Raw genomic sequence first — 220,216 nt, 5'->3', positions numbered from 1 at the left:
GGAGAACAAATGCTTACTCTGTGGTGTCCGGAGTTTGGAGTGATCTTGACGTTGCACCCACTTCTATCAAGAGAGTAGACAGTACAAACTGTAGAATGACAAATATCTAAACTCTTTGAGATCACTCTGTGACCTCTTCCAGATACGTGCAAATGCGTGACTTTGATCACAGGTCTTCTGAGATCTTGTTTCTGTGTGTGTGTGTGTGTATGAGTCATAGCACATTGACACTGAGTGTTTTCATAAAGATGATTCCAAACCGCACTTCCATTCTTGATTCATTTACTAGATGCCAGGTTTGTTAACGCCTAACTCCAGGGGATGATGGTGTGACATCACAAGCCTAGTGTTGCCAGTACTTTTCCCATCATCACTTTGTGTAATTAATGGATTTGTTCACGAAAGATGTTGTTGATATTTGTTACATTAACATACTTCCTCAAGTCAAATTATTGTTTCCTTTGAAGAACCACAGTATATAACCTGTATTTGAGAAGTTGAATATTACAGTTTGATGAAGTTGCATTACTGCGATCACACGCATACCGCAAATCATATCTAATCACCGAAGTTAATTTAAAACATGACACGTGGTATTTGTTGTACCAGTGTAAGGGTAATGTCTGTGTTCCAGTATTAACAAAATCTTTTAAAACAAATCAAAAATGAAACTAAAAAACGTGAAACTATTGTCATTGGCGACTTCAGTGTTTGGTGGACATCAACACAAAAACTCTCCTCTGTAACCAAGTCAGTGCCAACCCTGTTCCACTTCAATCTACTGCTGAATAAAATATGGTATTATTTAAAAATTATTATTGATTTTATTATTGATTTGTCTGTAACTATTAAGACATTACCACAAAAGCTGTTTGTGTAATTTGTATTTCAGAAAGTAATGCTGACATTTTTAGGTCCTTTAAAACTTAAAAATATGTGGGATAAACAAAACACAAACACATGACACAGCTACAATCCCATATTATTAATGAATAAATACCTTTTATTGTCGTACAGTTCAGCTGTATTTTACACTAACACACAGTATGAATTTCTGGACAGTTGTGACACTGATGGTGGTTTCACGTGTGGCTGGTCTCATCTTCAGCATCTGTATCATGTGGCAGAGCAATCTGGGCCTCAGGGAGGTTGTTGCACTGCAGATAGCAGAAAACCACCTGCACCTATAACACACATACACACACAGTAATAGTCGTAAAGAAAGTATCATTTACACTACTGATAAATATGCGCACAGTTAGTTGTAAAGGAACTTCTAGTAATACTACTAATAAAACTGCAGTAAAGTCCAGTGCATTACAAAATACATATTTACTGATCATTTCATTCCAATTTGAGATTACCAATTTTTAAAATGATATATTTGCTTTAAAACATATTATTTGAACTTATTATATCTAATAGTTAATGCATTGAGGACATGTTACTGGGTATAGTAAAGATTCCTGCTAAATCAACGTAACCCATCATATGCATCACATGTAACTCATTATCTACAAGATCATGTTTTCTGTATTTATATGAAAGTGTGTGGTTTTTAATAAGTTGCGGGAGTTTCTATTTTACCGGTTGGATATTTTATAAGCATATTTGGAACAGCATTTACATTTTAATATTCAACTAATTTAGAATTTCAGAACTCAGGGAATAATAATGCATCAACAGAACTGTCTTTTTTCTCTAGATCAGTTTTGTAATGAATTCAATTCAAGTAAAAGCAATACCAGAGAGGATCAAATGAGGAAAAAATCCTCATCCTCATTTCTAGTAATTATATCACTCTTATTTATGTTACATTAGAAGTTGAAAGACCAGCACTGGATGCACAGTACATTTCTAAATCATCATATATAAAAAAGTTAAATGGGAGCATAACACACACCCAACCCACATTTAACTGTACTGGCAGATTTGAAAGACGAATTCTATATTTTTTTGGCAACATCTGACAAGGACTTTGATTCTCTCTGAATCTAGGAACCCTTCTTTAGTACTCTTGGGGTACACTTTAGTTTTTCTTGATATATTCTACAAACAGAACAACAGTTGCGAAACCAAACATGATACATTTCATCTCAATATTCAGCACCGCTTTTCACTGCATCATGCTCACCTGCACTACCACCTCCTGGGAGATGTCCACAACAAAGGCGTCATGCCCTAGTCCAGCCACAGGGGGGCGTAAGAGGCTGGGACCGAATACTGTAGCCAGGTTCAGCAGAGACATCTTGTTGATGTGCTGCTTCTCAGATATTCTGAGGAAAAGCATTGAAAAGAAACAACATTTTTATTGCATCAGTTTTATTACTGTGTGTGTGTGCGTGTGTGTATGTGATGAGTAGTGTGGTGCGTTTCAGACCGTCTAAGGTGATGCATAAGGTAGAAGAAGGTGTGGCGGTTTGGATCAGGACAATTCTGTAGCAGGGACAGCATGGAGACCAGCCGTGAGTTAAAGTCCTGGATGTCTACAGAAGAAACAGTTCACATGCCAAATTAATTCAGGTTGCCATTTATACTGTAGGTGTTTTGAGCTATTTTCATATGCACCATGTCACATTTGATGTCAAAACAAGCTGTAGTAGTTTTATTAACATTACTGGCCGGAAATTACCTATATAATTGCTTTTAAAAGTATAATTATGTTTTGTTGTGAGGTGTCCATCCTACCCAGCGTTCTGGCAAGACTCTGAAACAGCTCAGCGGGAATAAGAGGCTCAGGCAGCTCTCTGAAGTAGAGTTTGAGAACACCAGAGACAGCATTCACCTCTGCACTTCTTAGCCTGGTTACTGCTTCACGTAGATCTGAACATGGCAGAGGGGTTAGGATTATAATTAGTACGACTGCATTTTGCATACATGCTTCCTTCCCCAAAAATGCCTCGCTCTAGTGTGAAAATGTAAGAGCACCAGCTCATAATAATAATGATTTTTTTTTAAAGTGGTACTACAGCTAAGTTTGCTTGCATACCATCAGAAACTATTCAACATAAAGGCTGAACTTAAGTAACTCTAAAATGTTTCTAGTTAAAAAATTACATTTTCGCGCATTTTTAATTAAAGACATGGTAGAAAATCAAGCTGAAAGCATTTTAGTGATAATGCAGTGAAATATTAATAAAACAGTGTCATAAATAGTGTCATAAATAAGTGTACTCAGGACAGACGATGTAAAGCCACATGTAAATATATGAAGAGAACACCGTTAGTTATCTCATTGCAATCTCACTTGTCAAGGGGCGAGATATTAGGCGGCAACAGTTCTAAAGATTGTGTGTTGACAATGGTCAAATTGTGATGGATAGAAAACTGGATCAGAGTATCTTCAGGACAGCAGGTCTTGTTGGCTGTTTCCCATATGCAGTGGACAAAAGTGGACTGGACACCAGTGGGCACATGAGTCTGTCAACTGGCCTTTTGATCAATGGAAGGAGGTGACTTTTTTACTTTTACATCATGTGTACAGCCAGGTGTGTGTGTGTGTGTGTGTGTACTGGCACCAGATAGCACCAGAAGACATTGAAGAAAGATGGCATTCCTGGGCATGTCACTGTGACGGGTGACGTCCTATCTAAACACTGTTGCACACTAAGTTCACGGTTTTATATGAAATCATAGTAGCATCTTAATAGTGTTCACAAATAGTTTAAAAAACATAATATTCAAGGTGTAGACCTCAACGTCCAAATTCTGCAGACCTGCTGTTTCAGACAGCTGGAAGGTATGAAAAACTCTTATGTACCCTTGAACTAGCAGCACATGGCAACAGAAAACTGATGTCTGTTTTGTGTGTGTGTCCTTACTGCTGTTGAACGCAGCCTTGAGCATGGCGATTTCACTGGTGGTTCCTGAAATCCTGTAGATTCCCACCTCCTCCATCCCCCTCCTCTCCACCTCCTCCACGCAGCATCGCACCACATGAGGAACCAGCACTCCCTCCTGTCTGTTGGAGAATTGAAAGTATTGAGAAGAAAACTTTAAATGCAGCCTTGCCACACTTCCGCTTCTCATCTGGCAACGTTCACACAATACATACACCACCTCACTTCCTGAAAGTTATTTGTGCTAAATGGCACGGAAGGGAAATAAAAGTCTAGACGGAGGTTGTCTGAGAAAACGCCTAGCGGACAGGCAGGGACTTACTGCGCCACAGTTTCAATGGGGACACAGAAGACAGGCTGTTGTTGAGCTGGGGAGCCGGGAGGTTCAAGTGGGTGGGGACTGTACTTCAGGGACAGGGTCACCTCCACCTGGCCAAGCTGTAGAGTCTGTCTCCTCCATCGTTTATTCAGGGTCTTAGAGTCCAACTTAGGGACACAAGAATATGAAAAAAAAAGCATAAACTCGAAGACAAGTTTTAAATTTCTTCAGGATTCAGTACACATGCAGCAGGCAAAGAACAAAGTCTTTTTCTGTTGTTTTAGATCTGATTTTGAACTCCTGAGGAAACTTTCAATCTCAGCTGCAAAGAAATAGATACTAACACAATCTCTTTCATGAAAACAGCTGGAAATTACAGTCATAGGAAGAGGGGGAGTGGGCCAAGCTGTAAAACACAACAAGCTTAACAATGCTGTTTCTGTGTCCATATGAGCACCTGACAGTCGTTTTTGCTTTGCTTTGACACTTGATCTTGGTATTTGGTGCCGTTTGTGTATTCTGTGATGTACTTACTTTCCAGTCAACCTTTGTGATTGTAGAAAGCTTCATACCTTTAAAGTTGTTTTTCCCAGCACAGTATCATCTTGTCCGTCAGACTGGCTCACACAGAGCACCCTCATGTTCTGTGCCCCGTCCACCTGGAAAGACAGCTCCTGTTTTGAAACAGGGACAGTGTGATTAACGCTGACACCGAACACCAACACATACAGCAGAAAGCTACAAGAAGAGCATTCATGTCATCTTCTAAAGCCTTTCCATCCTGGCTATCAGCTGGATTAAGAGCACATTTTACTGCCAATGATCATGTTTAAAGCACGGACACACACACTGCAGACTTTTTAAATCCTCGGAGTTGGAGCAAAGCCTGACATCGTGTTGGATGCTGTCTAGACCTGCAGAAGTAATTTACCAGCGTGAACTGGCAGTTTCTGCATGCTGTGTCAAATCTACAGGACAATGTGAACATTGTTTAATGCCATGTGTTTGATTTATAATCTATAAGTTTTTCACGTTTAGGGTCAGAAACAGCATCTAATTTTGTTTAAAAGTCTAACCTGGTCCCAGTGAGGGCAGAGGCTGAGGACTGATGAGTGTGTCTGCGCCTGTTTGTCATAAAACTCGTAACCATCTACCTCCACACACACATACACACCTGCAAGACAAAAGAAACGAACAATTATAATTCATGGACGTCCTGACCAAACTTTGATCCCATCTATTTCTATTTTGGTTCACTTTTAATACTTTACTTTTAAAACAATTAAAAACATACTGGTTGGTTGCTGCAGACCGGAGGCAGAGTGAATTGCCACACTCAGCGTCCCACACAAGGACTCCTCGTCCTCTACTGGTGAAACACAGAGACGAAAATAGGCTGAAGCAAAGTGAAACTTAAGACAGAATATGTTAAACAGTTCTGTGAGCAGCAAAAAAAAAAAAAAAAAAGCGCAAGCCCTTCACAGGGGGCGTTTGTTGTCGGATACAGAAAGTGATTCTGTGGTGAGATAAAGAGGACAGAGAGAAACAGTGTTTGTACCAAAACTGGTGGTGCTGCTGCTGCTGCTGCTGCTGCTGGTGCTGCTATTGCTGCTGCTGCTGTGTAGTGGTGGCTGCTGGGTCATTCTCAGTTTCACACATGAGCTGGTCAAGGTGAGCAGGTCTGGAGGGACCGTTTCTATGTCTGACAAACAACACATGCCAAAAACAGGCCCCGATCAGCTCGCACAGCCACAGAGGTTATGCAGAGGAAAACAACACAATAAAGCCCGGTGAAAAATGCTGTGGTTTTTAAGCTCATTATTACAGAAATACAGTCTATGTATTGTTACCAAGTCGGGCTTCTAAAAATAATATTCATTAATAATAATAATCATTGGGTGAGAGGTGGGGTACACCCTGGACAGGTCTATCAGTCTATATCTGGGCCGACGCAGACAGACAACCATTGACACTCACTAGCAATTTTAGATTCACCAATTAACCTAGTAAGGCTGTCTTCAAATTGTGGAAGGAAACGGAAACCACTTTGCCACCTTGCTGCACCAGCTACAATTGATACATTAATTTTCACATTGTAGCTTTTTTCACGTCCGTCACGTCCGTCTAATGAAAAGTAACACGTTTACAAATCTTAGAGGCGGGTGTGGTTAAGTACCTATAAGCCTTAAAATGCCCGCATGTACAGAATTATGACTGGCTAAGCTGCTTATCTTTGCAAATCATTATTTTACACTGAATTTATATTTAATGTGTTATCCATTAAATGTCATCCAAAACATCAAACGTCAAATAAGCAAAAAAAAAACAAAAAAAAAAACAAGCTTTGTCTGTTGAGCTTGATTGACTGTGTCTCAGTACCAACATTGAGACATGTTTTTAGTAGATATTAGTGTTTAACGTTTGTTTAGTTGAGTGTAACTTTAATTGAATGCTGTTCAATAGCTTGGTGGTAAGATAAAGTAAGAAAGCCCCCTATTCTGCTGCTTCTTCAGAGTGCAGTGCCCACCAAATGAAATGTATTTGTTATGCAGAATGGCAGCACAAAAGACAGTTCTCAGGACACTTTAAAGATTCACCATTGTTGACAAAGCCACAGGAACTTCCTCAGTTCCAACGGCCTAAACTTACTGTCTGTGGTGAGCTTCAGAATTGCTTCTCTCCATTCTTCAAGTTCGTATAAAGAGGACAGGAGGAGAGTGTGACTCTGCAGGGAGAAAAAACTCATTACTGTTAAGAGTTCTTCCTATAATTATTGTGAAAATATTGTTTAGGATGTCTGTACCTTGCCACTTGGGCTGTGCAGCTCCAGCCTGTAAATAGGGGAGTGAGTGAGCAGCATCAGCTCCATCTGCTCCAGTTTCTTCCTGCTACGAGCTGCCATGGCTAGAACTCTGGAGACCTTCTTCACACACAAACACGCAACACATTTATCATATTTTTACTTGTCTATGAAACAACAAGGACTGGACATGCTCGTCTGTCTTTCACATACTGCTTGCTGCTTTAGCTGCTGCTGGAGGAGATACATCTTGGATCTAATGGTTTGTAAGCGCAGGAGTGTGTCAGAGGATCGTTCCTGATCTGCAGTCCAGCGTAGTTTTAGACCAGCAAGAGGAAGATACCAGCAGAACCTGTACTGGTCCTGCTTCCTGGGAAAAGCACATACACTTACTCAAAAAAGTACCTGATGGTAGTGTACTGTACCGTCTATTACTGAGGCTTGTTGCCGAGTCCCATTTCAGCATCATAATGATTATTAGTAAATGACCTGTCTCATCATCGCACATCGTGTTTCAAATGTGTTAACAGATGTCAAAATGGATGTCTATAAAATATTATTTACACAAAACTGCAAATACAGTGCACACATTTTTATGCAGCTAATGTTTAGGGTCAAGGTCCAGTTAGTGAGCTGCCTGTTTCAACTATTTATTGAGGCTTTATTGAGCCTACTGTAGCTAACACTGGCTGTAGACAAGCTGTTTAACCATTACTTTTATTACTAATGTATTTATTGTCTATTCCTTTTTTTTCTATATGAACTATTTATCAGTTGGGAGAGTTGCTAACTATTTTACACATTTGGAGTACAGTATGACTTTTAACTGCTTTGAACTTTAACTATGGAATTTTCTGTTTTCACTACTTCAAAGCTACTGTCAAAAGTTTTAACGAATACCCCTATGATAACTTTTCATGACAACACTCAATTGACAACAAGTGAGATACATGCATGCAGTATTGTTTCTGTGAGTTTCTCACTATGTAGACCACATTTACCACAGGACTGGGAGGTCTCTCTTCCGACACTCACCCTCGGGTCGCATGTTTGAATCTGGTGCACAGCAGCAGGTCGGTGTAAAGAAAAAGGTGACGCAAGCTGCGATCCAATTCACTGACATCCACAACAAAGCCATCACGCATCAGCTGGCGTCTCTGTAGCACATACACACACAAATAAACAGATATATATGTTTTTGCTTATCTATAACGTCAGGGGTGGGAGGGTACAGTGTGGGAGGACTGGTGCACACGTAAACATGGAATTAAAAACATATCCATGTACATCTCGGATAGATTTTGTACAGTACAAGCCTCACCATCCCGTGACTGAGCGTAACCTCCCGTTTGCTCTGTGAACTCTCATTGACACCAGCCAAGAAGCTGCGAGACAATCTCAGAGCTTCCTGTAAGGCTACGTAATCTTTATGCTCCGCTGGAGTAGTCTTCAGGAGGTCCTGTGAAATCACAGCCAGAAGTAGATCTCCAATTAGACTATTAAATGTTCAATTTGAAATCACAGAACCTGCCTTGGTTATAAGGTTAATGAATCTTTTCATATTTGCTTTACTCAATCTTGGTGAAAACCGTAATGTTGAAAGTGAAAAGATGCAAATGAAACCAAGAACACTGGGAGGAAACAGAGCTGAGAAAGGAAATACAGTAGGTGAAACACAAAGAGCAAATCAGGATTGAAGCCAGAGTTAAAATAACAAAAATTATTAAATTAATTATCACAGGTTTTCTCACCAGCAGAATTAGTGTGGTCTTGGTGACTCTGTCCAAAGGTTTGTACAGCAGAGCTGTGAGGAGACACACAGCCATCAGACTATAAACAGCTCATAAAAAACAAAAACATATATATATTTGTATGCACACACACAAGTGTAGAATATGTACCTTCAAATGTGTATTTGGTCCGAGCTTTTTCTGCTCCATTGTTTGACATCATGCTCTGAAAAGGCAGCGAAGTTTATAAGGATAATCTCATTACAGGAGGTGAGTATTCATACTGTATATTGACTTTGTTCTTGTGGATGTAGAGAAATTTTGTAGTACCTCTGCCAGAGTTCGGAAGCGAGGGTCTGACTGTGTGCACTTGCGAACAACTTGAACAGCGTCCTCATAGTTTTGAATGAAACCACCATACAGACCAATCTGGTTCACCTGTACCATCGAAATAACACGACACTGGTCAGGAAATACAAGCTGCCTTGCAATATACACAGCTGGGTCACACAACGAAAAGGCACTAAAACTTGACATGACACAGAATGACATAATTTCCTATGACTGGGTCGGAGCCATTTTCTGGAAGGCACATAATGTGGAGGGAGCCTAAAGTTAGGCAGTTTGACAAAATTGTGACTAATATTTTCAGTAATTTCTGGAACTGAGTTTCGTTCAGTGGTGCTAAATGTTAATAGCACCTGTGCTTTGCTGAGCTAACGAGTACATATCAAGAATCTGTTATGAGTCAGATGAAAACTGGGTACAGTGTCTGTCGCCTAACAGAGCATTACAATCAAAGTGACAAAGAAGTTCTGCACTTATATAGCACTAGCTTATCAGTACCAAAAGTTACAGTCACTTCTCATTTTTAGGTTCTCACTGGGGTGTGTCAGGCAAAAATGAGTTGCCCCTGTTGGCTGGCTACTGTCAACTCAGATGCTCATGGCAGGAAAACCACATGTGGAACAAACACCCTTAATGGTGGCTGCAGCAGCACTGTGCAGCCACATCGCTTCACTTTGGAGCCATTGTTAAAGCATAGTGTATAAATGCAGCTCATGACCCGTGACAAACAGAGAACATCACATATGTCCCAATAAATGAAGGCACTAAAATATGAAAAGATTTGGATTATAATATTTTAAAGGCTTTTTCTTTGTCAAACAACACCATCAAGAGGTTTGTGCCAACAAAAAAAAAAAAAAATGACATTTTCCAGGTAGAGGGGTGTACAGTATGTGTGAAGACAAATGTCTGCATTATCCGGACTTCATCCTTCAGAGCCCCTAGTACAACTAAGGGTTGTTACTTCATTTGTAGTAATTTAGTGGCTTTTTAGTGTTTCTTTTGGATTATTTTGTCACCATATGTCTGTTTTGTATATCCTTTACCTCCATCAGTTGGTAAATGCAGTTGTCCACAGACCACAGGGTCAGTGGTTCGATCCCTGCTCCTGGCTACATGTCAAACTGTACTTGGCCAAGACACTGAACCTTGCATGGCAGCCACTGCCATTGGTGTGTGAGTGTGAGTGTGTGTGTGAATGTTTTGTAAAACGCTTTGGATAAAAGCGCTATATAGGCAACTATTTACCATATGGTCATTTTGCAGCTTTTAAATTACTTTCAGTACATAAAGAAGCTCTGGCCCAGGGGCTGCCAGACCTCTTGGACATGTGTAAAAAGAGCTAAAATGACCCTTCAAACAGTAATGCACAATAAGAATACCATCCGGGGACTTACCATTTTCAAAAAGAGGTCCCCCACTGTCAGTTCATGGCCCGCCTGGGTTATATCTTTTTCCTCACCCAGATCTGTCTGGCAGTGAGCACTCAGCCGGGCCTTCAGACCCGAGTAGAAACTTTGGTGCAAGTCTCGGAGCTCAGGGACCTGGTAGAAAACAGTCTGGAGCTGTCGACTGGACAGAACTGGCTGGGAGGTCCCTGCTGATGCCCACAAAGCCTTCATGGGCTAGAAAAAAACAAAACAAAAAAAGGAGAAGTCAAATTAATGACTTCTACAAACAGAATGCAAAGGTCAATGTAGGTGAAAAGAACATTCATTAAAACAGGCGTGAAGTGAGAAACACAAAATGTGTGAAGCGTCAACGTGTGTTTAAGCAGCACTATTGCACAGACATTAGAATCAAACCTATGCCATAAACACTACAAGCATTATACTGCATGTTTTAATTTTCAAAAATTACACAGACAAAACACAACACTCCCACTTTTAACATCGACTTTATGATTCACATTGCATATCCAAGTGTCTTTTTTGTTTAGATGAGTCACATTGGTTGTAAATGAGGCATGATGGGTTCCAGTTGCTATTAATAGCACCGAAAAGAGAAAGCACCCAGTCGCTCACTTCCAGTATGTTATTTTATCAAAACTGAAATGTGAGGCCATCTGTCCAACAGCCAAAGCTTGGTCAAAGTTAGATTCAAAGCACAGTAATTCTACATCAGAATGGCTGAATGGTTTTTGAATGGGTTAGTCAAAGTCCAGACCTCAAGCCAAATGAAATGCTGTGGTGGGACCTTAAGACAACTGTGCTTCAGCGAGTGCACAAAAGCCTCAATGAAGTGTTGCAGTGTTGTAAAGAAGAACAGACCAAAATCCTACCACAATGATGTGAATGACTGATAAAGTGACACAAAAAAACATTACTTCAGGTTATTGCTGCTAAAAGTGGATCAGTTGAATCATGTAGGATTCTCTGCATTGCCCATGTTTTTTTTTTCTTTTTGGCTGAATTTTTTTAAAAATAACAACACAGTAAAATAAAAAATGCTCTGTGTTGTTCATTCAACGTTGTATTTGTGTAATAGTGGGACCTGCTATGATCACATGAATTTATTCTGGTTACACAAACAAACATTAATTTATAGGACGGGGTACTAACTTCTCCACATGACTGTATGCAGCCACATCATGCAAATGTTTTATTTGGCTGGGGACGAGTCCCAGCAGACTACTTTAATTCAATTTTTTAAAAAGTAGCACAGTGTTTTTTTTTTTTACATTGTGTTTTGCATGGATTTACAAAATAAGATGCTTACGGATTTCTGTTTCCCCTTGCTTTAAGTTTGTATGCTAACCGTTGACTGTAGCTTGAAACAGCTACAAGTGAGTGATGTCATTGCTTTGAGAAAAAACATGGAAACGCATCTCTAATGGAAGAAAAAAATCCATTGACATGTATATTTTTAAAAATAAGGAAGAGGAACAACGAAAAGAGTTTATGACACAATTGTCTAAAAAAACACGCATATGACACAACAAACCAAACACTAAAATGATCACCTGCTTTATAATAGAAAAGCTGCAAGAAAATAAGTGACCTGTTGTTGCTTCTCCTTTAGGTACATCAATAAAAATTTAGTCAGCATGTAGTGAGAAAGGTGGCAAACGTTAAACAGAAAAGGGGAAGTTATTCATAATTATATCAGCAGGGGTTTTCTAGTTTTGCAGTAATCAATGGGTCACAGCTTAGCCTCACAATTTTGATACTTCAATAACAAAGAGGAAGTTTGTGCTCATAATACACAAATACACAAGTATGAACTCTTTCCGCATGCTGTTTTTATACTTAGATACTTTATTGATCCCCATGGGGAAACTGTAGTTGAACTGCTGCACATGCACAACGGTGCTACTACTGGGCTTTCAGTGTCTTATCCAACAATAGTTTGACATTTGACCAGGAGGAACTGGGAATCGAACCACCATCAAAGAATGTTTTCCCGACTGAGCCACACCTCTTTACCCAAAGACTTTGAGGCCCCAGTGGGATACTACAAGAAGTGAAAATGTCCTGCATGTACGATACCATGAGCAATGTCTCCAGCTCCCTGAGGTAGACCTCCTCACTCTCCAGCATGCCTTTCAGGACCACAAGCCTCTTCTCCAACAGTTCCTCAGGGGTGAACAACGTCTGAACAACATCAAAACACAACACAGGTCAGTCTCACAATCAGTGACGGTGCAACGGGTGCAGCGGTCATCAACATGAAATGACTGGACCAAATAAAATTTTTAATTGCAGCATCCTATTATAATAGCATCCTATACAATAACATTCTGTATATTCCTTTGCTAATTACACTGAGCCAACATTATTTCATGTAGACGTGGTTTTGTCCTTTATTGCTTTGTGGTAATGTTACATTGTAAAAGGACTTCAGGGAAGAAGTCAGTCTCACTTTTCATCATCGGACAACAAACTTTCTATTTGTCTACAACCCTGGTTGATGGTCAACTATGTGCAAAACCATTCTCGCTGCTATAACATGTTGAATACAATATGTGATCCGTGTTGTCAGCATGTTATAGTAGCAGGTTGATATTTAACTCTGAGCATCACTGCACCTACAGCCTCACTGAGCAGCTACGTACAGCGAACACTGGCTTCTCTATAATGTGTCCACACTGAAGTTTAGTTTCATATAATTAGGTGTAATAACTTAAAAAAAATACACCCATACATCCTCCTTCACACTCATGTGCTCCACCTAGCTAGACAATAAAAATAAGTCAGACACTACGACATGATTTGCACAGTGACGAGAATATTTGTGATGTGCAGGAAACTCACAGGCGTGTCAGGTAAGTCTATGGTGTCGCCTGGTAGAGGAGAGAGAAAACAGGACCCCCCCTCCTCCTGGAACACATCCTCCTCCAAGACATCCGCCTCTGCCTCCACTACAACTTGCAAATGCACAAAATAAGTAGTATGTTGAAATAAAAGCTTCCTATATTTGCTTCCTTAATAAACGTGTAAACATTAGCGTTGTTCACAAATAACAAAAAGAATAAGAAGAAACTGCAAAATTCTATAAGAGATTACAAACAATATTTTTTATATAACTACACTTTTCAGACAGGATCATCTAACGCTGAACTAACTATACGGGGCTGAGTTGTCCTCGGAAATAATATTTAATGAGTAATAAATTAACCTTTTGACAAAATTCCCTCACCTGGTATTTGTTGCAACTCCAAATATTCCACAGCGTCCTGGTAGATATCCATCAGAGCTCGGAGGTCTTCTACTCACAGTGCAGCCTGAGCTCCGGAGGCGCAGCATGTGAACGCACTCAGCTGGTGACAGAAAGCTTCCTCTTTCTGTTAAGGATGGACAAAAGAGGAAAATACAACTTCCTGCCTGTGTGGAACTTGTTGAAACGGATGAGAAGTGGCACCTTTAATCCAATCCCCCAGTTGCACTTCTCTTCCTGTAAATGTGTCCGTTTCAATGTGCCGAATACTTTTTATATTCAAACGTTCACTACTTCATCGTTTTCTGAAATTGTGTGCATTTTCTTCAACTTTAAATAGCTCCCATTTTGCTATTCAGGCCTAAATTATGACAATCTCTTATATTTTACAAATATCAGTTTAAATGGTTTTTTGTTTTTTTCTACCTTATCCCATGAGTGTAGAGTCGCCACAGCAGATCATTGTCCGCATGTTGATTTGGCACAGTTTTTACGCCGGATGCCCTTCGAGACGCAACCCTCCCCAATTTCTACCGGGCTTGGACAGGCACTGTCCAGCTGGGGAGGGGAATGGGCTGTTAGGGGTTCAGTATCTTGCCCAGGGACACGTCGACATATGGCCAGGGCCGGGGATCGTACCACTCACCCTGTGGTCCATATGTATTTACCAACTGAGCGACAGCCGCCGCAGTTTAAATGTTATATAAATGTGCATATATTTATTGATGAACCTGTATTGGCAGAAGTTACTAATGAAAAATTTAGCCACGGATGCAAATGTTCATAGTGTACTCTATGGTACAGTTTAAATGTGAGGAAAACACAGTAGTAGTACTTAAATAATGAATTCAATTCACTATCATTTAAATCTTTTAACTATGAAATCACAATAATTAGAAGCATTTGGAAGCATAATGAGCAGCTGGCAACTTTTTTTTTAGCTGCCTTATTTTCATTCATTGGGTTTGTTTCATTTTAATGGCTGATAGAAAACACTCGCCACGTTTCAGTTGATCCACTCTGTGGTTGCAATGTTCGCCACTAGTTTATTATCCCATGAAAAGTCATGATCTGAGGCAGGTTGTCTTCTTTGGTCCAGCTCTGCCCTCTGCAGGAAAAGAGCGGATGGCACAGCCTGGTCAGAGCTTCATTGCCTGCTTTGTTTAACACTTGTGAGCTGTGTGTGAGCTGTGGTTGTTGTTGTATACCCTCAGCTCTTGTTTGGTTCTCTCACATAAACACAAGTGCTAAATGTGGAACCACTGAGGCTCGCAGAAACTTCTGGTTGCTGCATCTTAACGGTGTCAGCTCTATTCTTGGTCTGTGGTGTCATCCCGCTGTGTGTGCACTGGCACCCATTTTAAGAGCAAAGGCAGTGTTTGTACGACCATTTTTAAAGTTTGAGTACTAGTGTAAAGTTCATTTCTATATTTATTTTCAATCTACAGATTAAATATAACGAATTCATGTGTGAGTTGCACTGTCAGTCATGGGAAGGTTGTACCCGCAGGTTTACACTGACAGTTTGAACAATCAGTAAAGAGTTGTGAATGGTTTCACAGAGATAAACTAACTTAGCAGCTTGGTAATTTGATGCTCATGCTACCTTCAGGTGGCTACATTGCTTCTTGGGGTGAGTAACAGCACATGAGATGCTTTAAAATACTTATGATTAGGATTCTGTGTGCATTGAACGTTTTGCAAACTCAGAGTCAAAAGATGTTTGCTCGAGTGTGTACATAGTCAGTTCTGTTAGCTCTATTTTTGCGTGTGCTAAATGTAAAGATTCAGAAGAAATATGTTTTTTGTCATTTTAAAATATTCTCTTTATTCAAAACTGTTTACCTCTAACTCTTCAAAACATTCTTGCATAAATTGGATGGCATGTTTTATGGTTTATCTGTGGTTTAAAGCTGACCATGTGGCTAACTCTTGGTTTATGAGAACTTTCTTTTTGTGTAGACAGCTTCCCGATATGAGTGAGAATTAGAGCAAAACAACGGCTGCATTTCAAACTGTGTGGGCTATTATGTGGGCTTTTTCACATAAAAAAATATTATGGCTTTGTATTTAAATAGTACACGATGTTTACAAGTCAACTGTTTATTGTGAAAATAAACTTGATAAAATACAAGAATTATACTAAAGAACTAAAGAAACCGATAACTTAACTCCCATCATTTTCTTTGGCTTTCAGGATTTTCTCTGAGCACTTGAAGGCAACATTACCTTCACCCTCCTGCAGGGGGTGCTGCTTACTCAAAGCCAGTCACCACTGTTATAGGTGAATGAACTCATACAGGCTAATTACAGGAATTAGGACGTGAAATTGAGTACCTTTTAAGATCTGTTTTGAAATGTTTACAATTTATGTTAAGACCTCATGACAAGTTCAACTTCAAATCGGTTACAACCCCTGCACAGTCTTAGTCTTAGACCACAGGAAACCAGAATTCAAACAGGCCTGGGGGAACAAAAGAGATTAAAAATGAGAGGGTTTTGCATGTTCACAAACCTCTGTGGTCTTCACCGTACAATATTTCCAGCACTGCTGCAAATAAATGTACAACCCCAATTCAAAAAAACGTTGACACGATGTGTAAAACCGCAATGAAAACAGAATGCAATGATTTGCTAAATCTCCTCAACCCATATTTTATTCACAATAAAACATATTATATGTTGAAACTGAGACATTTTACCATTTCATGGAATATATTAGCTAATTTTGAATTTGATGCACATTTGAACACATCTCAAAAAGGTTGGAACATTGGCAACAAAAGACTGGAAAAGTAATTCCCGCAAATCAAATACAAATAGAGCAGGATTTGACAACTAATTAGGCTAATTGGCAACCGGTCAGTAACATGACTGGGTATAAAAGGAGCATTTCAGAGCGGCAAAGCATGTGTAGATGGGCAGAGGTTCACCAATACGGGAGAAACTGCACCAAAAAAAATTGTGGAACTATTCCAGAGAAAATGTTCCTCAACACAAGAAAAGACTTTGAAGATCTCACCTTCTACAGTATAAAATATCATCAAAAGATTCAGAGAGTCAGGAGGAATCTCTGTGCCAAGGGACAAGGGGTCAAAACCAAAGGTCAAAAATGGATGTGCTTGAACCTTTGGCCCTCAGGCGGCACCGCATTAAAAACAGGCATGATGGTAAATGGCCGCTTATATCGCTTTGGATAAAAGCGCTATATAATCATATATATTATCCTATATTATCCAATATATTATCGCTGGAGCAACTTGGGGTTCAGTGTCTTGCCCAAGGACACTGCAGCACGTAGCTGGGACCAGGGATCGAACCACTTACCCTGTGGTCTTTGCACGATAAAGGTAGAACTTCATGACTGTCTACTAGACATGACTGCATGGGGTGAGCAACACTTCCAGAAATCACTATCTGTGAACACAGTTTGCTGTTGAATCCACAAATGTAAATTAAAGCTGTATCATGCAAAGAAGAAGCCCTATGTGAACACAATCCAGAAACACTGCTGTGTTCTCTGGGCCAAAGCTCATTTAAAATAGTCTGAGGAAAAATGGAAAATTGTTCTGTGGTCAGATGAATCAAAATTTGAAAATCTTTTTGGAAGCCATGGACATCATGTCCTGAGGACTAAAGAGAAAAGGGACCATCCTGCTTGTTATCAGCAGACAGGTCATAAACCTGCATCTCTGATGGTATGTGGGTGCATTAGTGCCTATGGTGTGGGCAGCTTACACATCTGGAATGGCACCATCAATGCTGAAAAGAACATAGAGAGCAACATATTCCCATTCATGTGACGTCTCTTTCAGGGAAGGCCTTGCGTATTTCAGCAAGACAATGCTAAACCACATACTGCATCCATCACAACAGCATGGCTTCACAAGTATGTTGAGCAGCTTAAATACATACAGCCCAAACTGAAACAAATGAGAGATTTGGAGAAATGTTTGATTTTAAGCAGTAACAAATTGGTGAACTAAAACATTTTAAACATATTATTATTATTATTTGACTGGTTAAGGGGCATCAGGCCCAAATCATCTGTGTGGAGTCAGTTTTAATATTTTGTTCTTTGTCACAAAACTCAGTCCTAGGTAGGAAAGGCGGAGGCTCTTTTACTTGTCTGTCACCAGAGGCCCATTTTCATAGAATCCATCTAGGTATTATTTATTTTATGGGCCAGTAATTTCTATATAATTTCCTGAATGTATCCTGAAAACCTTTGGGCACAAACAAGGAAGGAAAGAAAAAAATGCTTTATCAGCTGTTTCGTTTAAATCTGTGCACTTAAGACTTTCATAATCATTGCAGGAAATTTTCCAAATTATTTGGAAATTATAGACCAGTAAAATGAGGCGTGACACAAGAGTGTGCCAGTAAGTCACTAGATGAATGTCCAAGTGTGCAGGAAATGTTTCATTGTGCTTCATTACATTTCACTAAACCAAACCAAATTATCATTCAACCAACATAGATAGATAATCTATCTATGTTTTTCTACAGTAAATAATATCATCAAAAGATTCAGAGAATCAGGAAATCTCTGTGTGCAAGGGACAAGGCTGATGGTCAAAACTAGATGCACGTGATCTTCAGGCCCTCAGGTGACACTGCATTAAAATCACTCATGATTCACTACTGGACATCACTGCATGGGATCAGGAACACTTCCAGAAATCACTGTCTGTGAACACAGTTCACTGTGCAATACACAAATGTTAAAGCTGGATCATGCAAAGAAGATACCATATTTGAACATGATCCAGAAACATCGTCGTGCAGGACTGTTGAGCAGCTAAAATCTTGCCTCAGGCAAGAATGGGACAACATTCCTCTCCTAAAACTCCAGCAACTTCCCAGACTTTTACTGACAATTATAAAGGCAGAGGGGATGTTACACAATGGTTAACATCATCCTGTCCCAACTTTATTGATTTACCATCATTTGCCATTTTCCATCAAATTCAAAATGAGCTAATATTTTTCATGAAATGATAAGAAATCTCAGTTTAAACATCTGATGTGTTGTTTCTGATCTATTGTGAAAAAGAATATGGGTTGATGAGGTTAGCAAATAATTGCATTCAGTTTTTATTTATGTTTTACACATTTTCCCCACTTTTTTGTAACTGGGCTGGTAAAATCAGTTTATTGAAGAAATTTGTTAAAAGGCAATACAAATACATGAATTCCTCCTAAACATTATTGCATCTACATGTATATTAAACTGTATTGGTATGAATTTTGCTAAATGATTTAATACTTTTGTTGTTGTTAAGTCGTTAAGACCCTGCAGGCATACTGCTATAAAAACATCTTTGATGGTTTTGTTTCGTTTTACAGAGAAACTGCTTTTGCAACCACACAAGCACACAGACACACAAACACACACTCACACACACACACACACACACACACACACACACACACGCACACACAAACACATACACACACACGCACACACACAAACACACACACACGCACACACACACAGACACACCCACACACTTCAGTCATTTTCTTCTCTGGAAGAAACTTCTCAGGAAACTGAAACTTAACTGTGTACTAGAAGATGAGAGCTATTGAGCTTGATGAGCTCAGACCCCCCAATCATACCTGCAAGTCACAGCTGAAGTTCAAAGTTTAGTCATACTGGGCAAGAGAAAGAAATAAAAGTAAAATGACCACAGACACCAAACACAGAAGCAATGTCCCACAAAATAAAATGGGGAAATGAGAAGTATAACAATTGCAATAAAAAAAATAACAGTAAGATAAAACATATAAAGAGTATTTTTTTAACTAAATGAGATCTATTGAGTAGTAGTAGTTGAGGTTTCAGATGCTAATCTAACAGATTATATAAATATATTCATAATTGTATTTATAGTAACAGTTTCAATGCATACACCCACAAGTTCTATAGACAAACTAAAACAAATCAGAGATTTTGAGTCAATTTTTTATTGACTGGTTAAGGGGAATCAAGGCTAAAGCATCTGTGTGGAGTCAGTTTTAATATTTTGTTCATTGTATCCTGAAAACCTTTGAGCACAAGCACAAAGGAAAGAGGAACTTGCTTTAACAGCTGTTTCATTTATATGTGTGCACTTAAGACTTTCATAGATCACTAAAATTAGGTGTGGCCCAAGAGTGTGTCGGTAAGTCACTAGATGAATGTGCAAGTGTGCAGGAAATGTTTAATTTTTGTGCTTCAGTATGTTTCACTAAAACAAATCACATTATGATTTAACCACCATAGAGCCAACAACAAGAGCTGAAATAAGAGCAGAGTTTTTGTTCCATTGTGATATATGACATGTGCTCTTCAATACAATGTGCTCTCTGTCAGCAGTAGCACAATGCAAATGTTAAAAGAAGATAAAAATGCTTTTAACGTGTATTTTAGTTTGCTTTCCCAGCTTCATGCAGTCATACGATCCTCTCCCAAATCTGGGAGGACCCTAACTGTATCTGTGCCTTGTGGCTTTTTTTTATCCTGTCTGTGACTTCAATCATGACGGGAACAGGAAAGTCCCATATTTCACAACGCTCGTTCAAACAGTTGTAGGGATACGCTACTAAAAAAAGTGTGAAGAAAAGAAGAAGTTAGGGTTCAACCGCTGTAAACTTGTACATGCATTCATGTTAAAACACGCTTTAGTTGTTGGGGTGGCCATTTCTACAGCTGCTGAATGTGACTAGTAATTCATAAAAGTGATACTTAACCTGTGGTACTAAATATTCCACTGATGAAATTATGTGAATTGAGGCCTGCTTTACTACAGCACATTTGCACTCCCTGTCTGGAAATGTAAACAAACTGTAGGATTAGTCTTACCCTTTATTCTACAATAGGAATGTTTGGATTGTACACGCTCAGTATTAGTTCACACACACAGCGAGGTCTGTGTGTGGGAGGTGACCGGGGTGCAGTACATTGCTGATTTACTTGGCTGACGTGATATCCTGAGCCTGAAACTCTGTCTTTTAACACAAACTGGGGCATGTTAACCGCTTCACCATGTTTGTTGGTTGTTTCACTAATATAACCATAAACCATTCAACCAAAATAAGTGATTTGAAGGACTCGAGGTCTGATCGAAGCATCTGAAAGCATTGTAGTTTTATTGCAAAAGAAACAGGCTCATTAACATAATGCCAGTGGTGACGTTATTTGTTACATACAAGTATGAAAGTCTGACATGTTCATTATAAAAAAGGGTGTTTTCCTGAAGGGAAATAACTGCTGAGCAGCGATCCTTATCGTGATTTACAGCTAGGCTCAGATACTTCAATTGTTTTATGAGAACGTTTGAACACATAACGGATCAGAGAGCTCACATTGTAACAGTATGTCTGCACTCAGTAAGAACAACAATCAAGAAAAGCATCTGACTGACGCCTGCAGACTGCGGTGATGCTACAGTCTATTGGAGATTTGCACAGAAGTGATGCAGCCTATTTGGAACAAGAACTTTCATGGCCCTTATTATTAAGTCAGGAGATGTGAAAATACTGAAAGCATTTTATTGAAAAGCAGGTGAAAACTGCGGGTGAAGCAGTGTTTGGAAATAGACAGGCTGCTCCAATGTCAAAACAAGTTTTTTTTTTAAAAAAAGGTCTGGTGTCAAGTACTAAATCATGTCATGTCGCTAAAGGATGCAGCGTTGTTCCTGCAGCAAAAACAAAGAGGCAAACAAAGGACAGAGGAAATGAATAAACTTCATGTGACTTGTTTTTGTGCAGTACAGGTAAACATGAGTTTGTGCTCTTTACTAGAGAAGAGATTGTGAAAAAAAGTAAGGATCAAATTACCTTGTGGAAAAAGCACAAAGTCTGTTTTGCATGTCTGTGCATGCACAAACATGCAAAACAGACACCACACCATCAACACTGCAGTATATGTCACATATACTACATGGATCTGGCCACACTGCAACACTTCACAATCACATCGGGCAAAGAAATAATGGAACGAGGGAAGAAGCAGCTGGTACAGCTAGAGCAGTGGGCTGTGCACTGGCTGATGTGCACACCAGCAGTGAAAACGTTCTCCTTTTGGGTCAAAGAGGTTCCGCTTTTTTTATCCGTTTAACTGCTCGTCCAAAAAACAAAACTGATGTATAGAAATCACACTTATCAGAACAAATCAATCAATCAAGCAGGTCTTTACTCAACAATGTATAGATCTATTAATTTTTGCTTTCACTACACAGAAACTTGTCAGTTTGCATCCTATGCGCTCCCGACTTGAGTGGTGACCACTTGCACTGTGGACGGCCCGTGTCCCCTGATCTTCACCTCCCGATGCATCTGGCACCAGACGCAGGGGTAGCACCACAGTACCTTACAGCAGTCGTCACAGCATGAGCCCTGCAGGGGGAGGGAGACAGAAAGGGAAGGGGTTAAATCCAGTGTAGGCACCGAGACTATGGTATTGACCTTATTTTAGAATATGCTGAAATGAATACAGGAAAAAGTGGACTGTTTAAATTTGGTTGCATGTACTGAATCAGAAGCAGAGCAGGTGGAAACAAGCCTGGGAAAAGCAGCAAAAGTTCCCAAACAGTGAAGCTGTGGGCCTCACCACCATAGCACTGAGCAAAAAAACGCCTAATCAGTCAGATGGGAATTGTAGGTAAATCTTTGACCATACAAGAAGAGACATCGACCTCACCTTTCCTCTGTCACTTTGGTTATATGACACAATAAACTAGGTTCAGAGGGTATTTTCATTTCACACTCCTACATGCTTTGCTCCAACACACTAATATAATATACGTTCATTCATTCATTAACTCAAATCTTTCTGCTTTAATTGTGATTTTTTTTATTAAACAGTCTATGCTATCCTTTTATAATTTGGAGTGTTCCTACTCTTAAGTGTTTCGATGTTTTAATGAATGGCTGAATGGTCCAAAGAAAATTTTCCAACTTTTTGGATTCGCAGATTATCATCTTTTCTCCAATGGTTCTAGTTTGTGGAGGCGATTACACCTCTCTCTGCCATCTTTACATTCAAATATATATCTGCAGAGAAACGGATGTTGGCTGATTAATGTTTGGTCGACCAATTTTACAGAAACTCCTCCAAATGATCTTATCTGAACCTTTAGTATGACGTCAAAGGAAAATAAATGTGTGAAGTTTCCCTTGAAGTTGTTTTAAGTTGTGTTTAGGCTGCTTGTATCTATTTTGCTTGATTTCACTAAGAAGAAAACAATATTTTCAATACAAATGTTTTGTATTCCACAACAAAGCAAACGGTGCTGGTTAAATTATGGACAGCAGTTGTGTGTGAAATACTGTAGTATTGCAGTAAGATTTTATAAGGTTTTGTTCTTTAGCTTTATTTGATAACCTAAAGACCTGCTCGTATAACAACGTGATCAGTTCATTTGAACTGGGTCTATATGTTTCTGAAAAACTATCAGCTGCTGTCTGAGCAGGCTTTGGGGCGAGGTTTCATAAACATGAATGTTAGCAACATCTGAGAGGGCTCAGTTCAACACCTGAAATACACATCAGCTACTGTATAATGCCCATTATATACAGCTCTCACTTCCTCATTTTGCTAGTGTCACTGAGAAACCTGACATGGAAGGTTAATGCATATTATGTAGAAATTATGTAGTAATGAGACCACAGGGTTTGGCAACAGGGTTTGCTAACAAATGCCAAATATTCTGAGTACTTAAATAGATTATTGGTTCAACATATTAACTTCGTGTTTCTGCTAAATTTTCCTAGATGTTGAACATTTTTTTGTTCACTTTTGAAATGCTTATCTGCGACTTTCAGATGAGTGACTTTCTTATATTAATATTGCTATTATTTGTTTTTCCCATGTCCATCTGCCCTTTTTACTTTAGTAATATGACCCTTGGTTTTCCTATGACCTCTCTGCCAACAGATTTGCAGAGTTTGTGGGAAATAATAATAGTTATTTCGTTTTGGGTTTAAAACCAATTTGAGGAAATGCCGGAATGGGAAGCGCAACTACAACTAGGTACTGGAACTTCCTCATTTGTATGCAAAGACGTTTTTTTACCTCTGGGAATTATAAACCATAACTCTGAAAGAAAAAGTCTCTGAGCCGTTGAGTTAAATGGACAGCAATCTAACCAACAACCGTGGCATACATGTAAACTGCACACACAATTTAAGCACTCTCCTCCGATAAACCCCCCTCACTCCTTCCTCAGCCTTACAGGGATGTGGTGACGCTCTCTAATGGAGGAGCGGAGTACGCAGGACACAATACCGCAGACATCCAGCAGCGGCATGCAGCAGCACCAACCGTGGTTACTGGCCGTCTGACACTGCATGCAGGGGAAACACCAAAGAGCACAGCAGCCTTTGGAGCACAAGAGAAAGGGGAAAAGATCATGTGAAAGTCATTAGGATGTGTCTTCATTTGTTGTGTGTGTGTGTATGTTGAAAATTCAGCCTGTTGTTGAATTTAACTGGAGCTGCATCAGTTTTACATCACTTAATATAGAGGAAATATAGAGAACTGCTTCTCCTATGACTCGGTGACTGGATCACTAAGTTCTGTTTGTTGACTTACAGGTGCCCATATCAGTGCAGCAGTCACAGAGGCCAGTGCTCCATGTCCCAGGACTTTGGTGCACTGTTACCACCTGAGTCATTTGCTGGTGGGCCATGTCTGCAAGATAGAAGACACAAATAAAGACATTTGGAATTGCTTCACATGCAGAAGCTGCAGGATCACAGTGTAGGATTCGATGCAAATACTAGTGTGTATGTGCATTTTTTTGGAGCCTTTTTACATGTCATGACTAACACCGTCACGCCTCATACAGTATCCTTATCACCCTAAAGCTGCACCTATCTGTGAGTCCTTCCACCCCCACCTTTAATAGATTATAAGACCCGATGACCTAGAATGGAATTTAAAGCCCTGCTTCTTACATATAAAGCTCGAAACGGTCAAGCTCCATCATATATATAAAAAAGACCTCATGGTACCATATCATTCCATTAGACCCCTTCAATATCGGTATGCAGCCCTACTCGTGGTTCCCAGAATTTCCAAAGGCAGAATGGGAGGCAGGGTCTTTGGCTATCAAGCTCCTCCCCTGTGGAACCAGCTCCCAGTTCAGATTCGGGAAGTAGACACCCTCTCTACTTTTAAGTCTAGGCTTAAAATCTTCATCTATGAAAAAGCTTATAGTTAGTTATATTCATGCTGCTAAGGGCTTAGACTGCTGGGGGACCCACCCCCAATGCACTGAGCTCCTTTTCTCCTCTTGTCCCTCTCTCCTCTCACCCCACATTTATTTGTCACCACTGTTTGACATTAACTTTGTGTGTTCTCTCTCCAACAGTTGTGCTTCTCCCTCTGTGTCTCCCCCTCTCTGTCCCTTTCTCTGGCTTTGGTGCTATATAAAGTTGAATTGGATTGAATGCAGAATGAGGAGGTGGAAAACCCCTGAGAGTTTGCTGAGAGACAGGAAACTTCACATAATCATGGTTCCCATAATAAATTTTAGTCTTTTAGTGATATAAGACATATAAGGCATCATTTATCTTTCATCAACTCACTACCTGTCAAACATGTTTTTACAGCTGTTCATGTGTTCAGTTAATTTGCTGTATTGCAGTAATTGCAGAGTTTCAGATAGAATTTCTTTTGTAAGTCCTGTTAGGACCAGTTTTGTATCCTATCTGCACTCTTTAGACCTAGAAGGGACAAAATTGCCCATGAAACTATCATTCAACCTTAACACAGCACATTTGCAGTTAATTTGAAATTATGTGTAGTTGTCCTTTGAGTAGCTGCTGAGAACAACTTTACATAAGTGCTTCCAGTAACTGTTTATCAGATCCACATGTCATCTTGGAGAAATTTCAGCCAACTTCCTACAGAATAGCTTCAGCTCAGGAATGTTTACGGATCCCAGCACAAACTATCAGCTTCCTGTTCTCCAGTACATTGGGGTCAAGATCATGAATCAGCCAATAAACTAACATTTCTTCTGCTTTAAACAGTCTTTGGTAAAATGACTTGTGTACTCAGGGATCTTATCTTGGTGAATGATCCACCCTGTTGTTAAGCTTCAGTTCACAGTTCACAACTCAGAAGCTGAGCTCCATGAATAAAGGCAAACTGCCCTGGTCTGGAGGAAACAAAGAAGACCCAAGTCATGATCCTGCCATGTTTCACTGATGGGATCAGGACATTATGCTGGAAGCCAAAACGTTGGTCTCATCCATCCAGAGAACATTCTGTTTTATCCGCATGGTCTTGGTCAAAATGGAGATATCTCTTTTTGAAAGCAGCAGTTTCGTCTTTGCCCCACATGCACGCCATAGTTATTCCCCTTAAGTGGACTCCAGAACACGGATATTAGCCACCGTCAGAGAGGCTTTTGGGTTCCTAGACATTACACTGGGGTTCACACACCTTTGCTGTTGGTGGGCTCTTTGTTGGTCGACCACTCCTGTGGAGGGTCACAATGGTGTGGTTTTTTTGCCTGTCTGCCAGACAGACTGGTGGAGTCCAAGCTCTTCGGAAATTCTTTTGTAACCCCTTCCACTCTGAGAAGCACCAGCAACTCTTATTCTATGGACTTTAATAGGGAAAACCCAGGTTGTCTTCTTTAAATAAGGCAAGATCTGCCAGACCTCCCCCTTAAAGTGCACTAATAATTCCAGAGGTCCACATAAAAATAATATTAAAGATGCACAAGGCAACAAAGACACAGAATTGATCAAACCTTGGCAAAATGAGAAATTTTCTGAAATTTCGATATAAAAATGTAAACGCACTGAGAAAAGGAATGAGGCATAAACAGAAGATGCTCTAGTGCAAAATTTCCATCTCACCATAACAGGATGTAATGGTTTTAGAAAGTTACCGTGTCGGTTAAGAAGAGCCACTCTCTCTCTTTTAGATCAATTTCTTGGTAAAAGTAAGGGATTATCCAAAAATCTTCTGAGCTTCATTTTAAGACCAAACGTTCCGCATTTGGCATAGAATCAATTTTTAATTGCCCATTTAGCTGAACGCTATTCCCTTAATAGTAAAAAAAAAAAATAACATGTAGGAGATATATCAAAATGTAACTTGCAGTGTTGCAAAGTTAACTCGCTCTACTAAAAAAGTAAACGAGGAAAGTAAGTCCAAAGGTTTTGTCTACTTTATGACGTAACTATCAAATAAATGACAGATTCGCTGCAATAAAAACACATTTTAATGTATGTTATTATAACATCGCCACGTTATGGCGAGGAAAAAAACTTTTTTCTGACCTGTTCGCTGGTTCCGTGGTCTCGAGATGAAGTATCAAATGTGAGCACGCACACACACACACGCACAGGTCTCTTCCTACACAAGCACACTGCAGCTGCAAACCGCCAAAGACTTGGAGGAAAAAAAATTAACGACCTCAGAAAGTGAAAGGAATTAAACGTTTACACTTGAGCCCACCTACTACAGACGTCAGAAAGTATAAATCTGACCATGTCCATGCAAACACTAACATGCAGTAGCTATGTTTCAATGTTGTATGACTTAATACTAATCTCAAATTAATTTCCTGGATAAAAGTGAATGCAAACTGTTTCCTGTCTCAAATTACTCTACTGGGACATCAAACCACAAAAACTATAACGACATCTCATCTAGAATCAGAAAAGTCATAAAACAAATGAAATATGAAAATGAAACATGCATAAGACTCAGAACTAATTAACAACTCTGTCAATTCAAGAAAAGTGCAGGCAGTGGGTCGGTAGTTGTGACACATGGCTGACCTCAATGAGGTGATACTCCGGTGACTCCTTTTTTCCACTGCATCTACCAACAAATTTCCATAACGGACTGAAGTGGTAGGTGTGGGAAATCTGAACGTGGTCTTGGATGTCATTAGCAGCTTTCCTGCAATTAGTGTAATAATTACATGTTTTCTCTGTAGTGTAACAGACTCAGGGATGAGCGGTGACGGTGCTTCTGTTGATTTAAAGTGAACATCTGTGAGCCTACACAACTGGATCATATAGCAGAAGGTTATCTTTACATAGACTGAGGATCTAAGGGGATAATTACTCCATGTACACCTGTATTTCTGCCTCAGCAACATCAAGTGTTTCTTATGACTGGACTATATCATTTATTATGGGTTATTTTGGAATAAAATAAATGAGAAATGGCCTAAACAAATATGAAGCCGGGTGCACATGAAGACAACCTAATAGCACCACCTGCAGGCATGTAAAGTGTAGAGAGGAAATACAAGGAGAGGAGAGAGTTGTAATGTGGTAGTGACACTGTGAGGCTGTGATGAGTATCACGCCTCAGGAAACACACAGACTGCTGTTCCTTTGGAGGCCTGTGGGGGCATCACCTACCTACAACTACAAACAGAGCAAAGAAACAGAGAAAAGACACAGGTGAGACAACAGACGAGGTTATAATCATAAAATCTATGTCCTTCACCATTTGATTTCTCAAGAAAATCAAATGCAAAGCAAACTGACAATCAAAGGTCCACTGATGCACCATGGGAACTATTAGTGTAGAGTCCACTGCCCATTCTCAAACTGGAAATTGACATGGTTTATTCATCCAAAGTCAAGCAAGCGGAAAAACAATTTATCGTTCCTGCTGCCTCCCCTGCTTTAGTAAAAAAACATACGGCCTCACTACAGTCCAAGTACAAAAGTAAATTATCTAGATAAACAACTCAGAAAAAGATAAGCAATAATAAGAAGTGTACAAAAGAAATCTTATCTAAATAGCAAATAGCTTGTCAAACACTCTAAACAAATATTGAATATTAAATGAACATAAAGACTAAAGATCCTACAGCCATGAAAAGCAAACATTGTCTTTGAAAGTAAACAGAAATTGTTTTATAGATGTGGGGTTCATTTATGTTTTTACTATTTGGACAAACTTAAAAACAACTTACAAAAAACTTTCCTCACCTTGAGGTAAAGTTCACACTTTTCTCTCGTGTGATTACACATTACAAACCCTTTCCAACAGGATCATATCTGTTGGCAACAAAACGTCTGCAAGGCTCTGCAAGGAAAAAGTAGAGAAATAATAATAACAATAATAATTGTTGTTGTTTGTATTGTACAGAAAATGTGAAATTGCACAGTGGTTCTTGACTAAATGTGCCCACTTTGTGCCACTACCCACGTTCCACCTGAGCAGTCAACCAGAAAAGTGGAAACGTGTGCTTTCCCTTCCTCCGGCTTCAGTGACGAGTACCTCTGGAAAGTATCTATAGGAGGTTTTACAACAAAGTGGTTCTCAGAAAGACAAACCCTGGGGGTGTCTTGTTACAGGTCATCTCCTACTTCTCAGAAAGGATGCACAACTAGATTTTCTTATATTAGAATTACTACATCATTTTGTCCCGGAACTGTGTGCTTCACTGTGTGGGCGCAAAGTGAGGTGAGGGCACCTGTAATGTAGGATCACTCCTGGGCATCAGTATGTTAAATGGAGATGTTTATCCTCTGTGAGCTCAGGCTCACATTGTCCAACGAGGCGCATCGTTCAGTCCGGTTCAGGCGCCGACACGCATCAGATGGTGGCAGCAACAGTGAACAGACACTAGCCATGAAACTTTCTGCTGCTGCCACAAAACATCACTTTATACACCGATCAGCCACAACATAAGTACCTGGTGGTTTAAATGGTGGTTTTAATAAAGAAAATTAAAAAAATAAATAATAATATGATGTGGCTTTTATAAAAACAATATGAACTACTAAATGCTGATGTACCAGTGTGGGTTTTGCCACCTTCCTGCACAGAAATTTGCTTATGAAAATGACAGAAGTACACAGAGGATTAATGTATTCACTGTTGAGGGGGCACAGTTTCATAAAATTGTGGCATTGACATTTAATCTCATCCTATAAAATGTGCTTAAAACACATTCAATCTACAGAGACATTTCATTATTTAATTTTTTTTCCTTTAATAATTTACTATATTCATTTGTTTGTTCTCTATTTTAATGTCTGTTTGTTGGAAAGCACATTTTAAACAAGATTTGTAATAACATAATATATGTATATACGATTATTTTGATGGTGTTAAAGATCAATAAATGCAAGTTTATCTTGATTTTTTTTTTATTCATTTGTTTTATTCTGCTTTTAAAGTCTACATTCATTTGGTAAATGTATGTTAAATGCATGTCTATGTATTTAATGCCTGATTGTTTATTGCTAAAAATTTGAAATGTTAGACTAATGCGTCTCTGGTTGTGCATATGTCCTTTTTCACACTCAGCTCATCTGCTGGTTGCCATTTATCATGAAACTCCCCAGTAACAGTGTAAAACTGTTCAATAAAACAGAAATTAAGAGGCTAAAACGAAAGCTTTTCTCGTTAACATAATAAAAATATGTAATACATAAGCATGGGTTCCTCTGAAAGAACACAATTCTGAGAGTTTGCTCAACTTATTACATTTAGTTCCCGGCAGGCACTCACAGTTTTACACTTTCATAACGAGAAAAAAAACTTAAACTGAAGAGTTAAAAAAGGGGGAGTTCATTCAGAATTCAGAGACTTTCTACAGAACTTGAGTCTATCAGAAATTGTTCGTGTTGTTTAATAATTTCTTTGGTGTCTTTCTTTGTTTTTTTTTTCTCTCTACACTTTCACTGGGAGCAGACTTTTAGTCTCTGCACTTTGTGACTACACAGTTTGGTCAACTTAACATTTGAGCCTATTGAATTTTCTTTTATGTTTCTTTAACTTTGGTTAACAGCGTTACATTTATTTATTTTTTAAAGGAACTAGTGTGTCTTTTTTAACCTATGTTTTGAAGCAAAGTGGCTATTGAACACTGATGAACATAAACACATATATCTACGAATATATGAACGTCCCTCCCTCACGTTCACAGGACCGACGCGGGTGTCTGTGTGTTTGTGTGTGTGAGAGAGAGAGAGAGAGAGAGAGAGAGAGAGAGAGAGAGAGAGAGAGAGAGAGAGAGAGAGAGAGGAGCGCTTGGTTTCACTGAGTCAGTCTTTGGTGAGGCAGCTCAGAGAGAGGATCATGTGGCACCTAAACTTTCTTCCCCACCAGCTCCAGTTCTTTCATCATCACTGTGCTATAAATCCAACCAAACCCAGCTGAGGAATAATGTCAGTGAACAACACCACGGGGACAGCAGAGGTGAGGGACTACACGTGCGTGCGCTTCTACGTGTCCACCGTATCCTTCTCGGTGCTTCTCTTCTTCAACCTCATCATCAACTGGACCATAATCCGCGAGGAGCGGCTCCGCAATCATGCCCGCTTCGTGCTGGTTTTCCACCTGCTGGTGTCCGCTCTGGTTTACCTGGGCATGAGCAGCGTCTTCTACTACCAGATCCACCTGGACGCGCGCCCGGGCCGCGCCGCCTGCATGTCAATGATCACCGTGTTGATTAGCAGCGCCTCCAACATCCTGCTGACCCTCACGGCGATGGCTCTGGACCGTTACTGCGCCGTGTGCCACCCGATGCGCTACAGCGCCACTTGCAGCGGAGGGCGCTGGCCCTGGCTGCTGGGTGTGTTCACCTGGGTGGTATCTTTGATCATCCCCCTCAGTTTGCTTCCGCATCTGGAGACCCAGAGCAGCAGTGATGGGTATCTCGGGAAGTGCGGCCCGGAGCAGCTGAGGAAAGGCGGAGAACAGAAGGTGGTGTTCATAGCTTCGTGCACGGCGCTCATACTGTACAGCTATGTGAGGATACTAGTGGAGGGAAGGCGCTTAGGGGTGCTCAATCGGCGCAACCGGGCCGGGTGCAGGACGATCGCTTTGCATGGCACCCAGCTGGCTGTTTACATCCTCCCTAACTTTGTGAGCTTCGTGCTGACGATGCTGAACAAACGGAATATAATTCAGAAAGAGACCAAGGAGCTGTCAGCCGTGTACATCTTCGCCTTCTTCAGCTTGGCGCAGTGTGTTGCGCCGGTAATTTACGGTCTGCGCAAAGAGGAACTTCTGGAGCAGGTGAATCACAGATTCCCCTGCTGCTCTCGATACTTGAAGACTGTCCTGGGCTGGACTGTGCGCGGCAGATGGCCACACACGCAGCCGAGAGCACGGTAAGTCCCAGTGAGTGCCCCAGTTTACTTTTGTTCCCAACAGACAGGAGGATACAATTAGGTCGCTCTTTACAATGAGAATCCAATAGGTTTAAAGACTTTATAAAGCTAAAACAATCAGCAATACAACAACAATGTGTGCTGTAGTCATTAAATGTTGACAGTTGCTCATTTCTAATAAATCAAATCTGCAGCTGTTACTATTCAAAAAGTCTCTCACATTATAACAGGCCATCAGCAAAGGTTAGTATTTCAGCTCCAGTATCTGCCACTGATATACTACATGAGTTTTACAAAATTCATGAAGTTTCTTGTTGTTAATGGTAATAAAAAGTAAACAAATGGAAATGTGAGAGAGTCAGACCGGAAAGGAAAAAGCAAGTGCTGTTAGGGGAAGTTGGACACCAGCCACAGAAGATTTCACAACCTTGAAATTAAAAATTTTATTTTGGTGAATAATAACACCATGTACATACTGTTATAACCCTTAACAAAGCCACCAGTTATAACTTAGAAACGGGTAGTAACATTTAATAAAAATCCACACTTTGAAATATGTGTGGGTTATGTGTGGTTATAGGGACCTTCACACATGGAAAACTTGAAGGAAAATATGTAATATGTTACATTTCCACTAGTGAGGTAAACACTGTCACGTGAAGTCACATGAAACTGTTAAACTGAATCTAGTAGTTTTACTTTCCACCTCATCCAGAACAAACATGGAGAGAGAGCCTGATAGCAGCGGGGTCACTACTTGAGTTTACTGAGCTGAGCTATTATTTTCCTCTTTTCCACACACACACACACACACACACACACACACACACACACACACACACACACACACACACACACACACACACACACACACACACACACACAAACACACGAACACACACACACACTATTTACAGAGAAACCTGAGTGTTTGGTGCTTTCCTGATAGCCCAGATGATGTGTATAATATTTCCACAGGTTTGAAATTACTTGTGTGTTGTTGCCACCCTTAGCTACAGATAACACCAGGAAACAGGAGGCATTTAAAAAGGGTCACTAATTAAGATGTTATATCTAATTTGTTAAGTCTTTAAGTGAATAACCAATAACTTTATGCAGGGCTACATGCAGGCCAATATCTGCAACTAAACTAGCTGTTTATCTGTGTCCAGCTAAGAAATTGCCCTAATTTTATAGTTTCCTAAATGTCCTGTTATTACTATTAATGGTTACTTATTTCCAAGAATCAATATCACTATGATCACTGGTGCTGCTACAATGACTATGTGAGAAATAAATAGAGATTTTGTGCTTAGTGTCCCAGCTGAAAAATGCTCAACCTTACATGTTTTGATCATCTGAGTTGGTTACACATTTGACTACACCACCGCCAAAGGGGACACGTGTGTTCGTTACTGAATCCATACAGTTGTTTCAGTCTCACTTTCTTCTCGCCCCCCCAGAGAGCGAACGCTGACGGCCCAGACGATCATCTCCTTAGAGGTCTCACAAGTCCCAGAGCAGGAGGAAGAAATGAGGCCAATGTCGGTCAGGAGTTCCTCACATGACTCAAGCTCATGTCAAGGTGATACAGACGGTGCCTGATGAGGAAAAAGCAAATCAATGTCGGGATCCCGACGGCCACAGGAACATTTGCATGAGTGGCTGGTTTAATCCAGACCAGGAGGTGCAACGACAGATCAGCATGCTGCTGTTTGATCTATTTATGACCATAGATGTCACGAGCACACATGCTGATTCGAAGAGGAGCTGAACAGCAGATGACAGCGTGGTTTCAGATGAAGTGGACAGTGATCATTTCCCTGGCTGGTTCAGGATTTGAGACCAAAGTCTTCAGCTCATAAGTTAAACTCACTGAGGTCTGAGCTACAGTCCTGAACTATTTGGGATTAAATGGACTGGGATGGAGGACATAATTTAGAGTATCATCCAGTGCATGTCGTTCCCATGTGTTTTTAACTATGTGGAAATTAAAAATTGTTAGTTTAATGGTCTTGATCTACTTGAATATTTCCTGAAGGAGGTCATATTTCAAATATGTCTGTATGAATTATTCAATATGGTGGTAAATACACACTCATGGCTGGATTACCGAGTGGGTCTACTGCCCACCCTCTCACCGCATAGGCCGCTGAAACGAAGCCCTTTCAGAATTACTGTTCATATTTTCTTGTTTGAATGAGCTCAGTTTAAGGACACAAAATAGCAGATACAAAGTGAACCCCACCCCAATTAAAAAAAACAACAACAAAAAGACAAAAAAGAAGACATGAACTGTCCAATATGGACATGAAAGGACCAAAAACAGACAAGTGACCACAAATAGCCTTTATGTAGACTCATGACCAAAACCAAATTCAGTCAAGACCCCGTTCTCTCACTCAGCTGCCCATGCAAACACGGCACAGAACAAAATTCTCATGTTTAGAGAAAGTTCCGCATTTTAGAAAAATATGCTTTTTGCAGTCCAGACTTAGATAAAAAGCTTGACAGCACCAAGTGCTTGGTTCAGCAGTTTCACCATCAAAGTACAGATATTAAAAAGTGCAGTTTCGATTGTGTTTGTTAGTATCAAGAGGATCACCAACCATGATTTTCTCATATCAAATCATGTCCTGGCATGACATTTTAAGTGCTGCACTCTTTCTACGGTTTCTGCTGATGTATAATAGTATAAATACGATGTATATATAGTCCCAAAAAACTTTTAACACTAAATTTAGACATTCCCTTTTGCACAAAGTATTTAGTCATGATTAAAATAGACATATTACAGAAACAGTACATTGATTAATTAACTTATTAATTATGATTTCTGTCTGCTTCAAACCCTGTTATTCCTTGGTAACAGATAAAAGCCATCTTGGCTAGCCTGTCCAACAGAGAGAAATCCTTACATGATTTTCAGTTTTAAGCATTTATGCTGTACACAATAGAGATGGAAAGGTTCTAATTTGCAGTTTTGGAGACACAGGCTCAGATGGAGACACACATACACGGGGGAATTCCTCAATGTTTCAACCACAGCCCTCAAGTCTAACACTCAGAACACTAAGACATGAAGAGTCACACTGTTTATAGCAGCAGGAGGGGGTTCCTGTTTTATTTCAGCAGCACGAATGCCCTTGCAGCACCCGCTGGCATTCCTGTAAGCTGACGCTGCTTTGGAAGAGCCTCAACTGCAGAAGTGAAAGTAAAGATGCAGATAATACATCAGAAACAGGAAGTAGGTTTGAGGGTAAAAATACTGCTTCAGTAGGATTTTTTTTCCCCCTTTTTTGTTGAACTTCCATATTTATCAGTTTTTACATGTTACAAAACAAGAAAAACAAAATGCGGCCAAAGAAAATGTGGCTTTTCACAGACATGACCAAATGAACACTAAAGAATCTGAACTTTACTGAGTAAACTGATGTGTTTAATGACAGAAAAATTGCCGTACAACTTCAGTGACATGGACATTAGATAAGTTACTAGAAGCTAGATGAAAACATTTAAAATTCACAATGTGATGTTAATCCAACAAATTGCACAATCACAACCAAACCAGACAGATACTGTCTTGCACCATCCTTTGAGATTTGTAGATAACAGAAGGCTTTTTAGAAGGCATGAGATCATGTGCTGTAGTAACATTTGTCACCTAGGCACTGTGTACTAAGACAAGGCAACAAAAATGTGAAACCCATTTAGGTTTGATGGATGCTCTTGATGTATGCAGACAGATTGTACTACATTACAATAAGTGATGCATACAACCTTAGACTGAAAAAACAAACTCTTTGTTACATCAATTAGCAAAGATTCAAGAACAACATGCACATTTTCTATTTGACTCAAGTTGCAACAGGAACTTCGACTATCATCTGTGGAGCAAAGGCTTCAATGTTTTAGAGAAGTGAGGTTAATTAACATGCAGGAAGTCATTCAAGTACATAAACACCACACCACTATATACATTTGAACAAAGTATTGATCTGTGTACAAGAATCTGTCCATTAAAATACGTACATGTATAAATTACATTGCTTATAACAGTTCAAAGCGTCCTGTTAACTGGCATCTTATGTCAGAGTTGCATTGACAGTGCATTTGTTTAATCCACAGATTAACTAATTAAGGTGAGATCATTCAGTGAGTCACAAATGCTGAGGTACCAACGGTGCATTTAAAGCTCCACACGCACACAAACACACCTGTGAGACGTTCCGTTACCATAATTGTTAATCCCTGGTTTTACCTGCATTTAAGTATGTTTTCACACTTTTTCATCTGTTAAATTCACTTTTACTTTACATTGATTCAAACACCAGCTAAAATGAATCTAATTAACTTAGGTTCACAAATGCACCACGATTAATAATCAAGATCACAGAATGTGTCAGCACAATAAGTTTCAGATTGTAATACCCACATTCCTAAAAACTAAAGTATCATTTAGCCCTAAGTGGTACTTAATGCATGAATCGTGCAGAGGGGGGTGAACTGTTCAAGATGTAGAGAGGCTGTCCAATAATCCCAGAATTGGTGCTTCAATTGCCAAGTTGCTCCAGATGGACTGATTGGGAATCTTACATGGTAGCTCAATGCCATCTGTGTGAAAGGCAAATTGTTAAAATGTTTCTACACTTTTGCTACGTAAATGCCGCCATTTTACCACTTATGATGGAGTAATGACACGCCTGGACATCTGGATAGAGATGCAGAAGAATGAAAAATAAAACAAAAAACAAACTGATAAGATGCAGGGAAACTTAGGTTTAAAAACCCAGAGCGTGAGGAGCCACCACTCCTCCGTTCTCCACCATGGCTGTAGAGATGGCCCGCAGATTTTTAAAGAGCTGCCTGGACTCACTGGAGCGCAAAGTCTTGATGTCACGCAGGACCCTTTCATAAGCCTGAGGGGTAAAGGGAGCATAAAAATCAGGATGCTTCAACGGCAAAAAGTGTTTTTCTAAATTAATCGCAATTTCAAAACCAAATAATGAATTGCCTCTACTCATATTTGCTGTCTGCCGCTCTGCAGCTTGGATTAGCCTTCTATTTTATACTAGAGATCTTTTTTGTCCAGAAATTAAAATCACATAATTTAATGTAGGTGACATTATACTGTCACCCCAAAAGACAACAGAGGCATAACAAAGTCAACTTTCCATTGTGGATTCTAGATACAGATGTAGATATTCTACATTCAATGAGAGCTGCACACTGTCCAGTAATCTGTAATCAACTGGTGTAGGACCCATCTTCATATATAATGCCTAAACTGGTTGCACACAGTGCGTGTTCTTACCTCCAAACACCAGGTCTCACACAGCATCTTCTCATGCTGAGCTGCAGCGTGGCCCTGACTCAGGGATCGAGAAGCCCTGCAGATGAGAGGAAAGAGAACTAAGAAAGAAGAAATGTCGCTTCAGGCTGTGTAGGAGTTTGTATGTGGAAGAAACGCAGTCAATAGAGAAAATGAGTGGGAGTTTACAGCCAGAAATGGGGAGACACAGTGTGAAACCAGAGTGGTTTGTAAGACGTTTATCATCTGTCTGCATGCCCGTGTACCTGGACAGAACCACCACCATGGCATAGATGTCAATGGCACAGTCTGCGACTCTCTTCAGGACAAACTGTTCATCTGAAAAAGAAAACTGAAAGATGAGTTGTTTTCTCCAGAAATCTTCACAGTATCAAAAAGCAGGCAAATTTAATGCCTCCTCACCATTTGCAATAAAACAGCACGTTTGATTCAATTTCTGATATTTGCATGGCCGTAGACTAGTCATTTCATTTATTTTCTCATATTTAAACCTCAAAAAAAAAAAAAAAAAAAAAAAAAAAAAAGTCTGAAATGACTACCTCTAGCAGAAACACCATCTACCAGTCAGGGGGTTTCTCTACAGTTCATTTTTTGACACCCACAAGATTTGCCATCAACTGCCCCCACACAGACACGCACACACTTACCAATGATCTTCTTGCCATGTTTAACAAGCAGTTCCTCAATGACTTCTCCGAACTGTTCGATTGCTTTAACAGTCTAATGAGCAGGGAAGAAAAAAAAGATTGCATAAAGACTAAAATGTAAATCTGGAATTAAGGTAACAATGCAGAAAAATCCTAGAAAAGGTTTGTGCTGTCACCCAGACAATCAGTCCACCCTGATCCCTAAAATGGAAACTGTCACATACCATTTCACCGCTCTGTGCCAGTTCAGGATGAACGACTCCCTGCAGAGTGAGACCAGTGCTCAGACCTACCTTCCTACAGAGACAGAAGAAGACAGTTGTATCAACAAGGCTGGAAAGGTACAAATACATTTACATTTGACTTTACAAACAGGAACATCAGGTCTTTAAATGAGAACACATTTTATTTCCTCAGCAGCACATTAAGTTTAGATATAAGTTTAGATAAACCTTGCTGTAGAAGAAACATTGAATGTAAGCATCGGCACACGTCATTTATGAACTTGTGATCAATTTGCATTCATCCAACTGGAAACAACCGCAGACACTAACAAGATGTGCCTCCACTTCAAACTGATCTTGTCTGAGAGCATTCACTCAACTGCTCTAACAAGTTTTTAATCACATTAAAGTAGGGAGGCAAGGAAATTGTAATTCTGTGGCAGCTGTGTGTGTTGGCAAAGCACAAATGTAAGTAAACAATCTTTAACCAAACATTACAGTTCACAGAAGGAGGAACTGAACATAAAACACACCTAAAATCTGGAAATGCAGGGAATCTATTAACAAATAAACCGTTTCTGCTCAGGTGTAAAACGAAGGATGAAACCGACACTAAAAATAAACTCCATCTGTCATACAGTGTGCAATGCAAGGGAAGTCCCCATCTCCCACAGCCAGCGATAGTTTAGCTCTTCCCATCCCACAGACAGGAGTGAGTGTGTGTTGCAACCTTTTGGCTCTCTTAGAGATTTCGCCTGCAAGCACCCCAGCATTTCCCAGTGGGTTCTTCAGGGCCTTCTGCAAACTCCTTAACTGGTTACCGGCATTCTGCAGGAAGCACAGAGGGACATGTGAGACATCAGTGATGATAGCAACTGCTTAATGGCCCTGCACAACTTTCTTAATAAGCTTAATTCAACAAGTGAAGGCATCTATCTATTGTTGACAGAATACCCTAGGAGTCCGATGCCAGTACTAATACAATATAATGTCACAAAGCTAAAACATGAGGAAAAGTAAATGACAACTATGGCTTTTGATAAATCCTGCTGGAAAACTTGAAAGTGTGCTCACAGTTTGCAGACTTTTGCCAAGGACGTATTTTTTAGCCAGTTTTAATACACCACTTAAGCATCCATCCAGGCTAGTCCAGGGTGTGAGATTCAAAACCCTGAACAACATTAACAAAATTTGCAGCAAGACATAATTTGTTTAGTAAGACTTAAAATCACCTCCTTGGCAGAAGTGTCCACGTTACTAATCCCATTTTCTAGTGATAGAAATAACTATGAACAAAAATGTACGTTCAATGATTACTAAGCATAGTACAATGTAGTTTATTATAGTCATCTGATTCCTTTAATATTAGCAAGCCCTTACACTTATACATGTTCATTCCATTCTACAGAAAACTGAGACTTGTTTTCCCAATAGCTACCTAATCCAAATACTTGAGGCCCTGTTCAAAAAATGTTAAGTTTATAAGCTTAAGCGTCAAGTTATTTATAAGAATCACAAAATAAAATGGGGAAATGCAACTCATGTAACCAAGATCTTAGAGTCAAGAAGAATCCCTGCTGGATATTCTGGAGCTATTGAGAAACTTAGGACTCGAGGATGTACAGTGGTGATAGGGGGTGAACTGTTTTGACTCTCATACAAACTTTGTTCCAAAGCTCCAGACAAACACCAGCTACAGCAAGCCTGTTTAATCAGCAAGCTACTTACCAAATGAATGTTCAATTTCAACAAAAAAATAAACAAAAAATAAAAATAAAATAAACTGCTGTTGTTGGGGATGTCTGCCACTATATTAATTTAACTGCAGGATCAGTACTAACTAAAAATCAAAAGCTGCTGCTTAATGTTAAAGAAGGCTGCTATTGTCTAATGTTAGGGTTCTGTATATAGCAAATCAATTTTGGTATCTTGCCAAAGTGTTGGATCTCAAAGTCCCTCAAATAATATTTCACATCCACACACACATACATTCTATTATATCACACTCGCCAGCTTGGTGCTCCCTGAAGTATATTTGCTTTGCACTCGTACAATTGCAGTCATGCGTCGCATTCACAATGAAAGATGCCTGCAAGGCACATAAGGGGAAAAGAAAAAGGCATAGCTGAATTCTGCAGGCAGGCAGCGAAACAAGAGTGCTGATCATAGATAATCTGTGTTGCTTTTGCACAACATTCATCCTTTTCTTGTAAAAGCAGGGTATTGCGATGCCACTTTAGTATCGTAATACTTGAGTCACGAACACACTATGCCCAACAATTTGTTTTATTTCCCAAGAGAGAAGCCTATGCTCCTGTTCCCCCTCTGTGGTTTTTCACTAGCTTAAAGTGTGTAAGACTGAACCGGTCAGGATTCAGCTGAATCTGAATGACAGCTGGTGAATCATTTGATCCCTGCCAATTAAACACAGTCCTGACGCGACAGACTCTTCTACCCAAATCAAAGGTTAACCGACTTTCATCACATTCAAGGTACTTGCTTTCAGGGGTACCTGGTTGTGTGGTTTTCTGCCCATATATTTACAGCACATGAACTTTTCTTTTCAGTTGAATAAAAAAGTAAAGTTATAGTATGTGCAACTTCTTGCACCATTTAATTTCTACATCCTCAAGATTAGGCCCTTACAAAATTAGTAGAGAATGACAGGGATACTGCTGCCATACCCAGTTTTACGACTGATAACATGAGGTTAAGTGAATGAGGCAGTTGTTTCTTTAGCGCTTCTTTGTAAACCTACAAGTGCAGCACCATCTAAACTCACATCAGTATTGTTGGAGTTTCAGATAGCAAGCATAAATCACTTCCTGTCTACAGAACAGTAATTTTGATCTGTACTTTCCAAATATACACACACAGCTCACTACACCTTGGGCTGCGAAAAAAAAAAAAAAAAAAAAAAAACACACACACTACAACAAAAAGGCACTGAATGTTACCTGGAAGCCGTTTAGGGCTACAAAGAGCCTCAGGATGTCATTGGTGCCTTCAAAGATTCGGAAAATTCTCAAATCCCTCATCACTCTCTCCAGTCCAGCATCCTGTGAAAATAAAGAAAGATTACCTTTCAGTCGGTACGAATCTGCAATATATAACCTAGAATTTACTATCAAAACTGAACTGAATGCAACTTAAGTGAATTTCTCTTCAGAAATTTCTTGAGTTGTGTATATATTCTGGTAAAGCTGCTGCATTCACACTTTGAGCAAAGTACATTAGGCAATGATCTTAGCTTCTCACAAGTTAAAGTAAGTTAGTGACAACACCAGCTGCAAAGATAAGTAGAGAGAGTAACTACTACTTTCTTTCATTAATTAAATATGCACGTTTGTATTTCAGGCAACTCAGATCATGTTATCTATCTGGAGGAACAAAAATAAAAATGCTTGACACTATTCTGACTTTACTTTAGACAAACAAAACTGAGTCAAAATGCACACTGAGCAGAAATAATCAAATCCTGTTTCCTCCATTTATTCTAGACCGCTCTTACCTCAGAACTAATTTCACAATGGACTGGACCGCAAAGTTACAGAAACAGTTGCACCATTTTTCAATACAACAGGATTAGTGTCTTTCTAAAAGACACTTTTGATGTGTGACAGGAGCAGCCAAGAATCAATCCCAAACCTTCAGATTTACAGATGACTACTCCACTTCCTGGGCCACAGTCAACCCATATTCAGATTGTTAACTGTTGTGTTGTTAAGCTAAATTACATTAAATGGTGCAGGAGTACAACACTTGCAGAGACCAATGTGAAACAGGTTTGTGACCTCTGCACTTAGCAGCGTTGTTTCAAGATGAGGAATAGTTTCCACTGTATTGACAACCTGGTAAAGTAGAACGTCTGTTCGAGAGGTTCCCTGATGTATTATCTGGTTTATTTTAAGCAGAGAGACATTATTATTTATGCTGCTTCACTTCCATTTCTTCAGCCCACTCGCTCTGCTCTATTTTTGTGCTCTTGGTTTTTTTTTTTTTTTTTTTTTTTTTTTTTTTATCTGTACTGTGGTTTTTCTGAGCATGAACTCCTTGCATGTAGCAACTATTTGACTGTATACCACATTGTAAACATGCTATGTAAGCTGCTATAAGCTCTGAGTCAAAAAAGCAGTTTCTCTGTTGCAGTGACAAACAAGTCCTACTACTCGCAGATTAGATCATCACCAAATACAATAAAATAAAAGATTGCATATATTGTATCAACAAGATGCTAAATAAATATGGTTAACTCAAGTTACCAAAAAGGAAGAACTGGCACTGTGCTCAGATAATGTCTCATTGCAGAATACACAAATGAAGCGATGCATTAAAGCAGGAAAAGCAATCAATACATAAGTACCAGGAATTAAGGAGTGTCTGGAAGTAACCTGGGAAGTGTACCTCCACTGCTATTTGAGTTTCCACCACAAGTAAAGAAGCAAACAAAAATAAATAAAATAAGACAGAAATAAAAGAAATTACAAATTAAATGACCACTGTTTGAGACACGATTTACAGCAACCAGTGAGGCACCAATGTTTTCAGCAGTTACCCAAAATTTCAAAAGATGATGAACAGTCTTATTGTATCAACGATCAGAGTTAAGTTTGGCTTCTCGTTTCATCCGAGTACTTTTCATGCTTGATTGTTTCTCACCAGTGACTTTAAAGTCAATAATATGCTAGTCAAGTCTAAGCATTGTACACAAGTTGTATCAACTTAAAAAAAAATGTGTTTGAGATCAGCGACTACATCCCAGGAACTATTTGCAGCCCAGTTTTTGTGTTAAAAGTTAAAAGTGCTATAAAAGTCCTATAAAAGAGTGGGGTCTGGGGTCCAACAAACAAAGTTTATTTTTACCCTTTCCAATTATTTGCAATGCAGAGTTGGAAAGGTTATATCATAAATGTTTACTAGCCTCTTCCCTATCTGTACATGTGTACTGCAGCACATCTTAGCTTCTTGTTGCCACCTGGAGTTCAGGGTGTGGTGTGGCACTGCTGGCAAAACTACAGAGCTTCAACAACATTTGCATGCATCAGAACACAAAATATGTTATCATTTACAGAAAAATAGCTTTGTAGTGCTACTACAGCTTTAAATGACAGAACCCTTAATTTTTAAAAATAGCTACAGAGATTCTGTGAAAGTTCCTTTTTGCAAAAATATTTTGACCACCAAACTATTTAAAAGAAAGTTTAAATGTGCGTCTGTTTAAATTTCGTGATTTATTGGATTAAGTGCTACAAATTTGTACACCCCCCCCCCCCACCCACACACATGCAAAATTCCTTTTTTATACTGTGAAATAGTTGCTTTAACAACCTGCTGCATTTTGTTGCAACAGGCTATTTGTCAATTTTATATTTTTTTGAAATTAAAATTTCTAGCAGGTGAAAAGTCAAACTGTTGTTGAATTTGCAGCTTTTCATTTGTATGTTACAGGATGTGACTGAACACTCACCTTCATGAAACCCATGCCACCCATAACCTGAATGCACTCGTCAGTCACGGTCCATGCAGCTTCCTGCCAGAATATTAAAAACAAACAAAAAGTAGAAAAAAACAAATACACAACTGTCTCAATTCTGTAAACTATTTTCAAGACATACTTCCTTTAACTGTCTGCACCTTACTTTTCCACAGAATAAGGAACAAATATTATGAAACAGATGCTGTACCTTGCAAGAAAGATGCAAAAAAAGTGATGGCAGAAAAGGCAGTTAAAACAGTTACCCTGACATCATGGGCACTTTTCACTCTTCTAGTTAGATGTTAAACAAAATGTTAATTCTGTTAACTTCTTACAGAGGCAAAGATCTTGCTGATCGCAGCTTCAATCTGGAATTCTGTTGCTCCACTGTCCATGTTGCCACTGATCATATAGGCCATTGACTGCAAAAAAAATAATTAAGAATTAATAAGAGAAAAAACAGCTTGGCTAACTAACTTAAAACTGCTGGTTTGGCAGGATACCAACATAAATCTACACTGAAACACTTAAGTGCTAAAAGATACAGACCGTACTTTCAATAGCGTGTAACTGGGACATTTTGATCGATCTCATTGTCAAAGGAGCTAAGGGAAAAGTGAATCACACTGGACCACAGACCTCTGTTACATATTGCAGCAAGGCCATGCGAGCAATCTTCTCCTGAATGACGCCGTAGTTGTGGATCTTGTTCCCAAACTGGGTTCTGTTGGCTGCGTGATCGACCTGAGAAAAGAAAAGAAAAATGGGCGAAATATTACTGACTATTTATGGTCACTACCAATTCCATAGATGCATACTGTATAACACAAACTTTAAATTCTCAAATTTTTTATGGAGGAACCAAACACATTGTAGCCTTTTTTTCCCCCCCTCCTCCTTTCGGCTTATCCCGTGAGTTCAGGGTCGCCACAGCGGATCATTGTCCACATTTTGACCCTGAGGTCAGTGGAAGACTGCCCAAAAAGGGGAAGCTTAGTTGGGTAGTCACACAGCAAAATAATGGGTAAGATCAATGTATATTTAAGTCTGGTGGCATTGAGGAAGCAGCTCAGTATGACCACACAGGCATTGTGGTGAAAATGTCTGAACTGAAATAAAAGCTTTTAACTTTTAAAACCTCAATTTGTTGAAAACAAATTAAAATCACTGAACATGTCCAATTCATAGCCCCATGTTAAGAAAGCAATCCCATGGAAAAGGTCATCACTATCGCTAAGAACAGAAATTTTGTCTCAGATACAGATTATTCTCCCTATAGCTAATAAAAGGCCAAAGACAGGGATTTTCCCCATTTCATCTATTTTCTCTTCTATGGAAGTCAAAATTAATACGATCTCCCTGGATGGAAATTCCATCAGTACTGCAAGACATCACACTTCAGAATTGATATGCTGAACTAGGTGTGGGGACAAAAAGAGTAGACCAATAAAACAAGAATGCATGTGTAGTAGAGACGCACATTTAAGCTTTAACACAACAATCTCACTCTTGCACAACAGACAGTGTCATGTTTGAATTAGAGGAGAGATCTACTGTATCAACACCACATGCTTGTTAATACAGTTTGATATGTACCAACAACTGACAGAATTGTGTTAGACCACAAAAAAAAAAAAGGAGGCAGATGTGAACTTTGGTTAACTATTAGAGAGAATTTTATTGTTAACAATTAAAACACTCTGAATGGCTTCCTAGAGAGTTTGTGTGAAAATATACACCATTATCCTTGTTAATAAATATCATTCCCTCAAACTGGCTTTAACCAGTGCCTCTGAGTGTGCTTGTCCAGAATACCTTACAAATGGCTGTATTGTAAAGAAGAATCTCTACCTCAATGTCACTCTCCACTGTTTTAATATATACACACTAGAAGCTTTAGAATTATGAGCAAATGACAAAAAAGATCCGATTTTAGTAATGGTCATTTTACCTTTTTGTGAAGGCAACAAGTAAAGCATAAAGAGGGAAAAATATTGCTTATCAAGTTTTAGAGAAGAGTGTAACCACACATCTGGGTAACAAAGAAAATGACTCAGTTTCCCAGAAACGTGCAGCGCTGGTTTTTAGTAATTTGTCAGGCCTACTCTTTTTTATTTATTTTATTTTTTTTTTTAATGCTGAGCGGGCCAGGTGGCTCCGTGTTGGGATGCGCAAGGCAGGATGTTTCGAATCCCACCCCAACAGGTGGTGTTGGGGTGGGATGTGGGGTGTGGCCCCAGCCAGTCACCAAGGGTGACCTTGGTGACTGGCCCGAGCCCGGGAAAAACAAAATAGATAAATAAAGAAATAAATAAAAGAAATTGGGAGGATGGGGCACGAAGGGCATCCGGCATAAAATCACATGCCAAATTAATGTGCAGCACACGTTCCACTGTGGAGACTTTCTTTGATCTTTTACTTTTATTTTTATGCTGATTTGCAAAATTCTAGTGCTTATCTAGTGATATAATTGGCAGATTAACCACAGAAAAGGAGGGGGAAAAAGTGACAACTTAATGGTTTCAGGTTTTCTAAATTGAGAATTTCCTGATTGCCGTTCCACTTTATTGTAAACTACATATTCTATGTAATTGTAATTAGTCAGCCCAAAGCTCGGGGAAAACGTGATTGGTTTCTTTCACGTTTTTCATATATTAAACTGAAAGTGATTATTAGACACAATATATATGCATCAGTTTAGACAAATGGGATTGTTTTAAGTTCATATTATATACATATGCCCCCGGTGAGTGTTGCCCAGCTGCATTGCAGCTCCCCCATTGGTGTGTGTGTGTATGACTGAGTGTAAATGGGTGAATAAGAAGTAGTGTAAAGCACGTTGAGTGCCAATAGGTAGTGCAAGTGCATGACCTTTTATCATATACAAACATACATACATACAAACAACTGTTTTCTAAAGAGTGATAATTGTACAACAAGGGGCACATTTCACATGTTGAACCATCTCATGATGCAAGTGTTCAACAGGTTGAGTCACATTTCTCATTGCACAATATTCATTACATCCCTTGATATATTAACCCACCACCTGTTCTGTATAAATACATTACAATCTGATTACAAGTTTATATTTAAGACAGTTGTCTATTACAAATTTGGCTGTTGTTTGAGAAAAACAACAGAGACAACTAGACAAATTTTAAACACCTGTAAGCGTCAGCAGGAAGTTGCATAGCAGCAAGAAGCACCATGAACTACAAAAGGGGGAATTTCCCACAAAACCCACAGGAGGAAATATAGAATAAAGGGGGCGTAGCACATGCAGACCAGATAAGAACAATGCAGATGGCACAGAAAGCTGTTAGTGTAGATTTTCTAACTGACAAAGCGTAGAGCAGTCCCTCTGCTGTTACACTTTCCTTCCTTTCAACATTTGCAGTGCTAGTACTCACAGCTTTGGCGATGGCTCCTTTCATGGTGCCAGAAAGTGCTGCCGCCATGCCAAATCTCCCGTTATTCAGGATGTTCATAGCCACCTTAAAACCTCCACCAACTTCACCGAGCACACATTCGGCTGGAACTCGGACATTGTCGAAATAGACCTCAGCTGTGTTGGATGCCTTGATTCCCATTTTCTTCTCTGGAGGACCACTGCAAGTAAGATGACAAAATAAGAGACAGTTAGGGAGTACGAAAACACACACACACACACACACACACCTTAAGCACTAAATCATAGCTTCAAAAATTAGCAGAATTAGTAATAAACGAAATGAAATAAAAAAAAATATGCTCACTGTGTCACTCCACCAAAACTCCTTTCCACAATGAAGGCTGTGATCTTGTCCTTCATTTCTCCAGTCTTGGGATCCTTCATGGGTGTTTTCGCAAATACTGTGAAGATCTCAGCCAAGCCCCCATTGCTGACAGGACAAAACAGGTTATCAGATAAGCAAAACACATGTGTGAAAGAGGCTTAAATGTCCTCACCTGATCCAGATCTTGCTTCCATTCAGGGTGTAGTATTTCCCACAGGGGGAAAGAACAGCGGTGGTCCTAATGGAGGCAGCATCAGAGCCACTAGCTGGTTCAGTCAAGCTGAAGGCAGCTATATGTTCTCCTGGAAGGACACACAGACACACCCCCCAACAGCATGTCAACCATAAATACAAGGATGCAGGAGTAGATCAAAAAACTAAAATGTATTCAAATTTATTTTATTTTAAAAGGTCTTCTAAAAGCAGATTTCCTGATTGTTTTTATTGCTCTCAGCAAACTGAGACTGGCCCTCCAGTTCTACTGACTTGCAAATGTAAAGTACAAGCTAAATTTAACACACTTTGTACATTAAGGAAATGATATGGTTTCATTATATTACTATACCTTTCCTTTTATACACTACCAACATTTTTGTTGGTTATGATATTAATCATCTGTAACAGCTGAAGGTGCATTAACTTACTTAGTAGTTCAAGTTAAGGCGATGCAAACCTTTTCACTCAACTGTACATTACATTTTATTTTTTTTAAACACATTTTTACCTGTGGCAAGTTTTGGCAAGTACTTCTCCTTCTGTGCTTGATTCCCAAAAAGTAAAATGCCCTTGAAGCCAATGGACTGGTGAGCCCCCAGAGTGATTCCAACGCCCAGGTCATGACCTCCTACAATCTCAACCAGCCGTGCATACTGTGGGATGGATCGATGTCAATACATTAGACTCTTTGCACATTTGCTCAAAATTCATATGTACTTGCCTAAGATGTGCATACAAATTACATTTACACATACCTGTGTGTTTGAGAGGCCAAGGCCACTCAAGTCAGCTGGCACCTGCAGGCCAAAGGCACCCATCTCTTTCAGACCTTGCATGGTGTGATCTTCCACCTTCTCCAAAGCATCATTCTTGGCAGGATCATTGACCTCCTGTTCACAGAAAGCAGAAACATTAAGAGTGAAGGATGAGTTTGATGGATGTAAAAAGACAAAATTCACTAAGGATGCACATTACCTCAAAGAATTTGCTGACAGGCCCCACAAGCTCTCGAAGAAACTGCTCCTGGTCCTGATTCAAGACTACAGCACAGAAAAGTGATTACACTGCAACTTTATTTCTTTTCTACCAAGATTTTCAATTTTTGTATTGTAAGGTATATTTAGGGTTTTTTTATTTTTAAAAAAACTCTGGTTTACCTGAGGGGAATGGAAACACTTGGGGAGTCATGATCTGCCCCTTGAAAATGTTTACAGCAAATGATTTCGATTCCTGGAGAAGTTGAAAGCAGCCACAGTAAAGTTACTGCTATCATAAACACAGTATACATATTTTGTTAAAGCTACTCTACCAAGCTTTTATTCAAACACTTGTTTAAAAAAAAAAAAAGTATGCATCTTTAAGGTCTAACAAATTGGTTGAAAGAATTTTACAATGACGTTTACAGCATGCCCTCATCTTCGTTCCTGCTTTTCTGCATTTTAGGTATATTGCTGCCCCCTGTCGGTCAGCGGATTTATTTGAATCCATCACTAACATTTAATTCACAATCATGCACATCCAAACAAAACAGCGACTCAATCGTAAAAACTCTTTCCCACAGTGCTATAAGAGGACTGAAAACCACTTCTATTGTAAGCTATATTGAGTAGATTGATACTGTTGACATGTACTGAGGCAAACTAACTTCTCTGAGCTTAAAAGGACAAAATTATAATATATTAATTTACATACAACAGCAACTGTCTTCTTTTCCACTTTACTGGCAGCATCAGTGCCAACTGCTGCTGGCTTCTCCAGCACCGCCTAAAGAGAATAACAAACATTACAATAAATTGTAAACATGTTAAAAAATATTTTAATCCATAATGAAAATGTTAAAATTCAGTGTGTTTAAATGGAATTAAGTAACCAGGTTACAGTTGGCGGTTTTGGAAAAGTCTATTTCTGAACTGTCATTTAAATTGGAAAGCTGGCTTCCAAAATGAGGGTAGTGGATAAAGGAAACCCGATTTCCATAGGTAGATTTATGTCAGAACACTGTACATGCGTAACCAGGTTTCTAATCTGCTTTCTCTGACCGTGCATGTGTGTACCAAAACGCTACAGACAAGAACACACAGCTAAGTGAAAGAATGAGTGAAAGGAGAGATCATTAACTGGCGATGCTGCATGGTTTTTAAAACAAAGTCTGCCTAAAGTACAAAAAAAAAAAAAAAAAAAAAGGGCCTCGTGGAGTCTAAATACTTAAATAATTCCCCACGTATTTTAAATTCAGACAGTTACTGATGTGGATCAGCTGTGTGTGTGTGCGTCCTTTTTCCCTCCCCCTGCTGTGTCACTCTATAGCGACAGGAACACACACTGTCACCATACAGTTAAACTCTGTGAGCTAGACTTCGGAATTAGAGGTAGAGGAGAAATCATGTTATTCTTTTGCTGCATGTATACACAGATTTCCAGTAACAAGGTTTCCTAAGTGCATGTAAACATAGTTCGCAGAATAAAGATTTAGTTTTCTTTGGTTACTTTAATCCATGTAAATGCAAGTCAGTTTTTTTTTTGTACAAAACACCCAATGCCTAAATAAATACAAATATTGAAAAATGTCAGGCTTTGAAAGCTCAACATACATGAGGGCAGAAAATTGCACTCAAAGGAGCAAACAAAGGCAGTGTGCTGTTTACTGTTGATACCAAGAAGGTTGCAATTATCAGCTGTAAGAGAGAAAAAAATTATTTTTACTGTTTAATTTGCTGAACTGGGATTGGTAATAAAGGTGAATGATTGGACATCATGGGGCAGTTGTATAGCTTTGCCAATAAACAGATAATCTGGTACCTAAGACTGACCCTATAATAGAGTTTATTGAAGAGCCAATATCTGAGCAAATAAATGTTATTAAATAAAACAACTTTGATCAAATTTTAAAATTTTAATTTTAATCAAAGTACTGAATATTAATGAGTCTATTTACTAGCAATTTACTTAAACCCCTTTTATTAAGATACATTTCTTTTTACAATTTCTTTTTCTTTCCAAATTCATGGCAAAATGTCCATGTATGTGCTGAGTACCTATACTGACATTTTAAGTTTGGAGGTCAGGGATGTTTAGACGCAATATTATTAAATGATAAATAAAGCAGACCAGAAAGCATCCATTATCCCACCTGCATGAGCACATGATGCCATATATGTTTGTAAAACAGAAAAAACTAATATATAAATTACATTACATTAAATATAAATTACATTGCTCACTTCATGAACAAACAGTGAAAGGTAATCACGGTCAAGGGCTCACTGAGCACTAGTGAAATTCCCAGTAAATGAAGGAAGAATATAAAAAGAATACAGACAGCAGTATTGGTAATGGGGAAGATTGGGAGGAGCATCAATAACAAAGAGCCACTTTCCAGTATTTATGCCAGTATAGATAAAACGCTATTAATAGCCATATCCCCTCCTCAGCCCTATGCTCAAAAAAAAGGAAAAAAAATGCTGGCCCTTGCAAATGAAATTTGGGTATTGCTCCTTCACGGCTCATATAAAACTTAACTCCTTTTTAAATTCTGTTAGAAATGTAATGTATTGTAATGTAAACAGTACCAACTCTTGTAGCGCTGCATATTGTATTGGTGGTGTTATTTTTATGAGTGAATCATGTGATCACTGAACTTTCCCCTACTTCCTGCGGGAGGGGGACGTCAACGTTAGGTCATCCGGCTAACCCATACGGCCAAACAAACAAAGTCCAAATTTTCATAAACACAGCGTGAACCAAATGTCAAAGAGAAAGAGAAATCTCATTTTGAACAATTTATTTATTATATTGTAAGCCAATGTTGTCGTACCTCTGCAGCTTGGCTTGCGTAGAGTCGAGAGTTTTGCACAGCAACTACAGCCCCGGCATGACGCTGACCTCTTTAGCCCGGACAAGAAATAATACATGGTTATAAATTGTTTGTCCAGCCTTAAAATGATAAATATCTTGAGGCGTTAACGTTACCTTAGGATGGCACCGCACAGTGCGGAGGACTGGCTCACTTTACGAAGCAGCATGATTTGATTTTAATCTGAAAAAACAAAATAAAATCAGGAAAACAGAATAAAAAGGTACCTAGCTAAAGTTAAATACCACCCAAACTAGTGGTCAAACATAGCACCTTCTGTAAAAGCTCGCGCTAACAGTCAAAGTAGCAGAAGCTAACAAGAAGGTGGTGTTAAGGGCGATGGTTTGTTTGGTAGCTTGGTCAGTTCTTTTTTTTTTTGCATTTGAAAACTCAGTTACCATATTTTTATTCCCGCTATGGAAAATCAAAAACGTATAGCTCAAACCTGTACAAGTTAAACTGCAACACATCCCCTGTTTACGAACACTTACCGACCGTGTCTGAAATGACCCAGCTGGCAGCGTCAAACCTGATTCTTCTTCTTCTTCTTCTTCTTCTTCTTGTTCATAGGCCGCGTTCACCGGATATTGTTTCACCGCGGTGCTTTCTGGGATATATAGTGTTTCGAGTAAGCCTAATAAACACAACCGCAGAAATGAATTAAAATCAATAGAAGAAAAGCAAATAAAAATATAAATGCAGTGGGAAAAAATAATAAAAATAATACAAACGAAAACAAAAATCACAAGAGCACCACATTGTTTGACAGATGTGGTGCTTGACATTGGCTGTACTTTTCTTTCTCCGCACTTTGCTCTTTTCAATCATTTAGATTTTTAACTCCCCCAGTTTAAGTATATTTAAGTATTTTTTCATGTACATGTAAATGTACAAAGTGCAGTAAAAGTACAATGTATTTCTCTGGAAGACAAATTAGTAATATAGAATCTAATATATTCATCTGTAGAAAATAGAAATATATTGTAGCTTTTTTTTTTTTTTTTTTGTCCTTTCCGCTTATCCCGTGAGTTCAGAGTCGCAAAAGCGGATCATCGTCCACATGTTGATTTGGCACAGTTTTTACGCTGGATGCCCTTCCTGACGCAACCCTACACAATTTCTACCGGGCTTGGCCCGACACTGCACAGCTGGGGGTGGGAATGGGCTGTTGGGGGTTCAGTGTCTTGCCCAGAAATATAATGTAGCACAATATTTAAATATTTTCAGTTAACCGCTGTTCTCCAATAATGGCCCCGGAGAGGCACGGTGTATAAGAGACTTTAGCTAAAATTTATTGATATGTTACAACTTAACTGCAATCGTTTGAATTACATGATAATTAAAATCACATTATAAGACTAAGTAAAACTCAGGTCTTTGCAGTATGTTAACATTTGCATACCGTATCCACGACCATGATAATAGCGTTTGCATTTGTAAATGTATGTGAAAGTTTATGTTCACAAACTAAGTGTTTTTAAAAACCCTTTTAAAATAGTCAACTCAGGAGAATATGTAGGTATCAAATTTATTCTCAAATACACAATCCAAGGTGGTAATATGAAATTGAACAACGTGACACTGTCGATGTCATTCTTTGTGAAATGTTGAATCTTCATTTAGCACCTTTATAGTACGGTTACACATGATTTATATAGTCAGTCATACAAAAATGAAATAGGTGAATAATGCGAGTCAATAAAATAAAAATAAGCACTGGGAGCTGGGGTATTAGGATCACAGTTACTTTAGATTTGTACTGTATGCCATCAGAAAGTACCATTTTCAGCACTGTGTCTAGTACCATAAAGCCTCTACAGACCCACAATCAGAACCATGGTACTAATCACAATGAGAGATATTTGTTGACTAGGACTAGACAGTGATTACTAAACACAAGTTCACCTGTCACTTTTGGACCTATTTTCTTTTCACATTAGAGCTTGTTTTACGGTATTGTTGCATTTACATAGGAGCAGTAGATATATACAAACAAGTTCATTGTCAAACAATGCTGGAACCTGGAGTGTGAAAACATTTTTAAAAATTCTAAAAGTAAGGCACTCGATAGACTTCTGTGCTAACAAGAAATCTGCCATGATGATCCAGGATTGCATCCTCTTCAAGTATGATGTAGCTGGCACCCTCTAGTGTTAAACTGTTGTCTGTGCGCTTCCTGGATGGGCAGCTCTGAGGCAAAAGGCTACTAAATAATGTGTGTGTGTTTTGAGCATTGCAAAAAGCATAGTGCTGCACATCTCTGACACACGCAAACGCTCTACCCATAACTTGCTCCTTGAAGCAAAGCTCACTACTGAGAGAGCAGAACTGACGTTTCAGGATTTAGGACTGAAAGCATTTCTTACAAAGTGGATTTGAATGAGAAAAACTTGACCTTATGGACATAACATGACCAGACAATATTCCATATTAGACTTGTTTTAGCTTTGTCTGTTTTTCTTAAACCCTGTTCTCACCAAATGTGTAACAAGTGCCTTCAATCCAATCGGCCCTATTGAGCTCAAAAAGCTACCACCAGACCCTTGTCAATACAAGCGGGAACTGTACACCAACTTCACATAAATGGTCACTTAACACCAAGATAGAAAACTACATGACATCGACAAAAAACTCGCTTGGGTTTCCCATGGCCAGGTGGAAAGACTGCCGTGATGCAGTCAGCTCAGGGGGTACGGAACCCAGGTCACGGGTAGGTGGGGCACCAGGAGGTCCGCCTGGAGTGGAGGAGGGCGGTGGGGGTAGAGCTGGGTGCATGCTGGCTGTGGGCAGCTGCTGCGTGTGAGAAAGAGCATGAGCAGCTGTCATGGCTGGGTGCGGGTGCTGGGGTACCATCATCACCATCATGGGGTTGTAGGGCAGGATACCCGGTGGGTAGGGGGACATATGGGGTGGCTGGGGCATGCGGTGGTGATGTGAGCGCTGGGAGGAGGTGTGGCTGTGCTCACTGGGGGCTGCCGAGCCGTGGCCACGCCTCAGGCTGCTGCGCGTGGAGTATTCTGATTCACTGCCGCTGCCGGAGCGTGAGTCACCCCCGCCACCTTCTCCAACACCAGAGGGGGATTTCTCCCCTCCACCAACAGTGCTGCCAGCACCTTTACTGCTGCGGCGTCGCTCACCCTCGCTCCTTGTGGAGCCACTGCTTCGGCTTCCTGTGGTCAGATAGAAAATACTGTTAAAACAGATGTAAGCAGGCCTGAGCAGTTACTCCAGCTTTAATGTCCACAAAAACTGCCACTTTGTCAACATGCAAGCAGTGGTTCCAAATCCAACTTAAAGTCATCTACTTTCCACTACACAGTAATATGGTTTAAGTCTGTTGACCTACTCCACAGACAGATCTCATATAAGCGGGAACTGCCTTTCGTAAACAAAAATGAAATACAAGAAATTAGCATTTTCATAACATCAGTGGTAAGACACCATAGCTTGTGATAACAATGCTTTTAGTAGGGTACTACAATGCAAACATGTTTTTGTGAACAATTTCTAATTAATCAACCAGAGTGAGATAAGAGATTGTAATGTATAATGTTATCACACAATTAGCAGTATGCCTAGAAGCCGAAGTTCATGAGTAAAACTGTAGAAGTGCAACTTCAGATCTGCTCATCAGTTGTACTCGCCTTCACTGTGCTGGCTGCCCGTGCTGCCGGGGGCATAGCTGTAGCTGGTAAGCTCGTGGTACGGAGGTGGCTGGCTGGAGTAGGGATGAGTAGGGTAAGGTTGATATGGGAAGGTGTGCATCATAGGCCACGGAGAGGACCCAGGGAGTGGCAAGGGGGCCAGTGTGTCCTGATCTGAAGCCCCACTGGAGCCATCATTGTCATTCAGTGACAGATTGGCCATGTCTGGGTGTGAGACGGAAGGAGTGAATGAAGTGAACGAACTTATCCAGACACATAATCACACACATAATCTTTATCTTTGTATCATGTCTGTCTTTGAATGTTACCCTCTGATGATAATTTCTTTGTAAGTATTAATATAAACCAGTAAAGACACCTAAGAATATGATCAAGGACAGACATATGGCAAATAAATTCATATTAGAGATGGAAGGACACAAAGAAATAATCCCTTCCATAACCTGCAACCCTTAGTGTGTCCACAACAGGCCTACGTCCATGATGTGATTACATAAAACATAACAATCGCTAGTTTAATCTAAGTCAGTCAATACATGTCAATGTCTTTCTGTAACTCACAGTTCTCACAGTCACTTAAATCTCCGAATACATAGTAGCACTGTTCAGAGAAGGTGATTTTGTTGACGGTGTGTCGAATAAAACCAGCCTTTAGCAAGTTGCTGGCATATTTCCTGGCTTCACGACGGTCCTGGAAGCCCTCAAGGTGATGAAACAGCCACTCTACTACATCTGAGCCTGGTGGAAGATAGAGAGATGACAAAGAATAACATAGAGATAGAACATTATTCCTCCTGAAAGTACAGTCTATGCAAAAAGATGATCCACACTTAAATTTAATTTCACAAAGCACAAAACGGACAAATGTGGTTGCAACAATTGGTTCCTGTGATTCAGCGGCAGGTGATTCCAATTTAACAGATGTTTTTCCCCCCCTACTCCCACAAGTCACAGGGTTTTAATTCTCAGAATATAATGCCTGCCCTGTAAAGTCATGTGAGGCACAGAATGGTCATGAAACTAATGTACTCTTTTGTGCCAGGTTTCCCCTGTTGTCATCTTACCAAGGAAAGCGTTGGGGATGGTGATTTTAAGCCACATGCGGTCCCTGACCTCCAAACCTGACTCCGGTGAGGCCATGGCCTTCGCAACAGATGCCATATCAGAATGTAGAGACAAGTTGAAGTCATCAAAACCTGAAGAGAAAAGAGCCCTTTAGAAAAGTTGAAGAGGAAGAACATGCAGACACAACTGACAAAGTTTTGGCAAAGTATTAAAAACGAGAACAATGCATGGCTGTGAAATAGCTGAGAATAAAGAGATGAGGGGAATTACAGCACACAGAAAAGGACATTATAAAGAGGGCTCTTACGTTCAGTCTCTGTGACAGAGGAAGAAGAGGTGATAGTGCTGAGGGAGGAGCTGCCTGGGTAGGGAGGGTAAACCCCGGTCATAGCCACAGAGTGGCTGACCCACGCTGCTGGGTCAATGGGTCGGATTGGTTCATCTACATAGGTAGAGACAAGATTAGGAAAGTGTTTCTCAGTGTGAAATCAACAGGAGAGAAGCTGCTCTGTCTTTGTGAGGTTATCTGTTACTTACTACGAGGCAATGTGAAGTAGCCCTGAGGAGAGGGGTCCCAGCACTTTGCCACTGTTAGGATGATGGGCCTGGCACACATCAAGGATAAGAAACCAATATACTTAAAAAGCTAAAAACTTGACTCTGGTAATATACATAATGAGAGTAACAGCTCACCCCGGCTTGTGTACAATCTCCCTCAGTACTCGAACTGCATCATCATTACTCATATTTTCAAAATTGATGTCGTTCACCTTGATGACAAGAAAGCATAAATAAAAGTCATACATACACAAAAAAATTACACACTTGGAATATATCGCAGAACAACTAAATGAATTGATGACAACTGCACAACTAAACAAACACCGAACTGAGAACTAAGGGAAAAGATCCTAGAATGAACCTTGTGATTTCTTAAAAATAGCAAAGCTGTTGCATCATTTAACTAAACAGGTATTTAAAAGATAAACAAAAGCCCTCGCTTTGTCTTCAGATTAAGGACTTATCCTTGCTTACCTGCAACAACATGTCACCCGGTTCTATGCGTCCATCTGCAGCCACAGCTCCTCCCTTCATGATGGAGCCGATGTAGATGCCTCCATCCCCCCTTTCATTGCTCTGGCCCACAATGCTGATCCCTAAGAAGTTGTACTTCTCTGCATAGTTAGAAAAAACAAATAAAAAAGTCAGAAGTCAACAGTTCACTGAATTGCAAGTTTAGGATATAAATTCCGAAACACTTGAGGTTCGAAGACAAGAGTAGACTATAAGTATACAGACCCATATTGAGAGTGACAGTAATGATGTTCAACGACATTGTGGAGTCTGTCACACTGCTGAAGGAAGAGGCCTGAAGTAGAATACCACAAATTTACTTTAAGTATTTTTATATTTTTACAAATACACAGAATACCTTCTTAAAGAACTCTAATTACCTATTCAATGAAAATCAGGTGAGTACAAAAACTCAAACAAAACAGTTAGTGTACAATTTCCCATGGCTCCTTTTAAAGTAACGAAGTGTGAACAAAGGCTGTTGCCAGGTGGGTCTGTACATACCCTCTCCAAACGGGGAGGGCGTTGTTTCCTGCGTCGACGATGGCGTTTAAGAAGCCTAGAGGCTGTGCTCTGCTCTGTTGCACTGCTGAACCTTCAAGTGGAAGGGTCAACAAAAGGTGAAAGATCAGACAAGAAACCTACTGTCATTAACTTTAAAGCTAAGCTGTTCATGTCAGAGACATGATAAAGTCTATATATAGTCCATTCTGTTATTAATGCTTTTTGCTTGTTTCCCTTAGACACTGCAATAACATTTACCGTTTTTACCAACTTTCTAGTTACCAGCTTTCTTTCCCATGTCATAGAGAGCCACCCATAGTGGCACACCAAAACGTCATGAAAACATCTGTGGTCAAGATGTCTAATGGTTTGTTCACAATGCCAGCAACACATCCCTTTACAAGCAGCAGCTGCCGTTTATTGCTAGTGGAAACCCAGTGTAGTTGCTAAGATGTGCATAAACGGTTCTTGGTTCTGGACCAGCAAAGAGCTGGTTCAACTCTTGGATCTATTTTCCTGGCAGAGAGTCAGTCCTTTGGCTGTCAAACTGGTTTAAATTCAGTCACAAGCTTCAAACCGCCCCAGAAAAAATGATTCAAAATCCCTATACGCACAAACATACTTGGCCAATAAAGTTGGTTATATAAATTGTAGGTGTCGGAATTACTCAGTATAAACTACACCAAAACTACCCAAATATACACAAACTCTCATTTATATTCCATTCTTCTCAGTACCTCACCTGCTCATGGTGTCATCATCCTCAGAATCGCAGAAGCTGGTAGTTTCCAGCTCACTGCTCATCATTGTACTGGAGCTCTCATATCCAGCTAAGTGGCGCTCTAGACGACTCTGGCCATTCATACGAGGCCCTAACACCCCACAGAGGAAACCCAAAAAACAGGAATTAAGATTTAGCAGCGTTCATGTTTGCTCAGGTCAATGTTTACCTTTTTTCCACAGATCATACACATTCCTCACTTCTTAACATTCCTTGATTATATCACAACCTATTCATTGTTTGTATTTTGGCTGAATCCCAAATCTTGATGGCTCAATGTCATAAAAGAGCTTTAAAAAAAAATAAAACATAAAAATCAGCATTGTGTGTTCTGCTGTCTCACCATGCTGCTCCATGTTGTCTCTGTGCCGAGGTCTCTCTCTCCTGAAAGAAACTACAGACTCTGTTTCAGTCTGGTCGTCCAGTGTCTCCACACTGCCTGTAGCATTGGGGCTGGAAAAAAGAGAAGCATGATGACAACTGGAAGTTGAGCACAATAGGATTTTTACATGTTAAACATCACTGTTTTACTGTAACAATTATCTCTCTCTGACCAACAGCATAATCTCCCCCCCCCCTTTCATTTAGGAACAGAAAATAAACAAATCCAAAGCATACACAACCTTTTTTTCCTAAACTGGTAACCATGAATTCCAGATGTAGTGTTTGGAGAAATCAAGAAGTTCTGGTGGCCTCTTCCCCAAAAACAATACCTGAAACTACTAACATTTTGTTGTCCAGGTGGCCTATCTTATCATAGATTACAAAAAACCCAATTTGGCATTTCTGTACAGTTTGTTACATTTGATCAGTATATGTATACGTTTAACAATATTTATTAATCCTAACACTTTGTCTCAGTAGTCATGCTGCCTTTTTTGCTAATGGTGCATAACATTTAAGTCCACAAAAATTACACTATTTAATCTGGGCACATTTTATTGGTTTAGGTCGATTTAATTTTATACTGATGTGAAGCACCTTCAATTTTCCAGTGTGTATTAAAAAGTGATACATAAATAAAACTGACTTGCTTAAAGCTTCACTGAGCACTCTGTTGTCCATACTGTTAATGTGTCTACTTCCACTTAGCAGTACATTTAATGTTACTGTGGTGTTTTGTCTAGAAAAAATGCGAGAGAAAGCCAAAATTTGGAGGCTAATACTTCAACAATCCAGAATGCATGGAGCAACAAAAAAATGTCACACTGGCTTCATGTTGACACCAACTAATCTTTTGCATTAGACAGGCAAAGAAAGTTGATGTTGTTTCATGGTGCAGGAAAATGAAAGCACTAGGCAAAAAGATTTCACACAGTTAGAGAAACCCTAGATTTTAAAGATTACATTTAAGTGTTGATCCTGCTCCAAAAAGGACATGGAAAGAAAAAACCTGGTTAATTCCCCACCAGCTGTAAACCACACATTTAGTGTAGTTAAAAGCAGAATGTTTCATTTTAATTGGATTTAAAGACCACAAGGCCACTGTCCTGAAGCCAGGGAAGATGCAGAAGTCAACGTCCCAATATAAAAAAAAAAAATGAATGAGGGCTCTGCAGCCCTAATGGGCGGTTGCAATGATGTATGAACTCCATTTGACCTCTAAACCAAATTTAAAGAGTTCCAGACAACACAGTCTGAGGAACTCAGAGCGATGGAAAGAAGCCATTAAAATTACAGATACTTTCTTTGTTCCAATGTGGTAATACTATTACTTAGAGGATTGCAATATTCTTCTTGAAATGTCAGTGGTATATTTTCACACTCTTTAAAGCGGATACAAGCAATATTTTTTTATTGCCTTTACAATACATTAAATGCCTTTGTGTAATGAAAGAAGCTGTGTTTGTTATAAACCCATGTAGTGTATTCTCTCTACAGTCACATCTAGCTTTGCAAAAATGTATAGCCCTTTTCAGCCCTCACTTTTTGGTTCAGTGCCATTTCAATACGAAGGTTCTGAAAAAAAAAACAACCAGTTCTTGCAGGTTCTCCCAGCACATGGGTAAGGTTAGCTACAACGTAATGAACATATTCAGTGCATTTACATGGACTTAAGTAACCAGGTTACAGTTTGTTACTCTTAAAAGCTGATTTCTCAACTGCCACGTAAATGGGAAAGCTAGATTCCAAAATCCAGGTAGGGGAATAGGAAAGAAATGTCTCTGCCGTGTATACACATAACCAGGTTTCTAATTTGCTTTTTACAAAAGCAAATATGCATTTTAAAAAAAGGATGCAGATGGGAACAAGCAGCTGAGTGAAAGACTGAATACAGTCATTAACAGAGTGATGCGTTAAAACCTAAAGTGAACTTAAGGTAAAAGCAAATCAGTCAATGTTGTATTTATATCTTATTGTTCTAAAAATTTTCAACAAAACAAAAATAAATTCTACTTAAACAAAAGTGAGTTAATAAAATAAAAAAAAATAAAAAAAAAAGAGACAAGCATTCTTCTTTGTTTTTCTCTTTAGTTTAAGACATTCACTGAGGTTTTCCCAGAGTTTGTCATGTTGAAAACAAGGGCGTCCCCTGCTAAGATCAAATTCAAATGAGCTTTAGAATCTCTGCTATTCTTGCAGTAAACTGATACTGCTAGTGTTTGAGATATTAAGAAAAAGAGACGGTATCAACATTACAGCATAGGGTAAAAGCACCAAGGTATGCTGAATTTTAAAGTATTGGCCAAACGTGCAGATTTTTTTATTTTTATTTTTTTATTTATTTATTTATTTTTTATCTGTTTACAGCTTTATGATGAATGATGAAAAGGTAAATACACAGTATGTGAGGATACTTACTGGAAGGAGGGTGGTCTGGAGTCTCCGATGCCCCCTGTCCTCTCTGCAGGTGGGGGTGGCAGTGGTGGGGGAGGGGGCGAAGGCTGGGTAGTTGTTTCCACAGGGAGGACCACTGCCACTGGGGGCTCTGCTGCTGGAGTGTCTGAAGATACCAACTGAGAAATGGAGAAAAAAAATTACTTAATTTTTTTAATATATATAAAAAAAAAAAAAATTCTAGTGAGTGACAAGATCAAAAGTATTGTAAAAAAGCACATATGGAGTGGAGAGAAACTGGCACAAAGGAAATGCATTAAATTCAGAGAGCAGAGAGGGTGAGAAAAAAAAGAGGAATGAAAGGAGAAGTAGGAAGGAGGTAGAGGGAGGAAAACCGGGTAGGATGTCAATTACTTTGACACACAAACACTGTACTCTTTTCAGATGGACGTCTCAAGGGCATACTGAAACGTTATCCTACACTTAACCTGTCTCTTTTCATTATAAAACAAGAAGTGCTCACACACACACACACACACACACACACACACACACGAACACACATCCACATTTAGGAAGAATGCCACACTGCATCTGATTACATTAACCGTACAAACATACAGAGGGAGGGAGTAAAATGAACCAGCTGATGAAAAAAAAAGTGTAGTGGGTTAAAATATAGTCAATCAAAGCGGGACAAATCCATTCATTTGAACGCCATTCAGTGGCTTTGAGAAATTAGACGCATTGATCAAGTTCAGATAATCAAGCTTAGGAATTTCCATTAAATAATTCGGCCAAATTGAGACCATAACCATCAAAAAACTGACATTCCCTCTCTTACCGAGTCACTCCCTGCACTAATAGCTGTACGACTATTAAACACCCGTCTGCTGGGATCACTTCATCCATCTAGCTCTGTAGATCAAATGTCAGTCCCTGTGGTCTCTGAGCTTTGTTTCCCCCTCTTTAAATGCCTTCCCTCATTCTTATGCACTTAACAGATGCTCCGGCCTCAAACCTGCTTATCTGGGCCAACTCTCTGTGTTTTTGTCTGTATCCAGATATAACCTGCTGGGTGGGTATAACCACTGGAAAGTATGAAAACTGTACATGGCAACTCATTGTACTATAACTGGCATGAGCTGTGCTTCTTGTGGCTCAGTAAACTCGAGAAGCAATTAACACAATGACAGGAGCATTTGCTTTCCTTGTGATTTGGTCAACAAACACAAACACCACATCTTACACTGTCAGATATTGACTTTAAAGTCTATCTGCAAAAGTTTTAAACAACTGCAACAAATTTTGCAAAAACATATACTTTAGTTTTAGGTAAGATATAAACTTAAGTGTCCAATTTATTAGGTACACCTGTATAATCAACTGTAGTTCAATACAGCAGGTCTGTCATGATATCTGGTTGGGGAGAAAAAAAAAAATACATTTTCATTTTGTGATGACCCTCAAAAATATGTCATGTTTATGTTATGTGCTGGCTGTATCATACTTAGTAGTAGTAGTGGGTAATATAGGCTTAGAAACTCATGACATTTCATAATTTTCAAAACTTATTGCAAGGATATTAATGTCCATATGAAAATATTAACATTCACCAATCTCTTTCTGACCGGTTACCACTTCCTGTCAGTTCATTCCAGCATTTAAAAACAACATCGTCCATATATTCATCCCATGTGCAAGCTTGACCTTGTACCATTAGGTACATTCGAGATGTCCAAGTTACAGGACATACCAAATTACATCATCACCCAGATGACAAGTACAAGTAAGGGAAAATAAAACTAAGGCAAAAGACAACACATGACTTGACATAATATATTAAGATTATTATATAGATTTAATGAAGGCTCAGATGAACATTTTTCGTTTCTGGTTTAATGACATGTACAGGCAAGAGGAGAGAGACTCACCAGAAGACCGTTTCCTCCCAGTTAAACTGACTTATCTCTTCTCTCCATAATTTATTTGCTAGAACTGTTGTAACAAACACTATTCTAAGCACAGACCTAAACTACAAACCGTAAATGGTGTTGCAATTTCAATAATATAAAGTAATGACTAAAATCTGACCTTTAATTACTCCATTTTTTGCTGCTTCTTAAACAAGATCATTAGTGGGAGGGAGGTCTGGGGGATTGCAAGGGAAAAGGAAAAGTGGTTACAGAAAAAAACGTGGGCTGATGTTGCCTGATTCTTAAGGTAAAGGCCAACTCTTTTAGACTGGTCTTTGTGGGACACTGTTGAAATTAGGTCATTTGTGGATTTAGAACAATGGTCAAAGTGAAAACTGGAAAGTTCCAACTCCCATTTTTATTAGAAATAAGCAGCAGGTTTATTTATTTCTTACCCATGACACCACTCTGCCGTTGAAACATGGTAACTTGGCACTATCATCGGAAATCTCTTCCTTCACCACTCTGAAAAACAGAGACAGACTGAGGTTTAGCAGGTATAAATTGTTCTACCTTCATAGCATTATGGCATGGGATGTAGTGTCTTGACAGGATAGCAGAGTGGAGGAGTGGAGGCTGAAAACGATACCAAAAGCTCATATAGAGGGCTTGGAACACCATAGTTTACATTACTGACACTTTACATTAAATATATTAGACTATGACAACAAGATGGCTGAAATAAATCAAATGCTGATGTGCTATATTGTTTTTACATGAGCCACCAGATGTTTTATGGCTCAATCGGCCACATATCAAACACTCCAATTTAAGTTTACATTTTATTTAACTAAAAACAGCTATTCGTAAATGACATAAAATTAATTGGTGTTAGCTAATAGATATTAAGCTTTGGTGGGGTAGATTTTTATGAACAAAGTGTGTAAATTAATCAACCCCGCCAGCTGGGGGTGGACAAAGAGGACAAAATCTATCACAGAATGTGTGATTTTATTCCATAGAATCATGTTGGCATTATGGGTTTATTCAATCAAAGTTGTGACTAGATCACAAAACGAAAAACAACAAATCTTTAAGCATATTTGAGCACAGAATTAAATATGCATGTTAAACTTTAATTTTATTTAAAAAAACAAAAAGAAACAAAACTGCCCTTTGAAGTAATACCTGCCTAACAAATCACATTCTACTGATCTGTTTTTTCAGATGTTGAGTGTGATTTCCACCCAGGCTTTCTGCAACACTTCCTAAAGGCCTGTGGTGCTTGTTGGCCAGTGTTCCAGAACTCTTCAGTCCAGCCTCTCCCACAGCAGCTCGACTGGGTTCAGATTTGGTGATTGAGCAGGCACAAACCATCACCAAGAGTATTCCATTTTAGACTGATAATAACAACAAATCAATCTCCCTATGGATGAAGAGGAAAATATAAACTTCTATCATTGTTCTCCATCTATTGATCTTTTAAAAACCTTCTTCTGCCACAGAAACAAGCTTAAACACACAAACTCGTACTGCTTTTGAGCCTACCTTCACATTACACAATCACTCAGCTAAATATGCATGTAAACCTGGTAGGCTTCTCAGTAACAGGCAACACACCCGTCTGGCTTTCCCTCCTCCACATTTGTCACCAATTCAAATATTCAGCTCCAGTGATACAAGATTGCCACCTGGCTATTACAGTGTTTAGCGGACAAGACACAGGTGGACACAAGGGCTACGAAGAGGGCAACTAACGGCTCCAAACTCCTTTAAAAGTTCTTTTTTTCCTGCTTCATTCGCCAATGTGTCCCCTTCTTTTGTGTGCGAGACTTGGTCAAGCTCCACTGGGTTTCGTAAGCATCTGTTAATGGCTGGTTTTGTGGGTGAGTGTTAGCATACGGCCAGATTGTTGTGGGCACTGGTGGGGAGCTGCTGCAGGAAGCCCTAGCTTTCGTTCGCTGAGTGTATAGTTACTGAATGTTAGTTAACAAATGAGTAATTTCTCCATATGATTTATTTAACTTCCTCCTCACACTGCATCTAGACAGCAGATGAACAGATGCAATATTCTTTATCAGAAAGCATAATTGTCTTCGTTCCTTAGTCCTCCAAACAAACAACTGACCACAGTCAACTCATTATACACACACACACACAAGCTCTAAAACACAAATAATGCACAAACAGCCTTGAAATATGCTGAGTCCAGTTGGATCTACTACATTATGAGATTTCTACCCCCATTTCCCCTTTCCCAGTCCCTTGCTATCATTAAATTCCTCAAACCCAGCACTGCATCTCCTTCCTAACAATTCATCACACTGAAAGCAGCTCCCTGATCTCACTTACCAGCCCATAAACACAGCCAAATAATTCAATAACTCTGAGAAAACACCACCCTTCTTTCCCTCACCTCACTTCTTTCTCCCCTCTCCTCTCCTCTCCCTGTGGACACCCAACAAATGGCCTCCGTCCAGCCCCAGGTTCCCAGCACCGGCCCTCGCTTGCTCTGCTCCATGGATCTCCCCCACTGCCACACACAGCTCTCATCGACAGCTGGCCTCGCACCAGGGCAAATGAAAACACACACTATTACACACTCCTCTCTTGGGTTGGGGAGGGGGGGAAAACATCCCTGCTTTGATTGGACAGCTGACTCAGAGCAATGTTTGAAATTTTTCATCTGAACTCAGTTGGAGATATTCAAATTAAACAGATTAAGCTATGCTGTGTGATTTAAACTTGACAACTACGAATTCTTCAGCCAGACTCTTTAAAAGACTTTCCTTGCTTTGTGGAGAGAGTTTGGCATGTGTAGCCCCTCAGATAAGAACTTCTGCCTTTGCCTCTACCAAGCACACAATCACGTCCTGTCTGGTTACGTAGGGACAAGCTCGTAATTTGACCACCATGGTAAAAATTACACTGGCGATTCTGGTAAGGCTAGTAAAGTTAAAATAATCCATGGAGATCAATAAAGTGTAAAAAAATAAGCTCTACAGATATTACTATATCCATTAACAATTGCAGATATTAGCTTTTCACAGTTATGAAGTGTACACAAAGTCTGCAGTTTATTAGATACAAATAATGAAGTCTTTTACAACAGTCCTTAAGTAAATCTTCCATGTCTAAAGGCTATTTTAGTCACCTTTTGTTCAATAAGATTTAGAAAGGTGTTGACTGAACTTTATGTGTTTAGGGGTTTTGTGATGCTGAAGAGTTGTACCACATTATACAAAAGAGTGTTTGTTAACCTCCTACTGATATAAATTCGGGAGACAACAGCTATCCATTGAACCAGTATTGCAATTGAAATTTCTAACTGATGAATAAATACTGAAATAGCAGCACATCGTTTGTATTTTACAATTGCCATCATTTTTGGACTTGACAAGACATCCTAAAATGTTACAATTGGCTCTGCAACCTTGAAATGGAGCCTGTAGATTGATACCTTGAGTTGCAGACATAAATAACAATTCTGAAAAAAACTCTGGTAAAAAAATAAGCACACACAATTTGAATAATGTACACAAAGAGATTCTAATAATACCCATGTAAGCGGCAGAGGTGTCCTGCTCATATCTATAATTGCTTCTCAGATTTGACTGATAATTTTGTTCATCATTTAACTATTTACACTATAAAGTAGGTTACATATAGTGCTGTAAAGCACAGTATTATCTAGAGATAACACTATCTGTTTGCAGGAAGCTGCAAGATGCCAACTGCATTTCTTTGGCTCTGTGTCTGTACTAGGGTTATGCAACATAGACTTAAACTATTTAAAAATATAAATTTGTCTTAACAATATAAATTGTAATATGGCAACAATTTAATTTTAGCCAGAAGACACAAAAATAAAATTATAATAGGGAGGAATTATATTGATCCTGTTCTCTTCACAAGGACAAAGTTGAACAATAAAGTTCACTCTTTTGTCAAGAAGTCCCTAGAATCTCAAGTGGCATTATAACATTTCTCAGAAGCCTGACAAACTCATTTACGTGGCTATAAAATGACAAAAAAAGAAGAAGCTTTACATATTTGAGAGACTGCATTATTAATTGGTACATAATAAAAATTTTCAAATTGGCAAACAAAACATTTAAACAAAATATTTTAAACAACCTAAAGCCAAATATTAGGTATTTTTAAATTATGCATAATACTGATTTTCTCAAACAAAAATCTCTACATGACAGTTATGTTAGTCAGCATCAGAAGAGCTCTACAAAAGGCCAAATGAAAAACCATCTCATCCATTTCACCTTGGTCTTGGAGTTGAGATTGCAGCTCTCTTAGCATAAGTTCAGATGGTGCCATTCAAATGGCAAAAAAGGCAAATAGCCCGGTGTTAATACCCATGCAAGACTACAATGCGTTTTACAGAAACCCTAAGGGTCTCACTGGGTGAATAAACCACAGACATGCATTCCTCTGCAGGAAAACGCACAGCAGCAGCACTGAAAAAAAAAGGTTAATTGATAGAGAAGAGGAGACAGCTTTTTCTGGAGAAGTTGGCTGGGGGAAACGGGGAGAGGAAGGGAGGAAGCCAGGGAATGAAAGGATGGCTAGCAGGCCAAAGTGTTAAGAGCGGAGACAAAACCCTGGCTTCAGTCCCGAAAGAAAGAAAAGGCGAGGATTTCACAAGATGATGGACTGAAGGAGGGAGGGAGGGATGAGGATTAGGGTAAAGAAAAGCAGCAGGGACAGGGAATGCCTCCCATTGTAATGATGATGTTTTCTGAGAAATGTCCCAGCCTACATGCTCTTAGAATGTATAGAGCCACTTGGATATTCATCACCGCTCATTATAAAGTTGAAGCTTCTGATTAAGGATTTGCCGGTTTCATTCGAGTTTGTTTTGACTTTGTCATAAGTTACTCTTTGTGACAAATATACGACAGCTGCTCAAGAGAAAGCATACCTAACACTTTTTTTTAAGAGTAAACGTTTTTGCTTTTTTTTTTTTTTTTTTTTTTTTTTTTTTTAGATCAGAGGCAGAGTTATTTGTGTAACGTTAAGTGGTCCATTATCAAGTTTTGCATGAGTTATTAAATACAGCGAAACATCATGTAACAGTTGCTAACTTTTAGAAAAACACATTTATTTTGCATGAAAAACCACACAGCTCTTCTCCGATAAATGAGAAAAAAAGTCCCTGCAGCTCACCCGAAGTCCTGGTCCATAGACTTGAAGAAGAACTTGTAGTTTGGCTTGTTCAAGACCTGTTTAAAATCCAACAAAGTAATATTTTCGGCTGCAATAGGTATCTTCACCAAATACGGCGTCTCCTCTTCGTCGATATGATAAATTATTTTAGTTTCCGCCATCGCTACGGTTGGATTTCCCCCCCCTAAGCTGGGAGTAACCACAAGAACCAGAGAGTATGAGGCGAGGTAGCGTTAACTTTGTTGGGTAGTAGGCTAGCAGCGGAGCTAGCTAGGTGGCTACAACGGTAGAGGTGAAACGATGATGGCCACTGAGATTTTCTCTCCGAGCCAGAGGACGTAAAGCAGTAAATCCCCGCGCACACGTTCGCTCTGCGACTTGCCTAAAGTTAAAAACTCGCATTCCCCCAGTTACCGAGGGGTGAAGAAACGACGGACACGCTACATTCACACGACCAAACTCGCGACAACTTTTCCCCCAACAAAAACATACAGAGGAGGGGGGTCTAATAACTTTTCACTACTTTCTGCGAGCCAACGCGGCGTGTGACGTAAACACGTACCCCCTTTCTGTTACGTGCACTCTCAGCCGTGCCCCCCAGTTCCCATCACTCTAATTCTTCCAGAGAAAAATAAAGACTCGTGTTTCCTTTACAGATTAGAAGATTAACCACACATAATGGGCCCCTTACCAAAGTAGGTAAGTTACTATAGCAGCCTGCATTTGTACTTTTTATATTTTATGTATGTTCCTTTTTCTTTTCCTCCACTAAATTTACTTACAGATGATGTATTTGCTGGCAGGACATAAATGTAGGTAAGATTAACTCTGTTTTTGTTTCATATGGGAGTTCGTTGAACAAATCTGGACTGGAGTTGGACATTTATTTTATAAACGCCACGATATTCAGTGCTGTTCAATGCACTGTTTTCGTAGTGGGGTACTACTTTAAGTACATTTTGTTCCTGCTGCATATTTTCTACTACTGTATATTCCTTCCAATACACTTTCAGTGTAAGAGACAAAGATCAGACATGTTGAAATATGTGCAAAAAAAAACTTGCAGATAAACAAAACTAAATAAAACACATTATAAACGGACAGGTAAAAGTATTCTATTTACCTACAAACACGGCTAAAGAATGATTAACAATCTGGCAAAGTTATGAAAAACCCATGTTTTTTTGTGACCTGTAGTGGGTTGGAAGTAATTTATAAAGTGTGAACTTAGTTGAGAAATTCTATCAATAAATGTCAATTTCAGGTGAAATCATAAATCTTAAGGTGGTCCTTAATTGTTACAAGTATAGTCCTACATACATTTTTGTTTATCATAATGACTCAGTAGGAACCGTAATGGAATTTATTGTTCTCTGGTGCAGGATAATCAGGCCACAACAGTGGTTTTACTGTGGACAGTTTATTGTGAATCAGATTCACTATGGTCACTATGCCAAAACAAACATTATAGGTTCACTAATCAATACACTACACTAAAGGATGTGCACATCCCAATAAAGAAAATCTACACACAATCACAGAGAAAAATATTAGGTAAGACATTACATTCCCTTTGCATCATCACACACAAGTTGCCATTATTAAAGCTAATGAATTCTGTAATCTGTCCTACTGAATCCACTCAGCCGGATTCATCACCACTACATGCTTGTTTTGAATGATATCCTCTGGCATTAATTTAAATCCTAATACTATAAAGAGTTCTAACGATAAGGATATTGAAAGTGTGAATACTTATCTATAGGTACAGATACAATGTAGCTAAAAAAGGGGGCACACAATGTAAAAATTTGTGTTGTGTATAACATATGGTTGAATATCTAACCTAACCTAAACTTAACCTAACAAAATTATTTATTCTCCATTTTACAGAGGCAAGGGCAGATCAAAGTACGAGTACATTCTCACACTATAATTTCCATGTGTGAATTTTCTGTGATTTTCTAAATATACACTCAAGTCACTGTGTAAATACGAGTTTATATATTGGCTGTATAAGATTATCAAGGAGGCACAAAGAAAATGTAAACAAAACGGGCATGAATTATACATGACAAAACATGTTAAGCTTTTAAAAGATAATAAAGTTTACAGGTATGAGTTGAGGTCTTCCATTTCCAGATGAACCACTAGAGGGAACCATTGGTTAATCCATAATTCATGACAGGACAACACATTTGTGAATAAGGTTTGGCATAAATACTAATGCAGCTCATAAATGCTGGGTGAACAGCATCTTCAAAACATATTGAGAATTTTATAAATAGCATTACAAAAAATTATTTGTGCTTTATATTCTCTCAAATGTCATATCTGGCTTCTTTTACACGCTAAACCCAAATTAGTTGACTTCACTAGATCATTGCATTGCAACCTATTGTCTTAAACCATTTTAGTTTTTACACAAGGCGTCACTAAACAGATTTAGTTGTATTAAGACAGAAAAGTAAATACACTAGGCAAATGAAGTTAAATTCTTCACTTTTTCCAAGTTAAATAGATGTCATTACCATTTATATTTTTGATTATGTTTCAATTCTTCATTCAACATGAGGAGCCTACAGCTGTTGGTGCATTTTGATATTAATTTCAGTACAAAGACCAATTCTGACACGAGTTCCACGATTATTGTAATAGTGTTTGGGGCTAGGCACTGAATTTCACACTAACCTTAATTGTGTTTAGCATTATTATTGCTATTACTGCTAAGGCAAAACAGAGTTTTTCCATCATGTTTCAAACTACAAAAAGGCTTATGAAGACTTTAAGTCTCAGACAATAATATCATCATCTCATCATTCAACTTTTCTCTCAAAAAAGTTTATCACAGTAAAAACTGTTAATCTTAGCTTGAAATTATATAACTTCGATATTTTAATAAAAAATATTAGTTAATTCTGCAAAATTCCATTTTCAGGGTTCAGCCCGGTAAAGGCTTTTTTATAATAAGTGCTATAAAAAAGTGATAAAACACCTGTTTTTACTGAAGTCTCTTGTTCAAGAAATGTGGCCCAAACACGACCCCGACCACGCAGATGATCACAAACAGCACCCAGAAGATGATAGCCAGCAGCTGCACACAGAACAGCGTCTTCTTGCTCTGCTGCATCACTTCCTCCTCCTCCAGCAGGCCTGGCGCTGTGCCATATGGCCTATCAGGGTGCATTTGCTGCACCCGCAGGCTGACAGTGGGCAGGATGATGAAGCGGGTGTCCCTGTTGTCGCCCTCCAGGGAGAGCACCACTCTCTGGGTTATTGTGGCCAGGCGGCTTGCCATGGTCACAGGCAGGTGGAAAGACATTGGGGGAAGCTTGGCAAGGATCCGGGAGTTGCAGGGTAAGGTGAGGGCATCTCCTGTTTCAAGTGAGGTGAGGTGGCGGCACAGGGGACAGGGGATAGCTGGAGGGCTGTGAGGGTCAATTGGCTCACAGGGGCAGAGCTGGATCCTCTGGAGGCACTCGGTGCAAAAAACATGGAGGCACTCCAGCATCCGGGGGCATTTGTTATGCTGGTTGTACTCCTGGTAACAGATGGGACATTCAACATCCATGGGCTCCCCAGAGGTGGGTGCTGCAACAGCTGGAGCCCCCTGATGGGCAAATGGGGCATCTAGCTCGGTCATGGTGGAGTTCTGGATCTTTAACAGAAAATAACAAATTCAGGATCAACTCTAAGCCATGTCTGATTAACGAACTCCAGAAGCATATGTGGTATTTAAACATCAGGATCTGCTCCCCCAGGGACAGAGCTTTGTTTCTTCTAAGTTTTATGAACAGATTCCACAGCCAATGAGTCACAGCATTCATCCACTTAAGCACTCAGACATCACCCCCCCCCACCACCACATTCAAAATCACTCAGACTCCATGTAGTGTGTGCTGGCCTGCTTGACATGCTCAGAGCACTTCAAGGAAGTTAGGAAATCTAAACACAAGTACAGCAGAATATCTGTGACAGCGAGTCACAAGACAGTGCTTACTGAATGTATGTGTTTATTTCATCACTGATATTTGTTTCATGTCACTAATTTAACGCAAATAGATGTGTGAATTAGCATAACAACAGGCTCCAGGCGCACTGAATAAATGTAAACTGCTGATCTAAATAGCTCCAAATAACTTCCCACCATAAAACTGTGTGAGACTCAAATAAAGTTAAAGATCACTGTAAGAAATGTTTGGGAATTACCCTTATTGGCTTTCTTGGCAAGAGGTAATTAAGAAGTTCACAAAATGTTAAATATGATCCCTTTGTGATTTAATGCCCCCATTGGCTGGGTGACAATACTGTGGTTAAGGATCTGGCCCAAACACAACTTCACTACGTGAAGGGAAAGATCATATCTGCTTTGTTACAGTTAGGGAGTGATCACAGTATGACAACACTGCCTGCCTGGGGAAAGTACGAGTAAAAAAATTGTCACGTACTAAAAATCTGTTGTTTCCTTGACCCGTCCATCCAGCTTGATCTTGTTTCCTCCTTTGCTCTCAGTGGACAATAGTCATGATTCCATAAGCCACTGGACATGTGCTGAAACTGACTGATATCACACGTACATTTGTCTGCTTTAAGACTAAATATGGCCAGAACACAAGAACTGAGGATTGACACATTAGTGTTTTGTAGCAGTTGCAACCAGGCAGATTTTTGACATCTCCCCATGTTTTTATTAATATTTGTATGTGACTATTTGGAGTTACCAATCATAGATTTGTATTTGACATTTCTTTCACTGAACAAACACCTGCGTTTTTATATATAAAAACTATAGTTTACCAAACACAGCTTTAGATTCACCTTATTTCTATGTCTATTCTCACATGGGACAAATACAAGGCAACCCACTCATGCAGCAACTGTTGCATAGCAGCTGGGGTCTCCTTTGAATTGATTCTTGCCAACACATGGCCCAGTGCATTTTCTTCTATTAATAAGCTACTCAGCTGTACACCCAGAGCTTAAATGTGGACAAAATTTAACTTTTAGCAACAATAAGCATTTTTAATCCCTAACAAATCACTGAACGTGATGGTAAACAACTAGTGACAGGAAAGGGCTGAAGCTGTAGCAATAAATGGTTTCTCAGTAACAAATGAGATATCTTGAATGTGAGCCTCCAGTTTTACTGAGACTCTACAGAGGGAAGCTGGCAGTGGCCCATCATTACAGAAGCAGATAAAAGAGCTACTTACCAACTGCAAACACACCTTTAAGAGAGCTCACTCTGATGCCCGCCTTCAACTCTGGTGCATCCCCTCACACAATTCATCCTTTGGGGGGATGTTCATGTTGGTGCAGATCCTAACAGTGTGTCTTCCTTCTCCTCTTTGTGCACATTAACTGCTTAAATTTGTTGCTTAATATCCCGCAGCTACATGTCTGAGCTTAGCTCACTGGCAACCCCCTGTTTTTGCTCCATCTCACCTGATTTTACTTGTACCCATCTCTCTGTCTGGTCCCTAGTGAGGCATCTCTGTGGTTTGCTCAGCCGTAATTAAGCCCTAGGTGATGTGGAGGTAACCAGGACACATGAGACAGAAAATGACAGATTCAAGTCTCACAATCTGCTCATACCCTATTTGCACATTATGTTATTATGTTTCCTTGCAGTCAGTGTGCTGGAGGCCTGGTGGCCTTTCTGGTTGCATGTTTTACCAGTGCTTGCGTGAGTTTCCTACAGGTTCTCTAGTTTCCACCCACAGTCCAAAGACATCCATGTTAGGTTAATTGGTGACTTTGAATTGTCTATAGGTTTGGATGTGAGTGTGAATGGTTGTCCGTCTGTGTTGTCCCTGACTTGGACTGGAGACTTGTACAGCGTGTACCCACCCACTGTATCCCCCTCACCCTATGGCAGCTGGGATGGGCTCCAGCCCCCCCATGGCCCTGAACAGGATAAGTGGTTAGAGATAATGGAAGAATGGATTTTCTCTACAGACTGAAACCCCCTCATTTTTTATTTGGTCCACCACAAGACTAACAGAAGTAAACAAGTTGCAGGTGCAGAACAGCTGATGTGTGTCCAAATTAGAGTGAATGTGTTTGCATGTATTAACAAATAGAGTCGATTTTGAGTCATAAACTGTAGTACAGTTTATGTTTCTCTCTCCTGTACAGACTTGTTAGAGGCCTTTCTGCTACACATTATCACTCTGATTACACTGCTATAAATGTGGTTGATGTTTACTGGAAGAGAAAAACGGATTAATGGGAAACTTGGTAAAGGTGTGTTTGCCTTCTCTGTAGCTCCAAAAACTTGGATGCCCTCTCTGTCAGACTTTGTGGGGGATTTTTCAGCTTTCCGGAAAGAGAAATGCCCAGAAGCAATTTGTCAGAATTATGTGGTTTACTAGAAGATAGCAGTTGCAGATTGTTGAACAACTTTATTGTCATATGACCAGTGAGTTTATCGGGGTCTGTTTTAAGACTCTGTGTTTATCTTTTAGTTTGTGTCCCATGCACCTTGACAGCAGGCAGGATTGTGCCAGAGGTTCTTTATTTGCTTTTATTATGTGGTTTACCACAAATAACAATAAAGCTTCCTTCTTCCTTTCTGCCGATCTGGGTGAGTGAACTCTTTTTTTTTTTTTACCCTTTTTGTTTACCCCATAAAATTTATTTTGTCTTTTGATATATAAACCATTGAACAAACCCATCAATGAGCAAAAGTGCTAAAACATCAAATACACGTTAGCTGAAGGCCTAAGCACAGAGGATATTGTCTTTATCTAGACTGTCAAGTCCAATGATGCAGTTTGATTTGACTTGAAACTCACGTTGATAATGCTAACCTTTGCTAATTAGCCCTAAACAGAAACAGTTACCATTAGTTTTCAGGTTATAAACCTGGATAAATGAAGACAGATTACCATATGAATGCACGTGCCAAATATCCATACTATGGACAAAAAGTCAAAGTCAGTGGATTTGTCATTAGCAGTGCATCCTGTAAACACATTTCACTGGATAAGAAAAATCTCTGACATGCTGGTGGTGCCAGGACAAAAGTCATAGGATCAAATAAACCTGATAGTGAACACAAAAAGTACGACTAAGATTGTTGTCAAATTTAGATTTTATTATCTCACTATAGGAATTTTCACAACGAGTGATGATGACGAGCACAGCGGTAAGAGGCTGTATCATCTCAAACTTACTGTATGTGTTTGCTAACACAATTATGCACACTGCATTTAATCAAGGTTGCCAAGTCAACTGTAGCTCAGAAACAAAGCTTAGTAAGAAAACAAACATCCTGCTGAATCTTCACAAAATGTATAATCCTATTTTCTTTTACATAGACTTGTTTGGCTAAAAGTGGTCACTGCTGTTTATTAATAAGCTGGCTCATTCTTTGGAAAATGTTTCCCTTTACTGTCATTCAGCTTAAAACATTTGCTTTTTCATGACCATTACAGTAAGTTTTATGCTACAGGCAAAAGCGGGAAGGCCTAAAAGAGGTTAAGAAAACACTGTACACAGTGACACACACACACAAAGAGAGAGAGAGAGAGAGAGAGAGAGCTTGTGAATGTTTGCCAAGATTTCTGCGGAAATGGCCATGAAAGGAGATCAAGCCCAGAAAGGAAAGGGGGAGGGATGTTTGGGGATTACCATAGAGAAGGGAGAGTTATTATCATATCACACACACCCTGTGTGCCAGTGTGGGTGGAAAGGGGTGAGACCTCTGAAAGAAAGCCAAAGTGGATTACGTATGAGGGTCAGTCAAAACACAGTTTTGTTAAAGTCTGAATCCAACTTTCTGAGCCTTTACAGGCAAAGTCTCACAGTAAACCCTCAATCTCCAGTCCAACATTTAGTAGTAACATTTAGTAATGTTTTTTTAGTCCCATTGCACTTGGCTTTGATAGTGACCTGTATAACCACAGTTAGTGAGTGTATGTGAAACAATAAGAAATTTAAATCAATACAAGGCACAGTGGAGACGTGAACATGTGTGTGTATTACTATTATGGTGTCTCCGGTTTCGTTGCATCACGTGTATTTTGAGCTCAGTGACTCATAGGTTTTGTGTGTGTTTGGTTTTTTTTTTTAAGTTGAAACTTCTTACGCTTCTGGGTCCCTCCCCCATTTACGCATTTCCTCACACCCTGAAGTATAAATCTGGGCAGTTCAAGTCTCACTTCATTCAAACCTGGGGGTAAATCACTGAGGAAAGCAGGATGTATTCAGAGCTGGAGTGCGGAATTTGCTACCGGACTTACAACGCAGGTCGGCGGTGTCCCCGGGAGCTCCACTGTAAACACAGCTTTTGTGAGAGCTGCCTCCTGGTCCTTTTCCGATGCCCGGGAAACAGTGGGACACACCTGGTAGCGGACAGGTTGATCGTCTGCCCCTTGTGCCGACAAACCACCTGCATATCTGGTGAGAGGAAGATAAGTGCCGAGCTGAAGTTGGATGAGTGTGTCCTGGAGCGGCTGCTGGCCGCGGGGGTCCTAGAGCAGGAGCAGGAGCAGGAGGAGGAGGAGGAGGTGGTGGATGGAGAAGGGGAGGACCACCGAGAGGAAGAGAGAGGCGAAGAGGTTCAGGAAGGCGAGGAAGCTGTGCCTCCTGAAACTCCAGCCGAGGAGAGAGACTCATCCGCGCACACCAGAGGTGGGAAGCTCCGGAGGTCTTTGAGGAAAGTTTGGCGGAAGATAAGTGGAGAACGCGCACAGCAGAGGGGCGGAGAAAGTAAGTGATGCTAATAATGATTAATGGAAAGCTGTTTGTAACTGGATATACAACCTGTCCTGTTGTCAAAATAATGTTAGAGGGAGTGTTTGGGGCAAAACAAGGGGCAGTTATTTAAATGAGGCTAGAGTTGAACAATAAGCTATTGTTTGTTTGTATGTATAATGTGTGTATGTATATGTTTAATGCCTAATTTCAGTAAATCATCCATTATGCGTCCATAATACGCCCAGTTTTCATTTGAATTTTACTCCTTAATCTTCCAAACCAAGTGGCTAATACTGAAGCTACTGAAGTTTTTTTATTTTGTAAAAAATTAAATAGAATGATTTTCTAACATTTCGTCTTTTCTTTCAGCAGAATTAATGACCAATGCTGATTTGAGGACCATGGCCATGATGTCCTGCTACATGTTTTGAACTGTCCACACCCACGGAGACCCTGGACAATGTGATACTGCATGAATTGATGAAGAAGATGATGCAAGATTTTTTTTTAAAACGTTTCTAGCTTTGTGACTGCTCCTTTTTACTCATAATCACTAAAAAAAAAGACAAGAGAAATGGTGCTGAAGTAGTCCATTTGGGGCTATATTAACACTAATATCTGTGATATTTATTATTTGCCTGACTGTATTTATTTTGGTTTGTTTCATATTTAAAGAAAATAAATATTTTCACACTGTACTCATAAGTGTGTGTGTTAGTTTTGACTCGCCCGTGTGTGTGTAACATTCAGGGAAAACTACACATTACATAAGCTTGCATGACTGAAAACAGACACAAAGTAAAACCTAACTTTGGAAAGTAAAGTTTAACACAGGGACAACAGCCCCCCAAAAGTATCAATATATACATATATATGCATCTTGGTGAAGAGAGTAACTGTTTATTTAAACATTGAAATACTGAGTGAAATAGGCCAAAACCATTATCCACACAGTGATCCAGGAGGTGGCTTATCTGATGCCAGGTGAAAAGCATTGCCTTCAATCAGACTCGCAACCAGCAGCTGAGCAGCAAAGCTCCTCATTTCCTCAGTTGTTTGATAACTGGTACACTTAGATTGACAACATTAATGCCACTTTTTAAAGATCTTCTTTTGACAGTTTTACACCCCCTGGAAGGAAACTGTCACCATGTTTCTCAATCTTACCCTCTTCTCAAGGTAAAAGTTTTGCAGTGTTTTTGTTTACACATGTAAAAAAAAAAACAAAAAGAGTAAGTGCTTAAAACAATTCACACCACTGGTAATGCAGAATCATAAACTGTGACAGAATTCCAGAGAATGTCTTGTTTTTCCTGTGCAGACTCCTGTTTGTCTCTGGGCTGGTCTGTGCAGCTGTCGTGTCATTGTTTGTGTGTTCAGGTGAGAGCAAACAAGCCAGTATCTGCTAGTATTGCTGTGTCTGCACTTTCAGTGAGTCATCATTATGGCTCTCAGAAAAATGTCACGAGGCATGGAAGTGATAGAGACTGACATATTGGCTTCTGTCATACTGCAATTGATTTTAATGACAGCAGAAGGGAAATTCTATTTTATTTGCTGCCCCTCACTGGAAATCCTTGCAATTTGTGTAAAGAAAACTGTAAATTCATTTGATCTTATGGTATATGGATTTCACATTATATTTAGGCAAACATGTAAAATGAGACTACATTATCAAAGTGAGCTACTAAAATTTTCTTTAACATTACAGAGGCAACAATGTCAAATTAGTAATTTAAATCGATTTTAGTAGGAATAAAATATTTATTGTTTTACTATTCTTTTCTGCATTTAGCCAGTAAAATATTAATCCCAGTGGACAATGGAGTGAAGCACAATGCCCTGAGATCACTGAATAGTCCTCCCCTCCTCACTGCTCCACTGTCAACAGAAACTGGACTCCGAACTGGAACTAATAGTGAAACTGAGATGAGTGAGAATTACAGAGAAGCCCTTTCAATTACTGGCCATAAGTCAAACCTTCTTCAGTTTAGTCATGACCGAAACCTCCCCGGTAACAAACAGTCAGCAACAGGAATAATTCGAGCGCAGAGAGGTCACGGCAGTGTTGCAACATGGCCTGCAAGCAGCACTTTTACCAGTCACTTTCAGTATGGAGGACAAAGCTTTGAGAGGCCACTGAGCAATAAAGAACTGCCTCAAAGAGAAGCTGGCAGTTCCTTTTATCAAGGTTTTTCACCGTTTTGGCCACATGACAATTTTCAGAATCCTTACAATAAAGACAAAAACCCTAGAGTTTACTCTGGCGATGAAAAAGTTCCGTCCGTTTCTTCTCTCCTCTCATCTCAGACTAGTGGATACTGGTTTACACCACTGCCAAAGTCATGGAGTTATCACAGAAGCTATGAAGACACACATGATCACACTGGAGGCGGGATTCAATCGAGTGAATTTCTGGGTTTTGCAAGTCAAACTGGACCCCGTGCACCGGCAGTCAGCCGGGGATTGGAAACCTCTGTTACCGAAAGCAGTCCAAGCCCAAAAAAGCTGACTTCAGCCATCACACACTTCTCCCAGGGGCTGAGTTCAGTGAGCAGCAGGGAAAAACAAGGATACAAAGATGGCAAGTCACTTGTGTTCAAAGACTCCGTGGGCCCATTTGGTGTAAATGAGACCATTAAAAGAGTCACTGTGGATCAAGCTAGTATTTCTTTCACAAAACCACATGACCAATGGGCCTCCGCTGAACAGAGTTACAGTAAACTTTATTCAAATTTGAAAAAGTTACAACAGACACAAAGGGAAAGGCTTCCGTTTAATAACCTCAGACCACTGTATCACAATGTGGTCCTGTATAGTCCTCTGACAAACAGTTTGTCCAAAAATCCATCTCTACCTGCTGTTTACTCCACAGCACAGACTCCTACTCGACACCCTTCACATCTTGTTTCAGCCAAAACTTTGGAGGGTTTTGCTCCTATGCCTCAGACAGATCCCCAGCAGAGCTATGCCTTTAGCAATGAGAAACCTGTTATAGAAAGGCCAAGTAATACAGTGAAAGGAGCGTCTGTGTATAATTACAAACCTGGACAATCCCCCCAAAACCTCTACAGCTTCAGAGGATTTAAAAATCCTCCATGGAGAGCAGTGAAGGAGCCATCCCACACATCTTTTGATTACAGAAACTCTCAACCATACAATTTTGACAAAGGACAAGACTATAGAGGTAAAACTCACATAAAATTTGCTTTTTTGTCACCAAAGTACAAGTTTGGACTAAGAGAAGCATTTACCCCAAAACGTGATCTCACAACCATTGATTCTTTCTCATCTTCTCCTGGCATTTTACACGGCACCCAAACCACAACTGTGTCTGCGCCAGGCTCCACTACATCAAGTTATGAGGTGCAGTCTGAATATTATGCCAGTAGGGATAGCATCAGAAATCTTAGACCACTTCAAATCTCAAAAAAAATGTATGATCTCAAAACATTTAGCAGTCCACCACTTGAGGGAGGCAAAGATTCAGCTACACTACAAGACAAGTCTCAAACGCTCCAGCAGGATTTTGAAGGTTTTGAACTTGGGAGCTCACGAATCTGGCAACCAAAGAGCAGTGGAAATCACAGATGGTACAGTCAAACAGGTGAAAAAGTGCAAAAAAATGTTTCCACACAGAGTCTAAATATGCCACAGGTCAGTAATGTAGGAAGTGCAGAATCAGTGAAGACCAGCAGATTTTCACCAGACAAATACAAAAGGAGCAAAAATACATATGCTTTTGTGGGATTTCAGCTTTTTCCAAACACAACTGAGAAGGCTAAAATTCACTGGAAGAACACAAAACCAAATCCAAATACAGAACCAACAACCCGGGTCTTCCTGTCTTCCTTCGGACCAGCAGGGGGTCTTGAACTTGAATCCAGCCCATTAACTGAGCCAACAACGCCTAGTAAGAACAAACCTGATGCGAAGAAGGCAAGGCCGCTCAGTAGAATCACCAGCAGAACGGTGAGAGGGAAACACAGAAAAAAGCTCCATACATTTACATCTCTGCACAATGACACAGTGACAGTAAGCATAGTTAGGTTCCCAAAGCCCCTTGTCAGGGTCAAAGCTGTCCCATACACTGATATTCTTGGAAGCGCTTCATTCAGTGGTATCAAAGCCAAAGCCCAGGCGCCAACCACAGCGTCTGATAAGGATAATTTTCCAAACACAACAGCTACAGCACAGCATAAAGAAAACCCTGAAGCAAATGTGGAAGATTTCGGTAGTGTTGAGGACGAGAAGCAGCGAGTTAAAAGTGAAGAAGGTGACAGTGGAAGGGAGACATTTGATGCTTTCTTTGGTCGCAAAGGAAGCAGAAGAGGGGGTTTTAATCTTTCTGATGTTTTGTCGACTGATGCCACAAAGACGCAGGCACTTGGGGAAGACCTTTTAGAGCTAAATTATTTACAAAAATCCACGGGTAACATTTCCTTCAAATCAATGAAACTGTCCCATTCAGATAAATGATAGAAGTGTGTTGATGTGTTGGACTTGTTCTAAATAAAACTGGAGAAGTACAATGGCTGTTTGGAATTGAATGCAAAATTTTTGCATATAGTTTGATGAATCAAATGTATTAATTTCAAGTTAATATGCATCTATTAAAAAAAAAACATTGTAGCACTTGGTAACAGCAGTGTAATAGTGGATTGATATCCTAGAAGTAACAATATCATATAATGGTAATATCTTAGTAATGGCACAGTAATCGTGGGCTAATGTAATGGGGTGTATTTTGCATTTACATATGGCTGATATGTCTCTAATAATGATGTAATAGAACTATGTTGATGTAAAAATAATTATGCATTATTACTAAGTAATGACCAGGTAATAAATCGGTATGGGATGGATATATATATATATATATATATATATATATATATATATATATATCATCACATCACATCACATCAGTAACCACTGATCATAAGTTTTTTACATTTACCATTCCAAACACGAACAATCATGGCCGAGACGATGCGTAAGTTTAAACAGGGACAATAGAAGATGGAAGAACGACATTGCCTGGTGTGGGGGATATTTATGTTCACAATTTGATCACAGTGTGATCAACTGCATGATGCTATCATGTCAATATGAACCCAAAACTCTAAGGAAGGTTTCCAGCACTTTGTTGACTCCATGTCAAGAAGAATGAGGACAGTTCTAAAGGCAAGGGTGCATCTAATAAAGTGGCCAGTGAGTGTATGCGTATAACTTAACACAGACCCGACCAAAATGAACAGCCAAAGTTGCCAACCACCTATTTGCAGCAATTACGAGAAAGGATACGCATCAGGAAAAATGCTGTGTAGCTTTTCCCAGCAACGGTAGAGCCTAAGGTTTAGGGCTATGGTATTTAACTAGACCATCATATTTAGTGCATCAGAGCTGAAACAATTAATCAAAGATTATTTAGCAACTGTTTTCATGATCATCAGTCACATAGGAAAGTGGCATTCTCAAGTTTTTCTACTTCTTGGACGATAAACATTTGGTTCTTATTTGTAATAAGTTTCTGTTTTGTTTGTTTCTGACATGTTTCTCCTGAAATTGATCAGATAAAATAACTTGGACAGGAGTCATCCTTAGAAAGAAATGTTGGAGAGGGCTCCTTTTTTATTTTGTGGAGTAAAAAATGAACTATACTAGGGCAAAAAAGTGTGACTCTAAAACTTTTTTAGAATTTTACTGTTCAATGTTGCAACTTCTCTTTCAGAGAAGAAAATGTTCATTTCTCCAAAGGACAAAAAAACAAGATCTAACTAATCTATTTCTACTGCTGAAGTGTAGGGAAAAATGCCAGAAACTAAAATGAGGCTAAAAGGAGAATCACAGTTTGGTCTCAGAGTAGTAAAATTATCCTCTGGTTTTCTCTTATTTGACACTAAACTTATTATCTTCATAGAACTTTGTAGCTGTCACTTTGGACCCTTTGGATACGAAGGATGTTTTTCGTTGTCAAAATTTTGTAGACAAAATGATTAATTGAGGAAATAAATAGATAAGCCCAGCCTTGGAATACATTCTATACTGAGATTTCTGGAAATTCTCCAGAAAATCTTTTAAATGTTGTCGACTCTGCTTTCTTGGCATTTCTGTTCATCCAGCCGGGTAAAAACCACTCATTTGGCATAACAAGCGGTTATGTGAGTTATTTGACAACACTTTAGACCATTAATCATGTCAGCATTTTTACTAAATCACATCCTACAATTCTGACCTCAAGTCCTCTCCACTCCAGGGGGGGAGGGGAAAGTGAAACCTTATGATTAGTGGTCAGAGGTCAAACATGGTTTTTCTCAGCATAACATTTGCCCATTTGGCCAATGATTTACATAATGTAATGTCAAGTATGAAGAGGGACGACGAGGGAGGAAGGTCATACTTGAGGCTTTTTATAAATTGATTGTATTCCCATTCCTTTTGTCCTCATTCCCAGGCAGACAGAGGCTATTGAGTGTGCTGACACAGATTTTCCATCTCCTCTTCAGAATGCTGGTCTCTCTTTCTCTCTGGTCTTCCTCTGATTCTGCTCAACAATTAAATATACAAAGAGTAACTGAAGAACTCTTTAGCTTATTCTTATACAAAGAGGCGTATATTTGGCTGCTATCATGATAATATACTTGCTGTATAACCTTATCTACATCGTCATTGGCACCACTTAAGTGACCTGATTGTGGATTAAGAGCAAAAGCAAGTGCCACATGTTTCACTAGAGGGCGTTAGTAATCCATTACATTATCCAACGTGTGACCTAAGTTCCCATGCTGCGGTGTCCTGTTTTGAGGCTACATAACTTTACGGTAAAAGGAATTTGCAAAAAAAAAAAAAAGTTAAATAGTACTGGGTAGTTCACATAATTACTGTTATGGATTTTGGTCGTCTTAAGCTTGAAAATCCTGCAGTTAAGAGCAAAACTGATGTTTCTGCTTCCACTTTTATCAATCAGCCAACCAGGCGCTCTGTTTTAGGGGCAATGGGTCCACACTAATCTCAGATCACAGCTCCTAACAGGTCTGTTCACACCACCTGACCCTTCTTCTTTTCCCATCAACCATCTCCACCAAAGTTCTTAGGTCCTGGTCTTCAGCCTACGAGCTTAAATGGGCCTCAAAGTGAAGAGTGTGGGAGAGCTGGAGGGATCTGCCAGTCAAAATTAAACACAATGTACATAGGAATAAAACCCCCCACCACCCCTCTACCCATGGAAAGTGGGACTGTCCACTTTCCCATAGACCTAAGGGGTAACAAGAGTTGATGTGATGATGTTTTTTTGAGGTTTCTCTCTGTGTGCCGCCATGTAAAGGCGTTGGCCCAATGGTGTCTTCAAAGTTGCCCTTGTTCTGTGCTCGCCTTTTGTGTAGCTGAGTGTTTGTGTGTCTGGTTCACACACTCACACTTTACTCATCTATAATATTCTGTGTGTGTGTGTGTGTGTGTGTGTGCGCGTGTGTGATCACAGACAGCGTGGTGTTCTCTTGCAAAAGCTGCCCCCCTCCTTCCCCCCTCCTCCCCTACAGAGAGGGGAATTCTGTACCATGTGTCTGCGGTTTTCAGGGAGCTTTCAAGGAAAATAAAGCACAGAGGCCTCACAGACTCCCCCCCCCCCCCCTTACCACTCCCTCAAAAGGCCCTTGTCACCTCCCACCCTCCTCTTCCCTTTCTTGTTTCACTCACTCTCTTACTGACTCCATGTGGCACTTTATTTTTTTACAGTTTCAGCTTCCTTTTTCTCAGACTTACAAGCCCTGTCAATGCAACACAGTTTTATTTGCATTTAAACCAGTTATTTAAAAAACAGAACATTTGACCTCTTTAAATGTCTTCCACCTTTTATTTTTACTGACAGATTTGATTCTCCTGAACATGGGTGAATCCAGTCTTGCACAAATGTGTGCAGATTTATTTCAGCTACTGTTTACAGGAAAGGAGTTCGCTGCTCTACGTTCTGTTTTAAAATGCCCACAGGGTCTTCTATGGGATTCAAGAGTAAGAGATCAGAATTAGCAAGAGAGATCAGATTTCCCTTCATTAGCTTTTCCTCCATGGTTTTCCTTTAAAATACAGATTAAAATTGAAGGTCCTCCTCCGTACAAAGTATTTGTAATGATTATTGTATCTTATAGACACCACAGTACCATCCAATAGATCACTTCGTTGTCAGAGTGCAGGTCTACTTGTGGTTCCTTGAGTTTCCAAATGTAGCTCTAAAACTTCTCTCTTTGAAACCAGCTCCCACTTCCCACTTGTCTTGGAGAAAAGGCTTTTAGTCAGACCTCGTACAGGTGACACTTGACCAGCTCTTGGTGACAGATCCTCACCTCTCCTTACTCTCTATGCATGTATATCCCACCATTCTTTGTCAGTAATTTGTCTTAACCTTTCGACTTTCTTAGGTGTACTTCTCTATTATGTTGTGTGTTTCCAGCATGCAGCCACCAATGAACCTGCTAGTCGTTTTGATCTTCTTCTGTATCTCTGCTATCCACTTACCCTGGCTGGTGCACAGAATCTTTGCAGTGTGTGGGATCATTGTCATGTTGGAAAATTCTTCTCCTTCTTATTTGTATTAATGACTGAACATCATCTTGTATTTCAACCTACCTGCCTGTTTTGGTCCAGGCCAGCACGTTTCATTTTCTTTGGAAATATTGAATCTTGCAGTTTTGTGAGCAACGGTTTCTTCCTTGAACACCATCTGTAGCCTGCTCCTCACAGTCTGATTCGTCACTGAAACACAAGTGTCAGCACAGAAACGTTTGTGCCAAGATACAAACACAATAAATAGTTAATTGTGTGCAGAATTTCTTTAAAATGACACCCACTGTGGCTGTACCGTTTTACTGATGCTCTTAAGATTCAAGATTCAAACAACTTTATTGATCCCATAGGGAAACTGTGTTGCCTTGTCACAAGTGCTTTCCATGTGAAAAGTAGAAAAGAGGAAAAACTTCCATCATCCAAGACAATATACAAGTACAAACTACTGATCCTGAAGTAAGAAAAAACCCAGCTAGAAGAGCAAACATAAATAAAATAAAAATAATAAAATGAAAAAACAAAAAAGCAATACTAAATGTCATTTGGGGATGAGTTGAACAGTTTAATGGCCACTGGGAGAATGTATCTCCTGTGTCATTCTGTGGAGCACTTGACTGTGATCAGTCTCTGGCTGAAAGTGCTCCTCACTGCAGCCAGCACGCAGTGGAGTGGGTGGGAGGGATTGTCGAGGAGGAGTTCGGACAACGTTCTCCTTTCAGCCACAAGATGCAGAGGGTCCAGCTTCTTCCCTAGAACAGAACCAGCCCTCCTTACTAGTTTGTCCAGTCTGTTACCGTCTGCGACCCTCATTTTGCTGCCCCAGCAAACCACAGCATAGAAGCTGGAGCTGGCTACTGCTGACTCATAAAACATCTGTTGAAGGACCTTAGTCCACCTAGAAAATACAGCACCTGTGCTGCAGGTCACAGTGTCAGACAAACAGTTCTGCAGACGGTCATACAGGGATCGGTCAGTGAAGCAGTCCAAAAGGCAGGCAACCATGGGGGTCTCAGCGAGCAAGCTGCTTTAATTTCTCCCCATTTCTTACCCTCTCCTCTAGTATCAAAATCTGATTTCATACTTCCTTGCGCAAGAATTGACAACATGGGGCCAGGTGAGACAACCATGGTGTTGACAGGAAGAAGCACCTTGTTCATGAATTTACCTCAATTTATACACCTGTAACTTTATTTATGTGGTTGATTCTGGCTACTTACAAGGGGGAAATTACTTCCCAAACATCCAAATCTGGCTCTATAAATTTCCGCACATACACATGTAGTATTTTAACTCACAGGCTACCTCTATTACATACTGGAATAAGCGTGGCTGGAAGGAAATAATTTAGAAGCATGGAATAGCACTGACATTAATGTTCCCACATCTGCTGCGGGAGCAAAAGCTATTTCCTTGTCCTACATCCAGTCAGCTTCCTGTGGTCTGCGCTGTGGAGGAAGTCATAAAGACAGGAAGACTTCCTGTATTGTTGCCAGTATGCAGCAGTACGAACTGTACGTGATCTGCAAGGCCAGGGATAAGTGAGGTAAACACTGTAAAACCAGTACTCTCAGTCCTCCACCATCTCACAGGGACTATACAGAAATTCACTTCAATTCACTGCCTCATTGCACGTCTGTGGACTGTGAAGTTGTGCATCTTCCTTTTATCTTAATTTCATCAATTGTGCAGCCAAAAGTTGTTCGGACCGTTGCTTTACTTTTGCAGAAGAGTTGTTACTTTTTAATTATTTCAAGTTTTCTCTGGGTTTCTCAATTTTTGTTTATAGTAAAAGCCAGGTTACGTCCACTTAATGAGCAGTGGAATGCGTTCAAATTTTCTCTTTGCTTAAGCTGTGGCAGTCTGCCTTTTTTTAGATGTCTGAGGAAGGCTTTTTTTTTCTTTTCCAGCCTTCTTTTGTAATATATTTAATAGTTACATTTAAAAAATGCATTTAAAGGGAAAATAAGCTTTAAAAACAACTCAGCCTTCACAAACAAACAAAAATAAACATATACCGAGGACTAAAGTTCATTCTTAACCATGGAAACCATGTCTGATAAAACTATCTCACCGCACGGTTCATTTAGTAGCTGACCTATAATTTTCGATTTTATCAGCAGATGGACATTGGCCTGTTGTTACAGAATTACAGGTGTGAAATTTCTATTTTGGTTGAGCCCTTTAAAGATTTCTTGTCCACGTTAGTTTGGACCTCAACAACTGGACAAACTCAGACAAATGAAGCTCGGGTTATGTTATTTAACACTTGAGAACAGCTACTGGACTTTGTGATGAAATCTACACTGTCTGTAAAGTGTGTGTAACCTGCAGTGTGTAAACAAGCAGGGTTACTGAGTCTGTTTCTGCCGCTGTGTCGCCGCAGGAGAATTTAATGTAACAGAGTTTGGATCATATCCCCCTTTCACACTGAGCTTAAACCAAAGATACAGTATCTCTCTCTCTGTGACACACACACACACACACACACACACACACACACACACACACACACACACACACACACACACACACACACACACACACACACACACACACACACACACACACACACACACACACACACAGGATGAGGAGATGATACACCCGCCCACTCCCACTCAACAGGCCCATCTGCTGGGACCTCCCTGTGACTGAACTCCATGTCCTCTCCTCTTGGCTCCCATCCAGAATCCCTCCTCCTCCTTCTCTTCTCCTTCCCTCTCTTGTCTTGACCGGAGATGTTGTCACCACGGTGGAGGCTGGCATTGTCATTGCTTGTCACCATGACAACCAGATGGCAGCTGTGCCAATTCCCTCCTCATCCAAGGACTGATAGAGCTCCACATTTCCACCGTGCTCCGTTTGTCCACACAAAACACTGGGAATGAGAACTGTACAATAGACTTGAGAATATCTGACTTCACACAACAACCAAAGAAAATGAGTTTAGTTTCAAGTGAAACTGCTGCGAGCTCTCCATCGCCTTAGAGCTTTCAATCGCCTTAGGAACAGGTTGCACAAGAAAGAAAATTCTCATAATCTGTTTATTCATTAATAAAAAACTGACTTTTTTTGAGAAAATACATCATGAGAAAAGTTACCGCTATAATGTTAAATGTCAGCTACTGAGTAGGAGCATCATGTGAAAAGTGAAATGCCTCTGCCGAAACTAACAAATCTGAAGGGCTTCTAATTCCCAATGACTCATTTTGTTTAAGAAACGTGAAAAAAAGTAGAGGGAACATTGGTTTCATTGGCTGCTTCTTCTCTCACACATGTGCTGTCAGGCTTTTGTTGTCCACATTAACCTTATTGTTACTCAGTAAGGGAAGTGAGAGCTTCTACAGGTGCAGGCTTGATCTCTGTCTCTGTGTGCGTATGTGTGTGTGTGCGTTCTCATTGATGTCTCATTAATTCCTGCAGCACACAGCCACCTTTTAGTTGTGGGTTGGGTTTTTTCTTGACCATCTGTGGATGAGGGTGAGTTGATAAAAGATCCCAGACATGTAGATTAAGAAGACAAAGACACACAGATTTACCTTGAGTTTAAAGTAAAACTTTTTTAATTAAACTTGGTGTTGAGAGAGAGTGAGAGGGTTGTGGGAAGTAAGATTAAATTACCGGTGAGACGAGAAATTAACTCCACTGGCAACCCGCCAATCTCGAGTGCAAACGTTCTTATCAATGGGAGTGGTGAATGTGACTGACTACAAAGCCTTTTGTCCATTTCAATCTGTCTGTTTTCTTTTCCACGTTACAGTATGATGTGTGCTGTGGTCGCAGCCTCCGGGAGCGACTGCATGTATGTGAGTCCAAGTGTGAGGGGCATGAGCCTGTGTCTGTGGCATTTCATGCAGATGTTCACACTTGTCTCAGGCAGTAAATTGTCTCCAGCTCTTCTCTTCCCCCCGTACATCAGTAGCTCTGTTGTTTTTCTGTCTTAAGCTTGTCGCTTTTCAACAATTATCCCTGTGACATCCCTCAAAAGGAAACATAGCAGTGTGTCACAGAAACAAAAGAAACCACACGTTCTTTTGTTGTTTGACTTTTCCCTCTTTGTCAACTTTTCTTTTTCTAGCAGCTGTTTGGAGAACTCAGCCTGATCTATAAATCCCTCCAGGAATGTTAAACTCAGGCTATGGCTACACTGCACCAGTTAAAGTCATAAACACATCTTGCCCCTTTGTCCAGACTAATACTAAATTGACATTACACACTGAAGTGGCAATCAGATCTTTTATCATAGCTGTTGATGATGCGCACTCAAATTGAATTGTATTTTTTTACAAAGCTGTTATTATTCAATTATATTATTACCTGACATATTATTGTGCCTTCTGACTTATAATTACTAAATCTATTTTACAATTTTTAACATACTTATAACATATTATTCATTTAAATCTTTCTCCAAAACTGTTTACCAGATTGATGTGTCAGTCCATTATCTGTTTGCATTACTCATAAGCCCCATAGTCTGATTGGCTGGGCGCGTGGCCTTCATGTTCAGCCTCAGCCAATTAAAGCAGTGCCATTTAATAAAGTGCTTTAGGGATGAAGATTTTTTTGTAGGCCAAACAGGAAGCATCTTTCTGGTTCCCTCCATAAAAAGTCGATGGGACTTTTCCATTGGAATCTGGATTTTTATGGAAAATAAGTTTTGTGACATAGCATTGTGACCTGTGCAATTTACTGCAGTCCAATACAGTGGCTCTGCCATGAATTAAAATTTTCACAGGGTTATAATTTCTCAGTTTTCTAAGTTGAAACTGTCAGAAAGGTGAGAATTCTATGTGTTTATTATTGAGGTCAAAGTGGGTATTGAAGTCATACTGGAATCCATTATGAGAAGAGGTGGGTCTAATGTTTTGACCCCACTATTCAAAATGAATTCAGTGCCAAAACATTAGAACCAATCTCATTCACAATTAAGACTTGAACAGGATGTTTCAAATGTTAGGATGATGTCTAAGGGTCATAGCCTTTCTTATACCCAGTGTGATGTCACAGTGGGAGTATCTTCAACTCTACTTAAGTTCCAGATGAAAGATTGAGATTTTTAAATAACCTTAAAAAAAAACAAAAACAGAAAGAGCCTCAATCATTACCCTAATCCACCCTAAACCTCTTTTTTCATTTTCCACACCACTCTACTCATTAATGCCCATTTCTGTTCGCGTACATATTGCCTCCGTCTTCAGTTGATGTCAGCATCTCACAGTTCAGTAATAATAAACACAGAGGAGCTCGACAACAAACATAGGGGTGAATGAAAGATTAGGAAGTGTCAGATTTATTGGACACTTATGGAGAAGCTTCCCCTCAAGGCAAACTAGAAGAAAAATCTTGTAACTGTGCAGTCTTTTGGGGGAAATTGCGTGACTTTACTGTTGCACAAATGAGATTGTTGTTACTGTTGAAAACACATGGTTTACATTTCAGTTAAATTGGCACATTTGTGGTAGTTTAGTACCTCAACAATGTTCACACTGAAGCTGGATACATGTCACTTCCTAACATGAATGTGAATCATCAACATAAAGATTTAATCTGCCTCTGGAGTGTCTCAAAACATCAGTGTCTTACTGTGTACAGACCTTTATAGAATCGCTGTTCGGTGCATTTCAGACGAATCCAGTTTGCTATTTCCCCTCTGCTGTACTTTGCCACAACCCTAAACTTTAGTTGAAATTCTTGTCTGCTTGCTATAAACAGTATGTTAAAAAGAAATAAAAACAGTATATTTCTTGTTTTGTTTTCTGTGGCTGGTTTTCTCCGTGCATGCTCAAGAGGAGAAGACAGCACCAGTTTTTATCTTTTTAAATGTCGATGGAAATAGAAACAAGCTGAAACTCTTGGTGTGGCCAAGCCATTGTGCACTAAAACTATCTGAATTTATTCAACTTAGTGTAGATGTACTCAAACCAGTGGCCACTGTCATATTAAGACTGACCAAAGAACTGAAGCAGATCATCAGGTAAACCAGCTTAAAAGCTGCTGACAGCTTAAACGTTATCAGCAACAGCACAATCAAGAGTTGCTGCATGTCATGTTTCAGTGAAACGGAGCAGAACACACAAACATGTGGTCAAGCAAAACACACAAACACAGAGCACATGACCCTATTACCTGAAGTAAAAAAACATTTTTTTTTAATTTTCTTTCTGGGATGCCCCTCCTGGTCAGGACAGACCAAAAATCCAGTTTAGCACAAAAATTGTGAAAAAAAAAGTGAAAAATTATAAGAAAAATCAACCATACTCCCACATAAAAAGTTCTGTCAGTGCAACAAAAACCTGTCAGGACTTTATAAACTCTGCAGAAGATGACTTGCCAGAATGGACGCACATCCTCAACAGAAATCTCAAGTTAGTCAACACAACGAAGCTGTTGTGCAGGTGATTTCACACCCAGCCTTTATACTATAGTTGTGTGTTTAGTTATTGTAGCAGTGGGATCGTGAGCTTGTTTGTGATTTCTTCTGCTTCAGCCATTTAACCTGAAAATTTCTGTTCCTTGCAAAGAGCAAAGTTGATTTGACCATTAATTGTGATTAGAACATTGTTAGTTCTAACTTTTGGCTATTGAAAAGCTGATTCCCGTTATTCTACATTCATGAGTTCTTTCACTGCATGCACAAGCACTGTAAAACCCCTGGAGCATCACAAATAGTTGCAGTCGGGTGGATGAAGGTGGGTGAAGCAGACGTAGGTTTAAATGGTTTAATGAACAAAATCTGTTGTCTGATGTTGCCATGTTTTTGCCAAATTCCTACACAACAGAAGAAAAACTACATCAAAGGCAAATGACACAATATTCCCATTCTGTGCATTCCCTCGTGGCAACAGGGGGAAGAAATAAAACAATTCAGAACAACAGCAGCACTTTCCTGCACACTTTATGAACATCTTGCAAACAATGCAATGAATACAATCACACACTTAACCCTCATTCGTCTGAGCTCTGAAGGAGCTTTATTCATGATTTCTGGTAGTGATTTTCTGAGCCGTAGGCAGTTGGACAGTAAAAACTGGGATCGATCAAAAGTTCTCGAGACAGTCCGAGCTCTAAATGGCAGGATTGAAAGCAAGTCCATTTGTGCGCTTTCTTTTCTAAACTACAAGTACCTTCAAGCATGAGTGTTTTGAGTGAAAACTGAGAATACGAGAACATTTCCAACATACATTAGAAACATTTCAACCAATCATGCGTTTGCCTGCAAGTCTGCTTTTAAGCTACTGCCTTTGTGTTTTATGCATTGAAGTCCAATTTCTAATAGCCATCTGCTTGTCATAAAGCTGCACTTTGAGGCTTCGGCAGTCGTGCGACCAGATTGCAAAAGGTTCATAAACTTCCGAGGCATGCAGACAAACACACGAGTATAATGTTTAGCTACATAGATGCATTTTCAGGTTTTTTGTTGCTTTGTTGTGGTGGTGGCTTTTTCTTTCTCTTCATGCATTTCTATTTATCCACTGATCAAGGTCATAGACAAATTCAAGGTTAAAGCATACGCAAGTTTTCACGCTGACCGTTATCTCCGAGAGTCACGTAAGCAGACTGCAAAGCGAGATATGTCACAGCCCCCCCCCGCGTCGAGAAAACAACAGGGGAACGTAAAATGTTACATTTTAAAAACAAAACAATGAAGACTTGAGAGGTGAAGGTTGTTTCTTGAGGTGCTGCTGGAGGCGAGAACAGCTGAGTCTTAGTTTTTTGTTTTTGTGATTTGACACTGACAACCATACATTTGAGTGAAACAGTCCAAAACTCCTCTGACTTTAGGGCCATGGCTGTCAGTCAAGTCACTTGATAGACCATGATCACACAGAACAAACATAGGTGATTGTATGAGAACTGTACAGACAAAAATAGACATAAAATAGGTTTGTTATATTCTGCTAGGACAGCTCTATTAGTGCTATAGCTGCTAAGACACATGGGCAGAGAGACACAAGATATTTAGGACAGACAGGCACTTAAGTGCTGATGCATAGCAGAGATTAAAGTAAGACCCAAAGACAGAAAGGAGGGAGGTAAGGAGATAGAGTCCTAAAGAAGGATTTAGTGTCCAAACACTTTCAGTTCAACCTGTTTAAACATTTAAAAAGTGAAAAAAACTCTTTAAAATGCTGCATACTTTAATTAATAATGTAACTGAGCTGTTTGATTAGTAGCATGAGTTTTTTCTTTTAAATTCCTACGGACAGGCTGGACTAAGAACCGATCCTTTTGTGGTGCTAAAAGCAAGGGGCTGGGTGCTATGAAGCTAGCTTTAGCGCGACTATTGATAGGTTCTCTATCCTTAGCTGCGTGTACCATATGTAATTTAGCATCCTGAGAGGGATGGGATTAGGTGAGACGCAAGTGTCTGAAGCTAATAGCACTAATTGGATTGCTTGGCTTTATATCAGGGGTCTGCACCCGGAGCTGTAGTCAGCAGGGTGGTGTATTTTCATCCTGGCATGATGCTACTACAGTTATCTCACCAAGCTGGTGGTAATATAGCTAGCAAGCTACAGTGTCCAACCACTATGGGTGCCTTTTGTTTTAAGCCTGTTTATCACTTTTGTTGATTGACTATTAAAAGTAAGACGAAAAAGAAAGAAGCTCGACCCAGTAAAAGCAAAAGAAATTGTAATGAGCAGTCAGCTAACAGCAGCTATGCTAACGTTTCTCACAGTAGACAGGGAGGCCAGCAGATTGCTAGTACTGGTATCATTATTTACATTAGCAAAAATGCTGCATTCATGTCATAACAGATTTATTGTTCTATTGAGTTGTTGCAAAATGTAATTATCAATGAGAAATTTAATTTCCTACGTGGCTTTAAGTTATACAGTGCATTTAATACATAAATATAGATGCCTTAAACCAGCCTAAGTCAACACCCATCAACCCAAAAAGCGCTAGTGGATTTCAGCAGTGGCAGGTAACGCAGTCACTTCCACCAGCCTGAAACTGTCCATTACTATTGTGGCACCATGACACTACAACTCCCATGAGCACTACCTGCGCACAGCGTTTACTCATTCACTCAGTTCGGGGATGTTTAAAGCAGCGGTCACTAATACTAATAACCCAGAGCCGCAGCCGGCATATTTAGGTCGGAATGGACGGGACTGTAAGCTTAAAACTGCTGTGTCTCATCTGCTCTGAGACGATAGCAGTGGTTGAACGTCAGAATGCGAAATACCACTACGAAACAAAGCACAAAATTACAGTCGCAGAAAATTACCCACTAAATTCAGCAATTTGGCTACAGAAAATAAGCAATCTTAACGCCAACTAGAGTCTAGAGTTTCACAGAAAGTTTTTGAAATAGCTATGAGGTTTAGCTTTTTTTCGTTTGACTTGAGTCATTGACTTCCCACAGTGCAAACGTTGATACAATGACAATGCTACTTCAATATTTATAAAGTATTTGTAAAGTATAACTAACTTATAAAGCAACTTAAACATGATGATGCTGCGGATCTCTACACCTCTATCCGGACCTCCTTAAATCATAATTGACTACCCCTGTTTCTTAAAATTGAAGCCAGTGAAAATGTGGCTACTAACTTTGGAAAACCACTAGCCACAGTGGCCAGTGAGCAAAAAATGAATGTCAAGCGCTGTCTACCATCAATCCTAAACGACATGAATGCAGCAAAAGCTTACACCAGTGCTACCCACCTTTCTCAATATCTGCTGCATTTTCTTTTGTAACTATGTACATCAAATTAAGCATGAAAAACTATAAAGCTTTAGTTAGTTAACGCTAAGTTGACGTTCTTTGTAAAATGGCTACAATCTGAAAATGAGGCACTTTTTGAGCAGATATATATTTCTTATGTAATTTTTTTCATACACTAAATAGCCACCATTGTTCTCTTAATGATTTAAGTTTTCAACACCATTATTCATTTTTGTACCCCTCTCTGATTGGCTTTCACTCAAGGAATGAGAGCAGCAAATACATTTTTCAAGAATGTCATTTGGCACGCATCTCAGTCAGTTTCCACAACTGACAAGATCAAAGGGAGAAGAAAAAAGGTTTCCATCTGTCTCTGTCAAAGTGCTTCACGGGTGTGTCCGATCCAGCTGCTGTGATCGATGCGATTTCTCGTCACAGAAGGAACAGGCAGAGATTTGAAGCACTGAGTGGTACCAGATTGTTTTCCCAACTGACATCAGCACTCTGGAAAAAAAAAAGGAGACACATGCAGAGAGAGAGGAAATGGTTTGGTTAAATGCAGAATAAACAAGAACTCAGACATGAAGATGAAATAAATATTATGACATGTATATACAGTGTCTTTTCCTTATCGGATTAATTAAACATCTAATGTATGATATCTGCATCTCCTTATCAGCCCGGGAACACAGTGACCCTAAACAAACAATAAAAATACACAGTGAAAACTACTCAGGAAGAAATGGATCCAAGAACGGCGGCAGGAAGAAAGTGAGGACACCTATGGCTGCAGGCAAAGAGTCAAGTGTGTGTGGGCCAGCATAAAGAAAACCAGATTTTTCACTACTGCAATCTAACCAACACCAGTCAGTCCCAGCCTTGTTTGCACAGTTATAAGATGATTATCGGGAATACAGACTTGATGATGGTTCTGCTTTGGAGCAGAGAGAGAGAGAGAGAGAACGAGAGCGCAGTGAAATTACATGGTGTCATGCAGCCATGTGTTTGTTCTTGTTTTGCAAAATGGTGGTTCTACAGTCGATTGCACTGCAGGATGACAGCAGCTGATGGAAGGGGTCAGCATGCTTCAACAAAAATGCTTGTTGGATCACCGAATGATGTCTAAAATCTAATATGCCAACAAGGGATGGAGGAGTTGATAAGGTTTTATTGATACCAATGCCCTTATTGATTCTGGTAGGGATGTGATTCTTTGTTTCTCTTGCTGATGCCTAATCAATATTATCTGTGAGAAAAGGTAAATATGCACAGGTTTTCAGCATCAATAAAGTTTTATTATCACTGAATCTGAACACTTGTGCTCTTCACCATGTCTTCTTGTTGTAAGTTTCTAACAGCACAGATGGAGAATTTTACATGTCAGAACTGTCAGGAAAACATGTTGGCATTAATAAATTAAACTGCTCTAAACTAGCTTAGCTCTATATTCCTAGTTCCAGAACTGTTTCGATGCCATGGTTTGATTGTCGTTTCCTACAATGACGATGGGACAAGTGTGCTTTTGTGACGATGTAGCTGGATGACACATAATACAAATGACCCCACCTTTAAAGTGATTTTGGGCAAAAATGTTGACAGGTTGGGAGAGAAAGCTTGTGAAATGTCATTATGCAGGAAGATCCATCGTCTCCAAACCAGCCAATCACAATACAACATGATGTGATGGAGAGCACACAGGCTGACCCAACTCTGTAATATGTCTCACATGCTGACACAGAATTTTTTTTTTTTTAATTATTTTTTTTTTTAAACTGTGGCATGAGTTTAACCGTATGGGCCTTTAAACCCAAGGCAATGTTATGTTACTGTTGCATGAACGGATTTGCTACACACCTAAACATTTTGTCATGTAACAATTGGTTCAATTAAAGAGTAAATGAAATACCCTATAGGCTTCCAGAGTTAAACATTATTACATGATAAAGATTAGATATTGCCCTTTGAACTGGGTTACTTGCTGTCTAATGTGAGGACTCACACCAAAGGCCCTCCTCCGCAGGCTCTCAAAATAACAAAGCTAGAAAGAAACAAGCGAAAAGAGAATTCCCCATGTCTCATTGCATAAAATTCCCCAGCAGTGCTTGATGGTCTATTTGTATGAGGGTAATCTGTATTTACGCCCTTCCCTCCCTCTCTCTCCCTCTCTCTCTCCAGTTTTTCCTTTTTTCTGGTGCAGCGAGCTATATTTAGTCCCTGTTCAGCACAGACGGTGCCCGCCAGCCGGGCAAGCCACGACGGCCTAAAGCGGTGCGCTGAGGACCGGAGTGGAGCCGCTCTCTCATACAGCCGGGCAGGCTGGTAGCTCAAAAACAGCAATACAATTAATCAAGCCAGCCAAGCAAAGGGACCGGAGGAGACGGGCTGGATACGCACTGGTGCACTGCCATGGACACACACGCAAACTCTCATGAAACCAGGCAAACAGCAACAAGGGAGGTACTATAATTATGTGGATGACATTTGCTTATGATGACCTTTCCCCAAACACAGACACGTGCAATTATACACAAGAACACGCTAAACAAGTGCCCTTCTCATGCACACTCACATTTACCCTCTTGTATGCTAACTGCACAGGAAATGTTTCCTCTTCTGGACACTGATCACATTTTGCTTTCCTATTTGGCCCGATCTACCCTCCCCTTTCCATCAGTGTGACCCTCCCTTGGTGGTTTGTCTATCGATCTCATTCATTTCCTTGCATCGTTTCTCCATCTGTGGGCAAATCGATGTTATAATGACCGCAGTAGCGATTGTGTGTGTGCTTTGCTTCCCCCTTCCTTTCCCAGACTGTTTAAATCAAGAGGTTAGACAAGGCTATCAGCCTCCGCAGTCCGTGTCTAGCCAATAACTGTTCTGAAGTCGCCTGTGTGTGTGTGTGTGTGTGTGTGTGTGTGTGTAATTAGGAGAGTCTGGGTCTATGCGATGTCTCAATTGAGGACTGGTGAAAATTGAAAGCCACCCTGTTCTCTGGTTGTAAATCGTCTGTGTCAGTCTGTCATTTCCATGCTGCCCCCGGCACCCACAATACACAGAGCTGGTCTAAGCAACGTAATGCGAGTCACTGAGTTCACTGGTCACTCAGCCAGTTTGGGTTAAATGTGATTTTACTTTAAAGGAAACAGCATTGCAGCTGTTAGACTGGTTACACTGGGTGAAAACAAAGACAAAAAGGGTACAAGGCATCGTCAAATTGTCCCGTGTTGCTGGATATCACTGGACAGAAACCAGCACGAGCTAAAAGAAATTTGGAAATCCCCTTGGTTCTTATCACTGACTCATCTTTTTACATGCATTTATAAGCCCCAGGGCAAAAAATGTGCTGCTCCTTGGATTTGTCTCTCTATGCTTTTGACTTGAGCAAAATCAGATGGAACCAGGTTTAGTAGCATATCGGCATGCATCCAACCTGCAGAGATGTTTTTAGTGCAAGAAGCCCTTCCACCTCCAAGTGACACAATCCATGACCTTTGATCTACACACTGACACAAAGTAAAGTAAATACGTTTTTCCTGGAAAACATTAAGGAATTAGATTAATAGAAGGATGTGAAAATCCCTGCCATCCCACTCAAACAGTTTTTCCACAATGGCAGCAATTTTTCATGCCAGCGACTTTAGCTCTTGCAATCCTCCACTGCTGCTATTCCAGAGTACTTGATTCCGTTAAATCATCTATTCTGCACACAGGCCAGTGGGTTAGAGGTACAGTGGAGCAACATAAGCCGGGATCCAGCGTCAGGACAGCTGCAGATGCACAGAGTGAATGCTGGCAGGCTGGAGTAGCAGGATAGCTCCTGTGTCACCTCATTTAATTTCCCCCAGTGACGCCAGAAAGTCTGTCAGTTATGAAGATATAATGTTCGCAGCCTGACCACAGTGTATGTGTCTGATTTCACAGCACTTATTTCTTAGTCATGAATCTGGCTTATGTGTGGATAAGAGTATCAAACACTTTGCCTCCTGTGGGCTTCAAAGGTAGCTGTGCAAAATCTGAGTATCCATCTCCCCAATCTTTGTGTGTGTGTGTGTGTGTGTGTGTGTGTGTGTGTGTGGGTGGGTGGGGGTCTCAGTTTCACAGCTGTCAGAAGGGCTTTCACTGGTGACCTCGCCTCATGGTGAACGCTCGCTCAAAGTTCATTCAATGTGTTGTGCAAACATGTGCAACAAGTTGTGTTAATTAACTGTTAATACCCACACTTGAAAGGGTGACCCGGAACAATGGAACTGACTCTGTGTGACTTTGTCCAATGAGTCGTCACGGCGAAAGACTTTCAGACACAGTTCACTGAGTATCCATCTCTGTTCTTCCCTGCAAACCCCTGAGCACCTGCAAACCTTCTAAACGTGGTCCGTAAAGCTGTCACGACATGCTGACCGGGCCCACACACTTTATTATCTGCCTCCTGTATGACCTGTATGTCCAGTAGCTTAAAAACATAATAAGCAAACATGCAAAGTCTGGTCCATCTTTGCCCAATTTATGTTAAAATATGGGCAAGAAAGTAATAAATTAGAGGTTGCGATAATTCAGAAGAATAAAATATAAGATAATAAAAATAAAATTACAATTCACTCTCTGCGTGGGTCTCCACACTGATCTTCTTTACTCTATTTTACTGTATTTTTACTCTAAAGTGGCCAAATGTTTGGAGTAAACAAAAGAAGGGCTGTTTGTTGGGTGAGCTTGAAACATTAGCAAGGCCGCACAAATCAACAAAAATAAATAAAGAAATAAAAATCCACAAACAAGGGCATCGCAGAAATGTCCAGTGTACTCGACTGATGAGTGATTTATGGCAAGTGAAGTTCATGAACACAACCACTTTAATAATGTCGTCTTCTAACAGAAAATTTAGTTGCTAACCACTCAACAAGATGCCTAATAGCTATCAATCAATATTCTCACTGGAAGCGTTTTATTGTTTCAAACACACCCATTATGAGAGCAGTGAACACAGTACACACTTTTTCTTAATGCTAATTGTCATACGTTATACCACACAGTTGCCAGTGGAGATCAGGGTGTGAGATACTGCAATTTCACACACATTTTTATTCTGCTTTTAACTCTGCCGCTGTCAATCACAGCAGCTACAATAGCTATGTAATAAATATTTAGCACACACATGGGCAGAGGATATTCACACAAGGTGATTATGCTCTGCAGACAGTTAAGGAAGATGACTGAGCGAGAAAGTCCTAAAGTTTTTACGTGACATATTAATAGGTTAAACCCAAATAAAATGTAATTTCGTTCAGATTTATGTTTTGATATGACACTAATAATTTAAGTGAAAAAACAAAAACAAAACAAAAGGCTGTGTGCTAGTTGTCAGTGACTGAGTGGGTGTGTTACGGCACACAGAGGAGTTGGAATGTGTGGGCACAGGAAGAGACAGACAGAGCAGCGCTGCTGAGTGGGGGGAAAATTAGAGGGTGGGAGATCCACATTCACAGCTAAACATGCACGCTCACATCCGGGTCTTTTTGGATCATCCCAGAACAAAAAACCTGAACGTCCAGTTTTTATTTACCGTGTCAGGATCCCGGGCAAGCATGTGGGCCTTTACGTACCGGGCTGTCAACAGGCTGTAAATCATAAAAGGCTTCTGCACTTCTGACACATACATTAACAGAAGTCGGTAGGACTGCTTGAGGGTTTACTGAACCTTATATTGTGTTTGTGTATGTGGGTGTGCACATGGAAGCTTTTGGAAATGGTCCCAATCTTGTCGTAGGCAGTTTACACAGTTTCATTGAGTTCAGAACAAAGGTTGCGCTGGGATTACAGTACTTTACACTACGGCTTAAATAATGAGTCGGTTAGTAAATCATATGAACATTTCTCAAATTGTCAAACTAAAATATTCTCTGGATTCAGCTTCTTCATGTGTCTGCTGCCTTTCACATTTTACACAGAGTCAAATGTCTTGATTTAAGACGTTCGGTTGGAGAAAATGACATTTTAAAACGTCACTTTGAGCAACACTATGTCAGCCTATTTAATTTACAGTTTTATGACATTATTTATCACAGTAATTGCAACAATCTTTGTATAGCATCTGTGTCTCTGTATAGTGCAAAATACAAACTGTATGCATTAAAATGCATGCAGGTTTATAGGGACAACAAATGCACATATTTAGTGCCTGGAGTTGCAACTTAACCCTCTTTCAATTGACATGAGGTATGAGGGAAATGGATTTTACAGCGTGAATAAAAAGATTTGTGTTTTATAGGCAAGTGATTGAGCTGTAGCTCCAAATTAGAACAGATACTGTACCTCAGTGGGAGAGAAGGTTTCTTTTCATTTTGGAGATTCACTCTATAAAAACCCTAACATTTATAAAGCTGACTTCAGTTTTGTTCTTCTTAATGCCGGTAAATGAAGCATTGAAAATGTGGCCTTGTATGAGAGAAACTGGCTACTGCACTGAAATTCGACATGGGACGTCCTGTCCTGGGACAGCACACACACAGCTAAAGCCAACAGGACTAAAGGGTTTTTGGGGAATATCATCTCTTGCTCTCTCTCTTTCACATTGTTTGCTGACTCAGACCACCAGATTTCTCTCTGTCTTTGTGTGCTGTGTCACTCCACTAGTTCTGCCACTTTCTGCGAGTGTGGAAAGCCCTGCTAAACACACACACACACAAATGTAGACCCACTTGACTAAGGTGATATATAGCGTGACAGCATAAACAGGTGGGGTCTTCACTTCTTAGAAAGGCTTTTCACCAGAGTGCATGTGGGCAGCTCGCTCCAGCGCTCTGACGTGGACGGACATAAGACACTGTTGCACCATCTTTAAGAAAAAACAGCTGAGCAACAAAGCTGCTGTTGAGACATTTGTGTCTCATCTTGCTTCACTCACCCTTGTGTCAGATCAGCACAATTCAAACAGCAGTCAGATGGACATTTGTCTTCGCTTTGCATAGTGTTACTGTTGAAAGCATTAACAGGAGTGAAATGTGGTGCACGGTTTTATTCCTGGAACACGTTCAAAAATCGAATAAAACATTGACACAATATTAAAAATGTCCCTGCCCCTGCTAGTAAATCAAACAATATATCTATGTTAGAGTGCTTATCAGTATCAGAGACCTTTATGATCCATGTCTTCATGTTTTAGAACTTTCAGATAAAAAAAAAAACAAAACCAAAAAAAAAAGTTAAAGCTGCTGTAATCAACATTTTGATATTATTACTGGATCCAATAACTATGTGTAAAGTGAAAGGTGGAAGCCATGGAGAACTGAAAGTCATCTCTGGAGTTCCACACTTCTCTTAACAGTATTTCAGCTCTTTGTTTTGGGATTTAGACCCATGCAACTTAAATGTCTTAGTTCAGCGTTTATCCTGTCATCAGGAGCTGTTTTTTTTAATTCAAAAAGCTCTGATAAATCCACTATCCTGTGTGCCTCCTGCTCAGCACTAAACAACAGAGTTAGCAACTAGATGATGAACACAGTAGCTGCAACCCCAGCTCTTACTTTGTGTTACCACAATGGTTTCTATGTTGTAAATTATGTCACTAACCAAGTTTGTGAGATGGAGTCAATGGACGTCCAAGTGCAGCCAAAACATTTTTGTCTGCCAGTGTGCACACTGCGCATGTACCAGCCAAGGTTTGTAATGTTTATTTCAACATCCTTGACAATGTTCATGTAAAGCAGTTTCAGGGGACTGTTTTCTTTCACTTCTTCAAAACTTTCAATTGCAATAAACAAATGAGCTCTTCTTCTTGTTGAGCTTACCGTCCACAGTTGCCACCATGTTTGGTTGTTCATGTGCGGAACGTGTTTGTGTACACAAACCTAACCGAACAGGAGCACGTGTACATCCGGAGTGCAAGTATGGGTGAATGAAAGAGTAAATGGAAAGTATGAATTGGCTTCAAGGAGATAAAGAGTCAGGCAAAACTTGGATGTTGCAGTTGCCACAAAGAGAAAAAAAGCATCAACAAAATTTGAAGGTGCAAAATCTGACAATTTTCTGATTTTAGCTTGTATAGTAATAGACTCTGTTTTACATTTGTATTTAACAACGGCCTTAAAATGACTACATGACAATAGAATCTTATGAAACATTAACAGGATTTCACTGTATTATAATGGTTTCCATTCTTAAAATGTTTTATGATGTTTACGTAATTGTTGTCCAAGCCTCATCAACCAGTAACAGGTCGCGTTAAATATAATTCTTTCTTCACACATAGTAAATCAAAAATGAGCTTGAATTGGATTCCTACAAAAAGAAAATCAAGCCTTATGTAGCATCTGAAAGCATAAAAACTACATCGAAAATAAGGTGCCACAACTACAGCTGGAAAAACTATTTCATAAAGTCAAGACAATTTTTAAAATCACTGGTCATCCAGCATCATTAGGAATTTAAAAAGTCTGTCAGATTAGCAGAAAACTGACTGATGCCACTTTGGGTATTTACAATTACACTGGCTCAGTTGTGAGTCTTATGGGATGAAAATTATCTCTATGTGATATTGTTAAAAAAAAAAACTTTTGCTAATTCAAAAGTCTTTTTCTGCTAAGATGTGTCTTTAAATATTAAATGTGCTCCTCACTTACCCACTAAACTGAAGTCATCCTGAGTTGTTAAACAGTCTTCTGAATGTTTTGCAGAGAACAACTGACAAACCTTTGGATTATTACGACGACAAAGGGGTGGAGAGTGGGGGTGGGGGGGCTGATTGAATTGCATTTGGAAATCTTGTGCCGTGTGTTTGGAAACTGATGCCCTTATGTTTTCACAGTCCCTGTGTGTGTGTACATGCCAGCTAGTGGCCTCTGCTCTGGTTCGATGATGAATTGTGTAATTGCTAATAGAGACGCCCCTGCTCCTTTATATTGCTTGGGCTACAAAATGTTACATGTTGCATTGCAGCTCTGTGCTTAGAGGAAATATCCAGTATGCGCATGTGCAAAGACTAACTGAGTGTGATCGACTGTATAGACAGGAGTTTGAGAGAGTGTGGGTAGACAGCCAGACTTGGCAATAACAGGCACCACAAATATTTATCTACGAACGTTCTAGAGGCTCGGCTAGCGAGGATTCTCGTCTCCACAGGAGTAAAAAAAAAAAAAAAAAGGAAGTAAAAGAGGGCTCCCCTTCTTCTCTCCACCTCTGTCCTTTTTCTCCTCCTCCTTCTCCACAACGTTGAGTGCTTCTTTTTTTTAAAGTTTCCCTCTCACTGCCTTCTACTCTTTTGGCAATGGAAGTGAAAGACAATAATGTCTCTTTGGTATCACCTTCCTGCTCTGATCTATATCTTTGTATTAACAGTGATTATATGCAATGACAGCAGCACCTCACAGATACGGGCCTGCAGAGAAAACCACAACTAGCTAATTAAACTCCCACATACATTTTACAGAAATAGCATGGGAACAAACCAGTGCTTAAAGGAAAGGGAATATTAGACTTTATCACGTGGCCAGAAACCTGAAACGAATGCTAATATTTCTCTTTGTCAGCTGGATGTTTACATAGGCAACTGTTTGCCAACACACAAACCTTAACAAAAGTTAGCAAATAAGTTGGTAATATGACAGGGCTGTGTCTTTCTCTTGATCTGGAGTCGTGTGTTCTAAGGTGACCCAAATAAATAAATAGATAAAACACGTAATGTAAATGTAATCTCCAGTTCAGTGCGTGGACAGTGTGCTGTAGGTCAGAGTCCCAGTCCGTTTACTCCACACTGCAGCAGGACAATGACAGGGTTTCTTCACAGCAAAAACAAAATGGATATAAACACCCTAAAATTAAACATGACAGTCCCCACAAAGCCCTCATACTAGTTTAGGTTTAGATCTGGTGTCCAGCAACAAAAAATAAATGCCAATGTACAATACAAGCCAAAAAATTCACGTAAACATACAGACATGGAAGAAATTGTTGGTACCCTTTCATGAAAAGATAAGAACCATTCATTTTCTCTGATATAACTTTAAACCAACTAAAAAAGTTAACTTTGCTTTTGAATTAAGAGAATATGATTTAAAAGATTTTAATAAACCTGCTGGGCAATTTGTATTTGTTGTTTTATTAAAATATTCTTTTGACTCAAATCAAAGCCAAAGTCAGATTTGTTTGTCGGCTTATTGATGAAGGTTATAACTTGGAGGGAAAATTATCCAAATGCCTTGAACAATGTGCTGGTGAAGTGACATTCACTAAATAGGCACCAAAAACGACTGGTATGTGGTTTTAAGGGCAGCTGTGTGTGCGCGCGTGTGGGGCTGGTTTTCTGTCAAAGCTAAACAAGAAAACATGGTCAGAAAACCAAAACAAACAAACAAACAAAGAAAAAAAGACAGCGACTTACATGGTGTCACGGCTGCAAGTGTCAGATGGCACAATAACAGGACACACGGGTCGTGTGTGTAATTTATGAGTAAGTGGACCGCAAGCCAATGGAAAATGAGTGTGTGTGTATGTGTGTGTAGTAGTAGTGCTGGGCAGTGAGGCGACAGTGGTGGCTGGCTCAGGTCATGGCTGCAACTAGTGACTGGAAAAGGAACACACAAGCAGCAGGCCAATGAATATCATGCAAGAACGCTTAAAGTACAGCAACGTGGTATTTTTTGGTGTAACTATACTATTTCTACATCAGGTAATGTGCATGTGGACATGAAGTCCTTACACCATGCAAATGAGCAGCGTGGTGACGCACGCTCGATCGCTAGCTCCCTCTGTGTGTGTGTGTCGTTTGGAAAGGAGGCGATGATTCATGGTCAGATCCTGCTGAACTCTAAAAAACCCTTCAGCTGCACCATCATCACCTTACAGGGGAATAGAACATGCTGTCAACACATCCCATGTGCAAACCAAAAGAACTCAGGTCACGTTTCTCTCAGCTCCCCGCTAGATCATCACTGGTCATGATGAATACAAACTATTTCATTAATGGCAAATGTATTTGAGCAGGAACATGTACTGTGACAGTGAGCGAGTGCCACCTCTCAATCATCCCTCGCTCATCCACTTTCCTAACACCCCGCTGACCCTCTGTCTCTTCCACGTGCAATTGCTACTTGTTTGTTCTTGACCAGGTATGACTAATGAGTAAACAGCAGAGCTGAGCTCATTTCATTTCCTCTGCTGCCAATTCGAGGCTTTTAATGCTCGTGGTTAGGAGCTGTGACGCCTGCAGCGGAGAAGAACATTGTGTTAACAGCTGTGGAGAGGTGTGTAGGGGTATAATTGTAGATTCCAGAGATGGTCTTTGTCAGGGCAACAGAACAAGAACATGATGTTTCTATAAAGCACACAAAGTAACAAACATTTAAGATGCACATAAACACACAGTCAGCAGGGCCTATATCAACGCACTGCGGGCAAACACACCTGAAACAAGTGGATGCAGCATATTTAAATGCGTGTGATGAGAAATGCGAGCATACTTGCAGACAATAAGGCTCTTAAAATTTTCATGCTTGCCCGATATGGTGGAGGTTGTGCCAGATGGGTGCAGTTTCCACGCCATTAACATTTAGCACATGACGCCTGAGCCGTAAGAAAACAAATTCTGGCAAAAAGACAGCAGGTAAGGCTTGGCATCGCTGCCGAATCCAAACGAAAATGTGTTTTCTCTACAAACACCTCAAAGTTGTTCTAAGATGGGTTTCATGGTAAATACATATAACCAGTGATGAACATCTAATATGCTTTTTTACCTGACACACTGGGTTTGATCGTTAGGTGATCAGGATTCAGTGTGAATCACTAAATCTGTCTTCGTCTGAAATGCTGAGAGTTTTACACCTTGGCTGACAAAGCTGCTACAATCCTATTATATAATTATTTTAGTTCTTAAACTTGTTTGCACATCTGATGTTTTCATACCTGTGACAATAACCAAAAACTAACATTTTTAGAGAAACCGTAAACAATCTAAAAAAATAAAATAAAATAAGGATGTTACCTATAAGTAGAAGATACTTGCAAAATTTGAAGCTTTCTGCAATTTATGCTTTTGGCTCATAATTCATACAATTTAGGTAAAGCTAACTGAAATATTTTTTACCTGGTGATTTGTACATTGTCCCCAAAGTAACACTCTTCACAAGTACATTAGAACCAAACTACTTTAGGTAACCTCATGTTTTTACCAATGTTGTAATTATCTGGCAATCTGTTGGTTGCTGAATGATTTGGCTGAAGTGTGTATTTGTGCTGGTATCTCCTGTTGCATTTCACTCAAATTTATCTTTAGTCCTTTTGCATCTATGCTTGCTTAACTTGTGCAGCTGTAGCACAGTGTGCACTCTCAGTTAGCAGCAGATTATCCTACTTTGGCTTCATCCAGTGACTGGTTGGACTTTCAATGTGTTTTCTTTACTGTATCTTGCAAAAAAAGTATACTCAGTAATATGTACTTTGTGTATGAAGGATTGCAGTCTACTGTCACATAATAGTAAAGCTACAGAGTGTAACTGAATTAACATTTTTTTTTGTAGAAATATGCTGAAAATCTTATCTTTTCAATATTCTTATTTATGATATAAAATTTGTAATATGTGTTGTCTGAATGAGTCAGTAAATTAGCTTAATTTAGTTTTCTCTTTCATTTTTATTGGGAAATATGCAGTATTAGTAACTAACCTAAAAGTCACAAACTGATTTTTTAAATATACATACCCATGTATACCCAATCAGCGAATTGGTTGTTTACATATGAAACATTTAAATTTGCCAGTTGCAAACAGCCAGGGAGAAAAGACCAAACTAACAGTCTATTCAGATCAAGGCTTCACCAGTAAAGAGCGAAAAAGCGGTTTAATTGCTGCTCTCTGAAAATAACTTGACCCCCCTGCAGGAGTCTGAACTGGATTTTCAACCTGTTGTCACCGTCAGCGCTTCAGCTTAGCCGGAGATCACATCTGACTTCCTCCTCCCGTATCCACCCACACTCAGCACACGCACACGCACGGCCTCCATGTGAGAAGTGGCTCGTTAGTAGATGGTAATCAGCTTAGTGCTCTCCAATGCCCACCAGCACTAAGCTCTTTACAGACAAACCCAGTTAGAGAAGCAGCAGCTGAGCGATGCCATGGCCCCACATCCACAAAGAAACACACACAGTCAGACACACACAGATCATGGTGGGGACATGTGGAGAAACACTGTGGTGGTGCTGACATCAAAACAATCACCTGAGACAGAGTAGAAAAGTGTGTGTGTGAGTGGGGGATGAGGGGGGAGGAAGAAATTTATATGGCAGATGGAGACAGACCGAAAAAAACAGAAGCTGGGAAACAAAGTTGGAGTGAGAAGAATGCACAAACTCAAAGCCAAAAAAAAAAGGAAAAAAGAAAAGTAGAAGCTCAAACGTTTTCCTGGGAGAGCGTGTGAGGAGGGAGGCAGACAAATGAGAAGAAGTGTGTGAAAAGAGGGAAACACTCCCTTCCCTCTATTTCTCATCCTCCTTTGCACTCAGTAACCCCAGTGCGTTGGTGGGTGGCTGCTGCGTTTTTTTTGGGCAGTGTCGGGCCCGGCATACATCCCATACCACAGCAGACAATCAGCGCTCTGTAGCCAGGCTCACGCTTGTACAGGGAAATGACGCGCTGCCAAGTAAACACACATTCACACTTAGAGGCATGAACAGGCACAAACACACACACACACAGTAAAGAAAGCTATATATCAATAGCACTAAGCTAATTAAGTGTACTAACGAGCCACTTTACACATGGACGCCGTGTGTGTAGTGTGTTTGTACTTCGTAAAAGCCCTAAATTGTTAATCGCGGACAAAATTGTAGATTTCTTTTCTGTTGCTCAACTAATTGATCAATTAATCTACTAATTTTATGGTTTGCCTTCTCGCTGAAAGTTAGACAACAACAATAACATCATTCTCCCATCATTTGTGAATTTCTTAAACCAATCAGGAATCGTTCCACTGATCTAACTGAATCAAATCATGTAGTTTACACAGTGTCTGATGGATGGCCTTGCTCCAGTGTGACCTTACAAAAAGTGCATTCAGAGGTTTATTCATTCGGGCACAAACAAGGCTCAAAGATCCCTAATCTTTGGTACATGATTATGAGAGGGAAAAAGAAAAGTCTGGTGTGACAATGACAAAAAAGGGAGCAAACAAAAAGTCCACTGGGGAAGAAAGAAAAGACAGGAAGAGGAAGGGAAGAATTAGAGGTCTCGAGAGTGGAGGAGGGAGGCATGGTGAGGCAGAGGGGCTTTGTTCACAACAGAATGAGCAAAACAGTACTGAAGAATGAGACAGGAGGTGTGTGTGCGCATGGGTTTGTGTGACGTTAGGTAAAGCAGAGCCAGATCGCTGCTTCTTAAAAGGTGACTGGCTCGGCTGGTCTGTCTCAGCTTTTTCTATCGGGAGCAATGCGACCTTGCGACGTGACAGTGTGTGTAATTTATGCGTTTGTCTACATGTACACCAAACAAACTTGTAACTAAAGAGCTTTTAGTGTGAAAGGCAAGCACATACGGGCATTGCAATCGGACAATGCTGTCACACCCGGTGACAAGTTCAATAGTTGGTGTCCTCGAGGCTCTCACACACGCACGCACACGCTCACACATAGACAGACACATACACACTTAGTCTGTCCAGTGGCGCCTCTTTGACTTACCAAGCTGCCAGTACAATTCAACTCCTGCCGCTGTGTTCTCATCTGTGTGTGTGTGTGTTTGTGCCAAATGCATGTGAATAGGGCACTAGTCAGTCAAATCATGACTACAGAGACCTGAACTATTAGCTGAGGTTTTACTATCCAATTACCTAATTTTCTGGCCTGGGCAGTTCACCAGAAACACACAGACACACACACAGAGTACCTCCGTTTTCTCCATTTTCAGTGCAAAAGGTTTCTTTTGAACATCTAATCTTCGATTGCTGCACTTAATGAATCAGCTGTTTGACAGGTACTTCACAGGAAGTGTGTGTATACATTTAGTTTTAATACAGCAAGTGTTAAATGATATATCGGTGTGAGTATGTAAGGCATGTAGCTGATGTTTCTGCTTCATTGAGGCCTGGAAACAATACCAGATCCCATTTTGTATGTGGAATTACTGGTATTATACACGCACATACACTGTCCTATCAGCTTATCTGTTCCTACTGAAGATTCATGTGATGAGCACAAGAATGAAGTCAATCAGGTCTTCTGCCCTGACCCTGACCTCATGAAAACGCTGTCAAAGTCAGACTCACATCATTTTTCTGCCGCTATCAGCAAGATCACACCAAGCACAAACATCCAAGTGTGTGTGTTGTAAAAAAAAAAAAAAAGAAAAAGAAAAAAGCCACGCTGTGGGAGATGGGTAGCGTGGCCTGATCAAGGTCTTGGCAAAATGAGACTGAAAACAAAGCCAGGCGGGTGGGAGAGCAGCAAAGAGAGAGGGAGTGAAAAAAAGGACGTCAGAGGCAACGAATGAATGAGTTTTCTTCAGTGGTAGTCACCAAGGTAACAAACACACAACCCACGCCTCCCTTGGTTCATCAAACCATGCACGGCCACAAGATCCAACTCTTACTTTCCCCTTTTTAATCCTTTGTTCTTATTTATAAAGTCACTTAATAAAAGACATTGAACATTTCCACTTTTATGACCCGCATAAACACACATTATCTATGAAGCAATGTTCATGCAGGGTTTTAGTCACTGATAGGGTGGCGGTGCCGTCGGTATGTCTGCCAATCACTCTCCGAGGCCAGCTACCCAGTCGGCGAGCGAGGCTATAAAATTGACGAGCCTGGTAACTTACATTGCTTACTCGGCAACCCAATGGATATGTATCTGATTCGTCTGCTCACTGGGATTGCTGTGCTAGCTACTAACATGTCTTTGCTGGTCGTGGAGATGTAAATTGGTCATTTCAAAGTAAAAGATCAAATTTTCCGGTCTGACTCAATACTTTTAACCTTTTGCATCCCAACCTAATGCTGTACTGCCGAGCCAGCAGGCCCCCTTTTGAGTGCGCTGTTTAGACCATGTGTGATTCTTGAGTTTTAAACGTGTTGTCTAGATATAGTTAAATAATGCTCCTCTCGTGGTCGATCAGTGCCAAGAAAAAATAATGAGGACACCTATAGCCAGCTAGCCTGTTAAAGCTAATCTTATACTGTAAAACACTGGATGCCCCCAGTTTGCAGTAAGTCCTGGTTACATGTGCAAATCCACCATCTGCCTACACATCAGTCAACCTGTGAAGGTAAGCTAGACTTATTAGTTTTTATTTTTAGTTTAGCCTACAATATTTGACAGATTGTACTTATTAACCCTGAGATGACTTTGTTGTGAATTGGCACTATATGAATAAATTTCAATTGAATTGAATTGAATTAATCCGTACGCCTAACGCACATGCTTGCAATAACTGCAGAGTAACTAATAATAGCAGCGTATGTCTGCATTTGTGCAGTCAGGTCCCATAGCCCTGCAGTTATATCAGTCTTTTGAGGATTATTTCTTTTCATTTAGGATGAAGCTGTGATAGAACTGAATAGAACTGTGAACATTCTTCACTTTGACCACTGTGGTTCTTAATTATTTGTAGTTATTAGTTAGTTATTTGTTTTGTATTTGGTATTACCCTCAGTGTTTTGTGTCTTTCACTCTGTCAAAGACAGCTGAGGTCTGTTTGACACTACATGTGCTTTATCAGCAGATTTGCAATGTGACTTAAAGCAAGACAAGCTACTCCAGTGTGAAAAAGGTCAGAGTTTAACGAGGATTCTACTGCTCTACAACCGTCCTTTCCTTAAACCAAGTCTTCATTCAGCATGTGAAACACTACAAGGGACTGCATTATTTAGAAATATGTTCCAGCTGTCGTGCTTCCCTTGTGTATTAAAGTATACAAAATATTCATTGTCATGGTTATTTTATGTTACATATTTTACCACTTCATGTATACTTGTCACTTTCTTCAGCATTTCTTCACCACCACCGTCCAGATCCCAGCTCTGCCAGCTGGAAGAAGAGTGATGGGGGGGACAACACTATGGCCCCAAGGTTCAATTACAGCTGAGGTACCAATCCTGTAGCACAGGGTGTCTGACAGGAAAAGCCCATCCAAAAAGCTACTACAGCAACATCCAGGAGGCATCATGGAGAAGCAACAGGGTAACACCAACGGAGGAGCTGTGCATCCTCCCTGTACACTCATCTGTCAGCACATCTAGCCCAGAAAGAACATCACAGGATGGCTGATACCACACCTGCCCTCTCAGCTTAAACATTAAGAGGTGAAAGATCTCATTGTCAACTTAAAACTGAAATGTTACAACCAGTAAACAAAATATGCTTAATCCACAGGCAAACAACTTATTCAAAGACTGCATTTGAGTAGACACTGTGAAGATAATACTGTCAATCAGCCTGCGGCCTCTGCATTGTCACGATGGTCTGGGCTGTGATTTTGTTTGTGTGTGTGTGTGTGTTTGTGTCAGCCCAACACACCACTCTACTGGGTGACAACTTTGTCGAACAAACCTTAAATAGACTCCTACATTTGTGCAATCAGCAGATGCAAATTCAGTACTGTGTAATATGTTCTTTTTTCTTAGTGGTGTACTTGTACTTTTATACTTTAAGTGCATTTATAGCATCTATTTAGTGCTTGAGTAAGGAGAGAAAGTAGTACTTCTTTTAGTGGAGTGTCTTTTAATGCAGACTCTTGCACTTTAACTTTTGAACTGTACAAGATCATACTCAACATTTCTGTAATGACAGCACTCGGCTTTCACGTGGGAAAACTAAATAAATGAATCACTCAATAAACCTGCACAGACTGAGACTGATCACAATTGATTTTAACCAATACGCTATATAACATAATTTATCATGTTATTTAATCAGCTAAACCAGTGAGAAAAACAGTTTATTCTGGAAGCCCATCCATTGATCCAACAAGATAATAAAGCAAATAATTATAATAAATAGGGGAGACTGGGGACGGTTCTAACACTTTTAGCATTTCTTTCAGTACTCTTTATACTAGAAAGACAAAATTTGAATACAATAATCTCATATCTCTGTTACCCACACAGACACACACCACACCGTTTTAACAATCCACAGGGACAGTTGCAACATTGAATAAATTTTAATAAAATCAGTCTTAAACCTAATTTTGACTGGGTCTTAACAAAGCTTAATTTGGGTGTATAAACAAGCCGTTAAAAATTGGGGAGGGTTGCGTCAGGAAGAGCATTCGGCACAAAAACTGTGCCAAATCAACATGCACACACTGATCCGCTGTGGTGACGCTCAACTCACGGGATAAGCCGAGAGGACAAAAACAAAACCAAAAAAAATAAAAAATAAAAACACTAACAAAGAGAAAACAAAGGATAATAATTTCAAGTAACAACAATGAACAAACAAACAACAAAATGTATGTTTTTAATCAAACAATATACGTTAACGAAGAAACGACTGAACGATGAGTATTGTGATAGCTTACCGAATTATACAAGTCATTATTTGTGTGTGTTCCGGTCTGTCTGTTTTGTCTGTGTGATGTAGCTTATGTGTGTGTGTCAAAGACAGGATAAAGGAGGAAATTAGTCCACATCAGAGTTGCAGTTTTGTCAAGGGTAAATGGCTCCTCTAGCAATATCTAGCACTGCCAACACTACATCAAATCCTCCTCTTCCGTTAGGAGTAACTCTCCTGACAAACAATACACAACTCTTCTTTCTGAGTAACTGTAATTGTCTATGTTTGTCTTTTTGTTTTTTCTCTTCCTGAGACTTCTTTTGGTCCTAGTTTTGGGTGAGGTCACAATGTCTCAGGTGAGAAATCTGACGATGGCTTAAATGCAGCTGTTGAAGGCAAAGGCAGCACAGGTGGCACTGATGGAGCAGTGGCCTAAACTGATTTTAAAAAGCTAATTACTAAAATACAAAAGGGGAAATAGCTTGTTCTTTAATAATCCACAAAACATAAATTGTGTTGTGTTATGACAAGCCATAATAATAATGTTTTGGCAACGTGTTGCAACTGAGCCTACACTGACAGCCATGATAAAACTTGCTACAGTAGCCTGACACAATAGCTTTGACACATTTTAGAATTCCCTGTTAGAAGCTAAGAAAACGCCGATTAGAAAGGTATCACTTTACAATGCCTCATGCAAACAGTTTGGACAGTATGACACAAAAGAAATTAACCACAACAACATTTTTTAGCTTGAAATGTGCTTTTTGGTGAAAGAGAGGTCGCACAGGGCTGCTTTCCCTCTGGAACGAGGAGGAACTAACTGAGCATGTGCAGTATGAATGTCATGACTGGATCTCATTCCTGATTGGAATAATACCCTATGTTGCAACTACCCCATTTTGCAACCGTCCCCAGTCTCCCCTACCAACAAACTGGAAGAAATGGAGTAAACCATATTCATACATCTATTAAAACATCTACAGGATAACATCTGCTGCTGTGAAATTAAGTGCAAATAATATCCAGGGAAACCTCCAGGACAGAACTAAGGCAGTCCTGATTCTTAATTTTAAGAACTCACTTTATAGAAATCTGTCTTCAATGGTTTTATAAGGTGAGTTATTGTTTCACTTGAACTTAATATTTATACATACTTTTGATGGCGTTCTCCCAAAAGCAAAGTACCAGGTATTCTGTGGAGCACAGGTTTGAGTCAGGGGGGTTAAGCTCTGATTTGAAGATTTGCTTGAATTTATATGCAGTTACTGTTTGGTCAGAATGACTCATGACTTGAAGGAAGGCCTTCTTGTTTTCTACCATGGCAGTGAAGACAGTGAGGAAGTGTTTTAGGCCTTTGTGCGTTGAGGCCCTGTCCGTGTCTCTGTTTTCTAAGCGAGGCTGAGGACAATGGAGAATTATCAAAGTATCTCAAAGCAAACACTTGTTCCAACACCCTGTACCTGCCCACAGTACACAAAACATATGAAGACTTTAAAAGTTACATGACCTTTGGCATTAGAGCCACTGCTGTGTTTGGATTGGCGTAATCTGTGTTGTGCGTGTCAATGAAATGCAGTATTGAAATATGTTGTTTGCCTGTGGATTAAGCATATTTTGTTTACTGGTTGTAACATTTCAGTTTTAAGTTGACAATGAGATCTTTCACCTCTTAATGTTTAAGCTGAGAGGGCAGGTGTGGTATCAGCCATCCTGTGATGTTCTTTCTGGGCTAGATGTGCTGACAGATGAGTGTACAGGGAGGATGCACAGCTCCTCCGTTGGTGTTGCCCTGTTGCTTCTCCATGATGCCTCCTGGATGTTGCTGTAGTAGCTTTTTGGATGGGCTTTTCCTGTCAGACACCCTGTGCTGTGCAGCTGTATTTGAACCTTGGGGCCATAGTGTTGTCCCCCCCATCACTCTTCTTCCAGCTGGCAGAGCTGGGATCTGGACGGCGGTGGTGAAGAAATGCTGAAGAAAGTGACAAGTATACATGAAGTGGTAAAATATGTAACATAAAATAACCGTGACAATGAATATTTTGTATACTTTAATACACAAGGGAAGCACGACAGCTGGAACATATTTCTACATAATGCAGTCCCTTGTAGTGTTTCACATGCTGAATGGAGACTTGCTTTAAGGAAAGGACAGTTGTAGATCAGTAGAATCCTCGTTAAACTCTGACCTTTTTCACACTGGAGTAGCTTGTCTTGCTTTAAGTCACATTGCAAATCTGCTGATAAAGCACATGTAGTGTCAAACAGACCTCAGCTGTCTTTGACAGAGTGAAGGACACAAAACACTGAGGATAATACTAAATACAAAACAAGCAAGCAAACTGTGGGCATGCAGTGTTTTACAGTATACGATTAGCTTTAACAGGCTAGCTGGCTCGAGTTGTCCTCATTATTTCTGAAAACCTCAAAGCTTAGCTTGGCACTGATCATCCACAAGACGAGCATTATTTAGCATATCTAGACAACACGTTTAAAACTCAATTTTAAGCGGCTTAAAGTGTTGAGTCAGACCTGACAATTTGAGCTTTTACTTTGAAATGGCCAATTTACTCCACGTCCAGCATAGAGATTCTAGTAACTAGCATAGGAATCCCAGTGACCAGCCGATTCAGTTACATATACACTGGCTTGCCAAGTTAGGAACCTGGACCAATTGAATAGCTTCGCTCGGCGAGTGGGTAGCTGGCTTCAGTGAGTGATTGGCAGAGATACCGACAGCCTTTCAGTTACCACCACAGCCCTATCAGTGACTAAATCAGCTTCTGGCCTCGACTTCTCAGTAGTCCTATTTTCAGCAGGAACCCTGCGCAATACATGATTCCTTCCTGTTTTTGAACACAGAAACACAAAAGTCTTTTGTGTAATTTAAGAGCACTTCTATAAACTAAATATAGCACTACTATTTATCTAAAACTGACCCAAACCACCTAAATGCTAAATGGTTCATATGTTTTTTTTACTAACAATTTTAAATTCACATTCAGATGATTTTTGCTATAAATCATCTGGTCTGTATAAAATCACAATGCCCATCTGTTTTCAGAACATTCAGTTTACAATCACAGAAATAATGGCAAAAAAAATCCCATTTATTAAACTAGATTCAGAGAAATCTGCTGGATTCAGAAAATAAAGTGCTGACTCAAAACAACATATTAATAAAAAACTGCTCTGTTGAGCTGTTAATATAATAGATCCACTTGAAATCTTTGAATTTCGCTTTAACTTTTGCTTACTCGCAGCACACAAACACACACACACACACACACACACACAAGAAATCAAAGCTCTGTTGGCTTCTCTTGTTACATTTTTTAATATGTTTGACTTTTTAATGGCAGAACCAGATCATTTCTAAAGCAGTGCTCATCTTTCGTGCGTATGATCCAACTGGGAGAGTTTTATGCCCATATAAGCTTTGAAAGTGCTTCAGCTGTCTGTTACCCAACACTGTCTGTGCAGAAAATGAATGAGTTTTTCTTATAACACATCAGAGACAATTCCTCCTCTTTAACTGTTTATCTTATACAATTGAGGAGCTTCAAAGAGAAAAAAGGTTCACTTCACTGAATTCCATGGTACAACGCTCCTTATCTGCTAGAAACAAAAAGCCTCGTCCATCCTCTACATTCTCCAGCTTTAGTGTCTGAGAGTCAACAGTGCCTGATGAAAAGGCCTTTTCAGTGTGTGTCTGTTAAAATGAGGCAGATAATAACAGTAGGAGAGCAGAGACAGTGTGAGGGAGAGAGAGCCTTCAACAACAGTTCAACTGACCAGTGTTGTATTTTAAACCTGGTTAAAGGGGAAGCCAGTTTGAAGGTTCAACAAGTGCTCAGAGACCACATGACACACACACGCACTCATGCACACAAACACAAACACTGGAGATTTAGTCTCTATTCATCCTGCAGAACCAAAACCTCCCATTTTCTGTGGATTAGTCTGTGGCAGAGACGACCTCTGGCAACATCTGAAACACACAATGGCAGGTCCTAACATCACCTTCCTGTGGAGGCACAAAAGCCACTTTTCTTTAAATGACACCATTGAACCCCCTAATCAAAAAGCCCCCAACAAGATTCCCCATATCCCACCCGTGTCCCAGCTACTCCAGTTTGAATGTTTCCACATCGACTGATGGTCCAGTAAAGTGAACAGCTGGCTCGATTACTTAACACCGGAAATTATATTCCCCTAAAGAAAAATCTGATTGATTTAGCATTATAGATAGAGCTAGTTTCATCCATCAATGAATGTCATATTGTAAGTAGATAGTTTCATTAACGTCAAAGACAATTTCTGCATGCAGATATGTGCAAATGTCCTTCCAGATGGATGACTTTGTAATGTGCAATCTGTGTTTGTATAAAAGATTATCGCTGTAAAATCCTTCTATATAGGCCTAATACTATAAACCACTCTGCAACCTGATAAGCTTTCAAATTCACAGACTTGTTAGTCAAACTAGTATTAGTAACTAGAAACTATAGTGAAGAGAGTGAAACACTTATTGCTCACTTATCAATATACAGCTTATTGTAACTCAAGGTGAGTAGATTTAGCAATTTTTTGTTTGCAGAAACAACTTGTAAATCACATTAGTGGTCCCTGTGCAGGCTCTTCCTTTGTCCTCTAATCTTACACTATAGACTTTTTGGCTCACACAGGTTTGTGGACATGTCTGCACACAGCTTAAAGTAGGGTAAAGCGGCAAAGCCATGTGACAATCCTGCTGACATAAAAGCTGCTCTTTACTTCTAGAGATTTGTTTTATGACTTGCACTGCTGATTGTTTTTGCCGTTTGCCTTCTGATGCTGCACACTGATCAGTGGGGGGTGTGTGTGTGTGTGTGCATGCGCGCGCGAGAGAGAGAGAGAGAGAGAGAGAGAGAGAGAGAGAGAGAGAGAGAGAGAGAGAGAGAGAGAGAGAGAGAGAGAGAGAGAGAGAGAGAGAGAGAGAGAGAGAGAGAGAGAGAGAGAGAGAGAGAGAGAGAGAGAGCTTGATTATCCAGCATCAAGCTGTGGAAGTGTGCTGGTCTTTAACTCAGATTACTTCTTTAGCCCTAGGATTTGCTTAATTGGACCGATGCAAGGGCCTGTAATGAGACAACACTGCTGCAGAGCACACACAACCTCAACGCCTAGTCTGTAGCTGAAGTCAAAACATGGATGTATTAAAGGAGACCCAATGTCCACTTGTGATGCTACAACAAAAATGTACCTCTGTAGCCCTGGAAGCATTTTCTCTATTTACCTTTATTATAAAAGAGACATCTGTAAATTTGTTGACAACTGTAATCAATGTAGTTTTTACTCTATTGTGAATGTTAATTATGAAATTTTCCCAGAGCCTAGAAAAGTACAGAAAAATCTATAGGTCAGTGCACATGTGCACATAGTGGCAAAATGTTAGAGCAAACCCAGAAGCTGCAAAACATCTTGTCTGATTGACTAAATGCCATCTTGAAATTCGGTTTCCACTTATTTTAATGCATCCATGGAAAAAGAAAGAACAGCTTTCAAGTGATATACACATGTGGGACAGATGCAACCTTCAGGACTCACTGAAAACCCAAACAGAGGAAAGTTGTTGTCATGTGCGGTGCAAGTTCTCTGGCTCCCTGAACAGACCACCCAAACAACACCAGCTATTCTTCAGAGAACGAAACGTCCTCAACTTTAATGAAAACAAATTAAAGGAGATCCTTTGGTGTCTGTGCTTTCTGACACCTATTTACTGTGATAATATTCAAAGAAAGGCATATCTAAATGTAAATGCTTGCTTGAACAAAAAGGAAAAGGATTCAGTTCTTTCTGATGTCCCCATGTTACTGCAGCTTGTTCTTCTTGTGGGGGAAAACTGGTTGTGAAATGCTGTAATTATGCTAATGAAGGAAAGTTTTGCACTGCAGAGAAATGTGAGCTAATTCCCAGCCAATTATGTAATCTTAAGATGCAGGGGTGTACCTCCCACCTCGCCCTGTTTTTCATATCCATCCAGTCAATTATACAACAGCTGAATAAAAAAAGTCTGGACGCTAATTAGTAGGTAAAATCTGGTATTATGAAATTGCTGAAACTAAACACATCACTGCTGGTTGCTGAGTTTGATCTTAAAACAGTCACGCTCAGAACATGAAAGAAAAGATGCTGATAAATAGATTCAACTGCGTGTTATCCAGGAAATTGTAAGGGTTAAATGTTCAACTTTTTGTTTTGCCGTCCACATGTTCATGCTGCAGTTCAGTTTCAGCCTCACATCTGTGCGTCTTTACACTCTGCATAAATATGAGCAGGCTGAAATGCTGTCAGCCTCCGGTAAGAAAAAAAAAAAAAAAAACACACACAAAACACACAACACACACCAGATAAACTGAGCCTCACACTCTTTTGGGGTCATGTCCCATCCACGTGGATGTGCTTTACATAACACTACTAGTACTGTTAGTGTAACCCAGTGTTGTCCTGAATTAAACACCAAGTGAGGCAAGTTTAGTGTCCCCAGGAATGAATGTATGGGCCATTTGTTACACCATGGACTCATTAATCAGACCCAAGGTGAACGTTTAATGATTTACTGCCTGAATACATGAGGGACAGTTCAGAATTAGTACAACTTTGTCTTATTTTCTCAACACAAATGCAAAATACTTTTTTGTAGCTTTTGGCATCATTTCTACTAGTAAAAATAACATGAATTCAGCAAGTTAACTGCTGAGAACATGCAGACATTGCTAAAAAGAAGTCTAACAAGAAACGTTTTAGACAAACTCTCAAGTTAGTCAAGATCATTTGGTAGAACTAAACAATCTTTTTGTCTTAACTTTCACTGTACTTATCATAGTTGTGTGTGCTCAGTTTTCATGTGCAGTGATGAATTATTATTGACATTTCCAATGCTCTCGCCTCGCATTTTACCTCCACATAAAACGATTTAGATAACATGTTAGTCATCTGTCTGCTTGTGCTTCTGGTTCAGTCACTTCTCAAACCAAAGATAAGTTTCAAGCTGCTGTTTTTGATATAAAAATATGTATCCATGTTAAAATCTTCAAGAAGGTTAATGCTAAATCCTATGAACAGTATGACTTCAAATGTTTATGGCTGTTTTGATTGATAAGAGGACTTTGCAGTGTGTTTGTAGGGGTGTTCCTGGTTGCTTCCTAGTTGCTCTACATTTACCTCTTCCTGGCACACATGACCTGGATCTTTGAGGAGGTGGGAATGTGCCAACCTGCTGCCAACTGGGCCAAGAAATGCAGAAGTGTTACCAATAAACCTACAAGGTGCTAAAATGCCCAGTGCCAATTACAGAAGCATCTGAGTGTAATGTCTTCCGGCAATTTTTGGGTTTCATTTATATTTCCAGCTCATGTTTGCTCTTATACCTTGGAAATTGTTGAGGTTTTTAAATTAATGTTGAAATATCTACAAATCACAACACATTTTTCAGAACTTTGTGCACCAGTAAAATCAACCAAAGCTATAACAGACTTTCACCTTTGGCTATTTTGGTTATCAACAACTTATCTTTTTTTTCCTCTGAAGATTTATAAAACAGTATACCATAATAAGATTATACACACCAGAATACACAATTTAATCCGCATCACTACCCCTTACCTGGAATAAAAATACAACTCACTGACTAATTTCTCACTCAATCACATACTCTCTCACAAAAAACAGTCAATCTATAATGTATACCATGTACCTAACAATTTGACAAGTAATAAAGATAAAAGAATAAACAGTATATGCATATTGTGCTTGCACAGCCACACCCACACACAGAGTTTGTACTAATCCAGTTGGTCAGTTATGCATTGAGAAAGACAGAAAGGCAAAGAAATGTAAACTGTTTTGCTTTTGCAAACTGTCAACAACAAGAAAAGTGTTCATGTAATTCAGAACCGAAGAACAGCAAACACAACTTAATTTAGATTTTTATACACTATTAATGCAATAATCAGGGATGAAATCCAAATGGGTGTATGTGGCAAGCTTTCTATTTCTAAGTTTATAGCTAATTTTATTTTTATATTCTTTACATCTAAGGTTACAGATGGGTCTTTATCCCTAGGGGGGTGAAGCAGGATGTTTCAAGAAATGAATTTAAAAAAGGCTACAGTGTATTTTGAGCCTGGCAAACACATCCCCCCTCCAGATGGTAAAGAAATAAAAGAAGTATATACCGAGAATAATAAAATTCTCTCACATGGTTTACTGGAGGATACTGTGAGAGTGTTGGCTGATTTATTAACATTTTGTCCCAAGAAGCTTCTCCACTTTATAAACTAATGGGTCACCACGTTCTGTTGAAGGTCACGACACTCCTCCATTGTGTGGGAAACACCAACGCACACGAACAGATCCTCTTAGCTAAGTGAAATATACACATTGCGGTCACACTTTGGCTGAACTCAACGCTCATAAAAAGCAGACACATCAACACAGACACTCATATTATCTATATACAGACACAAAGCCTTAAAATGTGTGCCGCAAGGGGAGAACACACACATACACACCAGACATCATCACATCACATTTGTTGTGATTCATCTGGATTTTCATCTAAAAGATGTTATTCGAAATGAAAGAACTCACATTGCATTTCCCCTGTTATCTAAATCCCAAGAGACTATTTTTTTACATATTACATAACCACTATTCAAAAGGATCGTTTCTGGCAGATGTCCCACTACTGACATTCAATTTTAGCCTTTGGCCTTCTGAACCAAAAGTACGCGCTCCTGAGACATCCACAGTCTTTTCCCTTACAAGCTGGTGCCTGTTTGAAGGAAAAAAAATCCCTGCAATTACAGCGGAGCAGAATTCTTTAAAAAGCACACAGTATCCACACAGACAAGATAATTAATCGTTTCTGAACTGTTTTTGTTTGTAGCTACGGGTAGAATAGTTGTGCATTTCTGCTTTTCATTTTTGTGTCATGTCTGGTTGCTCTACATACTAAAAATGATTTTTGTTTCTATGTGACTGTTTAAAAGATGGAGTGAAACACAATGTGCAAAAGGCATAAACACAAGCGAGGTTTTGGTGAACAAAAGTTGAACAATAGTTTTGTAGTGAAGAGAAGGGAGGAAAGGAATTTCAAAAATTCATGTGCCTAGATGTCAAATGAGGACAAAGACTGCGGAGAAGGAATAAGCGTGAGGACAAGTAGTCAAAAAGAAAAACAAAGATACAAAGACAGCAGTAAAGATGAAAAAAGTAAGAAAAGATGCAAAAAGAAACACAAATTATGGATGGCAAGAAAAACAGTTTCAGGAGAGTCCACTAGTCTTGGGGTTTGGCCCTGCTGAGGCTTGCCAGCCCACCGCGGCAAAAACACTCGAACAAAAGGATCATTTATTGGAGGAGGAAAGAGGGGGAGGAGGAATGGATGGATGAAAGGAGGGGGCACACTGTACAGAGGCATTTGAGAGCTGTATGAGTGAAACACTGGCTCCATCTCAACATTCACAGCCAATGTGTAACATTCTCCCCCACACTGCCCCGCTGACGTACTCCGCAACCAGAGCCCATATACCCTGTGGTAGCCTGCGAACACCGCTTTTTAAAACCCACCCAACAACACTGCCTTCTTCCACCAGGAATACCTCCATTTCCCTATAAAGCCAACACAGGGCCTTATGGATGCAGGCTGATCGTTCATTTCCATCTGTGGAATCTATGTAAGCCAAATGTTGAGCTGAGCCATGCTGCACACACACCGCAAGATCCCATGATGAATTTTTGCTAATGCCTTAAATTCTTTATTAAATCCAAACGTAGAGCCCAGCTATGAAATGTTCACCAAAAAACCCAGGGGGCTTAAATCTAACACAACCTATGGTACAAATCATGTGGAAGCTTGCAGGGCTATATAAACAACAAGGCCTGGCAGGATGCATTTATCACAAAAGCCTCACTGTGGAAGGTTAAGTAAGACTACTGAGTGCTTTACTGATTCATATAAATCCACCTCTCCATTTAAATGCTGCTCTATCTGCTTAAACTGCAGGAGTCTACCTCTTAACGGGCCAATTTAGTGCAGACAGCAGCTCAAAAAGACTGGTTTGCTATGAGGAAACGTCTCACGGTGACCTAGCTGAGGCATTGTTTAGTTGTGGTGGAGGCACACAGCTAGAAATGGCCTTACACAGTAGGAAACGATGTAAATACAATGAAAATTCATCATATGCACTCATTGACCTCTGTTATAACAAAAGAGTCTGGAAGCATAGCAGCTACAGCACTGTCCATATGCACGGTCTGTAATATGGAAATTTGGAACTAAATTTCATTATTATTTTAGAGCAAGAGCCCTGGAAATTATTAGCAAGTCAATTTATACTAGTACATAATAACATAACTGTTTTATAACAGTAAAAAAAAATAGAGAAAAAGACTTCTGCTCAGATTATGCAACATACAAATTACAGTAAGTGATATTTTCATAGCCAAATCTACAACCCCTGTTTGAATTCGTGCCTTCTTTCCTTCATATAATAATTTTAAAAGCTCTAGTGTTCTAGAAACTCAAAAGAAATTTAGAAATGTGACCATGGAAAAATATGTTTTCTCCTGCACTGCTTTCTCCTGCCCATGTTAGTTTGGAGGATCTTGGGTCGACAGAACACAGGTCAAAGTTCAACTGTATTGAACTTGGAGTGGAACGTGTCAATATCAAGTCTGAGTGGTTTCATTTGCTAAGACTGGCAATGTGGGTAGATGTCTGAAATGGTTCTAATCTCTGAAAAACAATAGCGCAACCAGAGAATAATACAACACACATCTCCGAGCAATAAAGGAAAACCTAAAATGAGTGGGTATTGCACAAAGACTACTTAAAACAATCAAAGAGGATCAATAATTGTTTTACAGAATATGGATATTAACCAATAGGTTATATCTGGCCTTTGATGGTGCATATAATCACATACGGTAAGAACCATGCTGACGTCCTTGGAAACACACCAAGGCCCAGACATCAAAATCAATTAACTAATTATGAGAGCAGCCGATCTATATATTGTGGATTTATATTATCATACAAAGCCGAGTAGTGTCTTTCCTGGTGCCAGGTGAAGCTTGATTAGAAGCATAGATATAAAGGGAGGCTGCACCTTATTGGATTATCTTGAAAGCATGTTTTTTTCCAGTCTAAATGATGCAGGAGAAAACACGTAGAAAAAAAGGGAGAGGAAGATGACAAAAATTGTGAAATAGTGTAATAGATCCAAACTCTTACCCGTTCCCTCCTTGTTTCCATTCTGATGTGTCCTCAGCTCCTCTGATTTATAGAAGTCGATGCTTGCGTATGTGTTGAGGTTGGAGCTGCTGCTGCTGCTGCTGCTGCTGCTGAGTGACGTGCCCACTCCCCCGACTCCAGAACCTCCGCCCAGTACGGAGAAAAGACGAGAAGAAGCTTGGTTGCTTGTCTGCCCATCCAGGCCCAAATGGGGGCTGTCTTTGTTGGCCAAATCCAAGTCAATGTAGTTAAGGCCATGCTCTGTGGGTAAAATGTTTGTGGAGATGGACTGCTGTCCAGGAGTTGGCGCTTGAGCCACGTTATCACTCATGGCACCGTTTCCCCACAGCATGCTTTCAAAGCCAAGCCGACGAGCCACAGCTTGAGCATGTTCTGGAAAGAGGGAGGCGGTAGAAGATGAGGACGCAGAGGTAGAGGTGGTGAGGGAAGGTGAAGCCAGGAAGGTTTCTGAGCAATGCCGTCTGCGTCCTTGGGGGTCGGCCCGGATAACTTTAGCCCCGTGGTCTAGGTTGAGTCCTGATTTGGTTAGGGGAAAGTCTAGACCTCGTGGAAGTACTGAAACAGTCCTTGTGGGTGAAGAGGGTTTGGGGGAGTCATTGGATGATGACCTGGGGAGAGTGTTGCTATTCAAGCTGAACGCCATCTCTGTGTAATCTGCACAAGATGTAGGTGACTCAGACTCTGTAACTGATGGTACACTCTCTCTTCTTTTCCTAAGGGGGGCTTCAGCAACCTTTACAACTTCTTCATGAGTGCTAGTATTGTCCTCATCACAAGCTGTGGGGGCATGAGCAAGAGCTGGAGGAGTGGGAGGGGTGTGAAAAGAGGGGAAAACTAGTGGGGTAAGTGAGAGGGGTGAGGGGGATGGGGAAGGGCCCAGGTCCATATTCACATACTCTGAGGCAGCCGGGGGAGTGATGGGGGCAGAGGGGCTACGGGAGATGGGGATAAAGTTTCCTAAGCAAGAAGTTGGCCTGTGTTGAGGATGGTGACTGCTTGATCCATGAGGCAGTGACAATCCATGCTTAAGAGCCCTGGCGCGCCCTCCTCTAACCCCAGTCTGATTGCATTTCTCCCCCTTAAACTCAATGCTTACATACTCCCCAGGGCTCTTGGGTTCAGGGGGCAGGGGGTTCTCGCGAACTCTAGGAAGGGTGTTAGCCTTGGATACATCAACAAATAGGCTCACAGGTCTGCTTCTAGTATTGCTACCCTGCTTGGACAACCCACCAGAACCCCGTTTCTGCTGGAGCTTACTCTCATCTTTGGGCTTTGGAGTTCCCCCAGGCACAGTGCTCCCTGCCTGTGTAGCTCTGTCTTCATTATCCCCAAGGCTCTCACTGCTGGCTGAGCTGGAGGAGTACGAGGATGAGGAGAGTGAGAGGTGACATCCAACAACTGAATTCCCTACTGCTGGTTGCTCCTGACGACCTCCTATAGCCCTACCTCCTCCTACTCCTCTATTACAACACCCGTTGGGCCTCCTGCCTCGTCCAGGCCCATCGTCAAAGTGTCCAGCGGAGGGGTTATGCTTGTATGACCTTGGAAGAGAATAGTAAGAATACACCATTTTGGGGGCTTCCTGTTGAAAATTGGTCTCTGAATGACCAATGTGCTGAAGAGGTGGGGGGCTGCCATTTACAGAGCGTGCACTGATTGGAGACATGTTCATGTAGTCGCTGCCTGCCCTGCTTTCTGCGCTGCCACTGCCCACCCAGGCCCCACCAGAAAGACCTCCACGCTGGTCTGGAGAGCAGCTGCTATTTGGTGACATTATCATGTAGCCGTCAGACGTTGGTGGCCGGATCTGTTGTGGTGGGGAAACGCTGCTGTTAGGGGTCATGGCCATGTAATCATCAGCAGGTTTGGAGTCTGAGTCTGGGACAGAGACAGCCGCTGACTGGGACAGGGACACTGGAGGATGAGTGACGCCAGGTAGCATAGACATATACCCATTGTCCACAATTAAATCTACACTAACACCTGCTCCACTACCCCCTTCACTTTTGAACTCCCCCGCCACATCCAGGTAACCTCCTGCAGACCCAGCACCCATGACAGCTTCCCTCTGTGTGGAAGATGACGTGGAAGTAAAGGACTCGCGGCTGGTGCTCCTCGACATGATAGCATAATCAGCTGAATCTTCATCTGCTGGCTCCTCAGCTTTGCGCTGACGTGGGGCCAGCCTATCCAGGGCCATAGGTGGTAAAGAAGCCCGCTTGCTCAACAGCCTACGTTCAGCTTCACATTCACGACTGGAGGAGCGGCGCAACACTCTCCTGGATGTTGGCTGGGTGCCACAAACTGATGTTCCTGGTACTGGCATGGAGCTGGATGTCAAACTCCCTTGATTACTGCTGTTACCTCCACGTTGGCTCATCAGGATATAGTTGGCTCCCTCCTCACCAAGGGAATGGCTGCTGATGCTATCAACAGAGCTGCCAGGGAGACTTGGGGAGGGGAGGTGTGTGTGATCCCCAGGACTAGAGCCATACTCGTCTGAGGAGCAGTAGTCACTGGGTGAGCCTGAGACAGATGCACGTTGGGAAGGGACATGACTGTAGGCACCACACCCTGTTCCAGCACTAGCAGAAGATGTTACACCTCCAAACTCAGAGCCATGCCCAGAACTAGAGGAGAGGCTTGGGGCTGTGGAAGGTACTGGGGTGGAGATGGAGCGCATCAATGCAAGAGGAGTTTTAGCAGCTGTGGTGGGGACTGAATGGGCTGACTTCAAACTCAGAATTGGAGTGGTGGAGCATGAGCCATTGGTGGAGGGGCTGGAACAAGGTCCTTGGATTACCATGGTCCCCGTTATCCCATCATCTCCCTTCCCCCCGTCGCTGGCAGTGCGAGACCTTGGGAAGCTGTGCCGTGTGGTTGGGGAAGCATTGGCACTGCTTTCTCCTGCTCCACTGTTAGTTCCTCCAGGTGGCTCAGTTCGGGGCCGGCGGGTGAATCCCACTTGGCTGGGAGGAGGGTTTGGGTGGTGGCGGCGGGACGGAACACTTATAGGGTTAGAAGCAGTAGCACCTCCTCCAGGACCAGAGTTTGACTGAGATTTGCTTCTTTGACGGAACTCCTCGCTCAGTGCCTTCATGGCCTCTAGTAATGTTTCATGCATGTTCTGGGCGACCACCGAATCATCCACCTATAATGGGACACAAGAACTCTCTCATACAGTAAACTATGATTTTGAAAGTATCAAATTTTATTTGTGTAACCTTCTTTCTTATTTCAAAACCGCTCTTTAATTATATCAAACTAGGGCTGTCAACATGAATGCCATAATGCACAAACACAGATTCTATTTACCACTTGTAGAAAAAGTGACAAATTCTCAGCATTTTATTTGTACTTGGACAAGTTATATTATAACTATAACATGTTGTTGTGCTGTTTATTGTGCAGTTTCTGCTGCTCTCTGGGGGGAGGTATCAGCTTCTTTCATTCTGTTGATTATAGTGTGTTTACTAAAATGTGGTATTTTAGTGCAGATCTGTCAATATACAGGGACCGAAGATTACAAGCTCACCTGCATCCAGAACTCGCCTGGGCCTGTCACAGCAGAACGTCCCACCTCGACAAAAAAGAAGTTTTCTGAATGACCACAACGCCGGACATTCATCAGCTGCAGCACCACAGCGGCAGCATCGGAGTTGAGTTTGACAAAGTTGACTGTCTTGTCAGTCAGGCAAAGGCGGTAGATGCCCACCAAGTTCTTGGCTTGCCCCAGGCCTTTGGGCCACACCTTCACCTGCCAAACTTCTTTGAATGCAGGTCCAGGATTGGGCACTCCATAGTCCCCTGCAGCTCCACTCTCAGTAGGGTTTTTACCTTCAGTGACAGAAAGTGATTAAAAAGTTAGTCGAGTGAAAAAATAAATAAATAAAAAATAAAAAGAGGACAGCAGGTAAACCACCATTTACCTCACAGAGGATGAAGGTGCCTTTATTGTGTAAGCTGTGCTGATTTGAGCTTTTCACTGATTTTTAAACCAGATTGCATTCAGCCGCTTGTGAGACGGGTCTCACTGGGGTTTCATTTTTCAAATGCACACAAATACCATGACAGAAACACACATATCAGTGTGGAAAAAAAAAAAAAAAGGCTGACAGTGGAAATGCTACTTAAGAAAGATGACTCTGAAAGTAAGCAACAGTGAACCTAGAAAATGCTTAACAAGAGAATCTTCCAAAATCAAAGGAAACAATGCCAAAAACAGCAAGCACTCAATAAGCCCTTCAAATGTTCTCCATTCTCTGGAACACCTCTACTGACAAGAAACTGGCATCTCAAACTAATAAATTCTCGTGTGTTTCAGCAGTAATCCAGGGAGTCCATTCACACTTTGTGTGAAGTCTTCTGCATTCAGAAGTTATTGGCATAAGGAAACACAGACGAGAAACCTCTTTGTGAGATCTCATTCTGGATTACTTAGGGCAATACAAAGGCAGGAGACATGCTTAGGCACTTAATATTTGGCCACCTGTTTGGTATTTTAAGTCACCGTATTGTTCACAGATCTGAAACAGGAAATTACCCGGGGCAATTACTTTAATTCTGTCATGCTTCGCAACTCATTGTCAGCAGCTATGAGAATGCCACAGAATATATCACAAATTTACCTCTAAGATCTTTTATTTACAGCCACAAGGGACCTCACATCTGTTGACCAAAAAAGGCCAGGATTATAGGAACAGCATGTTGTGAGTCATTGTTCGGGTGGATTCCTATTCTTCTTTGAGGAACCACCCTAAAATGCTCCTCAAATGTGGCCCCTTTTTATGGTGGCCCTTACGTGCAACATTAAAATAGTTTTCATCCATTAGAAAAACAAATGCAGTCACTGACATTTTTATAAAAAGCTTGCATCTAAAAAGAAAATCATGGTACAAAATAGAATAAAAAAAAAAGGCTTGTGTTGACTTTTTTCCATTTGTGTTTGTGGATTTTATGATTTATGTACTAATTTTTCTAATGGGAAAAACATATTCTAATGTTGCACCTAAAGGCCACCGAACAGTTCGTTTATCCCCCATTACTTTGTCTTCCCAAATTGCCAGGCTAGATATGTTCGAGCACGACAGCCATCATTGTACAACATACTGCCATCAGTGTTCAACCTCATGACAAGACTTAAGAAACAAACATTCACCTTTCCCCTTCATGGGAACAGGATGTTCTTTGTGGAATAATGCTGAATCGAAGCACCTGCCTTATGAAATTGCCACATCTGGCATGTTTAAATATTGACATGACAAGTGATTTTTTGACAAGCAACTGAGTGAAACATCATATTATTCAAAAGGGCCCTAATCACCTGACCACAGAATTACAAATATAAACTTGTACGTCTGCATGCGTTTGTTCCAAGCCTTTACTGGAAATCCTACAATAACAACCATATGTGGACAAGAAGTCTCAGCATGCACAGTGGACCCCATATTAAATGTGTGTATGTCAAACATTTCCACAGATCCTCTTCCGAAAAACATTTTTTCTCGTGATTGCAAAAGGGGGAGAAGTCTGACGTGTCCTCTAGTTTCGTTCCCTAAAATTGGAGGATCATTCACAGCTTGAAAGAAACCCAGAATAGATGTTTTGTTGAAGGCCATGGAGGCTGTGGCTTAGTGGCTGTGTATGTGGAAGCACTCCCCCTACATTAGATGACTCAGTCAAGGCCATGCATGGCTGTTTCATGTGCCGTTTTCCCTGGTTTGTGTGAGGAGTTGTGTGCAAGAAGGCTCGTTCGCCTCTTACATTTAGATTTACAATAGGAAGGGGATGTTTGGGGATTTTTCAATGAGCCAGGGAGTGAGGGACTGCAGAAGATTGCAGACTTATTAAGTAGACATTAAGGAGGGATTTAAAAAAATAAAAAAGGGAGAAAATCTGTCATTTTTATTTTTAGCATTGCCCAGATAAAATTACAGTCTTTGTTAAAATTACACTTTTAAGCCCGTTTCTTCTTGAGATTGACTCGGATTGCAGTGCAGCAATTTCCCCTAAGAGAATCTTTATCTTTTCAAGAGGCCATTTAAAATATCTTGTGCAGAACACAAGCCTTGTTTGTTATGAGTACAGCGCAGCCTTAAACCTCAACTGTGCTATCAACAGCACTTCCATGCTCACACACACACACACACACACACACTCTTGATCTTAGGGCCACTGTGTCCGACACTCTTATCAAAAAACCCTCAAAAGCGCAGAAAATCCTCGAGAGATTTTACAAGAATCCTACAAGGGTGCAGATTTAACCCAAGCATCACAGAGCTTTCGTTATAGTTACCTAATGCTGAGGATGATCCTGGGGTTGACTTTATAGATTGCCCCTGGTTTTCCTTCACAGCGCAGCAAACTGAATGACAATGATGATAGCTTTTGAGCAAGCACAACTTTTTTTTCTTTTCACTCCACATAGAGAACTTATCAGTCAGCCAGCTTCTCTGTAAGACAACGCTGCCCCTATACAACATAATGAACCCTCAGAAAAACATGCACACAGAGAGGTTCGTAGCAGGAGGTGAATCTAATGACTAAAGCCTGTGCACATGAAAGCAAAATGCACCTGGAGGCAATGAAGCCTCTGCATTAAGTTTGCTGGTTGAATAAGGGCGATGCCAACCTTGATACAAACTTGAAGGTACATAAATATTGGGTGAAAGATTTCATACAAGGGGACTCTGTATTTATCTTTTTGGAAATCAGAAAACAGCTTACACTGGCTTATTCAAGCACCAGCTGTTTACCTCACTTTTGGCACGACCACACATGAACCTTGTAGACCTAACATGTGGCTGAAGAATGGTACCGTACACATGCAATACTGCAGACTATTCATGCCGATTTATTCAGTGCCCAAGCTGCATCCCTTGAGATCACAGACTGTATATAATGAGGCCATAATCTATCCCAATTTTCTCCAACTGCGATTTTAAATATCAACTCAATTATTGGTGTTGAGGGTACACTCTGTGTGTGTGTGTGTGTGTGTGTGTGTTTGGAGGTGGGGTGGGGCTACTGTAGAAGCGGTTCGCGAGCTACAATGGCCTTAGTTTTTAATACTATTAAATAGCAGTCTACTTACAGCAATCCGGTGACTTTTATGCCATCCTGGTAGGTAAGTTTCAAATGGCACAGTTGGGACTCAGCTTTTGTCGCGTCATCGTTCAGTTTAGGGTTTTCACACACAGCTGAAGTCTGTGGCATTTTAGCTTTCCAATAAAAAGGTGTGACCCTCACTATGGTTAGTGAGACGGATGTCAGATGCTTGAGCTTAGATACAGACTATGTGTTTCCATATTTTGCACATAGTGCAATTAAAACAGTGTTTCTGATGTTGGTTGCAAATAATAAACTTTTAAAATAATATGAAAACAACTGGATCTTAGGGCTTTAACAGAGCAGAGGTTGCAGGCGGCTTTACTTTTTTCATTGTCACTTCTCTTAAAACAACTCCAAACCCCAGACTTGGTTCCACCTCCGCCTACCTGCTCAAACAACCGGAGGATGTGGTATTGTGTGCTGTGTCTGAGAAGTTTTCTGACTGTGAGAACGATTACAAGAAAACAAGGACAATATCAATATAGACGTCAGTCTGCCAGTACCAAAGCAAGCAAATAAATGGAGCCGAACATGCCACACTGCCCCAGGTATGGGTGCAGGTCAGGTACAGAGAAGGATTATGATGTGGCTTTTGAATCGTGAATGTCTGACAAGCCTCATTTCATAACGCCATCAGAATTTAATGACCTGGTCAGAAACTTTGTTTTGTCAATATCAAAAGCAGAACTGCAAGGTTCAACACTGCTCAGATGATGATTACTATTACAAAATATGAACATTTCTCTTTAGAATCCACCATGATGATTTAAAAAATGTCCGTACACAAGAAGACAATCTCGTTTTCTGTAGTGCCATTGAAGGTTTGTTTGCTTTAGGTGAGCATGAGAGCATGACCCACTAGAATAACAATTCTTTATTCACCCGTCAATATTAAGCCTCAAGGCTGTTTTGTTACACAACAACAATACCTCTTGGCTATGCTGCACAAATGAAGGAAACATAAAAACCTGGAATTGTTAAGGCACATCCAGTACATCAAGTACAACTAGAATATATGTGGGGTTCTAAAAGTAGTGGCCCGGGTGCTTTAAATGCAACTTAGATACCAAGTACTATTGTTTCATAAGCAAATGGGACAGCCATGCAAAAAAATCTGCATTACATTAAAAAGCAATGGCCACTCCAAAAGAATTTGGTTCCAGGGCAGAAAAACGTGGAACATGAACCACTTGTTGACCCAACAAAGATACTTTTGCATCCACTTCACAAAACTTGAACAGAAAAACTTTGTGAAAGTAATAAACAAAAAAGGGAAAAGGTTTTCATTGTTTGAGACAGATGTTTTCAAAGATAACTGATTCCAAAATAAAGGAAGGTATTTTTGTTGGTCTGTAGATTAGACACATAATCAAAGAGCGTCAGTGATGAACGGTTTTACCTAGACATTGCCAACATTACCAGAGCAAATTTATCTTGGCTGGATACTGTAACAAACAGAAATTTTGCATTATATATTAATTCATATTATGTGAAAGCTTAGATTAAAGTTACTTTCCCAATTATCAATATTCCTATGTGATAAAAGGGACTCTAAAAGTTTGTGTCCAGCTGTGAGGGGTGCTATCACAAATAGCAATATTTATCAGTAATACTGATGCGTAATTAAGTAATTTAGGCAAAAATAAAAAAATTGGTTCAGAAAATAGACACTTAATTAAAAATTACAATATTTTACATTAAGGTTTTAATAAAATCCCTCTTCTTAATTAGCTAACGCAGCATGTAAATCATGGAAAACTACTCTGGCATTGAACCGACTGGCTCTCACTAGGTACTGTTTCAAGTTTCTGACCTCACTGCCCTAGCATGCTGTGCTGCACCATAACACCGCAAAGAGCTGCACAGAAACCTCTGAAGGCTAAACCCCATTTTCTTCCCCCTATCTCAGCTACTGTGCCTCTATACCACCCCCACTGCCATACCAGTTTAGCACTGCCGATAGATAGGAGACAGCTGTGTACATTTTGTCCTAGCATGTATCTGAGAGAGAAAGAGCACGAGCCACCCAGCAGTGAAAACAGTTTATCTAATCTCTGGCTAACATGTGTACCCATTTTCCTCTTTTTCAACTCCTCCACTTCCTATCTCTTCATCCACATCTACCATCTGTAATCCCCTATCTGGGCCCACACTTCGAGACACAATGCTTCCCCCTGCATGAGTATTTGCCTTAATTTCACATATGGTTTGTGTTAGCCTGAAGTGCAAATACGCACACACACAAACACAAAAGTGCATGAAATTATCTGTGACACATCCAAGGTTTGCTGTCCCTTGACAAGACATGCACAAAAGCACAGCAGAAAAAAGCTGAAGATCTCAGAACAGCAACCCAGACGCCCTCAACAAACTGGCAGCCATCTTGGACTGGCTCACAATTGGTAAACATACAGTCTGGTAATCAGCAGTCAGACGAGAGGTGTTTAGAGTCCGCCGAGTTCACAGTAAATATGAACAATACTTTATGTTACTGCCACATCACTGCATTCTTTTTGGTCCCAGACGTCCAAAATAGTGAGTTATTTTAACAAGATATAGATATGGTTTTGATCCTCCTGCAATTTTTCAAAGCATAGGCCATTTATTTAAGCAGTTTAACAGCAAACCCCATGAAATTTAAAGAAATTTATATTCAAGCTTTAGGCTATACTCATAATACGTAGAAGTATATTTTACTTTCTCTTGGTGTACACATTTTCATGCGAATGCTGTAACTCTCCAGTACCCAAAAGTTTGGATGTAGGATGCAGAGACCAACCAAATATTTTACCCTTCTCCCACGTCATTTTACTCAGGGACTCCTGGGTTTTGGTTCATTCTTCACAGTAAAGAATAAGGTTTACTTTTTTATGAGACTACCTTTACTTTTTGCAGTTTTTATAACAAAGGCTCAAAAACATCCTCTAACGATAGCGTACAGTCCATGCAGTCTCATGCACTGCATCTCTCAGAGGAGCAGCACAACAGTTGATGAGGAAGACGTTTCACTAATTTCTCGCCAACTTCCTAATGCATTCACTGTAAAGCTGATAGATCCAACTCATGAACCTCCTGACCTCCACTACGACAGCAGTAATGGGCTAGTATCAACCCAGAGCGATCAATACAGCCCACTATAAAAGGTTACTATGCATTTAAAGCCCCACAGCTCTATCATGTTCAACATATGGGCGCTCATTGACTAAATGGATCAAGTTGCCTCTGGCTTTACTTTGCTGTCCATAAAATGTGAGCACTTAATTGACGGACTGCTTCCGCGATGAGCTGACCCCGACGACCCCCCACACAGACAGACATAAAAGAGAAGCGCTCGAGGCCCTTTACTGACTTGTGCCCACTATGTTTTACTGTAACTGTGGCGAGCTGGAACAAAGCAGAGCTGGCTTTGATGAAGCCGGTCTGGCCAGCTTGTTGTGTTAAATTAAATTAAAGGGTGTTAATCTATGTAAACGGTTTATGCAGAGGAAACATACTGCGGCAGCTCTTCAGCCTGGACTGAGGCTCTAATAGAGCACAAGATGAGCCCCACTCAAAAAAGATGGGGCTTATTCAAACTGATTATTTTCAATAATGTCCTGTAATGATGACATCCACCCCTGTGCTCTCTCCTCTTTGACTTCATTAGTGCACTGCGCCACCAGCAGCTGACCCTCCAGACAATAATTACTGCCTAATTAGGGAGATGAGCACTGCTTAAGCGCGGCTTAACGTTTAATCAGCCCACTTGACGAGCTGCTGGCGAGATCCAGACCTCACTAGCCAGAGGAGCCACACAGACACTGCAGAATGAAACAATTTTACTCTGGTGCACACCAAGGGCCGAAACTCTTCAAACTTTTGATGTGATTTGTTGACATTTAGAAATATTGTCTGTAACTCAAACTGACACATTGCCAATGTGTTCTGTGGTACTAAAAGTGTCAAAATTTACATGACGGTAATCCACAGAACTAACAGAAAACAGATTCACAGACAAGGAAAAGCTGTGGATTAGCATGAATAACCATATCATTATATTGGGAAACAGATGTTGCTTCTTAGTGTTTCAAATGTCATTTTCTTTAGAGCTGCAAACACATGAAATGTAAAAATGTCATTGCATCAAAATGTAGATCTGGTCCAATGAATAACATTTTTATTTTGTTCATTTTAGCTGTTAACCAACGTGCAACATTGTCACCAAGATTTCTGGGTGAATTTGACCTCGGCTCGAACCAGCCATGCTGATCACCATTCATATCCTTTTCGAGCTTAAGCGTATGGAATGATTCTTTGAGTGAGGTATTTATGCTACCAATTCACCAAACAGTTTGGTTTCCACCACCTTGTAGCAGTCCTCATCCACGAAACAGCGTATCTTGCTCTTTTGTTTCGCCAGCTGGTCCAAATTGGCCTTCCTTTGTCTATCAGATTTTGCAAAGCATTCTCCATGGCCTTAAGACTTAGCTTTGCCTGTTGTTTTGTTTAGATCCATTTCTCCTTCCATTATTCGCTGAGTAGTGTTTAGCCCATGTAGAGAAGGTTTCTTACTAATGTAGAGGCGATCTTACTCGAATCTGACGTTCCAGGAAATACTTCAGTTCGAATATCATTGTATGACTAACATTGAACATTTATTGTGTTTGCTTCTCAACTTAGCCGATGACGAGTCAATTGTTACTTTGGAAGAAGCAAAATTCACAAAACTCCATGAAAGCGATTGAATCAAAAGTTCAACTGTAACTACCTCCAACATCTCCAGTTCTCACTTGCAATGCATGGTCCTTCCATGTAGCATATTGTAGCACAATAAATAAATTCAACAATCAATAGACATCCAATACAGATATAAGATTAGTGTTCCAGCATTAAATCGGGAACAACAGCACTTATCTGACTCCTGATCGGGTATTTATTTTGCTCCTTAGATAAGTTTATCCTGCATGACAGTGCGTGTGCTCATAGATAGTGTCCCTCTCTCGTTTAGCGTCAGTGGCTCCAAAGTTTATACTTAACGGTTGTATTGTTTTATTGAGGTCAGCAACAATTCCTGAGGTGGTGCCCGGGCTGTGGGAGTTTTCTTTGCCAACCCCTATTGTGGGTCACACCTCCCCCTCCCACCGCTTCATCGAGGTTAAGCCTTTACACACTCGACTGACTCCTAATAGCTGAGGAAATAGCTGCCCCCGAGCCTGATACTGTATGCCCGAAAGTGTCTTGCTGGACTCAGCTGGATAAAGAACTGGGGTACTAATATCACCCTGCACGGCAGTTGGATCGTGTGGGATAATTACCCCTGGTTTGAGGGGAGGCCGTGTGATAGTGAATGGTTCAAGGGCTGCTTGAGGTGAGTTTCCCAGTCAAGTGGGACAGTGTGAATGAAGCTTACCCACAGGAAAACATGGACAAACTATGTCAAAACTAAAACTTTGATTCCACGTTCAGCTGAGGGGAGGTAAAGATGTCCCCATTCAGCGGGAGGTGATTTAATACCTTTGTAGGTGCCCTAAATGAGGGCATGTGGGGGGGGCTCAATCAACGCACAGACACCAGAGACCTGAAACTGTGTATGAGCTCCACATACCAGAGGTGGGTTATTACAGGCAGGAATCCGGTGTTTAACATGAGAGTGTGTGTGTGTGTGTGTGTGTGTGTGTGTGTGTGTGTGTGTGTAAAAGCTATTTTCAAACACACAGGTTTAGGCAGCAACTGGTCGTCCTACAATCCACTCCCTTTTTACAAAACTCTCTCTACAAGCCCAGATTGTGTGTGTGTGTGTGTGTGTGTGTGTGTGTGTGTGTGTGTGTGTGTGTGTGTTATTAGTGTGGCCTCACTTTGTACATGAACAGAAACTGTGTACGAGCTGCAGCACATACCACCAGAAAATGCCTGCCAGTGAGCGAGTTTACACAGCAGCCGGGCTGCTGCCCTTTGTGGCTGTCAGTGAGAGAGATTTACACGAGAAACCCAACACTTGAAGCAACAAAAGAAAGAGATGTGAAGCCGTCGGTGCAGTGAACACCGGACCTGTAATTCTATAAACAACTCATGACAGGGACAGCGTGGTGACGCGGGGCACAGTGGGTTGTCTGGCTTCCCTGGAAGGCTGACAAAGGGGGCTGTTGAGCTACAGGATTTATTACATACTCACCTATTTGTACAGAGGCACTTAAACCGTGGCAGAGATTATAATTACAAAATTTTAAAAATCAAGAAATAGACAAAAAATTGCGTAGAAAAGGTTGTGAATTTTCAATTTTCTCAGATCTCCATCTGTGCTCCAACATGTGTCTGTTCACTTTCCTGTTTCGCGGAAACTTGTCAAATACTTGGGAAGAGTGCACACACACACACACACACACACACACACACACACACACACACACAGTTGTGTTAAGGCAACGATGGCAATCTTGACACCAGGTCTAAATCTGCAGATAACACCACATTCCCAAAACGCACCAACTAGCACCCTGCAACATTTACGAGGTCGTGAAGAAGCCCAATCTTTCTCCAACTGAAAATAATATAATATAAAATATATCTGAATGTGTGCAAGCTGGCCTCATTCTCTCTCGCTCTCTCTCCTCAGGTGTTTTATTTCCCCATCACTAATCAGCTGCTTTATGTAACAGAGCAGCAGGTCATGTGTAAGAAGCACCTTGAACTCAAGTCTTCGTTTGCCAAGATTGCGTCATGCCTCCCGTGTGGCCTGTCTGGACTCTAACAGTGGGGGAGGAGGGGTGGGTGGGTGTAAGGGGACTGAACAGGTGATATGAGTTTGCTGTGCTCAACACCGTTGGTCTGACAGCTGTGTTTACACAGCCACTGATAGACACCATCTGAGAAAAATCCACACGGGTGATATTTGCACCATGAAGCAGCATTAAATGCGCTGCATGAGATGCCTAATGGAGCGCACTGAGGCTGCCTACTCATAACTAGTCAATCAGGACATAAATATTCATGTTTAATGGCCGACTCATGACTGAACAGTGAGGTGCTTCTCTCTGACTCCATTTAGGTTTGTTTTTTTTCTTCTGAGATCAATGCCTGATGTAATTTTGCAGTGTCAGCAGAGAAGCAGAGCAGACAGAGTAAACAAGTGGACAGGGTGTGTTTGTGCAGTTGACTTAGGGGAGAAGAGGCCCACTTGAGACAGAGAAGATGCCCCCACCAAAAAAAAAAGAAAAGTCTGATAGACAACTGGGAACAAACATCAAGCCTGACACCAGTGTGATAGGGACTGGAGAGGACTATAAGCTCCACTGCAGCCTAAAGGCGCGTGTTTACACACACTCCTATTTGAGGTCCTTTGTAAACAACGGGAACCTGACTTAAAACTGCTAAAATGAACACCAGCCAGCAGTGGGAGTGGACCTACTCCACATTTACCCACTATGTAAACTTCTCTTGGCAAGCTGCAATGCTTTTTAATTGACTCCTGCACATTATCCAAAACCCAGGAACGAAACATGTCCTGATCTGCAGTGCGCTTCTGCGGGCAATGCCACGTTTCTGCTCTCACGCGGAGCCTCGTACGCCGCTGAGTGTGTGCATGCACGCGTGAGGGCGTGCGTGTGCGTGACTTTTGCTTACTTTTGCACTGCAGGTCCACCATGGCCTGGTACCACTCCTCCTGGTCCGCCTCGTTCTCCGCGGCCACTGCGAAACTCTCGGCCCGGGTGTAGAGCACGATCATGTGCTTGTTCTTGGAGTCGGCCCGCTTGTTGATGTTGAAGCAGGTCTCCAGCGCCACCGCTTTCTTCGGGACGGGGGCCTTACCGCGGAATTTCTTCTCGCTCTCGTAGTACTCCAGACGGGCCGGGCCACGCTCCGAGGCGACGCGGAGCACGAAGTACCGCCGGTGCATGGACTTCTGCTTGCGGAGGTACCCGCTCTTCCGCACGTCCTCGTAGCTGTGGTGGTCGCCCGCTTGGCTCTCCATGACACCCACCGTGCGTGTCCCTAAATTCCTGCAAAATAAACGCAACTCCGCGTGTTTCTCTCGCGGCGCTTCTGCAAGTTTAGCGAGGTAATTCAAACATCCCCCGGCTCCGCTCCCCTCCCTCTCTCCCACATCAACGCAGGCATGTGAGAGGGGAGGCAGAGGACGGCTGGCGTGGTCGCTACTGCGAGTCCCTGAGGTCAAACCTGGGCCAGGGGTCGGTGGCGGCTGCAGCTATTGTTAGTTTCCTGTTTTAATCGTCCACGGACGGACCGGCGCAAGTTTCTTCAGGCGCACACAGACGAGCACATGAGGCGCAGCTCGGCGCAGAGCACCCCCTGCTCTCCACTACTACTACTACTACTACTACTATTACTATTACTACTGCTGCTGCTGCCAGTGTTTCCAAGCACTGTCTGAGCGGTTTAATCCCATTTACTGCACCTCTCAAAGTACACAGCCCGCGCTGCTGCTCACTGTTTCTCTGTCTGTCCCTCGCCCTGTCCCCCACCCCTGTCCTTCTCGGCTCTCGTCGAGTCTTCTGGCGTGGAGAGGAGCGGAGCAGGACTGTCACTCAGCGCTGTACTAGTACTCCGGGACACGGTGCGTTCACGGACCCAGGCTGAGCTCAGACACCAGAGTTGCCCTCAGCATTTGCAATACAATGTCTCCTAGTTGGGTTTTAATGATACAGAGGCAAGTAGCCAACAGCCACGTAAGAAAAAAAATGGAAAAACTTGGTAATACAAAACAATCAATACATGATTAGCTCAGGTGTTGCATATTCTTTGTCAAGTATTAGTATAATGTATCAAGGTGCTTTGTAATGCATAGATTGTTATTAGGAATAACTACACGGTGAACCAGATATACACACAGTTATACAATTAAATAATTATGTCCAAGTGCATGGATGTATTTATAGGTATAGGACTTGTGTATTACAGACAACAGCAAAATGCTGGATCATAAAAGCCAAAAAGAAACATTGCATTAAACCAATGAACATTAATGAATAAACAATAACATGCTGTAATAAGTAAAGGGAAAAAACAGATGGTCTGTCAGGAGTTTGGACTCAGGTTTAATAACAAAAATTACCCGGATGAGTACATTCATACAAATACACTTAATTTACTTAAATGTTAGAAAATTATATTTACATGGAGTCAATATATGTTTAGTTTGTTAAAATGGTTGAAAAATAATTATAGCTAAAACCCAGAAGTGGAGATCAGCGGCTTTTGGCTTGTCCCTTGTGGGGTCGCCGCAGTGAAACGTGTTTGGCAAACTATGGTAGTTGCTTAATTTATCATACAATAAAAACTAATAACTTAGTCCACTGAATACCAAATACATACATACATACATGCATCTTTTAACTTCTTTTCCATTTTCATTCTATTAGTATTCACAGAAGCAAAGCTTTATAAGAACTATTGTCAGGCAGTGTTTTCAAGGGAGGCTTTAATTTTTTATGTTTAATGATTGTTATAGCACAGGTTTTCCCATTCACTGCATTTTTATTAAACCATAGCGTTAATCTGACGTCTTCTCACTTAAGTTCCAATATTTCCCACAGAATGTGAAGGCAGCAGTTCCAATGTTTGTGGAGTTTCAGTGTCGGCGCTTCTGGGAGTCCATACTCTTCTATTTTTTGTTTAAAAAAATAAAATAAAAGAATTCCCCTTTCTCCCCTGAATAATTTTTTTAATCTATTAACTCAAGTTTTTAAAACATTCAGCAGATTCTGCAGTACTAATATTAACTACATCACAACCTGTAATTAGATGTTGCATAAAAACATTAAAATCCAAAGGTCACAGCGAACTCTGAGTGGGACAAACTGATATTGGTTTCATTAGTGATTCCTGTACGTTTGATAAACTGCAGATTAGTCTGATGTACTTGAATAAATATTTACAGACTGCCTGTACATATAATGTTTTTGTTTTATCTGGACTGTCTGAGCACTTTATTTTCCTGCTGTACAGAATAAAAACTCAGGATACTGACTATTCATAGGCATGTTTTAGACCTGGATTCACTCTAAATATAAAATCTAATGGGTCTAATAATAGCCACTCTGGAAGCTCTAAAGGGTTTCCATCTTTGCACTGTATGCTTATGCAGTATGTATGTTGTTATGCAATATGCATTCAAAAGTAACCTTGTGCACGAGGTCATAGGAAACTAGATACCAGCCGCCCCCTGCTGCATGAAAACAATATTACAGCTACTGTACTAAGTAAATAAAAACACACAAAGAAGCACCCAAAGTCAAACTGCATTAAGAACGAACAAACGGATTTTATGAACATGAATACTCGTCATTACAAAGACGTTGGTTGTTACATGAATCTCTGTTCTTTCTTTTTTTGGCAAAATAAGAGAAATAAAATTTCACCTTCATGTCAACCGAATGAAAAAATAAAAAGGTAGCAGAAAGAGATGGTTTTGGTCCGGTGCATGAAGCGATGATGTTTTTAATACACATTTATGTAAGTTATTCTGAAACTGCTTTTACATTCAGTAGCATCTCCTTTTAGCCCTCTAAGCGCATGCAGCCTGAGTGGAAAACACAGAATATCTTTTAAAGGAAAACCTGCGAGAAAACAGGGCTGAATACAAACATGTTCCACACTCACTCTCTCCCTCACTAACCACAGAGAGAAGCCCACCTTATCTTTCAACACCAATTTAATGTGCATCAGGAGGCTGTTAAGGCTGTTAAGACCATCTGTAGAAACTCATGATGCAGGCATTTCCTCTGGAAAACTCAAAGACTCAAACATTTTTAAAGCATAAGGAGACGCGGATGTTTTTAACTGGCGGGCTGGTATTTTTTTGCATTTTTATGCGGGAGATGAAAGCAAATTAGCAGCAGCACGTGTGCGTGTCATATATATATTTTTTTATTTTATTTATTTATATATATATACATATATATATATATATATATATATATATATATATATGTGTGTGTGTGTGTGTGTTTCTGCAAAACTCCTAGAGGCGACGATTACCCGTGACTCCCACAGAGCCCTGAGGTGGCATCGACTGGCACACAAACACCTTTGGACATACATCACTTGGTACAAACACAGCAGGCCATCACTCTCATACATACATACATACACACGTGTTTCCTAATTACATTCACACTTTTTTTTTACCCTCCACAAACACGTAAACACAGAACGGGGGAGAGAAGGGAGGAGGAGGACGACGACAGGAGGGTGTCTCCCTCAGAGGGCGAAAATACTCCAGAGGCATTGAAATGGCAGCGACACCTTAAGGTCACTTCTCCCTCAATTCCCAGAGATACATGAGTGGGTGATGAAAGGAGAGGAGTGGGTGGTGTCAGATGAATGGATTTCTCGATGTCCCTCGACTGGGGTAAACATTCCCCTGAAAGACAAGAGAGGCAGGGTGATTAGGAGAAGGAGAAGGAGGACTTTACTACAGTTCCTGTAGTCTGCAGAAAAGAAGAACTTGCAAAAACTATCAATTAGCCTCCACACACACACACACACACTCTTTTATTGCCTTAAAGTGCACTCAGTGCCACTTGTTTGTTAGACTCTGAGGACGCTACTCACTGTAAACGGGTTCACCGACATTGGCCGAGGGACTTTGGGCTGAGACTCTGAGGCAGGGAAGGAGGCGAAACCTGCAACAAGCAAACATAAGATGACAGAGAGAAACAGGCCGAAAGGTGTGAGGCCGGCAGTGAAACCAGAAACCGCAGCAGCAGCTCTGCACATGATGTGTGAACTGACTTTACTGTTGCTGATGGTCAATGCTGATGTGGTGTGTTGCAGCTTCTCAGAGCTTCATCTGCAGTCTGTTAAAGCGTCGCCTTTATGGTCACCACTTCATTCAGATGGACCTACAACTCTGGCAGGCAACCAGTACGATATTTGCCATATGAGCAAGATAATTTAAGTCATTTTAGTCGATGATAAGTGGGGTGTGAAAAATTATCTACTGGTGTTGAAGAGCCAATACTCTACTACCAAACGTCATAAACAACATGCTTAATTTGTTTCAGCCTGGCAAAGCCTCTAGTTACACCCTCATTCAAAAGGCAAAACTGTTACCATGGTTAATGCAGACCAACAATACGACAGGTTTTCAGGATCAATCCTGTAGTTAACTAGTAACAATGAAGATGTTTTTCCTTGCTGCTTTTTCTTTCCATTTAAGATTTGTTGGGATTTCACTTTGAGTTCTACCCCACAGACACTGTGATATGTGGCCAAACCTATGTCTCATTTTAGTTTTACATTACATGTATATTACAATCAATAGTTGTTTTATTTTCAGTGTTCATACCCCTTCAGGGGTTCATGTGAATGCCTGTGATGTGTTCAGGTACAGGGTATGACATTAAAGTGGATGACAGTAAAATATCCCTCATCTCAAGGATTTCTTGTCATACTAAAATTCAACATTAGGCCAAGATACTTCTTTTAATTTTATATTATTTTCCCAGCACCATGTTTGGTGAAAACCCACACAGCATTTCAGCAGAAACATTACATGTTCACTGTTTGGCTTGTTTTGGAGCCACGCGACCTAGCTATGTTGCAGTCATTGAGTCGAGCATGAACTCTTCTCTATACAAGAGGATCCTAGAGGCAAATGTGGCGCCATCTGTCCAACAGCTAAAGCTTGGTCCAAATTGGGTCAAACGACAGGGCAATGATCCTAAGCACATCATTAAATCTACATCAGAATGGCTGAAAAAGATAAGAATCAAGATTTTTGAATGGGTCCAGATCTCAACCCAACTGAAATGCTGTCATGGAACCTTAAGAGAGCTGTGCATAAGTGAATGCCCAAAACCCACAATGAGCTGAAGCAATGTTGTAAAGAAGAATGGGCCAAAATTCCCCTACAGCAATGTGAGAGACTGATAGAAATCATACAGGAAACAATTACTTCCAAGTTATTGCTGCTATGGGGGGGGGGGGGGGGGGGGGGGTCTACTAGCTATTGAATCATGGGGGTTCTTAGTATAGCCCACGTTCTTTTTGGCTTAATTTTTGTTAAAGTAATTAATGGGCGGTGAAATAAGTTACACAGTACTATATATTGTTTGTCTGAGGTAGTACTAAGACCTGCTACGATCGGATTTAGTATGTTTTACATTAAAAAAAAAAAACATAATTAAAAGAGGAGTACTAACTTCCACACATGACAGAAAAAAACAGAACTTACCATTTGCTTCCTGGTTGGGGGCTGACTCATGAGAAAAAGTGTTCTGAGTGGCGGGTGCTGGGAAGGAGGCAGATGGGGGGAAAACAGAGGTGGGCGAGGTGACAAACGCATTTGAGTCACCTGGAAAAAAATTTGTGGGATCAGATAAAAACCAAGTGACTACCTGAATAACTCTAGAAATAATACTTTTGATTAATTAATTAATTAATTAATAACAGAGCTGAGGACACAGAGCCCTAGAGGTTTATTATTGAGACTCTGGTTCAGAAAGTAGAACAAATACCACAAACATTCGTGTTCATAGTGATACAATAATATGCTAATAATAATCATTTCTATTTTTGCACCTTCTTGACACGTTTGCTCAACTGCCAAAATGTTTTATCAATAATCTTAAAACTGAGCTGAACAGTTCAGTTAAAAACGACCTCAAAATCAGCAAATCTTCACTTTAAAAGCTGAAACCACCAAATATTTTCAACTTTTGCTCAATCAGTAATCAGTTAAGCAACTAATTATTTGACCTTTATACCTTCCTATTGTTTAGCGAATGTTGTAAAATGCAGGGAGGTGTGCATATATGTTCACATACTGTAACTCTATACAGAACACAAGGGGAAAAGTACTTTATTATTAGTCACTTTAAATATTTTTGTCATGTACTACTTCATTAACTGTTTGTCTTTGTGCTTATACAGTCATGGCCAAAAATAGCGGCACCCTTGCAATTCTGACAGAAAATACAACCCCTCTCTCAACAAATTGTGGCAGTAGCAATGGTTTTGTTATTCACATGCATATTGTTTTAGTTGCACTGGAACATACAAAAAAACAACCATGAAGAAAAGTAAAATCTGATACATTTCCACACAGAACCCCCCAAAAAACGCAGTGGACAAAATAATTGGCAGCCTTAACTTAATATTTGTTGGCACCCCCTTTGGAAAAAAGAACTAAAATCAATCGCCTCCACAAATAAGCTTCTTCCACCTCTCTACTGGAATTTTGACCACTCTTCCTTTGCAAACTGCTCCAAGCTATTCAGATTTGAACAATGCCTTCTCCCATAGGTGTTCTATGGGATTCTGGACTCATTGCTGGCCATTTCAGAACTCTCCTGCACTTTGTTTGTAACCATTTCTGAGTGCTTCTTGAAGTGTTTTTTGGGTCATTGTCCTGCTGGAAGACCCATGACCTCTGGTGGAGATGCAGCTTTCTGACACAGGCCACTACATTGCACCCCAAACTTCTTTGGTAATCATCAGATTTCATGATACCATTCACACAGTCAAGGCATCCAGTGCCAGAAGCAGCAAAGCAACCCCAAAACATCTTTGAACCTCCATCATGTTTGACTGTAGGGACTGTGTTCTTTTCTTTGAAGGCCTCATTTCTGCAAACGGACTTGTAGCCTTGAGATGCTCCACGTTTTTCTTCTCAAATCCACAGACACCCCTTTACACTTCTTTCTTTTCTCCATCCTCAGTGTGACACACAACACAAAGGCTGAGTCAACTTTTCTCCATTTTAATTGGTTGCAAGTGTAATTACTATATTGCCCACAGCTCTAACTTGCCACAGATGTGTCTAAATACAAATTACAGGAGCATCACATGCTTGAAAAGAAATTATTTCTTACAATTTTGACAAGGTGCCAATAATTTTGTCCAGTCCATTTTTTTATTTTTGTATGAATGTTTAAATCAAGATTTACTTTTTTGTTTTGTTCCAGTGGGGGTTAGGGTTAGGGGTACAGATGGTTATTCCTCTTAATTTTATTTTGTATTACAACTAATCTGTCTTTTCATAGACCATTTAAATGTTTGTGTTTAAATACTTCTTTATTAAACACAGTATTTATTGTTATTTGGTTTTTGAGGTATATTAAAGCTGATATGTGTCCTTTAGTTTAACCTATTATCACCTTTTATCTCTACATTATATTCTTTGTTATGAGGCTGAATGAGCTGTGTTGTATATTGAATTTTGCAAGATTCCATTTTTTGTCACTGCCCTTTAAAAACAGACTCCGATACTTTGTCAAACAAGACTGTTGTAATGAAAACTAAATCTTAGGACAATTATATTTTTGGTCAAATATAGCATTTCATCCTAAACACAGATCTATTTATGTAAATGAGATCACAAATTATAATGTGGATTGACATCCACATACAGATCAGATAAATGCAATCAATATGGAGCTGCAGGAGAGGTTACAGGCAGAGTGTAAAGGACCACGAACATGAGTCTCACCTCCGGACGCGTTGCTGAAGGGGTTACTGGGGGAGAGGGCAACGGGCTGTTGGGAAGCCGAGCTGGAGCTGGAACTTGAGCTGAATGGGTTGGGAAAATCTAAGAGACACCCAGGGGGAGAAGAGAGGGGGAGATAATTCTCAGTGTGGGGTTAACAGGGAACATTCCTAGCTATTGAAACCAACACTGCTCTGAGTCACACACAGATGCCTCCTAATTAGGGAGGTTGAATGGTTTACAAGATGAAGGAGCTGACTGTAAATAAGAGAGCAGGTTAGCAGGAGGAATCGATGCAGTTCGTGCTTGGCACCTACTTGCAAACGTTTGGGAGCTGGAGACTGAATCGACACCGGGGGAACTGGGGAAAAGCAGAAAAGCAGAGAATCAATCAGAAGAAGACTTTTAACGGGCTCCACACACAGAAAATGTAAAAATCTGTCATGTTTAACAAAAGCAGATTTGAAGGGATTTCATTTAGTTTCTACCTGGCAGGAGTGGAGCTGGAGGACAGCCTGCTGCCAAAGATGGTGCTGTACTGCGGAGGCCCACCAGGTGGAGCTGCACACAAGCATTTTGCACAGACCACAACCTCAGCGCTCTAAGAGAGCTCATTTAAACAGATGTAGTGCTGCTATTGTCTCAAAGTGCCGGTAAAAATCTCACAGAGAGTTCAAAGATTTGATTTTAAGCATGTACGTCATCAGACAACAGCAGCATTACAAATGACCTGAATAAAATATCTTCTCTGCAGTCAGCTTGATATGAATCAAAGTGAGCCGGGGCAGAAAATCAATAAATTCCTTACTCTGTGAGTGGTAGAGGCTGCAATGAGGATGGAAAATAACAAAGCTTGTTGTGGAAAGCTGAAGTGCTTCTCACATAGAACCTATGTATTAAATCTGCTGCGCTGGTTATTAGACAAATACAGCTGATTTTATATATAATACATAACAGGAAGGTTCCGTGACTGGGACTGTGCATGATCGGGAGTAAATACAATGAGTATAATTCAGCTGCTAAAAGCCTTGGCATTTGGAGTAAGGATGTTATGCAACCTTGCTGAGCTGCCCGTGACAATCTGTATCAAACTCACACCCTCCCTCTTCCTCTGCATCCATCTTTTGGGCTACGCACTGGTGGATTAAGTGCTCAGGTCCTTCAGGTGCACAGAAGTAGCAATACAACCATGTAAAAATACTTTATTATAAGTACTGTGAGTACAAATAACAGTACAGGGTGAGGCAGGTTTGTGTGTGTGTCTAAAGCTTGATTTAACTTTTTCCCCTGTGACTGTGAGAGTTGCACGAAACACATCTATGAGCCACATTCATACACTGGCTGGCACGTCACTTCGTTAAAACAAATACGGGTTTATCTTTAACCAGCTTCACAGACTAATGACAGTGTGATCACAGTCTCTGGAGAGTTGTTTTTGAGAGGCCTGTTCAAACACGCTTATAACAACCTCCTAGTGACTACAAAAATTGATGAATGTCAGTTTCCAGTGTATGCATCAATATATCATATATGTAATACAATTATGTTTATTAATCAAGTAATGCTTCACGTTATGTTAACAGTCACTTAACATTAGCCAAGTCTGAATAAAGAAGAAGCAGCACAGCTGAGGTTGGTACTTTTGCAGCCTAGGTCTGGGTTTGTTTTTCACTGTGTTAAATCAAGATGAGTGGGTGGAGGATTTAGAGTTGGTTGAAGGCAGCTGACAGCTGGGGCACGTAACAAAAGTAAGTAGTAATATAACGTGTTACTTGTGCTGATGAATTAGTAACTTTGGTAAAACTTTACTTTTAGTAAAGTATTTCCATTCAAACCGTAGCAGATTAAAAGTTCAAAGTGGCATAAAACTCAAAATTGCACCCACAGTAAGTGAAGTACATGGATAACTTTACAATGTTACAATAAAACAAAAACACTATAGACATTAAAAAAAACTTGCACATCAACGGGTTTTTGCAGTTATTTTCCTACCTGTGGCCGATGATGATTCAAAGAAGACGCTGTCCAGCTGTGACAGGGCAGCATACCTGTCCCGGGTGTTGGAGCTACTGACAGGTTGTGTTGTCCGGCTGATGTTGGCAGGCTGCTGCTGCTGCTGCTGCTGCTGCTGCTGCTGCTGCTGCTGCTGCTGCTGCTGCTGCTGCTGCTGCTGCTGCTGTTGATGATGATGATGATGCTGGGACAGAGACTGGGGCATATTCTGCTGTTGAGGATGGTTCAGACCTCCAAAGTCCACGCTGAGAGACTTGGGAAAAGCCCTGAAAGGCCCCGTGGTGCCTGAGGCCGATACTGTACGACCTGAAATTAAAAGAACAAGACTGAAACTCAGCCAAAAAACAGGGAATACATCTGAAAGGCTCTACTGACGCATTCAAGTGCAGTTCACAGTTCAGTTTTTACCCTGCAAGACGAAAATCATCTTATTTTTAGAAATCCTATATGTGCAAATGTACAAAGTAAATGTTAGGCTGGATTAAAAATCAATAATACATAAACTATTGATAACATTAAATAATAAAGTTAATTTAGACCTTTCTTTATTGAAATTAGTGCAAATACAAAACTACAGCTACTAAATAGACCTTGAGATGAACTTTGGACTTTGAACTTGAGCATTCACCCAGTTGTTGAAGACCACATAATGTACTGAAAAGTACCAGAACATTTAGTAAATAAACTAGCAAGTAAGATTGTTTTCTCAGCAGCTCTTTCCAAAGTTGACGCTGACAACTTCCCTACAAGGTCCATTTAGCAGCACTTATATTGCATGGTCTTCATCAATAAATTGTGTTTAATGGAGTGTAGATGTTTCCATTTTTTCAGAACAAGACATCTTGTCCATTTGGCATAAAATCTGAGGTTATCTGCCAAATGGACAAGATATCTTCACTCTTGTGAAACAGCAGTTGACTGAGCAATCTTAATATACATCAATTTTGCTGACGATCGAAAGCTCCAGGACAGCTACTAAATAGGGGTTGATGTAAGATTGTAATCTTCATCAGGAAGTATCCAGATCATCTCATTAGATAATAAGCTGATTTAATGCCATTATTGTTTATACACCAATATTTAAATTTCAAGATTTTTCACATAGACCCTTTCAATAAAGAAAGAGAGTTATGAGCCTTTAGACAGACCAGATAAAACCTCATATGCTACCTAAAATAACATTTTCATGTATGTGGCTTAACTTGATGTCATCAAGAAACATGTACTGTCACCATGGTTCACAAAAGCTGAAAGGCGGAGCAGCACGCTAATAAGCTCTTGCATATTTTTGAAAGCAGCAAACAAAATAAATGCAATTGTTAAACAAACCCAGGAAGCCACAATTAACATCTTTCCAGGTAGCAAGCATCCCACAAACATAAGCCTTAAGGCATGATGGTCAGCTGAGGAATCAGAGACACAGACCAGACCAGACCTGACCTGATACAGATTATCTGAAGATGTAAAGCATGCAAAAGTCAAGCTGCTGTTTGGGAGATATGACTGGTCCTGAAGGGTGGGGAGATAGGGCTTATCTTTGTGAACATATCTGAGCTTCCTACAATACTGGTTTGGGACGTTAATGTGTATCGTGGGATAACAGCTGTGCCCTACATAGTTTTCAAGCGCTTCAACGCCATCGTGGTGCGAAATATCAGGGTCCCTCTGCTGACGAGGAGCAGCAGCAGTTATGGCCTAAATTTAGCATTGCTTCAAACTTATTCTTTTTCCTCTAAAGGAAACAGTGTGTGTGTTTCTCCTTGACCCTCTAAGCCTTCAGATCTGGGCTTTGAAGTGGGAAACCTGATTGATTAAGAAAAATATCGACCTCCAACTGCACCACGTGACACTGGCCAGTCGTGACTCTGAGGGCTAAAAGAATAGAAAGTGCTGCTGTGTCTTCTGCTCCACAACAAAGCTGGATTCATATGCATGTGAGGCATGGAAGGCGGCAGCAGGGCCTGCAGATTGGCCCTCTATTAAGAAGCATAGAAGAGCTTATTGATCTCAGTCATTCTACACACATGGAAATGCATCAAATGTTCAAATGCGGTTGGTACTGTGTCTTACCTAAAGTGAAGTGGTTTTTGAAAGAGCTACTGGCTATGAGGTCAGGGAAGAGAGGAGAATGAGATAAGACAGAGACAGAAGAAAAGTGGGATAAATAGAGGGAAGGGTGAAGAAAAAGAGAGAAGAAAGTGTCACTGGCGTCATGTGAAACGTCGTCCCTGCTGTCATTTGTGGCCAGCGGAGGGACCTTTTGATTTTTACTATTCATAAAATGCAACTCAGTATGTTAAAGTAATGAGATGGAACCAGGCAAAACCCACACGAGACAGTAAATTTACACTCTCATGATGGGAATTGTGACTGCAGAAGCACTTCTCTCTCTTTGTTCCTCTGAAAGTGTCACTTGGGGCCAACGACATCACTAGTTAGAATCAGTGAAAATATACAGCAATCTGCACTACACTGACATGGTAACTACAGGCCCACAGAACAGAATGGAACAAGACAAGCCATATGGCTGCATCACTTTTTCCTTTCTCAGACCACATCAACGTGCAACGGTTGTGGCAAGTTGATGGGTTTTTTTTTTTTTTTTTTAGTACATTCATCATTAATATGCATCAGACACAATTTAGGCCTTATCTAAGTAGTCGTACTGTAAATCTCTTTCCAGAAATAGATGGAAGCTGCTTTAAGAGTAAGGTTGGCATGATTAAACATTGATAGTATTGTCAGCAGAACCATGAAAGGCCCTGGCCTCAATACTTTAAGTGGCCTCGTATTTAGCAACCGGACCATTTAGCAACTGCTTCATCTGAAGGTGTAAAGCTTTTAAAAACAAAAATTTAGCAAGAAGAAACCAGTTGGGACTATTATAAGTTTCCGTACGCATTTAGGGCTCCATCACAGAACTGTGCATGTAGGAGGGAGTCACATTAACCTACGGTGCATGTGTTTATTATATCAAAGGAAAAGTCCAATCAGTGCAAATCTGTGACACACTGATGGGTTTTTCCTAGTTTATGGCGCGATGACACAGCTTTAGGGCAAAAAGGAGTAAGATATTATTGGCTTTGACTACCCAGATAATATGTGCATAAATAGGTTTTCGATGTGTTTTAGGCTGGAGGATTTTTAAATGCTTTAGCAACACATTTATTGATCCAAACCCCCATATTCAGTGTGGGGCCATGGCTATAATATTTTATCATTACATGATATTTGTTTAAGTAAACTTGAATAAATTATTGCGTTTGTAGCATGGTTTGTCCCCGTTTCCAGGCCTAATACACCTCTGTGGACCTGCTGTTGACCAGAGCTTCATATTTACTGCACAGACGTGATAGTGGTTTATCTGAATAATGTATGTTTCAGCTCGACTGAGAGCAAGAAGAAAACAAAACGTCCAGTGGAGGACACACCTGAAGGCCGTGGGAGGGCAGGGAAAGAGGGGCCATGGCTCTGAGCTCCCAGTCCTGATGACAGAGACCCTGGCCGCTGTCTTTCTATCCCACACAGGGTGGGGTCTGAATTAAAGAGACAACAATAAAGGACAAACTAGTGAAAGAACTGATCACAGTAAGTCCAAAAATATGTATTCCTCCAACAGAGATCAACCTCTAACCTTTTAGTTGGGGGTCTCTGAAGCTTTGAGAGCGTGACGGCCGAGCGGTGAACACGTCCGTCCGCATGTCGGCGGGCGATATGGCAGGAGCTCGATCCCATGATGGCATCTGGGACTGCGACTAGAAGGCAAGAGAGAGGAACAAAGAGAAAGAAGCAGATGGGTGGTGGAGAGACAGACACAAAGGGTGAAGAATCTCTTTCAGTCTCTTTCATGCTCGCTCAATAATTCATACGCAGCGGCTTTGATGTCCAGGCTACCTGGCCTCTCACTGCCCAGCCCATCAGTCTCTGTCTCTGCTGCAGTGTGGAAGAGAATTCAGGTCGTTGCTTCACTTTCTATTCTGTTTCTCATTTGCCTCTCTTTGAACTAACTTGTCTCCTTTCCTTTCCCCTTTTTTCCTACCCCACCCACCCACCTTCTTTACTGAATCCTCACCGTGTCACTTGCGCTCCCCTTTCACTCTTCATCAATCAATATCCATTACCTTGACAATTAGGACAAATTAAGCCTCTTACCAGTGGCCTTGCAGCTCTGCCATTTGGGGGCAGGTTATGAGGAGGGGCCTGGCTTGCTAAGGAACCATGAGAGGGGAGCACAGGCTGGACCCCTGGGCTCCAAGGACCCTCCACATCTCTCCAGTTCTTACTTTTGGAAAAATGCCTGCAAAAGATTGGAAACTAAATAAGTCTTTGCCACTAAATGGCCTCATGAAAAGCACAATTAACTTTTTATGCACACACTAAAAGCAGCAATGACTCATCAGTTAATTTTTCTGAGTGGGCCTTTATTTAGAACCGTGAATGTCTAATACTGGAACAAATATCAGTGGTTAGTTGGATGTAATTTAGCTCTGTTTCACTACTCCAGCCATTAACTACAGTTTCCTGACTAAAAGTGGTAAAAAGATTATCAGCTGGTGACCAGTCGTCCCAGTGCTTCAGAGGGTTTTATTTTATTAACTAGTGTCTTGTGGGTAAAAGGGTGAGACCAGTATCTCCTCGGCATATACACTCTACACAAATGTTCTGCTGGCTTTAAGGGTTATACCTGATAACCTCGTAGCAAACATCTGTTTTTGCCTGTTTTGGTTATGTGGTGCTGACTTCCTTTTTTTGTGCATTTTAGTTTCGAATTGATGTAAAACCTTGCATCTGCCTGTGTATCAATAGGCTGACCCCCTGTCCGGAGGGGGGTTGTGGGGCTGCTTCTTTTTTGGGGTTTGGACCACTCTCCTTCTTTTTGCTGCACAATTTTGCTGGGTTTTGCAGCGTTTGTGCAACAGGCACTGTTCCCATTGTCCGGTGGGGTTTGGTGTTGAAGGGTTTGATGGCTGCAGCCCTCTGACATGTCACTCCAGTGTCTGACTGATAAAAAGTCCTTGCCTATCAAGTGTTACCTAAAGGCATGTTAACAGTTGGTGTTTACATTTTTATAAATACAACAGTGCCATTTTAAATAAATTGGGCTTTGTTGTGGTTGCCTTCAATTGCAAGGGTTTTTGTGAGGGTTTGTTTTTGTGTTGCACTTTGATCCCCAACCTACTGGTGACACATAGATAATTAAAATCCTTGTCGTCTTTGCATGTCCTCCTATCTGGAGTTCACTTCATCTGTAAAGCTTTAATCATACTTTCAATTGTCTATAGAGGCTACACAACTAACCTACATTGTTGAGAGTAGTAGTAGTAGTATCACATTTCTATCACAGTTGTTACTGCAGCCTGTGTCACCACAATGCATAGTTACATTTCTGAGAAGGTGCACATTGCATGCTATGCAGAACCTACGGCGTAGATTTGACGCAGTATAGTTCAAACTCAAGCTTGTAATCAGCATGTTATGCTGCAAATCAAACCAAAATCCTCACCATTTCTTCTTCTCATACTTGTCCTGGAGGAACTCTTTGAACTTCTGGGAGTCCTTCATATCGGAGCAGCCATCTGTCTTTGGGTCAAATACACACAGCCAGGTCCTCCTCCCGACCTAAACACACACACATTTAGCAAAAAAACACATAAATATCGTGCAGCTTTAGCATGCCATTCCTAGTCAGAAAAGGGTCTGTGTAATTGCTGGAGCATAAAAATCAAATTACAAGCACTGCTTTTGTTTGACATTTAATCTCAGAGAGTCTCTCACAAACACAAACAGATTTTCTCATCAGTGATTCATCCGCGGTGCAAGAGCAAATATTACTGCCTATGAATCATAACTGGCAGGATCACTTTTCAGAGGATGATATGATAGAGAAAGCTGGACCATACACACCTCTGCCTCGGTTCAAATTATACTTGACTCAAACACACACACGTACGCAGATCCAGCAGCGAGCTGATAAAAATGGTCAGCACTCATCATATTAGGCTGAAACACCTTTTATCTCTGTGATATAAGCTCAACAGTGAGTGCTGCCTACACTAGTGGTTCCCCAAGTCAGTGTTATAACACCTTATTTTTAATGTTTTCTTTTACGTTTTAAAAAATAGAAATTCTTCAAGTAGAAGAAAATACCAAATCTTTTTTTTTAACTATTAAAAATCACTTTATCAACAATTGTTGCAGCTGCTGTAGTCAAATTAAGAGGATTTTTAAGGCAAATACACAGACAGACAACCATTCACACCTATGGACACATTAGAGCCACCAGTAAACCCAACATGCATGGTACTGAGGAGACCGGAGTACCCAGAGAAAATCCAAGCGAGCATGAGGAGAATATCCAACTCCAAAAAGACTGAAGCCAGGTGGGGATTTAAACCAGGCACCTTCTAGCTGTGAGGCACCAGCGCTAACCACTCCACAACCATGCTGCTCAGACAAACATGGATAATTGGCTATTATAAAATGTGCTAATGACAGATCTGCATTAGAGTTGAAGCAATGAATCAACTGGCTGATCACCAGAAAGTAATTCTGCAACTCTCATGATAACTGACAAATCAATTAGCTCGTGTGAGGATTGGGACGTTTTAATTGTCTAAACTGAATACTGAATTATTGTTTGGTCCACAAAACCAAACAATAATTGAGATAATAAAACGAATTAGATGAGGGCATTAGTCATGTTCATGGCATACTGTAAAACTTTAAATAAAGTTTTTCAATCATTCAAACCAGGATATGTGCTGATCAGGACGTTTTCTTAAGTTGAAAAATGTTGAAGAAGCGTTATAGAAACTTTGGGAAATACTGGCCTCCACACACAAAGAAAGATACACGGAAAGGAAATAGACTGTGGTTTGGGTGGGACGGTCAACCAAAGCTGGTCCTTTTGTTTCTTGGCACTGTATGGAAAGCAACATTCTTCACAAAAAAAGCTCAGCCACAAAGACCGGATCAACTTGTAGCCAATAGGGATGTTGCATATTCATATCAGATGCAGAAAGTGAGCTTTAAAACTGAACTTGCACCAAAAAAAAAAACAAACAAAAAAAACACATTATGATCAACTGTTACATTTTAATAACGTTGGATGAACTCACGTGTCCCTAATACAGTAATAAACAGAGTAAAAAGCATTTGTGTCTTTAAAGTGAACTACACCTGCTTCCACCTGAAGCCCCAGGTGAGGAATCACTCACCTCGTTGCCATGGTTTTGGAGGAATTCCACTTCCTGTTGGGAGAAGGTTGTCATGGAGATAGACTTGACTCTATGTGGTGGGTTGAGGCCTCTCCTGGGACACAGAGGAGAGATGGAGAGGGGAGTATGTACTAGAATAACACTTGTCAGATAATGACATGTAGTCAACCGTGGTCCCTGACACATACAGGACAGAACAGGTGGGAGAGAAAATACTTAAGGTGAGAGATTTGTTGTGGGAAAAGGTGCGACGCAACACACACACACACACCCTTCTGACAAAAGACCACATGTTTTCAAGAAGCAGGACCTCTTTTTCCTCCATGCTGGGGACACAAAGTGGGACAGTGCTGTGCATGTGTAGGATTGCGCAATAACGCGCACTAAAGTGCTGAAATCGTCTTCCTAAAGGACTAAACTGAACATGCAGAACAAAATGTGACAGTTCACATACAAACACACACACACACGCCCACATTGGAGTGGAGCCTGGAGAGAAAGAGAGAGAGAGACAGAGAGAGAAAGGGGGGGGTGTCAAACCTGCACCATGACGAAATGAAACGTAACTCGGAGCTGGAAAATGACCAACTAGCGGTCTGTCGTTTATGAAGCTGTTGGAAGACACGCATGAGAGAAAGAGAGGGAGAGACAGAGGTAGACACTACGTAAATTATTGTGTGCACACAACCCCGGCTGCTGCACCGCACCAACACTCCCTGTTAACGCTGAAAATCAAAATAACACACTGGAAATGTGTAAATCTGGGTGGTGCATGGTGCAATCTCAGGCCTGGTACTTTTACTCACTCTCGCTGCGTCTTGATGCTAAATGTGCAGTAAACAAACCCGGGCACTCACAGCATTCCGGAGCACGACGTGCAGACGAAGCTTCCCACCGTGATGTCGGTGTAAGTCACCCCGGGCTGGTTGCACTCGAAGCAGTGTTTGTTTACTCCAGACTGGGCCAGCTCCCGAACCTTGCGGGCGCAGATCTCCTGGTTGTCCCGGTGCTTTCGGTTCGACATTTTAATCTCTGCGGTGGCTGACGCACAGGCTCGCTGTGAAGCCGGTGACGCTCCGCTGTCCACCTGGATCCTCCTCAGTCTACTACGCGGAGCACTTCATGCCCGCATTATACAAACGCTTTTACTGCGGCTTCACCCCGAGTGCATGGCTTCACAGAGGAGGACAGGCACGTCAAGACAGACCGAAAGAGCCGCACACATATCGGAAACACTGCAGGTTTCCTTCAAAATAAAAGAAACTAACCGGTGGCGCTTTAGATTTCCGTGACCATTTTACTGCTTAGTTGCCTGTTTCTTTAAAATAAATGCTCCAAAATAAGCAATGGTTATCTCATCAAAACTGTTTGTAGGTCAAAGTATTTTCTGTTTGTGGATTCTGTGTATCACTAATTGTCAATTTACTTTAACATAAGGAGGAAAAATAAATAGGTTTTCTCTTAAAAAGCACATTTGCACCTGATTAAAAACTAATTCTCAGCACAAGGACCATTAAGCAGCAGCTGTTCTGAAACTTTGGACCATGTCACATGAGCTTAATCAGACTCTTAAAGGTTTGATCAATTGTGATATTTTAAGTCACTGTCCATTCAAAGTTAAAGGAGATCAGTCTCTGGGAACTTGTGGTGAGACTGATCTATGTTGTTTGTTGGAAGTGATTATGAAAAATATGCCTGTTTACTAATCACAATAAGTAAAGTTATATAAAACCCACCTAATACCCACTGGAGGCCCAGAACTGACTTTTTATCATTTATTGAACCTTTATCTCAGACGTCAGATTCATTGTCTATACAAAAAGCACATCAAAAGGAGACCTGAGAGGTAGGATGGAGAGTTTGTCAAGTTACAACATTTTTCATATATATTCATATATTTTAAATGTTTTAATGCCTTGTATGAAGTTGTTACTTCATGTTCTCAATCCAAAAAAAGATGCAGTTTTGCTATATGTTACAGCCTGGGTAAAATAAACTACAGTTTCACACTAAAGGTAAAGTCTGTGTCACAAATACTTGTAATTGCAGTAATTCAGTTAATTATCACATTTGAACAGCTAAGTGTAAAATAAAGTGGCTCTGGCATTTTAACTAACATTGAGCCGCTGTCCTTAGAACAATAAAAAATTGGTTTGTCTGCTTCCAAAATCTGTTTGTGGGGACATTTTTCACCTTTGCTAAACAGCTGATAGTAGATCATTGACATGGAATGAGGGGAGAGATGGGTCCTGTGTTGGACATGAACTTTGGGGCTTGATCAGCACCTTAACCCCTCAGTCACCAGCTTCTCGCCAAAATCTACTTCTAATACTTCTACTACTTCGAGGGTATTGTAGCGCATGGTTCATATTTTTCAACTTTGCATTTGATCAAAATGATTATAAGAGAACCACAGATATTGCAGCACAATTCCTCACACGTGTCCTGTCTACTGGCCTAGTGGTTAAAATAGCATCTCTAATGGTCAGAATTCAAGAGAAGGCCGTTAAAAGAAGTGTGCAGTAGGCAGTGAAATTACCCCGAATAGTTAAATGTTAAATAAAGGTATGACATATGCATTTAAATGAGAACAGCTGATATTTAGTAGCTACAGTCGATCTTTACCAACCCCGTTATATTTTTAAAGCACGTCAGGCCTTTAATTTTGAACACTCACCGGATGTGGCACATATTTGTGTCCGTTGTGATACTTGGACAGATGCGTAGGGGATCTACTTTCCAAGACAAATAAGTACCTGTCGAGTAGCCAAGTTTTACATCGTCCGGTGACCGTTTTATTACTTTCTTGGGGCCTGTTTGTCTGTCTCCTGCTGCGCCGCCTGTGTGCGCAATTTACGCACACGGCCGGATTTTATTTTAGCGCAGCGATGACATCCTACGCGCGCTGTAGAAAGATTATTTTAAGAGACTTAGATAAGAAAAGCCAAGGTAACGGCACTTTTGATTAAAGAAGTTCCTGGAGCTCATGGTTGGGTTGTTCCTAATTTAAAGCTGTTTTTCGTGGCCATCAAACTCACATTCTCACCGGTCTTTGGTGAATGACAAAATCGCAAATACACGTTAATACAATTTTCCCGAGTGAACATCTGCGGGTTATTTATTTTTATAAAGCAACTTAGCAACAAAACAAACCAAACTACGCCCTTCCCTGGACGTCTGTGAAGAGAGATGTAAGATTTTGCAGTCCTTTGCACCAAAACAGAAAACGGACGATGGGGTCAGTGAAGGCATCATGGTCAGATGGAACTAAAATATACAAAGACTATAGGTTGTGAGAGGCTGCACGTCTACAGTGACTGTTTGTGATGACTAAGAGGAGCCACACACACACATCACACAGGCATAACGAGCTCAGACCGAGTGGTGAGCCGCTGTAATGACACTTTTCTTGTTAGCAGTCAACCACAGGCCTCACACGGTGTGTGTTGAAGATGACAACAGACAGTTGCTTATTTACTGTTGCTCAACAGGTTGAAGTGTTATGTTCTTAGGTTTTCTAAATGTCTATACATCACTTTAAATTAGACAATGCTGACTCACTTGTTGACTGAATGTCCGTGTAGCTCAACTTTTCTTTGTCTCTATTTTCAATTTATCACAATTTTCACTTAGTTATTTATACTTACTTTGTAGTCACTACTACTTGTACTTAATAGCATCAGTATTATTAGTATTATTTTTGTATCATAATAATTCTTAAAATGCAAAACCTTTTTTTTTATCCTTAGTCTGATACAATAGCTTATAAATTAGAACTCAATGTTAGATTGTTTGACTTATTAAGTCTTATTTTTGACTTAGTATCACAATTTTAGACTCGTACTATTCTCGTACTATTTTTTTATTTAGTTTTACCTAATATCATTAGTTTTGACTTTGTAGTCTGCCTAGTGCTTTTGAGTTCACTTTCAATTTCTACAATTAATTTTTCACATAGTCTGACTTAACCTTAAATAACATTTTATTATTATGGTGCTATTATTTAAGGTGCTTACATATATTTTGTCACAATGGAATTTTACCTACCTAGTCGTTTGATTCGATTACCAAAACATTTTTAGAAGTTGAGTTCAAACCCTTTTAGTCGTTTTACAAATGTGCCAACCTATCTTGAACATGTGCTCCAGTTCGCCGCCCCTAAAAACCTTCTGGATCCGCCCCTCAGGAGATCACAGCTTTTTCCGTTTTGACATGGTACCTCCTATTTTGACATATTTTTTCCTTAGTAGTCTTGGCTTTGACACATGTCATATTTCTCCTAGCCTCGTTTTGGACTTGTATGCCATGTGTGTCATATTGTGTCTCAGTGAGTTATTGTCAGCAAACAACTCAAAAGGTTGCCAGACAAGATTACACACCCAGAATCTGCCTGTGAAGCCCGCACTGAAACGCTTAAGTTTTGACAACACACACAGCAACTGGAGAAACTCTTACACGTGCTCCTGTTGTCTGCAGTCTTAAAATACATGTCTTGGAAAGATGGACCACGTGGTATAAAACACATATCAAAGGCATTTTAGCCTGCCATCTCACTTTGTGCAGTTTGTTGCCGAAAAACCAGAATTTCTCATGAGTAAGAAACCCGGAAGCAGCAAGATTGGGGTTGGACCTCGTGTGTGTGTGTGTGTGTGTGTGGAAAAAGACAGAGCGAGAGAGAGTGAGAGAGAAAGAAGAGCTCCAGTGTGAGCTCCTAGGAAACAGGTCCTCTGTCCTCTGATATACACTTATTCATTTGGGATTATCGAGCGCACTGATCAATAAAGACAGTTTTTTCCGGGGTCTCTGCAGCATCCCCTCCGCCGGATCACGGACTATCTTGCGTTTTATTCGCCGGATAGGATGGTAATAACGCAACTCACATCCCCCTTCATTAACAAGTGGTGACAAATCGTCTTCTGGCTCGGATGCGCAACGGACCAAGGCACACGGTGTCCCCTCCAGAAAGAAAGCCGAGCACGACGAGCTGTGGGAGGAATACAAATTATACGCGTGAAAGGGAAAAGTCTGACAAGAACAATGGTTGAGGCTGCCGATGTGGAGCTTTAACATCGAGAAGATTTATTTTCCCCCCCGGTTCACCTCCACCTTCGTTTAGGATTTAGATATTTAAAGAGGTATTTGTGTGATCTACAGCTCAGTGGAGGGATGACAGTCAAGATGGACTTTGAGGAGTGTTTGAAAGACTCTCCACGCTTCAGGTAAGAGTTTCACCTGTGCACAATTACTCACACTGATGTAGCCAGTGGAGAAATGCGTCAGAAACATGACTTCTAGCAGCAAGACAACAACTCAGCTGCTGACTGAAATAGAAATATAAGAACTAGTGAAACTATTTATATGTTTATTTAATTCCTATTTAGGGTCACGTGGTCTTGTTTGCGTTGACTATTTTCAGTCAGTTTGAGCAGCTCATGCTGAAAATCCGTCCCCCTGGGTCTGAGGTCAAGCCATGTCATGTAATTGATGGTGCAGGGGTCAGAGGTACTACATGCAGGCCTGCAGGGCTAACTCTTTATCAGAGGTCTGATACTCCTGTGCTGGTCGACATTTGGATGTCACTGAACCTCAACCCTGGAAGGTCAATATTGTCGGAATCATGAAACATGCAAATAATATGAGCTCATTAAACTTCATTAAATGTATGTAACTTTCCCACCCACGGTCATGGTAGCAGCTCTTATTCATGCCATCCATGACAGAATCAGCATCTGGCGTAATTAAATGGGAAGTATCACTAGTGTTGGTTTTGCAAGCAGCTCGACAGAGAGCACAAGCCTGGGTGTGCCCTGAAAGCTTTTGGCACCCTGCCTGAGTCACACTTGCTGCTGTCATCTCCACCAGCTGATTGGGCACATTTCAGTCTTGAGAGGCTCTCTGTCTCTGGTGGCCGTATTAAATTAAGGAGGCTTGTACAGTGCTGGAAAGTTTGAGTTGTGGCAGCTGCAGACGTGAGCTCTCGTGTCAGGCAGAGGGAAGGAACAGCAGACAGGGAAGGAAAGGAGGGAGAAGGAAGGCTCAAGTTATCGCGCACACAAACAACACAATCAATCAAACAGATAAATGGATAATGTAAAGGAGAAAGAACAAGAGAGTGAAAGGGGGGAAAAAACTGCCCCGATAGCATGGGCCAGTGCTGCCTCCTGTTGCTAGGCAACGGAGAGGTGGGAGGGCAACAGGAAGTGAGGCGAGATGTGCTGAGGTGATCAACAGGAGAGACAGGAAGTGTTTTTTCTGTGGGGAGAACCACGGCGGAAACTCAGCTTTAGCTCAGCCTTTCATTTGCTTTTCTGTGTCGGAGGCATCAAAAAACTAGTTCAGACAGAAAGGAAAATGGAGGCCCCCCTTATTTTCTTCATCTGCAGTGGCCTCCTGTTGGTGTTTTACATTCTTCCTTCTCCTGTCTTCTCCTTGACCCACCCGTCATTTGGTAGTAATTTAACAGGACACGACCTCAGACTCCTGATTCAAAAATCACGGCTCTAACAAATCCAGAAACACAAACAGTTAAGCTCTGTCCAGCCCTTCTCAACTTTCTGTCTCTCTTAAGCGCTGTCCTAATTTTCCTCCTCTGTCTATCTGTACTGTTGGTGGAAGGCAGCGGAAACCACATGGTTGAGCTCTTGGTATGAAAAGACACAAGTAGCAGAAAGAGACACTGTCACGCTGAAAAAAACAGCAAACTAGCAATGCACAGGACTTCTGAGGCGCCTTTGTGCACACACGAAACATCTGAGAAGGCCTGCACTTGTCTGCTCAAAAACCAAACTTCAATTATAAACTCTGTGGTCTAAAATATTCTTTTTAAATTCCGCTCAAAGTCCCAGAGAGTCTAAAAGTTATCTAGACTATCATCTAGAAGTGAGCATAAAAAGACACACAGGATGCACAGGAAATGGCGGCAGGCGTGAAAGAGGTGGTCTATTGCATCAGCATTATTTTATAGTATTTGTTATTGACTGCAGACCAGTTTAAAGAAGAATCCATTCATTGATTGCTGTAGCTTCATTGAAACATTAAAATATAGATTGTTTGTATGTTTAGATATTTATATTGTAATCTGAGGTCAAAATTCTGAATGGTGAAAGATATAAGTACGCAATAAAATAGTTGTATTCAAGTGTATTCAAATATTTAAATTTTAGTGAAATACTTTTAATTCAATTTAAATTATGTATTATTTTCCACACATGACACTGAACAACCATTTCACTATTTATTGATTTTTGTCTGTTTTCAGTTTATCTATTCATTCACTTTATTAACTCTCTGGTTATTTTAATAGTTCAGAAAAGTTGCATATTTAATAGTGATAATCGCACATTACTGCTCTAATTGGCTATTTTTCATCTGCATTGGTTGGAAAGATGTTATGAAGTCCAGCTACAAACAATAATATACAAAGGTTATTAAAAATAATAAATGGGTTTAACTTAAATTAAACATTACTGTTGGCATCACATCAATACAAGACCTCGTGAAGCTGTGAGTTTGTTAAAACATGCAACGCAAAAATATGCAATACAAATGCATGCAAAGCAATAAAACAGGAAATATTAAATCTAATAGAAATAGTTAAAATGCTAGAACATTGTTGAAAATTCAAATTGCATGTTCTCAGAGCTCAAGGTGGTTTCTCCTTAAATCAAGAAGATGAGCACATGAGGATTCTGGGTTACACTGTCAACAGCACCTGTCGTTTTTGTGTGTTTGACCCTGTATGTTTCCTTTTATTTTAGAGCTGATATCGAAGTGGTCCAAAGTGATGTGATTGAGCTTGAGACACGATTAGAAAAGGTGAGACACACACACACACACACACACACTTTAACAACATAACATCTCTGCTGTACTTTCGAAAACCTCTGAAATCAGAAATCCCAGACAGGTATTAGTTGTTGATTGGCAGATGCTCCTCATGGGGAGGGCCAGTGAAGTGAGAGGTAGGTGGCGGTGATTGAGGTCATTTTCAACTGACACTAAACAGGAAGTAGCTGTGGGTGCTGCTTCCCCATCGCATTGTCCTGCTGCAGAGAATGCTACAGATTGTTCTGCTTTGATGCATTAACCCGTACTCCCCGTAGCCTCTTTGTGTTGATGCACATTAAAGTTTCAGATCTATTCATTTGATATGAGAGGTCACATGCTGCGTTTCTGTTCCCTGATGATGTCGAAGGGTAAATCCAAATACTGAGCTGCTGCCCGCTCTTTACGCCTCTGCAGTGTCTATGTGTTTATCAAGAAACAACTAAAAACGAGGAAATACTGGTCGCATACATAGTAATGTTAGTGAGTGAGTGAGTTATCTGTGGATCAGGAGAATGTTGTGATTGACAAAAACTGGATTAACTAGGTTCAAGTCCTTCAGGCAAGTTGTACAACTTACCTTTTAACCAAAACTTGACTCCACATCTCCTCCAGTGTTGCTGCTCTGACTGTCAAATAAAAAAAAGAGAGAGGAAAAAAATCACTTTGTCCAGAAGAGACATTATTAATGTAAGACTGGATCAAATAAATAATCCTGTTTTTTCAGTTCCGCTGCCATGTTTCCTGCTGTCCTGCTCCAACTTGTCCTGTCTCATTCTCACAGATATTAAATACAACTGTAGTGTAAAGTTTAGGTCATTGCTAGAAACGTTAACAAAAATCCTATTTGTCTGTTTCTGTTTGGAAGTAGTCAGATGCTTTACTGTAGTTAAAATAAGACTAAAATTTATCAGTTACGAGTTAAAGTCCTGCTCTCAGATTATTCAGAACGTTGCCCACGCGTAGGTTTTTTAATACAAAATTAACAAACGCAGTGTTATACAAACCACACTAACCATTTTTACATTTCCACCTGTCAGGAAATAAATTAAATTGTATTTATCACAAATCGCAAACTTTTACATTCTGGACAACATATTATGTTCTTGGGCCACTAACTCAGGTTTGGGAAAACATCCCTGTAAAACTGTTTACGGACTAAAAATTTCAGAAACCTCAGGAAGAACCTCAGAGCGCTGATCCCTCTTGCAGGATGGGCAGTCACACAGTAGACATTCATTAGAAGTACTTCAGCACAGGTTTCACTGAAATATGATGCACAATATTGAAACTGACGTGGCTAAATATAGTTCAGCATCATTGTGTTTTACTGTTGACACCTGTGGTTGTCAAGATATCCTCTGTTTAAAAAAAGAAAATAAAAAATGATTGACCCACTGTCGCTTATATATAAGGTCTGTGTCTGTGGACCATTAAAGGCACTGCACATCCACACACCTCATTTTCAGATCAGGCTGAGTGTGGGAACTAGACTTTGTGGAGTGACTTACAAAATAATAAAGCTCTAAGTTGGAGCAAAGCTTAAATGAAAACAAATGCAATTTTTGATTAAACAATAATCATCATGGCCACAAGTAGCACTTAATGGTAGATGCTAAACAAGGGGACTTATGCAGTCAGTAGTGTCTCCTCTGTACCTACATCCTAAACTAACCTCTACCCGTGACTCAGCCAGGCTAATGTTTATTGTATTGCTTAGTCGTGTTCCTATATAAGCTTTTCATTTGGAAGGGGAAGAATGTGTGTTTTTCTTTAGAAATTGCAGTGTAGCCATGAGCACAGGATGACTGACCAGCACAGTTCAGAGTCGAGCTATATTCAGGCACAGTAAGTGAAAACACGTGTGTGTGTGTGTGTGTCTGTGTGTGTGTGGCCCTTGGATCAAATGACTTGTTACTTGTAGTGTTTTAACACAGACACTTACCAGCATGTCCTCAGTTCCTCTTGCCGTATTTCAGCTTATTGGTTTGGTTTTAAGACCAACACATTTCCTGTCTTGTTCCAGTGCTGTAAACCCAGGTTGTGCCCTTCACATGTACATGTTTCATACATAAGGTCATTTTAAGCCACTTACTGTTGTTCAGATGATAGATTTAGAATCACAAAATATTCTTTAACCCATCTGGATGAAAAAATATTTCATCTACTGGACGACAAAAAATTATTTTTAACCTGTTTTCAGAGGTGAGAATCTATTTTCTATTCAAGCAGTCCACCAGTTTTGTTTTGGTTCTAAAACACTTGCATCCAGGAAAACAGGTTAAAAAAAGGAGATGTATATTATATTTATTCTTAAGGGGATTTAATACTTTGACATAAAGAGGGGACTGTGGCGCAGGAAAGTAGAGCAGTTGTCCACTAATCTCACAGTTGTTGGTTCGATCCTCTGGATCCTCTGCTCACATGTCGAAGTGTCCTTGAGCAAGACACTGAACCCCAACTTAGTTGCTCCCAATGAGTGTTGGCCAGCTGCATAGCAACTCCCCCATCGGTGTATGAGTGTGTGTGTGTGTGAGTGTGAATGGGTGAATAAGAAGCAGTGTAAAGTGCTTTGAGTGCCAATAGGTAGAAAAGCGCTATATAAGTGCAGAACATTTACCATTTACAGATTGTTAGAAGACTCTGTGAAAAATTAGCATTACCTTGGTCCAATAGATCAATATTCTAACAATTTGCTTTGTTTTTCAAATATCACATTAGCAATTAACTATTCAATGGTTAACGTTAAGCTGGGGGATCTGAGTAAAACTTTAAGTTATGGTAATGTATTAAGTGCTATATGCTAAGTATTTAGCCGCTGAAAAGCCAGATGTTTCCCTCAGGTGTTAGTGTAGGTGCAAACAATTGAAAGGAGAACAAATGCCTGAAACACAACCCCACAAAATGCTAATGCTATTATTGCTGCGTTGCAACAATACTTAACGCAAGGACTAAAGTGAAGTTGTGTTTACAAGTTGTTCCATTTGCTTTGTTTTCTCCACATGGCCAAATAAATAAATCGGCTTTGGTCTCCAGTCCAAATGCACTTTTGTAGAACTTTTGTCTTTTAGTTCACCTGGGATTTTGTAAGTTAAATGTCTAATCTTGTAGTCTTTGTTAATGTTTACACAACTATCTGTGATTTAAAACCAAAAATGAATCACTTTTACCTCTTTTAAAACTAGAACATTATGGTTTAATTAACTCTGTACAGCATTAAGCAATAGGTGAAGGTTAAATTAAGCATTCATGGTGCATACACTAAACTGTAACTTCTCACAACGAGAAGTGGGAACAAGTGCTTGTTATGTTTAATTATTCATACAGATTATGACTGCATGCCTGTTTGTGTCCTGCAGCTTGTGAAACAATGCCAGGCCATGCTGGATGCAGGCAGAGTCTACTGCCAGACCAGCAAGAGCTTCGTCAGTGGACTCAGAGAGCTGGGACATCCACGCTCCGGGGACAAGACGATGGAGGTAAAAGAATGTCACGTGTATTTAAAGGAAATATAACTCCACAGTTTTGTGTAGTTTGACTGCAACTAAATGGACTAAAATGAGCCTGGCTGGGATCCAAATTTATACTGTAACTGTAAGACAGTGATTATCCAAGTGTCTAATGTAAGATGTCTGTTCTGCAGGAGTGTTTGGAGAAATTTTCCAAAAAGCTGACCATCATTTTAGATGCACAGGGGGTGAGTCTGCCTGTCTGGGCCTCTGATTTACTGTCTTCACACAAATTTTCCATGCCGGTCATGAGGCTTATCAGCTGCAGCGTGTGGTTAGACGAAGCTGTTGAACACACTAGGTTTGACATTTAACAGCTATCTATGGTAACACATTTATCTTTGTCTCCTCTCCCCCTGTTAGGAGGTGATCGAGACCACACAGAAGGCGGTCAAGATGAAGCTGCAGAACTTTGTGAAAGAGTGAGTGAGCTGTTTCGGTGGACTTCCATGTTTATTTAATCTGATCCTTTTGTTTGTGGTTCCTCTCTCCCACCAGCACTAATGCAATACAATAATGCACGGCCTCAGCCACCTCCTTCAGACTGCAGGTCTGGCAGCCATTAGTACACAACTTTGAATAAATTTTACAGACTTATGAGCTGCCATCTTTCTTCTCATCATACTTGCTCTTGAAGTCTGTACTTATTAGTGGGAATAATCAGATTCACGCTTCCACACTCTTTATTTCTTTTAATCCAGAGATGTCCGTCGCTTTAAGGATGTGCGCAAGGAGTTTGAGCGCAGCAGCGAAACCCTGGAAGGGGCACTGGCAAGGAACGCTCAGGCTCCAAGGGGGAAGCAACATGAGGTGGACGAGGCGAGCAATGGTCTGCTCAATGCGCGGAAGGCCTTTCGTTCTGAGGCCTTGGACTATGTCTTGGAGGTGAGAATGAAATCTCACCTTTTAATCCCTTTTTCACACATGCCAGATCTAATTCTACTATATAGGTGAGAAAACAAACCTGTTGAATGAATCGGCCGAAACAAATTCAAAGACAGAGACACCAATATTGAAACCCAACAAAGCCCCATAAAGAAACGTGATGTGGGGACATAGTCCCATAAGCACTGGCCTAGAAAAAATCTACAACAGGACATCTGATTACAGCTGTGCCTTTACTGTTTTGACTGATAACAGGTTTGCTTTGGGCCTTGTGGTTTTGACTCCCAGTGGTTTAACTGTCCAGTGAGTTTTTGGTTGCTTCCTTTTGTTTCAGATTAATGTCATTGAGGCCAAGAAGAAGACAGACATCCTGATGGCAGTGAGTCAACATTGACCTTGTTGTACTGCTTTATTTTGCCTTTTGTGAAGAAAAAAATACATGTTTACATGCTAATAATGCACATTTCGCTCTCTGAACAAATGCCTTTCGGGGAGGGGGGGCATTTGTGTTATTTTTTAAAAGATAAGAACTAAATGTTGAAGTTCCTAAACACATGTTTTCTGTCAGATGCTGTCAATGATGGAAGCCCAAGCTCAGTTCTTCCAACATGGCCACCAGTCTCTCTCGGAACTAGACGAGTATCGACGAAAGCTGGCCGAAGAGGTAACTGCTTGTCAGAGTCTCGACTGATTTCATTTTTCTTTTGTTAGAAGCTGTCTAAAAGTCACGTAAGATTCCAACGTGTTTTAAAGACAGAACGTGGCTGTGCATCGACCTGCTCGGTGTAAGTGTAGTATAGCGTAAAACATGCCTTTTGCATTATGCAGCATGTAGCAAACACTGCAGCCATAGCTGCTGTTGCTGCTAGCTGGCTGTTTTTGTTCTTCCAAAGATGCATATCTGAGAGAACAAACAGTAATATTTAACCAGATGTTATTCCTAGCTTCAAGCCGATTTTATCTCAAAACAGATGAGAAGAGGCTTACAACCATGTGCAGCCTGCAAGTTATGTAGGGAACGAGTTAAAATTTAGCATTAGGAGGAATGCAACTACAGTTTAGTGTATTTTGGGACTCAAATAACGTTTGTCATAGAAAGAAATGCTTGCTATGTATGGCCTCATTTAAGCTAACAGGAAGAAAGAGAGTTACCAAAGTTGACCTTTAAGCTTAATTAATATTAAGAATGTGGTCAAGCTGTACAGACGGCCTTTACACAGAAGCTAGACATCACAGACTTTCCAACCTAGAGTGAGGACCCTTTACCTTTTGTGTTTTAGTTGCTTTTGTAAATCGTGTTACGATTGGGTTTTCGTTTGAAAAGAGTTGAATAATTGTGCATTTTTGAATTGAACTCTGTTGAGAGGAGGTTTTGAAGAGCGAACAGTCTTTATTCTCACGGCTAACAATTCCTAGACCTAAAGCAACTTCCAAAACGTAGATTTTCATTACAAAGGGGCACAGGGCAAACTGATGGGAGTCACTGCTCTGAATGAGGCAAATCAAAAGCCACCTGTCAACGTTGCAGTTTGCCCTTAAAAAAAGGAGAAACCACAAGCTCAAAAAACAATGCAGCTTTTCGAACTGTGTAATTAACACAGAGCATTTGTAAAGTAAAATATGAGACAAAATGTTTAGATAAGTTGCATCAGACAGTTTCAGGCCTCTTCTGAGTACATGGGACTGACGAATCGCAATATGACATTATACTTTCATCATCACAGGAAAAAGTGAGCAACAACAGGAAATATTTCACATGTCTCTGTGAATGTCTCTGCGTGCATGTGGCGACTGATTCTTTACTGTGCAAATAGGCCAGAACTGTTTGCACTGTCACTTTAAACATAATCAGTAACATAAGCAGTAGTACAGAGTGTTTGTGTTAAATGAAAATATTTTAGATCAGGAAATTAATTTGGTCAGCATTCAGTGCTCAGATCAAACAACGACAAAGCTCCTTCGTTTTTCAAAAGGAAGTAATAGGAACGATAACAAGCAGTTGAGACAAAGAGAGAGAGTAATTAACAGGAATACAACTAAAGAGAATCTCCTCTAGAGAAATCCTCTGTGTTGCTTCTCAGTTTGGGACAGGATGGTCAACACTGCCTAGTTCCTGTTTCCTGAAGTGTCTGCAGAAGTGATAACCTACCTCGAAGCTGTCAATCTCTTTCTCTATTTAGTGCCATTTCCTCGAAGTGGCAAATGAGCTGGAGAGGAAAGGAAAGGCGGGAAGTTGTCCATCAGAACATTGATTAGACAAAACACCTACTGGCGGAGTAACGTTAAGAAATCTTTAGTTAACGCTGGGGTATCCTAATAGCACATAGAAGTTTCTGTTTTAAATGTTATACTTTTAAGGCCCCAAAATTATTATGTGTATTTGCACAAAAATAAAAGTAGATATAAATACTAAATATGTTTTTATATCTGCAAATTAAAGTCTGTTGGCATCCTGAAGAAAGTTTAATTGAGCAAACAATTTAATATTTAACACTTGTGTCTGGAGAACGACCTTTGTGTCTGTTTTTGTTTTCCAGCACACTCAGTTTGTTTTAAACGCAGCCAGAGAGAAGAGGGACATGGAGCAAAAGCACGCTGCTATCAAGAAGAAGGTAACGTGTTTTTAAGAATGTAACGCTTAAAAGGTCAATTCTCCAATTTTACACATAACACTGTTTACTGGTCTTTTTGGAGTGTGACTGCTTATGTAAAAAAAAATATATAAAAAAGATGGATAAGGTTCTTTTTGTTTCCAAAAAATCATCCCTGCTTAAGCTTCCTGAAGCTACAGTAGCTGCCAATGGAATAACACACCTGAATCTCTGGCAGTTGAGTTGCATTGTGGGAAATGTAGGCACCAGGTCTTCACATCATAGATGAATGAATCTCTTATTTTTTTGCATCAATTTGGTCCTTTGTTTCTCTGTGTTTATTTTGATTGCAGGACTGCAACGTTGAATCATATCTGAAAACTTTCACGTTATAACTTTAAGAAATTAACTATGCCTCGAACCAACAGTGCTGCAAATTCAACCACTGCTTTCACATCTTTGCATAGTCCTAGACACTAAGTGTCATCTTAAATATTTCTAGGACGTGTCCTACGATGATTCCATCATGGATTTCAATGCGGATGCAGCAAATGGAATCGCTATGGAGGGATACCTCTATAAGAGAGCTAGCAATGCCTTCAAGACCTGGAGCAGGTACAGGATTACCCACAGAATGCAGTGTGTCTTTTCTCCCTCGATAGTTATGACTCAAATTTAAGTGTGTGATGTATTTGCTGTTGTTTATAGTGAATTTGATGGCTTAATGACAGAATACATATCATTTTGTTCCAATCTCTCGTTTCCTCAGGCGCTGGTTTTCAATTCAAAAGAATCAGCTGGTGTACCAGAAGAAATTCAAGGTATATTTTCAGCAATTTTACTTCTTTAAAGTGCATTTGTAAAAAGGTGGCCTCCTTAAAAAGCATCTATGGCCAAACATAGAAAAAAAGATTTTATTTAAACAAGCAAACACATGCTCTGGATGACCTGCATATTTACCTATCTCCGTCTTAATCAGGACCAGCCTACAGTTGTGGTCGAGGACTTGCGTCTTTGCACTGTCAAGCCCAGCAGTGAAAATGAGAGACGATTCTGCTTTGAAGTAGTCTCCCCATCAAAGTGAGTTTGTGTGGGTGCAAATGTTCACGCATGTATATCATTTTGGAGCTGATTTTCCAACTGAGTCAAAGAGTGCAGGTTATAACCACTCAGATTAAAGGGTGAAGCTGTGAGAATTTGTCAATGTAATTTCTCAGGTACTGAGAAATTAGGAGTTTTGACTGTGTGTGTGTGTGTGTGTGTGTGTGTGTGTGTGTGTGTGTGTGTGTGTGTGTGTGTGTGTGTGTGTGTGTGTGTGTGTGTGTGTGTGTGTGTGTGTGTGTGTGTGTGTGTGTGTGTTTATGTAGGTGTTGTTTATTGCAGGCAGACTCAGAAAGGCAGCAGCAGGCTTGGATCAGTGCCGTTCAAAACAGCATTGCCTCCGCCTTCCAGGAGCGCAGAGAGGACCCACACAGTCCAGTGAGAACACACACACACACACACACACACACACATACACACATTGAGTGGGAGTTTAAACCTGTGTGGAAACACACGGGAAGTTCTATGTCTTTTTGCATATCCTCATTCCTGTATGTGTGTGTGTGTGTGTGTGGCTATCAGAGACAGCGCTGCAGCTCGGTGTCAGTGGGTAGTTTAGGAGGAGGAGGTGTTGATCAGCAGAATGAGGGCTGTAAGGCGCTGGAAGAGATTCAGGCAATCGCAGGGAACAGGCAGTGCTGCGACTGCGGAGAGGCTGGTCCTGATTGGGCCTCCATCAACCTAGGCATCACCCTTTGCATCGTCTGCTCAGGAATACACAGGTATACTCACACACACACACACACACACACACACATGCACACACACATTTGACTCGAAAAACCAAGCTTTAATGGTTTCCTGCTGTCAACAGGAGTCTGGGAGTCCATTTTTCTAAAGTACGCTCCCTCACTCTCGACTCCTGGGAGCCAGAGCTCATTAAGGTAATTTACCCTTTTAACTACAACCGCTACACCACCTCATTATTGCCATTTGTGTGTTAACATAAAGTTCAAGGGAGAATAATGATTATGCAACACATAATGTAATAGTTTACTTTAACTTAACTTGCTTATTTGAGAAAATCAGAACTGAAATAGCTTCATTATTTTCTTGTTTTTTTAGTTGATGTGTGAATTAGGAAATACAGTAATCAACAGGATCTATGAAGCTCGGATTGATGAGATCACCATCAAGAAACCGCATCCCTCCAGTCCTAGGTACAAACAATGAATACTGTCCAATGTGTACATATTAAACTGCATTCCACTGACTCTATACATGAATTTTCATAGGGTTGAATAATGTCTTTTGTAACTCTAGACGACATTTTTATGTGCATTTATGTATTAGAAATGGAAAGGAGTGTGTACCAAAACAGTGCCTTTGGGATTTTTAACAGACCTGTTACCTTATAGCTTCAAATTAAGATTTTTTATTAATTAGATGTTCTCTTATAGTGTCTATGAAATCATTGGCTGTGCTATTTCTGTTGGATTAGTGCTGGGCAGTGTCCATTATAGGGCTTCATAGGCTTACGACAGCATCGCCTGATGACATCATTCACCATCAAATCTGAACTTCCATAGAAATTCTTACCCACTCTTTGGCACAGTGGATTTTGTGGGTGTTGAATAATTTTAGTTTTTGTCTTTTTAATTGTTGAAATATTGCTAAGTATGTTGTTTTGATTCAGTATAGCATGTATTAGCAGTGAAGATGGTCTACCATAGATGGTAAACCACATATATAGGAAAGCCATTAGCACCTGCTTAAAAAGAAAAATAAAATAAACCACACCTTTGTTGGCACATGAACTGCTGAGAGAAATCTTACTGATGAAAAAACTCTGCTGGATGTGAAAATATCAAGAAATCATGTGGTAAATCTAAAGTGGGAAGTTAAATTAATTTATAATACATACAGATTTATTAAAGAAAATGGTCTTACTGCTTACTGTTGATTTTTCTACTTATTTTCCTGTAAAATAAGTCATTTTACAATGTTGTGTGTATGTGTGTGTGTGTGTGTGTGTGAGAGAGAGAGAGAGAGAGAGAGAGATGATAACACACACACCTGTACTGTAAAATAACTTATTTTCAAATAATGAATAATGAAAATTTCCAGCATCATATATCAAACTTCTGATGCAACATTACCACAGCCTCAGAAACACTAAACATCTCCGGCTGTTCTATTCATGACATTACATAAAGGGTTAAATGTGTCTTTGCAAAACCTAATTTTACACTGATTAGAGATGAACTTGTTTGACTGGTTGGGTTGGAACTCTCCACAGATCTATACACACAGCAGCTCAGTGGCCATGTTTTAAATGTGTGCAAAGTTTTATGTGGTTTTCAAATATTATATCAGCAGCCTACTACAGTCTCTAGACTTATTTTGTGACTTCCTCTTCTCTCCTCTTCTGTGTCGCAGCAGACAGGAAGTGCCACAGGTACATGTTACAGATGGTTAATGTTGTAACTCAAGTGTCCTCCGGATATGCATGCTTTCTGCAGCATGAACGTTCATTCGTGTCTTGTCTGGGCTTACGTTACTTGATTAATTTACTGTCCTAGGTCCATTTGAAATATTAATGTTCCTGCAGTGTTGGTGTTTTTGTTTTCAGTCACATATTAACAAGCCAAATGCATAATGGCACATGAAACATGAACATGTAGGTGTTTGTAAGCTGTAAAAAGACTTGCATACCTTTTTTGCTGTAATATAATAGTAAAAAAAAGACATTGTTGTGGAGTCAAACTGAAAACAAGCAAAGCCAGCAAAATTCTGACAAACATAACCCTGCTAATAGGCTTATTTTTGTTTTGTAAGTAAAATCTATTGGCTGTGTTTCTCTTTAATTAGTTATTTCTGTCCCACAGAGGGGACAAGGAGTCATGGATCAAGTCAAAGTATGTGGAGAAGAAATTTATCCAAAAGCTTCCTGAGACTGGCAGGAACCCTCCCCTGAGGCGATCCAGTGGCAGGAGGAACCGAGCAACCATTCAGGAGCAGAACATACAGCGGCCACCACTAAAACCCAAACCGAACCGAGCCACTTTGCCTCGGGTCACAGGTAAACCCTGAGACACAGGAAACGGGGCAATGGCACTGAAACCAGTGGTTTATTTAAGGTCCTCGGCTGGTTTGTTGGTCGTGGTCTGGTTCATCACTCACTTATCTGTGTAGTTGTCAGCCTAACAGGAACACACACAGTGTCTAAAGATGGTCATCCAGCAGAAGCTGATAAGAAAAGAGCCAAGTCTGCTGTATTTTATGTGTGTGTACTGAGGATAAACCGTAACCATGACTCTCCCCCATCTGTCTTTTCTTCTATTGTGTTTTTCCCTCAGGGTTAAACCCCAGTGACCTTCTCCCAAAGAACAATACAAGCTTTCACAAAGGTAATGTAAAATGCACACACACACACACACAAACAGACGTGTACACATGACTTGACCAAAAAAGCTTAAACAACATCAGTACAATAAACATGTACGGTCAAACTAGAATATTTTAATAATCATCTTCACTTAAGTTTGTAAATATATTAGAAAGTTTGTACAGGAGGTAAAAAGATGTGTGTCGAAATGTCAACTCAGATGTAGATGAGGAACAAGAGGATCTGAGCGGCCTTCATCCCGGAGCATTACTGTACCGATCAGCAGCCCTGCAGAACTTCCCCGTCATGGCCGATGCGTTGGCTCACGGAGCTGACGTTAACTGGGTTAACGTGGCCGAGGAGTCGAGCACGCCGTTGATACAGGCCGTCTCAGCGGTGAGGGCACAAATGAATGTTAATGCATGAATGATAACATCAATGGAGACTTCGTGAGTACTGTTGCCCTGCGGAAGTCAGACGAAAAAACGCAACAGGATAACAGGATTTGGGTTCTCATTGTAGATCTACAGGAAATCATTTCTCATGACCTCTCCTCTTGTACCACTTTCAGACCAAAATATCCACAGGCAAAACAAAACACATAATCATCAAATTGTCACGAAATATAAGAATGAACTAGTTTTCCTTTTGTGTGAGGTTTCCTACTGCACTGTCCTCCAGTCAAAATACATGCTGCACTAAAATATCTAATAATTGACAAGAAATTTCCTGAGCACAATCATGAAAACTGCAGATACCTAAAATAAGCGAGGCATTTTTAGCCTCAGGATTTGTACTTGTCTTAGAATAACTAAGCCCTCAGTATGTATGGTGCTGTTCCACCAGCACTGTTTTATTGTGTATCCTGTTGAGATAAAGTGATAATAGGCAAACATTAGGAGGAATATACTGGTTGTCTGAGAGTAAGAATCACACATTATTGTGTTTGGACCAGAATGCTCTGGCAGCCTGTGAGTTCTTGCTGCAGAACGGTGCCAACGTCAACCAGGCAGACAGCAGTGGCAGAGGACCGCTGCACCATGCCACCATCCTGGGTCACACTGGGTATGCACACACATGCAGCACACAGACTAAATAGAAATAATTTTTGTTTGTTTGTTTGTTTTTAAGAAAGGTTTAATAATTCAACTTTAAAAACCTCAGGCTGAGCTTACAAGACAAAAACTGAATTTGCAGTGATTAAGTGCAAACAGATTACTTTGCACACAGATTCCCCCTGTCTGCCCAAATGACATTTCATTGTTGTGCAAAGTAGGAAATCTTCAATGGAGCCCACAGACAAGATGAAGTCACTAATTAAGTACTTATTATGGCTTAGGTTTCATTTTAAAGCAGCAGATTTTAGTGCAGTTAATTAAATTTTTGGGTATTGATGTCAAATTTCATTTGCAAGCAATGTCCCTACAGCAATAATACTGATTTCTATAGCATTATCGCTACAAAATAACCTTGTTTGGAAAAACGTAACTACCTTTACTGCTTATAAGCCACTGAAGGATTTGGAAAATGATTTGTTATAATCTCACAGGATGTTTCACTTTTTTACAAAACCCCATCGTTCAAGTATTTACTTTTGCATCCGATATTTGATATGGTTGCAAAGGACTCATGCAAAGTGTAAGAGAAGGGAAACTGCAGGAATTTTGCTGGTAATACATCACACTCGCATCTTTTCCAGGTTGGTTTGTCTCTTCTTGAAGCGAGGAGCTGACTACAATGCCAAAGATAAGAACGACAAAGACCCCGTTACTATTGCTTTGGACAACGCCAATGCTGACATTGTAACTTTGTGAGTGTTTTTTTTCTTTTTTGTCTCGAGAAAAGTATGTTGGCCTGTAGGTGCAGAACACATCCTTTCAGGCACACAAAACAAAACAAATTTCACAAAAAGCAAAGATTTCAAGTGACGCAGTAACAAAAAAGAAAACGTTTCACATATTTCACATTTTAGGAAATGTGTTCCGTGAAATGTTTGTGTTTTGCACTTGATGTAACATGTAATTCAAGTATGACCAGCATCTCTTTTGACACGTCTCCTCTTTTTCAGGTTGCGTATCGCCAAAATGAACAAGGAGATGCGAGAGATGGACGGAGCGTTTGGCCAATCAGGTCAATCAGGGGGGCAGGGATCAGGGGGAATACTGAGTGGAACAGTTGGTGGGCTGGCCCACACCAGGAAAAGTCTCCAGGCTATAAAGAATCATATTAGTGGGTGGGCTCTTGGGGGGCAAAATGATTAGTGTAGATAGAAGTCAGTTGTGGAATGAGCTTGTTTTGGATGCAAGCTATAGGGAAAAGACTACAACTTGACAAAACCAAGTTTCAAGAGCCAGAAATCACTTGTTATTCAGTGTCATGTGATGTTTATCTGCAGCGTGTGCAGAGAAATGATCCTGGCCTTCCACATGTATCATTCAAAGAAATGTGCGTTATCAGTGCTCGAGAATAAAATGAGTGTTCTGATGAGCCACAGCACTTGGTGCAACAGGAAAAAAAATATTGATCAGCAAAGACAGGAAAAAGGGAGTAGGTGTCTTCATGCACTTTCAATTACAAAGCACCCTGCACTTTGAAACCCACAAAATCTCTAAATACCTTTTCAATAGAGACAGTTTCATGTGGGTGATTCCATTTTATAGTTGTTGTGTAACGTAGGCTTATAATAGACCTATTACAGGCCTGTTGAAAAATGTACATTTTTCTACACAGTTGTGTACAGTGTGAGTGATTTATTTAATGTTTTGTTGTTTTGTGTACGTCAGTGTCTATTTTCAGTCCAGTTTATGTAAGCTAGGTTCAGTGTTGGATTTGGTTCTCAAGGAGCATTTTCTCCCACAGTTCTGTTAATAGTAACACAGTTTGTGCTGTTACAGTTTGTATCACATCTTTGTATTTATCAGAATTTCATGCTGTCAACCAGGTCCAAGAGCCCTGTGCTCTAACTGTGCAACTGTGGGTTTTGTTTGCATTATGTCATTTGTCTCCAGTTTAAGCTGCAAATTCCATTCTTTCATGATTGTCCTCTAGTGGAGACTTTTGTTAACTTTTTTGTGTAAACTGTCTCGAGTTTACAATCACGGTGTCACTCATGAAGAATGGAAATGTGACGCTCTTGTCTGCCTGAAACAACTGCTGGTCAGTATTTGATGTGCTGTGCTTTATTGTGTCTCTGTTGTGTGCTCTCATGTGCCTTTTGCCTTCTGCCCACTGAGATGTCCAGCTGGTCTCAACTGCTTGTGCAGTGTGCCACCTACTGAAACTAAGAGGTAAAGTGCATGTGCATGTCCCGTACTGTGCGTTTATTTGTTCAGTTGCATGCTTCTTGCTTAAGGGCTACAACTCTAAATGTGTTCAGGATGGGTCCTCTTTAAAATGACCCAGCTTTTAAAGAAAGCTGTTGCATTTCATATACATCTGTGTGCCGTTAAAGTAGCGATATGCTCAGAAATTAAACCAGAAGGAATGGCATTAATTTGAGATAGGATTTCTTTGTTTCTTCAGCGTGTAAACCTGTCGTTCTCTTTTAAAACACCAGAATTCAATACTCATGTTTTCTTGTGTATTACAGGTGATGACACCTACCATGATATCTTCAGAGACTTTTCCCAAATGGCCTCAAACAACCCAGAGAAGCTCAATCGCCGCAGTGCCGACCCAAAATCCTAAGCGGCTGCTGCCTCCTCCTCCTCCCGATGCCGCTGTACAATGGACACTCGAGCACGACAAACTTGCAAACGCATATAGAAAATATGTCACTATTCAACGTGGCATGCAGAAACACACATTTTCCCTGGCTACCTGCCACTTGTTCAGTCATTGCTCAGCTGGTGTTGACTTCAGAGGGGGATGAATGCCGTGAACAGCGAATTCTTTGTGTGAACACGTCAAAGTACAACAGTGTGTCCAAGTGGGAACACGGGAAGAGCTTTATGAGACCAGCATGATGTTTTTGTCTTGAAGAGGGTAGCGCCATGAATATGCCAAGATTTCCTAGTTAAATCCAGTAAATCTTGTTTTTTTTTTTCTCTTCCAGTCTTCCATTTTATTGACCTGTTACGTGAACGTCAGTGTTTGTTGGAAATGAACGTGAATGTTTCAAAGAGTGATTTTATGCAAACTTTTCCACAGTATTGTGGTGTATGCAGATTATTATTTTTTTTTACATTTGGAACATTTTTACACACTGTCAGTTTTATTAAACAATGTTAGGTACTTCGGGTTTATATGGCGATAAAATAAACTGCAACACAAAACCCTAGTGTGTGCTTTAAAACAAATGTGTTTATGATGATCAACGGCTTACAATCCCACAACCTTCTGCATCCCAACCCGATGCTCTACCCACTGCGCCACCAGGCCCCCATTAAAATGTTTGTATGAATACAGCAGCAATGTGTTTGCATCAGTATCTTATTGTGAGGAGTAACAATGTCCATCAGAGGGCGCCATTCTTTCGTGACAGGTGATTTAAAGTGCCAGAACATCTGCCTTTTATGTTAGATACAAAATAAACTGCTAGACACCTTAAATATAAGTATTATTTTTTTTAATTTAAACTGTTTACAAAATGGAACATTTTACAAGTGACAATTTGTAGACATTTTTAGTGATATGTCTAAGAGTCAGCACTTTGAATCATAAACTGCAGAGAAAATAATTGCATTAAAATGAGCATTTTCCCAGAAATGAAAAATTACCAAAGCCCTCGTTTCAGTAGTTGCCAGTATGATGAAGTGACATCCTAAGCAATTGACTTTGGCACTGACAGGACCCTAAAATTTGTTAGCAGAGACCAGGTTATAGTCACCTGGTTGTGACATGCTTGCAAAACGTCTTTTCCTTTCGGCTGTTCCCTTTCAGGGGTCGCCACAGCGAATCATGTGCCTCCATCTAAGCCTGTCTTCTTGCAAAACTGGTTTCCTTTATCTGTTCTTAAAGTCAAAGAGCTCTGATTTACAAAGGCAGTATTAGTTTATGGTTTAGTAATGTACAAAGTGCAAATGTGATTGTATCATCAGAAAAATGCACTAGTGAAATAACATTCTTGTTTTCCTGCACTGACGGAAAAATAAACTCCTGACTTGGAGAGAGAGAACACTATTGGTGTCTCCAGCTGATGAACAGCACACAGTTCTGGTAATTATTAAAAAGAAGTGTAAAGGCTAACAACCCTTAGAAAGGCTCAGTAATGACTGTCTTCACTGTTTACCTAAATCTTTTCCCATAATGTTCTGCTTAATGTCACATGTGTGTCATTAAAAGAATCTAGTTCAAATGAAGAGAAAATGAGTCATGTGCAACATACAGACAGGTGACAAAAGGAAAACCAGCAGAGTCTTGAAGCACCATTCTTCCAAATTATATTCCCTCATTTGGGGTTTTGATAATGGAGGTGTACGTGATTCGTAGAGACTCTTTTCTCTAAGGGGACAAGTGGAGTCAAGAGAGGGACAACTACAACCCTTAGATTTTTAATTTTGCCATCTTGATCCAAAAACAGTAACAACTGGGCCTGCTCAGCATTTTACATGTGACTGGCTGTTATTTGCTCAGTCATATCATGCAGTGCACGTGTGAAAGCATGTGCATTGATTAAGTTTCTTTAATTATGTATTTAGGCTTTTATTTGTCACCCATCTGTAGTTGATACAATATACAGTTGCAGAAAAAGTAATAACAATATGCAATTTCCTGTTTTTTTTTTAAAAATTGGTCATAAAATGTGATCTGATCTTCACCAAACATAATTTTTCTAAGCTGACAAAACATAAATATTTATAATGTTTTATGTCTTTATTGAACTGTCATTAAAAACACAAAGTGATGGTAGAAAAAGTAATGGCACCACTAGTCTTCATATGTCACTAGATGTAAACTGAAGTCAAGTTTCAGTAAACTTGGAGTGCAATAGATGAAACGTGAAAAGAGGTGAGCTTTAGAAATACCCTCATTTACAAAAACACTCCAAATGTTCGTATTCACAGGCAGGATCACATGAGGTGAGCAATGCCTCACAACGCTTGTGAGGCAAATGTGCCATTAATATTATGCTAATGAAAAAAATCTTTATTTTACTCATTTTGCCATTTCAACATAAGCGGAAATAATAGATGTGTTCAATTAAGACATAAAAGATTATGACTGTTTGTGTTTTGTCAGTTCACAAATACTGTGTTTGTTGATATTTGTGATTTTGATGACAATCAAATCGCATTTCACGCAGAAAAAAAGGAAATTCCCAAAAGTAAAGTACCTTTTTCTTTCGAATGTGTCAAATGGTTGGTCTTAAAGCCAAGAAAGTCAGATTAATTTATTTTCATATGAGCAACTCAAAAATGTAAGTTGTGCTTCTTACTTTTGTAGAGATATAAGCTGAATGTGCAAACATATGGCATTTGAAATAAACTAGAATCTTTTCTTTACATTGTCTGTCTGACGTACCATCCGTTTCTGCATGTGTAACCACACATCTGTGCATTGTAAATACTGAAATGCCCATATGTTCTTGAAGGCATTAAGAATTAAGCTGAGGTAATGCGGCATTATCTGTAACAGTGTGAGGAACTCACTGGCCCCTTTCTGCTGTTTTCACAATAAACTTCACTTCATGGCTGAGGTAGCAAACATGTGGCCTTTCATCAATAGGTGCATCAACATACTTTAGGGTAGGGGCCACTCTTTTACTGGCTGAAGAATATAAACTCTTTAACCCTTAATTTACATAGCCATGCAGATTATTGAGCTGAGCTATTTCACCTGTCACCCTGACTCGTGTCAAAGGCTGAACTATTGATCTGTTCCAACTCTGACTGTAAACCCTTATCTTTGTCCTCGTGGGAATCTCTCTTAGGAGGGGGAGGATCTGTGCAGGAGAAGTAGTGAGGCAGCGTCACCATGGTCAAAGTGCTGAGAATAGGGAAAAAGCCAGCGACCACGAAGGAGGCCAGGTAGTTGCCCGTGATGTCTTTAAGCAACCCTTTGACATGAAGGCAAAAGAAATGAGACAATATTTACATTAAAACCCAGAACACATCAACAAGAGAGCATCATGACATTCCACAAGAAGCATAAGAAAACCTGTAAAGAACCTAAATAAAGTGTTATGCTGGATAACACACTGTAAATGCAAGTTCTGATTATATAGTTGTATATAGTTATTTCATCAACTAAGTTACAATTTAGTTGAACTTTAGCATCCCGTGCATTTTCCCCCAAAGTGACAAGTCCAAACGTCTCCCGGAAATTTATAATACATTTATCTCCAAACTGTGTGATTTACTTCATGATACAGCAAGATTACAGCTAGCAACAACGAGGAACAATGTGGTAATACTCATCCAGGAAAAAAGTCAGTTATACAGGAAACCTTTTCATTACGGAAGAAAATTGGTGTACTCTGCTCTGGATTTCACCACCCTTGGTTTTTAGTGAAGCTACTTTATACTAAAGAAATAGTCTCTAAAAACATAACAGTGTGTTCTGTAAACTATTAATTTGTAATTCTGATGCAATTTTAGAAGTCTCATGTAGAGCTGAAGAAATTATAACCAAAATAACATTTTTGTTGCTTTATTAAGATAACTCACTCACATTGGGAAAAATGTGAGTAATCTTTACGCCAATTAATGTTTAACTTCTGGCTTAACTTTAATAACTTTTTGTTCACTTAAGATAATACGAAACAAGGTAACATGACCTCCACTGGGAAATATGTGTATATTAACTCACTGCACAACCAAAGCTGTGCACCCAGTAGTATTATGGTGTAACTATAAACTTAGCTTTGAGTGACTCTACACACTTGATCTCATCAACACTATGTCATATTGCTCCTTTAGTGTGCTTGTACCTGACAGAGGTGTGCCCACCAGTCCTGCACTGCTCTCGATCAGCTGTATCAGGCCAAGTGCCTCCATCATCCGTTCCACGCCCACTATCATGGGAACCACGGCAAATGACAGAGAGGTCAATGCCCCGGAGCAGAAGCCATAGAGGAGGCTGATCACCATCAGTGCAGAGTAGGAGCCAGACAAGGAGCTTACAGGGAGTAGAATGATAAACACTCCCGCCAGCGTCGTCCACAAACTCAGTAAATGAATAAGGCGAAAGTGTCCCAGGTCTGCGAACCAGCCTGACACTACGCGGCCCAAAATGTCTGTGGCCCCAGCAGCTGACATGACAAAAGCGGCTTCATACTCGGAGAAGCCGACTTGGCGGCTGTGAGCCACCAGGTGGAAATATGGCACAAAGTAGCCAATGTTAAGAAGTGCAATGGCCAAGCTGTACGTGAGGTAGGGCCTCTCGCAGAGAAGCTGCAGTTGCAGATAGGACGAGACTTGCCGCAGCACCGCAGAACACGAGAACCTGCTCTTTGAATCCACCTGGGGAGAAGGAGAGAGAGGGAGATGCTGTGCTTCATCTGCAAATAAGTCATGCAACATCTCTGGGTTATTCTAGGCATAAAGCTGTTTCTTATTTAACACAGCTTTAGTCAGCATTAACAGGACAATGTGAGCACAAGTGTAAAACTTCACAACACAGTTTCACTGATAAGAGACCAGACTAGAAGATGACACTGATGGTAAGTGTGTAAAAATATGCATTTATGTAATTTGGGTGAGCTTGGTAAACCACATATTCATAGTATTATATTGTGACTTTGAGAATATAATGTGTGTCAGAGGAAAAAGCAGTGTTTGGTACATTTATCTGCGTGAAATAAAGTAACGTTTTTTATTTGGAACCGGATTTTAAGGAAATAGTGAAAGTTTTAACTTTCACTACTTTAACTTTTAACTAACAGAATTAAACTTTTCTGCTTTGTAAGATAAAAGGTTGAGATTTGTCCCACCTTTTCTAGAGATTTAGAGCGTTTCTTTGGGCGGATGAGAGCCCCACATGGGACAATGTTGAGTGTGAGGCCCCCCAGAATCAGGAGAGCACCTCGCCAGGCATACATCTCCACCAGCAGCTGGAAGAGCGGATTAAAGGCGAAGGAGGAGAGGCCTATGCTGGAGAATGCCAGTCCCAAAGCCAGGGTGCGGTGCCGAGTAAAGTTAGCCATGACTGTGGCCACCATGGGAGTGAAAACCAGTCCCCAACCCAAACCTGGAAAAGAGTGGAGAGGTCAGATTGAGAAGTATCTAAATGTGTTTCCTAAACCAGATGGAAAAATAGCTTCTGATGGTTTTTGGCTTTGTGATATGCTACCTGAAAGGACACCCATGGTGAGGTAAAGGTGAACAAGACAGGTGGCCTGTGAGGCAAGTATGAATCCGAGTCCTGCAAGAAAGCCCCCAACCATCACCACCATCCGAGCATCATATGCATTACACAGCGCTGCAGCCAGAGGACCTGCAAAACACACACACATACATGTCTCCATTTATCAGGTTTTTTGGCATAGAGTGAAACACTGTGAACCTACAAACTGATAAGTCATCAAGTAAAAGTTACATTCTTTCCTTCGTTTTTAATCCAATAGAAAGTAGCATGTAACCACCAAATAAATAACAGATTTTTGATATGAAACTACACATGATTTTATTTTGTTCCCCCCTTTTTTTCCCTTAAATATCTTTTCAGTCAATTAGTCAAAATCAGTCTTATTCCACTATATATGCTCTGTGTCAGCTTGTTTATTCTCTATGAAGCTGACAGACATATTTGGTATCTTTGCAATCTCCCTCAAATTTTTTTAACTAAAGTTCTTTTGGTTTGAACAGTGTTTGGCTGCACAGCATGACTTGTTAATAAATGATCCACTGGTTCAGCCCTTTTTTCCAAAACCACATTTAAAATGTCTGAGAAATCAAATGTGCCTCTTTATTTGTATGTGGCTCCCCCTTAGTTCAGGTATAAATAGGTTTAATATAAAGCTTTAATACTGCAGATATATTATAAAAATGCTAAAAGGATTTGTGTTTTCGATGATTAATTGATGTATAATGAATTTATGTAATTCATCAGGAAAACCTGAGGTTAAAACTTTTAACTTGTTGGTCAAAAACAAATACTGAATACATCAATAATTAACAGCTCTATAATTTACCTATAATTATAATTTTACCTATCAATTTATGAATTACCTGATCAGTTTCACAGAAAGAAAATCAACAAATGAATCAATATTGTGCCATTAGAAACAGCACATTGACAAGCATTAATGACTTACTGAAGAACTGCAGCGATGCCAAGCCTATTGAAGAGATCCAGGAGATGGCCTGAGCGCTCTCCTGAAAATAAAGCACAAACTCCACAAAGAAGATCCCCAAGCTGCGCATCAGGCCAAACACAATGCTGTTTACGACAAACAGGGCTCCGACCAGCACCCAGCCCCAGCCTCCGTCTGGGCCCTCTGCTTCATTGCTCTGGTCCTCTGATTTAGGTTTGAGGTTGGCCATGTCTGTGAGAGGGTTGTTTATAAAACTGATATTAAAGGCAAAGCAGCAGTGAAGCAGAACGAGGAGAGCAGACGAGAAGGAAATGAAAGTGCCTAGCACATGGAGACATAAGCCTCAGGAAATGCAAGTAGCTCTGCCCGTGCAGACAAAGTCTCACTGACTATCACAGCTGCAGGGAGTATCCCTGTGGCTGTCAAGTGGCATAACCATTAACTTACCACAGGCCAATAAATTCTCTGGTCGTGCCATCGCGATGTGACAAGGCTACTTGACATGTTGTCCATTTGAAAACAAGATGTAGGTAAGAGGTGAATTCTGTTGAAACATTGTTGTGTTCAATACTAAAAAAACAAAACTTAAATCTAACAAAAGATAAAAGTTTTATTAATGATTTACGGGGTGAACAGGGTTTGTTGCACCATTACATCTTTAACCAGGACTCTGAATGTGTGATGTCTTACACCAACTAATTGTTAAAATTCCCTCTCAGGCAATTTCAAGCAAAAGCATTTGGTGTGCGATTTACTAAGCAGGTAATCTAAATCCATCACAATAAAAGCACCATTTTCTGTCTGCTTTTCAGCTGTGGCAGAGAGGAAACTGTCTTGATCACATCATTTTAATGCAAAGTAATCGAATGCACAGCTCAGGTATTTCTTCTCTCACACCCAAATCAGCAGCAGAAATACTTGAACGTCTTGCTGGTTAAGTGCTTTTAAAATCTCTAACGCCTCACCGTAACAACAACGCATGTGTCATCACATTATTGTTCATAGGAAAACTGCTCCTCAAACACAACTGTGCTGCCATAACAACAAAGGGATCACGAGATGCTTTTACCCTGTGAAGAAACAGCTGCTGCAGCACAAAAAGAAAAAAAAAAACAATCAGCTTACTCAAAGTTTCTTCTTCTGGCAGTGACCATATGCTTTTATTAGTGACTCTCTGGGATCTGCTATTACTGGGAATTTCTGGAATAATTTACCCTCACATTTTCACTTTGTATATTTTGTCTTTGTTGTTTCCCGAAAACTGAAAACCTTTTTAAGTGACTCATCACACCACAAAAGCTTTCATTCTAATTTTGTAACACTTTTTAACAGTTTCTCATCATACTTAAGTTTAATATGTCCTGTGCTTGCTTCTGTCAAATTTAAATTAAAATCAGAAAACGTTCAACATTTTAATGTTTGATAGAAAGTAAAATAAGTAAACTCTGACAACAATAATGCTGCTGTTGAGTTTTGTGTCCTTACTATGTTGTTTATTTGCTGAGTCTGAGAACAGAGTTGAAAATAAGCCAAAAGTACCACGACCTGATCCCTTCCTAGCCTAATTAACCTCACTTCACTGGTGAAGTGAGGAATTAGCAGCCCAAGCCAGTGTGAAACACACATGCAGACACAAAGACTTAGCATTAAAAAGGTAGAAAGATTAATGCAAAAACAAAAGTAATTTCAACACCTGCAGTACATGTTTCACATTGCTATGATAACTTTATATTAAAATAACACGGAATGAAAGTTTGAGAAGGTGCGTGCAGTAGATTTACAGTACACACACCTGATTTCAAAGAAGCTTATGATTGTGTAGAGTTTGTCTTTGTATTTTTCTTGCCAAATATTTGTCTTTGGAAAAACATCATGGAAAATTACAGCAAAACTGTATTAAGGGATGGAATTGTGATTTAAAGCTCTGAGGCAAGAAGATCAAACGTTAAATCCCTAGACTGGGTATTTGCTGCACATATCAATAAGTCAATTGTTCCTAGTCAAAAAGAACATCTCTAATATCCACATTGTCATTCTTCCTAGAACAAAATACATCACTTTTGCCATACATGTGTGTTGGGTTTTTAAATCATTTTAGACATCAAGAATGAATATTGTTGATATAGGCCATATTTTAAGACAGTTTAAGACAAGTTTATTTTCAGATATCCAAAATGGAAATCATATCCGTCATCCATTATAATCCTATAGTTTATTATGTGAAATTATCTTTATGACCAGTAACAATTGCAATATATATCTGAAATGGGAGTTTTCGCTAGTAAGAATTTTGTTGAAGATATCCTGAATATTATTTCTTGATCTCTAAGATAACGTTGTGGATATCTAAAATTGAAAGCCCAAAACACATGAATGGCAATAAATCTGACATTTGACCTAGGTAGAATTGCAATGTGGATATCTCAAATGGCAATTGTTAATATCTGAAAAGTTGTTTTTTACTAGGAAGAACTGAATTGCGGATATGTGCAGCAGCTATTCAGTCTAGCTATTTGATGTTAAAACAGCAACTTGTAATTTTTAAGTTGTTTTAGTACTAGTTTTAACTGGCGAAATAGAAGTTGTACATATCATCAAAGACAATTTCTGTGACAGTGTGAACACGTGGATCCCGGACTGGACACACACATCTGAAAACACAAGCTGCTCCAGTCTTTTACTCCTAGCAGCTGCACAAACAGTCACGTGGTCTCATACAAGGTCTTAAACAGGCAGACAGGTACAGGCGTGAACGCGCAGCGGGAGCTCTGCACGTGGCCGAGGTGACGTAGACTCTACACGGCAGTTGAGCGCCTGCTATAATGTGCAGCCTTACAGGAACAAACACGATGCAATAAATGCAATTATAACAAGTGTTTCGGGGATGAAGGCATATTGTTAATGTTTTAATATTGTGCACGGTCTTCGCAATAGCGATATGAGTAGCGATTACTGTGAAAATAATTCATAGCTACAAAAACAGATGAAGCGGGCTGTGAACTACATGTGTTTAAAATGGGTCAGCTCAGTCTGGACACTGTTTAAAAATGAAACGCAGCCCGATAAAAAGCGTAATTTGCTGCTAATTCGACAACACTCACCCTCAGAACCCGGTCAGCCGGTTTTTTCTGGTGCAGCACATGATTCTAAGCTCACGGTGGTAAACAGGATATGAAATGTTCACTACTGTCATTCCCTGTCAGCGCGAGCTGGGGAGGAAACGTACAACAGTCAAAGCCGCGGTCACCGTACACGCCGCACTTGCTGCGTCGGCCCGTTGCTGCGGTATAGCAACGTCGTCGCCATATTGGACCGGGCAAGACCCGTCCTATAAAGATAATAAGCATTAGAACGTTTGAGTTTGTCAACTGATTTCAATAAAAATGTCTTTATATTAAAGAGCTGATGATGTAGGTCTAGTAAAAAAAAGTCATGTCTTAAGTTTGTTTGCTAAAAACTCGAGCGGTGTCAACGCAGGATTACTATTTTATAAACAAATAATGGAAGAAATAACCAAACATTTCGTATGTAAACCACAGATCTGACATATTCTCTTTTGATAATGGAATGTGCAGACATTTTTTTACATAACGCTATATATTGTCTGTCAGTGAAAAAGAACGAGGGCATTTTTGCCAAGTAAATGCTATTTATATCTATCTATCTAAAAACCCAGTCTTACCTGGTCCAATATGGCGGTGACGTTGACGCGTTATCTTACTGGCTAGTTTTATGGGGTCTGCTGATATCTTCAAAGCGGCGTGCACTTGCGCAGTCACGCATCGCACAGAAATTATATTAATTCCTCTGTAGATACTTTTAAATATATTTGAATACCTAAGGATATTTGCCTACCCATCATTATTTGTTATTTGATACAGAATGTTTGTTTTTACATTTCTCTTCCCGAAGTGGCAGAAGTAACACAAACTCGATATTTGAACTCCATAGAAAAATGCAAGTGGTTGACTAAAAGATACTCCACTAAAAGTAGAATAATCACTAAATGCTCTAAATGTTACTTTACACACAGAAGAAGACTAAGAATTCAAACTTCAGAACAAGTAAAAAAGTAAATGGGCGCTAAATACCATGAGAGTACAGTGCCTAAGTAAATGTACTGAGTTACTTTCCAACACTCATCTCTTATTTATAATAATAATATTTATAATATTTAAAGCTAATCTTTGTGTCCAACCATGCAATGTTCTATAATACGTTATTGTAGCATCTTTAATGGCAGGTTTTGATCCTTACATGTAGGTTTCTCACTTAGCAACTTCATTAGCATTGTCTTTTGTTTATAACATTGTGATGCTGAATGGTTTTTAGGGACTGCATTAGCTTAGAACAAACATACTCAACTAAACAAACAAATCTGACCTATAAATAATGAATGAATGAATTAGACTTATATTTCCTTGGGGGCGTTTGTTATTGGTTTGAGGAGGCACGTGATAAAATAACTAAAAGTTACTTTTCTTTAAAACTCACAGTTTGCGATAATAGATATTAACAAAGAAAAAGTTACAACACTAACAAAAAACAAAACAAAACACGAACAGACCAGGAATTGTGTAGCAATACATGTAGCAGAACAATAGGAAGGTTAAAGACCTGTAATCCCTGAGAGGGGACCACCTATTCATGTTAAGAATGCTCCAGTCTGGGCAGCACTGTGTAAGCTGGAAGGACCCTGGTTTGAATCCCGGCTAGCTGCGTTCTGTGTGGTGTTTGCATGTTCTCCCTGTACTTGAATGGGTTTCCTCCAAGTACTCTGGTATCCTCCTGTCAAAAGACATGCATTGTGATAAAAAAGCTTGCAGGTGTGTAATGGGTGACAGACAAAAAAAACAAGCCACATCAGACAATAGGGAGATAAACAGCACAGTGGCGTGTACTCCATACATCTCCTGATGTAGGGATAAGAGACTACGAGGTTAAACAAATGAAACTGTGAAAATAGTTCACTGCTTTGAGGGATGTTTAGGAGACTAACGCTAGAGGGAGGTACACACACGAGGTCTGAAAATGTCAGTTGCACTGAGGCTGCTGTCCTTTGTATTTCTACTGGCCAACTAATCTTAGGAGGCTTTAGTAGTTAGAGTACAGTAAAAAGGCTCACCAGTCAATCAGAAATAACAGGCTTTATCTGATTGATTATAAATGTTTATAATTGAATCTGTTCAATGAGTCGTGGGTCATAATACGCTTCATCTTTACAAATCAAGATATGTTTTTGTACATATTTCTAGTAAAATGTATTTGAAAAAGTTACATGCTGTATCTTTACATTAGTGTAAGTGGTGCTTGTACTTCATTTTAAATTTTATACAACTACATTTAGAATGTACATAATGTTCTGTTTTGAAAATGAAATCACACTGAAGTTAGAATGTATGGTTTCCTCATTCAGGAAGTTAAAATATTCATTTACATCTTCTCATTTCATCCGAAGTTCAGCTTCATTTATTGGGGCCAGTTGGAATCTCCTCTGTATATTTAATGAACAAACTTTAGCTTATAAACGTGTCAGTAAGGCTAACTGTGACAGGTTAATGTATCAACTGGTATCAGATACACAATGATACTTATACATTTGTTATACTTTGCATTCATTTTTCTGAGTAATATTTGTGGTGGAGAAAAAAGAATCATGTTTCCCTCTGAAATGTACAGAAGCATAAAATATAAATGCTCAAGTCGAACCTTTTAAATTGGTATGACTTGAAATCAAAAGGTACAGTACTAGATGTACTTTATGACTTAATCTATGCACTGCCTGAAAGAGGAATTGTTCTTTTTCCTCGCACAGAGTTGAAACTGTCTACAGCTACGGTGAGTAAAGTTTATGAGTTTGATGCAGTCTTTCTGTATGTGCCTGGGGAAAAATACTTCTTCAAAAACACTTTAGAACAATAACATTTACTGAATTTTCAATAAAATGACTAAATGGGTTTTCAGTAATACATTTCCCATTTCATATTAACTTCCTGAAATTTGTTCCTCCTCACACAAGTTCTCTTTTCTGACAAACTTTATGTGCACTGGCTTTCAGGGAGGCCCCTTACTATGTGTAATGGGTCATAAACTGATGGGGAAAACTACTCAGGTCACAGGTTTAATTTTGTTATTTAAAGGAGATGAAGGCTGGAAAGTCCCATCAAACATTCCAACATTTGTCTGCTGAGCATAGACAATAAGTCACACTGTAGCCACAACTCATCAGGGTACAGGAAGTGGGGGTGACATAGGGTGGGAGAGTTCAGCAGGGGTCCACAGCCCCTCACACACGTGTTGTCAGCTGGTAAAGAGTGTGTACCCAGTTTGAGGACTCATGAGGAAACAGGTGCCTTCGGCTTCATTGTTTCCACACGAGCACCAAGAAAAAACAAAACAAGCCTAAAAGATGGCGGGACACAAGATGTGATTCATGGACAGAAAAAGTGTGTTAATGAGAGGAAGGAAGTTCAGGGAGGAGAAAGGCTAAAGGAGGCAAGTGTGACAAAGAAATAGAGAGCGTATATTTTACTACAAGCGCTTCAAAATATGTGCAGTTTAGTCAGTGTTCTGGTACATTTTTTGTCTTAGCAAAACCAATTTTCAACAGTAAAATGTGTTTGTGGATATTTATGTGTTCTTCATCATCATGTCATAAGGTGAGAAATAAATGAGACGCCAAACACCAAAAGTCCAATTGATAAAAAATGTTTTAATTTAACTTGTACAAAACCATGTTTGTCCAGCAAATGAACTCATACAAATTTACTATTATTAATTACCAAATTGCTGGTAGTTGTCATTTTTATAATACTTATATTCAAATACAATATATCATTTATTTTCTGAACTTTAAATTAAAAAAGACAACCAAGTCCTTTGCCTGCTTGGACTATCAGGCCCCAGGCCATAACATTAACATAAATCTGAGTTAAATACATATTTAGGAGAAAAACTTACACTATTAACACAAGTTTTTCTCCAGGCTTTAAACTCACATCAACCACCTTCTTTCCATAAAACTTGCTTTATATTTCTTTCAAACAGTTCACATACTCACAGTCTTCTTACAAATGTCAGACTACACACAACCTTTCTTCAGTCTCATGCCCTGTCTTCTTACTTTCCTTTCACAGACCATTAAAAACACTTTCTTTAACATCGTCCCCATCATCTCCTGATAAACCCATAGCAATTATGTTAACAAGGCTGTAATACAGAAGTTCCTCACTCCAAATCTCCTCCAACAACATGCTGATTTAACAGTTATTTGAAAATCTCTCGTTTGGTGTCTAAATTATAAACACGTCTAAATTTGGTGTTTACTTTGATGATGTCCAAGCTGCTCTTCTAACAGTCAAATATATGTAAATTACCACCTCATGTTATTTTGATTCAGGTTTTATTCTGACCAATTTTGTTTTGTCATGATTAATGAGTCATCCTCTTCAGCAGGTCTGCAGAATGGGCTGGTAGGGCTCTGTCAGGACCTTGTAGCGGATCTTGGTGTTGGTAACAGCCCCATGTTTTTGCCGTAGGTGAAGACGCAGCTGGCTCTTGTGGCGGAAATGTAGGTCACACTTTTCACACTGAAGAACAAGGAGTCAACAGATGAGACAGCAGGGACATGACAGGATGTTCCGTAGTTTGTTTTTTGTTTGATGACATGTGTTGTTAATGTGTTTCTGACTCACAGTGTACGGCTTCTCCCCAGTGTGAATACGCAGGTGGCTCTTCAGGGTCTGCAGGTGACGGAAGCGGGTGCCACAGGTGTGGCACGGGTAAGGCTTCTCTCCCGTGTGGATCAGAACGTGGGCCCTGAGGTGGGCAACCTAACACCAGGAAAGTGTGACAAATGGAACAAACCTTGTAAATTTGTAAAATGTTGTCAGCCAAACAAAGGCATGTTATGTATCCTGGCCACCTACACAAACTCACAAACTATCTAAAGTGAATTTACCTAATTACATCATTCCTTAATGGAGGTCAGAAGTGGCCGCATCTTGTTTTAATGTACTTTAACATGCATATGTACTTTGGACTAGACTGTCATGTCCTCTTGAAGGACTCTTGTTGCTTTAAAAAAAATAATAATAATTATTGAAAAAAAAAGGGGGCTTATTAATTTAATAAAGCCAAACATCTTTACCAACATGGACACATAGTGAGTGGATTAAGTACTTTGCAGAATTAGTTTGAAGTGGTAGGAAATTGTATACTTTTTTTGCTAGAATGAAATCAGTAAATAGAAGTGAAGCCAGGAGCCACTTGAGGAGCTGGGACTGAGCTTCTTGTCTTACTCTTAGCGAGAAACTAAATAACTAAATGACCGTTTCCCCCAAGACGTTACACTATATCCTTTAAAGTAAAGTCAGTTTGCAATTAACCTGATTCTTTTTTTACAGGCACACAGAGAAAGTTGTGCTGTGTTCCCAAATGACTGACACTTAAGGAGTGTGTTTTGACAGCCTCTAAAGCGCTCATGAATTCCCCTTACCTGAACAAACCGTGCGCCGCAAGTATCACAGCGGTAAGGTTTCTCTCCGGAGTGAATGCGAGAATGAGTCTTCAGGTTAGCCGGTCGATTGAACTGAGCGCCGCACACATTGCAGCGGTAAGGCTTGTCACCTGCCAGAGCAAAGGTCATTGTTACATACTAGTTAATATTTAAAATAAAAAACCGAGAGATGTAGAAGGTTATTTATAGCCTCACCTGAGCAGACAGTTTTGGTTCCTTGATGTTTGCCAGAATAACAATAAGGAACGAAGTAGTTCTCCCGTTTGGTTGCATGTTGAGTGTGATAGGCAGCTTCTGGATCAGTGGGGTGCAGTTTGGGTAAAGTAGTGCAAGGTGAGAGTGAAAAAAATCAGACAAAACTAATAAATAAACACATTTACAACACACATTTATTGATTTTGAGTATTTTTAGTAATATGATTGAGGGATTACAAATATGTATAAAAGTTACTGCAGTATGTTAGATGTTGGACTAATACCTGTTCCCTGCTTGTGAGCTGGAGTTTGGTCATCCACAGAGGGGGGTGGCCTAAGGGGAGGGGCTCGGCCAGAACCCTCGTAGCAGGAGGCCTGCCCCTGTCTGATGGAGAGAAATTCATACATTTACATTGGAAACACCACTTTCTCATCTGAATCCCAATTCTTCCAGGTTGTATGCAGGTTTCCTACCTATTAATCTGACCAGGCACTTCTCCAGACCACGTCTCTGCTGGTGCTTTGGGTGTCAAGGTCATCCTATCCACAATGAGTGATGCATTATTTCGGGGTTCGTCCATCTCCTCTTCCTTCACTGTGGTGGCTGCACACAGAGGATTGAGGACAATATACTTGTATTTTTTCCAGTTGCAGGCCTTTGGGTCGGGTGTAGCTTTGGTATCAGTCTGGGGAAACAAACAAATGCAGTCAGTCACTTCAAGTCACTTAAATAAACATCAAGGAAACAATCACATTCTTAAAGGTCCTTCTGGAAGTTTTTTGAACCACATGCTGTTTTCATAAAACTTACCACAGAGTTTTTGTTACAGGTGTTGGACTCGGCTGGAGAGTTTGGTTGGCAGCTAGAGCGGGTGGGGCTGTCTGGAGATGCAGTCGGACTGGCCATGAGGGGCGACTTAGGCTCGCCTTTCAGGTCTTTTGATCCGGGCTGGCAGTTTGGGAAAGCCCCTGGCTTGAGAGGGCGTCCAGCCTCTTCAGGGACCCTGCAGAAGAAACAAAGGAAGTGCTATAATGAGCTAAAGCTATTACAATGGCACACTAACATACCACTGTAAACGTACTCTCACACACACTAATACACTGTAGTTATACAGATCTTTTTAGGAATGCAACATCGCTTAAATAAAACAACATTCATCTCATTTAATAGTTTGGCAATCTTGTCTAACCTTGTTTCCCCTGCCACTGGGAGTAATGGCTGGGGTCCTGAAAGAGGCACGTCCCCTCCTTTGGGGCCTACAGAGGCTACAGACACCCTGGAGTCCAGCTCCAAATGCAGGTGTCTTGCACTCATTTTTTCCCTGCTGCAAAAGACAAAACTTGTCAACAAACAAACTCAAAACTGGATTAAATACCGAGTATCCATTATATATCCAGTCTTTTAGGTTCATGTCCCTGCACTGTGAATAATATTACATCCTATATTATTAATTTGTCTGACAACAGATATTCTCACCAATGCAACTGCATGAAATCTCTGCAGGTATCAGCCACATGGTCCATCTGTAGGTAGGTTGCCACAGTGAGCACCCCAGGGACGATGCTTGGTGTCAGAGGGAGGCGGGATGTGTACATGAAGTCGAGCAGCAGGGAGACACTGGATGGGTCCAAGGTGTTGGGGAGAGACACGGTCATGAGCTGCTCCCCACTGCCACCCCGCTCCTGAAGTAACATACGGTGGGAGTACAGCGAGTAGAAGAACCCACTGGGAGAAGAGAGGGTAAGACAAGATAATGTAAAAATGCTCTGAGTATTATCCTGGATGATTTACAATGTAAGGTAAATGCATCAGAAATTATAGGATAGAAAGAAGACAATGGATCATCTAAGGTGTAAGTAGTGAAAGGTGAAGGGGAAGCTGACACAAAGAGAAGACATAACACCCAGAGAAATGGGGAAAAGTGGAGAAGAAAGATGCATTACTTAGCACTGTGTAATAAAAAGGAGACCAGATAAACCAGGGTTAAATGTGACCAAACACAACCAATCAGGTGTCAGTTTTATCAAAACAATAAGGCAGCAGCTGAAGACTTATTCATAGCATAAGAATGCAGAGGGACTGTTTTGTCTACCATGTACTAACCTGCAGGCCACAAGCACAGCACAGTGCGCCCGTAGGTGCACTTTGCCAACAACCAGGGTGGTGTCAGTCAAGATGTTTCGGTGCCGGAGTTCATTCAGGTTCAGCAGCACATCGTTGGAGTGGCGCGTGAACTCCTTGACATATCCTTCAGCCCTCATCTCCTGCCCTCTGTCGACTCTGTATCCTTCCTCCATCATGCTCATAAGAACCTATAAAAAGTGGATTTTAAGTAAAACACAAACCAAATGTAAAGCAGTGCACATCATCTAAGTTACACACTGCAAAGTTTTACCATTTAAAATTTGCATGTTATAGATTAAGTTTTAAATTATAAAGTCTAATAATGACTTACCTGTGTGTGATATATAGAATAAATAGATAGGAGTGTCCCAGACACATCTGTTAGGTGAGACCAGCTCCCTACTCGTACCTGCATAAAGAAAAAAATAAGAATCTACAAGATCCACTTCATGTGTATTATAAATATTTTACTATTCAAATTATCAGCAGTGTTAATAACAGAGAGCTCAATTAGACAATTAGAAATGTTGTGAAAAATCTAAAATTCCAAAAATCTAAACTGCATTCATCTTCCTTTTACTGAAAACAATTTAAAGACACGTCACCAAACATAACCATTTCCATTTTAAAAAATGATCAAAAAAGAAGGCTGTCAGCATCCTTACATCAAAACAAAATCAGTCCAAACAAGCAGTCACACGTCCATAAAAAGTATACCTAAAAAAACATTGTTTCCAACTCACCCCGACCAGCAGGGACGAGAACCAACGTGCACTGCACTGACGTCAAACCCCTTGGCTGAGCGTTCAGTCTACAGTCAAAGACGTGGAGCAGGGGCTCACCCACAGCCTCCAGTGGATCTGAGCAACACTGTGACGGGAGACGGGCGGGAGGGAGCTCTTTATAATGTCATCCAGGAAGCCCCCATACAAGTGGAGCTGCTTTTTTCCTCTTTCCTCAATGGCCCATGCGTACACTGGAAGCAACGCAGGAAAAGCCCATGTCCAGGCCCCTGACTACAAGTATTTTTAGTGGGCTATTAGTTTTTCTAAACCCCCATAGAGCCGAGAGAAGTAATGGCAGGAAAACATAGTGTGTTTGTGTGCCACCCTAAAAAAATATAAGAAGACTACGGGGGAGATGCAATACGTGCCTGGTTATCCGGGGGTAAGCAAGGGAGCACCAGGTTTCCCCCACCAACGCTTTCCTACACTTCACTCTGCTCTAGGACAGAGGAAACTCTCTGACAGGAAGCTGGAAGACCAACTTATTGTTGTATAAACAAGTTGTACCCTCATCACTGAAATTCTGTCTTAATGAGGGGGATTTTTTTGTTATTCTTTATTGTTTCACTCATATTTTGTTGCAGGATTTCTCTTCACTTCTTAGAATTTTACGTTTTCAAAGAGGTTTTCAAAGAGAAACTGTGTCACTGCTGAGTTGACTAGTTTAGGTAAAAGGGATTAATGTGCTTTGCAACAGTGGCCGGAAGCTTCTGGCATGCTGCCTGAAACCAGAGGCTTTATGCTATGAGGGTGCAGAAAATCGTTGATGATAAATTGTAGATGGGAGACACCTACTCCTGTTGCTGAAAAACAACCTTTACCCCACCCTGAATGAGAGAAATGCAGCCGACAGATGTGCAGGAACTGCCCTACACACCCACACCCCCACACACTTTTGAATGCATCCTGTGAAGCTGCTCAGAGACTTGGATGAAAACGCCTGCGCAGGACATCCGTCAATAATAAAGAGAGCAGGAGACAAGGGAGGAGAAATGGAGATGGGGGACAAGGGCTCAAAGTTCACAAATGACTAAAAAACAAGCGGAAAGCATCCTCATCCTGAGTGCAGCCTTTGGTTCACAGACTACCAGGCATGGGACAGTTAATTGAGGCTCCACAAAAGTGAACTATGATCTGTGGTTCCCCCACATCAAAGTATTTTACAGAAGAAGACAGCAAAGAAAAAGAAGGGAAATCTTCAAGGTCAACTAGGAGAAAAATAAGTGGTGCTGTACAAAATGCCGCTGCATGGTGACACAAGTGGCCATATGATTAATAAAGAGAAATAGATATTAATTTTCACTAATGAGATTGAACACAGGATTAAATTCAGCTATACTGTGAGAGAAAATGTAGAATTGCTAATTAGAATTTGAGCTGCAGCTTGTTTTAAATATGAGCTAAAGTAAAAGAACTTTACTTACATTTTTGCCTTTCAGTGCATAAGTGTAATGCAGTATGTACAGTAAGATACTTTTCCTCATGTATACAAGGAAAAACATTTAGCTGAAAACTGTCTTAACAGCAGCTTGGTCCAGGGTATTCAGTACCTGCCTGCAGCGCTGGTTTGATTTTGAACTGCAACTTGTAAAACATAGCATAAACTTAGTGTTAACAGTAAAACCTACTTTTGTTAAAAATAAAGATCAGACAACACGACCATGTTTGGATACAAATCTTATGAAAATGTGAGTCGGAAGTAAAGTGTTTGCAGAGGGTGTCGCGTGCGCGTGCATACCCTTGTGCTTTTATTTGTTTGGATGGAGATTGGTTCAATTGTGCGCTTTGTTAAAAAACAAAACAAAAAAAAAACTTGAAGGAAAACAACATTAAGAAAACAGAGAGGGAGATGTAGGTCTCTGCTACTTCCAGGCATTGTGAGAATAACGGATGAGGGGGGGGGTGGGTGAGGAAAAGTGAGAACATTACTAAACAGGTTCACCAATGGACGGAAGCCATTGAATCTATCCCACTGGTAAAGCTGGGCTACACTCACAGTGGCTTCCTGCTTTGTACCCCGTCCACCCGTGCTTGTTAGTGACCCACTGGCCATGTTTATGATAAAATACACAGCTGGTACATTTCACCATCAAACCTGAACTTTCTGCAAAGTGAGAAGCAAAGTGAGCTCTGAGACATTTCGTGAGCAAATAAAATATTATTTAACTGCTGCCACTCCTTGTCAAAAACAAACCTGTCAGGGATTCCCCCTGTTTTGTAGTTTCCTGGTTGCCTAGACAGAACCATGTTGTTTATCTGATAAGGTATAGACTGAAGCCATGCTTTGGCTTCAAATCATCCAGTTGGTGCCAAAGTGTTGATGGCTCCTATAACAATAGTTGATCTGCCTAAACTGCCTCTTCCTGTGACTGCAGAGCACTCTGGACATATAAGGGCAAATGTTGTAGAGCTGCTGGAGGGAGGAGCAGGAAGAGGAAGCGGGGATATCCCAGGGAGTAGCTTTGGCTGTTTGTCCCCTCATTGACAGTGATAGACCTGGAAATAAAAATGAAGTAGGTCACCACTTTAAGGGGTCTCTTTAGTATAAGCAGTGTGCCCCCAACATGGTGCTGGGTGCAATGGGAGGAGGGATTAGAGGAGGGGTAACAAAAGAGAGACAGTTGAACCAAATCCCATGAGCCACAAAATAATAAAGCTTGGTCTCCATATTTATTACTGTTTGCAGGACCATAAACAACTGCATACAAAGAGAAAAGCCCTCTTCAAATTCAGTGTGTTCACTGGAGAGCTCTTACAGTCAGAAAACCTTTAATGCACGTAAAACAAACTTTAACTGTAGTTTACCAGTGTTCAATATAAAAAGTATGAACTATATAATTGCTTAATTTTAAAAGACAATTCAAATTTGTTTAAATCGTGCTTTACCATTCATGTTTTTAAGAACCCATACAATACACATATATAGTATGTTATATCTTGATGTTACTTTTTATTTTGCTTTGTCTAATGTTTGTTCAGTTTTTACATTATACTTGACTTAAGTCTATACTCTGGTCAATGTATGTTATTTCAGTGTTGCATTTTTTTAAATTTTATATTTATTTTTAAGTTCCTAAAAGTTTACAATTCTTCCCAAAACCATAAAGTCTCGGTTTACTTGTTTGGAAATGTGCATTTCTTATGAAGTAAATGCACATTTCTTTATGCATTTCTTTATCTATATACTGTACTATATTCACTGACATGATTCATTGCCTAGCCCTTCAATCTTCTCATACCTATAACTACATGCACTACATGCCTAACCCAGTCCCAGTCCCGGCCTAATCCTGACCTAATCCTAGTTCTAACCGGAACCCTGAATCCAAATCCAGAAGCGATGTGAATGGCAAATGTCCCCACAAAGGCGGTTCTGAACTGAATCCAACACACACCGAGCATCTACGTCACACACTGGGAATGCGGAGAGGAGCTGCCGCTGCTGCTGCTGCTGAAGGCCTCGCCGGATCCGAGCCCTGCTGTGTTAACGACCTAACGTCAACGTTACCGCTAAAGCAAAGTAAAATCCGGGTTTTTTGGTCTATAATTCGGAAGATTTAAACGGAGGTGTAGATTGTGTTGGCGTGGCGCTTTGCAGACGGTATGTGTCGGTTCGTCCATTGTTTGCTCTGCGGTTGTGTTGAAGTTAGCCTGGAGGCAAGGCACGAGTTCTAAACAGGCTAGCAAACAAGTAAACAAGCCTGGGATTAAAGTTCATTATTGATAATTTCCCTGCATAAATGGGTTATTATGTCCCATCAGTGGTATGTTTTAGACGCCTGTGACGCACGAAAGACGTGCAATTGGGCAATTAATGTTAAGCAGTCTCTACGTTATTTAACACAGTAATAGTCATTGTCAGCAGATGTTAACGTTGCGGTGCTGCATTAAGCTAAAGTTACGTTAGCTAGAGAGCTAGCTTTGTGTTAGCTTTAAAAATACGATTAATGTGTCTTTTAATATGTTGTCTGTCTCATTTGGCCAGTTGTTTGTTCTTGGTTTTAGATGAGACCGACGGAACGAAGAGATTTACTGTAAAAGTATTATAAAAGGTAAGGACGTCTAGATAATAACTTGGTTTACTATATCGTTAGTTTTTTTTAAATCATATTGCATAATTTGGGGATTGTGTTATTCCTGTTAGTTGGTTTAATGTAACGAGCTGTCAAACAGCTGTTAAGCTAACCGCAGCGTGCGCCTTCAAAATAAAAGCGTAAATGTAGCTATTATAATATGAAAACAATAACTGTCAAACAGAATCTATTGGTACACAGTTTAAGTTTGCATTTACTAGCATTATTATTCTTAGTTTTAAGCCGTGTTTCCAATTGCTGAAATGCGTGCTATGCTGACGTTCACTTTCTAGTGTAACTCCACCGGATGTTTTTTTTGTTTTATTCTCTCTTGCTTATTTTCGCTAGCTTGAAATCAATTTGGAAGCTCGGCATTTACTTTTGCATTTCATGAGTCGTTATTCCCCTTTTACATCCAACAAGGCTGTTATTATAAGTGGAAAAACGTTTGTCCAACCATTGATATGTATATTTGTAAATCACACAAAACCTGACAATTAGCTAGCTTTCACTGATAAACCCTGTGCGGTTCATTTTGTTTAGTACTTATTAACTGCAACAACCTCGTGAATAGAAATACGAAAATAGTAAGAGAGGATTCTAGACAAAATCAAACAAACTCTTGAATCCTGCATTGTGTTTCTGTGTGGCTTCGTTGTCCTCTCATCCATCATTATAATCCTTAAGGATTACCAACAAGGATTTATGACAGCCACACGACCCACATACAATCAGTCTGAGAGGGATATTAATTTCTCCTCTCTGACAATAATGATTTGCTGTGGCTGGTCCTTTTGGTATCAATCACACAGTGGCTTTGTATAAAGGTTAAAATAGGGTTTATTTTCTTTATACATGTAACCATGGTCATTGATTCAGCTAGTTTTGTTTTTTTCATTTTATTATTTATTTCTTTCATAGTCATGGCATGTTTTGTCATGTCCATCTGAGAGCACAAAGTTATATCATAAATCTTTTTACTTGATCGAATCCCAACAGTAATTATTGTATAAACATACTTGTGTGCAATATTTGTAGAGTTGTGAAGTGAAACCCCCCCCCCCCACCACCACCACCACCCAAATATCCCAAAAATAATGAATCTGTAAACAAAAATAGATAAGTTATTGATAGTTTTTTCCTTTTTAATATTTTGTGACATAGCTGACACTGAGATATTTTTATGTATTTTTAATTGGACTTTTTAAAAAAAATAAGACTGGTATCATAAAGCATCTCTGATGCAAGTCAGCACTTTGTCAGCTCAGCTGTGTGCTCCAGTGTAATTTATCCCTCAGAGAATACATAATATATTGTTATGAACCAGGTGTTCGTGTATATACAGACAAATATCATTACACAACATTTCCTGCTTTGTTTTTGTCTCCACTTCACCCAAAGACAATAACCATTGTCGGGGATAACGGGTAGGCGATGGATCCATATTTGCACCTGTTTATGTACCTTATATAATTGTGAGTGTGTGGGTTTCTTTCTTTTTTTTTTTTTAAGTGTTTGTGTGTGTCACAAACAACACATGTACACAGTTTGAGGCAGTCTGCTGGAAATCCCCAATCCTTTCCAAATGGCTGCTCTCTTCCTGCTCCTCAACTAGACGCCTGTTGTTTAATCTGTGTGTTCCCGTTGCCTTAGGAAACCAAATGTGAAGCATCTCTAAGTTTCCATTGGTTACCCATTACATAAATACACACAACAGCAACAGCTGTGTTCATGCAAAATACGGCTAAAAGCTGAAAACATAACGGATCCAAACTCACTAAATTCTTTTCAAGTAGAGTAAAAGCAACATTCTCTGCTACTGATTATACTATTTCAAATTAAATGTATGCAGCAGATATTATAGTAAGCATTTTTGTTCAATTTTCTGATATTAGAAGCCTGCTATGTCTGGTCCCAGCTGGCTTCCACCAAGAAATCTGGATAGCCCAGAGCAAGCCGTCCCCCAAATGTCCCACATTGCTGGTTCAGCAATTTACCGTGTTCCCAACAAGAAGGGCGCCTCTGACATTCGACCACAATATGCTCCATATGACCAGAATGGAGGAGGAGGAGCTGGAGGAGGAATGGCCAACAGGTACATGGCTACTGGACCCACAGGTAAGATGTCACTAGTCTTTATGTATCTGGGAAACTCCTACTCTAAGACATGTGATCCATACTAAGAGTTTATTTTTAAATGGTGTCCATATTTAAAAAAATAGAATACTTCTCTAGAGTCACACCAGCTGAGGAAAAACATACAGCTTTTTAACTAACTTGTGTAAAAATATCACTGGCACTCTCTATATATTGTACATTCTCTGACTCCTAGTTGAATAAATATTATTTCATGATATCCTATTAAAAGATATAGCCACATTTAGTTATTGTTATTGGTCACTGTAATAATAACAAAATTAATTCAAAGTTTAGCTGTTCCTAAAAGGATGTTTTAGCAGTCTTAATTTGACAAATTGTGTTTTCTTGCTTAGCTGCAGAGTAGAAATGGTAATGCAGATTGGTAGTTTGGTACTAGAATGCAACCTTGAAAAAAAAAATCATATTGCATATTACTAATCTTTGGTAATAATTCATACTTAAAATGAGGATTGCAGATTTTGTCCCAACCCATTTTAGTGGAAATGTTAGGTTTAATCTCTTCGGTGCTAGAATGGATAGGATGATAATTTCACTGACCAATAATGTTTAGTCATATAGGGATGTGGGTTTTGTTTTAGGACAGACTTTAAAGATTGTGATGCCATAATTAAAACCATTCCCTGTGTAATGTTAAGTTAAAAAATAATAAAGACGGGTTATTCTTGAGGAGTTCTGAAAAAATGTAATGTCTGGTCTCTAAATGATAGGTGGACCCATGCATCATTCATTTAGTGATCACTATTACTCCCCACCCCATGGTCCCAAAGAAGATCAGAATTGGAGCCCCCACCTGGACAGCTACGATCTGATGGTAGGTATATTGTATATTGTGGGTCTAACCATACTGATAATAAACAACTTTGAGTTGCCTTACAACTTAACAACTTGTATTTGGGCCCCCAAGCTTTAAGAAACTGACTAAATACAGTTCCTAGGTACTAACATGTTTCTTCTTCTGTTCTGTTGTTCGTGTTAGCATCGTGGTCCTGAAAAGCCAGAAAGCTATCACTCCAAAATCGATGCTGATATTGACTCCCTCACCAGTATGCTTGCTAATCTGGACAACCACCCACAGGACTCCAGCACACAAGTTCGAAAATATAATTTTACTGAACTATGTGGAAATTACATGAACACATATTTGATCAACGCATTTGCCTTTTAATTTCATTATTTCTCACTATTTAAAACTATAATTTTTCTATCTCACAACAGCTGTATGACAACGTGCCTTACAACAAATATCTCTCAGGGGATCACTACAAGCCTGCGCAACAGAGCGCAGCCCCATCTCAGGGCCGGCCAGCCATGGGCTACTCTCCTTACCCCCAGAGCCAATATCAACCGGTGCCCACCTACCCCAGTGAGCACCAGGCACCTCAGTACTCCACCTCCCACCAGCAGGACTACTATTCCTCCTCAACCCCTAAACCTTACCCTCAGCCCATACCAGCCTCCTACACCACTGCCTCAACTCCGACAGGACCCAGGTTTAGTGTGCAGGTCAAGACAGCACAGCCTGTCACCTACTCACAGACAGGGAGGCAAGCTGAACAGGCGTACACTCCACCCCCTCCCCGACAGCATCTGTCACGTCCTCCACCTCAGACGCAGACAGTTTCGCAAGGTTGGTACCCGCCACACCCCAGTTCACAAACTCAGGAGATGCAGTCTGAGATGGGGTACAAGGGGAGTTGCTCAGGACCTGGAGGAAGGATCAGTCAATTTCCAGTGTCTAAGAGAGGAATGGAAAATAATCCAACAGGATCAGGAGCTGCACAGAATCCTACTTATCAGTCCAGCAAGGTGGGGGCACTGGTATACATCTCAAATTTGTTAAGAAAATGAATATAATCCTTTAATTTCTCACTTTTTACTTTAGAAATATAAGCCTGCTTACATGCCATCTTAAAGAGAAGCAGTCGTAAAAGAAAATAAATTAAAATTTGCAGACTTTTGAATTCAATGAAATCTGTTTAAAGAGAGTGAAAAAGACTTTGACTCAGTTTTTAATCCCAATTTTTGGCACCTTAACCAAAACCTTACAATAATAATTTATTATAAATCGTATGTATCCTATTTCTCCCAGCAGGTGGCAGCAACAACAAGGCCTGAGGAGGAGCTGGATCGACTCACCAAGAAGCTGGTGTACGACATGAACCACCCTCCAACAGAGGACTATTTTGGTATAAAGATGGCATCAATGACTAAAACATACCTGTAATTTAAAAACTAAAACAAACATTAATTAATACTTTTACATCAATCACACCATTCCAGGTCGCTGCGCCCGCTGTGGTGACAATGTGGTTGGTGATGGTAGTGGTTGTATCGCAATGGAGCAGGTGTTTCATGTCGAGTGTTTCACTTGTATCACCTGCCATGCCCGTCTTCGAGGACAACCATTCTACGCCCTGGACAAGAAGAGTTACTGTGAGAGTTGTTACATTGTACGTACAGAGTGTCAACAACTTTTAATAATTCTACACTTCTTCTTTCCTTCTCTGATCCATGCACCCTCTTCTCCTTGTCTCATTAGAGTACACTAGAGCGCTGTTCAAAGTGTTCCAAACCCATATTGGACCGGATCCTGCGAGCTATGGGAAAGGCGTACCACCCTCGCTGTTTCACATGCGTGGTGTGTAACTGCTGCTTGGACGGAGTGCCCTTCACTGTGGACGCCACCTCTCAGATACACTGCATAGATGACTTTCATAGGTAAAAATACATCCACGCACACATTTGTATTTATTTCCCGGGGACTTTTCATTGACTTACATTATTTTTGAGTCTTATTCTTACCTTAAGCATAACCAGTATTTCACTCACCTTAAACTTTACCCTAACATTAAATCACTCTAAAATTCATTTCTGGACCCGCATTTCCTCCCACGTACCTTTTGTAAACAAACCCTAAAACCAAGTCCTAGGAAAACATACACACGCACACTTTAGAAGAAAGCTTAACGCTGCATTTAGTTTTAAATGAACTGTGAAAAGGAGCGGTCAATTCAACTAACTGTATATTTGCATCCTTTTTCTGACAGGAAGTATGCCCCTCGGTGCTCAGTGTGTGGTAAGCCTATCATGCCTGAACCAGGCCAGGAGGAGACTGTCAGGATAGTAGCTCTGGACCGCAGCTTCCATGTGCACTGCTACGTCTGTGAGGTGAGTCAGCTTCTGTGTACCTCAAAGGAGTATTGGACACAAAGGAACATCAGGAATATTCCATACTTTATACTTTTGACACAAACCAATAACTTTAAGAACTTATTTGATCGTGCACACAATTAGGTGTGTGTGTGTGTGTGTGTATATTTGTGTGCATACTCCAAAATAACGTTTTCAAATTTTATTTTTTTACATTTAAAATATACTTATACATCTTTATAAGTATTCTAAAGCTTATTTGGATCTTAAGTCAGCCGATTTCTTTTTTTTTTACCAAAGAACTTTGTATATTTTAGTCTCTTTATGGGAGACAAAATAAAAATAAAGTCTGTGTTGTTCTCTTTGGTAACCATTGACTTACAGTGGTATCTGTATTGTTTAGGAATGTGGACTTCTGCTGTCCTCTGAAGGAGAGGGTCGAGGCTGCTACCCATTGGATGGCCACATCTTGTGCAAGAGCTGCAGCGCTCGCCGCATCCAGGACCTCTCAGCCAAAATCTCTACTGACTGCTAACAAACTTCTTTATCTTTCTCACTCTTTAAAATCCATGCACACGTTACACATGATTGATAGCACAAACAGTGCTGTGGGGTCCCTCTGTTGGTCTACAGCTGTAGTTTTGGGTTACTCATTGAAAAAAAGAGCATTGTGATGGACCTCGCTAGGTTTTTTTTTCCTTACCCCATATGTACTAAAACATTTTTCTTCTTGTTTTTGGCACACGGTTGCACACAGCAGTTTCACATTTAGTTCAGTATTATGACAGTGGCCTGACCTGCAGGCAGCTTGGGTTCCACTTAAAACTTATTCACAATGGTACTGTTCCACTGTTAGCTGGCATGTTATCACTTGGATTATCACTCTCAAATACAATGAAAGTGGAGATGGAGATGAAAATTAGGATTTTTGCAGAGAAGTGACATAAATCATGTATCATGTCCTGTTTAACCTATGTAAATGATGGGTCCTGAACATTTGTAAAACACGACATGTCAAGCTGCACAACTGCCCTAAAACAAGCATACTGAAAGCATGTAAAGCAACAACTGTGACTGTACATAACTTGCTGGTGAGACCAGCATGCAGTCTGTAGTGCAGTCAAGTAGCTTCGTAGAATGAGAAATGTAGACGAAAGAATGTTAACTTTACGACCCTTGTTTTTTCCTCTTTAGCTTTAGTTGAATGCTAGTATATCAGCATTAGCTCCTTAAAGCAACAACATTACAGGATTTTTGCCATTTTTAATAATCCACAATAACGTGAATGTCGTGAAAAATAATCCTGCTTTGGTTTTGTTTAGTACTTTAGTTGATATGTGAGACTGTTACATTGAAGATGATGGTGCAATGAAGTCAAACACTTTCTTCTGTCTAAAGGAAAAACAGGGTGTTGGAAAATCCTGTGTTAGCCTCATGTGAAGAGTTAAAAACAATCATTAAACTCAATTTAAAGGTATATTGTGAAATTCATTTTCTTGACAAATATTTATACAAATGGGTCTTCGTTGTATTATGAAATGTGTTGAATGTAATGCCCCCCCAAACCGAATGTAACTCTTCACATGTGGCCATGTGTTTTTGTTAATCCTTGTACTCCTGTGAGCCAAACTTTCAAGGTACAGTATTTATGATTGTGTTTAACCTCTCTCCTTCCGTCCTCATTTTGTGTATTTGAAACTTCAAGGGCTAGACATTTAAAAGCCTTACCTCAAGGATGTAATTCAGTATCATCATGATCTGTTTTTAAATCAGACTTTGTAAATTCAGCTTAATGTGATCATGCTAACATTAAACAGTGTATAAACACTTGGTATCAATCAGCTTTTTGTCATCAAGGTTCTCGTTTCATTAATGTGTTGGTGTGTTATTTGTAAATCCTGCCAACTCTTGTGTCACACTCCTTCAAAAACATAATTTCCTTGTTCATTTATACTTACGGTATATTGATACGCTTCTAACTCATCTCTTAAAGGACACCTTCGCTTATATTGAATTTGCGTCTGTTGGTTCTCATTTGATTAGTACATGTAAATAAATGCCATTAAGTTTTCTCTACCTACATTTAAATATCTACTTCTAGCTGAAAAACGCCTCCACATGACATCACTTGGAGGAACCTTGAGTTCAAATGATTTGATGCTGCTCACACTATGAATCTTGGTCACGGTCAACCTACTATTCCAGACCTCCCCACATGATATCTGAACTGGTAATTATGTAAAAGTCCTCTGGGTGATGTATGTCAGGAGGAGTATTTTTGCCAGAAGCAGAGAAATATTTTAATAGTCAGAAGGAAGTTTAAAAGCATTCATGCAAATTTACATCCTAAACTAAAGACGTAGCAAGTTGATAACTGGTGAAGTTGCCCTTTAAGCCTCCAAACTGGAAGTGGAATACAAGATAGCTACAGTACTTCTTTAAGACACAAAAGATGAAAAAATGCACCCTGGCATACACCGCCTATTAAATCAGATACTTTTATTTTACAGTAAATACTGTGTACATCAAAAAACCTTTTTTTTCTGCCTGCCAAAATACCTCTATTCAGATTCTATACTTCTCACTTTGCAATAATGTTTTCAAAGAGCAAATGTGAATTGATTTATCCTTAAAATGAACCCTCAAATAAAAAAGATTCCTCAGCTCGAACATCTTGTGTTAGCATGAAGTGAAAGTCTTCCAGAAGAAGCTGCGACAGCCTGCTTTGCGCTCTCTTTGGGTGAGGGGAAGGTGTCGCTGCACCACCTCTTTCAGCTCAGGAAGCATCTGGTCTTTTGCTACCATCAGCTCAGACACAAAGTTGAGCAAGTGAGTGATATCCTAAAGAAAGGGAGAAAAGGGGACCTCAGACATCGCTTAAAACAGTATTTCTATAGTTCTGATAGACCCAGTGAGACAAATAAGTGACTAACCTTGCCATTTAAGAGGTCCTGCCTCTGCATGTCTCTGTGTGGAGTCCCACTCACCTGCACCAGCAGGACAGAGGAAAAAAAAGCCACCAGGAGCACTTGCAACTGAGAGCGAAGCATCTCCACCTCAAACAGCGAGCGCAGGAACCTACTGTTGTTGCTCCCGATGCTGTTTCTAAACACTGGTAGGTTTAACGAAGTCAGAACGTTGATGCTGGAGGAGCTGAATGTTTTCTTTGTTTACGTCGAACGTGTGGAGCTGATAAATAGGCTCCTCATCCTCAAGCCAACAAAGGATGTGATTGGTAGATAAGAACAGTGGTAAGGGAGTGAGGAGGTGTCACTGAACGTGATAAGGTCATCATTGGTGATGGTGACATAGAAAAACCGCCCAACAGCCAAATCATCCAGGCCTGGCTTTTACCGTTCATGCTGAAATAACTTTTAAATCGAAAAAACAACAATGACATAAGACTTAATGCTGATATGACAGCTCATGCTTAGCCACTGCAGCTCTGCAGGAGTCCTGCACTCTACACGAGGTCCTGCTGTGCTTTTGTTAAAGACACAATGTGACTTGAATGTTAATGAGGCTGTCCAGTGAGGACCTCTCTGACAATCCACCATTCTTTGTCCTGTCAGTAAAAAACTGTAAAACAACATCTTTATGTCAGACTGCAACCAAAACACTTGATGCAAGTTTGTTTTTGTTTGCGATCTAGAAATATAAAAAGAAATAGTTGTAGTGTGAGGATTTTTATTTTTATCACATTTAATCTCATTGGAAAGTGAAATTTGGCTTGAATTCTTAGTTTGATCTCAAAACATAATGTCAAAAGGTGACACTGTACTCAGTGGTTGTCAACCTGAGGTCTGAGATCCCCAGAGAGGTCACAGGATCAATGGGAAGTGGGTTGGTTTTACATGTGAAGATGTATAATTTAATGTTTGCAGGTGTTGAATTATGGGGATTAAAGTTGTTAAATTTATTTAGACATACTGTCTACATTCCTGCAGGTCTACAGAACAGAAAATACATAACAATGTTACAGAAAACTATTTACTTAAGCTTCTTTTACGGTAAAAGTAGGATTAGGGTCATCTACCGACCTTAACCCACAACAACAGTAAAATGCACATATGAGATCAATCCAAAAACATATTTACTGTAATAATAAAACACTGACACTTTAATGCAAAATTACTTTGCTCAAATAAAATGTTTAATTACTTTCACTTGTGGTATTTCTACAGTGAGGTATTGGTATATTTACTTAGGCGAAAGATCTGTGTATTGCAAAACGTTGTGATGGACTAATGTAGTTAAATATAAAAATCCATATTTAGAACAGAGCATGACAAAATTAATGTATTGTTTCTTTTCCCAGAGAGCAGCTCAGGTTAACAGATATTAATCACAGTTTCACATCTTGTTGTTTAAATACATTGTGACCTTTTCTGGTGTTTTCTTCTCCACAGGACTGCTGTTGATTAGTCCAATTACTCTGTCTTTAATCATGACTTGACTTTAAGTAACATTCAAAAAGCGTGGGGGATGTTGTGACCACGTATGTCTAGCTGGACGAAGGACCGGTGGGGGGGAACGGGCTCCAGAACCTCCACCCCCTCCATATCTAGTGCTGCATGATACAACACAGTGTCACTGTGCAACAGGATTAATTAAATGTGTTCCCTTGTGCTGTTGCTGATATCAGTGTTTCATACCACACTGCAGAGAGATGAATTACACATTTTAATTCATTGTCAGGTCACATTTGTCAACAACCTTCCCACAACAGCAGAGTTGAATGTAAATCATGTAAAAAGGATGCTACTCACATTCTTTCTTTTCTGTATATTGCACCAAAGAGCAATAAACACTGATCCTACATTTACAGAAAAATATTAAATGGGGCTTGAATGAATGGATAATGGATGAAAATCCTAAACAAGGGAAGATGTACTTTGTTTTAAAAGGAAGTGTTTCTAATTCAGATTAAAAACACCCCTGATTTAACGCCCCACAATATTGTTTATGCTGATGACTGAATTGCTGAAGATATAATGTTTGGCCTCGGCCTCAGATGTTTCTGCTGTTTAGCTGACCTGAAGACAAAAGTTGTTCTATCCAACAGCACCAAGTGCTAAACTCTGAAGGTGCCTTTTAACCATGCTGTCATCATACATTAGAAAAAGATCTTTGTAGGATGGTTAAGCTGTACAGTACTTTATTCTGCCTGCTGAGGTTACTCCATGTGCAAGTTCTCTGAAGTAGATACACTTTTTGAATATAAGCTGGACATAAACTTTACTTTTGACAGGTCTGCCTTTGTTTGAAGCTGGGGTCAGCAGAAACTTACCGAGAGCCTCTAAGCTTGTATTTCATGTGCCACGGCTGCTTGGAACGTAGAGAGAAATGATTAAGCTTTGTTTTTCATCTGAGGGGATCGTCGTGCAGGATCATGAAACATCACAGATCCGGATATCAGCTGTCAATATGACCAAACTCTTTGGTAAGAAGCTCTGTAAGATAAGAGCTGGTGAGTTCCTGCTCTGTGGGTGATACATTATGTGTCTGCAGTGCTCAGCTGACAGGAGGATGACTGGTGGCAGACTCTGTAGCCCCCAACATTTGCTTTTTTTATTGTCACTAACTAAATGATACATTCCAAAATAGAAAAAATTAATGTCGAGTGATTTTCTAAAATGATATTTTTATTAATAAAGTTAGTGAAGTTCTGACATTTCATTACGTAGAACATTTTACCTGTTTTTTACTGATTGATGGACTTGAATATTTGTGCCACCTCTGAACTCACCGTGTTTGTATCACCACTAGAAAAGGAGAAAATTAGCATCACAGTTGTCTTCAAACATGTAGTCACTCAGTCTGATTGTTTAGAGGGTGAAAAGTCACTGTGCTGTTTGGTATCATGGTGTGTACCACACTGAACATGGACCACAGAAAGCTAAGGACAAGCATGTTAATAAAGGCTTCAAGACCATCTCCAGGCAGCTTGTTCCTATGAGTACAGTTACACATAATCAGAGGTTTAAAGTCCACGGGACTGTGGCCAACCTCCCTGGACGTGTCCAAGAGAAAAATTGATGACAAATTGAAGAGACGCATAATGCGAATGGTAACAAAGGGCCCAGAACAACTTCTAAAGAGATTAGAGGTGAATTTCAGTGTCAGATCGCACCATCAGTCACGGTTGCCAAAGTGGACTTAAAGCAAGACGACCGAGGAGGACTCCACTGTTGAAAGCAAATCATAAAAAAGTGAAACTGGAATTCACCAAAATGCATTTTGACAAATTGACATTTAGTATCTTCAAATAAAGTATATCGCTGTGTTAGGTGAAGCCCTCTGTCACTCACAGTTTTTTGTTAATATGACTAATACTTTTTCACGTTTTGCAAAGTTTGTGAGGCAAAGTCTGGTCAGTTTCAAGTTATTTCAGTGACCATTGTGGGTTTTTCTTTCTTTAACAGAAGTCTACCAACAATATTATCCGTGTGTATCTCCACAGCTGTGATGGGTATTATTTTTTAATTCACTTCAGACGCTTCTTGTTGGTTCTCTTCTACGGCATATCCATGGCAACACAATTCTCTACTAAAATGTCAACAAATAGTTTAGGTTCGATTTGAAACATATCGTATAACGCTGTATCTTTCTTTTGAACACCTCAGGATTTGCCACGAGAATCATCACATTTTCAACTTTCCTTAATTGATACGAGGAAATCAGTGAGTTATCTGTATGTCCAATGGTACAAAGCGGAAATGAACCGTTAATAGCCAATTCAGCATATTTGATTTTGCTACTGTAATTGTAAATATATATAGGCATATAGGCTAAAAAAACCAAGTTGAAGCCCAGACTGCAACTTTTAGTATCTATAATAACACAACACGTCCTCTTTCTTAACATTTAATGTTTAACTATTTCTTACGATCTGGAGATCAAGATGTGTAGAAAAGTTAGTGTGGTTATTATTTGTCGCTATTTGAGAAGACAATGGCATCAAGGTTTAGGATAACCTAATTTAATTCTTAATTCTCAATATTATTTTAAGGCTTAGTGAATATAATCTTAAATATAAATTTGCGTGTTTGACATAGTATTTTGTCACCCTAAACGTTTAAGAAATCACTCGTGTAAACAACTTCTACAGGAAACAGGAAGCTATGTCGACCAAATTATCTATCGACAGACTTTTGGAAGTATTTAAAACTATCACAAAAATACTCTGGTACTAAAGACATCAGTATATAAGGATGAGACATTTCGTTTCAGCTATTTCAGCAAAAGCAAAACTTTCAGATAAAGTTGGGTCAGATATTTCTACTAAAATAGCAGTATTTTTTTCAATTTTGCCTGGAAAATCCTTTCAGCATTCACATTGCATTTTCTTTTTAGAAATGCTTTGTCTAGTCATTATTCTGACTTCTGTACGTTTTTTGCCTCTAACACCTTTAGGATACTTTCAGATAGAAACACCCTTCAAACCTTCAAATGTTCAGCTTATCTTCTTCTTTTCCTTTCGGCTGCTCCCTTTCAGGGGTCGCCACAGCGAATCATGTGCCTCCATCTAACTCTATCCTCTGCATCCTCTTCACTCACACCAACTAACTTCATGTCCTCCCTCACTACATCCATAAATCTCCTCTTTGGTCTTCCTCTAGAACCTTCAAATGTTCAGCTTATAAAGGACATTATTGCTTTATTCAGCTTTTTAATATCTTTTATACTTTTTAAGATTTCTATACTTTTAAAAATAGATTATGTTGTCAATGACATCATCAATCTTTGATTACATCACATAATTGCCTTTAGAGTTTTTGCCTTTGAGGTTTTAAGTCTAACTGCCTTTGAAGTTTGCCTAACCAGTATAAGGGAGCAACATTTTTTTTTAGCTATTTCAGCTTTTTTCATTTTTGCTTGGAAAATCAGCACTGAAGAATTCAGAATGCATTTTCTTTTTGGAAATGCTTTTTCTAGTTATTATTCTGACGTCTGTACGTATTTTGCGCCTAACATCTTCAGCATACTTTCAGATAGAAGCACGTTCCAAACTTCCAAACATTCAGCTTATAAAGGGCATTAATGCTTGTATACAGCTTTTTAATAACTTTTATACGTTTTTATATTTAAAATTGATGTCGTTATCAATGACATCACCAATGACATCACATAATTGCCTTTATAGTTTCTGTCTTTAAAGTCTTTAAGCTAACTGGCATTGACGTTTTGCCTACGCAGGATATAAGGAAGCAACATTTCATTATTTTTGCAAAAGCAAAACTTTCAGCTATTTTAGCGAAAACAGCTTTGTTCAGCTTTGCCTGGAAAATCATTCACAGTGCAATTTATTTTTTAAATGCTTTTTCTAGTTATGAGATAAGCAAGCAGCTCTAATTTTTAATTTTTTTGGGGGGGAAATGCAATGTGCCTCTGTACTCCTCAGACCAAAGGACCTAACACAAGAGTCCAACATGAGCTACACTGAAGGACATTTAGCCGTGAGTTTTTTACTTTCATTTTTCAGTCCAGCATTTACTTCAACAGAGCCAAAAGCAGCTTCTCTAACCCTCTATGTCTCCATGTTTCCTCACACAGAGACCCGGGCAGCCCCTGCTGCCTTCTTTCTCGAATAGGACCCTGCACCAACCCTCCTTCCTGCCTCTGTACATGGCTGCAGGCTTCAGACTCCGCCACCACCACTTCCAAGACCACTTACACCGTCGCAACCAAACAAGTGAGTAGCTTTTATTTCCCAACATTTGTGTCAAAGCTTCCTCCAGCTGTGCAACCCCAGTGACAGTTTTAATGTCACCTCTCCAGTCCATCCCATCATCCCTGCAGAGTTCTTCTACACAGACCACACCATGAGCTTTAGGAGGAGGTTCATAGTTACTTATCTGAGGGTAAGTCAAGTGTAAACACACAAACGCATCATAAAACAGGTGGCCATAGATAACTGAAATTCATAACAGAGCAATAACTAAGAGATTGATAAAAAAATAAAAAAATAATTATTAAATCTGAGCTCTAGTAAGATGCTACAGTCTCTGTCACATCATTGTTTAAAGCATATATTTTATTTAAATGCATGTGTGGAGGTGACAAACTACATGAAACACCATTTTTATTTAAAGGTTTTTCACCAATTTTCTGATACACATTTTTTCTTCATGGTTGATCATCAATTCTTTGTCCTTTCGAAACTAATTTAAAAAGCTAAGAATACATAATTTTAGTCAAGACTTTCTGCAGAAAGCCACTCCAGATATTGACTGGACTTTCTGAATCTGGATAACACAGACTGTGTTCAGCTCTCATCAGTTTATCAGTCCTCATGAGAGTTCATCAGTCTAAGTTCAAGTGTACACTAGAATACATTCATTTCTCCAAAATATATTCAGAGTCTGATGATGTATCTAGTGCAGGCTGAGGTGAGGATGGGCTCCCTCTGAGCTCTGTGTTGGCGTAGAGCTTATGGAGGGGCTCAGACAGATGAGGACACTTAATAAGACTGGCTCAGTCCTGTCAGACACAGCTAAGACCCTAAACCCTGGGGGGCTGGAAGGAAACAGAGACCAAGGAGAGATGCAGTCGGGGCAAAGCATTAGAAACATTAATGACTAGTCATGTTTGTCTTTTATATTTTTTAGCCACAGATATTGAAATTTATTATTAGATTTATTTTAGTCATCTTTTATTAAACTTTTCTCCCACCAGGTTATTGACTCCTTCCAGGTCCACACTCCACCCCCAGTCATCTCTGCCTGTCTGGCCCTACAAAACCATCCAGACCCTTTCCGATCTAGGCCACGTCCCACTCGAGACCTGAACAGTCCCATCTGGGGAACCCATGCACACCACCATCGAGTGCAGCCAAACTACGTCATCCTCCAGTTAACACAGGAGGAGGACCAGGCTGTTACTAACCTCCTGAAACTGCACCACCAGAGTCTATCACAAAGTTCTGAGACATTCAGTTCTGCACGAACTGACGTTTCCAGTGTTGTAGAACCACCACAAAACGTCAACTCAAGCCTGTTCTACCAGAGAGCTGCTGACGGTACTTTAGATGAGGAAGCATACAAACCTTTGTGTAGTCATGTGCAGTGTGTGAGGGAGGGGCAGCAGGGTGAAGGCTGGTCAGATACAGAGCTTGATGTTGCAGACACTCTGTTGAATGGCTTCATTCTGACAGAAAAGGACAGAATCTGGGGCCAAAACCCTCATAAATCAGCAGGCACACTTCCTGATCCACGTCCTTATGAGCATCATGGAGATTCGTCACTGAGCACTGAGGCTTTACCTGCACAAGTAACTTCTGGTTTAACACACAGTGACATTGGTAACATCAGCTTCAGTGGTGCCAGGGAGGACAGGGAGCAAGACTGCAGGGATGTTAGGTCTACAGAGGACGGGCTGGTCTCCGGAGAGATGAGGGAACGGATACTCACAGATTCAGAGAGGGATGCTTTGCATGTACTCTTGAGCCTTGGGAACATGGGGACTTTGGACATGGTTCAGTGATTGTGATAAACTTTGGGGTTATTTGCCCCAAATGTGGTTTTAAACAGGTTCATTCACCTTTGGTTAATATGAAAACTACTAGTTACATTCTTCTCGCACTGGTTGCAGTAAAAAAGTTTAATTACTTTATATGATGATGAAATATACCTCAGAGATGGATTATTTTTCAAGGTTGAGAATTTATTTCCCACTTGAAAGAAAAGAAAAAAACAGTATTTTCATGTTTGTATTGCACATAAACTTTGTTTTCTAACAGTATTAAATAAAAATGACCCACAGTTGAGGCTCTCGGTTAAACCTTTTTTAAACCTTTTAAAGTATATATATATATATATATATATATATATATATATATATATATATATATATATATATATATATATATATATAATAAGAACAAACAATTAAAAAGAAAAGGTTAAAAATAAAGTTTATAAATTAAAAGCACTACACCTGTTTTAAAAAAGTGAATGTCCTACTCATTATTCACAACATATTGTACAGTTTATCCAGAAATAATACAATGTCAACCCACAGGGGGAGCTCCAGTGTTAGTCCACTGACAAAAACTAAACAGTACAGCTACTGAGATGTGACAATGTCAGTACATCTCAGCCCATATGTACACACACTGAAAAACTTAATGTTCATATTATGAGTTGGTGTGTAGTTACATCCTTGTATCTGGGCACCTTATGATTATTGACAGATGATTGTGCACATTTGGAATTTATAACTCGACATGAGAGGGGTTTACAGGAACACCGAACATCTTCCTTTGAAGCATTTCTGGTATTTATACAATGTGGTCAAACAGTGTCTGGAATGATCAGCATGTCTATTTATCGTAAGGGAGTGTTAATGAAGGGGTACTATACATGCTTACACCAAGAAGAGGTTAAAGGACAGGTTCATAGTTTTTCAAGTCTGGTTGCTTTCATAAACAATGCAACCACAAGGTGGCACAAGCCAGTGTCTTGTGCCAGTCGCAAGTCTGGATAAATGCAGAGGGCTGTGTCAGGAATGGCATCCGACGTAAAACATGCCAATTTAAACATGTGAATCATGACTTCCACACCGAATCTGGAAGTTGAAAAATGAAGAATGTTGTGCAGTTTTCAGGGAGGAGCTGAGACAGGCTCTGGGTGGTCAGGAGGTGCTTCCAGATGACTGGAAAACTACAGTTAATGTGATCAGGGAGACAGGTATGAGGGTACTCTGTGTGTCCTCTGGAAAGTGGACAAGGAGGGAGAGGTGGATTAGTACAGGTTGGCCATACAAAGAGACAGAGATGGGAAGGATGTGCAGCAGGTTAGTGTGATTAAAGATAAGGATGGAAATGTATTGACAGGTGCCAGGAGTGTGATTGGAAGATGGTAGGAGAACTTTGAAGAGTTAATAAATGAGGAAAATGAAAAAGATCAAAGAGTAGAAGAGGTTAATGGTGTGGAGCAGGAAGTAGCAAAGATTAGTAAGAGTGAAATGTGTGTGTGTGTGTGTTCGCGTGGCAGCAGAGTGAGAACGCAGGGGGAGAGGAACGAAAAAGACATGAAACTGATCCACAACATCCATGAGAGAAAGTTACTTATTCAGACTTCAAAGCCGGTTAATTAGGTCTGTTTTTTTACTGTATTTTCAGGGCAGCAGTGACACAGTACTCAGGGATCAGTAGATGTCACTGTATGACTGCATTTGCCCACTTCAGTACTTTAAGGCTTTAAAGTTAAAACACTAATTTCCACTGGACTTTGTTGTAGCTTTTAAAGATGCCACCTCCGAAAGGCTTCATCATTTCTGAAAAACTGGCTCTCACAAGCAGGTCCATAAACTCTGTGCAGTCTGTGACACCTCCAGAGGGACGTATACAAGAAACCCACAAACATAAACCAGTACTAACTTTTTGACTCACACCACCCTCTGGAGAACAAACTGGGAGTCATCAGAACCCTACAGCACTGGGCTGAGAGTGTGCTGACAAGGCAAAAATCCACACAAACAAATAGCAAACGGATCGACCTTGTCACTCCATATGTTGCTGGATTATATGAGATACTCTCTTTAGAATCTTTAGTATATACCAAATCCCTCTATATTTCAAACCCACACTAAAGCAAAAACTGCTCCACTCCAAGGACAGCTCACACTACTGGACTGTTACGTTAGGTCACGTTTGGTTATTATTCCAGGTTTTTTGGGTTTGTTTCTTTTACAATATTTCAGCCTCTGTTAACAGTTAGTCGAGATCCTGTGTTACTTCCTAGTCACTTTACTTCTTTCCTTTGTCTTTGCTCACAGCCAGTACCTAATTCCCTTGTCCAGTCCTTGTTTGTTTAGTACCCGGCTCAGTATCCATTAATTTGCTGAAGTATTTTCCCCTCTTGCCTGTCTTGTCCATATTTTTGTACTGCGGTTTGCCACTCACCAGCTCAGCCTTAGTTTCCTTTCAATTCTTGCCATGTTTAATTGCTGAGTTGCTGAAATATAATGGGCATGTTTGCATGCAGCAAGTACAAGAAACTCATATT

At 40.2% G+C, this 220,216-nt stretch overlaps 14 protein-coding genes across 35 annotated transcripts; 4 read left to right on the top strand and 10 right to left on the bottom strand.

Annotated features, from left to right (window-relative positions):
* Window positions 1-982: 982 nt before the first annotated feature.
* si:dkey-33c9.6 (active breakpoint cluster region-related protein) lies at window positions 983-13,832 on the bottom strand. Of its 3 annotated transcripts, none has more exons than XM_067524313.1 (22): window positions 13,675-13,832; window positions 13,290-13,396; window positions 12,525-12,629; window positions 10,434-10,661; window positions 9,019-9,126; window positions 8,860-8,914; window positions 8,710-8,762; window positions 8,280-8,417; window positions 7,994-8,115; window positions 7,172-7,328; window positions 6,962-7,081; window positions 6,808-6,883; window positions 5,717-5,860; window positions 5,453-5,527; window positions 5,235-5,332; window positions 4,731-4,832; window positions 4,162-4,325; window positions 3,822-3,961; window positions 2,689-2,823; window positions 2,381-2,486; window positions 2,135-2,276; window positions 983-1,184 (listed from the first exon to the last, which is right to left on the bottom strand). In XM_067524313.1, exons 1-22 carry the CDS (start codon window positions 13,724-13,726, stop codon window positions 1,083-1,085), a joined length of 2,529 nt encoding a protein of 842 aa, XP_067380414.1. In that variant the 5' UTR covers window positions 13,727-13,832; the 3' UTR covers window positions 983-1,082. The 3 variants fall into 3 exon arrangements, with proteins under 3 accessions (XP_067380414.1, XP_067380411.1, XP_067380412.1); XM_067524310.1 differs by having other exon boundaries at window positions 13,290-13,402; window positions 13,675-13,831; XM_067524311.1 differs by having other exon boundaries at window positions 5,453-5,524; window positions 13,290-13,402; window positions 13,675-13,831.
* A 6,977-nt stretch (window positions 13,833-20,809) lies between these two features.
* On the bottom strand, window positions 20,810-27,231 carry ponzr1 (plac8 onzin related protein 1). 2 transcript variants are annotated; one of them, XM_067522725.1, is made up of 4 exons: window positions 26,980-27,231; window positions 24,272-24,370; window positions 23,913-24,058; window positions 20,810-22,074 (listed from the first exon to the last, which is right to left on the bottom strand). In XM_067522725.1, the coding sequence occupies exons 2-4, from the start codon at window positions 24,366-24,368 to the stop codon at window positions 21,937-21,939; spliced, it is 381 nt and encodes a 126-aa protein (XP_067378826.1). In that variant the 5' UTR covers window positions 24,369-24,370; window positions 26,980-27,231; the 3' UTR covers window positions 20,810-21,936. The 2 variants fall into 2 exon arrangements, with proteins under 2 accessions (XP_067378826.1, XP_067378827.1); XM_067522726.1 differs by lacking the exon at window positions 26,980-27,231 and adding an exon at window positions 26,586-26,814.
* A 3,470-nt stretch (window positions 27,232-30,701) lies between these two features.
* On the top strand, window positions 30,702-33,814 carry zgc:194312 (uncharacterized protein LOC794943 homolog). 2 transcript variants are annotated; one of them, XM_067522724.1, is made up of 2 exons: window positions 30,702-31,804; window positions 33,258-33,396. In XM_067522724.1, exon 1 carries the CDS (start codon window positions 30,845-30,847, stop codon window positions 31,796-31,798), a length of 954 nt encoding a protein of 317 aa, XP_067378825.1. In that variant the 5' UTR covers window positions 30,702-30,844; the 3' UTR covers window positions 31,799-31,804; window positions 33,258-33,396. The 2 variants fall into 2 exon arrangements, with proteins under 2 accessions (XP_067378825.1, XP_067378824.1); XM_067522723.1 differs by having other exon boundaries at window positions 30,704-31,794; window positions 33,258-33,814.
* Window positions 33,815-35,211: 1,397 nt separating this feature from the next.
* acadvl (acyl-CoA dehydrogenase very long chain) lies at window positions 35,212-51,922 on the bottom strand. 3 transcript variants are annotated; one of them, XM_067522720.1, is made up of 21 exons: window positions 51,813-51,922; window positions 51,438-51,504; window positions 51,283-51,352; window positions 49,161-49,232; window positions 48,626-48,698; window positions 48,444-48,508; window positions 48,224-48,358; window positions 47,977-48,121; window positions 47,425-47,554; window positions 47,232-47,357; window positions 46,887-47,085; window positions 44,113-44,217; window positions 43,809-43,895; window positions 43,465-43,527; window positions 40,955-41,056; window positions 38,728-38,825; window positions 37,998-38,070; window positions 37,774-37,846; window positions 37,372-37,444; window positions 37,109-37,184; window positions 35,212-36,713 (listed from the first exon to the last, which is right to left on the bottom strand). In XM_067522720.1, the coding sequence occupies exons 2-21, from the start codon at window positions 51,488-51,490 to the stop codon at window positions 36,576-36,578; spliced, it is 1,956 nt and encodes a 651-aa protein (XP_067378821.1). In that variant the 5' UTR covers window positions 51,491-51,504; window positions 51,813-51,922; the 3' UTR covers window positions 35,212-36,575. The 3 variants fall into 3 exon arrangements, with proteins under 3 accessions (XP_067378821.1, XP_067378823.1, XP_067378822.1); XM_067522722.1 differs by having other exon boundaries at window positions 51,817-51,839; XM_067522721.1 differs by having other exon boundaries at window positions 51,767-51,818.
* Window positions 51,923-52,831: 909 nt separating this feature from the next.
* Window positions 52,832-68,799, bottom strand: dvl2 (dishevelled segment polarity protein 2). The gene is made up of 15 exons (XM_067524460.1): window positions 68,286-68,799; window positions 63,560-63,629; window positions 61,213-61,367; window positions 58,754-58,863; window positions 58,372-58,501; window positions 57,630-57,720; window positions 57,351-57,420; window positions 57,087-57,226; window positions 56,745-56,821; window positions 56,589-56,656; window positions 56,359-56,493; window positions 56,051-56,182; window positions 55,548-55,724; window positions 54,962-55,190; window positions 52,832-54,487 (listed from the first exon to the last, which is right to left on the bottom strand). The coding sequence occupies exons 1-15, from the start codon at window positions 68,444-68,446 to the stop codon at window positions 53,932-53,934; spliced, it is 2,301 nt and encodes a 766-aa protein (XP_067380561.1). The 5' UTR covers window positions 68,447-68,799; the 3' UTR covers window positions 52,832-53,931.
* Window positions 68,800-69,704: 905 nt separating this feature from the next.
* si:ch73-335l21.2 (RING finger domain-containing protein) lies at window positions 69,705-73,855 on the bottom strand. Its single transcript, XM_067525279.1, has 2 exons — window positions 73,499-73,855; window positions 69,705-71,943 (listed from the first exon to the last, which is right to left on the bottom strand). Exon 2 carries the CDS (start codon window positions 71,926-71,928, stop codon window positions 71,287-71,289), a length of 642 nt encoding a protein of 213 aa, XP_067381380.1. The 5' UTR covers window positions 71,929-71,943; window positions 73,499-73,855; the 3' UTR covers window positions 69,705-71,286.
* A 2,590-nt stretch (window positions 73,856-76,445) lies between these two features.
* On the top strand, window positions 76,446-77,686 carry si:ch73-335l21.4 (E3 ubiquitin-protein ligase-like). Of its 2 annotated transcripts, none has more exons than XM_067525281.1 (2): window positions 76,446-77,000; window positions 77,361-77,686. In XM_067525281.1, exons 1-2 carry the CDS (start codon window positions 76,490-76,492, stop codon window positions 77,417-77,419), a joined length of 570 nt encoding a protein of 189 aa, XP_067381382.1. In that variant the 5' UTR covers window positions 76,446-76,489; the 3' UTR covers window positions 77,420-77,686. The 2 variants fall into 2 exon arrangements, with proteins under 2 accessions (XP_067381382.1, XP_067381381.1); XM_067525280.1 differs by having other exon boundaries at window positions 77,358-77,686.
* Window positions 77,687-92,258: 14,572 nt separating this feature from the next.
* On the bottom strand, window positions 92,259-140,634 carry si:ch73-335l21.1 (insulin receptor substrate 1-B). 4 transcript variants are annotated; one of them, XM_067523378.1, is made up of 7 exons: window positions 139,710-140,634; window positions 128,536-128,837; window positions 124,980-128,151; window positions 115,371-115,673; window positions 115,022-115,102; window positions 114,859-114,897; window positions 92,259-95,733 (listed from the first exon to the last, which is right to left on the bottom strand). In XM_067523378.1, the coding sequence occupies exons 1-4, from the start codon at window positions 140,056-140,058 to the stop codon at window positions 115,558-115,560; spliced, it is 3,939 nt and encodes a 1,312-aa protein (XP_067379479.1). In that variant the 5' UTR covers window positions 140,059-140,634; the 3' UTR covers window positions 92,259-95,733; window positions 114,859-114,897; window positions 115,022-115,102; window positions 115,371-115,557. The 4 variants fall into 4 exon arrangements, with proteins under 4 accessions (XP_067379479.1, XP_067379477.1, XP_067379478.1 ...); XM_067523376.1 differs by having other exon boundaries at window positions 114,859-115,102; XM_067523377.1 differs by lacking the exons at window positions 114,859-114,897; window positions 115,022-115,102.
* A 1,790-nt stretch (window positions 140,635-142,424) lies between these two features.
* On the bottom strand, window positions 142,425-158,085 carry agfg2 (ArfGAP with FG repeats 2). 5 transcript variants are annotated; one of them, XM_067523386.1, is made up of 14 exons: window positions 157,625-158,078; window positions 156,768-156,861; window positions 155,054-155,169; window positions 153,703-153,847; window positions 153,185-153,305; window positions 152,982-153,086; window positions 151,621-151,653; window positions 149,530-149,856; window positions 148,026-148,098; window positions 147,855-147,898; window positions 147,541-147,639; window positions 145,285-145,341; window positions 143,661-143,731; window positions 142,425-143,469 (listed from the first exon to the last, which is right to left on the bottom strand). In XM_067523386.1, exons 1-14 carry the CDS (start codon window positions 157,789-157,791, stop codon window positions 143,422-143,424), a joined length of 1,500 nt encoding a protein of 499 aa, XP_067379487.1. In that variant the 5' UTR covers window positions 157,792-158,078; the 3' UTR covers window positions 142,425-143,421. The 5 variants fall into 5 exon arrangements, with proteins under 5 accessions (XP_067379487.1, XP_067379485.1, XP_067379489.1 ...); XM_067523384.1 differs by having other exon boundaries at window positions 145,285-145,404; window positions 157,625-158,005; XM_067523388.1 differs by having other exon boundaries at window positions 145,285-145,404; window positions 157,574-157,713.
* A 3,322-nt stretch (window positions 158,086-161,407) lies between these two features.
* Window positions 161,408-180,290, top strand: acap1 (ArfGAP with coiled-coil, ankyrin repeat and PH domains 1). Of its 3 annotated transcripts, none has more exons than XM_067523382.1 (24): window positions 161,408-161,986; window positions 164,525-164,582; window positions 167,951-168,070; window positions 168,235-168,288; window positions 168,464-168,522; window positions 168,802-168,985; window positions 169,320-169,364; window positions 169,554-169,649; window positions 171,523-171,597; window positions 172,079-172,191; window positions 172,346-172,397; window positions 172,556-172,656; window positions 172,944-173,055; window positions 173,200-173,399; window positions 173,492-173,561; window positions 173,743-173,837; window positions 175,060-175,075; window positions 175,489-175,699; window positions 175,977-176,027; window positions 176,226-176,401; window positions 176,961-177,070; window positions 177,705-177,815; window positions 178,074-178,135; window positions 179,595-180,290. In XM_067523382.1, exons 1-24 carry the CDS (start codon window positions 161,934-161,936, stop codon window positions 179,690-179,692), a joined length of 2,322 nt encoding a protein of 773 aa, XP_067379483.1. In that variant the 5' UTR covers window positions 161,408-161,933; the 3' UTR covers window positions 179,693-180,290. The 3 variants fall into 3 exon arrangements, with proteins under 3 accessions (XP_067379483.1, XP_067379482.1, XP_067379484.1); XM_067523381.1 differs by having other exon boundaries at window positions 175,057-175,075; XM_067523383.1 differs by lacking the exon at window positions 175,060-175,075 and having other exon boundaries at window positions 161,410-161,986; window positions 175,506-175,699.
* A 265-nt stretch (window positions 180,291-180,555) lies between these two features.
* Window positions 180,556-189,520, bottom strand: slc16a13 (solute carrier family 16 member 13). 2 transcript variants are annotated; one of them, XM_067523390.1, is made up of 6 exons: window positions 189,302-189,520; window positions 186,201-186,431; window positions 185,237-185,380; window positions 184,878-185,134; window positions 183,876-184,407; window positions 180,556-183,002 (listed from the first exon to the last, which is right to left on the bottom strand). In XM_067523390.1, the coding sequence occupies exons 2-6, from the start codon at window positions 186,427-186,429 to the stop codon at window positions 182,779-182,781; spliced, it is 1,386 nt and encodes a 461-aa protein (XP_067379491.1). In that variant the 5' UTR covers window positions 186,430-186,431; window positions 189,302-189,520; the 3' UTR covers window positions 180,556-182,778. The 2 variants fall into 2 exon arrangements, with proteins under 2 accessions (XP_067379491.1, XP_067379490.1); XM_067523389.1 differs by lacking the exon at window positions 189,302-189,520 and adding an exon at window positions 186,648-189,295.
* Window positions 189,521-192,892: 3,372 nt separating this feature from the next.
* bcl6b (BCL6B transcription repressor) lies at window positions 192,893-197,933 on the bottom strand. 2 transcript variants are annotated; one of them, XM_067525121.1, is made up of 12 exons: window positions 197,782-197,933; window positions 197,370-197,447; window positions 197,018-197,226; window positions 196,391-196,639; window positions 196,104-196,238; window positions 195,725-195,917; window positions 195,388-195,599; window positions 195,198-195,298; window positions 194,914-195,012; window positions 194,698-194,828; window positions 193,895-194,032; window positions 192,893-193,789 (listed from the first exon to the last, which is right to left on the bottom strand). In XM_067525121.1, exons 3-12 carry the CDS (start codon window positions 197,218-197,220, stop codon window positions 193,649-193,651), a joined length of 1,602 nt encoding a protein of 533 aa, XP_067381222.1. In that variant the 5' UTR covers window positions 197,221-197,226; window positions 197,370-197,447; window positions 197,782-197,933; the 3' UTR covers window positions 192,893-193,648. The 2 variants fall into 2 exon arrangements, with proteins under 2 accessions (XP_067381222.1, XP_067381223.1); XM_067525122.1 differs by having other exon boundaries at window positions 194,914-195,009.
* A 3,289-nt stretch (window positions 197,934-201,222) lies between these two features.
* Window positions 201,223-209,047, top strand: trip6 (thyroid hormone receptor interactor 6). 4 transcript variants are annotated; one of them, XM_067524287.1, is made up of 11 exons: window positions 201,223-201,343; window positions 201,829-201,875; window positions 203,792-204,014; window positions 204,764-204,867; window positions 205,033-205,146; window positions 205,272-205,862; window positions 206,146-206,242; window positions 206,337-206,506; window positions 206,596-206,774; window positions 207,104-207,224; window positions 207,610-209,047. In XM_067524287.1, the coding sequence occupies exons 3-11, from the start codon at window positions 203,801-203,803 to the stop codon at window positions 207,739-207,741; spliced, it is 1,722 nt and encodes a 573-aa protein (XP_067380388.1). In that variant the 5' UTR covers window positions 201,223-201,343; window positions 201,829-201,875; window positions 203,792-203,800; the 3' UTR covers window positions 207,742-209,047. The 4 variants fall into 4 exon arrangements, with proteins under 4 accessions (XP_067380388.1, XP_067380386.1, XP_067380387.1 ...); XM_067524285.1 differs by having other exon boundaries at window positions 201,225-201,424; XM_067524286.1 differs by having other exon boundaries at window positions 201,225-201,424; window positions 201,809-201,875.
* A 601-nt stretch (window positions 209,048-209,648) lies between these two features.
* On the bottom strand, window positions 209,649-210,364 carry sst5 (somatostatin 5). The gene is made up of 2 exons (XM_067524289.1): window positions 210,140-210,364; window positions 209,649-210,047 (listed from the first exon to the last, which is right to left on the bottom strand). The coding sequence occupies exons 1-2, from the start codon at window positions 210,254-210,256 to the stop codon at window positions 209,886-209,888; spliced, it is 279 nt and encodes a 92-aa protein (XP_067380390.1). The 5' UTR covers window positions 210,257-210,364; the 3' UTR covers window positions 209,649-209,885.
* Window positions 210,365-220,216: the final 9,852 nt, after the last annotated feature.

Source organism: Channa argus, chromosome 12 (assembly GCF_033026475.1).
Source record: "Channa argus isolate prfri chromosome 12, Channa argus male v1.0, whole genome shotgun sequence".
NCBI classification, from domain to species: Eukaryota; Metazoa; Chordata; class Actinopteri; order Anabantiformes; family Channidae; genus Channa; species Channa argus.
The sequence above is the reverse complement of the archived record's forward strand: the minus strand, read 5'-3'. Positions and strand labels throughout refer to the sequence as shown.

Excerpts from the sequence above, each read along its gene's own strand:
- si:dkey-33c9.6 (XM_067524310.1), bottom strand. The coding sequence starts at position 13,726 with ATGGATATCTACCAGGACGCTGTGGAATATTTGGAGTTGCAACAAATA. Across the intron at positions 4,326-4,730 it reads TGGGAAAAACAACTTTAAAG|TTGGACTCTAAGACCCTGAA; the intron begins GTATGAAGCTTT and ends TGTGTCCCTAAG. Across the intron at positions 3,962-4,161 it reads CCCATTGAAACTGTGGCGCA|ACAGGAGGGAGTGCTGGTTC; the intron begins GTAAGTCCCTGC and ends ATTCTCCAACAG.
- ponzr1 (XM_067522725.1), bottom strand. The coding sequence starts at position 24,368 with ATGGCCCACCAGCAAATGACTCAGGTGGTAACAGTGCACCAAAGTCCT. Across the intron at positions 24,059-24,271 it reads CTGCACTGATATGGGCACCT|GCTGCTGTGCTCTTTGGTGT; the intron begins GTAAGTCAACAA and ends TGTGCTCCAAAG. Across the intron at positions 22,075-23,912 it reads GAGAGCGTCACCACATCCCT|GGCTCATGCTGTGACGACTG; the intron begins GTAAGGCTGAGG and ends CTCCCCCTGCAG.
- zgc:194312 (XM_067522723.1), top strand. The coding sequence starts at position 30,845 with ATGTCAGTGAACAACACCACGGGGACAGCAGAGGTGAGGGACTACACG. Across the intron at positions 31,795-33,257 it reads CACACGCAGCCGAGAGCACG|AGAGCGAACGCTGACGGCCC; the intron begins GTAAGTCCCAGT and ends TCGCCCCCCCAG.
- acadvl (XM_067522720.1), bottom strand. The coding sequence starts at position 51,490 with ATGCTGCTTCGTAAAGTGAGCCAGTCCTCCGCACTGTGCGGTGCCATC. Across the intron at positions 48,122-48,223 it reads TTGGCCTCTCAAACACACAG|TATGCACGGCTGGTTGAGAT; the intron begins GTATGTGTAAAT and ends TCCATCCCACAG. Across the intron at positions 36,714-37,108 it reads GTGAGACCTGGTGTTTGGAG|GCTTATGAAAGGGTCCTGCG; the intron begins GTAAGAACACGC and ends TTTACCCCTCAG.
- dvl2 (XM_067524460.1), bottom strand. The coding sequence starts at position 68,446 with ATGGCGGAAACTAAAATAATTTATCATATCGACGAAGAGGAGACGCCG. Across the intron at positions 57,421-57,629 it reads GCCCTCCCCGTTTGGAGAGG|GCCTCTTCCTTCAGCAGTGT; the intron begins GTATGTACAGAC and ends ATTCTACTTCAG. Across the intron at positions 56,183-56,358 it reads CTCTGTCACAGAGACTGAAC|GTTTTGATGACTTCAACTTG; the intron begins GTAAGAGCCCTC and ends TTTTCTCTTCAG.
- si:ch73-335l21.2 (XM_067525279.1), bottom strand. The coding sequence starts at position 71,928 with ATGACCGAGCTAGATGCCCCATTTGCCCATCAGGGGGCTCCAGCTGTT.
- si:ch73-335l21.4 (XM_067525280.1), top strand. The coding sequence starts at position 76,490 with ATGTATTCAGAGCTGGAGTGCGGAATTTGCTACCGGACTTACAACGCA. Across the intron at positions 77,001-77,357 it reads ACAGCAGAGGGGCGGAGAAA|CAGAATTAATGACCAATGCT; the intron begins GTAAGTGATGCT and ends CTTTTCTTTCAG.
- si:ch73-335l21.1 (XM_067523376.1), bottom strand. The coding sequence starts at position 140,058 with ATGGAGAGCCAAGCGGGCGACCACCACAGCTACGAGGACGTGCGGAAG. Across the intron at positions 128,838-139,709 it reads GGTGGACCTGCAGTGCAAAA|GTAAAAACCCTACTGAGAGT; the intron begins GTAAGCAAAAGT and ends CTGTCACTGAAG. Across the intron at positions 115,674-124,979 it reads TGGAAACAAGGAGGGAACGG|CATTTCTTCACCACCGCCGT; the intron begins GTAAGAGTTTGG and ends CACTTTCTTCAG.
- agfg2 (XM_067523384.1), bottom strand. The coding sequence starts at position 157,791 with ATGTCGAACCGAAAGCACCGGGACAACCAGGAGATCTGCGCCCGCAAG. Across the intron at positions 151,654-152,981 it reads TGCCCTCCCACGGCCTTCAG|CCAGTAGCTCTTTCAAAAAC; the intron begins GTGTGTCCTCCA and ends CTGACCTCATAG. Across the intron at positions 143,470-143,660 it reads TGTCGGTGAACCCGTTTACA|GGGAATGTTTACCCCAGTCG; the intron begins GTGAGTAGCGTC and ends CTTGTCTTTCAG.
- acap1 (XM_067523381.1), top strand. The coding sequence starts at position 161,934 with ATGACAGTCAAGATGGACTTTGAGGAGTGTTTGAAAGACTCTCCACGC. Across the intron at positions 168,071-168,234 it reads CCGGGGACAAGACGATGGAG|GAGTGTTTGGAGAAATTTTC; the intron begins GTAAAAGAATGT and ends TCTGTTCTGCAG. Across the intron at positions 172,657-172,943 it reads GAAGTAGTCTCCCCATCAAA|GTGTTGTTTATTGCAGGCAG; the intron begins GTGAGTTTGTGT and ends GTGTTTATGTAG.
- slc16a13 (XM_067523389.1), bottom strand. The coding sequence starts at position 186,678 with ATGGCACGACCAGAGAATTTATTGGCCTGTG. Across the intron at positions 186,432-186,647 it reads AGAGAATTTATTGGCCTGTG|ACATGGCCAACCTCAAACCT; the intron begins GTAAGTTAATGG and ends ACCCTCTCACAG. Across the intron at positions 183,003-183,875 it reads GGTGGGCACACCTCTGTCAG|GGTTGCTTAAAGACATCACG; the intron begins GTACAAGCACAC and ends TTCATGTCAAAG.
- bcl6b (XM_067525121.1), bottom strand. The coding sequence starts at position 197,220 with ATGAGCATGATGGAGGAAGGATACAGAGTCGACAGAGGGCAGGAGATG. Across the intron at positions 195,600-195,724 it reads CCTGTAACAAAAACTCTGTG|ACTGATACCAAAGCTACACC; the intron begins GTAAGTTTTATG and ends TTGTTTCCCCAG. Across the intron at positions 195,013-195,197 it reads AGCTCACAAGCAGGGAACAG|AAGCTGCCTATCACACTCAA; the intron begins GTATTAGTCCAA and ends CCACTGATCCAG.
- trip6 (XM_067524287.1), top strand. The coding sequence starts at position 203,801 with ATGTCTGGTCCCAGCTGGCTTCCACCAAGAAATCTGGATAGCCCAGAG. Across the intron at positions 205,863-206,145 it reads CTACTTATCAGTCCAGCAAG|CAGGTGGCAGCAACAACAAG; the intron begins GTGGGGGCACTG and ends TATTTCTCCCAG. Across the intron at positions 206,507-206,595 it reads ACTGTGAGAGTTGTTACATT|AGTACACTAGAGCGCTGTTC; the intron begins GTACGTACAGAG and ends TTGTCTCATTAG.
- sst5 (XM_067524289.1), bottom strand. The coding sequence starts at position 210,256 with ATGCTTCGCTCTCAGTTGCAAGTGCTCCTGGTGGCTTTTTTTTCCTCT. Across the intron at positions 210,048-210,139 it reads AGGACCTCTTAAATGGCAAG|GATATCACTCACTTGCTCAA; the intron begins GTTAGTCACTTA and ends CCCTTTCTTTAG.